General features: G+C 40.5%; 8 protein-coding genes across 17 annotated transcripts; 4 read left to right on the top strand and 4 right to left on the bottom strand.

Annotated features, from left to right (window-relative positions):
- The first annotated feature begins 12,993 nt into the window (after positions 1-12,993).
- CIDEA (cell death inducing DFFA like effector a) lies at positions 12,994-27,708 on the top strand. 3 transcript variants are annotated; one of them, XM_032121593.1, is made up of 6 exons: positions 12,998-13,241; positions 17,308-17,464; positions 17,656-17,802; positions 19,969-20,150; positions 23,330-23,487; positions 24,007-27,708. In XM_032121593.1, the coding sequence occupies exons 1-5, from the start codon at positions 13,204-13,206 to the stop codon at positions 23,460-23,462; spliced, it is 657 nt and encodes a 218-aa protein (XP_031977484.1). In that variant the 5' UTR covers positions 12,998-13,203; the 3' UTR covers positions 23,463-23,487; positions 24,007-27,708. The 3 variants fall into 3 exon arrangements, with proteins under 3 accessions (XP_031977494.1, XP_031977484.1, XP_031977503.1); XM_032121612.1 differs by lacking the exon at positions 12,998-13,241 and adding an exon at positions 13,456-13,480; XM_032121603.1 differs by having other exon boundaries at positions 12,994-13,241; positions 23,330-27,708.
- Positions 27,709-40,591: 12,883 nt separating this feature from the next.
- Positions 40,592-48,582, top strand: TUBB6 (tubulin beta 6 class V). Its single transcript, XM_032121580.1, has 4 exons — positions 40,592-40,709; positions 41,304-41,412; positions 42,531-42,641; positions 46,981-48,582. Exons 1-4 carry the CDS (start codon positions 40,653-40,655, stop codon positions 48,042-48,044), a joined length of 1,341 nt encoding a protein of 446 aa, XP_031977471.1. The 5' UTR covers positions 40,592-40,652; the 3' UTR covers positions 48,045-48,582.
- Positions 48,583-52,938: 4,356 nt separating this feature from the next.
- On the bottom strand, positions 52,939-77,187 carry AFG3L2 (AFG3 like matrix AAA peptidase subunit 2). 4 transcript variants are annotated; one of them, XM_032121544.1, is made up of 17 exons: positions 77,019-77,187; positions 71,881-71,980; positions 71,334-71,411; positions 70,766-70,881; positions 69,722-69,874; positions 67,457-67,531; positions 65,921-66,045; positions 63,380-63,653; positions 62,688-62,825; positions 60,838-60,991; positions 60,137-60,244; positions 59,872-59,997; positions 58,722-58,832; positions 58,028-58,143; positions 56,886-57,086; positions 55,060-55,254; positions 52,939-53,948 (listed from the first exon to the last, which is right to left on the bottom strand). In XM_032121544.1, exons 1-17 carry the CDS (start codon positions 77,142-77,144, stop codon positions 53,706-53,708), a joined length of 2,439 nt encoding a protein of 812 aa, XP_031977435.1. In that variant the 5' UTR covers positions 77,145-77,187; the 3' UTR covers positions 52,939-53,705. The 4 variants fall into 4 exon arrangements, with proteins under 4 accessions (XP_031977435.1, XP_031977448.1, XP_031977439.1 ...); XM_032121557.1 differs by having other exon boundaries at positions 71,343-71,411; positions 77,019-77,186; XM_032121548.1 differs by having other exon boundaries at positions 65,921-66,042; positions 77,019-77,185.
- Positions 77,188-79,981: 2,794 nt separating this feature from the next.
- On the top strand, positions 79,982-91,144 carry PRELID3A (PRELI domain containing 3A). Of its 2 annotated transcripts, XR_004242522.1 has the most exons (7): positions 79,985-80,143; positions 82,496-82,664; positions 82,971-83,060; positions 83,801-83,871; positions 83,966-84,068; positions 85,844-85,956; positions 89,488-89,563. XR_004242522.1 is itself a non-coding variant. In XM_032121533.1 (6 exons), the coding sequence occupies exons 1-6, from the start codon at positions 80,112-80,114 to the stop codon at positions 89,599-89,601; spliced, it is 579 nt and encodes a 192-aa protein (XP_031977424.1). In that variant the 5' UTR covers positions 79,982-80,111; the 3' UTR covers positions 89,602-91,144. The 2 variants fall into 2 exon arrangements, 1 of the variants encoding a protein (XP_031977424.1); XM_032121533.1 differs by lacking the exon at positions 85,844-85,956 and having other exon boundaries at positions 79,982-80,143; positions 89,488-91,144.
- Positions 91,145-94,523: 3,379 nt separating this feature from the next.
- Positions 94,524-222,684, bottom strand: SPIRE1 (spire type actin nucleation factor 1). The gene is given in 17 exon segments (XM_032121519.1): positions 94,524-100,949; positions 101,798-101,928; positions 102,017-102,044; positions 102,766-102,836; positions 103,895-104,032; positions 110,131-110,273; positions 111,013-111,103; positions 115,288-115,451; positions 125,875-126,004; positions 126,377-126,463; positions 133,011-133,175; positions 134,518-134,601; positions 144,495-144,620; positions 167,087-167,323; positions 210,106-210,140; positions 222,063-222,439; positions 222,441-222,684. Coding segments are annotated over 17 exon segments (2,328 nt in total). The 5' UTR covers positions 222,509-222,684; the 3' UTR covers positions 94,524-100,696.
- A 2,283-nt stretch (positions 222,685-224,967) lies between these two features.
- On the bottom strand, positions 224,968-239,162 carry CEP76 (centrosomal protein 76). 3 transcript variants are annotated; one of them, XM_032121469.1, is made up of 13 exons: positions 239,018-239,106; positions 238,746-238,859; positions 237,529-237,684; positions 237,122-237,203; positions 236,527-236,751; positions 235,827-236,012; positions 233,979-234,076; positions 233,179-233,307; positions 230,555-230,746; positions 228,439-228,605; positions 227,238-227,571; positions 225,783-226,000; positions 224,968-225,318 (listed from the first exon to the last, which is right to left on the bottom strand). In XM_032121469.1, exons 3-13 carry the CDS (start codon positions 237,682-237,684, stop codon positions 225,180-225,182), a joined length of 1,926 nt encoding a protein of 641 aa, XP_031977360.1. In that variant the 5' UTR covers positions 238,746-238,859; positions 239,018-239,106; the 3' UTR covers positions 224,968-225,179. The 3 variants fall into 3 exon arrangements, with proteins under 3 accessions (XP_031977360.1, XP_031977368.1, XP_031977351.1); XM_032121477.1 differs by having other exon boundaries at positions 238,787-238,859; XM_032121460.1 differs by lacking the exon at positions 238,746-238,859 and having other exon boundaries at positions 239,018-239,162.
- A 51-nt stretch (positions 239,163-239,213) lies between these two features.
- Positions 239,214-246,511, top strand: PSMG2 (proteasome assembly chaperone 2). Its single transcript, XM_032121506.1, has 7 exons — positions 239,214-239,348; positions 241,026-241,197; positions 241,960-242,018; positions 242,835-242,953; positions 244,293-244,466; positions 245,667-245,787; positions 246,154-246,511. Exons 1-7 carry the CDS (start codon positions 239,280-239,282, stop codon positions 246,244-246,246), a joined length of 807 nt encoding a protein of 268 aa, XP_031977397.1. The 5' UTR covers positions 239,214-239,279; the 3' UTR covers positions 246,247-246,511.
- Positions 246,512-249,558: 3,047 nt separating this feature from the next.
- Positions 249,559-281,402, bottom strand: PTPN2 (protein tyrosine phosphatase non-receptor type 2). Of its 2 annotated transcripts, XM_032121496.1 has the most exons (10): positions 281,211-281,402; positions 278,582-278,672; positions 271,021-271,121; positions 270,236-270,334; positions 269,008-269,145; positions 260,756-260,965; positions 259,249-259,407; positions 256,606-256,796; positions 254,971-255,072; positions 249,559-250,392 (listed from the first exon to the last, which is right to left on the bottom strand). In XM_032121496.1, the coding sequence occupies exons 1-10, from the start codon at positions 281,277-281,279 to the stop codon at positions 250,371-250,373; spliced, it is 1,182 nt and encodes a 393-aa protein (XP_031977387.1). In that variant the 5' UTR covers positions 281,280-281,402; the 3' UTR covers positions 249,559-250,370. The 2 variants fall into 2 exon arrangements, with proteins under 2 accessions (XP_031977387.1, XP_031977379.1); XM_032121488.1 differs by lacking the exon at positions 249,559-250,392 and having other exon boundaries at positions 254,475-255,072.
- Positions 281,403-281,609: the final 207 nt, after the last annotated feature.

Raw genomic sequence — 281,609 nt, 5'->3', positions numbered from 1 at the left:
CTCTGCTCCAGTACTGTATGGTCAAGATAGAAAATGTGGAGAAGTCAAAATTATTGTTCCTCCAGCAGTTTCCATTTTCCAGCGTGTCAAAATTAAGTCTTTCATAAAACGTCTCCCCAACACTAAGGAGTACAATAAATCATTCACCAGCAGTGGAAGGAGGAATTTCCATGTTCTTTTAACCCGTCCACCAGGCATAACAATAGCACTATAGGATGCTGCATTTAATATGCATGCTGTGTTCACACAGCAGAAGAACTAATTCTATTCCAAAGAGGAATAACTGTTGACACTAACTCTGGATTTCCAGGGGATTTGCTCCTGAAGTTTTAATTTTAAAATGCATTACAATTGTGGGTTTGTACTTCTGTCCTTTTCATCCCATTATATTTGTACAGTGAATTTTAGAGTAAAATGGACATAATGTGACCTTTCTCGTCACAGAACAGGAAGGTGTGTGTTTCACAAAATGAAGCTGAAATCTGTGTATCAGCATTATGAATGTTACTGTTTCAATGGGAAAGAAAATCACGTGCAATTTGCATTGTGTACAGTTAGTTATGAAGTCCATGTGTATCAACAAAGGTACCACAGTGCAGCCTGGTAACAAGGTAGCCAGAGAGACCCACTTCATACAGGTGGTGTGGGAACTGGTCGGTGATCAGAAGGCTCTTTAGTTGCAGTCGCTTTTATGCAATGACTGAAGTCCATTAAATTGTGCAGGATGCTTCAATGCTTCACTGTGGTGCCCTAATAAACATTTATACATTTATCATCCTCTGCACCCTTTGATGCACACTGCCACTGCATGCTCCCTTACCATCACAGCCTACTGCCCTTCAGTTAGCTACTGACTTTTAGTTTTACTAACAGCTATCTTTTTTAGTGGATGCTCAGGGTTTGTGTAATATAGCCATTTAAACTATTGTTTTCCAATTCACTGAAACAAACTGATTCAAATTGAGGTCTGAGTCTTCCTGCCAACACTTACCAGGATGAATTGGATAAATCAGTGGAGCTGTACCTGTTTTCAGGAGAAATAAAATAGCCAACGTTTTCTCATGCAGGCAGAATTTTGTATCTAGTTACAAGGAGGGAAAGCCTCCTTTGATTCAGCAGTGCCTGGTTTGCAACATGGAACATTAATCAGCTCCAAACAGGAGTGTTTTCCTCCTCCAAGCACTTACTATCAAAATCAGTGCTAATAGATATGGCACAATACAATTTGGAAAAAAATACTATTCATACTTAATACAGCCTTATATTTCAGTATTGATTTAATGCTGGAACAATAATATTTTATTTATATATGCATATATATAGATATGATAGATAAAAACTGAGTCCGGAATAAGTTTTTATTTGCAAATTATTAATGCAAAGGCTCATAAAACTTATCTTAAAATTTCTGAGTCATTGTATCTCCAGCCACCTGTCACAATCAAACTCAAAGTGTTAATCTGTGGAAAGGAAAATATTTGTTCAGAGATGTTTTCTATGATAAAAAATTTTCCAGACACATTCTTGGCACAGAAAGATTATGTTAGGTATTAAAGAGGTCAGTAGGGAAGGGATAAACTTTATCACATTAAGCTGGAAACCTCTTAAAGTGTGAAAGGTCTGTGTCCTTTAGCAGTGCTTTTCTTTAAGCCAAGAATATGCGATGGTGGAATTCGAATTTGAAGCTATTTGGGAAAGCAAAACTGTAAAGGAAAGTGCACTGTTGCTGTATGAGTGATGCAGCAAGACTTGGAAGTACTGTGCCATTAGTGGTCACTTACAGGACCATGAACTGGATATATTCATGGTGGAAATACGGGTTTATTCTGTTATGAAAAGAATTTAAGCATTATTAGCCAGGCTGCCAGACAACAGAGAACTAGAATTGGAATCCCATCTCTTTTGTTTGCACATCGCAATAAGCACCTCTTTGTTCTGAGAAACTCATATATTCTCTCTTGCCAGGCATTGTTTAAGGTGGGTCATGTTGAACAGGACAACCAGATGATGCCAGTGAGGCCAATTTAAAGCAAATGGGACCCAAAACCTCTACTGGCACAAAGGGCCACAATTCCAGTGATGTTGTGGGGCTCAGGGCACTGCATGACTGTAACTCAGCAAAATTATCAATTGTCTTTGTTGTGAAATATCAGCGAAGAGTCTTCTGCGATACAAACGTGCATCCACCAGCTGACACATAGCCAGGATTTCTGGAGACACTGAGTGATTCTAAAGTGTTGCTTCAGGTGGTCAGCATGCCTCAGGGTCACACTTAACATTTGAGAAAACAAAAATTTTAAGGATTTTTTAAATGAAAAATAGTCATTATTATGCACACATGAAGAAACTTAGAAGTGTAATGTTGGTTTGTCTCTGCCTTGCACTTGGTGTTTACTATTTGTAGAATGGACAAGACATGCAATGTTAACAGAATATTAGTATTTTACATTCACTTTTCAAACATAGGAATAAATATACAAGTGCTCACCAGTTTTTAATACACTATTTCCAAAGTTTAGGAGAAAAGCACTTACAGTTTACTGGAGATTATTTTCAGATGCACTCTATCCCTGCACTATTTAATCTACACATAAAACAGCAGTGGGAGGAAGAATTAGTCTTACAAGATGCAACCTGACTTCAAAAGAGATTAAGGCTACTTAATTACGCCAGCATATCCCCCACTGATTTGCTAAGTCTGTAGTAAATCTGAACCTAAGTGTACATCTGGAAATGGATAACAAAACACAAAAGTCATTATAATTCATGTAGACCTTCCAATAATTCATATAAAATGTTCTTATCTAAGACATCCTTCTGTAATTATTATATTGGAAGTTAAGAATTATTACTTTTAGATGTTTTATACAGGCAAGGGAAAGATGGATTTTACAACTGATAACCTACTCTGAATCAAGAAAACAAAGACCTTATTAACTCATCATATAAGCATGTGCAATTTCAAAGAATGTTCTCCACCCACTGATACCAGTTGAATTTAAGCTCATCTCCATCATACAGAGATTTCATCATGAAAGCATAATTTAAAAATGCAAAAATATCCACGTTGCATTCTTGTTTATCTTTTGCACCATTATGCTTTGTCCTCTGGAAACTGGCATTTCATACTGTACCATAGACAAGTTAAAGAGTTTCTCATTAATTTTTAATGAATGCTACAAATCAATGATCACAGAAATCATTAGACCAGTGTGTATGTTAGAAACATTCTCAAGTGAAGCTTTCATTTTTAGGAAGAAATATACATTAGCAATCTTACTATAGTAATAGTAAAAGAAAGAAAGAAAATCTGTGTTGTTCTAAGTGTAAATAGCTTTCACGTTGGGCACACATCTCAGTCTAAGCAAGTTCTGTGAGCACATGAGGTCAAATCAAGCTATTGCTGTTCTGAATCCTCCAGTTCCTGAAGACTGAGAAGGAGGCAGTATAGTCAAACTTCACATCCAAAAAGGATGCTCAGATGAGATAAACACAGAATTACTCATACTAGCCATAGAAGAGTAGAATTTCATTAAAACCTGCAAATTGTGCATAGTTCCTCCCTTCTCCCCACTGACAGAAGTGCAAAACCGAGTTTCATTATGGTTATGCCTCCTTTGAATTCCGCTTCCCATTTACTCCTGTAAATCAGACAGTTTATCCTAATCCAGCCTCACAAATTCACTGTCAGGACTTTGAGTACACTCCCAGGAGTTTAGCTGGCCACATCCAAGACAAGGTGATTTGATCTGTTTTGAAGAAAGGTCTGGAAAAAGCTACAATGAGACTTCTCGCCATGGGAGCAACTTCAAAGCTGAAGCTCTCCCTCTTGAACCAGACACATACAAATACATGGAACCTGCTGGAGTGCACCTACAAGTGGAGTGGGAACTGGCTGATGTCAATCTGATGCCATTTTTGATTGTCTTCAAGATCTTGTTGTGATCTGGGGATGTACTTAAGCGTTGAAAGAAGGTAAATGCCCCTCCTGTCTTCAAGGAGGGCAATAAGAAGGACCCTGGGAAGAGCAGGCCAGCCAGCCTCACTTCAGTCCCTGGGAAGATGATAAATACTGCTGGAAACCATTTCAAAACACATTAAGGACAAAGAGGTGGCTGGGAATAGTCAGCATGGATCTATGAAAGGAAAATCATGCTTAACTGACCCAATGGCCTTCTGTGGTGTGAGCTGTGCTTGGGATTGGCCCAACCCACATGCAGGACCTTGCAGAGAAATAATTCATTGCCAAGCAGAATGTCACAGAACAGGATAGGTAAGACTGAAAGGTCAAAACTGAATTTTGAAAAAGAAGGTAATTTCTTTCTGAATCTCATGACGAAGATCAAAACATCTTCAGCATAAGTGCTGTAAGTACATTTAATAGATCTCTATCCTAAGCTATGGAAATGGCCAGGACTATTGAACTGTGGCTAACATATTGTTCCTTTTTTGGCCCCTTCCTTACACACTGGAATCTCTCCACAGCCCACTCACCCAGTGCAAGCCAGTTTTCTTTCTCAAAACCTTACTCAAATTCACCATCCTCATAAAGGCTTTTAAATGTACTTTCACACAAGATCCTCTCCCCTGCTTATGACAGACAAGTGCTCCCCACCATTAAAACAAGAAGATAACTGAAATACTGGGAAAGCACATTCCTCTTGTTTACAGCATATGTTATATTATTTATCTAATTAAGTTGTCATTTCAAATAAGGATGTCTTTTTATACATTCATGAAGCTGCTGCTGTAGCATCTTCAGACACCATCTGATCTGCAGCCCTGCCAGAGAGCCACCATGACAATCCTCATCCTGATGCTAGGAGGCAATGAGGAGCCAGTCTGCCCCCCACTGAACAAAATGGAAAGATTCCCACTTACTGCAATAAAATAGATAAGATCCTACGTTCCAGTGCTTCAACTCAGAGACATCATGCCTTGAAAATAAGAATTTAAAAAAGAAAACAAAAATCCAAACCCTCAAGCAGAAATAAAATGCTTGACACCATACCTGAAAACCTGCGTATCTAGCAAAGCTGACATGGTTTTTGTTAAAAAGACCAGACATTCCTCTAGCAGCAGGCTGTTATCATTGCCACAGTTTCCTTCAAGTAAGAGTTTCTCATTTACTATCTTTCCTCTGGCCAATATCATTCCTACTGACAAATTTTAGGCCTTTACTATCTTCCTGTTGGCTTGAAAAAATAAAATAGATGGTTTTAAAGAGTTTCAGTTCTGTGCATCCACCAAGAACAGGAGCTCACTCTTAATACAGAGCCACCTGCTGACAGCCAAATATATTCACACATTTAAAAATATTAAATTAATATATCACACATTAAACTATCTCTGTTTCTGGGAAAACAACAGTTCTTGGCAATTTTTTTTCACTTAAACTGTATCAAAGGGCTTTGAGGGACTGAAGTTAAGAAGCAGGTCATTAAAAACAAACATAACTTTGCAGAAGCCCCACTGAATTTTTAAATATTTGTAAATGTGCACAGATTTGAGAGAGATGTTTATTTCTGCTTGGAGCTGTATGAAGAAATGAATGGGGTGCATACACGAGATGGTTCCATCTCTGTTTATTTCCTTCTCAGAGCTGTAGGGAAGCAGTCTGCCAAAACCTGATGCAATTATTGATCCAGCAACATCTGATCCCTTTCTGTTCCAGTCATCCTGAAATGTCTCTGCATCAGGCTCCCTCTCCATCCCTCACCACCTTGCAGCTCAGGGATCGTGGAGCTGTAACTTGTCCTAACTCGAGTCCTGCCCATGTACCAAAAAAAACCTTTCCTAGGGACTGACTCAGCCAGCCTGGCTTGCCAACAGAGGGCAGCTCTAGGTCGGGATAGGTTTGCATTCCCAGGCACCCGCATCCACGCATCTGTGGTGCCTCCTGGATGCACACTGCCACACCGTTCCCCCATCCGTCCCAGTCAGCCGGCCAGAGAGAGACTCAGGCTGACCCTGCACCTCTGGCATTGATGTGCTGCAATACAGCAGCACAAGAGGAGGACTTTAAAGCCTTGCCCTACAGCTCTCCTTGAGCTCTGAGGGGCATTAATTTCTGATGATGCATCTCTTTGGTTAAGGCTTGTCAAGCAACACACAGTCACTGCACACTTAATGCTTCTGCTCTTTTAAGAGAATGTGAGTCAGGAGGGAAAGACTAAACACAGCATCTAAGACAGAGAGGATTCATTAAAAGGGATCGTGGGTCTACACACACCCACTGTAAGAAGCAAAATGGACATTTGCCACTGATAGGGAAGGCCAGCATCACAGAAAGGTGTGTGCCATGCAGAAAAGCCAAATAGATATGAATATAGTTAATATGTGGCAACAGGGTAAAGTGCTTCAGTTATATTTGTAGAAATAACACGAAATACAACCAATCCCTACAAGAACAGCAACGAGTTTTAGAACAAAATATCAGATTGGCCTGATAAAGTGTGTCTCAAAGGAGCAGCAAGTAGGCAGCGTCTGGGAGATCAGAGCAGAGAGGGACTTCACAAGGCACCTGCAGCCAAGAGCCTTTAACTGAACAGATCCAAGCTCCCATGTCAGTAGTCAGCCCAAACACAGCTTGTTCCAAGGACCTCTTCCAGGGGCTGCAGCTCAGAAAGCAGACAGAGCACATATTTCATCTGTATCCCTCATCTCTACACTTTCCCTAAAAATTGAACTTAACTGGCATAAAACTCACAGAGTTGAAACAGGCTGAACTTTTACCTTGGATATGCTTATGGCAGCATATTGTGCATATAAAACCATAGCCTGATCTCTCCTCCAGTAGTTCCCAAGAGTGAATACATCAGCATTACTTTCTTCTTTTTTTATAAACAAACAAAAAAACCCCAACCCCAAAACATTCAAAAATGATGATGAGGCCGAAGTTTAGCTGAGAAAACTGTTGAGACAGAGGCCTTGGCTAAGTGCCCATCAAAATCAATAGGAGTCTTTCCATTTACTTAATGGCCTTTGACTGAGTTCTGAGCAAAGGGGGGGGGGGGGATGGGAAGGTGGTGGGATCTGTGCTGATTACCCACTAACAAAGACGTGTTTGAAATAATCTGCTGCCATCTGTCTTTGTTTTGCTAACCCACTCAGCTGGGCCTAAACAGAAAACCTATCAGCTGAATAGAGAGTTAATTACTGAAAGAATGATCCCTTTGCATTTCTCACCTTCCGCAAGACCTACCCCCACTGACCATGTGGGAGATCTCCCTGCATGATTACAGAAAACCACCACGACACTGAGAGCCCACGGCTGTAACATACACAGGCAAGTGTGTGTGTCAGGCAAGTTATAAGTAGATTTCTTCAATCTCAAAGAGCTGCTGTAAGACTCCTGTTGTATCTGTTAGGAGGAATGGCTCAGCTGTGACCACGAGATAAGGCTGGCAGCCCCATAACCTCCTCAACGTGTTCCAAAGTGATGAGCAGCATAATTTCTCAGGGATCATCCAGACTTACTGTCAGTGCTCTAGCTTCACCATAGCGAAGGAGTGCAGTAACTTTGTGCTCCAAAGCGCTGTGACCCACACTCATTGGGTCTGTTGGACAGATCATCCAATGGCCAGAATCAGACCCAACAGAGCCACATCTGAGGGTGGGCAAGTGACAGCTGTGTGGGCTGGGGCCAGTGGGGGAGGCACAACCAGACCTGAGGGTGGGAGGTGGGAGGTGACAAGGACTTTGGAGCTGAGGTGGCCAGGGGTAAGAAGCTGCAGTGGTAGAAGTAAGGGGTGAAGAGTGAGACTATTCAGATCTGGGAACTATTGACCTCACAGCACAAACCCATTCTCCTCCTGCAGCCTGACCCGCCTAAAGGCAGTGCTGGGGTGCACCACAAACCCACCCAGTGGCTATAAACTCCTATTCCTGAGGGATTATAAAAGGTCACTACACACACAGGAAAACAGTCACAGTGTAAAAACAAAAAAGAAAAAGACCTGTTAGAGTCTTAGGGCCAACTGGATATTTACAGAGATGGGTACAGAGGCAGGCCAGCTCTTGTCAGAAAGCATTTAGCTCCTAAGTCAGGCTTGGACTCCAAATTAGGTCTGACAGGCATTTGACTTTGGGCTTGCAGCTTACCAGGAGCATTTTTGTCTAGAGAGCAAAGTACCTGAGCAGAATCTAAAGTAAGTCATAGCAACATTTTTCTCAGTCTGTTTCAATCTGTGATCCTTAAAAATTCCCTAGTGGAGCTGCTTTGGGAATTTCACATGCACATAGATTATTGTGTAGCATCTGTGAAGCTAATTCCTGTTCTTGCATGCCTTAAAATGACTGTTTAAGATCACAGGTGAACCCATGATAGGCAGAAGCACATGGATTCAAATGCAGTGGGACCCTCAGGAAAGTCACCCATTAACCTGTCTATTATTGCCTTAGTCTTTGTTTTGGACAAAACCAAAGTGCAATAATTGTTATTTTTAAACGTTGAAAGAATGCCATATAAGACATAAAGATGCTCCTTGTCCAAGAAGATTTTTTAAATCTAGTTTTTTAATTATTTAGTGCAGCTACCAAGGAAGCATGAGCTCACAGTTCAATCTGAGGCTCAGTAGTTCTGGAGCGTTGCCTGGAGTCTGAAGCTCTTCAAGCCCTGCTATAAAAATCATAACATGGCTGTGCAGATATGGGACAATTCCACAGCTGATAGCCTCTCATTTTGTGATGAAAGACCTCATAAAAGAAAATTTCAATGCTTGTAAAATAAAATTTCATATCTCTTCTTGAATATTTTTTTCTTCCTGTAGGGAGTATCACTAAACAAATTGTAAAGATTAGAAATTAATGAACAAAAAAGTGATTTCATTTTATTTAGAGCTTATACATCTTTGAAATTGCAGCTTCTAAAATATAAAATAAAATATTGGAGATTATCCTTGGCATGATCAAAATAAACAAATATTATGTTTCCAGTTCGTTATCTTCAAAAATCTCCTGGGCAATATTTCTCTTTTTCATTACTGCTGTCACAATAATGCTCTCCATAAGTCAGCTTTCAGCTAAATGCTGCCCACAAATATGTGCAATTCATTCACACACACAGTATTGCAAAGGGGGGTAAATGAGGGCAAAGCCTGACCTTGGGATTTTAATAGCCCATCTAGCTATAAAACATCTAAATTTAAATTTGTGTGTCAAAGTATTTCACACCACTGAGACACTCTTGACAGGGTAATTTTTCCTAAGTCTGCAGCATGTGCCCACCCATCAACACTGTTTTGAGCCTATTGCTAAAATCATTGAAAACCAAAAAGAGCAAAATAAAACAAAATACCCACCCATGAAATCTCAGAATAAATAACTTCTTTTTCTGGTCCAGATAGTTCACTGCAGTGAAAGGTTGGTCTTTAGTTCAAACAGAGCTTTCAACACCAGAATCTTTGCTGGCCACAGAAGAATTTCCAGCAAATTTCAGAGGATTTTAATTGGTATCAAAAAATGTTCCCGTCTTCTTCTACACAGCCGTGCAGAGCAGCGAGATCACCTTTAGGAGGAGCCTCATCCCCTTCTGTCCAGCTAACAAAAACTCTCACTAGCTCCTGCAAATCTGTTAGATGTTACAAAATACGGTTTCATTAGCAAAGATTCTGAAAAAGATGGAAAACAATGAAAAGCAACCTCATGAAATCTACTCCATAGTCTTTTCTCAAAATAATCAGCTGTACATAAACTCCTCGTGATGGATTCTTGTCTAATTTGCTCTTTAAAACTTTAACTGATGATGCAGTATTGGTTAACACAAATATTAAGAACAATCAAATCTTTAACATAAACAGCCTGACAGAAATAAAACAGAACCAGAGGCAGTAGAGACAGAAATCTGCTGAATAGTATAAGCAGTTTAGAAACAAATATTGTTGTTCTGAGAACACAGTGAAGAATAGAAAGTTGCTTCTCAGTGGAAGGGAGAAGAAACAATTAAATTTGCTTGGGGATGATAATATGAGTGCTTCTAACAGAAATCAGGATCAGACTTAACTGAGAGCAGGAAAGGGTAGAAAGATGAACAGAAGGTCAACTTTTACAAATCTAAGCCAACCCTTCTAATCTGCTACCTTTGTTTCTCACACTGCTGTAAATGCATCTGTTCACGTCTTGCACTCCCCTCTTGGGTCAAGGAAGGCGAGGTAGAGATGCACTTTATTCTGCATTAATCTCACTCATGTTATTTGTCAGAGCCTTGAGAAATAGAAGGAATGTCCAAATTGATCCTTAGTGTCTGGACTTGTCCTTTGTGTCATTTGACCACTGGCCCAAGCAATGTCAGTGTCTAATTGACTTTACTTCTTCAGTCAGCAATTGAGCCCAGTGCCTAATAGTCACCTAGAGGTGAAATGTTTCTTAATGGACAATCTAATTCTCCTTTCCTACAGGTTAAGCCCCTGTAGGCAGAGTTATTCCCTTCCTCTTCAGAGAGTTCTCTAAAATCACTGAAGTACATGATTGACATCTCCACCCAATCTTCCCAATTCCCAAACTATATAGCCCATATATCATATTTTTCTGCGTGTCAGATCATTCCCACTTTCCTCTGAGTTTGTTCCAATCTGACTTTTTTTCTCAAAGGGTGATAAGGAAAACCTGGCCTGATACTGCACGCTCACCAGTGTGAAGTTGCAAGCAAAACTATTTCAGGTGCCTCCTCCTCCCTGTCAAACATGCCAGATGCAAACCTTTTTCCATGGCAATATAACCCCTGTGAGAAGTGACTTAATCAAACTTGTTTAACTTGAACTGCAGCGGAAAAGTAACGCCTGTGGAGGCAGTCACTGCACTCAGCAAGGGGACAGTAAGTAATTTAGCAAGAAGGATTGACACAGTTGCTCAGTTGACTCCACCTCTAGTGTTCACTCCCTTCGGCATCAGCCACGCACTGTGTCCCCTGCATGATTAATATTTTCAGTAATCACTGAAGCAAATGTTTTAAGCATTCTGGCCTCCTTACCTCAGCCTACAGTTTGTTTTCTCTCCCTGTAAGAGTGGAATGATTCTGCCTCTTACAGCTATTGTCTTTATACTGGATGTTGTCTTGTCACATCAGGTTTTAATGACATCTCGTTTGATTGCCCTGGCCTGCCAGTTTTGGCACCTGCTACTGGTTTGTACTCTTCCTCAGTAGGTTCTGTGCACACCCCATCTGTATGCTGTCTTGCTCCTGTTCAAAGATGTTTCTTTCTGAGGAGCCCAGCTCCTAGGTCAGTGATTTTACCCATCTGATGGTTTTACTGCTGCTTGCTCAGAAAAGAAAAAAAAAGAGGAGTATTTGTGCAGCTTGTAAAACTACAGGTAATACCCTTCTCTCCTTTTCAGATCAGGACAGTCTTTAAAAGGACATGTTTTTCCTGTTACTCTTGTACCTCTATGTTTGCCTTAGTTAGGCATCTGTGTTTGTATTAGTTACAACAGCTGCCACGAAAATTGAAGCACTAATGCTGCTGGAGGAGCCTGTCCTTGCAAAACAGTCCCTGCCTCAGAGCTGTGGCGACCTTGCACGTCACCTGGGGGCTGCTTAGCAGTGGCTGCGCTGGTCGGATGTCTCTGCAGAGAACTTTGGGAGGAGGCACGCAGCCAGAGGAAAACTAGGCTTCTGCAAGACCAAGATGTCCACCTCCTTTGTATCCCAGCCTGTTCGGAAAAATCTCTGAAATTATTGCAATTTCCATATCTTTTCTAAGGAACACTCTCCCTTCCACAGACAGAGGTGGAGACAGTCCATCTGACAAAACATCTTCTTCTCCTGTTTTTCTCCCTCCACAGCAGGAAAAGCTGCAGTATACACACAAGTTTTTTGACAGTAGATAAACACTTGTTAAGAACTCCTTAAAAATGCCACTTTGCAGAAACAACATCAGCTGTGCCCCACAATCAACCACAAGACACAAACCCAGGGGGAAACTGGCTGTTTGGAGTCCAGTGCCCAGAGAACTGTTTACTGTCCCTCACTTCCTGCTCTCTATGACATATTGTCAGGGACTAATTGCAGAAGTGTAACAAAACTAAATACCCTAGAAACGGGGGGGGGGGGGGGGGGGGGGGGAAGGGTTAACATATGAGAAGGTTCCCTACACACCTGCAAGACCTAAGTAGCTTGAGGAGGAAGAGATAAAAGTCTGGGCTTAGCTTCCCAGGGGCAAATTTGTTGGTCTAGACTGTGCTCTGAGGAAACGAGATTTGTTTTATCAGGCTGGTAAGTAGATGCCATCCAAGAAAACAATTGGCCATGGACCAAAAGAGTTGATTTCTTAATAGCTGATAAAGGCCCCAAAAGCTGAGGACTGAAGAAATCTGGCAGGTGTCAGCCTGCATGCTAAAAAAACCTGGGACAGTAAGAGGTACCTTAAGCGGTCCTTTATATCCTAAACAGGCTGGCTCAGGAAAAACAATCCAGGCAACCAAGTCACTGATTATTCTGACCCTGGAGATAACCGGAGTGCTGGTGGCAAGGGCTTCTGGAGTCATTCCGTGATCATCAGTGCCAGGGATTCCTGGTGCAGATCCTAGAGCTAGGTCAGGCTGTTGCCTGAGGCAGGTTCTGATGCTCCTGGTTCTGTTTTTCTCATACAATAGTTGCTGAACAGCTGTAAGCAACAGAATCTGGTTCCAGAGCCCAAAAGAACCGTGAAGAACTTGTGTCCGTGTGAACAGGAAACACTCCCTTTGTTCCTGCGTAGTAAACAGAAGCCACTGCTCCCCTGCCCGTAGGAGTAACAGTAAACACCTCCACTACCGTACACATTAATCTGAGCTGTAAACTTATTCACAGGCCCTAAAATCAGAAGCTGAGACACTTAATCTGTTGCTCTAATGCCGGGAGGCCGCAAACGAGATTGGCTTCCACTGTTACTATATTAGCTGTAACTAGCCAACACGTAACAGTGCACCTCCCACGCACGCTGAACAAAATCTTTCCTGCTACTTTCCCAGGTAAGCCATAAGGCACTTCCAGAAGAAATACCCCTTCCCAAAGCGCGGTGCCTGGCACCTGTTCCTGCCGCCCTGGCGCTGCGGACAGGCGCTAAGCCCCGGCGGAGCTGTCCCGGCCGTGCTCCCGTGTCCCAGGACGCGGCTCCCGGTGCCGCCGGAGGGAGGCAGGCAGGGAGGGGCCGGCGGGCCGGAGTGGGAGTCGCGCCCGCTGCACTTAAGCGCCGTGATCGGCGCTGCCCCGCGGCTGGGCGGGCCATGGAGGTGGCGCGGGACTGCGTGGGATCGCTGCTGCGGTGAGTGCGGGGACTCTCCGTCCCCTTCTCCGTCTGTGCCGGCGGGTCCGGCTGCCGGGTCCGGCTGCCGAGGGTGCCCGGGTCTGAGCAGCCCTCGGTCGGCTCCGGCGCTGCCGAGCAGAGGGCGCGGTGCGAGGCCAGCGGGGGATTAACCCCGATGGGCGCTGCGTGGGAGAAGCAGGTCAGGATGCCGTCGCAGCCCTGGGAGCCTGGCTGAAGCTCTGCTGAGGGAAGCACAGGTAGGAGCCCTGCAGTCTAAGCTGCCTTTGAGGTGTAGTGGCCTCTCGGCACCTGAGGCTGCTGCCGGCTGCGTGCCGTGGGCTGGCGCGCCGGGAGCGGAGCCCCGGAGCAGCCGGGAGCCGCTGGGACTCGGTGACAACGTGACCACAGGGCCGGCTGCACCAGCCGCATCCACGGAGGTACAGCCCTGTACGCTGCTCGGAAATCCATCCTCTGCCAGCTGCGCTTGTGGTGACTACACTTCACGTTTGAGCAGGAAAACCGCGCTGCGATCTGGCTGAACCCCGAGTCTCCTGACTAATTTCCCACCCTTTTTTTTTTTTTTTTTTGAGTTTTGTTTTGGGGGCTTTTGTTTTTTGCTTTTTGTTGTTGTTGGTTGGGGTTTTTTTTAATTTTTTGGTTTTTGGGGGTTTTTTTTTGCCTCGCTGTTACTGCTGCTGTCGTTTGCCAGCGAACCCTAACCTAAAAACCAATCGGTGCAGTATCCTGGAGCGTGTTGTGCAACATTGGTTTTTCTGAGTGAGACTGAAGACCATTGCACCACATTCTCAGATAAACATATGGGGCATGTTGCAAACAAAGATAAAGAGTGAAATATGTGTACAGGGCTCAAGGCAGGCTTTTAGTCCCTGTGTTCTCCTAAAAAAATTAATTAATCTCTCCCATCAGCTTGGACACTAGAGTGAATGCTCATAGCAGCATATGTGAAGCCCTCTCTATAACACGTTGCAGTTATCCAAAACAAACTGGATAAGATGCTAGAGTTGGAAGATATTTGATCTTTCAATTATAATGTATTTTTGTATTCTCCACCAATGTGGGATTTCTCCTTCCTTTTAAGAAGAGCTAGGACTTGATCTTTTCGGCTTTAAAGAATAGTAAAACAATAGTGGAGTTGTCTGTATTTAACATGTCACTCAACTTTCTAATAAAACCGACTGCACCTTAGTTCCTTTCCACCACTTGTCTTGTGACTTGGCTTGATCAGCTTTTAAGAGGAAATTATTTTTGGTAACTCCAGTCTAGCAGAGGAATTCCCTGTATCAGGAATTGGTTTGTCTGTGTTTTGAGGACAGCTGCAACAAGAATGGGTCTTTCTAAGAGCCCTGAATGTAGGCTGGCCTGTTTGAGCCTATGATCTAGGAAGGAGAGTGGCACACAAAATAAAACAAGCTTTCAGCAATAGGCCCAGAAATTGAGGGGTTCACACTCTGTTTATCTGGCTGATTTTCATCATCCTGGGTTTTGTCTCCTCATTAGTTGAAACCTCGGGCTGCCCTGAAGCCCAGACTCGCTGCTTCATAAGCAGGCTTAGTTTAAAGAGGATATTGACAGGTCATATCAAAATGTAGGTGAAATGTCATCACTGTTAAATAACTTCTAAAGATTTTTCCTGTTCAGTTACTGTCCGGTGGCAATAATGTAAGCCCTGGTTTATTAATCTCTTTGTTTGTTTTATTGCTTTGACTTTAGATAGTGCTGGACAGCAGTGTGAGGTGATTGATCCTGACTCCTTGAGAAACTTCTGCTCAGAGCTTCGAAGCACGGCTTGTAGAGTTGGCTGGGGGTGAACCCTGTTAGCTCAAGTCCTGCCCATGAGCTGTGCCCCTAACGCTTTTCATTCTTTGTCGGCATGTATGTTTTGGCTGTTTCCCTTATGCTTTGTCTTTTTGTGAATGGCAACTTGGCTTAAGTAATGGGAAAGAAGAGTTTTCAATGGGACTGATATTGACTGTCCTCACAAAAAAAAAAAAAAAGGCGGTACTCACATGCATATTACTCAGGTTACATTTCTATGTGCAAGTTTACAAATTTGTGAGAGGGAATGAGGTGTGAAGTCTCTTGAAACCTGAGTGCTGCACTTTAAGTCAGGGTGCCCCGTGAAGTGGTGTCACCAGCCCCAAGGTGGATGAGCAGGCTTTCTTTCTGAGGAAGAGACTCAGTGATTCAGAATGTGAGCTGCCCACGACCAGTGGGGTGATTGGGGGCCTATTAACTTAGTCAGCAGAGAGATTGACAAACATGCCCTGTCCTACCAGGCTTCTCTTCTGTGAAGCTTCAATGCCCTTGTCAGTGCCACCGTCACCTTGTCCCCCTTCCTCGCCCTCACCCTTCTCCAGGAGGAATAGCACTTATTAGCTCCTTAATTTGAAACAGTGCTTGTTTCCTGAAAGCCAGACTGGCTGCTTGTCCTCACCAGCTTTGTTACAGGAAGGAGAGAGGTTTCCATCAACCATGTGTGTATATATGCCAAATGTTCAAAGCCAGAGACCTACTATACAGACAGGACTAGCAACAAAGGTATAGCATGAGCGAGAACAAAACTGCTGAACATTCTCCTCCTTTAAAAAAATTAAAGCTCCAATGAAGCCGAGGAGTTTTTGAGGAAGGTAAACTTGGTGTTTAGAGGAAAGGCAATAGCCCAGAGGAGTGCTTCAGAATGAGAGCAGGAAATAAATTATTTGCTGCAATTTGAATCTGTTCAGGCACAAAAATCACATTCTGTGCATTTCAAAAACATGCTTATAGACCAGATAAGAGGTGTGGAAAAGATATTTATTCTTCACGGTCGGTGTGGATTTGCATAAAAGGTGTGACTGGGACATAATTAGTTGAGTAACTTTATACTGTTTCATTGTTGTTCTAGGAAGTCCTGTATTCACTCTCTGGCGGCAGATAAAGGCTGCCAATTCACTCTACCCTCAGTGAAAGTGTCTGAAAATAGATTTTCCTACATAAAGTTGACTTTTTACACCTATGTGGGAGAACAAAATGGGGATGCATCCCTCTCCCACCCCTGAGCAATTCAGTATCAAGGAGTCAAAGGTATATACAGAGGGTAAAGTCCAGGAGTATGGGAGACAAAATATTGCCTGTCTTTAAAAGACTTAGAAATCAATCCTTCCCAGGCGTTGGGCAGAGTGTAATTTTTGGCAAGCTGACTATTGACTTAGCCATTATAATTTGGCAGAAAAGTGTCACTAGGTGTAGATGAGAACAGGTCTGTACCTTGGTGTGGGAGTAGGCTGTTACTGGTGTTATGTGCTTGGTTTACCAAAGATAAATATGCAAATGTCCAGAAAAATCTAAAGTCTTTTTCTAAAAGTGATTGAATTCTTCTAGCCTCGCTGGCAGCCTGCTCCAACAGTATGCATTTATGTGCTTGCATCTTAACTTTCATTTCGTTGAACTCCTTCTGATACAAGTCTTATTTTGTGATTTTCAAAACCAGATGGAGTTTTACAGGCTGCAGATACAATTTACGAATGAATGCCTTGACTCTTTGGAAATCAAGTGTAACTGTTGCAAAGTTCTGCTTGCATTCTGCCGCTGGGTGTTTGGAGTATGGGTAGTATGTCCAGTCTTCCTAAAGCAAACTCGTATCTTAACACACAAGATTGCTTTCAACTAATTATGTATCTCACTGAGTATTTATCTTGGAAGTAAAGAGAATGATCTAAGTAATTGAATGCAGTAAGAGCTGTTGCTTTTTAAATTCAGTATTATATAATATATAAATTATATTTAAATTACAATCCATCACCTTCACTGTGATTGTGACCTTGATGTCAGCTGAGCTAGAGGTGTCCCACATCTGCTTGAAATTGTATTAATTTTAAGAGTCTTTCCAAATGTCATGGGCAAGAGAAAGTTCAGAGATAACGGATCCGTAGGGCTGTGTAGTATTTCATTTTGAAATTAAGCTCCAAGAGTCTTAATGTGATCTGTGAACTACTTGTATAATGTGATTATGTCAACAGTCTTCCTCCCTGCAGTACTTGACATGGCTGCTTTTGTAACGATGTTGAATTTCTATTTGTCTTAGATCGTTCATATCCATGGGAGCATCTGTAGGAGCAGTAACAAGACAGACCCTGTTCCCTCCTCTCATGCCTGCAGGGCGCCCTTTCCGTGTGTCCAATGCCTCCCGAAGCAGCCGGAAGGGAATTGTTGCAAGCAGCCTGCAGGAGCTCCTCAGCAAGGTATAGTGGACAGTCCCACTCTGAGGGAAACTTACAGGGAAATACAGTATCCCAGAAAGACAACCCAGAGACTCCTGTTCTTCTAAAAAATCATTACTGGGGAAGTTCAGGAGAATATTTCAGATAAGCAAGTCTCAATATGAAATGATGGGCTCTCTTTAGAATGCTAAAATCTCCTGGGTTTTTTCCAGACTTTAGATGCCTTTGTTATAACCGCTGGAATTGTTACTCTGGTTTTGGAGGAAGATGGCACAGTTGTGGACACAGAAGAGTTCTTCAGGTCCCTGGATGATAATACACACTTCATGGTTCTAGAAAAAGGACAGAAATGGACACCAGTAAGTGTTGACTGCTTCTCTCTCATTTGAGTAGAAGTGGATGGAGGAATGTTTGTGGCTGCTAAAATTGTTGGAAAGAAGGGAGAAGAGGAAGAAAAATTTCCCCAAAGAGGCAAGATGTAAACTCCTTGTTGAGCCTTTCTGGATGAAAAATCAAGTTCATATTTCTTATTGTCCCTTTTTGGGACATAGATCTGTTAGCAAAATCCACCGGGAATTGAAATAAAACTTTACAAGTGAAAAGAATTACAGGGAAAATACCCTGCTTTTGGAGAAGCTCAGAAATATCTTTTTTCTTGTGCCTTTTTGTAACATAAAGAAAATTAGGACTTTGACTCCACAAAGTTAAAAAATACAATGTCCTTAAAGGTTAGATTTAGACCGTATAAAAAAATGCCCAAATTAAGTAATATAAAGCAAGTTTTGCCTTCTGAATGCACTAACAGTTTAGTGAAGGTTAGAAAAATGCCTGTGCTTAATTTTGCGAAAAGCCAGAAGCTGGCATCAGAACCTAATGTTAGTCTGCATGCTTCAAGATATTTAAGAACTATTACAACTGCCTTGCTTTAGCCTTCTAATCATATCAACTCAGTGTTCAATTAGTTATTTTGTAGGGAAATAGTCATCTGTACATTCATAACATAGAGTGAAACTCGTAACTGTTTTTCCATGAGAAGGTTGTTGCTAGAAATCTGGCATCAGAATTTTTTCTATCAGGTGCAGAGCTGGCCATGGAGCTGTAAGCAGGGACATCATTTTTGTGCCTGCACACATGTGGCTCAACCACATGGCCCTGTTTTCTCAGTCTCCTGTTGCAGTGTGGGCAGCCTGTACATTTTCCCCCAAAATACTTCACTGGCTTATCAAGCTCTGCATCTGGGGCATGAGCTCCAAGGGCAGAAAAGAAGTTGCCGCCAGGGTGTGACTCCACCTTGCTCCTTTCCCCTGTCTGGCATGGCAGCAGCACAAGTTTGAATGCAGCCCCTCTTCAGAATCTGCTGAGTGACAACAGAGGGACTGTCACAGCTTCACCAATCACCTGGAGTGTAGCACCAGCTCTGTCCTGCTTTATCCAAATATTCTGGGTGCTAATGGGGGTGTGGGGAGATGCTACCAAGCACACCAACTGCTTGTACATGTCCAAAGCTGTTGTTGACAGGGGACCCTGTTGCTGGAGCTTGGAGGCTGTCAAAGTAAAACAGGCATAAAATTGCTGGCTAATGATATACTGCTGTGTTTAGCTTTGTCTGACTTATCACGACACTGTCTGAGGCTGAGGTGACAAGTACAAAAACGCCCAGACTTACACAACTTTATTGCTTCATTTAGCATGCAGAAAACAGCCTGGCAGCTGCCAGCTCGTTAACCTTGAGCAGAATGTGCTGAGCAGCGGATCCCGTGTATCCACTAGATGTCTCTGTACATATGGGTTCTCTTTACTATTTTCCTCTTGGTTTTGCTTTCTTGAAGCACACACCCTGCAGCAGACAAGGGCTGCTTTCAATAAAGGAGGGTGGGTTTAAGGTGGAAGATGATTTTCCATGCTCTCTCTTCATTGCTTTTTCTCTTAAAATCTTGTTATTGAACCTTAGGCCTAATCAGCAATGATTCCCTCCCTGTGTTTCATTTTAGTAGGAAGAAAGAGATGTTATGAGCCAGGTTTTGAAATGAGTACCTGACTTTTCACAGATGTCATCTTCGTAGTTGTCTCCAAGAGTGCTCATCAGTATTGTGTTCCAGACTGAACAGAAGGACATCATGTCATCCTGGTTATTTGGTGGCCTAACCTCACTGCCTCAGAGAGCAGCCAGAATGCACCAGGATAAATAAATGTCAGGAACACTGCCCAGTGGCATTACCTGTGGCTTCAGCATACTCTGAAGAAGCTCTAATATAGAAAATAAATATTCAGCAGGTGCTATGTCACTCTAGAATTTCAGTGTCCGTTCGGAAAACTTCAGAAGCCTGGTCAGGAATAACAATACATAAGCTACAGACCTCCTTTTCTGTGTGCTAATAATGTTAATTCTAGTTTAGAATTGACCAAGAACTAGCCCCAAGACTGGAATAAGCAAAACTGCTTCTGAGGAGCTGCACTGTTAATAGTTGTCTTGCTGTAGTTTCCTGTGTCATGGTACAAACTGTTTCTCTCTCTTTTTAAATCAGACAAAAAATGGAGTTGTCGCTGTGAGAAAAAAGAAGAAAATGGGAGTAGCTAACATCACATTTGATCTGTACAAACTGAACCCTAAGGATTTTATTGGCTGCTTAAACATCAGGGCAACCTTCTATGAGATCTACTCGATCTCATATGACATCAAATGCATGGGAGCAAAAAGCATGTTGCGGTGAGTGTGTTTCCACTACTGATCAGGTGCACGTGCTAATGTAAAAATCTGTGTTTGCTATTGGTTCTGTGAAGCAGGTGTGTTTATAAATTTCGTATTTTTGTTGTTTCTTACATACTGGCCAATATGCTGACTCTTTCTTCATAAGGTGGACAGATGACTGGTAAAAAGCTTCCTACAGCTTTTTATGATGGAATCTTAAAATTCCCCCAAGGCAAAACTCTTATGAGCTTGTATTTACTGCAAGGGTGTAAGTACAGTTTCTTTCTTCTGCTGAGAGAATTTCCTCACATTTCTTTGACTTGTTTGTCTGAAGAACATAGGAGGCTGGGGAAGAAGCTCTTTGAAGAGGAGATTTCAAGGGGATGAAGTGAGAGGAATGTGAGATCTAATGTCAGGGGTCTTAAAGCTTGCTCAGAGATTGCAGTTCCTGTTTGCCAGATTCACCAGTAGAGCTACGTGAAGGCAAAGGAAAATGGAAGAGAGATAACACTCTGCTCTCTTAATGTGGATTTGTCATCTGTAGTGATGTTGCTGCTCTTAAGCCAGCTGGTGTGGTCTTCAGGCTAGCTAAGGGAGCCTGTCAAGGACCACCGTCTCCTGCAGGACTGATCAGCAGTGGGCTCTGAGTTTGGTAGAACTTGCTGATGGAAAATGCTGTCTTACTCAGGGGCAAAATAATATCTGTCCTGTCCACTGTTTTCAGCAATGAGTTGAAAGCTGGTGCCTTGTGAAAACCAGCTGTGTTCTGCCCTCGTTCAGGAAGACTCCTGAGTTCAGACACCTTCCCAGAGGTGCTGTTCTTAGATAGTTGTTTAAGCTGCAGCCCCAAGTTTCTCTACCTGACCTTTAGAATTCTGGTTGAGACACAATGGTGTGGTGTTACTGCATTTTATTACTTGAGGACCAGATCTGACAGACAGATGTGTATGTCATCAGTGAAGTTTTTACTTCACCTGAGTGACATGTAGCCTTTAGATGAAGTGTTTAAGCAGTCCTTCCTCTCCTGATGCAGATGTGCTGATAAGCATTGTAATGCTGATCTTTTTTCGCTGTCTTTCAGTCTCACTGACCTCTCCCACTCTACTTGGGTGGTCCCTTCCTTTATCTTTCAGGCTACAGCTGGTGTGGCTGTAGACAAGGCTCCTCTCTGGTCAGGCTGAAGCGATTATCCAGCTACATGCTACACCTTCCTGTAACACTGACTTCATTAGGGTTTCTTCAAAGCAGAGGTTTGCCCTTGGACAGCTGCACTCCTTCAGTTCTTATGTTTGTCAAGTCTCTCAAGCCAAAACAAACTCTGATCTCTGACTGCCTGCCACGGAGCTGAGTATCAGCACTGGAACTTGTGCTCCTAAGGAGAATTTGAAGTGACAATTCTGCCTCCCTGCCAAGACAGAGCAGCTGATGAGAAAGGAGAGGTGCTGGCAAACAGCTGAAGTAGCTGTGGAGTTCTTCTGGAAGCTCTGTTATGTTACAGAGTTGAGCTGTAAGGGAAGTGCCACTGTCAGGGTGGGAAGATAGTCTACTAGCAATGAACAGTGACAGAAGAGATAACCTTGGGTACCCTTGAACACAGCAGTGACATGGCCTGTCTCAACTTGCTGTTGGAATCAGAGACACATGATGTCACGATCCTGGTGTAGTCCCTCTGCTAATGAGTTCCAGGTTGCTAACTCTGATACCTTGTCCCTGAGCCCACATGCAGGGGGTGAAGGGAAAGGACAGAAAAATGCTGCAGCTGCTCATGAGGGGAGGGGCTGGAAGCCTGCCAGGTCTGATTAGTGCATTTCCCCTGGTGGTGTTTCCCTGTAGTGTCCTACTGAAGGATCAAATGTCCAGTTCAACAAATAACTTGCTCCATGGCTTAAGTGGCAACTGCTCTTGTGTGCAAGTGACACACTGCAGCTGCTCCAAAGCCCAGTACCAGGTGCAGCTTTCTTTACAACTGTAAAGCTCCTTGGCCTGCTCTGTGCGATGGAGGAAAAGAACGTGCTGAAATGGCACGTGTGGGAAGCATGAATAAGGGTACAGTGTCCTTTAAAGGCTTCACAGGCTCTAAGTACAGGGTATTCTACTATTTTGAGGCATTGGATTTCAACTGCAAACCTTTCATGACAGAGGGGTTATAAATGAATTTGTAGGAAGAAGATTTTTGCTTCTCTGCTTCAGTTCAAAGGACAAGTGAATAGAAGCAGAGGGTTCACAGCTGCAGGTCTTCTCAGACAGGAATTCAGAAAATCTTCCCCCTTTTTTTTCAGAAGAGAGACTGATCTGGTTTCTTCATCTTCAGAAACTGATCCCATTCCAGTTTTGGAATGGTTCCAGTTTTTTTGTACTGCTCCCAATGCCTCAGCTTCATACCTGTGAGTGCCCTCATAATTCTGGGGGATGAGACTCAAATATAGGTCTCAGTACTGATGTCCCTGCTGTTTCTTGCAGAATGGAAGGAAGATGCAGCTACAACTCAGTTGAATAAATGACCATTCAAATACAACTATCCTTATTCCGCTGTGAGCATCTACAATTTATACTGTTAACCTCTGATGCTTACCTGATGTTATCTTATGGATTTGTACTGATTCTTACACAGCACTACATACTTGAATGCTGATTTTTATCAAATATTTTGAAAGTAAAATAGTTGTGTGAACTGAGAATTCTTAAGGCTTGCAGCTTGGCCAGCACTAATTCGCCTGCTTCACCTCTTTTGCTGTTGAAAAACCTCTTATCCGGTGTAATGGGATTGTTCAGCTTCAGATCTAATCAGATTTGATCTGTGCCTTGGAGATACATGCAGGGTTGTATTAATGAATGACAAAGGTGAGACATGAGGTGAGTTTATGCTGCAGGAATGCTGCTGGGCTCCCAGGCAAAATTGTCTTCTCTGGTACTGTGATGGTTTGAGTGATGGCTTTGCAGAAGGCCTGTAAGGGTCTAGTAGGATGTCAGCCTGCTTTGTTAAATGTGTTTTCTGGGTCTGCCAACATATCAATAGTTTTCTGTCAATCCAGTATTTTCTCTAATGAAGGTACAAAAATGACCATCTTCTCAGAAGTGAGAAGGAATGAGAGGGGTTTTTAAATATATCGACTTGACTTGTCATAATGTTGTGGGTGGAAAGGGGTAATGTAATCTTGCTGGTGATTTTTTTCTTAAACAAATGACTTTTCTTCCAGGAAAGTGCTTCAGCTAATATCCCATGCAGCACAAATAACTGGACAGTTTCTTCTCTATACTGGAACGTATATGTTGCAGTTGATGGGTGAATATGATGAAGATGACATGTGCACGAGATCAAGCCGGGAGTAGTGACCACAGCTGCACTTCTGATGTCGAATCCTTTTGTTTAAAGACATTCTCTTGCCCAGTTCTGATTGTAATCATTTTATAGCAGGGGGATGTCCACTAATGTGAACTAATATTTTTCCTGTTTGGGAATGCTTGTAGGCCTTAGTCATAAAGTGTTTGATGCTCACAGGCTCTTAACACCACAAATAGATGAGTACCTAATGTCTAAGAATTTGGCAAAAGGAGAGAGAGGGCAGGTTTTTGCCCCAGCAACTCAAAATGGAGAATAAGTATACTTGGAAACTTGCGTGCTTTGTAACCAGTGGAATATTTCTTGCACCAATCAAGACATTGTTTTGTTCTTTTGGGGTTTGGGTACGGGGGGTTGAGGGGATTTTTTTTGGTTGGTGGTTGGTTGGTTAGGGGTTTTTTGTTTGTTTTTTGCTTTTTTTTCATGGCTATCTACTTGCATTCTGACCAGACTGGGCTGTAAAGTGAGGGCAAGGGGACTGTGGGGTCTGTTTGTTCATTTGTTTGTTTTAATCCTTAACAGTGCTGGTATTAGTGTGAAACTGGCATTGAAGTGAAGTGTACTTGTTTATTCCTGCTGACAGTGGAACTACACAGTGCAACTGCAATCCTAGTTCAGTGACTGACTCTTCTCATGAAGTCTAATTGGAGATTGTGCAACTACTAAGCAGAAGATAAGGATTTAGCCTTACTTCCCTTAAAACAAATAAAAACTTTTCATTGTAGTCCTTCATATTTTTCTTCAAATCTTCAGGATGTTCAGGTTATTACAGCTCATACAGTTGAAGAATCTGATATATTTTTTAAATTAATCTGATGTCCAGTTCTGCCTGAGCATTGAATAATCTGCCATGGTTTAATGAATATGGATTATAGCATACCTGCTGAAGCTTTTTTCAGATGTTAAACCACCACTTCTGTAGTTCGTGTTGTTACAAGATGACACGAGGTCTCAAGTTGGGCTTGAGGTGCACCTAAGAGATGCTGGATATTTTGTTGCCCTTGGGTTCAGGGCAGAGCAGCAGGACACAATCTAGTTTTGCATAACATATATGTATGCTTTAAAGTGAATATTTGCAGTATTATAGGCTCCCAAGACAAGCTGTATTAAAGGACAAAGAAACATTTCCTGCAGTTTACTGAACTGTTGCTATGCCCAGCTTTCAGCAAGCTTTTCCTCAACAGTGTGAAAAATTGGAAATCAAGTAGCCTTAGGCATCTCGTGTCAAAATGCAAACTCACGTTGGTGAAGGAAAAAAAGCCCAACTTTGGTTGTTCACAGGTGTGGCTTTTGAGTATGTTTGCTTGCACGTGAAGAATTTTAGGAAGGCTGAAAGCTCTCAAGGTGACACCAGATGCAGGAGATAGGTCTGTCCTGACAGTAGGTGCCACCTAGTAAGAGAAGCTCTGGTGCAGAGAGAACGAGTGGGGCAGGGCAGGAAATCAGTGGCAGTGAAAGGGAAAAGACCACTACAGACCCCAGGGTACTTGCCATGCCACTGAGACAGGAATCCTTTAACTGTATGCACCAACTGCATTGACCAGTTGGAGGAAAACCTGAACTGCTAAAAGAGAAGTAGGAAGGTGGAAAAGATGAAGTATCATGGTTGGTGGGATCTATTCTGACCTCTTAGTGGGGTCTGTTCACTTCAAAGGCCACTCATATGTGGGAATATTGCTCTTGCTTTTATCTGCAACTCTCACCCTCGTGCTTATTTTTGTCTTCCCATTACAAGTGTGGCTGTGCCAGCAGGAGCTGCATCCTTCAGATCGCCATTGAGAGGAAAAGCAGCCTAACCCCAAATGTTAAAAGTACTGAAGGACACAAATTTTGTTACGTCTCTGCCCGTCTCTTCAGTTATGGTATTACAAATAAATAGACAGCTAAGAAAAACCCTGATGTCTTTTCCTAGTTACTCTTGTTTCCCATCTACTTCTGAGTGTTTGCTGGAGGAGGCAAAGGGCATACTGCTCCAGATAAGGGGAGGACTTGTTCTTAATTTCTCCCAGAGAAGAAGGCCTGAAGCTAGCAGCACTGTCAGGTGTCCTTCAGAAGAAAACAATAAACTATTCTGGGAGTAACGAGAAAGCTTCCATTTTGATAAAACCCCTTTATATTTTATCTGTATTTTTCTTGACACCCCCTACATAAATGATTGTTGCCATGTTAATTGTTGGCCAAAGTCTTTCTATCCCTGTCAAGGAATTGCATTTAACTAACTTTACAAGGACATGATAATTAACTTTTTCAGCTTTTAAGGATCACTTATTCTATTAAAACAAGCATATCTCTTGAAAGCAAATTCTCTTAAATGCTTCTAAGAATATTTATGTTGGCTATTGTGGGAACACCAGCATTTAAAAAAAAAGTAAAACAACCTGAAGAGCTCATTGTTGCTTTGAGTTGCTTCTGCGACATCTGTAGTACAAAAGCTTTTGCATGTCTGAACCGTGCAGATCCCAAGTTCCAGCCTACTCTAGCCAGAGGTAATTGCTGCAGGACTAACACTCCACAGTTTACAGTGGCCCTATCTGGGAATGCAGCAGTGATCTGAAAAGCTAGATTGCTGTGAATGTGCAATGTTTTTAAGCAGCTGCTGCTTCAACAGCTTAACACTTAAAACTTGAGCTGCTGAAGGTCCTGTGTGCAGCAGTCTCCATCTTGGAGCAATTCCCTGTTCAGCTGTTTGCATTTTGAATTAAAGTAGCTCATCTTTGATATTTTCTCAAAATGCGAGAAGTGTCCTGGAAGTTGCGTCTAAAATTGTTTCATTTCTTCTGAATCTGGGTCCTTCACGGGCTTACTATTTGGAGTTGATATTTACTACTATACCAACTTCTTTCTGGAAGTAAATTTTGGCTTTGGGTCAAACTGGAGGAGCTTGTCATCCTCTGAGTTGGAACCAGTTTGATTATTTTTAAAATTTTATTTACAGACTGCTTAGGAAGCATAGCTTTTACTTCAGCTGTATAGGATATGCAGCAAAGAAAAACTTTAGCATTATCTGCCTTTCAGGAAACTATATACAAGTGCTGTACAAGACCTAGTAACATATAGAAAAACTAAAAGCACAGGCTTTTAACTGCAGGTATGTGGGGAAGCAGCTAGATTTTTCTACTGGGCCTTTCTAGCTTTAGGTTTAATTCCCAAAAACTCAGTTAACCTGCACTTGTTACTGTTGCAGACAAGGCTGGGAGCAATGACAGGCAGAAGGTGTGAAACGCTTGCTGCCTCCTTGCCTGCACCAACCCTTTTTGCCTGTTGCTTTGCCTCACTTACTAACAATGCACCAAGTCATACTCTCTGGTTACCAAAAAAGGAATTTTCACTGAAGTAACAGACCTTGTTGACTCAGGCACTGCTCATGTTCTGCAGACAGAGCAAAGTTGCTTTCTTCATGACCAGAATGAAGAATCTAATAGCTTTATGTGTGTGCAGTTTATCATTACTTCATTTCCTTCCTTTCATAGACCTGTGAATGTTTTCTTGCACCTTCCGATTCTTTCAGAAGAAATAGGATTACAAGCCCTTCTGTCCAGGGAGACAGGAAAAAGCAGGGTCTAAATTCCTTAGATAATTTGAAATATGCTGTAAGAAACACCACGAATCCCTTCCCTACAGAGGAGGGAAAGATAAAAGCAGGGAAGTTGGACTTTGAGCTGGAATTTTTTCAGTGAAGCGTGCAGAGAGGTAGGTGTTCACAATTTTGGAAATGTTGGTAATTCTGAATTTTAACTGTGAAGGTAACCTCATATGATAATTTGTAACTGGCAGTTGTATAATTCTAAATAATTTCAGTGTGCTTCTTCCCTGAAATAACACTTGAACTAAAGGCACAAGCTTCTTAATTAAATTTTTTAAAAAGTTTAAAACCAAAGTACCAAGCATATTTTTGACTTGATGCCTCAGGGGTTATTAGAGGTCTTAATGTGATTAACATACCGCTTCAGTCATGTATTAGCACGTATCGTTGTGGAGCTTAGAGCTTATCACTGCTTTCTCTACCTTACATTGTCATAGATGTAGCTAAGATATTTTTAAGTGTAAGGATTGTGTTATGCTAAGGGAAAATCTAGTATTTTACCACTTCACAATTTTCAAGATCAGTAGTTTAACTTGCTGTGAAAATTGAGATGGGTGAAAATAGTGTTCAGTGGTTGCAATATTTTCTGCTGTGTGATGCCAATTTTAAGGAATACTGTTCATGAATAAATAAAATCAAATGGTGGCTTTGGATGTTGTCTCTATTCATTTCCAGAACAACTTATTCCTGAAGTAATCATGACTATTAATGAATCTATGGTCCGGCACAAACCGTTTCCAAATGGACTGTGGCAGTGAAGTAACTGGATACTGTTATGTGGCTCTGAACTCTTAACTCTCTACCGCTGACTCACTTTCTGGCCTCAGAGAAACTGTGCAAACTGTGTTTCCATTCATACACAAGGATTGCTTTCCTCCATCTTTCACAAAAGTTGCAAAAGACTACAAAATACTGAGCGCAGGAGATAGAAGGGTTCAGTGACCTCTGGTGTTGTCTAAACACTGTTAGGATCAAGGACCTCTTTATTTTGCCTCACAAAACCTCTCTGCAGTCATTTACCTAAAGATAGAGTAGTAGACATTTGGCTGCAGGGAAGAAATTAATTTAAGTTTAGTGAAATATCATATTTGTCTAGTTAAGGTTTAACTTAAGCTAGAGGGGGGTTAGCAGGCAAGTGTGATTTGTCTATTGCTCTTCTATCTAATAAGTACATCTTGTATATAGCTTAAGGGACAGTTTTGCAGAGGTTGACTAGTGGAGCAGCTCCCCTCTTGTGAGGGAATCAAAGCCTGATTTCTTGCTGTGGAAAAGCACAAAATAGAACTGTATTTGGTTTAGTGGCAAGCCTTTGGCAGTGGGAATTAGAGGGATGCTGTGGGGGTGGCCTCTGTGTTGTACAGAGCTGCCTCTGTCTGGCTCTGAAATGAAACCACCATTGCCCAAAGCTGAGACCTTCAGACAAGTTGGTGGTGTCTCTGTGGAAATATATCTAAGAAAGGGTAAAAAATGCTGTGCAGCAGCTGTGAGAAAGAACCGAAAAAAATGTGGGAGATAACCTGCAGACGTCAAGGTCAGTAAAGCGCTACATGTGCCAGACAGAGCTTTCTCTGCAGCCTGTGGAGGAATATGCTGGAGGAAATATCCCCCCATGGACGCCCCCCTCCCACAGCAGGTGGACATGTCTGGAAGGAAGCTGCAGCCCTGGAGAACCCATGAATGAACAATTTTCCTGGCAGGAGCTGTGGCCAGTGAGGGACCTACACTGGAGCGGTCTGTTCCTGAAAGACTTCACGCTGTGGAAGGGAGCCATGCTGGAGCAGACTGAGAAGGATTGTATCCTGTGGGAAGGGCCCACAGTGGAGCAGGGGAAGGGGGAGAAGGAAGGAACAGCACAAAAGAAGGGATGTGGACCGATCATGACACCCACTCCTCTACTGCTTGGGGACAGGGAGAGGAGGTAGACGAGCTGGGAACGAAGGACTGAAGTTGAGCTTGGGAAGAAGGTGGAAGCTGGGGAAGGTGTTTTGGTTTTGTCTTTGTTTCTCACCATCTTATTCTATTTTTTGCTGAAATTAAATTGATCTTTCCTGGCTTGCGTCTGTTTTGCTGATGTAAAATCAGCAGTTGGCGAGTGATCCCCCTGTCTTTATCTTGACCCACAGACTTTTTCATCTTATTTTCTCCCCATGTCTGCTGAGGGGATGAAGTGAGAGATCAGCTGATGGGTGCCTGGCAGACAGCAAAATTTAACATACCACAAGCACAAAATGCTGGAAGTAAAAATAAGCAAAAACCCCAAGATGTTTGTGCTAATGGTGACCAGTAAAATTGGAAACAAATCTTTCGGAGTGTTTTCTGAAAGGCTTTTAATAGTAATGTTTAGCGGGACAAAATCCAGTCATATGCAGGGCAGAGTTAATCTTTGCACTTTGCTAAGCTCAATCTCAGGCATGGTTTTTTTAAGGTCACCCATCAGTCTGAATCGTTCATAGTAGGTCCTAACGTGTTCTTGACTAGGAATATTTATTAACAAATAGCAATTATCACTTGAAAAAGAACTTTGAAATAGTACTGTTAGTAGTTTCATAAAACAAAACAACAATTTTAATTAAATGTAACACTAGAAATAAAGCATGTCTTAATAGGCCCCAGAATCAGAATAATGCATTCTATCCAGTTCCAACATAAAAAGTTGATGGACCAACAGTTTTCTAAAAAGTCTCCTTCAATAATTAGCATATATTATGTATAGATTAGGGTGGGGGGGGGTTAAGTAATGTAGCTATTGTAACAGGTTGTTTATGGTTCTGTCATGCCAGAAAATAAAAAAGAAAAAGCTTAGATCCTCAGACAACAATTTTATTTAAGAAAACAGTAGCTTAATGATGTGTATAGTCAGTCTATTATAGACACAGAGAAATCTCAGACATCTAAGAAGTCCTTTAAAGTCCTAAAGGTAATTTCTTCTGACACATTTTTAATTACATCATGAAGTCCATAATCTTTTATGTTAAAAACACTTCTAATTACAAAGCATCTTCCCTTGCATAGGTACATGGCTTGGTTTGCTGCTGCTCTTTATTAAGGAGTGTTTTCAAATGCTCTTCTCCCATCTCAAAAATCAGGAGAGAATGTACAGGAAAACAACAAATAATCTTATTTAAGTAGAAGGACCACTGATTTATTACTGAGCTAGACAAACAAGTCTACAGAAATCTCTCTTTAATTCATGAGAAGCTAAATTGCAAATGCCATCATTTCACTGGTTCTTGTACAAAACATGCTTCATGTAGGTGCTCCCCCAGCTGCAGCTCTCCTTCTTTCTTGCCCACTTAGAGAAGTTGTCTAGAAAAGCTGTCTTGAGCAGTTGCAGAATATTGGTCTAATTTCCACCCAAGTGATCATGCTTTCCAAATGAAAGTCACTATCTTCCAGAATAGCCCCTGTTTTTTCGGAACGGATTGATTATTCAACAAGAAATCCATTTTACCAGAAATCATAAAGTACTAGGTAGCTGCTGCAAATATTCCAGTCTCCCAGAAAAGCCATTTCATCTTCGGAGGGGATGATCAAGTTGATTTTCCTCATTACTACAAGTACTTTCTGCAAACTACATTAGGATCAATATTTCATCTTGATAAGAAAAGTGCTGTCTCTAATAGTTTCACCACTGTGACTACTGAATTCAGTAAACAGTCCTCTCAATTCCTCCCAGTCTTAGCTGGCCCTGACATGGTACTGTGTTCAGTTTTCACAAGAGTTGTGATCAGTGAAAAACAAAGCAGGTTTTGTCATTTGCAGTATCAACTATCACTAAAGGCAGTAGCAATCTAACAGATAGAAGTCACTTTTCTTTCTCTGACTTCTATCTCTCCAAAGGTTGTTGAGTTTGGGGTTTTTTTTAAATTGGAGTGGGGGCATTTTTTTGGTTGGTTGGTTGCTTTTGATATTTTGGTCTTTTATTTTTCTTTCACTGGAAAAATTCCAGCTGCTACATTCTGTTCTACTTTGTGTCTGGTGTCACCACTTCAAGTGCTCAGTTCCTTTGGCTATTTTTCTATGCCTTGCTCTGGTGACCCCTTTACACATGAGACCTGTTTTGTTGTTTCTCTTGTGGCCTTCCCTCACCTATTCCAGATCCCCTTTGGCCACATTCAAGCTAAAAATACTTCATGACTGAGGAGAGAAGGGGGTGGGGTGGGCATGAGGGGGTGGGCAGGTGTTTAAGCAAATATAAATTAAGAAAAAAAAGACATTTGTATCTGTCTTGTTCTAGCTGTTCATGTTAAGTCTTTTCACATAGAAATGATCAGCCTCCTTGTTTCTGTAGCTCTTCTAGCATAACTGTCTTCCATACTGTCCTGAGATAAGACGCTTCTGATTAGAGCCGTGCCCTACTCCTGACAGATCACAGAGGCCACATGCAACATAAAGTCCCTGTTCAGCACAGTCAGGACACCTCAATGAAATAAATTTACACCACAGAGGTGTATCTCTCTGCAAATCTTCCATGCACAGGCAACAACTGTGTCTCCACACCCTTTCCACAAAGCAGTGGCATTCAGTTGTGCAGCCAATGTATATTGTAGCCCCATATCCTCCCCCATTCTGGTTCTCTGCTCAACAAACCTACCGTGAAGCGCTTTATTCACTGGGCCAGCAGTGGGCTGAGCCTGGCCCTGGGCCAAACTGACCTCTTACATTCTTAGCATTCACAAGCCTTTAGATCATGAATATGGTAATGCTGCTCACAGGCTGCAGTCCGAGGCAAGGGGTGAACACCCTCAGTACCACTGCTGCAGAGTGCTTTTCTAAGAAAAATAATGTTCAGTTCTCTGTGTGTGTGAATGTTGGCTTGATGTCCTAATTCCCAGTAGGTAACTCTGGGAGTACCCTGCCCAGAGGGGGATGGTTCAGCTGCTTTTGTGCATTCAGTATCAGAACACATTCCTTCAGTGGCTGCACCCACCCACCCCTGACTGTGCTGAGGACTGTGCTGTTAAAAATAAGCCAGGCTTTGTCCAGTCATAGTTTGTGCTGTGCTGTTTGTCCTGGGGCTTGTGGACTTGAGAGGAATGGTGCTCCTCTTCTCACAAATGTAATCTGAGAGAATAATTTGTGAAGCAGGCTGGGAGTGGTATGCTGGTCTGGGTTGGACATGTGTGACAGATGAGTGGGATCTGTGCTGGTGAGGGAAGGGTGGCAGCCAGGAGCCACTCACCACCTGAGAACAAGGGTGAGGAGGAAAACTGTGACTCATCTGAGAAACCCAAGACCTGACTGGAGCAATTTATAGTCGATTTTAGCAGCAAACCTGTTCTTATAGAAGAAGTGTTTCCCACAGTGAGATGAATCACTTTCATTTGGACAGCTACATATTTCATCTCAAGTACATGCTTTGCTTGGTAAGTGTTAAATAACTGGCAGTCTAAACAGGAGTCCAGCCCTTTGTCTTAAGGTCTATTGTTTTTCTTTTTTCTCAGAGAATAAAACCATGAAAAGTTACGTTTGTCAAATAAAACCCAAATCTATCTTTCCCGCTTTCCCTCCCACATGTTGCAGTACAGATCTCTGCTGCAAGGTGCTTTACTCAAGAGTCTTAAGGAGACTGAGCTGGATGAGATAAGATGCTTTAACAACAAAAGACAAGAAAGTCTAGATGAGATTCACTTGGATCTGATCTGCTCAATTCTAAATGATCTGGGGAAAAAGAAGTCCTGAACTGGTAAATCTCTGTGATTGTACAAAAATCAGGCTATCAGTTGGACTGAGTTTCAGAAGTATTTCATGATACCAATTTGAATAAACAACACCTGATGAAATTTAATATCCATAGCTGCATAACACAGGAAAAACCAACCCTGTGTTGCCAGTGATGGGATTTAATTTAATTGTCACAACGGTCAAAAGACATCTTGGAGGTAGTGTGAACAGTTCAATGAAGGAAAAAGCTCAGCAGCAACCAAGAGGGCAAACACAAGGCTTATTAGAAAATAAAAACCAGAGCAGGAAGCATCCTATAACACTGCATAAAATGATGGCCATGATTTAAATACTGTTACTCCCATTTCACAGACACTGAAGTAGAGCTAGTAAAGATAGTGTGATAAGCAAAGACTATCACAGGAGTGCAGGGTCACTTTCAAACATGGGGAGATTAATTAGTGTAATACTTTCAGCTCAGAAAACGTTGGACAGGTAGGGAAAACGAACAAAAACACTAAAACCTTCTCCTTACACACAGCTACAATGGTCATAAGGAACTGGTAGTCACTGTTTCTCAAAATAAAAGAGCATGGGGCACCAATTTCAGGTGTCAGCTTGACAACAGAAAGAACTGCTTTTTCACAGAACGGAATTCAGTTGTTCATGGAAGGCAATGCTATAGGCGACCTTGGAGGCTGAAAGAGTAATTGGGTTAAAAAGCAATTACATAACTTCAAGGATACTTGAAAAGAACTATTAAATATGTGGTCCAGATCCTTCCTGTGGTTCAACAAAGGCTTCATCACTGATTGCCAAATGTAGAAGGGCATTTTTGGGGAAACATTACCATATTCTTTCCCTAGCATCCATCACTGACTACTGTCAGGGACATAATTCTAGATTAGACAGATCTTCCATCTAATCAAGACCAGCTGCCATCAATGTATTCATCTGGTCAAAACATGCTTTTTCTCCTGATAGTCTTTAGCATGACTTCTGGTTAAGAGACCTTTTATTTCTAGTTCTGATGTCTCTCACACTCGAAACACCAGGACTTCATTGATAAGCTCTGCATTGTATTGGTATCTATTCAGAGCTGACTAAACTCCAAAAGCAAGCTGTCAATATCTCATATTCATTTTCCTCTTACAGCTGTACCACTCACTCACCACATGATACAGATAATGGAGGATATACATCCCAGCTAATTTATGTTTTCACTCTGTCCTCCAAACGGCTTGGTTCCCCAAAATCTTTAATGTGCAGAGAGGCTGGAGAGTTGAACACAGATTAATGCCTGCCTTAACTTTGTATTCCCATACTCTTGATTGTAGCTGTAAGGAAACACGAACCTGGCTTCTTTACTGACTCTGTTGAACACAGAGTGCAGCCCGTTCTCTGGCTCTGTTTGTTTGTGTAGCTAAGTGACCGATTAGAATGGAGGTTAAAAACACAGCCACACCAAACACACATTTCTGCCTGACAAAACAGGCAGGTACATGCTTCCCTCTTCTCCAGGTGCTACAGCTATTGCATAAAAACCACTATGACCAACTGTGCAAAAAGTCCTGGATGAGTAATTGTTAGCATTGAGGCTAAGCATGGGGAGAAACAAAGGGCTGAAAGAAAATATTAATTTCTAAAGGACAGAAAATATGTTACAAATCAAAAGACATTAAGTGCCAGAAAGTGCAAAAGCACCTGTACTCAAGCACATGAATATTCAGGGTTGAGTTATAGTTTTTCATCCATCTGATCAAACAGTGATAAAAGTGTGTGAAAACGCAGCTAGAAACTCTTTTGGACCAGAGGGTGGAATTCCTCCAGTGTCGCTTCACAGTCTCTCAGACTTTGCACCTTAACATATTTTGCCCTGACTTGACTTAGTGACCTTTGCTTTAACATTACAAAGTTCAGACCACATCTTGTGGGCTAAAACAAACATCAGCAGTATCTCCACTGACAGCTACAGATAGCAGCCAGATGAGTAGCATTAAAACAAACCCCTGAGCACTGTGTTTGAGTATAGGTGGCAATTAGTAACACCACAGCTGCCACAGCAACAAGTTTAATGTGCAGGGGGGGTGACAAAGCAAGAAACTGTTTGAGAACCATATGGTAATGGCTTTTCTGGGCAGAATATAAGCTCCAAAACACCTCAGGTAAATGTATAGTCTGGTATTTGCTTTAATAGACCGTACACTTCTCAGTGTGTGTGTCTCACTTCCCCTTTTAAATGTTTTTCTTGGGTTCTTGAGCTGTTTCTAGACTCATCTGCAGCTGCAATGTCTCTGTAACTCATGTGACTCTTGTAGATTTTGTCACTAGAGAATGATGGAAAAAGACGTAGTGGTGGAGATGCACGGGTACACATTTGAACAGGAGCATGACTTCCCATGCTTGGTTTTCTCAGGAAACCAGGAAAAAAAACCCAACACAAACACAAACAAAAACAAAAAACAACAAACAAACCAAAACCAAAACCAAATTATTTTAAGATTTTTTTTCCCTTTTTTAACTTGTGTGAAACTCTTGAGGCAAAAGAGGAAAGACAGGAACTAGATTGATATTTGGACCTTCCTCTTAAAGGTCACCATGGACTTAGTAGTCTTTACTAGCCTGCTACAACCTGTCAGAGTAAATCCACCATGTGGATTACATTTACTGCTCTGGTATTTAATGTAAGTGCTAACAAGCTTTATAACACTGGTAGACCCTTGCTGATATTCTTAAACATCAAAATGAGGCATATCTATCATTCTGGGAAAAAAAAAATAGTAGTTAACATCTTGAATGTTCTGTTACGGCATAAATTTCTCTCTAGTCCTTAAAAACTCCAGTAAATAGAAATAGTCTTAGTAACAACCCTGATATAAACACAAATGTGTTTCCTGAAAAGCAGGAAGCAGCTTAACAATCATATCATATGACTAGCTAAATATGGAAGAACTTTGCTGAGTTTTTTTCCAGGGCATTATACAAATTTCCATGTGACTTTGTGGGACATGACTGTTGCTTGAGCTGCTATTACTGCAAAATCCTTTTACTCTGCAGCATGGGCATTTTACACATTTTGTCCTGCCTCGTGGCATTCATCATCTTGTAGGAATCCATTTCAATTCAGCCTGTGCACAAGCAATGAGAACATGAGAAAGCCTGAAGAAAGAACACGGAAGGCTCTGCAACCCCACATGGCCCCATCCTGTGAATGTGTGCAGCTGTTTTGCGGCAGCTGGATCTCACACAAGATCAGTGGGAGTATTTAATTTGCTGCTACTCTCTGATACCTTGTCAGTTCTGACGAATGGGAGTGAAGAACCGCATCACATTGAAGCCCATCACATTGGAGCACCAAAGAGTTGTCCAGTGGAAATAAACTTTCTTGGGTTTTTACTAGCTAGAAATGTCAGACTAATCCAGATGTGGCCTAGCAGTCATATCTTCCTTAATCCATATCCCCTCTATCACGAGTGGTCATGCCATTCCCTAAAAAATGCAAGTGTAGACCTGTTCTAGTATTTAGTGTTTTGCTTCCACACTTGGGAGCAAGATACCTTGAGAATGTAAGTCATGTAAACTGATTGTTAAAAAGGTTGCCTGAAGCATGAATTTATAAACTTGAGCTGGTGGTTTGTAGCTATTGTGACATTTTACTAATTTTCAGGTTAAATATATTTATTAATTTTTTTAACAGCAAAAGTGAAGTTAAAATTGCAAAAGGAAGTAAACAAGGAACAACAATGAAGGGAGTAAATCTGCAAAGGAACTCTTAAGAAAGTTCTTCTCCTATTTTGTGTATGGTGGAAAAAAAGTCATACTCTAAGTATTAAATTAACCTATGAAGTGAATAGGAAATAAAAAAAGACTTTGAGTTATGAAGGTTAGAGGTCAGTATATATTACAGGTATGTGAGAAAGAGATATCTGAGGGAGCCAAATATAACAAGTGAGAATCCATTATACAGAATTTACAGCGTGTTTCAATATTATTCTAATTATAGAATGAATCTCATGGACTCAGTCAGATGAAGCACCTAGAGAGAAATTTTAAAAGACACTTAGATGCCTTAAATTTCCAAGAGGCGTTTAGTGGGGTTTTCAAATATGGCCAGAAGTAATCCATAACAGTTAAGCATATAGGAGGATTTTGAAACACCTAAGTGCCTTTAAAATCCCAGACCAAGTCTGTGGAGGCTCAAGGAGAATATGCAGGCTTCTATGGACACGGGTTATAATGGCACCTCTACCTCGTAAATCAGCTGAACTATTAAGTAAACACAAGCATGGATGAAAAGGATTTGAAGGTACATTTACATTCAGTGACCAACAAAGGTGTCTTCTTTCAGATTACCAGGAGTAAAACATAGAGAAGCTGCAAGTTGATTCAGGTCTGGCTGAAAATTAGAAGTTATTTACATAACTATAAAATTTGTACATGCAAATTTGTTGGGTAAACTGTTGCTCACCTCCATCAGGCACAAAGCTCTACAGCCTTCTACGTACTTCAGTTACTTTGTTTGTGTGGGAAACTGGCTGAAGTTTTGGCCTCTAAATGTTGTTTGACCGTCTGCTGCTCACAAACAGTAGGCAAACTTTTCCAAGATGACAGAGATTTGCAGTGCAACCTGTAAAGCTCTTCAGAAGGCACGTGGACTAAAAGTTCTATAATACACTCTCATTGCTTCTTTTTTCCCCATTACTGCCTACCTATGTCCAATTTTTCCTTCTTACTTTTATTCTCAAAATATAGTTTCATTCAGGTGATTAAATGGGTTTGACCTACTGCCTGGTTATGTGATTCAAGGCTAATCTCCACAAACAAAGAGAAATGGGCACAAAGGAACAGAGGCAGGTGGAGAAATCCAATAGCATTCCCAGAGAAAAGGAGCTTCTGACCTGGCTCCTCTCACTGAGGGTTCAGCCTGTGGTCTGGTGTGACACCCATCACCATGAATCAATGGGAGAGGCTCCATGGATTGCTGTATAGAGGAGTTACTGCCTGCAGGGGTTGGGAACCACTAGGGGATAGAGGGGAAGAACATCTTTGGGATTGCACAAGACAGCTTTTGGGATGTTTAGAGGCAGAATCAAAGGTGGGGTAGGATGGGATAAAGATGGTTTGATATAGAAAAATAAAAGGGTATGGGGCTAAAGTGACCTGATTGGGTGTAAACAAGTTGTTGGTCAGTGTGCTTGTCTGGTTACGCCTTGCAGCTGATCATCTCAGTCTGTCTTGTCTTAGTAAATGGTATTTTAATTATTTTTCTGGGTGAGAATGGCATCTATATTCCATGTACATGTGTGTGTATGTGTGTGTATGGTGGCCTGAGTGCCACCAATTAGAGGTGGGAGCCACAAGTCACAGGGGCCTCTGTGTCTTTGATGGAGCAACTGGAGAGAAGAGAGCACACACATTATGTAAAGCTGTATGCCCATGTGTGGTCACTAGCAAACAGCAAGCCAGGGTAGGTGGGAGTCAAGTTTTGGAGTAGCCATGAGTCCAGGAATGATAGTGCAGAGACCAGAGGGTCTCTGAGTTGGCTACTGGAGAGACAAGGGGTTCTAAATCACCTGCTGAGGAGACTGTGGTGAGGTCAGCTACTGGTGAGGCCCCAGCTCTGGACTAGCTACCAGGGAAACTTGTTGGCCTGTTTGTATGTCTGTGTGAGGCAACTGGGGATCCAGAAGTCAGCTACTGAACAGGCTGAGTGTCCTGAAGGCAGCTACTGAGAGAGGGAGCCATAGTTCCTGTGAGTGCTTGTAGATCTGATTACCAGCAACTAGAGTGGAACTGTAGGCCTCTGGGATAACATTTCCACATGCCAGCAACTGGAAAGGTTTGGGATCCAGGTGTTAACAACAAAATAAGATTAGTGTCTCAGACCAGCTATAGAAGGATTCGTACTATGTAGATGTACACAAATACATACTTATTTTCCATTAATGGGCTTCTGTCCTCATCAGCCAGAGAGGGGAACAGCATGGGGCCGTAAGTACTGTTTGTGTTTGTGTGAGTGCTGTGTTTTCTGCCTGGGTCAGTCAGCGTGGCCAGCCATGTGTGTATCTGTATGTGTGTGCGCCTATTGGGAACACACACCCAGCCTTACCACTACCTGGATCTGGGAACCTACTGCATTTTAAAAACTGGCATACCAGCAACAGGCGAGTGGAGGGCAAGTATGAACAGTAAATGGGAGGATTTGCAAAGCGTGGGGAAAGCCAGGCCTGGAAGGCATAGTCAAGGACATATAGATTCAGGCAATGTCCAAGACAACCTCACTAATCAGGCTGCTGAGTAATGACTTGTTCATGGATCTCTTCCAAAAATGTAGATCACGCAGAGAAGGACTCTTGAGTCTCTCAGCAGAGAGAAAGGCACATAGTATCCAGTCCTTCACTAATGGCTGCTTGCAAGGCCAACATGCTGATCCTGATCCTCCAGCTGCTTCCCTGATGTCAGAAAGACATTTGACTCAGCCTAACATAATGCATGTGGGCTACTCAGAGGTCATTTGCAAGATGCTGCTAGCCCTGCTGAAAAGCATTTATGGAAAGGTAAGGTTGGAGCTGAGAGCTGTCTACCTGACACTGGTCACATCCCGGCAACATAAGGGCAGACAGGCAGCAAGTGGCCTCCAATATACAGATTTTGGGTTATTTGGATGTTGTGTATTGATTGGTGGGGGCTACCTTGACCGTGTTCAAGCTGTAGAGAGCACCTAAAGATTGTTCTCCAGAAGAGCCCCAGCTGGGCCACCTTTCAACAAGTGGATAAGGAGGTTCTGCAACTCTGGCTTCAGGGCTGCTCTTGCATAACAGCAGAGACTGGGTCAGACAGCACAGATGTGCATGGACAGATGAATGTCTCCACCAGGGCTAAATACTGGAATAGGCTATATAGACAATGGCATCCCATGGAAGAGCCATGCTGGCATGACAGCAGGCATCCTCTACTTGGGAAACTGTGCAGCAGTTACCCAAAGGGATCATAAAGCAGATTCAGCAGCTGTGGGAAGTGGCTTCCTCTCTGGGGGGGAAAGAAAATCTCCTTTTTCATTAAAAATCAAGACACTTCAAATCATGCATATCCCAGGGCAGCTCTGTATTGTGGCAACATGAGCTCCAGGAAAGTTGCTCCACAGAGACTGCTTGCCATCATTGCTTACAATTTTCAGGCAGAAGCTTTTCTTATTGGCAAAAACAAAACAAAACAAAAAAAAACATCAGGAAAGAGCCGTGTGAGGAGGATGGCCCTTTGCAAGGAACAGAGAAGGGCTACCCATTTCTTTGGATGATGCCCCTTTACAGAATCACAGAACCACAGGATCAGTTAGGTGGGAAAAGACCTCTGAGATAACCGAATCCAACCCATGACTAAACACTACCATGTCACTTAGACCATGGCCACATCCAGTCTTTCCTTAAACACCTCCAGGGACTCCACTGCCTCCCTGGGCAGCCTGTTCCAATGCCTCATTACCCTTTCTGTGGAGAAATTCTACTTAAGAAGAATTCTGCAGCGAAGGCTGCGATCTGCGCGCCCGTCAGGGCAGCGGGACACGGAACGGGAGACGGAGCAGGCGGCGATGTCCGGCCGCCACACGGCGAGGGCTCCCGGGGGTGAAGATGCCGGAGCCACGTCGGCTGAGCTGGGTTTGGGGTGAGCAGCAGATCACGGACGGGAGCTGCCGCTGGGGCAGGAGGACCCCACAGGGACCCCCACTGCCGCCGGGGACAATGCGAGGGCTGGTGTCGCACAGCGGGCGGCGTCGCCCCCTGTCCCGAGGGCGGTGCCGGGCGGGGGCGGCCGCTGGGCTAGCGGCGGGGGGGCGCGGGAGCCCATAAAGCACCGCCCGGTGGGACGGCACCGCGCACAGCCGGGCTGGGCGGCGGGGCAGCGGGCGCACGGCGGGGCGAGCGGGGGCGCAGCCATGAGGGAGATCGTGCACATCCAGGCGGGACAGTGTGGAAACCAGATCGGGACTAAGGTGAGCCTGGAGGGGACCCGCCGCTTGCGGAGCCTCTGAGCGCCCAGGGGACGCGCCCGGTGGTTCCCCGGGGTTGTTGGGCCCCCCCCCCCCCGGGGCTGCTGGATCCCCGGGGCCGGGCTGTGCCAGCCGCTCGCCGCCGCGGCCGCCCGTGCCCCGAGGAGCCGCTGCCGAGCGGCGCCGGGCGCGCCCGGGACATCGCGCATCGCTGCGCTCCCCGTGACCATAAAAGGCCTTGGGAAGTACCGAAACCAAACGGGACAGGTTTTTAAAAATTATTTCTAAAACTATGTTTGAGCCGCCAGGCTGCGGTTGAGGAGCGGGGGAGGGCGGCAGAGCCTGCGCGGCCCCTGCGGACGCGGAGCCGCCGCGGCCCGTCCGGGCGCGGAGCCGCGCGGGCGCCGCTCGTCCGTTGGGTTTGAATCCCGGTGCCCGCCCGGCTCCCGCTGCCGCGCGGGCAGGGAGGGGCGGCGGGCACGCCAGGAATCCGGCAGCTGCCGCGGCACCGCCGCCGCCCCCGGCCCGGGCGCTGGGCAGGGCCCCCGGGGCTCCGCTGCGAAGTTCCCAACCCACTTCTCGCTTTTCCTCCCTTAGTTTTGGGAAGTGATAAGTGATGAGCATGGCATTGACCCAGCCGGAGGCTATGTCGGTGACTCAGCGCTGCAGCTGGAAAGGATCAATGTCTACTATAATGAATCATCTTGTAAGTGTGGGACCGGGAGGGGTTCGGGACAGGGGACTCCGTGGGAAGGGGCACAGGAATCAGAAGACGACGGGCTCATAAAGCCATATTGCACATCTGGCCGCACTCCTCACATGCCACCAGCCCCTCAGCTGTGCCCGGCGCAACAGAAAATATTATCTACTTTCTTCCAAAGTACTAAGATGGCTGGGTGCTATCTCCCCAGGCACAGAGACGTGGCGCAAGGGGCTATCCTTAGGGTCTGGAGGTGGAGGTTTGTTTACTATTTAGCATTACAGTACGCGTTTGCTCTTCTAATGTGTGATTACTTCACCAGATGCATCCGTTCAATTACTCCAAATTAACCTGTTGGTTGTTTGAGCCCGCATCTGTAGTACTCTGTCTTTCATTCTCATGAATGAGAGTGTTAGGCCACAGGTAACAGAGAGCTGAGCAGGGATTCATGACTAAGATGCCAAAAATCATCCAAGTCCTCTGAGTCCGTCTGCTGTTGAAAGGTGTTAGCAGTGCAAAATGGGGATCTGGAGTCCTTCAGTCTGTTGACATGAACCTGCAAGTATGAATGTTTCATCTTTTGTCCAGCTGGGGTTAATTCATATTATTTACCTGAGTTTCCTTGGACAAATTCAACTTGACACAGGTTGTTTATTTTGTGCTTTGTGGTAGATGTGCTGACTACTGCTGTTTACCATGTACACCAAGTAGCTCTTTCAGTGGAGGAGAATCCTCAAGCATAAAAGCTTGTGAGATGTATTAGGATCATTTGAACATAAGCACTTCACTCACCCTGATATGCACAGAAAAGATTACCTACTTTCTTATAAAGAACAAGTGAACCATTTTTTTAAATCAGAAATTCCCTCACATCTATTGCTAATAAAGAGCTTACAAAATGTATATCTGTAGAACCCAAATTATCTCAGGTCTGTTTTTCAAGCTGAATTGATTTGCTCCTATGGAGCTGGGTTTTTCACCACCATGATTTTCTGCATAGGAAGTACTTATATATGTATGAACTATATATTAGACTAACAATATGAGATATATTTGTGTGTTAAAAGCTATAACTCTGTTGACTTATTTCTGGACATTAAGGGCATGCTTCCTTTTTATTGTAGCCCACAAATTTGTACCAAGAGCAGTCTTACTGGACTTGGAGCCGGGAACCATGGATAGTGTGCGGTCTGGTCTTTTTGGTCAGCTCTTTCGGCCCGATAATTTCATCTTTGGTATGTGGATGTTTCCTTTTAAAAAACAAGGCTCTTCAACAGCTGTTTGATTACCACGTGAATGGTCAAAAAGCATTCAGTCTTCCTGTTCTGAAGTGATCCTACTGAGAAATCCTAATACCTAACAACGGAATTATAAGTATCTGTAAGCCAGCCAAAAGATCCCATTAACTGAAAAAGTCATTCCTCTGTTGACCATTCCTTCAGTTAGCAGCAAACTGCTGAAAGTTTCCTACGGTATTCAGATAAAATATATTTGCTTTCCACATAAATGAACTCCAGAGAAATCCTGAGGCCAGTTCTTCACAACAAAATGCACGGAAATTCCGCAGAAAATGGAGTGGGGGTGGGGGGGCAGCCTCAACCACAAACCAACCAGGCTACTCCTCACTTGAATTCACATTAAATGCTTGAGCACTAAATTGTTTTTAGGCTGTGTAATTAAACTTTTTCCGCAGATCCTTGCAGTATAGTAGCAGTGAAAGAAGATCAGCTGTAATATGGAAAACACATATGTAGACAGTTACTGGGTTATTTTCTAGCATAATGAGGAGCAGTCTGAGAGTGTGTGGAGACATTCTGGTTTTGCAGTGTTGTTGCAGAGGGTTGTTTTCGCTTTTGCTGCTTTACTTTGGACTTCTGTAGTACTTTCCATCTAAGCTTAAAAATGCACATTACCCTTTCAGAGCATCCTTATGAAGTACAGAAGCATTATCAGTCCCTTTGCTTTAAAGGAGAAACAGCATGTGGAAGTTAAGTGAGCCACTTGCTGAAACAGGAAGTCTGAATGAAAGCAACCATGAGAACTTTCATGTCCTTTTGCTTTCCAAGTCTGCACTAGCCACAAACACATTTCCTCCTGACAAGGCAAGCTTAGGCTGGAACTTAGTTTGGTATGTTGTGTTAACATAAGGAAGGAACAATGCCAGGGACAGCCAGAGGAAAGATAAACATTATTTGGGTGGTATAAAACAAACGTAAGTCTGGGTTGTTGGGGTTGGAGTCAGAGTCAAAAAGCCATACAGAACTCTTTAACTCTTTGACTTAAAACTTTTATGCTATCCATGTTGTTCTCCTGTAAACTCCCTGCCAATGATGCTAAGGGTCTCTCACAAAGGAGCTGTAAGTTACAAGTAGAAGTAAGCCTAGGGAGAAAAGCTGTGGACATAGGCAGCTTTATGAAGTCTGTTTCTGTATTCAGGTTTTTTCCTTTCATTCCCTTTCACCTGCATGAACCACACAGGCCCTCTGAATGTGAATTCACCTGACCTATGGAAATACCTGAGCTGGAGCTTTACAGTTTGGCACACCACCAGTAAAACCAGAGCAAAATCAATTCAGAATGTCTTCAACAATAGTCCAGTTTGCTATAGTCCCTTCCTGTCAAGATAACAATGAACCAACAGCATGTGATCAACTTGTATCTGACAGAGGCCCCTGCCAGCATCAGGCACTGTCCTCCCAACCTGCTGAATAATGTAGAATGGCTGAGCGCTGAAGTAATGATCTTCTGTGTCAAAAGCCAACAAAGCATTTTGTTTTCTCTTTTAAAAATCTGGCCTGGGCCCACAAAGGATTTTGTGGCAGAAGCTGGCAGTCCCACACTTGCTGTACCCCAGGCTGTGTGGGCTCATTCTGATGAGGATGTTTTCCACCTCTGTTTGTATAAACCTGCATGTGCCCATGTCTCCACAGCAAGTAACCACAGACCATCAATCAGGATTTGATGCAGGTGTATTGAATACAGGGTCACACACTCCAGATACAGGAATTTTATATCAAACCAGTAAGAGATCTGAGATGGACACAAAACAATCCTCATACTTTGACGTGTGTATTGACAAGGTAGTGATTTAAAAGGTGAAGAACTGCAGGTGGAATGATCTTGCTAAATGAGAGCAGCAGGCCTCCTGGCCTTCTGGCAGCACAGAATTGCCCACCAGGAGCTGCTCTGAACTCTGATGTGTCTCCTCCTGTTAACCAGTTTTCATTTGCACATTTTTGCATTTGTCATTCTTTTCTTGTGTACATCCTTGCTAGATTTGCTACAGAGATACCACTCCAATTTAATTAATATGAACTGATGGGGGCTACCACAAAATAGCTGTCTGGCAATCAAAGGCAAGTTCTGGAGCAGGGCTGTTCACACCAGGCTTCTAAGTGTTAATATGCAAGCTACTGATCTCTTTTACCAGGTTTATCTTATATTGAGCAGTGAAGAGAGTAGGGGAGTGAAAGAAGACTGTAGGAAACAAGTGCCATTTTAGGGATTAAAAAATAATCACTGTTAGACAAATGGCTTCTCTGCATGCACAGTTCAACCTGAACATGTGTGATAACCCTACAGTGTGTTGGAGACAGAAATAGTGACAGAAGGATCTGGAGGTGCCAGGAGTGCAGATAAGTGGTGGGATTGCTTCGTGTAGGCTTCTTTAGATCCCAGCAAATGACAGATGCAGAATGCTGGGGATGGGCTTCCAGGATTGGCAAAAGATTTGCCAGGTCCTGAGTTTTGTGGGCACAGGCTCATTTTCCACCAAGAGAGTTTAGTCCTGGTGAAATTTGATCATTTTTATGTGTTTGCCTTAGGTTTTCAGAGGTCAGGTAGGTACCTGATAAGTGGAGGGCATCTGGTAGAGTTTCACAGGATCATGATCATGATTTCCAGGTTTGTGGCAGCCTTGTCAGAGCCACAGCACCTCCAGACTGCACAGTATTGTCATGGGGTAAGAAGTCTAGAGCTTCCAGGGCTTGTACAGGTTCTGTGTTGTAGTAGTCTTACAGTGCTGTAGAGCCAGTGGTTCTGGAAGTATAAGGTAACTGGGTGTAGAAGCAGGAAACCTCCAATGAAAACACTGGAGACCCTAACACATGGCTGACTAGTGGAAGAAGTGTAGTGTTGCCACAGGAGTAGCTGATAGTTGTCCTAAAATCAGAATTTATGTCCACTAGGAGATAAATGCCTTCTGCATTTTGGAGTGATGTCTGCTTTTTTGTGTGCAGCCTGAAGTGCTTCCCTATCTGTGGTAGGGGATCTGCTCAAGCAGACTGCAGGTGCTTACAAACATATTTAATGCTGGAAGGATATGACTTTTTGCTTTGCCCAGCTGGACAGGAAGTGCTGAGCTCCCTAGGCTCAAAGAGAGAAAAATATAGCAACATACAGAACAATGCATTAACTAACCAAATACACCATGAGGAAACTGAGCATTTATGCAGTGGAAAAAAAAAGTGTATAGTATTTCAAAAGTGTCCCAGCCAGCAGTTTCCCTGGTTCATATGTTTGGCACCAACACAGTGCCCTGGGAATTGAAATCAGACATGGTAATAGGAAGGGAGGGAAAGGTCTTGGGGAACAACACAGAATGTGCCAGCTCTATACTTAATTCTGAAACTATTGCTCTGTCTGAATACCACTCACAGGAGTACCCTAAGTGAGTTCAGTGGTACAATGTATGTGTATAGCAGTCACTGTGAGGAACAGGACTACTAAAAAACTGATTCCCCAATTTAATCCTCCTTGTTATCTAAGCAATAACAAAAGAGTGACATAGCAAATGATCCACACTGTTTATCTTAATAAACTGAGTGGCACATAAAACAAAAATGGAAGCCTTAGGGAGAAAAGAAAGGGCTCATCACTTCTCCGAAATATCAGTAATCCAATTTTGCAAGTCATTTTGCATATCCTGAAGAACAGTGAGTTTGTAAGGAAATGAGTAAAACATAAAAGGCACTCGACTTCCAAACTTTTGAAAAAATGTCCCTGAAGTTTCTGTTGATCACTGTTTTCATTCAGGCTAGGTAACCGCAAATTTAAAAAGCTGTAGTTCCTGACATGACAAGTTAAATAGGATTCTGCAGCCCAGGTTTTTCTTGAATGACTATGTTTTCTCTGTGACTCACAAGAACAGACCAAGAACCTCTCATTTTCATTGAGATTTGTATCGGGGATTTAGCTTTGCATGCATCATGGACCTTACAGACAGAAAGTATTTAAGTATTAAACAGTCATCTTGTGCTTACAGAATCATCAGGATTGGGAGTGTGAAAGTTTTCAAAACAAGGAGTTAATGCCATCTTTGCATTTATGGAAGGTAAAATGACAACAAAGGAAAAAAAAAAAAACACCCAAAGGCATTAATGAAAACTGCCGGAGACTATATAAAAAGTTTGTTGATACTTCCAGAAATATTTGTAGGCAAAACTGAAGAGCACAGTTATCTACCTGACAGATTTATAGCAGCTTTTGTTACAGATGTGAGTCCATTTAGCGTGCTGATATCAAACCTTGCCAATAATTTTGTATATTTTCTTTCCCTGTTGTATCTTATTTTAGGACAAACTGGTGCAGGAAACAACTGGGCTAAAGGACACTATACAGAAGGGGCAGAGTTGGTTGACTCTGTCCTTGACGTAGTAAGAAAAGAGAGTGAACACTGCGATTGCTTGCAAGGATTTCAGCTCACTCACTCCCTGGGAGGAGGGACAGGGTCTGGCATGGGAACCCTGCTCATCAGCAAGATACGAGAGGAATATCCAGACAGGATAATGAATACCTTTAGTGTCATGCCTTCTCCTAAGGTTTCTGACACAGTGGTGGAGCCTTATAACGCTACGCTTTCGGTCCACCAGCTGGTTGAAAACACGGATGAAACCTACTGCATTGACAATGAAGCTCTGTATGACATTTGCTTCCGCACCCTGAAGCTCACCACTCCCACATACGGTGATTTAAACCACTTGGTCTCTGCCACCATGAGTGGGGTAACCACATCCCTGCGTTTTCCAGGCCAGCTCAATGCTGACCTCCGGAAGCTGGCAGTAAATATGGTCCCCTTCCCGCGCCTTCACTTTTTCATGCCAGGCTTTGCTCCTTTGACGGCGCGAGGCAGCCAACAATACCGAGCACTCACCGTTCCAGAGCTCACCCAGCAGATGTTCGATGCCAAAAACATGATGGCAGCCTGTGACCCAAGGCACGGCCGGTACTTGACAGTGGCCACCGTCTTCCGCGGCCCCATGTCCATGAAAGAGGTTGACGAGCAGATGTTGGCCATCCAGAACAAGAACAGCAGCTACTTCGTGGAGTGGATCCCGAACAATGTCAAGGTGGCAGTGTGTGACATACCTCCCCGTGGCCTCAAGATGGCCTCCACCTTCATTGGCAACAGCACTGCCATCCAAGAGCTCTTCAAAAGGATCTCGGAGCAGTTTTCTGCCATGTTCAGGAGAAAGGCCTTCCTCCACTGGTTCACAGGAGAGGGAATGGATGAAATGGAATTTACAGAAGCAGAAAGCAACATGAATGACCTGGTTTCAGAGTATCAGCAATACCAGGAAGCAACAGCAAATGATGGAGAGGAAGCATTTGAAGATGATGAAGAAGAGATCAATGAATAAAAAAATTAGGTGCATGATTTTTCCAGGCCAAATTCTCAGATCTGGATTTCTGATAATTAGGCTTGTAAATACATACTTACATTTAAAAAAAAAAAAAAAAAAAAAAGAATTTCAGATGTTAGAAGTGCTCTTTGGAGTCCATTTGGATCACTGAGAACATTCAGCATTTCTGGAAACCTATTCATGAGACAAATGTAGGGCATTCAGTTAAGACTTTGGCCTAAGAGTCTGAACATGGAGATTGCTAGTTTGGAATCTTTTTTCCTTAGGGTTGTCATCCTTAAAGCTGTAGAAGAGAAGACGTAAAATAGGCATGAAAATCTACAAATTAGAGCTGCACTATTTTCATCCAATTATGGGTAAGAAAATCTTGTGAGCTTGGAGTATTCATTCTGTACCAAATGTACAATACTGAACTGCCAGAAACAAAATTTATTCATAATAAAAAGTTTTTAGATATTCTGTACAGTAACTGTTAACAGTGATATTTGATTCCAGTCCTCTAAAAATAAAATAAAATTCAATAGCATCCTGTCAAGCAGAAGCATTCTGGGCAGTCAATGCTGCATAAATATCCAGTGAGCTGCAGGCTAGAGGCTGGATTTGTGTTATGTGACTTCATCACTTGTTGCTGCTGAATAATCACAGATGATACGTATGAAATCCCTCCATTTGTGATGTGTTCTTCATGAATCCCTGGGGTTTAAAGTGGCACCCCAATATCTTGCTGGTCCTGTCTTCCTGGCTATCACCAGCTGCAGATGCTATTCCTGACTCTATTTCACCCAGCCCATGTAGCTGAAATCCAGGTATTCCACATATCATGGTGGGAGAGGGGACATAGGCTGTGTGCCAGCAGATCTCACGACCTGGGTTTGCAAGTTCACCACGCCTATAGATGCTGTGCATCTATTGCTACCAAGATAGGTTAAAACAACTGGGCAGGTAAAGGTTAAAGTACAAGAGCAGTTATCCACAATATTCAAAACAGATGGCAAAATGAAAGACGAACAACAGGTTTATCTGCCCACACTAAAGCCAAGCCAGAAAGGTCCCTGCCTAAGCCAGCTGACAAAGTGACTTCTGGGCATTTGCATGCTTTATGTTTCTGCTCATATCAATTAAACAGCCCTTCTCCATTAGAGAGCCTCGACCAGAGAACACTCTGTCTACTTGGAGTCTCTTATTTAGGCCAGTTTCTAGGCAACAAAGCAAGCAAACAAAGGAGAAAACCTCTGGAAAGCCAAACTTTAAATGTTTCAAGAACTCTTGCTTTTTCTTCTTGCTTTCAGAAACATTTTCCAAGCAAAAGTATTGCTCAATACTTAAAAAGGCACTTTACAAACATAGTGAAATTTCCAAAGGTCCGCTGTTCCTGACAAGATGATGCTTTGCTAGTTTGGGATTCAGGGACCAAGACAGTACTTGAGGAAGTATATGAACCAGGCAACTGTTAATCATATAACCTGAAGCTGTCTGCCCAATTCTATTCTACACAGAAATGGAACTAACTAGCTTTAATCACAAAATCTAGTTTTCACAGAAGGTGCTTCAGAGGTTGAGACAGTTCCTGGAACATGCCAAGCAGACTGGCGTTGGCACAGAGGTAGAGCTTGGGAGGGCCTGGCTGATTTGTCCTTAGTAGGATCATAGAGGAGTCAGCAAATTCACTGGGAACACGTTCTTTGCAATGTCTAGTGATGCCTGAAGGATTTATGAACAGCCATAGAACACCTTTAAATACACATTTTATAGATATGACTTACGGCTACGTATTAATCACAGCATGAGATAAAGTTATAACACAATATGTATTAGAGAGAAATTACCATGCAGTACAATACAAAGCAAAATCCATTGGGAATAAAGCCATTAACCTCCAAAGTTTAGTTGATTCTTTGTAAACGGTTGACTATTTGCTTTGAAAGGGAAGAGAATGCCTTACAGGCTCAGAGCCTGCCATCACACAGCTGTGGCACAGGCTTTTCAATTAAAGCACTAGCATAGTTTCTGCTGAATGAAACAGAATTAACCATCTTACAGTGTGTGAAACTGCATTTTGTTGTAATACAGATTTCATAACTAGGTCCAAGTAATACATTCTGGTATTACTGTGAAAAAAAACCCCCAAACCCATGTTTATACTTCAAAAATGCCAGAAATCTTGGCATTGCTAAATAATTGAGTTATTCACTTGGTGAACCAGCCTGTTCCTTATTGCATTTCATACACTTGACTCAAAATGCAGAATGCAGACTATGAAGCTGTGGAATCCAGACCTCACAATGATCCTGCTTTGACTCACCCATTCTTTCACATGTGTTTACTTGCAACTGTTTGATGTGAATTTCTAGAATGTGTGGAGGTGGAAAAGGCAAACTAATGCCCTCTTTAGAAAAAAGAGACAGCTCTTCCATCTGATCCTGGGGGAAAAAACCCTCCCACCATAATGAACCCAGGAACCTGTAGTAGGAGGATCATCAGAGGACCAGCTTGTGCATAAGCAGTAACAGAGTCCCGGGAAGCACAAACACTTCCTGTTCCTCTTCAGTCAATCAACTCTAATCATCTTCCTTTCCGGAGATATAACTGAAAATTGTTTTAGTAGCAGGTTTAGTGAGCAATTCCTTCAGTTGCACTTCCTTTCAAATAACTTTCTGCCTTTTTCTTGGAAGCTTCTCTCTTATTTTGCAATCTCCATTTTGAGTCCCACCTGGATTTGTTCCTCTTCTTCTCAAATTCCTCACCTCCGTGTTTTTCATTTCCCCTCTGGTTTTTCAGTCTAGTCTGTGGCACCTTTTATTTCTGTGCCTGGCCCACCATCTTTTTTTTTAACTGCTTTGCACCTGGCCACAGAGCAATACCGAGCAGCAGGCTGCCAGGACAAGCCAGACCCCAGGAGGCTTAGCAGTGCAGCTCGCAGGACTGCCCAGACACAAACACCTGTGTCAATGCTCGGTTGAGAAGAAAAAATGGCAAGCTACACCACTGACACCACTTGCAAACTGGGAGTGGGCGAGCTGTTGCCTGGGAAGACGATGTGGCATCAGGACAGGAATCTAACCCAATAGGCCAGCTCCTTTGCATGGTCACTCTGGTCAAAGGCAGCAAGGAATCGGGCAGGCCCTCAGCTCACAGGCAGGAGAGTCCTTGCACATGCCACCTTAACCAAACCAGCTCAGGCTCTTGCTTTCTATGCACCCCACGATTACTGCTCAGATCACTGCTCTCCATTCCTTCTCTTGCACTTGTATCCCCGTAGGAAAAGGCGGTCACCCCCTTGGGAACAGAGTCAGGCTGGGAAAGAGGGTCTAGACCTGCTCCTTCTCCTGGTGGTGGGAGGAGCAAGGAACCCAACAGCTCCAGTAGCTGAAGCAGCACTGCTCAATGTACTTGCAACAAAAATTAATCTGGCATTATCGGCAGCCACAGCACAAACCAAACTTGATTTTCTTGATTTATGTTCAACCGCCTAACATCTTAAATTTGGGAGTTGAAGGAGGCTACCAGGTTGCCTAAACAGCTTTTTGTTGTGGTTGTTTTTCCATATCTTGTTTTGATTCCAAAATCCCAATACCATCAAATTCTGCCATTTTTGGCACAAAATATTAAGACCTACTGATGTAAGGCTAAGCAAACAAGTCAATGCTCTAAAACAAAGCTAAAGAAGAGGTAAGGCCATTATCATACACCTATTAATTGCATGCTGCAATGAAACAAGAGTGGAATTTATAAGTAGACACAAACAGGGAGAAATCATCTCCTGGAGATGATTCTTTAAGAGTCTGGTAGTGCCACTGTGAAGAGTCAGGTTAAGGGTTTTGGGGGCTGGGTGGTTGATTGCTGTGTTTTCTGTTGGTTTGATTTAGCAAGGAATGAAGAAATGCAGAACTCTGACCTTTACTGTATAAGCACAAGCTAGTCCTCAGCACTGGCTACAAACTGAATACCCCAGACAAGAAGAGTTCCGCTAAACTGGGGGGTGAGAAAAGAACAAATGCATTAATGCAGAGTACATGTAAAATACAACCCTAGAGCATAAGCACAGAAATCAGTCACTTTTTATCATGTGTGCGAGACCTGAGTTTTATAGAATTTTACCATTGCAATAAGTCATTCTAAACTTTGACTCCAATAATTAAGGAAATGAAGTTGTTTTTTCAGGCTGCTTTCCTGTTTATCATTCTTCAACAAAATAATAGAAGTGTTTAACAACTAAAAATGCCCAGTAAATATGCCCCAAATAGATGTATTTGCTCTGTTTCTCTCATGCCTCTTCACTGTAAAGCCAGGTAACATCACAGAAACAAGTTCTATCATGAAGAAAAAGAAAATCCAAAAGAATAATTTCCATAAATAATTTAACTCAACTTTAGAACCAAGGGTCTAAACTTTGAGACAAACTTTCTCCTTTGTTAGCCTACTGCTTTCGCTTTCCAGTGTTTTGCAACATACAGATGGAATCAGTCACTAGTTATCCTCTTAACCTGCCCTCTAACTCATCACCCTTTAAGGATTTTTGGTCCAGCAGAGAAGATTGGTTCATTTTCCTTCCCCACTTAACCAACACTCCACCCTCCAACCATGCTTCCCTGTCTTCTGCTGGGATGGGCAGACAGGCCATTAATTTTCGAACAGCTGAATTCTCCAACGAATGAATCCTTAGCATTCAGCAGACAACCGGAAGCAGATTACTAAGACAACTGTATTCAACTAAGCAGGGGAAAAACCCCATTGTTTTAGGTTCAGAAAACCAGTATGCAACTCTGATTTATCACCTTTGGTTTTGGTTGCTGCTTTTGGTATTTGTGAGCACAACCTTGTTAACTCTATTTTAACAGAGGTTTGTATTGTTCTGAATTCTATACCAAGAAACCAGCAAAAAAAGGGTAAGCTTTGTTCAGAAAAGTACTGTTTTTATTGACTCAAACTGTATTTACACAACACATTCATATGTTCAATATTTTACAGAACTCTGTAAAAAACTGACTGGTAAAACTGCAGGAGCCAAACAGTTTCAGACTTAATTTAAGACACTGAACCATGAGTACATTTTAATATATTTAAGCAAGTGTCCAGTTTCACTGTCAACATACATGGCAGTTCTCTGTAGACAAACTCTAAAATCAAAATGATGTGAAGGGGAAAGGGTCAGATGAAAGAGCTGATAGTTTTGCAAAGCTAGTACTTTGTACAACCAGACTTTCACATTTGACTAAGTATTTTGTATGATTCTTTTTCTTTTTGGAAACAGGTCACATACAGGTATAGTTTAGATAAATAATCAAAAAACCCTTTGATTTTTGTAAGCTTACAGACGATTGGAGGAAAAAAAAAAAAAAAGACCAGTGCCACAAAGTTTGTGCATGAATCTGAACTGTTTCAAAGCTTGAGAGGCTCGGTTCTGGCGTTCCACTGCAGCTCAAATCCCATGTATGCTTCTCCAGCTGACAAACGAAAGATGACCACCTTTTACCAGTGAACTGAGGATCTCACACATGTACATCGGAAGCAAAACATCCTTATCTCATCCCAAGAGATCACTCCTCCACCCATCCCTAATACAGTTTGGCTGAATAAATATTTTTCGTTTTGAAGTACAAACTAGGTGAGTTTGTTTCTCTTCCAGAGCTCAAGTCAACAGGGGCACACACTTCACAGTTAAAATGGCATCCCTCCTCTGATCTGCCTAGCGACCTGTTCATCTGTTGTCTCCTCTTTTTCTTTTTCACGCTCTTTGTTCCAGTCTTTAAGGCCTTCTGGTAGTGAAGTATCCTCATCCAAACTTCCTGTACCTTCCACAAATTCTTCATAAGTAGACTTTTCTGCAAATGGTCTTGGGCCAAGCAAGTCTAGCATGTCACTTTTGTCAAGCACTTCCTTCTCCAGTAGTCGCAGGGCAACCTGGAATAGCACAGCAAGTTATGTCACACATATAAAATACCTAAGATGGCTGTCCTGTTTAGAAGAGTTTGTTAAGGCAGTTAACTTGGCATTGATTAACTTTGATAGAAAAAACAGGTTGTTCAGAGTTCACCAGATACAAGAGTCTTCTCCCCCTTGAGCACTTAGGGAGAACAAATACAATCTTATTTTTAATCCTGCTTTTAAGATTAAGCAAAGTGCGCTCACTGTGGGTCACTACTGCTTTTATTGTTGCTTAAGAGCAGCAGCTTTCCACTTCTGCCAAAAAGCTCCTGATGCAAGACATTAAGCTACAGATGAAAACAAGTGTTCCAATGGGGATGGCTCAGTCAGGCTGCTGTTGTGTTACAAGCGAAAGAGCACCATAAAATACCAATGTGTGAATACTGTACCAGGGTAGTTTGCAGCCTTGGGTCAGTGAGCTCATTGTTCAGCACGAACCACATTCAGTGATCTCTTTCAGGATGCTGACCTGCTACAACAGGATTTATGGCTTGTCAGTAAGCCTATTGGATGCCTATTCTAGAAAATTATCCTTTTGCTGTATCAGGTTTTGTGGCATGAAGAAAGAGAATATGCACAAGCTGCATATATCGGCTGCAGTGAGGCAGCTCACAAGCAGCCAAGGGACAGGAACAGAAGAAGCCAAAGATATTTTTATTAACATTCAAAAGGAACTCAGAGAAAAGAAGTCATATGAACGTCCCTGCTTACAAGGCTTCTTTTAGCCCAAAAGATTGGGGTCCTGGTATTATCGTCTTTGGGTTTTTAAGTTTTTTATTTGTCTATTACATCTACTAAACCCTACGTTAGTAGGCAGACTCTTCCCTCCAACTTTCCAACTGAATATTGACCACATAAGCAAGGAGGGATGCTAAATCATGCTTGTGATATGCTCAGAGGTGTTCCAACACAAATGGAAGTTTGTATTTACTTAAGTCTTGTGACACATTCTCAAGATGACATCAAGTGGGTTTTGAGCAAACCTGCTCATATACTTATATAGTCACTATTTTAAATCTAATTCCGTTCAATTCAGATTTTGGCTTACCATCTGGAACTCAGTGGCTAAAAATACTGTAATGCTCACCTTCTCCACTTCTGCTTTCTTCTCAGTCAGAAGTTTTAATGTCCTTTCATAGGCAATGTTAATTAGCGACCGCACCTCTTCGTCTATCAACCTGGCAGTTGCCTCGCTGTAAGGTTTCTCTAAGACCATGTCTCCTTGACGAGGGAGATCAAAGGAAATCTGCCCCACTTTTTCATTCATACCAAACTGAACAATCTGAAGGAAAAAAAAAATCAAATAAACAAAGGAGAGACAGCAAGATTTTAGTGTATGTTGATGTAAAATATGGCCAACAAAAAGGAAAGGAAGAAGTAATTTTGCTATAACCTAATCTTTTCCTGTAACATCAACCCTTCCCTGAAAACTCAAGTCTACCTAAGTTAACAGACATGTGTTGGCTTTCACTTATTTCTTTTTATTGATTAAAGTGAAGGACACAAATAACACCATTTCAAAGTAGTTACTAGTGGTATGCATACTGCTTTGCTGTTTAAATACTAAGATATTACACAAAAAACACTTCTGCCTTCCTTAAGCAGTAAAACTCTTCTCCTTTACCAGAAATGTGTTTTGCCATTCAAAATACTTCTGAAGTTTAGCATATTCTATTCACCCATAAAGATAAGGTGACGTAAGTACTAAAGTAGAGGGTCTTAAGGATTTTTTTCTATCAAGTTCAAAAATCATATGCTATTCCTCATCCCAAAACACTCCTCTACAAATGTGAAAACAATTCTTATCTTGCTTGCCTCAGTACTGAATACTGACTTGTCCAGTTGCCAAATATGGATGTTTTAAGTTGCATTTTGCTCCAACAGAGGCAGAAGCAAGTTCAAACTGCTATTTATTTATTCACTCCATGGCTACTATCAATTCGATGGTTACTAAAGCAGCACTTCTCAGTCTAGCAAGATCCACATAGGTATGACAACGACTATTCAGAACTCAAAGAGATCTCACCATTAGAGCCAAGCATTTTAACCTGCTTCCTTAAGAAAAGTTTGATAATTTTTTTTGGTTAACATGTGCAAAAGTCTGTAAGTAGACTTAATTTTTAAATTTAAAATTGAACAAGAGTCACTGAAGATCCCACAGAATTAACAGGATATTACTACACATTCACTTCCAGAACTGAGGCTACAAGAAGCACGCCTGAGACCAGGAAGTAGGTGGGATTTGGGGATAAGTGTGCAGGGGAAGATAAGTATACTCCAAAATGTCTCTTGCTCACCTTATGAGTGTCTTATGAGATAACATCTTTTGTGCTGATGCAGGAAATGTAGTAACACACCTGTGTGTAGCACACAGCTACACTTAGGTGAGTCACTGCATTGATAAGATTTTAAATTACTCATCTACATTAGTTAATACGATACAAACACAAACTGATGTCTTAATTCCCATAGCCTTAGCTGACACCAAATAGTGCTTTAATACAAGGTTGTCTGGATTTCAGGCGTGAATCCAAACTGAATCTTCACACTGGGCAATTGTAAATGTAGGATGATATGATCAAATCTGAGCACTAAACTCCATTTTAAAAAAAGTATACAATTTCCACATGTAATTGAATCCAATCGGATCCAACTGCAACACGTTATGTCCCTGTGGGCAGATGTAGGGCAGTAATCAAAGCCTAATGCATGGATTGCTGTTGTGAGACTGAAATAAAATACTTGAGTCATCAGCATCTCTAAACAACACCACGATGTTTATTCATGCAGTGTTTTCTGAAACTAGGCTTTTGAAGGAAGTACCTGATGAAACTGCATCATATCAAAATATTAGTTAGGTTGGAAATAAAGAACGCAGTAAAGGAAAGAAAAAAGTCTCACTTAAGCCCATACCTGAGCATATGCACTCTGGGTCACCTTCTTCAAGTCATCTTGGGCACCAGTTGTAATTCGTCCAAAGAAGATTTGCTCAGACACGCGTCCTCCCAGAGTCATGCACATTCTGTCCAGTAGCTGCTCTTTGGTATAAAGATACTGTTCTTTGGGCAAATACTGAGCGTAACCCAGTCCTTTACCACGTGGAATAATAGATACCTATAATCAACATTAACAGAATGCTACAACTGACCAGTGTTAAAAACCAAAAAGCATTCTTCAGTTTGACTTACTTTTTAATACCACAACCTACACCATACTCACCCTTGAGGTATAATTCAGACATTATTTCTGCTTACAGTTTTGCCCCCAATGTGTTTTATCCCTAAAAGCCCTGGCTAGCTCTAAACTGGGATAACAACTACTAGAATATCTGGAAAAGAAAGGTAAGACCACTGTCACATCTTCTCTAAAAACTGTATGATATTTTCAAAGTACTATTTTAATTAAAACCCACAATTCCCTGAGAGTTATGTATTGGGCATTATATACTCTGTAACAGACACAGCATTTTTCAATCTCTAGCATTCTGAACAGTTTAAGGAGTTTCCACATTTACTAACGACCTTTCTTCCAGCAATAAATTGTACAAAATTAATTTTAAGCTTGAGATGAGATTAAAAACACAGCTATGCAAAACTATGAATGTTAAAGTAAGTTGGGAGATTTGGTGCTTTTTCCTTTACATTCAACTTGTCAAGCTGTGAACCCAAAAGAAAGCAAATTGAAACTGAAATTTACCTTTTTTATATTTATATTCCTGAAGTATACCTGTGTAACCTGGTAAGACTAACTTAAACTACTGATCTGTACTGAAAGCCTCAGAGAAAAAGCAGCTAGGCAGGCAGACTCATGGGAAGATCAGGTCTCTCATTTTCAAAGGTCATTTATACTACCCATGTAACAGCTAAGTCAGAAAACAGTTAAGAAAGTTACAAGAAATTAACCAAAATGTACTCTAAAATTGACACACTTGCACTGCTTTTTTTAAGATTATATATTTTAATATCTTCTTAATGTTAGGGGGCAAAAGAAACCACAAAGAAAAAGATGTTGTCCACACTACTGTTAAAATTACAAGTTCAAATTAGCCTTCTTACCTTCAACAGTGGGTCAGCATGTTCCAAAAACCACCCAGCAACTGCATGCCCTGCCTCGTGATATGCTACTGTCTTTTTCTCCTCTGGCTGGAGTACTTGAGTTTTCTTTTCCAAACCTTTGTAAAATAAATTTTATTAGTAGTTTCAGACACACCTTTCTCCTCTGAAATCCTTTATCTCATTTGGAAAGATGGTGAGCAATACTTAGTATGCCATGCATATGATCTATGGAAAAAGTTTAAAAAAACCCCTGAACTTGCAACTTTTAGAAATTTGCATCTTTCAGGTTTCACTGTAACCTTGTCCTTCATTAAACTTTCTAGTTTCAAAGTAAGTTCTTAAGAATATTCAAATATTTAAATAAAACATTTGCACTTTAAAAATCATTTCTGGATTATTTCAGGCTAGCAGCAGTTAAAAGCATCCCTAAATCCGAACAGCTTTTCCTCTTGCCAGTTTGAAGAAATTACAGAAGTGTCCTGATGAAATTTCTCTTTGTACCCCTTTCTCTATTACAGAAGTCAGCAATACAGACAGGATAGTTCTTTTCTAAATCTCAGATGTGTTTGGGAGAGGAAAAAATCCCCCTTGAAGAACAGGACAAAGATTCAAAGCATGGCTTCCTAAACATATAAAAAAGGAAGTTGCCTGCCACATTACAATTTTTGAGAAAAAATTGATGCAATTCACCTACCTCCAATAACTCTTTCAATTGCTTGCTCAAAATGCTTTTGGTTTATAGCATCTGAGAGATGCCTTGCAGCAATTAAAGCAGCTTCATTACAGACATTAGCAATATCAGCACCTAAAAGCAGAGAAGGCAAGAATTACTGATACTTTTCAACAATTTTCTCTGAGTTTAGCATAAAGATAACCTTATCTATAACTAATTTGCTATAAACTCTCACTGAACTTGAAAATTAAAGGTAATGTACTCTGAAATAGCTTAATTATTCAAGATTATTTAAATGCATGTACTATAGTTATAGGCTTTAGGATGTTTCTCATAGGTAGACAGCCAACAAATAAAGTTTATTACCACTGAAGTACTTGTTTGACACATCCCACCTTCCTTTTCTGTCTGCAACAGATTATACTTAAACTACTGTATATTTAGCTGCATGCATTTCCTATATGTGAATTCAGTATAGCTCAGATATTGGCATATCTCTAGAAGATATCCTTTCACATTACTGATTTCAAGCCTCCACTTTTTGTTAACACTATTTGCAGAGATAACTTGGTTTAAACATCATCACTGTACCTGCCAGAAACATTGACAACCAAATCTCAGAAAACCAGTTTTATACAGACCAAACACCAGTGAAGAATTCACAAGTGTTGAATTAGGATGGATGTGAGAACTCTCATTACTTGCTTATAATGTAATTCATTTAAAATCTGTGTTGACCAGTAGTTGAATTCTGCACTTTTTTTTGGGTTTTACATCTAGAAACATAAATTCCCCTAAAGAATAGGCACATAAACTCCACAAAACCCAGGTCTTCTCTAGAAGTCTCCAAGAATGCAACAAAGGACAGGACAAATGAAGGAAGAACACACACACACAAGTGATAACAATAAGAAACCTCCCAATTGCTTGTACTGAAGACAGAAGAAACTGCCTTTTCATGCCACCCTGACTAAAGCTGACAAAACTTGAAACCTTTAGAAACCGCCTAATTGCTCAAACAGGCAAAGAGAATTTCAGGCTGTGCCAGTAAATACAATGAAATAAAAGGCCATCCAAAAGATCAGGTGCAAGAAAACCAGAATTAGTAGGGAAGTCAAACATCTACAGCTTAAATAGTAAATGGAGAACAGTGGCATTAGGAGTCACTTACCAGAAAACCCAGGTGTTAGTGATGCAAGCTTTCTTGCTAGGTTATCTTTATTTAAGACAGCGTCTAATTTCAGAGGTCTAAGGTGAACTTTGAAAATGGATGCTCTTCCTTTTATATCTGGGGGTCCTTTAAAATAAAATACATGGTTTTACTTTTCACACACATACATATTCAAATTGAATGTGTGCAAGAAAGTTACATAGCTGCAGTGACTTCCGCAGTATTCTACGAACACAGGATGACACAGGCTCCCAGGCAAACTTACCAATGTAAATCTGCCTGTCAAAGCGTCCTGGTCTCATCAGAGCTGGGTCTAAAATATCTGGCCTGTTAGTACCTGCCAAAATGACTACATTTGTGGTTGTATTAAATCCTGTTAAAGAAAAGTGATAAAGAGAAAAGCTGTGTAAATATAATTTCTGTGAAAAAAACCAAACCAAAAAACAGAAATAAAGACTGTCCACTTTACAGGGTCATGTAAGAACTGACAGTTTAAACAAATTATCTTAAAGCTGAAAATATTTCTATTTATTGCTGCATTGTCCGGCTTTACGTAACAAGCAAGAAAATGGCCTTGGGCTCTGCTCTGTGAAGTACTATATCAAATCCTGCTTTATCTTCAAAATACAATAATAGATTAACTGCTCAGGAAATTGCAGAACCAGCACGGCTAGCTGTATTTTTTTACAGACAGACTGGTCTTATTGTGAAGAATTTTTTGGCCTATTCAACTACAACAAAGAGTTAGGAGATACAGAATGAGGGTTCTTTGTCTCTGAATGAATTTTAGTACAACACCAGGCTGCAGCAAAATGAGTCACCATTCTTTATTTTAGGAAACAAGGAAACAGACACGATTTGGATTTAAGCTAGAATCCAAATCTTGGTTAGCAGGTCTGAACAAGCGTATTAGTTCTTTCCAATATCCTTGTTATTATAATGTGGTATTAGACATTAAATACTCACCATCCATTTCTACTAAAAGCTGATTGAGTGTGTTCTCTTGTTCACTCTGTCCTCCAAAGTTGCCCCTTCCTCTCTTCCTCCCTACTGCATCTATTTCATCAATGAAGAGAATGCATGGGGCATTTTTACGTGCCAGAGCAAATAAGTCTCTAACCTTAACAAAAGAACAGAGAAGGCATCAGACTGCTTTGTAACTCTTTCAAGTTGGGGGGTGGGGAGGAGGGGAAGAGGCACATCAGTAACAATATCCCTATAACTGGACATGGCTCTGAACAAGCATGCCAAAGCCTTCAGTCAGCTCTCACGGCAGTGATAAGCTACTTAATTCCCCTCAAAATATTCATTTGGAAGTTAAATTAACTTCTAGAAGTCTGGAAAAAATATTCAGGAATTGAGTAGATAGCTGAAATTTTTTTTAGACTTTCATATTTTAAACAAGGCATTACCTAACTACTGTGGTAGTTGCAGCACAATCTGACTTGACTTTCAGATGCAACATAGCAATGTTGCTCTGCTTGCAAATGTATCAGACAGACCTCATTAAAACCAGTTCAGTGAGTCAACAGATCTACAACTGAGGAATCGAACTGGAGCAAACAGGAAATGAAAAATTAATGGAGAATTTTGACCTGAGTAGGAATTATATGCAGCTCAGAGCTCTACTACTTTATACATTAGTGATGCAATTAGAGAAGGCTTCTCTGATGACAAAAAATGTACAGCAGACATGAAGATATGCAAATTTTGGACAGTAGGCTGTACTACAGAAAGTCACCAGAAAAAAGTACAATGAAGGAACAAGATCAACAAGTGTCAGATGCTTCAAGTGAACTATCTTTTCATTGGAACAAGAAGAAATCCAGATTCATACAACTATTTTTAGTGTATACGCATTATGGAAACTAAAGGTTTCCATAACGCATATATACTAAAAAACCACCAAAGAAACCAAGCCTGTGTAAGCAGTTTTAGTTGTAGCGCATCCCAATTTACAAATTATCAATTTAGCATCACTAACAACTGCCTTATTTAATAGATTAATAGGAACTGAAAGTAAAACACTCTCTCATGTTGTTTCCTATAGGCTCGATTCCCAGCCAAAGTTGTGTCAACAGATTTCACTGGGTAAAAGCACTTGCACAGACTGGTACAGAGAGGTTAAGTCCCTTTGCTTTGGGGCATTTCAGGTATCTACTGACAACAGAAGTCTGAGTATCACTATTATTTTAGGATACCTAATACTTTCCCAAATTTTTATTACCATAAAATATCAGTAACTTGTTTATAACACTTAATGTGTTTTTAATGAGCTATTTTAAGACAGTTGAGGCAGAAAAGGACAAAAATGTATTATATATATATTTGGTTACTTTAAACACCCGATCTCCAGAAATCAGTCACTGGACTAGTATTTCAACCAGAAGTTTATCTGTGTGTCCAAGAAAACTCCTTACAGCTAAGAGTTTGAAACTAAAAGAGAACAAATTTCTTCAAAGAAAGAGGAAGGACTTAGAGCAGGAAGAGGCATTCCCATAGCAGTGGTCAAATGAGCTACACATTTCTGATCCAGCTACTAAATTTACTTCAGATCAGAGCTTGAAGAGTGTTGTTCTGTGTTCTCAAGCACCTGAAAAGAGGCACATCCTTAATGGCCTGAAACCAGATTCTGAACTGCCGTAGTAACTTTAATAAAAGATACAGCTCTGATTTTTGTGTTTAGATGTGCATCTGGCATCACTTGTAAGAAACCTGAAAGAACTTCAGCTGTAATCAAACTGTTTGTCTCCCAAACCTGACAACATCCTTTCAATAGCCAGTACTGAAAGAAAGGAGCAAGGCCAAAGACTTACTCGTGCTGGACCCACACCAACAAACATCTCTAAGAACTCTGAGCCGTTGACTGTGATAAATGGCACATTGGCTTCTCCAGCTGTAGCTTTAGCCAGAAGTGTTTTCCCAGTACCTGGAGGACCTGTCAGAATTGCCCCCTGCAAGAGAAACAGGTGTATTTTCCTCATGAAGAAAACATAGTATTAAGCCTATGAAATAGCATGTTATGATATTGAGTCCACTGGCTTTTCTTTCACCACAGTCAAAATCATGCAGGGAAATAACGGAAGATTAATCCCTCCCTTAAACGAGCAAAAGGAAAAGCAAATCAGATACAACACTGCCATGCTGTCTTAGGAGTTACAGGAACAGTGTTTTCTTTGACTGACTTATTAAACAAGAAAAAGAAAGGTGTGTCATCAGGTGGGCTCCCCTGCCAGCACAGCCAAAAGGCAATTCTGTAGTAAGTATATACAGGATTGATGCTATACCTCTATGTGTATCATTTCGGGTCCATGTGAACAGATAAAGTATTCCACAAGGCAAGTCTTCTGGCACCACAGTTACACTGCTGACACTTAATGCCTATTTATTTTTTTTCTAAATGTGAGAAGACACAAGCTGGAAAGCATTGCATATGTAAACAATCCTAGTACAGTTCAGAATACTGAGGACTACTAGAAGAATAAAGTCTAAGTCATCATTCCCTTACCTTTGGAATTTTTGCTCCCAGATCCTCATACTGTTTGGGATTTTTCAGGAAGTTAACGAACTCCATTATCTCTAATTTGGCCTCCTCACAGCCAGCTACATCTTTGAATTTAACATCTATTTCATCCTTAAGGACTTTGGCTGTAGTTTCACCAACACTGAAAAGTCCACCCATTCCACGCCCTGCCCGACCTAAGCCTGCAGGACCTCTTCTTAATGTGTACAGCAATGAACCAATAATCAGAATTGTAGGCAGCAAACTCAGGAGAAATGATCTGTGGAGAAAAACAAATAAAAAAAGAAAAACACATCACAAAAACCCAGCACTGTAAATAACATGTCAAAGATGTTGGTTCCATCATAAACAAACAAATTCAAGACTAATACTCAATTAACTTGAATTGTTTGTATTTCTGCAGGTTGTTCAAATGGGAAACAACCGAAATAAATTTGAAAACAAATTGTTATATTGATAGTTGCTTGTTTTGAAACCAACCATATCAAGTAACATTGATGAGTTTTACAGAGAAAAATTGCTTTACCTAACAAACAGAAGTAGTTTGTTTTTTCAAAGGTATATTTACAGGACTAGTTATGTAAATGGTTATGTTCTCAAAATAAGTTGTATTAAATAGCATACAGTCAGCGTATGCTACTACTTCAAGCAGAAATTTCTCTCCAAAATACACGCTCTTCTTCCCTTAGGTCTTTAAGTTTTTTACATTTTTTTTCTTCTTTCAATGTTTCCATTCTCCTTTTCAAGGTTACAGATTTTTTTGGGGGGGTTTTGGTTTCTTGGGGTGTGGGGGTTTCTTTATTATTCATTGTCCATTGTCCTCCAGCTTTCTAGCACAGCTCTGTATAAGCCAAAAACCCTAACACAGTCCTCTTTATCATAGTATCTGAGCACTGTACAGATTTTTCTGTGAAAAGGAACAGCTTCAACAAACAGCTCACAAGACTTTCTATACACACTCCGCAAAAACAAAATCTGGAAAAGAAGCACAGTCATAAGTGAGCACAGGATTTCCAGGCTTTACTGATAACCCACATTTCTGGGATAAAGAGGAAAAGAAGGATTTTTTCCCTCTGCTATGGTATTCAGCAGATCCTGAGCCAAGAGGGAGCAGTAGTACTTTGATTATATGTAGCTGCTGCTCCCCCCTGTTTCCTGTGGCATTCCTGGGGCAGAGCAATATATACATGAAGAACAGAAAGGACCAGAGCTGTGGTCATAAAGAGGGATTCAGGAAGTAAAGGTCTGTACAAGGCTGAAGAAGGCACAGGAACTGACCTATTTTTCGCAGTCTATTATAAGAAGCCTCAGGCCAACATGCAGCCTTTTCACACAAGCACTGTGCTGCCCTGACCATCACTTTTCCCCAGGTTTGTTTACTTAAGGGCTCAACAGGTTTACTTATGGACCATCCTTAAGAGCATGCTACATTATAAAGAAACAGAAAAATGAGGCAGGCAGTGTAGACCAAGGAAATAAGAACCTCTACCTGAAGTTGCAGGATTGCCCAGAGTTAAGGCCACCACTTTTCCTGCTGCCACCAAGACCGACAGGCAGCAGCAGCTTGGTAAAACACACTGCAGAAATAACCAAAACATTCACCTCCAACCCCCACACCAAAACACACACACCAAAGTACAAAGAAAGAAAACGCAACAGAAGCAGTAAATAAGCCATTTTCATTAATCACATGAGCTACTACACCCAAAGCAGAACTTCCTCATGATACAAAACCTATTCCACAGACACCACCAGGAGTAATTGTTCACTTAGAACAAAAAGAAACCAGTTCTTGGGATACAATATTATGTTTGTCTTCTAAGCCATTTGGAAAAATACATCAGGGAAGCACTTTTACTGTCTTCTAAAGTCCAGGTCAATAAAATTCAGCTACAAAAGGCTAACATAAAGAACACAAATCTAGTATTAGAGCCATTATTCCCTAATGAGGAAGCAACAATGCTATAAATCTGCTGTAAATCAGTACTATTTTTCTTAACAATTAAGAGCATGACACATCTTCCAGTTTCTGCTAACAGGCAGGTTAGTGTGATCTACTTAATCACCAATCTCTTGCTTTTTTCCAAGGCCACAAAATTTGATTTATGCTGAATTTTTGGGCAGACATTGATGCCCAGAATATCTCAGCCAATAGACTGTAGTTCTATGATATAATTTTTCTGTTCAAAAGTCTACATGAGCATCATCCTCTATGGAGCTCCACTGTTGTGCCTGGCTATCTCTTGCTCTAGTAAAAGTCACTGGGAGGAAGGGCTTAAATGAAGAAAGGAGTTATAGTAAACAAGCATTTATATAATATGAAGCTATATTTAGAGTAAGAGGATATGGATTTCTTCATAGACAAAGTACTGAACAGCTTCTCTTACAGGTAACACTCAAACCCAAGCTGATTGTTATTCTGATAATACCGCCACCTAGTGAAGTGTAAGGTGTGTGTATTACAAATCTACTTTGCTGTAAACACAACCATTTTTTTACCAGAGACTTTTTAAAGCAACTTCTTACCCATCACTCTCTGTTGAGTAGACTACAGGCAATCTGTTCTCCACCTCTATTCCCAGATCTTGCTGCACAGTCTCAAGATTCCGTTCAAAAGTGTCCACACTACCGATATTAAACCAGACGTACTGCTGGGGAAAAAAGCAGAGATCAGCAAACTTCACCTGCACTACAAGACAACTTCTTCTAGTCTGATAATTCCTTGTGCAGGTGTTAAATGTGGACCAAGTTTAAGTTGCCTTATCAAGTGTGTAAATGATGTAAGAGACACGCAATAAATCTGAAGCCTCCCAACCTGAATACACTGTATCTGTCATTGCTTCTGCAGAGATGATAACACCCAATGGTTTTGGGGCACTTTAAACAGATGGAAATCCTGGCATTTTCTCCAGAAAAAAACAGAAGTAATAAACAGATCTTTGTAAGGGAGCTATATAGTCAGAATAATACAGAGCACTGAACCTGGAAACATAGCAGTCATACAACTTATTGTTTCATCTGAAGGTCTCTGCCCTTCTGATTAAGAAAGGTTTTTGCTTTTCTTAAAAAAAAACTTCTGCAGTCTATACTAGCTTTAGAGTAAGCTGTCTTCACAAAAAACCAGCATGAAATTTATCATAGATCAAAAAAAAAAAAAAAAAAAAAAAAAAAAAATCAAGACATTACTTCCAAAATGTGTTGAGATCTGGTCTTTCAAGAAAATCTCCCCTTTTGCACCATGACCTGCCTGACTTGCCCCTCCTTAGCCTAACATTGAAAATGAAAAAAACAGGAGTTAACTGATTGAGAAATGAAGGCAACTGCTTGTATGTGGGCTAAAGAGTAGGTGTATAAATAAGCCACACTGAAACTCACTGATTAAGTAATTGCTGCAGATTTCACTTTACCCAGGAGGGACTTGCAGACCTTGTTTCAGAAAGACAGCTAAAAAAAGCTCCACCACCTAAGAACAGGTAACCTGATAAAGTTTTTCTAATGCTTCTTTGAATTTTCCACATTTTCTATGAAAATTTTATTTATTTTTTAATTGGTCTCTGCCACTGGGTATCATTCTTTGAAAAACTTCCACCGGCATTAGTCTATTCCTCACTGTGCTACTAGAAGAGCAACTCCATGAAATAAGTACTTTGGAAACCAACACTTCTTTTTGTTTTCTCAACTAACTGGCTAAAAGCAGTCTGGAACAGAAAAGATTCAAAAGTATGTGCATTTAAGCCTGTGATTTTCTTGAGCAGATGGAAAACAGCAGTTAAAAATACAGAACCTTCAGCAATTTCTTGCTCTTCCTATTTAAGCATCTGTATTAAAGAGCAAAGTGCTGGAAAGGAACTACTTGTCATAGTTTAAAGGTATCTATGGCAAAACAATTGGTACAGTAAAGTGAGAAATACACAATGTAGGATAATGTAACAGTAATGCAGAAAATATGTTTTAGATTAAGAAATTATTAATGCTCCAGACCAAGTTTCTGCCTCAAACTTTACCTAAAAAGACTGTTTTGCTGCTTCTAATGTCTCATGTACATGTATTAAAAGCGTTTACCCATTCATGAGGAGACTTTCCAGGAACAAAGACAACTCTAACAAAGCGCTTGTTCACCACTTCAAGTCTGTCCACCTGTAGGAGAAAAGAACAAAACCTGAGTGAAGAGTGTACAGTCACTGCGCTTCCACCACAGCTAAGAGCTTCAGATACCAAATGTGAATCTGTTTTCCAGTTAGCAGAATAAAATTAATCATGTGTATCAGAACAGTTCCACAGTCTACAGTTTGCCATTAGGAATCATGTATGTAATCAGGAAAAAAAGAATACTGCCACATCAGAATTGAGATTGAAAGATTGATGTCATACCCTTTTGTCAAGGAAAAAACCCAATGCATGCCTCAGCAAAAATCATTTACAGTGAAATAGTTAAACAATACTTGCTTGTCTCAGTGGTCCAACACCAAAAGCAGTAAGTTATATGACTCCAGACTCTTATAGCAGCTTCCAAAACAAAGCAAACTGAGCAAAATGAGGGAAATCTTAACTTTGCTCTTACAATTGTTTTCCCGAATAGAAAGGGCTTCCTGTGCTACCATATTAAACACAATAACATCAATCAGACAAAGAAGTATTTAGCTGAGGCAACAGATACCATATAAACCTAAGAACTGTGCTATAGGTTTAGCAGATATATACCATTAAGCTCTCTTTTACAAGTCTCCTCCAATGGTTAGTTTCTTCGGTTTGGCAAGGTCTCTTTACAAGTCAACTAAAGATTTTTCTACTTCTTCTTCCTCTTCCCATAAAATAACTGCTTTCAGCATCCTTAAAGCATTTAAAACCAGCAATGGTTCCAGTATTTGGGCCTGAGCTGCACACAGGTTAGTAAGGTTGTTCCCTGAACTCGCTACATGTGGCCATTTCCAGAAGAATTGAAGCAAAACATGAGCTAAGAAGTCACTCTAGAACTAACCTGATTTCATGCAGCACTACCTGAACCCCTTTGTTTTGAAAAGCACATGACCCCAGCAGTGCAGTCTTCTCCCCACCACTATGGCAACCTAACATACTAATGTGTAGCACTCGATAGCTACACATTTAGTCTGTCTGAATATCCACACTACATCTTACAAAGACACAAGAAACTTGGTTCTGTGCAATGGCCTACTTTCACAATGCTTTTCTGCAAGGAAGCTTCAGGCTTTGTTCATTATAACAGCTAAACTAATCTTTTTAGAGTTAATTGTCTTACTCCTTCAGAAATTTATCAGTAAGGGGTTTTTTCACAAGATGTGCACAATCATCAATTCAAAACAGGACAGATTGTAAGACAGTCTAGGCAGAAGGGGAAAAGCATACAGAGCAGCTCTGAAGAGATCAGTTAGAAAAGAAAGGTAAGAAACACCCTGTTCAGCAGCTTACCAAAGTAATGGAAGGTTAGTTCTATGTTAACAGAAAATCCCTCTAGGTCTGAAACCTAGAGGACAAACCAAACCAAAGCTTTCCTAATCTGCAGGCAAGGCTACAAGCAGGGAGGGAAGAGAGCAAAGAACTAGTGGCTCCTGAAGTGGAAAAAGCCTGCGCAAGACACAATCTCCTGAACTTCAGGGCATCACCAACCTATTACTCCAAGTGTGGAAAGCTGCCAAGTTCTACAGAAAGATAAGATATTGATGATAAAATTGATTGCTCCAGTAGTGGCTCCAGGTTAAGAAGAAATGAGAGGAGAAAACAAAGAGAGGAGGGTACTTTACAACACAGTTAGGCTGATTTACTGCCCTTGAAGGGATGCCAATGTACTGTCCTTGAAGGGATTCTTCCATTCCCCACCCCCCTCCTTTCTGTTCTCACTGCTGCTTCTCAGATTCCCCAAGGAACTGATTTCAGGCATGAAACAAGCAGAAAACCTTTTCTTTCAGAGGGATGGGCTCATGCAAGTGGTAAGGAGAAAGCTTCTTCCAAAGGCAGCTGGCTTGTCTGTTTAAGCCATTCAGTCAGCTTACCTGTACTGCAAAAGCCACACCCAGAGAAAGCGTGGCTACACTGCCCCTTCAAACCAGCATTCACAACAGCTACGCAACAAAAGTTTTGTCCTGAGCTGCTATTCTCCCTCCTCTCTTGAAATGACGTAAGTCTTCACCCATCTATCCTGAAATCAGATCTAGGAACTGATGAAAATGAAAGCTAATTCCTTTCTCACTCAAAAAATTACTCTGAGCCAGTTCTCATTCTACAGACACATGAACACAAGCGTAAGTGGGGAGGCAGAAACAAGCCTCCTCAGCACTCTGATGTTTCATATGGATTCCCTTCCCCACTCACCAATCCTTTAGAAAGGTAGTTGTTGACAAAGTCTTTCCAGGTGATTTCTCTCCCAGGGACCCTGAAGAAGAAGTAGTATACAACCATTGTCCAGAAAAAAGAACTTCCAATTACATACATCCGAAACTCCCTGACATCCCATGGAATGTCACCCTAGGAAATGGAGAGGAGGAAAAAAATTTTAGAGTCTGTAATACAGTAAGCATATAGCAAACAGGTTCTGGTATCTCCTTGTGGCTTCGATTCCCTGTCCTCAAGGCTGCCACAGAAAATGTCAAACAAAGGTCTGTTTTGCTGTATGAACACACTTCAGTAATTTCAGCTAGAACTGAGGAATTATAGTAACAGTAAACCTTTAAGTGTTTTACAAACAGTAATTGAACAGTTTTGATCTACAAACTACTGCTTTTAGAAAAAAAATCGCATGACCTTTCTGCCTCCATTCTAAAACAATTATCCTTGGTCTCCAGGACTACATGCAAGACAAAAAATAAAGGAAAAAACTAACAGAAGAAAAAACAAACAAGAAGGAGGAAAAATATGTGCACCAAAAGCATTCTTTATATTACTGTACTATCAGGTGCTATCATATTTATGTCACAGGTAATGGCAATAAATTTCAAGAGGAAACTCACAAAGTATTCCATTAAGGTCAGAACAGGTAAGAGCAAACTACATTTAACGGGCATTGTGTGGTCAGAAAGTTTTACAAATTGACACTGAAATGAAACACAAGGCCTTTAAAGGTCTGAGGCTCCACTCTAAGAATATTGACTATTGGCAACCACATTCACACAGCTTAACATTCCCGAACCAGAGGTAGATGCCTCTGGAGTTATGCACAAAACAGTTACTCAGGAAAGGCACGGAGTGGGGAGCCACCTAGAGCCAGTTACTATGAAATGCCTGGTACAGGAGGCTTGAGCAAGATTTAGGCAATCAGAATATGGCCCTAAAAAGCAAAAAACATGGCTAAAGCAAAAAGCAAGGTTATTTCATGAAGACAAGACAGTAATATAACGAAAGATAATTTAAAGTCAAAACCTTCTGTAATCTGGTCCACCAGTTAGTTTCTTCTTTCTTGCCACCTTTTTTTCCACCACTGCCACCTCCTCCACTACTAGTCCCACTAGGTTGTCTGGAACTAGCTTCCTTCGTTTCTAACAACAACAACAAAAAATCATTACATCTTATGCCAATCTCACATTACTTTTTATTAGTTACATTAAGGAGATGTTCTGAAAAATTTACTAGTTTGTAATACTACAATAATTAGATTATGTGAGAAACAGCATTTTCCATAGAAAACCAGCTATATAGTCCAGTAAGTGGCAGAGAGACAATTATGACCAGAAGAGAGGTCTGTTAACTTATAAGTGAGGGACAGCATTTCAACAGAAGCATAAAAATAAATACTGTTCCATAAGGTTAACATTATTTTGCTTTCATATCATGTATAATAAAAACATACAAATTTGCACTTCTAAACTACGCTGGTACAGAAATATCTTCCCTGAAAAATAAAGAAAAAAACTAAAACCCAAACTCACAATTGTTATGCCAAAATCTAATTTAATGAATACACATCTCACAAAGAACTGAAGTCAAGCATCTTTTTTACCTTTTGTTTCTCCAGGTGTACCTTTAGTTCCATTAGATTTTTTCCCATTGGGAAAATATTTTTCAAATCCTATTAGGAAAGAGGAAAGAAGCTCATAATTGTTTTTTATTCTACAATTCTGTCATCACACTTCAGTAGTCACAAGCTGAATGTATACACCAGCAAAGAAGCTAGCAACATACAGACTGCAAAACCAGCTTTGTTCTTGAAAAGCTCTACCTGGTCTCCATAAATAAATCTACTACACTGACAAGAGAGTACTACATGTATTTAATAACCTGAAGTAAAGCTATCTTTTAACCAGAGATAGAGAAGCTTAGTTCAACAGAAAGCTCCGTTGCACAGTGTGAAGTTGAGCAAACCACACTATTCTTTAATAGCTCCTAAAAATCCCATAAATCCAATGTTCCATCTCAAGATTAAAGGCTGGTTAGTACAAGAACTTCCTTCCCCACAGACAATAAACCTAAATGGTACATGAGTGCAGTCCTCAGCAAGGTATGTAAGCAGCCTGCTCCACTTCACAAATCAGAGTCACCTTTGGGAGGTTGAGAGAAAAGCCTTCTGCAAGCAGCGATTACACTTGCCAAGACAGTGCTTCTGTCAGCAGTAACTCCAGGAGTAACTTGTTCACAGAGCTGAAAAACAAAAAAGAAACATAAAGCAACAAGAACATGCCACGAAAATCTTCAAGCTCTCTACTAGAGACTTGCAGCTAGCCAGAGACTACTTTACAACAGACCTTGTAGTAACTGCTGCGGGCCAGAAAGTAAGACAACAGTGGAAAAATAAAAGTTCATCAAATGAGTAAATTCTACAGCAAGGAAATTTTTATTCTCATTGTTAAGAACATAGTTTAATCTCACACACAAACAAAACAATCTATATTAAAAGAGAAAAACCAAGCAGAAAACACTACAAGCTATGAACATTTAATACACATTGATTTCTATGGGAAATATTTCATCATACCAGCTGAATGATACTTAAGTGCAACATTAGCTGTGACTGTAAAACCATGATGCACACAGTGCTGAATCATGTTTTATATGCAACTTTTTTTCAAATAGTTAAGAAGTTGTAGCTTCTGAACATGAGAGATCTCCTTGAATCCAAAATAAAGGGATATGGCAGACAATGCTTGCATCCAGCTAAGGAACCAACACAGAGGAAGAATCTCAGTTCAAAAAGAAGACCTAAAGCCCTATGTGGGTAAACATCCAGTTATAAAACCACAACAAACCTAAGCCTATAGCACCTTGTCCTAAGGCTGTTTACTGTTATTCATCATTTAAGTGCAATGAGGGAAGTCTAAATATTTAAACTCATTAATTCTTAACAAAATTTTGCTACTGTAGCTGAATACTTTCAAAAAGTGTAAACTGCAATTTTATTAGCAAAATCATACCTAATTTTTTCAATAAGGACATATTTTAGATAAAATCCCCTTCATAAGCTTTTCCAACACTTCTGAGAAACAAAATATCCATACCAAGATTTCCCCACAGACTGACTTTCTTTCTGTCTCCATTCCCTTCTGCCCCATAAAGGTGCTCAGTCTTCCGTTCTTTTTAATTAGGAGCTATTTACCTTAAGAGCCACAGAAATAGTAAAATGCAAAAAATAAACACCACTAACTGAAAAGCAACAGGTCCTGAAAATGTGACTCTGAGTATCCTTGCAAGACAGCAAACATCCACCTGGGACTAACACCTCTAGGACTACATCTGTGAAGGAAAGCTCAGTGTTATAGCCAAGGTACAGTGGTTGCAAACAAAACCTATTTTTGCATATTAAAGAAACTTTTGATTACTCAATTGCACACTAGAACTACCCTAGGCATGCTGCCATCATTAACTGAATGCTCTAACTCTCCTGAAATCTTCTGTCTGGGAGCTTCCCCTCCACCCCTTCTTAAATGATGAAATACATTAGACTTATTTCAAGCATCTCTGTAGTTCCACCTCTGGAACCAAGAGGAATACCAAAATGTTCTCATTGCTTGCTTTTGCGGCAGACTGAGCTAATAATTCTTGGGCTGCTTGGTCAAGCCATTAATTTTGCGCCTCTCCATGTCTCTGAATAAAATCTGATACTGAAAATCCAAGAGGGTATTTTAGCGATTATGAGAAGCATGTGCAGTGCAGACAGTCTGGAGAGACGCTAACGGAGAGAACAACTACTAAGTCCAATATACTATGACCTCCAACACGAGCAATTCCATCTGTGCTTCTAGAAGTTTTAGGACAAGTGGGATGCATCCATGTGGGCAGTAAAAGAGCTTGCCACAGACCATGTATAGTTCAAATACCGGCAGTGAATGTGGCAGCAACTGATGAAACTCAAAGAAACAACTGGGTTTTCTCCTATGTCAGTGGTCTCCCATAACGCACAAGAATTAGGGACTTACTTCTTCTGCAAATTCAGATTACTTTTTATTTGCAAAGAGACTGGAATATTCAGAAAGCTTTACTCCAACTAAGATAAAGCAACTGCTCATGTTTAAAAGAAAACTTAAAGTAAGCCAAATCCAATTGCCTGGCTGGGCTAGACCAGCATGGGTTTACTACACAATTAAGTTACAGTTTAAGTGAAGGAGAGAGAAGGATAAGCAGATGGAGCTTTGGGGCAGACCTGAATAACGGGACTGGCTTCTTGTTGGATTGTCTCTGGAGATCCTAAATTCCATGAACACACACAGTCACCTGTCAAGTTAATATGCAGAGAGCTGAGTGCTTTGAAGTTGCTTTGTGAGAAAAAGGAACAAATAACTTCATGGCATGATCAGTAAGTCACCTGACTGCCTCAAGAAGAGGCGTCTGAGAGGGGACCTCATTAACATCTTTAGGTATCTGAGGGAAGGGTGACAGGAAGATGGATCCAGGCTCTTATTGGTGGTGCCGAGCAAAAGGACAAGAGGCAATGGGCAAAAACTGATGCACAGGAAGCTCCCCCTGAATAGGAGGAAGAATGTCTTTGCTGTGTGGGTGACTAAGCACTGGAACAGGCTGCCCAGAAAGGTTGTGCAGTCTCTCTCACTGGAGATATTCAAGAACTCTGTAAAACATCAGCACAAAAACTGATCATACTGATCCTGATACGGGGCCTGTCCCTGGGTTGTCTGGCAGTGGGAATGCCACAGCAAGCTTAGCTGATATAAGCACACCCACTGCCTAAACAGAGAGAAAGCAAGCAGAGCACATTTTGACTGGATGCTGTTTTGGGCTGTCTACCAGGAAATTCTTGCCAAGTGTCTCCCAGTCAGAGGCAAAAAATTTCACTGCATGTAAAACAAAACAAAAAAAAATCTGATTTTTTCTTTCAGACAAATCTTGTGACACCATCCTAAAAATCAAGACTTTTTAAAATGTTAAGTTCTAGATAAGCAAAATACACAACGGTCAGTTTTAGAATTAAAATAACCCATAAGATGTTACTAGTCCAGAGTGCCATGCAAACCCAAGATCACAAGTAGAACTACTTAAAAAGTTTACAAAACTCTGTAAGCACAATCCATTTTTTAAAAACTGAGGCTACACAAAGCAGGAACAGAAAGTCCACTTGCTGAGCTATACAAATCGGATAGAGAATCCGTTATCAAGTTCCAAATCAAAGTAAAATTAAGCTGAAAGTCTTAATTATCTAACAGCTACCAAAATATTACATAAGAACATAATGGGCAGAGGGGACAACACACAACAAGAAGTTGATGAAGAAATTCAACTTAATGCAAGTTGCTTTCTACATGGGCAAATAGTGATAGGACAAGAGTAAATGTTTTTAAACTAAAAGAGTAGAGATTTGGATTAGATATCAGGAAGAAATTCTTTACTCCTAGAAGGTGGTGAGACACTGAAACAGGCTGCTCAGAGAAGTTGTGGATGCCCTAAACCTGGAAGCGTTCAGGGTGAGACTAGATGGTACCTTGAGCAACCTGGTCTGGTGGGAGGTGTCCCTGCCCATGGCAAAGGGGGTTGTAACGAGACAATCTTTAAGGTCCCTTCCAACCCAAGCTTTTCTAAGGCTCTATGATTCCAAGCTACTCACTTTTTCTTAAAGAAAGACCAATTTAAAAAAGTAATGGCTTTTATGGAACAAAGACCCTCATTTTTCTGCCTACACAAAAAGCCAGATGCTAGAATGTAAACGAAGTCCCCTTCCTAAGATTGATTCCAAATAAGAACTCATCAAATTTTATTGAAAGAAACAAAAATTAGCTTCCTGAGATATCAGCAGCACTGCTGATAGTGTTTTATTTATTGTTGAAATGATGTTCAGCTCTGATCAAACAAAACCAAATTCATCATTAAAAACAAACTACATATTCATGCTGAGAACAAAGCTACTGACATCCTTCTCTGTATTCATCTCACAATTATCACTATCCTAGAGATAAGCTTCATTCCTATAAAGGTGTGGCTGTTCACCACTCTATGCCACAGGAAAACAAAGCAAACCTCTCAAGATGCCAATGAAAGACAGAGGAATTAAGCATCTTCCTTTTCCCAAGCAGCAGCATAGGCCTGTCACTCCTCCACTGCATTAGAGCTGTCAACAAGGGTAGTACACATCTTGTAATAGCTGAGAGTAAAGGCCATTTCACTAAGAATGAACACACAGACACGATGATTTATCAGTTAATACCACAACAGTAGGTGCAGATCCATGGTACCACTGCACCATGCAATCCCAGGATGCAAACAACCAGGCTTTTTTCCAGAACACTGACACCCAAAACAAACGGCTCAGTCATTAATTGTTAACATTTCAGTCTCTCACACAGCCATAAACCCACCTAATGCAGATCACCACCCTGAGAAAGCAATGGAAAAACTTTGGAGTTAGGTGGGACACAGCACCTGGGAAACCAGTGGGAACCCGAGAACCTTCCTCTATGAAAAGAAGCTGAGAAAGTTGGGGCTACTCAGTCTAGAGAAGAGAAAGTTGCATGGAGAGCTCATAGTAACCTTACAGTATCTGAAGGGAGTCTACAGAGAAGCTGGAGAGGAACTCTGTCAGGAACTGTACTGACAGGATAAGGAGTAATGGGTACAAATTGAAAGAGGAGAAATTAAGTTAGATAGTAGGAAGAAATTATGTACTGTGAGGGTGGTGAGACACTGGAACAGGTTGCTCAGAGAAGTTGTGGACGCCCCAACCCTGGCAGTGTTCAAAGCCAGGTTGGATGGGGCTCTGAGCAACCTGGTGTAGTGGGAGGGGTTCTCTGTCCACGGCAGAGAAGTTGGGACGAGAAAATCTTTAAGGTCCCTTCCAAACTGTTAACGTTCTAAGACTCTATTAAATACTGGCGGGGTGCAGCAGCAGCTCTGGGGCGTCGCCTTGTTTTCCTTCTGCAAGACAACTCTCCTGCAGCCGAAGGAGCCCACAGGTTCTCCCGCACGGAGCCGGCTGCCACTTCCAGCCCGGGAAGCGCGGCACTCCAGCCCGCCAACTCACCCATCCACCGGCCCTCGCTCCCCGCCGCCAGGAAGGGCCGGTACCGAGCAGGCCGGGACGGCGTCCTCCGAACGGGCTGAGGACGAGCCGGGGAAGGCCGCGAGCAGTAGAGAGACGCTCTCGGCTCCGGGCAGCGGGGCGCCTTTCCCCGCCCCGGGGCCGGCCGCCGCCGCCGCCACGGCCCTCCCTCCACCCCCGGTCCCCCTCTTCGCTCCTTACCTGAGCCAGGCAAGGCCTTGCCCCCCCGAGCAGGCCCCTCCCGCAGAGCAGCTGCTGCAGCGGGGCCCCGGGCAGCCCCCGGCGGCAGCCGCCAGCCCGCGCCAGCAGCAGGTACCGGTGCGCCATGGCCGCCCGGACCCGCCGTCACCACCGGCCCGCGGCCCTGACGTCACCGCGCCGCCGCGTGCATTTCCTCTGCAGCCGAAGGGCGCCCTCCGGCCCCGCCCCCTGCGGAGGCCACGCCCCAGGGCCGTCAGGCGCCGCCATCCGGCCGCGCCCAGCGCCGTCACCCACCGGAGCCCCGCCCGCCCCGGGCAGGGATTTCACAGAATCCCGGAATCAATCGGGTTGGAAAAGATCTCCGGGATCATCGAATGCAACCTGTGACCCAACACCGCCACGTCAACTAGACTATGGCACTAAGTGCCACGTCCAGGCTTTCCTTAAACACCTCCAGGGACAGTGACAACACCGCCTCCCTAAGCAGCCCATTCCGATATTTAATCATCCTTTCTGTGAAGAATTTCTTCCTAATGTCCAACCTGAACCTCCGCTGATGCAGCTTGAGGTTATGTCCTCTCGTCCTATCGCTGGTTGCCTGAGAGAAGAGACCGACCCCCAGCTGGCCACACCCTCCTTTCGGGCAGTTGTAGAGAGCGATAAGGTCACCCCTGGGCCGCCTCTTCTCCAGGCTGAACACCCTCAGCTTCCTCAGCCGCGTGTCCTCACAGGACGTGTGCTCCAGACCCTTCATCAGCATCGTTGCCTTGCTCTGGACACTCTCCAGCACCTCAATGTCCTGAACTGAGGGGCTCAGAACTGAACTCAATATTCGAGGTGTGGCCTCATCAGTGCCAAGTGTAGGGGGACAATCCCTGCCCTGGTCCTGCTGGCCACACCGTTTCTGATACAGGCCAGGGTGCCACTGACCTTCTTGGCCACCTGGGCACATTGCTGGCTCATGTTCAGCTCTTGTTGACCAGCACCGCCAGGTCCTTTTCTGCTGGGGCATTTTCTAACCACTCTGACCACAGCCTGTAGTGCTGCATGGGGTTATTGTGGCCAAAGTGGAGGACCCAGCACTTGGTCTTGTTGAACCTTATACCGCTGGTCCCAGCCCATCTTTCCAGCTTGTCCAGATCCCTTTGCTGAGTCAAGGGTGCGGGTGAGTTAGCGGGGCACAGCCCAGCCCAGCCCGGCCAGCATCACTGAGAAGGGCAGGTTTCCTCACTGCCAGGGCTGGTTTACTCCACAGTAATGTTCTACAAAGCCTGGAGGTGGGAAATAAGGAAACTTGTCTCTTGTTTTTGCCCCACTATGTAAGGCATCTCATATCAATGTGTTTGCTGTAGAATGTGTCCATGCAAAGTCTTCTAGGTGAATTCAGGCATTTGGTGTCACCACTGTTAAGGAAACATTCCAGTCTGACCATTCATGAGACTTTCTGTCAGTCACATTCCCAAGGCCAGAGAATTTCACTGCTGGAACCGGAGCCCCTTTCTAGCGGGCAGCTCCAGTGAGCCCACGGGTGCCCCACTTGACTCCCCTCACGCAATCAGGCCAGGTTTTCTTACTGGATCAACCCCAGGTTTCTCAGAGTGTCAAATGTCTCGTTCCATAAAGCAATTTATTCATGGTGCAGTAACACAGAAACAGCCACAGCTGGTGCCTCTGAGAAGGGACCCCCAGCAAAGGAACCGCTAGGCTTTTATACCCCCACAGTCCAAGCCACATGCAAATCTTGCTCTTACTCATAAGTCTTTGCTCCTGCTGTGTCTCCCAGTGTCCATTCACCTGGCACCACCAAAGGGTTGGCAGTTCATGGCCTCTTGTCTCAGGCTCCCACCGAGAGCTCCCTCTACATCTCAATGTGCAGCTTGCAAAGGGAGCTACTGCCTCACATGTATTCCTCAACAGTCACTCATCCCTGGGCACAGCCCTGCACATGCTGTCCCTGGCTGCATGTCATCCCCACAGCTGTTATTAGGGTGTTTAATCAAAACTCCTGGTTTGATTAAACAAAAACCCGGGTAGCTCACAGAATCCCAGAATCACAAAATGGGAAAGGAAGGGACCACAGTGGGTCATCAACCCCCCTGCTCAAGTCCAACCCAGAGCACATGGCACAGGGTTGCATCCAGATGGCTCTTGAATATCTCCAGTGAGGGAGACTCCACATCTCTCTGGGCAACCTGCTCCAGTGGTCGGTCACCCACACAGTAAACAAGTTCTTCCTCACACTGAGGTGGAGCTTCCTGTGCATGAGTTTCTGCCCATTTGCTCTTGTCCTATTGCTTGGCACCACCACCAAGAGTCTGGATCCATCCTCTTGGCATCCCCCCTCTATATATACACATTGATGAGGTCCCCTCTCAGCCATCTCTTCTGGAGGCTGAGCAGGTGTAGGTCCCTCAGCCCTTCCTCCCTCAGGAGAGAGATGCTCCAGTTCCTTAATCATATTTGTAGTTCTGCACCAGACCTGCTCCGGGAGCTGTGTGTCTCCTTTGTACCGAGGAGTTAGTGGTGAAGGTTTGTTTGTGAGGACCAGGGGTAATGCAGAACTGTTTTCTCAGGATGTGCCTTTCCACGGCGAGCTGTGTCAGGGGAGGTTTAGGTTGGGTATCAGGAAAATGTTCTTCACACAGAGGGTGGTTGAGCACTGGAACAGGATCCCAGGGGAATGGTCACAGCACGAAACCTGAAAAGAGTTCGAGAAGCGTTTGGATAACGCTTGGATAACACACACGGGTGTGATTCTTGGGGCTGCCCTGTGCAGGGCCAGGAGCTGGAGCTGGATGACCCCTGCGGGTGGCTGCCCCCGGGCCCGGCCGCACGCCTCCTGCGCATGTGCGCTGCGTCGGCGCTCCCACGGGCGCGGGAGGGGCGGGGCGGTGACGCAGGCGCGTGACGCGCGCGCCGGCCCGGGCACGCCCCCGCGCTCCTCCCCGCGGCCGCTCGCGCTCGCCGGGCCGGCGCGAGGCTGTCAGTCAGCCGGGCACCACCGCCGCCGCGCGCCAGCCGCCGCCGCGCGCCCTCCTTCCCGCCCTTCCCGCCCTTCCCGCCGGGCTCCGAGAGGACACACCGGGAGCGGCCATGAAGATCTGGAGCTCGGAGCACGTGTTCGGGTGAGGGGGCCGGGCGGGGGGGGCCGGAGGGCGCGGCGAGACCCCGGCGCTTCACCGGACCGGGGCGAGCCGGGCCGCGCCGGGGTGACGGCAGAAATAGGAATGCTGCGGGCGCAGCCGACAGAGGAGGAGGAGGGAGAATGGGAACAGGCCTCGGCGGTGCCGGTCCTGCATCGCCTCGAGCTCCTTCCTGCGCGGCTGCACGCCGCGCCTGGGCTTCTACTTCGGGAATAGCATTCCAACAGGATGGAGCGGTAGAGCTGGCCCGACAGCGGGATGGTTTGATAAAGGGCTGGGTGTTTAAGAAAAATAACTTTGACACTATAAATGAAAATAAATCCCAAACTACTGATGTAGTCGATGATATATTCCAAGAGGTATGGACAGAGTGACTGTATCCCTTAGCTTAGCCTCAGGTAGTGCCGCTGCGGTGCCCAGCAGCCAGCTCTCTGAGTAAGTGTTCTTTCCATCAGAGCTTTTCTGATTGGAACGTGGTTCTGACATCCAGTTCCACCTTCGTGTAACGAGGAAACAACAGGGAAAAGTATCAAGAGGTGTGTAACAAGCTGTCCCGGGAGCTGGCGTGGAGGGCTGAGCAGTGCCGGTGCAGCTCTGGGAATGCCACCGCCGATGACTCCCCTGCTACAGGTGTCCTAAAAGTCTTGAAGCCCGAAGAGCACCCTGGGGGATAGTTCGTAAAATATTTACAAAACATCCCAGATGTGTTGCTCTAAATTTCTTTAACTACCTCAACACAGCTGAATTCCTTGCACTGATGCAGGTACTCACTGCTCAACTTCAGCATTGGTCTGGTGTAAGTGAGCAGTGGTTTCTAACAGGAAATACCCGGCAGAGGCTGCTCGAGCGTGACACAACTGCTGAGTTTGAGATGAGTATCTGTCACCTAGGGAATGCAAAAGCTATTTTTATTTGATGTTTTCTCATCAAGTTCTGTGTTAGAACACCCCCATCTTATGGCGTAATGTGTGTGGGTGTAGATAGTTCATTTGAATGGCTAATAAAATATTGTTGTGCCTTATCAGATCTCTGACTCAATCCATTAGGGACATTTAACAGAATTTTGTCATTTTCAGTTTGTATATCTTCTGTGATGGAGGTGTATAGTCACTGAAGATGGAACGAGGAACAATCCTCCAGCTCTCCATCTGCTGCAGGAATTGAGGCCTCCTTCTTCTCCTGCTTGCACCAAAAAAAGCTTTCTGACACTTTTCTTGTTAGAAAAATAACTTATTTTTCCAACTTTCTGTTTGTTCTTGTAGTACTGTAATGTCAGTGCCCTTCTGTACCAGTCTATTTTAAGACTAAAATAAAATCCATTTAGGGCCCTAAGTGCAACTCGTAAGTACAAGTTGGCACCCCTAAGCCTTCTTAAGTTAGATACCAATTGTTGAATTTTTAAACATACCTTTAAAGGCTGTAAGGCTGTCATGTTGGGACAGTCAATTATTCTGAGTATAGAAATAGAAATAATTAGGGACAGAATTTCTCTATAGGATCAAGTCCACGGTTTCTGTAGCCTCCTCTGTTTCAGAAGGAAATATCTGAAGTACTTCAAGAGCTGTGTAGACAGTCTGGCCTTGAGTAGCAGGACTGCTCCCATCCCAGGAGCTGGAGGTTATCAAAATTTGTTTCATAGAAATAGTTCTGAGTAGAGAATCCGTAAGTGGAATTCATGCTAACAAACTGCTGGAAGCGGTAGCGTAGGTGCAGACACAAGGCTGTGAGCTGATGGGGTTTCTAAACATCTGTTTCTTTATTTTGAACTTCCCAATCATCCTTTTTTTAGTACAATTTAATTTCACTTTAGCTTCTGTTCCTTCCTATAACAAAAAAAAAAAAAAAAAAAGCAATGATTTCCTCTTTAGTTTATTTGGTGTGCTTAGAATTACAGAAGAATTTATGGTGGAGTGGACTCCTGGAGGTCATCTAGTCCAGCCCTCTTCTCAAAGCAGGGCAAGCTTAAGTGTTAGGTCAGGTTGCTTTCCTGGTGGAGTTCTGGATTGAGCTGAGATTTCCACCATCTCTGTGGGCACTACTTGGAATGTCACTTCTGGCAGAGAGTGACTGTTGTCCCTTGCCTTCATTTTTCTTAGTCTTGCGTTAATAATTCCTCGCTTCAGTCTGGAGAGAATTTATTTTTTCTTCTGTTTGTGTGTCAGTACTTTCTTATTGCCTTTCCAAGCATAACTGTATTCCAAAGGGACTTCTGGGAGCTATGAAGTTGTACATCATGTACCATATTGCACAACCTATATCCTGATTTAGTATCATCTGAATGCTTGCGATTGAATACAGAATACTTACAGATACTCTCACTCCTTCCTTTTACAGACATCCCTGGGATACCGTGATCAAAGCTGCTATGAGAAAGTACCCCAACCCCATGAATCCATGTGTGGTAGGAGTAGATGTCCTCGACAGGAGCCTGGATAACCAGGGGAGGTTGCACAGTCACCGTCTTCTCAGCACGGAGTGGGGATTGCCCAGTATTGTAAAAGCGGTACGTTTTTGCAGCCTTCATTCTTTATTAAGGGTGTGATGCACTTCTATGTCATCCTCTGAATTGGAGCTGACTTCAAAGTAAAAGCTGAAATTTGTGTATGTCTGTAAATGCCTTCCAGGCTGGTCTGTGCCCTGCTCTATGGCTGATACAATCTAGACAATGAAGTCTCACCACTGATCACAGTCCTCTGGTATCCATGAATTAATTACTTTGTATTTATTTGGGGTCACTGAGAACTTGGCATTTTTGTGTTTTAAGGTTCAGTTCGTTTGTTTGATACTTAATGTTTTTTTTCCCCTTTAGATATTAGGAACGAATAGAACACTGACTTACATTGAGGAACATTCTGTGGTAGATCCAGTGGAAAAAAAGATGGAGCTTTGCTCAACTAATGTGAGTGGTGACTTAAGAAATTTCTGATAATTAGTTCTGGAAGTTGGATGTTTTGCTCTTAACATTTAGATTAGAAATATGTCCATGTCTATCATTAGAGGCAACAATTTACATGTCTTAATCAGTGTCTTAGATTACTCTTTTTCTCTTTTTCTTCTTCTCGTTATTTAAATACTTCATCATCAAACATTTGTGATTTTGTTTTTAATGCAAGATTATTTCTCAGAATGCATGTAAAATAGTTTGACTTTGAGGTGAATAAGTTCTGCCACCTCCAACAAAAGTTTTAATGTGAAATGCCTTTTTTCGTAGAATGTAAATGAAATATTGTGCTGTATTTTGGTATCCTGGGAGCTCGTAACTCTCAGATTTAACATGGGGTTGTCTGTAGGAGGGCCTCGTCTCTGCACAAGAGACATTGTCTTTCCTGAGCATTAATTTTCTGTCTAGTCCAAGTGGTGTTGTGGTGGTCTGGAAGAGCCTCTCTGAATTGCCAGCCATAAATCAGACTTGACATTCAGAGAAGGTGGTTGGTGTGTGAATGGGAACTTTGATATAATTAGATCAAGGATAGGAGTCAATGCATCATCCTTTATGGGTGTTTTTACTGACTGTGTTCTGGGGTTTATATTTTGTGTACACTATTTTGACATTAAATTGAGTGCTATTGAGTAGTGCTGCTGATAACAGAAAAATGAAAGGTGGTAAGTGAGGATTTCAGCTCTGTTTTTGTTCTTAAGATTACGCTCACAAACTTGGTGTCTGTTGACGAGAGACTGGTTTACACACCTCATCCAGAAAACCCGGAAAAGTAAGTAGAGATATTTGCGTATGTCTTTGTGTCTAGGAGACAATTTGTTAGTCCAGTTCAGCTTAGGTGTTAACCTTTCTTTATTCCCTTGCAGGACTGTGCTAACTCAAGAAGCAATTATTACTGTTAAAGGCATTAGCTTGAGCAGTTATCTGGAAAGCTTGATGGCAAACACAATATCTTCTAATGCCAGAAAGGTACATCTTTATTCTGTTTTCTCCCTCTCCCCCCCCTCCAATAATTCTTTTTTTTTGAAGCAGTAATTGCCAATGGTGTGTGTTGAATGTTATATTTAATTTCCCTAGGTTTTGTGCACAGTGTTTCAATAGATTTTTTTATAGAACCTCAGCGAGTAGAATCTAATTTCCCAAAGTATGAAAAAGTGTCACTACTAAATCTTTATTTTTCAACTAGAATTGCAGAGCAGAACAAGCAAGCTTCTGTGTGTATTCTACAGCTACAGATAGCACACAAACTTTATTAGTTGGGATGTGGTTTTTTTTGCTTTCCAAAGCAGTCTTTGCTTTTTAACCTCCTATTTCTAGGAGTTAATGCTAGTAGAGAATGTAACTTCACTTTCAGCCTTTATAATGTGGATTTATCAGTTAATACCAGCATATTTTCTATACTGCTTTTGTCAGTTGTTCCAGTTCCTATCCATTATTGAGCTGTCTCCTTGCCTTTGGCTGAAAGTAATGTACTGTAAGCGGAGCATATTCTTTGGGGAGGTGAGACTATGCTGGCTCTCCTGTAACACTGCACTGACTCCTCTGTCCTGTGCTTGCTTTTTCTATTTGGCTTGCAACCATGGAGCTGTTCTTCAGCACAGGCAGAGCTATGGGAGTGATTATTCTTGGGCATTTTGTCCTGCAGTTCTTTGGGGAAGAAATGGAATTCCTAGAGAAGCATAGGCCTTGCTGCCTAACAGCAGGATGAGTGCTGTTAGGAGTTTGAGATTGGGTTCTGCATTGCTGGAGGGGTTCAGCACAGTGGGAATCTGGCCCAGGTAACTCCTGCTATGCCACAGATCCTGTGCTTTGGCTGGCCCTTCATCCCTGTGAGGGAGGCTCCTTGACCAAGCCAGTGTAAGCCAACTTGGTAGGACCAACTAGATCAGAGAGGAGAAAGCCTCCTTTTCCACCCTTCTGTGGCTTCTCCTAAAGTGAGAGGAAAACATGTTAAAGTCAGGGATGGAGAACAAGTGATGGGTCATTTCTAGACACGGAAGAGTACATTTACCTAGCTGGGTGCTCTCTGTGTTTGTTTGAAATGGGAGGTATTTCAGTTAAATTACAGTTCTGTTCTGATCCGGTTCCCACTTAAATGTCTGTGTGGGGTGTATATTGAAAGACAGGAACAAACCGTGGCTCACAACCAAACTTCAGGCTGACCCAGAGGTAGCAAAGCATTGTCTAGTTGTCTGGTGTGCCAGATCAAGTTAGGTACACTTAAAAATGCTGGCCAGATTCCTCTTGAGGCATCAATTACATTTGCATGTCTCTATTGAAGTCAGACATAACTGTAAATATTTCGTGGTACCTGTTGAGGTGTTGCCTGTGAGAGAGCTCAGTTTCTTTTAAAGATTGTTCCATTCTGCCATTTTCAAGGGACACACTGGCTCAAAAGCTTCTTGGAAGTCAGAAATATCTTCTTGTCCTGTATATTTCACTGAAAAGTCTCTAGAGATTTTGAACTTGGCAGGAATTTGTAATTGCTGTTAGCAACTCTTTCTTTGCTAGCCAGTACCTACTGTGCTCCTACCAGCTCTTCTTGCATGCTGTGCTGTGCCTCTGTGCTCTAAGCACCCCTCTTAAACTTCATGACAGTTACTGAAAAATGTTTTGTTGTTCTGAAGAAATAGGGATTATTGAGATTTGCTCTGAGGTAGCAGTGGCAGGTGATGCATTATCATTTTTAATGATGATGAAAAAATAATTTGCCATTTGTTGTAAATATTTTTGTGTTACTCTAGGGGTGGGATGCTATTGAGTGGATAATTCAAAATTCTGAAAGTGCTCTAAGCTAGCAGTTCTCCACAGCTGCAGTTTGTACTAACTAGTGGTAATGCCAGCATTCTTCTTCTTGGTACAGCATTTCAGCTTTCTAGCAAATATGTGCATGGATTGTTGTCATGTGGATTTCATAAATTACCCTGCATGTCTGTTTTACACACATTGCATACAGGAATGGCAGACGTGTTCACTGCACTGCCGTTGTAGAGGGTGAGCACAGCCCTGGTCCAGGCTGGATCCATTATCCCGTGGTTGTGCCACTGGGCAGCCAACTTGCTGCAGCCATGTCTTGCGCCACACAGTCTTGCTTATGGCTTGAAGACTGCAGACAACTAGGGATGTGAAGGAGTCCTTCTACCACACGTTTGATCTGGTCCTAGTTTCTGTGATTTCAGTATATAAAGCTGGTACCTCAAGAAAATAATAAATTTGCTAGTGAGTGCAATTGGCATTATAAAAATGAAACAGAACTGTGTTTTGAGGGTATAAAATTGATTTCTTGAAACAGGTTGCCTGACAGGGGTAATCTTTTGCATAGCGGAATTGTATTTGCTTTTCTTCTGCCTGAGGAATGTTGTTGCCGTTCTGAGGAAATCTCTGCAAAGCTTGAAGCTGTCAGGATGCCAGACTGTTCCTGCTTTTCATTGGTCTTGTAGTTATATTCATGTTGGTATGATGTGTCCCTGAAGTGATGTGACTATGAACAAATCTGAGCTCAGGGTTGAGAGAACTGAGTGTATTTGCCTCTGTGAGATCTCTGTGCAGGTTGTTTTCCTTCCACTAGTCAGTGTAGCCTGTCCCTGTCATTCCTGTATTGGCTTCTGCTTCAACCAATAAGATTTCTTAAAAAGAAAGAAATCCATTTTGCTGCTTTTCCTAGTTAAGAAAGTTGGGCTTTTTACACTGCTTACTTTGAGATCTGTGTATGCCATGAGTGTTTGCTTTTACATTCTCATTCCACTAAGCTTTTATGGCTGTTTTTCTGGAAAACATCAACTGCAAAGGCTCAGCACTTATCAGTCACTTAAGCTCTACCAACAACCTTCATACACAGTGCTTGTTCTGCCAGACACGTCATGCTGCTGACACCTGCAATAATGAATAACACAACGTGCATGCCTGGGGATGAGTGTGCTTGCTTAATGACTTAATGCAGAACTTGTTGTACAGTATGAGACTTTATAGGCAGTCCTCTGTCAGATTTTTTCTGGTAACTGGGTAGTTTCATGGCACTTGGAGGCTTTGCATCTGGTTGAGATTTCTAGCTTCATTTCCTGTGCAGAATGTTCCTGAGGTCTTCCTTGTGAGTTTATTCTTAGCTGCAAAATATGGCATATAGTATATGCAGGTCTAAGGAGATATACACAGACTTATGTACTGTCAAAAACCGAAGGAAATATCTTGGTGCTCCAGTTGAATGTCATGGAATTTTTTTATTAATTTATCTCATCAACAAAGATATCGAGTAAAACACAATGGTGTGATTGTTTCAAGTCAGGGCATGAGAAGAATCTCAGTGTTTTTCTACTAAGTGTTTCGTATGGCAGGGGTGTTTGACCTCTTGACAAGTCTTCTTTGATCTATGTAACAAATATAACATCCAAGTTGTTGCTGTCCCAGTTCTCTGTGCCTGTGTCACCTCAGAGAGGATATTCAAACCTGACTTTTAAATGACCAAATGCCTGCTTACTGGAAGATGATTCCCCTCCCTGCCCCCCACTTTTTCCTTATGGAGCACTCCTCTCGGTTAATTCACAGCTGGTTACAACTTGTTGCTGTGCAGTAGCCTGCCCATGTCTGGGTGATTTTATTTGTGCTTTGCTGGGATTCCCAGGTCTTCCACAGTGGAGAAGGTGGAAGTTACCACCTGCTGAAGAACAGTCACTTTGGTGCTCAAGTGGAAGGAGCTCAGAAGTTAAATCATCCCTTCTAAAGTCTTTTATCAGCAACCCATACTTAAAGTGGACAATTTCAATAATGCTTTCTTGAATATTATTAGTATCTTTTAAAGGCATCTCTTGAACTAATTAACTTAAGCATCCTAGTTCTTGAGGTAGTTTGACGTGGAGCTGAATCTCCCTTTCTGAGCCTTGACCAAGAGCAGAACACTTTATTGTGATACCTGGATGACTTTTCTCAGTTTAAGGACTGCCTGACAGTGCTAAAGTAACAATTCTGTTTATTCTATGAGTCCCTGGAATATGGAAAACCCAAAGAGAAACCATGTCAGCCTTTCATTGACCTTACTGAGGGTCCTGAGATAACTGTGCTCCTATTCATAGTAAAACTTTATTTCTTTTCATATTATTCCAGAATAGTGTTTCTAGCCTGGAAAAAAATCCTTCAGCTTTGTTTTGACATTCTTTTTTCCTTAGGTTTTCAAAGCTGCTTATGCAGATTCTTGTTCATGCTTAATGGTTTATAAAGGACAACAGCAAGTTCTGGACACTATGAGGTTTCTGTGCACTTTATCACCTTTAATGCATACAACAAAATTAGCACATCACGGTTTGGAACAAAACTTTGTGTGTGGAGGAAAGTGTGCCTATCAGTTCTCTGCAGAAGGCTTGAACACTGGCTCCCCTGAACATTTATGACTTTTTGGGCTCAAACCCTTACCTCCAGAATTCTAGACTTGGCCAGAACCATGTGGCTCCCACTTACTGCTCTCCACTGTTTGTACTTCTTATTCTTAGTAGAGTAATAGAAGGGAATGTCTCTTGGCTTCTCTTTAAGTGAAAAAAGGCCAGGTATTTTCCTGGTCTGATCCCATCTGCTTGCTTTGGCAAAAGCTGCTATTCTGAGACTGCAGAGCTCTAAAATATTGACTTTTGTTTCGTTAAAGTCCTTCTCTGTATTTTCTTGGCTGTGTTGTGCCGCTGGCTGCATCTCGTGGTCACTGGGGTGCAGCTGCTGCAGGGTCTTCTTAAGGTAAAAGGTTTTTGACAGGCTTATTGTCCTGGGCTCTCCAGCTCTTACTGAAGCACTGGCTGTCAGTTCCAAGCTTGAGGCATTTCCATACCTTGATATGAAATGTGCAGCTCTAGTCTCTAATTAGTCTCGTTTAGATGCTGGAAAGTTGCTATGTACAAATATAGAATTCACTCTGAGTCCACTTCTGAGCTCTTGATAGATCGCTTAGCTGCTACTTCATAGCACACTTGGAAGACTTTCTTTGTCCTGGATCTTCTCAAAAACTCTCCATATAACTCATCAAACTGTGACACTTGGCTAATGAAACTGAGAACAATACCTGGATTTTGCCATAAATCTGCTGATACTCTTTGGGTGGTGGGAGCAACAAACAGCAAAAAGAGCAAATCTCTTAGGTGAGGAAGCTTGACTGCTGAATTAGGCCTTCTGCCTCGGCGTGCTGCTGGGAGCTCACACCGGCATTGCGTTTGCTTCTGGCTTAGAAATGCCTTTGCAGTGAAGTTTCCGTAAGAAGATGCTAAGAAATCATCAGTATAATCTGGTATCAAACTATGCAGGGCATGGCATTGATTTTAAAACAAGTTTCATGTCTGACAGAGGAAGAACTATAGAAACATGAGCAGTGGTGGTGTGTCTGTTCTGATCCTAAATTCTGGTATTTTTCTGGCAGGGTCGGGATGCCCTGGAGTGGGTGATCAGCAAACTAAACACAGAACTGGAGGAGCTGAAGTCCACGCGCGAGGGGATCAAACCAGCCATGGCAGCAGCGTCCACGGAAAAATAAAGCCAAATATTTGGGTTCACCAAATAAAACCAAGGAACTGACAGAAAAGTCTTATTTTTCAGACTGCTCTGTAGAGCTCCCTCCCAAGGCTGATCTGCAGAGGTTTTGTACATTTATAAGAATACTGGATCAGCGGAAAAGTAACCTCATCCATCATCTCCACAGCAGCTCTTGTTGCCTACTGAAGATTAAATTGACCTGCAGATGCTCTTTTCATTTGAACAATTTATGTTTAACACTGGAAACAAAACATTTAGCACATTTAAAACAGCCTAAATGTGCCTTTTTAAACAAAGGTAGAGGGCATGTTATATTTACACCATCTCAAACTGAAAAACTTGAAAAGAATGTGTGGGATTAAGGATTTTCCGTGTGAACTTTTGTTCTGTGAAGGGCTGATAGGTCCTAGAGCACTGAATTTTGTCTGGTTTGTAATCTGATAATGTCTTATGGCCAGTTAAAGGGAACTACATGAGTCAGAACATGATACTGTAGAATTTGATATTTATCTAGAGGATCATCTTGAAAGGCTACATCTGGTGTGGAGCTAACTCTTAGGTTGTTTAAATGTGCTGCCTGAACAAGACACACTTTACCTCTTAGATGTTTGTATCCAAACAAAGATAAAGTTTCTATTGGTGTTAATAGCCTAAAATAGTTTTTCTGGTGGGGACAAGGGTATAATTTATTTTCCTATTTATTAATTTGTCCTAGTTCCTCCCCCCCTCATGAGGACAGGAGTAGTGATTACTGGAAGGTGCTGGAAATCTCTAAGAAGGGTACTTGAATGCTACTGGAATTAAGAGACTGTGCTGTACCACTGGTCCTTGCTCTTCACATCATGTCTTAACTGAGGGAGAAATTGATGCAGTAACCAGAAGAGTTGAAATGAGAGATGAGCAGAAAATTTTAAATCCAAATGATAAGGTTTCATAAGGAGAAACTTTTCATTCCCTGAATGGAGAAAACAAGAGTACAAGAACAAAAAATGGACTCTCCTTTGTGAGTGCTTTCTGTTGACTACCAGTGTAACCGAACCTTTTCAACACTTTTCCACATGGGTACAAAATGGGTTTAAAATCCTTTTAAATGCTTCTCATTGTCTGGAAAAATACTTCAGTAACTGCAGAAACGGTTTCCTATTAAATAAGCATAAATATATATTGGTAATGACTGTAGCTGTGTCTGATGTTTACAGAATTGTCATGTTTGATCCAGGTGTAGTATATGTTTCTCAGACAGAACCCTCTGTTGGGGCATTTTAACTTATTTTTTGGTGTGCACACAAAGTGAAATAAGTGTTGCAAGGATGTTTACTTGTTCAAGTGGCAAGCATGTGCTCAGGAAGCTGTTAAAGAGCATGAGTAACTTCTGAAAAAATAGAAGAGTAAAATGTTGGTCACTGTTTTGATCTGATAATTTTAAAGTGTTTGTAGCTTAAGGGAATTTTCAGCATTCATGTTCTGGTTAGTTTGAAAGTAAACTTTAATTTGGATGTAACTAAATTACATGATCCTAATGAATAAATCTACTTTAAAAAGTATGTCTATTAGTTGAATGCAATTATATTAATAGTAAATATTTACATTGCTCTTTTTATGTGGACCTAAATCCCTTCCTATTTTGGAACAGAAACTTAGACCTTAAAGCAGCCTCTGTCTGGAAGATACACTGGATAGCTTTGGTGCGGGTCAGCTGTTGTCCCCTTCTCAGAAGTGATGGCACTTCCTGGGTGAGGAACACAGAAGATGTTCTAGCTCCTGGTGCTGTTCTGCTAGGAAGGGGAGTGCAGCTATGGCAGAGCTCTGCACAAAAGAAGGGAAAAGTTGGTGGTGTGTGTACATTTGGAAACGTGTGCTGCAGCGTTTCCATACATGTCTACTGGAGGTGGTGAGACCGTGACCGTCCGCAGGGCTAGGAAAGCCTTTGGAGAGGTTCTTGTATTGCTTTGTGTGGGAGAAGAGTTGTCTAAAGCTGCTTCTTGCATCAGAAATGAAATATTTGCTTAGTGTTGTCTTAAGGCTGGCTGACTTGAGCACAGCACTTCCAGCGCTGGCTTCCCAGAAAAGTCACCACGGGCTCTCTGGAGCCGAACTCCTCTGCCACACCCTAAGGTCGGTACCAATGACACATCAGTTTTCTGGGTTACTTCCTTGACACTTTGTCTCCTTCTTGCAGGAACTAAACCCTATCTGCTTCTGTTGCAGCATCTCCTTTCTGTTTCCTTCCCTGCTGGTTTTGGGCTGCTTTCGCTCCACCATTTCCTGCCACTTAGGAACTATGTGGCTAAATGCCTGGTTTTTCAGTCTTGTCTGCTGCTCCACTTGCCAGGCATCAGCACCTTTCCTACCTGTGCTCAGTCCTCTCCTGCTTTTCTCTAGGCTAAAGGAGAGCAGGGAAGCTTTGGGTAGGAAAAGGATTACTTTTTTCCCCAAGGCCCTTTGTCATTCAGCTGCCTCTCGTCTCAGGGGTGGCTGCCAGTTGTGTATCCATGGGATGACTGATCTTCCTGCGGCTGCTCATTTTGCCAGTGTGTAGAAAGGGCCTTGCAGGGGTCACACTGGGGTCAGGTGGGCTCCAGTGTTTAGCAGATGAAGTGGTTCCTAATTTCCCATAAGCTTTCCTGGGCAGTTTTTACCCTTCTGCTCTCTGCCTGTATTGTTTGCATATGGGGCTTCCATCCTTCTCCCTAGGCCATGTGATTGATCAGATCAATGGGATCCAGTGGGATCCCTCGCTGTCTGTGCTGTGCATAACACTGTTTTTGAAGCATCCCAGTTCCCATTCCCGTTCTTAGACTGTTACAGTCTGAGTTGGCCCTTGAGGCAAAAAACACCCTGCCTTTGGAATTGCTTATTTTTGGCTGCTCCTTAGAGAAACTCCTCCATCTTTTCTTTCTTTACTGGAAATGGCTCAAAAATATTTCTGTAGTCAGTTTTATGTCACGTGCATTGACTAAGGTGTCTCAAAGACAGAAAGCTGCATGTGAGGGAAAGTGTTAGGCTGCTTGTGGGAGCAGCAGAGTGCAGCTTTTTGGATTGGAGCAGGAGGAAAAGTATGTAGGAGGAAAAAAATGTGTAAAGCAGAATTGGTGTTAAGTCAGCACTGATCTACTTGGAGGGATCTTGAAGTGCTGGGGACCAAGCAGAAGAAAGCTCAGTGCTTGTAACTGTGTTGATTAATAGGTAGCAAGTGCCATCTTGAGTAAGAATCCTACACTCTGAGAGTTGAAAGCAGAACTGAAGTAGGATTTTGTGAGAGGGAGGGTGTTTGCAGCAGTTGTTCAAGCTGCAGTTTGGTGTTTCTCAGCTGCTGGGTTGCAATTCAAGGGAAACGGAGTGGGGTGTGTGATGTAGGGAGGTGGCTGGATTTTAAGAATTTGGTGCCAGCACATCAGCTCTCCATAGATAGAAGTGTAGCTGCTCCCCCGTCCCTGCAGCTGCATCACTCATGCCTGCTGGAAGGAAGAAGCTGGGAATAGCTGGTTCCTGACTGCGGGGGAAGCAGCAAGGGAACCGCAGCAGTGGTTCCCAGACTGTGGCAAACTGGGCATGCTGGTTCTTGGCCCTGAAGGATTTTAAGATGTTGAAGATACCAGACTTGAGGTAGGCTGGCTTCTGTTTGAGGTCTGCTTTTCGTGCTGGTGCAGGCTTATGTTAGCAACAAAAAGGTGTTAACTTAAGACAGTGTTGTCAAATGGTCTGGTGTGTAATTAACTGGGTTTGTGCAGACTATCCTGTCCTTTTCTTAATTTGGCCTTGTGCCTGTGTGAGTCTTCCATGCTCCTCCATGCTTCTTATTTCTTTTCCTCCATCAGGTCAGCAGGCACGATGGAGGAAGGGTTATGTTTGTTGGGACAACAGGCAGTCCTAGTGAAAGCTCCTGTTTCTTCAAGATTTGCTTAAGGTATGCAAAGGCATTGAGCTGCAGCACGTGGTGCATGTCAGGAACTGCTGCAGAGCACAAAGTGGGCACGGATGTATCTGACAGTGTAATAACCTAGCACTGAGTAAGATGACCAGCCATGTTCCTTGATGTGACACTTTTCATTCAAATCCTCAGGAGGAGCAGTGGTGGGTAGGCAACACCATTCCTACTGTTGCACCTTCCCAGACTGGGAGCTGTGAAGGGCAGGCCTGTAAAGTGTCCATGCACCTTGTGGTGCTCTCCAAAATAAATGCCACGTGCAATTTTAAAAAATACTTCCGACTGTGACAGTGGTAATATCTAATGGGCTGCTGGTTTTCTGAGAAAGCTGCAGAAAAATAATTTCCATTAGTCTGTGCTGGGTAGGCAGCAGGATCCAGTACCAGGCTCCCTGGAGCTCGATGTAAGCCACACACTGCTCAAAAGCTCTGCAGGGGTGCTCTGGTAACTCCATTTGGGACTGGCAGCTGCTTCATTTTGCATTAGAACAGGAAAGACTCATCTAAAACCACTAGCCTTGACTTGTGAACAAGACCTTATTTAGCTAATAAACTACTTTCTTACCCCACCATCGCTACTTGCCACCTGTCAGAATCATGCAGGTTATGGGCTAAGCCTTTTAATCCCAGCTCCAGGGAGCAGGTCATGCTTTCACTACAGATTTGTTCAGTGAGAAGGCATTCCTGTGAAGCACAAGTCCTGTCCTTTTAATTTTTCCACAACTGAGGTGACTGAGGTATGATTCTCATTTTACTGGAAGGCACCTGCAAGTGAAATGATCAGTAAGGGCTCCTAATGTGGGGCCTTGGCTGGCACACCACCTTCTCTTTTACTTTGCTATTAACTTTGTTTCTGACCTAGTTAAGATCTGCAGCAGCTGAGGTTCAGGGCGCTGACTGGCCAAACAATGTGGAACATGGCCCTTCCAGCTGTACTCTGTAAGAAACGGTGCCCGTGGTCTTCACAGTTCCCTCAAGAAAGTGACAGCAATGCAGTCATTTTGAAGATCTTTTTATTAGTAACACATCAACAAGAAATTGCATTTCAGTACCACATAACATGGAAACAGGCAGAAGACAATTCTGTTGCCTTTCGCTGTTAGAGCTGATGCCCCTGGTGTCCCTGAAGACGCGCAGACAGTACATGCACAGTGACAGCACAGAAGCAGGGGAAGCTCAAAGGGGAAGCGTTTGTACTTTAGGCCTGTTCATGTCCAAAAAGTGCACCTCCTGTTTGGTTTTTTTTTTTTCCTTTATTAAAGAAGGGGGTTGGGGAGAGGGAAACTCTCTTTAACAGAAATACAGCTCAAAACCCCTTGTCATTATCTTCATTTTGCTTTTGATTCAGCGGTAATGTAACCACCAGCCCTTCAACAGGAACATGCCCACCTTTAATGTCTCAGCTGAAGCTGGGCCTTGGTCTCTGCCTCTCCTGAAAGCTGGGCCATGACAGTGCTGCCTCCACAGATCTGTGCCAGCTGAACTGGTGCTTATGTCCACTGAACTTTGGAGGCCAACTTCCTGCAGAACTCACATCAGCTCATGCCCATGTCCTTTAATTCCAGATTTAGCAGATTTCTGAACTCAGATATCTGAAATTCAATTAAACAGTCCCACACTGCACTGTCTGGCCCAGGGCCCGTCCTGCAAAAGCCAAAGCATTGCTGGCTCCCATTTCTAAGCACTGGTGTCACTGGTTAGAGAAATGCAGAGAGGACCTGAAGCTTAGTGGAAACAGCTTCAGCTGCATCACAGGCACCAAGAATATGGTTTTTTCGTACTGAGTGCTCTTATGGGTTGGTTTTTTTTTTAAAATCAAATGTATCAATAATCAAACAGGTCTTCTTCAGCTGTGAGTTTACAGCAGTAGCCTGGCACCTTGAAAGACTATCTGCTTACAAATGTATTTTTTAATAAGCTATAGTAAGGTCTATTCTGCAGGGTCTGTTCCAAAGGGCTTCCTCTAGAAATGTTCTACAGAACTCATCTTGCCAACCTTTGCAGATGGCAGCAGCTCCTGTCATTACCTCAGGACACAGGGCCTGGCCTACCTCACACTTGACACTCAGTTCAGCCAGGCACTGCGACTGCGAAACAGCCTGACCAGGGAAGAAACTGCAAAGTTACTGAATTGGTTTATTGCAAATAAACAAACTAAGCTACTGCCACATACAATTTGCCATGGCTATTTGACACCTATTTAGCTCCATCTCCTCATTACGCCCCATGACATCTGTTGAGTGCAGACCTACCATAGAAAAATTCATTCACAAGTCTTTGCTTGTCAAAGTCTTCTAAAGATTCACCTCTCTGGAATTTGTTTCACCTGGAAGTGGGGCTAATTGTTTTCAAGTACTGAAAGCAGATGGAAACTTGCACTGCAGGATCCTTTCAGCTCTGATGCTGAGCACTCAGCTCTTCAGCAGCAGCTCTCAAAATTCTTTAAAAAGTTTGTAATCACTCTGAAGTCTCTTTTTGCAGCTGGGGACTGTGGGACACAGAGCAGCTCACAGCTTGTGCCAGGGCAGCCGAGCAACATGGGCAGCTCTGGGATTTTTCAACATCAAGGTGAGGGAACAGGGAAGGCCCCAGGCTGCCTCTGCTCTGGGCTGCTGGAACTCACAGGTGCCGCTCAGCGTGGGGTTCTGTGGCTTTGTGTATCACATCAGGCTGAGCTAACACCCCTCTGTCAGGGTTCTCCTACATGGAAGTTCTGGGCAATGGTAAAATTTCAGGTACCCAAAAAATCTGGAACACCATAGTAAAAATCAGACAGAAACAATGAAAGAGGTTTATAGCTGGAATAGGTACTCATAAACATTTTCAGACTGGCCTGAAGATACACACATACAAAAGAAGAAATAAACCAGAGCAGCTCCAAGTTATCAACATGGCAACAGTATAAAATTTCCTGGTAACATGAACATAATCCATGTGCTGTAGCACCAGAGCGTAGAGTTGCAGCACCTTTCTCTCATGCCTGTGTGCTGTCACTGCTTCACAGATGAGACAGACATTCCTAAAAGTTGTGCAGAGCTGCTGGATGAAGTAAAGCAGGAAGGTAGCAATCAGGAGCTTAAAGTTGGAGGTTCTAAATTAGTTTTAACCTATAGAGCATGCAGCCAGTAATGAACCAGGGAAGCTGATGCTGAACTTGACTGGGGAAAAGGGATGCTCAGGAGAGAAAAGAGAACAATGTAAGAGTTGTGATAATAATGGTCTCTCCACTTCTGGTTTAAAAACTAAACCAAATCCATCAAAAACCTCTCCAAAAGATTGTCAGCATTTCTCTCCCAGTGATGAGGGAGGGATGGAGGTTTCCCAAAGCCTGTACTACATGCAGGACAAACGTGCTGCCTCAGGTACAGCCTGCCAGTGTTGGAAGAAGCAGCACACTGGTAACAGAGGGAGCTGGCTGCAGATGATGACGAGGAGCTAATCACATCACTGGGGTTACACAACCAGTTTTTATTGCTATTCTAAGGGTACTTCGACATGTTTTCATCCCTTCATGCAGCCCAGCCAGTGTTCAGCTGTTATGCAATCATTTTCGTTAACAATTCTTTGCCAAAAGAAACATCTGGCTGATCTTACAAAACTATAAGAGCATGAAAAAGAGAGAGACAGAACCTTTAGATCAGCTCCCCCATGAATAATTAACACAGACAAGGGTTATAACGGAAAGGCATTTTATTTTCACCAGGTAACACCCCTCCCTGTATAAAGGAAGTAATGGAGAAAGGGAAAAAAAACCCAACAACCCCCCAAAACACTACTGTCACCATGAACACTTGAAAGGTCAGGTCTGAGAGCTGCAGCAAAAGTCTGCTCACATCTTCCATCACCGCCGTGAGGCAGAGCTGGTTTTGCATTCCCCACAACCAGGTTCACATACAAAACAAGACTGATGCTGCCAGAGGCATTTTTAGCTCCTTGGGTCTCCCATGATATATTTTAACAGACCTTGGGAATACTAATAAAGCTAAAAAAAAGAAGAAGAAAATAATTTTAAAATTCATGGAACGGAGTTCACTGTGCTAGTGCTGCATTCTTTTCAGCAGTAATTCACTCTAAGATGTGCAAACTGTATTAGGGGGCTGAAAGCGTTAACTCTAATAAAAGATAACAGCCAACACACATATAAATAAGACTCATTTCCTTTTTAAAACATCATGGGAAAGTCAATTCCCATTGCATGATTGATGGAGATTTCCTAAATATTAATAAATATATTACAGATATTTACAAGCTTCTGATTTCCCCCTCTGACGCTGACGTGAAGTTCAGCCCGTAACTAGGACATGCTGGGCAGCACCACGGGGTGCTGAGCCAATGGCTGCAGTGGATTTGGGATGCTGGTGCAGGCAGGGAGGAGATGGAAAGCTAAAAATAGCCCACTCCGCAGAGCCAGGCAACCAGCGAGCTGAGCTCCTTCAGGCTTCCTGCGACAAACCAACCCTCTGCTTTTCCTCTTGGGGAATGAAATGCCAGGATAATGCGAAGCAACTCTGCCAGGGAGGAAGGGATGGGAGTGAAGGCGAGAGGCAGCCTCCACACCATGTTTTCTGGAGCCTGCCACAGCATGTGTCAGCAGCCTGGAGGGTTTTCTCCAGGGAAAAAGGGAGGTTATCCAGGCCCTGGCCCATGGCACCTCTGTGTGAGCAACAGGGAGCCGTCTGTACAACCACTGCATTGTAGTTCAGTGTTTGTGCCCTGCCCAGCACAGTAGAGCCTGCCCTGAGCCAAGGACTTCTGGGAATTCTGGGAAGGCACAGGCTGGATCACAAGGCTCTGCCACTGCCCCAGAGCCACTCCCAGCCACTGCCAGAGTGGAACAGGGCACAGGCATGAAAGACTCGTTTCCCTTTGCATGCTCATGAGTTACTTAGTCCCTCATCCTGCCTGCTCTACATCACAGATTCCTCTCCAAGAGGAAAATAAATGTGCTGGATGCCCTGCACCTCAGTGGCTTGAGGACACCAGGGAAGCGGACTGTGAGCAGAGGGCTGGGTGAATGTAACATGGCTGGGGCACCTCCATGAAAATACCGTCACAACAACAACAGGGCAGATGCAAAGTGAGATTTCCTGCATTTCTTTCCACCTGGTTTCCCTGGTGCACTGTGCAGCAAATACACGGCCTGATTTTGGCACAGAAACAAGAAAAAGTGCTGATGTGACTGAGATCAGGTGACCCTTCCAGCAACAGCAGAACCTTGCCCACCAGCTGCCTGTGCTGCTCCCCTGCAATCCCACATCCCTATCTCCTGCCAGTACTCTGGGTGCCTTAACATGCAAGACACTTTTCCAGAGGCACCGCGAGGAGAGGGCTGTGACACCTGACCTTACATGGGACAGCAAGGAGAGAGAGTTAGCACTGAGCCCTGCTTTTCCTGTTTGCATTGGTTCAGAAAAAATAGAAACTATTTCAATAAGCCCTACATACGCAAAAATTCTCATTTTCCAAGGGGGCTTTTAACAAAAAATAAGGATGGCTGACTCCCTGGGAAGGTTTACAGAGCCTTTTGCATGTGCTTTTCAAATCAGCATAAAAGAGACGATATGGATGGCTGCTCCAAAGGCTGCCAAATGGGAGCCAAGCAGCCCTGGTGCCTCCCAGCCTCGGCACTGTGCCTTGCCAGGGCCAGAGGGGCAGTCTGTCTCTGGGGCTTTTTGGACAGAGGAAGCTGTTTTGATGAATACACCTTTAAAACTATGTTATGGAAGTCCAGTCCCAGCTACTTTGGAGCAGTTCTGAGGTATCATTAACTTGAAGTATAGAAATGTTAATAAATAGATCTGAAACTTTTCTGCTATGTCATTCTATAATACACTGCTATATAGATATTAAATATGCCTCAGGGTATTAAAAAATTTATGAAAAAAGTTACAGTAGTTGATTTTCAAGTATTAATAACTTGGCTATGTTAGCTTGTTTTTAAATACCAAAAAGATCTGGCCCCAAATTACTGACTAAACTCTGGCTATGACTGAATTTAAAAAAAGAAAAGTATTTTGAATATAAAAAAAGGTGCAAAAAAAGCATGAGATGTCAGTTAATGTTGTAAAATTGTTGGAACTTCTAAACAATTAGTCTAGCACTCCCTTGTGAGTGAATTAAAAAGGGGGGAAGAATGAAAAAAAGATTAAAGAAAAAAAAGAGAGATCGCTCCCAATCTGAGACAGTGCTGTCCCAAATTTCAGCAGAACACAAATTTTTACAGCCAAGTTATAAACCCCAGAAAAAATGGGGTTACTAATGAATATGCTGTCAGACAGAACTATAGCAGTATCTGTGTGCTCCATTATAATACAAATTTACACCTTACTCACTGTTTCCTCTGAGTTACGAGAACAATTTTACAGGTATCCAGTTATAATTAGAAGCCTCCCTTATTTCCCATCCTCCCCATAAACTGTACAACTTTGTCTACTATTAAAATTCACTGCTACCAGTAGTCATTATCGTACATTCAAGATAGAAAGTAAACTACTAAAACCTGCTCAGGAGACACTCAGAAGGACACTAAGGCTTCAGAAGTACAGCAGCTCGGGGGTATGGCCGACCACATGGGTGAAGAGCTTTGTCACCTGCTTTGCCCCAGCACACTGACACTGTAGAGTCCCGTGCTGAACCCTGATCTCAGAGCAAGCAAAATGGTTCAAAAAAAATTGATTTGACCAGAGCTGCTCATGCTGGGTGCCTGGTGTGAGACATGGCCCTTGGCTGCCTCAACGAGGCCGTGAGCATCCCGAGGGTGGGAATGCCAGCAGGACCTATTGCTTGCTACTCTGCTAACACTGACACTGTGCTAGATCTGGTTCTCCACCAGACACCTGTTCTCAGCTCATGATTCAAAGCATGGTTAAAAAAAGATTGGAAGCAAGAAAAGGCTTTCTCGTTTCGACGCACACGTACAAAAGAGGCAACAATTCCAAACTGTTGATTTTCTCCCAGCGCGAGCAGCTGCCCCGCTGCGTATCACCCTGCACAGATCCAAACACAGCGCTCCGTGTCTCCGGGACCTGCTGGAGTAGGAAATGCCGTGATCTAATGCAAACCCAAGCCAGTCAAGTGGAACGAAGCAACGGGATGACAATCCGGTTCCAGTGACCTCGCTCATGGATGATGACCTCATGGAGATGGAAGCAAAGCAAAAGGCACACGGCTCAGATCTCGTTGATCGTCCTTTCCGAGGGGCAGTATTCCGAGGTTCCTGGTGACGACATGTAGAACGACTGTGTTTTCCTTTTTAACCTGGCTCGCTTGTTGGCCAGAGACAGGCTGCGCCGGCTGGAGCTGATGATTTCTGAGATGAACTTCTTGCAGTCCACACAAACCTCCATTGTGCTCCAGTCCTCCATTAATTCTTTGGGAAACTCTTCTTGGGACTTATCCATAGACTTGGACCTTGAGGTCAACCTGAAAGGCGAAAGAGCAGGATCTGCCATGTTATTTGGCAACTTGGGCCAAATAGCCCCAGGAAAAATTACATCAGAAAGGTCTGGATTTAAATTTCCCTTCCTCCTGTCCCAAATTACAGCAAACACTGGAGAGGACAGCTTCTGCCTGGATTGGCAACATTGCAGTGTCACTGACTGAGGGCGTGTGTAACATCTATGTCCTGGCAAAAACAACCTTGCTAGTAACTAAAAATAGCTGATGTCTTTGGCTAATCTACACAGCTTCATAGCAATGGTGATCTATGCAGTGGGTTTATACAGCAGATTCCCTCAAAAAGGAGCATTCCTTTTATATTTAATTTCTTGGATTCGCTTTGACAACCATCTGTGTATAAGATATAAAACCAACAGATAACCTGATAATATTGAAGTGAAAAAATTATGAAAATTGGTATTACGAAAATAAGGGGGAAAAAAGGATAAATCTGTGCACTAGACATCATTGAATTCCCATTCAGTGGTGATTTTAGCCTGCAAGATTTATCTCCAAAGAGTTTATTCACACCAGAAAAAGACATGTTAAGGATATTTTTTCAGAGGTGCTACAGAAATACAGCTGTCCCAGACTCTCATTATTTTTCAGCTGTAATGTGAAAAAGGTTTAAGACACTGTTACTGTTGCTATTTCTAAATCAAAGCAATGAGTAGAAGAGACCTGGCTTTTCAGGCTTCACAGAAGTTACTACAAGCATTAGAAACATTGCCAACTACAAAACAGAGGAGAAGCACCTTCATGGTTGATGACCCAGCATGAAACACCCGGGGAACATCTGCAACAGGCACAAGTGAGGCCGGGTTGTTTCTCACCTGCTCCGCAGGGAATGGTGGTGACTGGTAGAGGGTTTCTCTGGCCTCATGAAGCTTTCTCCCCTTTGCAAGGTTGAAGGTCCCAGGGAGAAGATGGGGAGGGTGGAGTATGGCTTCGATGGCAGCCGCATCTGTTGGGAACAGCACAGGGAACATGCAGCATCATTACAAAGATTGCAGCTTTTTAGAAAGGCTCAAAACCTAAGTTTCCTTACTTACTTTTTTGCAACACTGTGAGCATACAGGCCTGTGAAAGAAAGCAAGAGCATGAATCAATCCATTGGGAAAAATTATGTTTAAATCAAGAATAAGGGATTTCAGGTGTTAGAACCCTCCCCATCCTCCCCTTAAACAAACATTTTAATTTTTAAAGCTTCTTCAGCATAGTAACTTCAATCAGAACATGAAGCCAAAAGCAAGGAGAAATGCTGAACAAGATCTACACCTAAATTTAAAAAATAGGGGAAAAACAAAAGAAAAAGAAGCTGGTTTTCCTCTAAAGAAACTTCCTCTGGTAAGTGAGACTGCAATTCAGTGGTTACGTGTATCTTCCGACTTACTGTCTCACTGTTAACTTCAAATTTATCATTTTTCCCACAAGTATTCCTTCTCATTTTTCCCCTGCCCCAAGACTCAAAAAATAGCCAAAAAAGTAAATTTAAATGTTTCCCCCAAAAACACAGGTTGTGGAACTGTTGACTGGTGAGTCTGAATAAATTCCATCTTGCTTTCCCATAAGCACAGAACAAATGAGTGTTTCTCTCACGTTTAGTCAAGAGTTTCAGTCTAAGAAAGCAATTCTATCACTTACAAAGGAAATGTTTCTGAAAAGTTTTTTTAACTTGGACTGTTACAGAACTAAACCCAACCAACAGTATGCAGCAGTAATGTTTGAGGGTTTCTAATGTATAAAGAATAATTTTCCCTCTGAAATGGTACTCATTTATTAACAGACATTAAATATTTACCTCTTGCAGAACTGACAAGTGTAAGACCAGGTAAAGAAAGAAAACCTTCTTGTTCGACAGCAAAAGCAGAGCTACAGGAAGAAGAACAGAGGAATCCACAATGTTAAGCAAAGTCCCACACAGTGGTGACTTCACCAACCAGTTGCTGTTGGCAAGGCCACAGTGGCAGTGCTACATCCAGTTCTGGGGTCTGTACTTTTAAGATGATATGGAGAAGAAGGTCCAGAATTGTACCTTCATACATTCAGAACTAGTTCTTTAATTGTTTTGCCTAAATTAAAAACTTGCCTGTTAACTAGATAAATTTGGTTAGAAATAAAAGCAAGCAATTTTAATAGTGGGGTAAATTAATGAAAGCCTCAACCTACTTTGAGATTTGATAAAAGCTCATGACTAAGCTTTATATATCATGACAACAGGCAACAGCTGAATGTAATGAATGACACCATAAGATTCTTGTTTCTCTGCCTTAAATGTATTAAAACTTTAAAACAAGTCTGCATACTAGACACAGATAGGCCTGTAGATAAAATACACTGTGAAGTCAAAACAGACTTGCTGGAGGTGTTCAAGAAGTGCAAGTCAAAAGTGGGAGAAAAGGATGCTGCTTCTACTGGGAAGTACCAATCTCCAATCTGCAGTTTACAGAAAAATGCATTAGTTAATGGGTCTCTTAATATTAAACCTCCTTCTGGGGTCACATGTGCCTTGACTTCTCTGAAGGCTTTAATTCCCTCTGTGCTTGATAGTAAGGATTCATACAAGAAGAACTTGTAGTTTTCTATTGCTATCTGCAATTCTATTTTCTGGAACAGAAAAGGTAACCAAACCTGCAGAAGGCACAGGGACAGAAATCACTTCAGTCAATGAAGTTTAAACCAGACACGTACAGATACATTCTGACAATTGCAAATGCTACTGCATTTTTATAGACAATCTAAACAAACAAGGTGTTTCCATGAAAAGTTTTTGTGTTTCTGGACATAACTCGAGGAAGCTGACCCATGTGTTAGGCATTCAGGGGGATGTTTGGTGGATAACTCTTCTTTCCCTCTAATACAGGGTAAGAAACAAACGTGCAACTGGCCTCCCTCAATACCCTTCAGATCCTCCACAGACTCAGCCCTACCTTTCCTTTCTTGAGAGCAGTGTAGATGTCTTTATATTGCTGGTACTTCTCCAGCTCTGCCTTCACAAGCACCTGACGGATGTGCATGACCTCCTCCACTGTCAGAGCCAGACATTCCACAGGGTAACAGAACTCCTCCTGGAAGCCAAAACCCCCATATTATTTCAAAGACAAAAGGTTTCTTCCAGAGTTCAACCTAGACAACCAGCCACCTGGTTAGTAACTCCAGAAACAGGGGGTTTCTCCCATCAAACTGGAATAGCACTGGCTCATTCATGGGCATCACATGAGCGCCAAACCATTGGAAGCTGCCTAAGTGTGATCTAGATGGTCTTATGTTCAGCCTTCACAAAAATGACAGTTTTCTCCATCTTTCCTCCTCAAACCACTTGATCCTTCTCTCCATTTGTCTTTTATTACAAACATTTGTTTCAAGCCAATCAACATTCAGATTTATAATTTGAAACGGAAAATGTAATATGGTAGATGGCATTATTTTATGTATGCTGTTTGAGGTATACATAAAATAATTTCTCTGAGACTTTGTGATGCCCAGAGTGGCCAAGGAAAGTTGTTAGTAGCCCATTCTAGCAGAAATTTTTATTCAGTGGTACCACATCTTGGTGCTCACGGGATCAAAATCACACCAAGACTACAAAAATCTACATCAGTTCAGGTAGAAGAGTTCTCCTTTCTGCCCCGGAAAGTAACAGCAGCAATTTAAGCTTTACAGAATAATGTTCCAGTATCAAGCAGGTGAACTGGTTACCCAGTGTTGCATTATAAAGGGTAGAGGCTCAAATAGAGAGTTAACAGCACAACTTTCCACTTACAAAATCTTGTATCTGTTCTGTGTTGCAGCATTTAGGAAAATATTGAATGCAGAACTCCTGAATTTGGTACCAGGGAATAAAAACACCAACCCAATTTGTAATCCAGCCTAGTAGTTGATTATACATTTCCAAAAGAAAGACAGAAACCTCTGTGGGAACTCCCATTGCTTAATGCTTAGTGAACCTTTTCAGGCAGCCCAGAGGGGCTACTGTGCAGTAATGACAATGACAGGCAGTGCTCTCTGAATGAACGAAGGAAATTTCCCCAGCATACACAAAGATGTGGCTGACAGTTTGGAGATCTCGTTTACAAATTGAAGTGATGAATCGGATTAGTACGGAAATGCTCCATTTCCATGTACTCAGAGGTCTGTTCTGTCTTTCCATCAGATTAAAAAGAAAATCTTTCTACGTTGCAGACCTGGCAAACATTAGCATTTAGGAACCACCACATTTTTAAAAACTGTTGTCTTACCTATCTAGAAAGGGAACACAAAGAAACTTCACTCTGTTTAGGGTACCCCACAAAAGACTAGAATTGAGTTAACTTTGTTAGATTTGCCAGATAAACCTTTGGGGTATTTTTCTGGAAAAAAACCAACTACATCAAAAGCAGCTGCAATTTGCTCTGAGGTGTAAAACTGCACAGCCAAAACAAAGTATCTTCTGTTCCTTATGAGCAACTTTACAGCTAACCAGCAGCTCTCAGCATTTTGTTCTGGGTTCTTCCCATAGCAACTGCCTTGCTATGGGGAAGGCACGGCTGAAGGCTGGGGTGGCGCGGGAGAGGAAGTGGGTGGGAAAGCGGGATGCACACAATGCCAGCAAAACCCCTCGAGTCCGCATCGTGGGAGACTGAGGGAAACTATCCGAGGTGAATGAGGCTGCCTGAATGCTTGCAATCAACCAGAGCTTTAAGTCCTTTAGAAATACATTTCTTACTTGAAGCTCTTCCTTCCCCCTCATGAACGCCCATTCCTTTAATTTACAGAACGATGACGTCGGGGAATACTGCTCCTTTGAAGAAATTCTGCAGATCTGCTATAGGTGTAGAGCACGTACTAGGGGAATAATGTGGGCCTGTTGTCATACCAATTGAAAATGAGTATCATTACAATAGAAACAGCCAGCAGGCAGCAGGGGAAACATAGAAAATGTTCACATGTTTAAATGCTAATGTTTTAATTCCAGTGGTTACACAAGGACAACAAAATGTTAATGCAACATTAAATGAAAGATAAATAATCCGATTTCAGAAAACTGCTTGGAGTTTTTTTTTCCTTTTTCAGAATATAAATAAGTACACAAGAAAATATTTTGTTTCTACACTACCTCTAAGGCACGGATATTAATTAAATTATGCTAAGCACTGGCTAAACTTCATTGAACAAAGATGCTTTGGTGTTATTGCTCAAACTTCCAACAATAGCCTGCACCCAAATTTGGCAGCTCCAAGTGAGAGCACTCTGCAATACTCACATATGACAGAACATGGTAAAGACAAAATGTGGTTTGAATGGTCTTGATTTTCCAGAATTATACTCAATACTCATTTTAATATTAAACACAAGCCAGTATCCTTATTTTTAAAGGGGAAAAAAATTATTTGAAAATACTATTTTGAACTTGAAGTTTTCATGATCCTCTGGAGAACTGGCTTAACACTGACTATGCAATAATTTTTTAAACACTATAGCTTAAGATGTGTATGTATAATTTTTTTATGCAGGAAAAGCAGGTAGTAAGAATTGCATATCCATAATGTGCTTTGTAGGTCGTTCTCAGTGTACACACACCTAACAGGTCCTTATGACTAACACATTTTTACTCTAATGTATTCCTTCTTCTCATTAAAGGATGTCACTAGACATTCAAATGAGTTGCATTAGTAAATTGCAAAATGAACAAGCACTGGAGTGGCCTCTCAATTCTGCAATTCACAATTAGTCAGGCACTCTAAACTCTTGTTCCTTTTGCAGACTAAACGTTTCTAAAAGGTCAGCTGGCTATCTCAACCATAAACTCTCCTACAAGAGGTTTCACCCTTCCACTTAGTGGTTGAGATAAGAAAAAGAAGGAAACATTAAATGATTCATCTTCAGTTAACATAGGGGAAAATGGATTACTTTTTCTTTTCAGTGTTATTTGCCTTCCCTGCTACATGGATATGAACTCTTCTGCGAGTTCTGATACATAAGTGTGCTGAGGACCAAAACAATATGTAGGTTTTCCAACTAAAGCAGATTGCAAGTGCCCTTCTATTCTACATAGTGTATATCTTGGGAGAAACATAAAACCTTATTCTTTTCAACATAGTCCAAGGATTACAACAGTTTTGCTGAATTTTTGCTGCAGGATCTTCATGTGCTGTAATATTTAATGTCTGTCCCATTGATAATCTGGTGATGTTGCATTTTTAGTTTGCTGTCCTTTCAGAACTGATTTCTTTTCCCCGTGAGGTGATTGAAGACACACAAATATCCTACACACATTGAAATCAAAGTCAATCAGGTGCAATGTCCCAGCCTAAGCTGTAATTCTTGCCACAGCTGAGGAAGTGCTCCCCTAGGAGGGAACATGCTGGTGAAGGTGATTTCCAAAGCCAGCAAAAAGAGGCAAACCTTTGTGGGTTTCCACCTGCTGGCAAAAGCTCTCTCACAGAGATAGTACATAGCCCCTGCCACCCCACACATGGCTGCTTCAACGGGATGAGAGCTGAGCAGAGAAGCTGTTTGCATAGTTGAAAAAAGTGGTCTGAAAGTCATCCTTGGAAATAAACTTGTTATCCTAGGAACCTGAACAATAGATAGGAAGCAGAGAAGCGAACGCTGTGTATAAATGAAACCATTAGCTTTGGTCCTCTGGGTCATGAAAAAGAATAATGATAATAATAATAATAATTTAAAAAGCAAACAGACTGCAAAGGCATCCACATGTAAATCTCAGGACACTGAATTGATCTCACTGATTAAGCACCAAATCAGCTCACTACAGCAACCACCAGGGCTGACCCCTCCAAAATCACTGAGCCACCCTGCCTTTCCATGTAGCACTGGCAGGGTGACATGTCAAAAGGACTATGTTTGGCACTTTTTCAAGTTTGTTTCCCCTCCCCACCTACTTGGGCCTAACTCGCTCTGTCTGATGAGATGCCAGTTCACAAAACCATCGTTAGTATGCAAGACAGAGCAGTTTCTTGCTAATCCTGCTAAGAGACTGTAGCAAACCCTGCCTGGCTTCACTGACATTGATGACTATTTGCTGACAGGGCCTCTTTCACCTTGGAGAGACACCAGGGTCACAGGAGCTGTGATAAGAAATGAAACTCCATCAATCCTGGAGGAAGGGATGAAGAAATGTGATGTCAAATATAAAATAAATAATACTCTGCACTTATTGAAAGCATTCACTCTGGGACTGGGAATTTTACAGATGCAACATCTGGCACAGCCACTGGAAGAGGTTGGCATCCCTCTGGGAAGGAGAGAGTTGCAGAAAGCCAAAGTATGGAACTGGGCCAGTGCCAGCATATCAGAACTCGTCTCCCAGAATGAAAAACAAGAGTGTTAAGGGAGGTAGGTGTCTGTCACACCCTAGAGGGCACTATTGCCAAGATAAAGAATTAGCTCTCAAGGCATCAAATAAAATAGGTTCTTGTTAATGGAACATCATTTTACTACTGGTTTCCTTCTTTTCCACTTCAAAGTCAAAACCAAGCTAGGTGACAGTCCTGTAAATATTTAAAAAAAGAAAAAGACCAAAACAAACAATAAAACCCCCCTAAGCACAAAATAAACTAGTAAAACCCTTCCCATCTGTTCCCAAATTAGCCTGACTTATCTAATGGCTTTTTCTCTCTTTTCCTTTAGTATTTTTCAGGGGGAATGGAATAACTGAATTGGCTTTTCTGCAATGTTTTTTTTTAATGCATATTTCTAGGCATATGTCAATGAACAGACTGACAGAGAGAGAATATGTATGTGGTCAAGAAGATCCTGGTAAGAACTTGGTTGACCTACTTAAAATAATAGCCTCATATAAGATTTTAAGTTGCATGATCCTCTGAAACACATGAGATTAATATTACAATGTAGCACACTCAGATACACTAAAAGGGTGTAAAAGTGTAAAATGCCTCAGTATAACATAAGGACGCTTTTTCCCCTCCTCCCTTTAAACTATTTGTGAATGACTCTGGGCCTACCAGAAAATAAAGTCTGGGTTTCCACATACAGTGAGTGCAGCAGGAGGTGACAGGGCAACCCATATTACGTGACAGTGACTTCAAACACATGCTGAAGGAGCCCTCCAGCTGGGGTCTGCTGCAATACATCCTGCTCCAAGTTCACTTTGCCAGGAGATGTCCACTTGCGCCATGCATTTATCAACATGTTACTACCAGACCTACATTCTACTTGGAAGGATATAATAAAATCCAGAAGACCCTCTGAGAAGGAAAAGCCTGTTGGGGGAATATTTGGACATATTTTTCCTGATACTGATCAGCTTCATCATCTAATAGGTTTGGATTCCAGCTGTCATCTCTTGGGCCAAAAAAAATGCTCTTCAAAGCCCTTTAATACCACTGCACTACAAGACAGGACAAGTGAATACCCTTCCTTTCAAAACTCGGATGTGTTTATCGATTTCTCTATTCACCAGCACCTCATGGGGCGCACTTTGAAACCCTGCTGGTAGGAAAAGAGACAAGGAACATAGCCTGCATGAAATTACAAAGCACTAATCAGTATGTCAGCATAAACGAACCAGGATTTCATACCCTTTGCTGTTTGGACTCTGCTGGAAAACAGTTCTCAATTAAAGCTAATTGATCAAATGCACTGTACTTTCTTTTCAAGCAGTAATACAGGTTTTTGCCTCAGTAACTTCAACAAAGCAACACAGACAAACCTTGATTTGGATTACTGAAAGAGCATTCATGTGCATAAACATTACCAGGCAAGTTCTTAAGGTGGGAAGAAAAGAAATCATTCCATTCATCCAGTCATTAACTGCAATACTTCCAACAACTAAAAAAATTCCCCCAAATCCCCAAATAGATCCACTGATTTGGCATTGTCTCTATTCAAGTGGAATATCAGTAAGGTGAAGTTCATCTGTTTTGGTAACATTCTGGAACAAAAATCAAGACACGTGGTTTACCTGGAGTCCTAATCAAAGTGTAAATATTTTCTGAGGCACCTGTACCTGGGATTTTGGATAAATATGTTAGAGAGACAAAGTTCAAATCTTGATTTCAAAACACCTTTAGTAGCCAAGAGCTGTCTCTGAATTGAGGAGTTTTCTTTGGGTCATGTTCTAATCACACTGAAGCCAAGTTTTAATTTTCATTATACTCTTAGCATTCCTCTTTTTCTCTCTCCTACCACCCACTCCACTTACAAGTGACCTGGAGCTCTGTTTTGAAGGGGGTAGGAACTGTCTCACATTGGTTGGTGTTTCCTTTTCAATGGAGTGTCGTCTCTGAGGTGGCTGCCGTCTCTCAGGCTGCGGCGTAGACGATATGGGCAAGAACTTTGGAGGCACTAAGGATGCAATCAGTACAGAAAAGTTAGTTCTTCTACGAAGGACTGTTGGATAACATTGCTCAGTACTTAATTCAGCCACTGATTTGCTAGAATTCCTATAACTGGTGGCTGAAGTTACATATCCATACTGAGGGTTTCAGGGTATTATTCCACCTATTTCACCATCATGCACAGAAAACACTGCACAGATTACACAGCTCATTACAAAACCCTCCCAGTGAAACTGAAACACTTTGAAACAAATGAAAAATATTGTTACATAGTAAAACCTGCAATAACTGCCTGGAAAAAAAACCCCAATAGATCTTGCCCTCTTCCCAGTAAGTATTTATTAGAAATACTGGTGATTGCTAAGTGTCTTTCAAACACTGCCACAGCGGCAGAGATGGAGGAAACATTTAAATTGGTCTTAGGTTAGAACATGTTTCTGTACCAAATTATTTTATTAGATGAGCATAGCTAAGCAATCCCTTCCATTCACTTGTGACTTCCTCTACAGTCCTACATAAACTTCAAGGATGAAACCTTCTGTTTCACAAAGATATCCACCCGGAGTGGAGGCTAATGACTTCCAATTGTTTATTACATTTGACCCATTCAGCAGGGTTCAGCTTTAGAGGTTTATTCTATTAGCAACACTCAGTTTCAGCTTTCCATTTAAGTTCCAGACAAAGTTCATAGCACAGAAGACAACAGAAGTGTGTAAAAGCAGCCAGTGGGCTCTCTCATAACTCACTCTTTCTGCTGCTGGTGCCTTCTTGAGAGGGGTCATCCACTTGTGAGGGAGAGATGCTGCTGCTACTTCCTGATTTGTGCACTGATTCCTCCTGTGTGGCAAGAGGAAAAGAAACATAATTCCTCAGGGACTGTTTTTAGTTTTCTTACTGCTGTTGAGCACACAGAAACCACAAGCAATCAAAGACATTTTGGACTATTCAGTCACTCAAAGTCCTGGAAGAAGTCCTGAGAAAAACATTGACTCTGTACAGTAGTGAGCAAAAGAGAATTTTCAGGGCTCAGTTTTTCTAGAAACTGAAATAAATGGTACATGATCAGAGTTCAGTGTATTAAACTACTGCACGAAAGAACAAGATCAAGAGAGAGGTGCATGAATCCACTGTAACCTGTTAATTTTTCTTGTTGTATTCAAAGACTTCTAGGGACTTCTGCAGCTACCGCAGATATGTTAACTCAGCTTTATATTTCACACTAACAAGGAATTAGCACTTAGATTTGTCTGGTCTCTAAAGGAATGAGAGCCACTCACACAAGCGACTAAGGTAAAGAGAAATTAAACTGAATTTGACTGCACTGTTCTCTTATTCCCAATCCTGGTGTGTTTTTCCTTTCTTCTGTATTTAAAAGAAATCTCATTCCCTGTGTAAGCATTCTTCTTCTCAACAGCCAAGAACAACTCCTGCAAGATGAAGGAAAGTGAAATGGGCTTTGACTAAAAACCTCTCAGCTATCTAAAGCTTTATGCCACCCAAATTATTAAATCCTTTGCTGTCACCTAAAACCTGTCTTCAGCCAGGAGATACCAGCAAAGACACAGATCATCACAGGAGTCTCCCAAACAAAGAGTGCTAAGGAGTGAGCATGAATGCTCTTTACCTCTAATGTGAATGCTTTCAACCGAAGAGACTTAACATCATTTAGGCTGTCAAGATTTACAGATCAAAAAAGTGACCTGCTCTAAAATCCAGCAAGTGGCTGAGCTTCTCTCTCACAGATTTCCTCAGCTGAAAACCTCCACTGGCTGAAAGATTGCCTTCTTTGGTAACAGCAAGTGGGAAAGAAAAGCTGGCAGGATCACCTCAATGAGCACCACGCATCACAGGACACAGGCCTCTGCAAATTCCCATCAGGAGATCTGTACTTAAGGCTTAGCTCAAGGGTAGGTGTTGTATGTGAGGACACTGTCCCCACTTATTTGCCACAACACAGTACTCTGCAGGGAGTCTCAAACCAGCTCACATCCCAAAACAGTATATGCACTTTAACATATCAATCGTGACCCCACAAAACACTTGTGATGGGAAGCTGGCAAGGAAGTTTGAGCAGCACATTGAGCTACATCAGCTGTTTTATTTGCAGGAACCAATACAGTTCACCTATAGAGCTGGCTCAGACAGCTCTGCATATTGCTGCATGGTTGCCTTAAAAGACCAATGGAGAACTTGCATGACAATTGGATGCACTGCTCTTTACAAGGGGTGCAACAGTGTTCACAAGTCTACAGTAAAACATTTAAATTTTGAGAAGGAGAACAGCCCTGTACAAAGGGAACTACTCAACTTTTCACTTTGCTGAAGTCAGATTGTTCTGAGTGGAAGACGAGTTTACCATTGCCAAAGAAGCTAATGAGCCAAGGTGAAGAACTAAGTAAGCTCTTCTGCTATTCTAAAGAATGAACTGCTGGAGCCAGTGGCTAAGTATAAAAAATAGTAAGTATAAACCAAGACAGGGAAAATGGAAGCCAGGAGGAAGTTAAATTGGACATAAAATCCTACTTAGACAACAGTATTCTGGGTTTGTCATTTCAAATTACTTCTGTGCACAAACACGTGCACTGACGATGTTATTGCTGTCCTACAATTTCTCAAACATAGAAGGCTTTTTTTGAGAATGAAATCTTGTGTAGGAAGTCCTGATGAACCACTGCATGAATTCCTCCATATCTGTGCAGCAACTGTTGCGTAATATTGTAGACTATCTGACATTTTATGCTTGAGGTTGGACCAACCCAACATCCAGGACTCTGCACTTCTCCAGAGTACCAAACAATTAGAATTTTACAGTTACTGAGAAAGCTGCAGCTTTAAAGGCTTTACCTTAAAACATTTAAATATATTACAGACATGATTTTTGGCCAGATGGACGTAGTTTCATTAGGAATATATAATTTTTAAATCTGTATCAGAAGTCACTATTAGATTGATACTTCTCTTAGCCACACAAAGCAAAATAGCACTTCCTGCTCCATGCCCCTTGGAATCTGTGATTTTAGTGGTGATGCAGAAAAAGCAAGGACAGAAAGAAGGAACAATTTATACAGTATTCATCCTTGCTAGAAAATGGGCATAGGGCTGTATCAGACCTTGCTTTTCACCTCTGCCCAGCTACCCTGAGTATTGGGACATAGCCTGCATTGCAACACAGATGAAAGAACAAAGGGAATGCAGTGGGAAGCAAATGCATCTGCATCACAGCTCATTTGGAGGTCCACAGCTCAGCAGTGCAGGTATTTCCAGGCTGTAATTTAGGGCACAACATAGTCAGAATTTCACTCCCAGTGAGTAACTCCAAATAGGTTAAGCCCAATTCAAACTGCAGACAAAGAGGTGGCCGAGCCATTTACAGGCAATCAGAACAACACACACACTGTTCTATGTGCTACATACAAAGTAAAAGTCAGGAAAGAAATAAAACATTTGGACAGAGCAATCTTCACTCTCTTCAGATGTTCTGTGTCCTTCACCACCTTGAAAAACTCCAGCTAAACTCCCTTCAGTTTATCTTCACTACTTTAGCACTCTTCCTGAGCCCCAACCAGTATTCTGCTGAGCATCTTTATCATCTCAGTTGCTTCACCAGCTATTTCTATTGACTCAAACTAGTCCAGCATTGGTTCTCTGTGACAGCTCGATGTGGTTGATTTCTTTTCAATTTATCTTTCGCTGTATGTTCCAGAACTTGCTCCATACCACTTTGCTTTCCTAATCAATAGTCACAATCAGACATTTTATTTTTCCCTTCTACAAGAATCATTTCACATTGCCCTTTACGTAATTTTCTTTTACTGACTTCTGCTCATTTTCCTGTGTGAAATAGCATGAAGCTTCAGGATACACGGAGGTACAGGCTGTAAGATCCAACTCTCACTGACAGATCTTAGTATTCCTGCATCCTGCCCAGCTTCATTCACATTAACAAACCACATATAGCCTCTATTGTAATCTTAAAGACTGATGAGTGATCTCAGAATGCAAATCTCTTCTGTTTTTAGAACAGATGTATCAAATTATGCACCCACACATGTCACCCACAGGATAACCCCAAAGAGGGCCAACCTTTCACAGATCAAGAAAGTATGCAAAGAGATAAATTTCTCCCCACATATATTTCTTCCCAGCCTCCTATCTTTCAGCTTAGACGCCTTTGTAGCCACCCTGTCAGGAAACCCCTCCTTTCCTATTTGCAAGAGAGAAAAAGAGTCAGGGAAGACTGCTTTCCCCAGGCTAAAATTATCCTCTGTGAATAAAGCCTGCCTGCATGAGCTTTCCAGACAGCTTAACTTTCAGAAAGGTCCAAACTCAATTAATAACACTACTGGTCCAGAAGACAAAGCTCATTCTTGAGGATGTAATGTTGGTACTTCCTGAGAATCATATATAATGCAGCTTTGAAGCTAGAAAGCTTTTTAAGGTTTTCTCCTTGTAATGCTTTTTTAAATCTTTAACTCTACACTTAGATTGGATGGATTTAAAATTATTTCTCCGAGTGGTATTTGCTTGTCCCTATCTGTGAAACACTTCTGGGGTGTTAGTTCCCAATCTTATATAGCAAACTAATGCACTGACATTTGCACCAAACTGCAACCCCTCTGGCACAGCTGCTGCTCTTTATTTAACAGCTGCTATGGTCAGGCTGGCCCCACATCTGAGTCCTTTAGTGACAGCTACTGCATGAATGCCAGAAGGGTGCAGCGTACTTTCCTAAATTCCCAAAAGCATAATTGCTACAAACACACTGTGGACAGATACTGGGCATTTAGGAAAGTAAGTAAATACTGGGTTTAAGGCCAAAATTACCATTTAACCTTTCAAAAGAATATTCTCCTTTTTGGGATCTGATCTAGTATTTTTGAAGTTCTGTGGGCTGACAAAGCAGCCATGGAAAATTCGGATTATAATTTGCACAGTCACTTCTCATCTGATCAGTTCAGCAAACTAAGAAGTAAGACTCAGTTCTGACAAATCGAGAAGCAAGTTGTGTCCTGATTTTTTACCTCTGAATCTGAGCTGTCAAGTTCAGCCAACGTGGGAGCCTTAAGGAGTCTCTTGCGTTGCACTGTCACTTGTGTGGCCCCGTTCTGCTTTCCTTGTGGTGCTGGGCCACCGTTCACTACAGAGGCATCCACTAATTTTCTTCCAGCCTCTGGCGTCGGTACATCTACCAAAAGAAACAGAACAATTGGTGTTTGCACCTGAAATGTATTTTGCCTTCTCAAATCTCACTGTTAAGGCAATACACACAAAAGGGGGAAAAAAATTTGTGATAGTTATATCTGTGCAATTGTCTTAGTGATTCACTGCTCAGAGAATTGCAGGCAATGGCTTGCAGTACAGAAGCGGTATGAAAGAATGAAGGCAGTGGAAAAAGCAGCATTGCATAATGCTAAAACCCAACCTCAGACCTACACCAATCAACTTTGAAAAAACTGCCTGTGTTAAACCCAAAAATACCCTTCCTTCAACATACAGTCTATAATTAACTATATAACAAGGACCAGAAGAATGCACAACCATATCTGGGCAAGTGGGTTTCCAGTGAATCTGAAGACAACGCCACACAGAAATTAGGAGGTTTAGCATGGAGTAAACCCAGTTTTTCCTGTGAGGAGAGAATTGCACTTTATTCTGCAGGATACAGAGAAGGAATGAAAATGAGGTAAATAATAAGCGTTCATCAAACACATGCACAGCTCTTAGGCTTGCACGGCCACTTGTATTAAAAACATGTCTGTGAGGTCAGACATTCATGGAACAGCAGAAACATGAGGCTCCAGCTCTATTTTCATCTACATGGCTTTTACAAGGATGTAACTCCACTGAGTATATTACTCAGGATTTCTGCCAGTGTGCAATGAAGAAGCATCTTGGATAATGTAAGCTATGGGTCTGCTGTGCTTAGCCTAGCTTAGCTTTAGACATTAAGATAATGACCTAGCCTTTGACATTTTAGGAGAGCTTTGAGTTTGGTCTGATAAATCAGTTTTATCCCTGTAAAAGTACAAAGTACAGTATTTCAATCTGAAGAAAATTATGTTGGAGGGACAAGGAAGAGAAGCTTTTAATCTCCCATTTGTATGTATGTCTAAGCATCTGGTCTTTCTACAAATGTGTTTTTCTACTCATGTAATTACAGGACTCATTCCCCAGCCTTGTAATAACAAAGTACCTCCAGGTATTATAAGGCTAGGGTAATGATGAGTTATTATTCCCATTTTTATACATGGTGAAAAGAGGGACAGAAGGTCAAGTGACTGGTACCTTAGGTTACTGGGAGGACTATGACAGAGAAATGGTATCACCCAGATATCCAACACTGCCAACAGTGTAAGTACTCACACATCATTTGAAGTTACTTAGATAGTTGCCCTGCTATAAACAGACACAGTCACTCCTGCTACAACACCATTTGCATGGATAAAGCTATCCTTGCACCAGGTAAATCAAAACTACAGACTACACAGCCACAGCAGCTCTGTTTAACAACATTGTCACCACAGCAGCTATTAAATAAATGAAGAAGAGGAATAAGTTAAATTAATATGTATTTTAAACAATTATCCAGGTTGTTGTTAAATGCTGGAAACTGGTCTAAAAAGGAGAGGGGCTGCATTATAGTTCCTCTATAAATCATACCTTCAACTGGGAGTATATGAAAAAGCAATTATTTGGGCTATTAAAGCCATGGTGACATTCCAGGCCTATGAATCTGTGTACTAAAGTGCTATTACTGCCTTCAGGTCCTCCCTACAAAGAGCCGCAATCAAAGACTTAGACTCTCTAACCCTTAGTTCCTATCATCAAAGGCTTTGCTAATGGGTGTCCTGACTACCACAATGGCTTATAGGTCATGGGGTTTTTTCCTCCTAGATTTCTGTAAGTCCAGCATGGGTGTCCCCCACATCAAATGCATTCCTGCTCTAATAGCAGCTCAACGCAATCCCAGAAAGGGACAGCAGGAAAACAAAACCCAAACTGCCTCCCCTCCCTGCTGCCAATGCCACTTCTTGACACCTCATACCTAGCTGGCATGTAGTTGATTGAAGAAGTTCTGGGTTTCCCAAATGAGCAAGAGAAAAACCTGTGATTTGTCTTTGGATGGCACAAGGTGGTTCCTGAACAGACTGTCCAAGGAAGCAGCCCCAGCACCACCCACAAACAGCCAAAGGTGGTGCCACTTCTCCCCTAACCCTCCTGGGTGGGGACTCCCCTGCCTGATGGTAGGGAGCGTGAAGAATGGCCTGTAAGCACTGCTGGACTCACTGGCAGAATAAACAATGGGAAGGCCAACAGCATTGCCTTCCTGCCAAAAAGTAAAACACACAATAAGCCTGGGAAAAGGAAAAAGGGGGGACACCACCAGACATCCCCTGTGGCAGGTGATAAAACATGTTTTCACATCATAAATTGGTTTTTGGTGGTTTTTGTTTGTTTGTTTGCTGGCTTTTTTTTTTTCCCCCCCTAGGAATTTAGGCTCATTTTCTTTAGGCCTCAGAAATGGAAATCTCTGGTCCATTTTGAATGTAATTTATGTAGCCAATCACTATCTATGAAGCCTAAACCAGATATATTTAAAGTCAGGCATACATGAGTTGTTCATACATATTGCTGAGTTGCTCATATGTTGATTCAAGTCTTCTTGAAATATCAAAGAAATTTTAGGTGATTCAAGAAGACAATCCAACATAGTACTTGTTTTCAAGGTTTCTTCAGTAGGAAATGTCATTTATCACCATTCTTTCCTCTAGAGAAAAAAAACCAGGGAGTTTTTACAGCTTGCAAGTACAAAAGAATAATAATAAAAAAAGACTAAAATTAGAAAACTATCCAATCTATAAAATCCATTTGGGCAATCAAATTCAGTTTATCATTCTTGCACTTACAGCACTGGATACATGTGAATAAGTGGATTATCATAATTTAAGGAAAAGATCATGACATTTGAGTTTCAACAAACAGATTTCAAGAAAAATACCTTGTTCCTAAATTAAAACCAGAATCTGTTAGCAGATATAGACCAAAAAATGATTAATTTGTTTAAGCTATTTTAGTGATCTGTTCAGGAAACAGAAACATTAGCAGGTGACAAAAATAATCGTACATCATCATAAACAAGATAAAATTAATCAGGATAAACAAGTCAGAAACAACAAATAGACTAAATCTTATAAATATGAACATGATGGAAAAAATCAATGGACAATTCTTAGAAACAAAACCTAAATTTATTTTTTAAAAAATGGATAATAGTTTACAATCTCTAGGTTCACAGAACATGTAATGTTCTGAAGATGATTCCAATGATATTTAAGAATGCTTGTGTGAGTAGTAGCCTGGGGTTAAGAATTTATTAGAGAGTCAGACACACTGGGGGAGTGTCATTTCTCTGTTTTCAGGCAGCAAGTACAGTGAACAGTACCTGCAAATTGGATGAATGTGTTTGGTTTCTTTGGAGTTTTTCTCTAAGCTGTCATTACAACAAGCAAATGAAAGAAGGCAAGGTCTTGATTTGATTACTTGATCGTTGCATTGGGCTTCCCTGACCAGCCTCAGGAAAGGGGAGACAGAAAAACCCCACCGTAGGATAATATGAAATGTGCCTTTATTTGCATGTAAGATTATGTCTCCTGTGAAACAAGGAATTAAGCAGACCACAAAAAATTACATGCAAACCTCAGCAGTCATGTAACCATATGCTGTCTGCTTCCTAACCAGCTCTCCTTGGCCAAGAGTGATGACAGAAACCTGAATTTTGTTCTATACAGAAAATGTACTCCTCAGGATTATAATTTTTTACACTGAGATTAAAAGAAGGCTAAAATGGAATTGCAGAATTAATATAAGTTTGCTTTTTGCTGGTTGATAACATATTGGGAAATATTACATGATGAATAAAGGTAACAGAGATGTGTTCCTTTCAGTGGACTTCAGATGCTGAATTCAAACCTGAGAACTAATAAATCAGTCTTTTGCTGTGTTTGCATCTTTTCCTCCCACTGGTCTGAGGCAGACATAATCTATAAGTAATAATCCCCATGAAATTTGGTGTTAAACGTTTCAGTTTCCTTTTTCTTCTCTCCCTGCACACCTCCCAGTTCCCCCTTTCCGCCAAAATGTACAAACTGTTTCTGAAATAACAACTTCAAAGCAGCAATGCACACACCTTTGACGTAAGAACTTGAGTGTTAAGAGTGGGAATGACACATCTTTTGAGCTGCATTCAGCATGGCATTGAAATGAAGCTACTTTTCAGCTATTTTTCTATTAGACGAAGTGGGCAATGACTGCCCTGGTCCCTAGCTGTTATCTGAGTACCTCTCAGGTAACTCACTACAGGTGGCTCCCACTTGCTCCTTCTATTCTACCAGAAGGAAAAAGCAGTGTAAAAGGAGACCCCAGGAGCCCCTCCTCTCCTCTTCAGAAGAACAGCAGGCAGATACGTGGAGCTGGGCCCTGTGACACACCAACTACACTAGCTCGGTGCCAGCAAAAGTCTTCTCAGGATTCTGCATCCTCCCCATAGCAGGCAGTATGAATAATATAAACCTGCACCGGTCCTTTAGCACTTAGCAGGAAACCCGTCTCTTTTTCAGCTGGTTTGTGGGTATTTTGTGACAGCAATTCCATCAAGCAGAGAGCAATGAAAGCAGTGAAAAAGCAAGTGTGTGCAAACAGTGATGAAAGCACAGTACAGCCTCTCTGCCTCTAAAATAATGAAAAAAGTAAAAGCACACAAAGCAACAGTGTCCAAAATTACTGCTTATCTGCTTACAATCAATATCCCAACCCAACTAATTCGCTTGTACTGCTCATCTAGTGTCTCACATCTACCTAACTGGAATCTTTTAATCATCCCGAATTTACTTCTAAGGACACTTTATCAGATCACTCGGTCACGCCATATGATGCTACTTGCTGAGAACCACATGACTTGAAAATGCAAAACCAATCACATTTGGGAGATGGATAAAGAAACCAGGAAGAGTTCTTCAGTGGTCAGTCAAAACCAACAAATCCAAGTACAGTACAGATTGTTAAAGCTACTTCTTCAAAATCAAAATATTATGGTTATGAATTAATGGATTACAAAATATTGTTTGGATTTAAACAAATGAGGATGTCTCAGAATTCTTAGAACTAAAAGGCAAAAGAAGAAACAGACCAACACAGGCAGAAGGACAGATCTGAACATTTCCATTTAGCTGGCCATTGGCATATTCGGTTTTATTTCCTTAAAACTGAAGGAACTTTTGGCATATCTGAAAGTAGCAATACTCTTTGAAAACTCAAGTTTGCCTGTTTACGCTGCTATCTGAGGCCCTGGGGACCATGCAGCTTTCAGTGAAGTAAAATATGATGCCATGTACATACGTAATTTGAATCCCAGCAGACAGCTGTAGTAGCAGTACCATACACCACGAGTGTAAGGTTTCACAAAAAGGCTTGAGCTGCATTAACAGCTTGTCACCGTCTCTGATGGCAGAGCCTGTTCCTTCCTCCCTTTCACCCATGCTCATCAGCTGCCCTCCTCAGCCAGCTGTGATCCTCTGATGAGACAGTAGGCAGGTTTAAATCACTAAAAGAGCAGAAAAACAACCTGGCAAAAAAAAAATTTAGTGTTTGCTCCTGGTTACATGAGTTTAACAAGGTCCTCTTGTGAATAAATGAGCAGGAGTGGCACAGAGAAGGGGGAAAATCACATGCTTAGAGGGGAGCCTAAGCAGTGATAGTCCCTCCTCCCCTCACAACAGTGGCAAGCTGTTTCCTTGGCTCAGTCAGAACAGGGAGCCACGTTCACAGATATTTCACCTGTGAACTGTGTTCCTGTATTACGTAACTGCTGTATTTTTTAAGTTATAGTAATCAAAAACTTTTATATGGTCTTTCTAGTTCACAATATGCCAGCATTTCAGTCAGATGATGCCTTTCTGTGGGGAAAATAACCAGAGAAGGCTAAAGGATGCATGAAAAAACTGAGGATGTGAACTCTGCAAAAGTCCCAGATGAGATGTTTCTACATGTAACTCGAAGGAGGGGAGGTAGTACAAAGAGAATGATTTGGAGACTTCTTTAGGAGTCACCTAGGGGAAATTAGGTAAGAGCTAGCTATCTCCTCTGCTGACAAAGCTTTGAGGCTGATGTTGATTATTTCCAACATCAACGCTGGAAATTTTGGGCCTGAGCATCCTGGAAAGTTAGTGCATAATGAGGAAGGAATGAATTTATTTTCTGGCTACCAGGCTGTCTGACATTGCTGTCTCCAAAGAGGAACAGGTTCATACAGTTGCTGCATGCCCTTACTAATGGCTCCCCAGAGGAAATGTGAAAATTGATACTAGATAGTTGATGAAGGGTCACCTGTTGAATCCTCTGCACCAGCTATTACCAGCAAACCTTCTTTTGCTAATGAGTAAAGAAGGAAGGTTTAGCCTTTTTGTTAGTGAATGTCTTTGATTTCATAGCTTATGAAGCTTTCACTGTAAAGACACTGTAGAACTGACAGTTTCTTTCTAGATTAATATACATAGGTATATTTAATTTAATCTAGAAAGGTAGATGAGTTCAAAGCTAGTTTTAGGATCCTGGTGAGAAATGAAGTACTGCAAAAGATGGGCTAGTCAAAAAGTGAGTGCAAAGACACAAAAGTCAGATTTATAAATAAATAAATCAGACTTGAAGGTGATGCTGTATTCTGCAATCCTTTTACAAATCTGGAATAGTTCTGGTTATTTATTTAAGCAGAATTTCAGCACTCTGATGAATACACTTTGTATTTCAGGTGAAATGCAGATGTTTCCTGTACCAAGGCATCCTTTTATGGCAAGGAAAATATAAGTATTAATAACTAATTCATCTAAATTTTTTATTTTCACTGACCATATCTTGGAAGAATCCCTTCAAGTTTCTTTCTTAGATGGGAATTCAACAAACAGACGGAACAAATTTCACAATAAGCACATGAACCACATCAGTGGTTAAATGGCGTAAATGGTGTAGCACGTTTTACCTGACAAGTCAAAACTGTAAGACATGCTAAGTGGCCGCATTGCTGTAAAAAAAGAAACAAACACAACAAAAAAAGAAAATGATTCAGCTATTAGAAAAGCAGAGGGATAATGAAAACAAAATATTAACTCCACTTGAGACATTTTGGACTCTCTTGTTTAAATCCAAAATGTGTCAGACGTACTACTGCTTTACTGTAGTAAAGCTCAAAGTCTGAAAACTACAGCAGCATAAACAGGACTCGCAAACAGAGCAATTATATTACTAGTAAATTAAGATATTTGGAATTCAATAAATCAAATATCAAACCGAGAGACAAATATCTGAAAAATTCAATATTTTAAAATAAAATCACAATGAAAGAGGAACAGGGAAAAGAGAAAGAGAGAGAGAGAGGAGAGAAAGAGCTGAAAAAAAAATTGAAAGCACAAAGCCACATTTCACACAAGTTTCAGTGACCTGAAATAAAGATATTTCTAATTTTTTTAAGCATAATCTGCAATGATTATAATTAAACTAATAAAGAGAGACACCCAAGCTAAGCTTGAGCAGTAGTTTTCTTGAAGAGGATGGAAAAAAAGGCCAAACAAAATCTGATTTGTGCTGATTCCTGTTCTTTTTAAAAACCTTAGGTGCACTTAGCCTTTAGAATGCATCTGTAATATTATTCTCTTCTTCCTGGGCCTCTGATAATTTTATTGTTAGATAAGAAAGTGGTCAGATGTTCTTCATTTCTGTAAAGACCTAGCTGTATTTCCAATTAAACAGTGTATTCAGAGAGCAGACCCTCAAAATATCCTTCAACTGAAAACAAAACTTCCATGCGCTAATCCAGATAAGCAGGCCAAGCCCAGTGACAAGAATGTGCAAAAGTGCATCAAAACTGAAATCAGCTTATGTGTCTTACTTGACAGGTGATAAACCTGCAAGCTGCTAGAAAGGGCCTGTCAGACACACATACCACTGCCCTAAAAGATGTTTATAAAAAGGTTGTACTGGGACAAGTTTTGCTCATGAGAATAATTTAAACTGGTACATGCAGTAGGTGGCTGACTCAGAGCTAAATTTGGGAGTCAGGGAATTTTTTCTGCATTCATTAACTAGACATCATCCACAGGTAACAGCTACAGAAACAGTATCTAAATTTCTGTCCAAACTTAGCATAAAGGCAAATACTTCTTAAAGCATAAGGGTGTTTATCACCTGATGCTGAAGTATTGATAAAACCTGAACATGAAACAAAATTTTCTCCAAGCTCCATTAGCTCCACTTGCTTGAGTCACAAATCCATGCTTTTAATTAAAAGGACATGTACCTCAAGGCTGTGCTTGTCTTGATGGCTCACACTGATGATTTTATGAAGTCATTTGAAAGCTCAGTCCAGCTCCTCTACTCAGACCTCCCCCTTTGTGAGGGCAGTTCAACCCCATTTCCAAAGAAGCTGTAGATTGAGACCGGCCACGGTAGAGAAAATCTTACCTGTACCATGTGTTGTGTAGAGCAGAGGGACAAAGTCTGTGGCTGCTGGGGAGCACATGCCATAGGTACACTCTTACCACAGAGGAGGAGCAGCAAGAGTAGAGCCCTCACTCACCCCAAAAGTCAAGTGCAGTTGTGCTCCTGACTGTATAAACTGAGCAAAAAGGAGTAACTCTGGGACAAGTGAAACACACCTTATGCTCCTGAATACATCACTGTAATGTGCTGGTTTTTTTCTCCTTTTTAACAGCAACAAACATTTCTGTCCAGATGGTGCAAGTGTTCCACATGGTGTTTCTACTTAGATTTATAATCCTTAAGCCTCATTACCCTACATGTTGTTACACTAAATTACATTCAGTGGTCATTTAAACTGTATGGCAGATCTATTTGTGCCACACTGAATGCCACTAACATTACTCTATTCCCAATCTGCACAAGCACATTCTTTTTTAAAAGGAACTTTGGGTGTAACAATCATTCCACTTGTGAGAAAGAACAAAACCTTAAATGTCAACATAAGGAAAATTGTCTTAAAGGCCTTTGGTCTTTTTAGTTCTTCATACCAGCAGTTAATACATACCTGGAAAAAAGCTTGCATGCATCCACTTTTACACCTCCATTAATACGGCATTTATCCAGTCAATTCACTGGATTTAAGAGGAATTACCCAATTCCAAAACACAGAAATTTAATGCTTTTAAAAAAAGTGAAGAATTAATGGAAGACAGGTATCCCTCACCAGAGGCAATGCCTTGAAATCAGTCCAGAAGTCCTAAGCAGTAGTGATTCAAAATTTAATATCAGTTTTAGAAACTGTTTACTAACTGGCCTTGATGCCATTTATATCAGTTAGAAATGGTAAAGATTCATTAGATCAAGTTTGCTGCCCTTGAGACAACATGACAGTTCCCAGAAGGAGACCATTTAAAACACTGAAACTGAATGTTTGAAAGAAAAGTAAGGAATCGTTCCGTATTTTTATAAGCTTCCTACATTTGGAAAGAAGTCTAGGCCTGTGAGAAATGTTAATTGCTACAGCAAACATCAACTGAATCCAGACCAGAAACTGGAAGGCCAAAAAACAATATTCAAAGCATCGTGCTCTTACTAACACACCCAAGCATTCCCCAAACTCCATCAAGCACTTCAAAAACAATGCAACAAAGCAAGACTGATGAAATTGTTTTCTTCAGAGACAATGGGTTGTCACAATCCACTTGAATCTGGGCCAGTGCCTTTGAGCACATGTGGCAAGCACAAATATCTTTCAAAAGGCGGTGACAGAGAGTATGTATGCAGATTTTTTCCACGCTTTTCAGCCATAAGACTTGACATTTGCTCTTTAAAAATTCAGCTACTTCAGTTTTTCTGATACAGATAAATACAGTACTCTTAAAGCAATCTAAGTCACTATGTAGGACTGTATTTGTCATGCTGCTGCCATCAGAACCACTGAACTAATGCAAACTGGTGCATAGCATAGTACTGGTATCATTTCATAGTGGTTTGCTGAAACTACACCGCAGAAATGAAATGCTTTTCAGAGAAGTCAAATTATTTTCCCATAAAAAGACCTACAAACACATTTTCCATAACTTGGAAAAGGAAACAAAGACTTAGATTCAAAATAAATGCAACAGATTCAGTAAACAAAATAAAAGCAAATTTTAAATTAAAAAAAGAAGCTGATGATGCTAACAACAGGGAACAAAGAGAATAAATTAATTAAAAATCGACATGTAAAGAGTACTTGCAGATAGGCAAGGTATACTGCACTAGAGACAAGCAATACCTGTTCCATTCTGAGCAAATCTAACATTAACTGTCATGTGCAACAAGCAACACAATACCATTCCATTTACCTAATACTTACACTAAAAACTTGAATGGAATCAAGCTGAACCATTCAGTTTCATATTTTAAAATATAACTAAGCACAAAGATTGCATAGCCCTAGAAAAGGCTGTAGGTTCTTTCTTCTTCTGAAGGAGTAATTTTGTCTTCCATGACATCTGCACAGATGTGGCTACAATTGCTGCTTCTTATGTGGGAAGTTTTCTGTGGATGCTGCAGGTAAAAACTGGCCACGTGCTTACCCAGCCTGCTACGCCTTATCTCATCAGGGGAGACTGGACGTAACTTCCTCTCTGCCTTGATCTCCTCCAGGATCCTTTCATGGAGGCTGCGGGGCCGTGGTGGCGTTGGTTTCAGTTTCCTTGCTGAGGCCTTGGGATACAGAGACAATCGTATTTACATTAAGAAGTGCTTCCTTGAAAGAAGATTTCACACTTTTTTGGAAAAAAATGTGGAATGCTGTGATGTGATTTTACATGCACTCAGTTTCAAACCTCAACATAAATTGAAAGAGGGTTATATGCATCATGATTTCCAGAGATAAAGGGCTGCTGGCAATAACAGCTGTTAATTGGTATGTGCAACATGTTACACACTGTTCTTTTAAGGGATCCTGTTCTATATACAGAAGACAACATTTTTGAAAGCCCAGGCAGAAAATATCGTATTTACATATTTGTTGGAACCAAACATGCTTTAAAAAGACACTGTTTTGTTAGGAATGAAGCCCACTGGATTACATACAGGATTTAATGGAGGTCGCGATCGGATGAAATCCAGGATTATTTCATGGGCACTCTTTTTTAATCGAGGTGGGATGTCACCGTTGACCTGGAAAAGAGAAAGTGAAATATATATATGTATATATATATACAGCTTTGTTCCACATTGGTATTCATGCAGATGAGATAAATTGAAAACTCACAACAAGCCTGACAGAGCTGCTGTGTTCTGATACCTGCACCAGACGTAAAACCTCACCAGTCCTAAGCAGAGCAACAATCCATATGCAGAGCACAGGCAAGCAAAAAAAGTATGTAGCAGCTTTTCAGCTTTGCTGATAGCTGCAAAATAACTCCAACTGCAGCAGCTTTAAGCAGCAATATTTAGGATTTTGAAGTGATGAAATCAAACGTCAAGGCTGCAATTGTGTCTATGGGAGAAGTACATTTCCTCGGTGTAAATCCCATATTTCTGTAGAAGAGGGGCTGGGTGGGGGTTGTTTGCTTTTTTGTTTGGTTTTCTCCAGAGACACAGACATTTCTTTCTCTGATACCTCATTTAGATGTAAGACCATATACAAGACATCACAGGGAAGAGTCATCAATTCACTATATGTACAGGATTTAAAGAAGGGAATGGAAGTTTTCCTATCATACGAAGAATGTACAAATTGTAAGCTGGGAATAAGTGTATGGATTTGCTTAAAAAGAAACAACTGCCAGGTTCAGACTTCATAGAGCAGAGTGCCCAAGCACACTGTCAGGCGTAAGAGATCATCCTACGTCATATATATCCTTCTGCCACCTCCTCTTACTACACAGTAGCTGGCTATCAGCCCTATCCTCCAATGTGACAGAAATTTCCATGACACTATGACACTATATTGCTTAGACCAAGTGTCCCATATTTCAGATTCTTTTTTCTTTTTTAAGGGTCAGTTGCCTTTTTTTTTTTTTTTTTTTTTTGTGGGACTCTACTCACACAAACTCTGTAGCCAAAAAACCTATGTAAAGACACATGTCTGGTTTGCCAAATCACATACCCTTTTGTTAACAAGAAGGATTACTGCCATCACAAAAAGGGGTTTAAATGTCCATAAGGTCACCTGAATATGATCCCTAATTGAACTTCACCAATGCCATGCAGCTTCCATACAAGCTCTGCTCACCTCAGGCATGCCCTGTTTCCAGGCTGAGGCTAAGTGACAGCCTCCCCAAGAAGATTCATCCCTTTACCTCTGAGAAATCAGATGCAGAGTCCCTCCTGGGGAGCATTTAATTGCTTTCCTGAGGACTCCTTCTGGAGATATCCTACCCCAGACACAGTCCAAACTCTATTTGTTCCACCCTCCTTAGTTTCCTAAGAGTGAATTTCATGTTGCTTGGCAAAGAACAACAAGCTGCTAAACTCTGCAACATGCATCATCTGCTTAAAAATAGTGCAGAAAAATTAAAATGGAAAAGGTTTATACTAAACAGTGATTTGACATTTCCTGATGAGGAGAATACTATTTTAAGGGATGTGATTGATTTCTTAAGTTCAAAGACTGAGCAACTTTTTGAGGCCAGCATGCCCTGGAAGATTGTTAATGAAATGAGAAGTCTCTCTTCCCTGAGCTACTGTTCATCAGATGTCAAAGTTGATAGCTGAAGTTGAGAATTATTACCATCAGAACAGCCGTTTTGTAAACTGATAATCTCTGTTCAAACCTTGGGGAACAGCCCTCTGCATGACAATAGTCAATAAATAATACATGGCTCTGAGCCTTTCACCTCAGGGCACTCTAGGCCCTGACTTAATGCCACCAGGGTATAATTAGTATCAGTATTACCATCTTATTGGAAAAGGAGAAATGTAGGATTTGCTTAAGTGATTTTCCACAGGATACATGGGGAGCTGGTGGCCAAGAAAGTGGATGTTTTGAAGCCAACAAGCCCTGAGCTGGAGCACCAGTGGCAGAATCCACCTTCTCATACTTGGCACCCAAACAAGATACTGACATGAAAGATACTGAAGGGAAACTTTTATCCTCTCTGTTCACACTAGATCTATTTATTTACTCAAACTAACTCTCTCTGTAGTGAGCAACTTCAAATGCATCCTTTACTTTTACTTGCTTAAAATTCATGGCTCTTGATTAAAGTCTAAATCAGAGACATTGCACAGATGCAGCCATGATACATGCAGGGGAAAAAACCGCCAAGGAACAGGTTTATGGGATTTTTTTTTCTCTCCACATACCAGGCTGGCCCCAACTACAAAACAGTATTTGGATAAATATCTCAAAACACAGTAAAACTATCCTAAGTCTTCATGTGTGTAAAACAGCTTTTGTACAACAATATGCATTAAAACTGGCAGTGTGAAGAAAGCTTAACCAATTATTATAAAAATCAAACATAAATGTAGAGATCTAAACAGCTAATGCACACAAAAATCTGCATGTCATCATCTACCAACAACCTGCTACCATCAGATTTTAGTATATAAATATGGATTTGCAATTAAAAAAAGAATGGCAAATGTTACTTAGTTACCTTTGGCTGAAGCCCAAAGCTTTAAAAATGGTGATCCCAAACAAGAAACATTGTTGATATAACATCACCTATCACTGACATTCAATTATCTTAGCCATTTATTTGTTTGTTTTGCTAGAAAAGGTGTCAGCAACGAGTAGGAGAGTGCTATCTTTAAATAATAGTCAACAGGAAACTGATATTATTTTGTTCTATCTAGAAATTTTCATTTAAAAGGAAATTGCATGGACACTGAAAAAGACAGAGGGGACACACAGCATCATTTCCAGAACAGCTCATGATAAAGGTCTGTGATGAATTACAGTATTGATCAGTAGATATCTATTTATGATTTTGCATTATGCAAATAGGGTAGTGTTTATTTAACACAGTTGTTACACAGCATTTGACACCCTACAGCAAGCACAAGCAGCAGTGTCCAAGAATGAAGTGCTTTGGTACTTCCCATCCTGAGGCACTGTACTCACACTGCTGTTCCTGCACATTAATTGCAGAAACAATTTCATGATACCACATGGTAACCACAGTACTTACACAGAGTCCCTCCTCTGAATACCCCTAAAGCACAATTAGGAACTGTAAAGCTCTCTGCTCTACCTAGGATGACTCCTACACTTCTGTAGAAACATGTATTGAAGGTGTAAAATGAAAAGCACAGTTTCCCTGCTGAAAGCAACTCACCACAACCAAGTCAGAACTGTGTGTAAGAGAACAACGGACTCTACAACACCCAGCTGGACAAACTGGTCAAAGTCCTGTGCTCACATTCTCTATGGCCTGCTTGAAGCATATGAAAACTTGCTTATGAAAATACTCTCTGTGCACAGCTGTTACTGCAATTAACCTAAGTACTGTTAAGATGTTAAATACTGCAAAGAAATAAATTAAGAAACAAAACCAAAACAAACAAACAAACCAACCCCCCTCCCCCCAAAAAAAAACCCCAACCAAAACAAAAAAAAAACATGTTCAGGATTCTCAGTGTAGACATTCAAATTACTGGATATTTTTGATAATAATGGCTTCAACCTATATGCTTAAATTCCCCTTCTGCAACATGGTCAAGCTAATACCACACTACATGACAGGTACTCGTGAAGAGCCCGCATATGAAGACAAGAGTGCTGGTACCTACAAAGGATGTAACTGCTATGTAACATAATGCTGAGTTTGGAGAGGCCATAGAAGTACCTGAGAGGCATGTATTGAGTCAGTAATGTAGGAGACATCAGTTACTGTTCAATAAGCATTGCTCAAGAAATAAGGGAACGGTGCATATCTTGGAGGGGTGGGGAGATGGGCAGAAAGGAGAGTTAATTGTGAAGCACTGTGAAATTAAAATCTGTAGCTCAACACATATGAGTAATAAAGAAAAATTAAGCCTGCAAGGATAATTTAATTATTAAATGTCTCCATTTTCATGTGTTGACTCTACCAATGTCCACAGCTTTTAGCTTTTCTGGGAGTGGGTGCTCCATAGGTGAAGAAAGCTATTAAATCTCTCTAAGGTAGATACTTAAAGATTATAAAATTCTAGAATGAAAGCTATCTTGCTCCCACAACAATTGCAGCAACGAGGACTCTTGCCTCAGGATAGAAAGATGACAAATCTGAAATTATTTTCAGATGTACTGAAATAGAAATGCCAACGTCACTGAAACAAATGAAACCAGTTATTTACCAAAAGCCCAGAATCTGACATTTTACATCTTCAAAACATTTCAAATATTTGCACTATAACAATGGGTGAGAACAGGAAGCTCCAGTTACTGCTGTCAGTTAGCACAGCACGCTGAAACACCAAAATATGGTCTAACAGGAACATCTGTTCCTTCCTTAATTTCTACTCACAGTAGTGAGCAGTCAGGGACAGATCAAGCTACTCTTTTAAACACAGCATCAGATTAATAAAAAGAACATTAAAGATTTAATGTTGCACTTCATTTACTTAAAAAAACTACTTATTACTTTAAAATTTTATTTAACCTCTTGTTATCATTAGTAGGATATGTATTCACACAAGCTACCAAGTCTAAAATTACTACCCACAAATTTAAAGCAATAATTACATTTAATACAAATTTTGCTGAACATCCATTTTGCATGATAGAAAGAAATCCATCTTTCCTAGACTGCCTTAAAATTCAGATTCAGGATCCTCAACCTTTTCTCCTCTTCTCAAGAACCACAAGGGTTTCTGCTGATGGGAGTCCATATAATCAGCTTCAACTTGTGACAGTCAGCTAGAAGATGCTGTATCTATGTAGTATAACTAAACTTGCAGTTCTGTGTGAATCCTTCAGGTCCCACACATTCCACGTCATGCTGCACTCTTATTTTTGAACATGCTTTGCACAATCTTCAAGCAGACCCTGCAGCAGGATCCAAATTACTGAATGTAAGGCTTCCAGTAAGAAAGTGATTTTTGTAACATAGTGTCATCAGCAGTTGTCAGACTAAGCCAGCAATTGCATCACAGACAGCCCTACAGGTACTATACCTGCAGCTGATGGTAACCTCTATTTGTATTTATGCCCAGAGTTCACTTTGGACAATCTATCTAGAAGACAAGATAGCAGGCCAAAAATAGATGCTTGTAGGGATTTTATACAGAGCCAGAGTCTGGATGAGTGGAGCAGCAGCTGTGCCCCCAAGATGTACCACATAATGAAGGAAATCTCTTCTGAAGAGGCAGGAGCTTGCTTAGCAGAAGATGAATTAAAAGCTAGTCTTACAAAAGCAAAATTAGATGACCCAGGGGCTCCAATTCAAACAAAACTACTGTCCTGATTGCATACAGTAATTAAGGTCCTGAGGGGACTACTCCTCTGTTGCAGTGGGTAGTAGAACACGTAGCACGGTTCTCTGAACAGTTAGGGCAAGACAGATAACATCATTACCTGGGTATGTATTTTACCCTACTGATTTAACATTTAAGCAACATCTGCTGCAGAAAATACATACAATCGGATAGTCTAAATCCAGATCTTGATTAGGAAAGTATTTTCAGCTCAAACATAAAAAGCATTAATACTACACACTTTCTGCCTCTCTCACCTGTCTCCCTCAGCCCCCCACCCACCCCTCTGATTTTTTTTTGCTGGAATCACAGCTTTCTCACTGTGTGAGGATTTGTCAGGAAAGTGAACATGTGAATACTGAATATTCTATGACAGTGCTTCCACTGTAACTAATGACAGGTGAAATTAAGTAAGCATAAGGTATAAATATTGATATTGACCAAATACATGCCTCTGACAAAGGGATTTAAAATATCCTACTAGGGATAAGACAGCCTTTAGATCAGTTGCTAGACGATCAGGAAGAACATCTCAATGTTGAAAAAAAATATAACACTAAAGGACAAAAAGAACAGGGAGATACCAGTAAATATCAAATGGGTTCTCATAAGAAGAGTTCCTCAAGTCAGTTTTACATGCACCTTTACGAGGATCTAGGAGGAGGAGACCCATGAACACTCTCCAGCTTGCTGTGGCATATTGTCTTGAAAGCAACAATAGAATATGCTGAAAATAACTGAGCTCAACTTCTACAAATGGAAGATTTAAATTTTTTTTACATAGATTATTCCTTGAAAATTCGTAACAGGTCATGGGAATGTGGAGTTTTCAAACACTGTGATACAGGCAGTTTTCAACCACTGTAGGTCTTCCTTTCCCATCACATTATCAGTCATGGTAGCATTTTGCACTCTGGAATTCCAAAACCTATGTTGTAGCTCAAGATAAATGTTCTCTCCAATAAGAAGAGTAAAACAATCTCTCAGTGGAAAGCATGACAGGACTTTTGAGATGACTCTTAAAGTTATCACAAACCCAACACAAGTGATTTGTTCAACCTTATGATATGTAGGCACACCTTTCAGAATTTTAAATGCCTGCCACATGGAAAACAAAGTACAGTACATGTGTTGGTTTCATGTTCCCTCCCTCAATGCACTGTGCAAAGTTTTGATGCCATATAAACCCCAAGAACATTAGTACCTATATGAAATAATAATTTCAAGATTCTCAGGAAAAACAAAAAGACAAAAAGAAGACAAAAAAGGGAAAATAACATTTCAGATTTGACAAACTCCAGTGATTCTCTTGACTTACCATGACCTTCCTTAAGGTATAGCGTTTGGATCTAATATCATCCATCAGCATCTCATAGGGTGTGAGCTGATATTCTATTGGCAGTGGGTTGTACTGACGCTCTTGAACTTTCTTCAGTTTAACACCATTCCGTAAATCTCTCATCACTTGCACCCAAAAACGAGCCTGAAGAGAAAAGAGCCAGAAATTATATATGATACCTTACCCTTGAATACCACCTCACATACCTGACATCTATATTCCCACTTCAAGTATACTGCAGGCACATATTCCAAGTTTTTAGACTTATAGCTATTACTATATGAATTAAAGCAGTGATTGAATCAGAAAATTTGTTGCCCAGGACTTTCCTGCAAATATCCCAAAAGTTGTTCTTTAAATAGAAATTTTGAAATGGACTCCAAGTCCTAGGATCTTGCAGTCTTGATCCTCTCAGTACTCAACTTCTTTTCCTCTGCCTGTAAGAGCACCACACACTAACATCTCCCTCTCATTTTCTGTGAAACAGAATTGCTGGAGAGAAGAAAGAACAGATGGTGGATAGAAGATTGGGAAATTGAAATCCAGTACTTTTCAAGAACCTCATAATATTCCTCTATAAACTGGCAAGAACAGTACCTAGAAAATACAGTAAGTTACTCCTGAGCAAGAGTTTCCCTGTAGCCCTTTTTGTTCATCAGTGGAGAAATTCAGCTGCTGGCTCTGCCGACTGCCTGACTGCCCCTCTGAAGGGCAGTCAGCATGGTACCTGTCTAAATGTAATCTTTTTGAACTGCAAAAGCTTCTCCATGAAAACAGGCTAAGGAAAAATATATTGCTTGGATACTTGTATTGTTTCATCTGTCTGCAAAGGAAATTTAAGACTTCATTTAGTTCGAACTTATCATGAGTTACTATTAATTTATATACTGAAAAAATGCAGAGACTGATTTGAACACAGTATCATAGAATGGTTTCAGTTGGAAGTACCTTAAAGCTCATCTAGTTCCAACCCCCTGCACTGGGCAAGGACATCTTTCACTAGACCAGGTTGCTGAAATCTGTTCCTGTGCCTCACCGCTCTCACTGTAAAGAATTTTTTCCTAATATATAATCTGAATTTTTCCTAATATCTAATCTAAATCTCTTTCAGTTTAAAGCCATTCCATCTTGTCCTGTCACTAAATGTCCTTATAAGAAGTCCCTCTCCAGCTCTCTTGGAGGCTTCCTTTAGGTACTGGAAGGTGCTCTAAGGTCTCCTTGGAGCCTTCTCCTCTCTGGGCTGAACAACCCCAGCTCTGTCAGCCTGTTGCCATAGGAGAGGTGCTTCAGCCCTCCGAACATCTTTGTTGCCTCCTCTGGACTCAATCCAATGGGTCCACATCCTTCTTATGTTGGGAGCTACAGAAACGGACACTATTTCAGATGGAGTCTCATGTGGGTGGAGGTAATAATGCCTTAGTTAAGCTTTATAAAGAAAATAAACTACCAGCAGTGATGCTGAATCACTATTCCATTGTTGTCTTACCCAGTCAGCATTTTTTAGTTCATCAAGATCCGTGCTGGATTCATCACTTGCCTCTTTGTCCATTTCCTGAATCTTCTTCAGGTTCTGCCAATGAAATGAGTCAATGAATGAACAGTGGCATTACTCTCAAGTAAAACTGAAGCTTAATTTTTAATCTCTTGTATCATGTTGTTCAGGTGTTCTACTGAATGTTTTATGACTTGAACAGCAATACTGTAAAAGTAACTTGAAACATTATTTGAATATATTTCTCTTCCTTGGAAAGTTAACCTTAAATGCTGGGAACAAATGTTAAGTTTTGAGTATAAAAGTACTTCAGATAATAATGTGCTGTAGGAAAAACTACATATTAAAATGTTTATATCCCTAAGTTTTTATATGCACAGGAAAAAAAAACCTTAACCACCCATCATGTCTGTTAAGCTACAACACAGAAAGTATTACCAGCTTGATAAAGATCCATTCATACCAAAATTAATGCTTGTTGAATTCAAGTAGCTCATTTTTGTAGGAGAAATAAACTATGAGAAATCCTTTACATTGAATAGTGACAGAATTGAATATATATATTGCAATTAATTACTCTGTATAACATGGGTATAGATTCTGAAATATCAGTAACAAAATCATGTGAGGAAGAGAAACATCTTTTAAAGATGAAAAAAGCTACTTATGAACAAGATCAGATCATGTAAATATGGAAAAGATGGTGTGCAAAGGGGCAAAAATAAAAAGCTATCATACCAACAAGAATGCAAAAAACAGTTAAAAGTTACAGCAGACCAAAGAACAGGCAAGCCTGAACACAGAAGGTTGTGGCTTTACACAAGTTTTCTTATACACATCAACACCTGTATATTCAAAAGGCTTTTTTTGTTTGTTTGTTTACTTCTGTACTGAAGTATTTTGGAATCAGCAGTACAAGCAATTTCTCAGTAATCCACTTCACTTTTATGGAGAGTTTTCCAGGAAATCTTTAAAAATGTTTAATTTGATCTTTTATCTAAGTACTCACTAATATATCTGAAATGGATATTTAAGTCCTCTGCTAACTCCTTTTTTTATTTTATAAGACTACAGCAACAGGTCAGAGATGTGACAGACATATCTACCAAAAGTATTTCTATCTTTTAAGCACTTAAGCTCTTCCTTTAATGGAACTGAACAATCAGTCTCAATTCAACTTCTAAGCTTTCCAGAAAAAAATAAAAATAAGCATACTTCTTAAAACGTTTTTTTTTTCCCTGGAAGTAGTTCCTAAACTGCCAACATTTCAGTGTTAGAAATGGAAGCACTGGAAGAATGCTTAACTTGCACATTCAACAGTGCAAGCATCTACCAAACCTGGCTGCAGAGATAGGACATGTGAGTCAGCTACCACAGAGGTTTTGGAAAGTGACCAGATGGGTTCTTTATAGTCTTATTTATGTAAGTAACACAATTGCTTCGGTATCAAAGAAGAAATACTACCATTGCCCTATCAAAATAAAATGCATAATTTACAAGAAGACTCTAAAAAACCATAAATCACCCACACTAACAAAAGCAGATTAATCATGGGACAATGTGAGAACATTTTGGCATGACTTGCAGCATCACAACAGGATACCCAACTGGGAAAGAATGTCTTTATGGAAACTTCTGCTGGTCCTGGCACTGTGGTCAGTCTGACACTCACAAGCAATTGCCCTTCCCAAGGGAAAAATGGAAAAATGGAAAGAATGGGTAACATAAAGGCTTCACTTATGTGTATTCTGTTATCCAGGGTTTCTTCTTTTCTCTATCATACAGCTGGAGTAATCATTTCAAATACAGTACCTGTAACTGTAAATTACTTTCTTTCTTGCAAACTGCTAACATCTACTGGTAAACTGCAAAATATAACATCTGATACTTTTTCCTTTATCTCTTTGTAATCAAAAAGATAACTTCAGTAAATGGGCTCACAACTGTCAGATTTGCTCCTCCTTCCCATACTGGAAGGTACACTTGAATTTTTTTTAAATTAACGCGTTCCAGCTGCTTAACCTATACTTCAGCTATTCAACAAGACTGGTGGCAATCACCCACCTCAGCAACCGTGTTCCCTACGATACAGCAGTTCCCCAGTTTATGGGGCTGGTTTATGCCCAAAGGCTGATGCTTTTGACTGACATAAGTATTTAATGAAGCTAGAAGAGATTACAACCCGTTTTTCTTAACAGCAGAAAACAAGAAGGGGGGAAAAAACCCACCCTGAGCAGCTGAAAGATCTTCCAAATAAGGTAACCATCTAATTAGTTCCTCTGGAACATAGCTAGAGGGGCAGTTCCTACCCAAGAAAGCACAGGTGTAAGTGATGCTGGCTACCACGCACTGGAGAGCTGCAGGAGCAAAACCTGCCAGCCAAGAGATGAAGTCTCTCCAAGTGCAGTTTTATGATACAAATGAGCTGGTACAAGCACAGGCGACTGCCAAAGCTGGCCTTCTCTTACTCCCCATCCCTGTGCTGAGTGCTTGGCTGTGGCCCTGGTACCACAGACACTCACTTTGTAAGGATAGTTGATTCCCTTCCCTGGCACCTGGCTCTGGCCCCTAAATGCAATTAGTGGAGAAGAGTAGAAAAGAAAGGAATTTCTATCATTATAGAACTAACAAAGCTTTGGAAGAAAGCAGCAAGTGCTCTATGCTTGCAGGAAGTGTTTAGGAAGGCTTTAACTCTTCTACACCTGTCAGGTGCTGCTTGGGAAGGAATAAATTCACTGTGACAAATGATTATGTTTAAACTTGTAGACTAAATGGAACATTAGGGTTTCCCTCCAGCATCCCCAGCCAGCATCAGTGGGTTTCTGCCTCTGTTTCAACAGTAAATTATAGAAACCAACACATTTAAAATACAATAGACCCTTTGTCAGAATTCAACTGTGTTCCGAAACCTGCAAGTAACCTCAGCTGCTGCTGCTGTAGCCACTTGCACTTACCCTTGGGACAATGGCTTAAGAAAAGCTATTACAGTATAATAAATACAAGGCCTAAATGGATTTCCATTTCAGAAAGCAGAAACATCTTAAAAGGGTTTTTCTAAAGGATCCCAGAACCTCAGACCCATACCACAGACCCAATTCACCTACTACAGCCTGGGCATTCATTTAGGAAATAAGGGTTGGATGTGTAGGAAATGACTATTTCAAGAGCTTTCCCTTTTTAAAAAACCTTTACAGCATTTGGCCATTTTTTTAAAGGACTGCATTTTGTGACAAAAGCTAGTAGTAAAAATATCAAATGTCTTCAAACCTCTTGCTGTACTATTAAAAGCAGACACTTGATTTGCGGCTGCTGCATGGCCCACATTTGAGATATGCTGTTCTGTGCTCAGTGACAGATGGGAGTTTATGTAAGACTCTTGTCAGCACAGTGTCAAAGACTCCCTTCCATAAAATACTTTCTAAAACACAGTGATTTAATGAATGTTGTATTCTAGGGAATCCAGACCTGGACTTTGCTTTTCACCAACTGCATAACACAGTCTACTGCAGTTCCCAGTTTATACTCCTAGTTAGGAGTCACTTGTTCACTGATTAAATTGATTCTTACACTGCTATCTTTGAAAGTAGAAAATATTCTTGCACATCGAGGCTCAATTTAAAAATACATAACATGCACACATGGGAAAAACTGCTTTATATACCTTCAGCTATTCAACATAGATTTAAATTCCAAGGGCTTAGGGAGCAGCATTACTCTAGGTCTTCGAAAAGACCCAAAACCCATTTAATTCAAACTGAGAATAGGATCAGTTAAATCAGTCCCTGAAAACCTCAAGCTAATAGCAGACAAAGTTCTTAATGTATAGAGGTATGGGCTGATGCACTTTGCTCAGCTCTGGAGAGGGCAATAGTCACCATGCTGCTCAACATAACTGTGCAGGAAGAGGCAAAAAACCCCAAAGCAAGGGCATGTAACACTGATTGAGTGACAGTGTCTGCACCACTTAAGAAAATAAAACCAAATCCTCCCCTGCCCAACACAAACCAGCAGCATCTTCCCTTATTAAAGGTCCTAAATTGAGGGATCAAACTGATCATGATGGAGCTGCAAGCCTGATGACAACACAGGTGCAAAAGTGGAGTTACTGGAGACTTGGAAGTGTAGGCAAAAGTGAAGTTATGAGCTGAAGAGTTTGTGAATTAATTTATTTCTCCAGCTGTGCTCTGAAAATCCAGGCAGCAGAGTATTTGACAGCTTTTACAGTCACAAGACTTCTGAGAGTAACTTGGCTAATGACTCTATTTCCAATATAAGTTAGCCATTAACATTATTTAGGTACCTATTAACTACCTCTATTATCATATTTTGTACAAATAATACAGCAGTATAGCCACCTGACTTTTTTCTTTAGCTGTTTTCCAACTGAATCTTTGTATGGCATGAAACTAGGAAAAAAAGAAAGAAACAATTTCATTTCTATGCATGTACTTCATTAGAATTTGTATGTTTACATTTCATACAGATTGGATTGAAATATATCCAGGCAGACTGAAAGAACTATGTTTTTACATCAGAAAGGACAGAAATGAAAGGCAACATGTTTTAAAAGAACAGAACAAAGATGATAGATTGGGAGCTTTCTCTATGTTCTACCAAAAGCCTAATTACAAGGCACACTGGGGATAACAAAACTATGGATAAGTTTTTGATGAGCATGGATTTTCACTGCAATTTGAGATGTAGGCAATTATAAAAATATACAAAGTCTTAATTAGTTTTGGAAGGGATATTAATTTTGATGCTCTAGGGTGTACATCAATCTTTAAAACTTTTTGAGACGTAAGTCAAACCTACTGCAACTGATCTGCCTACTGGACACTTATCTCATACACTATGCTGGCCAGCGTAACATGGTATTTTTTAGCACCACCTGTGCCAGTTGAGTTTATCACCCAGAGTACATCCTACAGGCCAGCATCACCTTTATTGGTACCACTCAGAGAGTCACGAAGTGCTTGAGGTTGGAAGAGATCCCTGGAAGTCTGCTGGTCCAATCCCCCTGCTAAATCCCCAGAGCCAGTTGTCCAGCATCATGTCCAGGCAGCTTTTGGATATCTCCAAGGACAAAGAATCCACAGCCTCCTCAGAAAACCTTTGTCAGTGCCCAGTCACCCTCACAGTAAAACCAGTATTTCTGGCTGTTCAGAGGGAACTCCTGTGCTTTCGTTTGTGCCCACTGCCTCTGGTCCTGTCACAGGGCACCACTGAAAAGAGCATGGTGCTGTTCTCTTTGCACTCTCCCCTCAGGTATTTAGAGACATTCATGAGATCTCCCTGAGCCTTCTCATTTCCAGACTGAACAGCCCTGGGTCTCTCAGCCTTTTTCTCATAGGAGAGCTGTTTCAGTTCTTCATCATCTTTGTGGCTCTTCCCTGGACTCTCTCCATTATGTCGCTGTCTCTCTTGTACTGGGGAGTCCAGAACTGGGCCCAGCACTCCAGCTGTGGCCTCACCAGTGCTGAGCAGAGGGGAAAGATCACCTCCCTCGACCTGCAGGCAACACTCCTCCTAATGCAGCCCAGGACACCATAAGGCTTCTTTGCAGCAAGAGCACATTGCTGACTCACTCAGCCATGAAGTGCACGTGGAATATTAACTACAGGAGAAGGCAAGACCGGGCATTAACAAGGAACCAAAGGAGGCCTAGGGCAGATATCCCTTCAAAAAAGCAGGTTCACAATGTGGATACAGCCCTGCTGAATCCCCTGTCTGATCCAGAGCAGCAATATTGCATTCCTTTGCCTGCATAGTCTCTCCGTGTCTCTCTCAGTCACACTGAGCCACTCTGAGCAATGTGTGTGTGACTTTTTCAGATACTTTCCAGCAGGAACATTTGCTTAATCTCATGGACATCACTTATTTGTGCCTACAGTATGGCCAGGTGCCAACAAAGGTTATGTCAATGACTTTTGGACCATTCTGAAAAAGATGAATCTTTTCTTTTACATGGGTCCATTATTAGCAGATATTCAAACTACCTTGTCCCCTGCCATACACGTATACACTTCCTTCACCTTGTGGACCATTTTCCCCCCAAAACAATTTTAAAAAGGGAGAGAATCCTTTTCTGTGGGATTTTCTTACTGCAATTTTGAAAGCTCACTTTTTGACATGAAAAACAAGCTGTACTCCATCTTTGTTATCAGCTGTAAATGCTTAAACAGCAGGACACAAGAATTAGGAGGTCTTGGCCCATTAGAAGACCACTCCTGGATAGCAGCAGATGGTACCCAGGGTGGGTCTGCAGCAAGGCCACCTTTCACAGAGCCTAAGCAGCATGCAAATACTGCCAGCAAGCTGAAAAACACCCCAATAAACTTGCTAGAAAAATTTCACATTGCAAAAAGAAAATATTTAGTTGTTTATTTTTAAACTATTGCAACAATTGTATCAATCTTTCTGAACTCTGTCTGTCCTGTGCATCCACTACATTAAATATTTCACACTCTTTAAGAGTGGAAATACCATCTCCCTGTCTGCAAGTCAACTTTACTGCTGACCTTTCATACACATTGAATCAGACTAGAAGTAACCATATGGCATCAATTATGTGACAAAGTGCCTTAAACATTGTATTTGACATCCACTGAGAGGATCTGAACAGCTCACTCATCACTTCATCATTTCTGATTAATACACTCACCCAAATTCATGCCAGTACAACCCTTGGTGAATATACACTATATTTGTTATATGACAGATGATGACTGGGGAACACGTGACTCCTCAGTATATATCCTAGTGTTAAAACATTTTACAACCTACAGACCTATCCCTCCTACCTACCAATCTATACCTCTTGAAACCCTGGACTTTCAAAGTCCTGGTAAGTTTTTACAGGGCCAAATTGAAAACAGCATCACAGCAATATTTTCCCCTGCAATATTTCCCATCTAAACCTGTTCTAGGCTGCAGCACAAGGTAGGTCAGATTTAGTTCACTCCAAGCAAGTGAATTTCTGCAGATAAAAATTCTCCCTCTTCCACTACAGTGAAACTGCCTATTTAAGCATTTACTGACCAAAAAATATGAACCTCATATACCTGGGAAACAGATACCCAGATGCCCCTCAGTGGCCCTAGAAGGAATCCAAGTAATTTCAAAGTAATTTTTATCTACAGGAAAGTTATTTTAAATAATTTCAGAGGATTCTTTCCCCTTTTTGGTGTTTTTAATTTCATTTTGATCTCACATCCACAACTGTATCTAGGTCTGAGGGAATCTAAAGCAAGATCTCCAAATAAAGCTGTTGTTTTTTGAAATAAGCTAACAATTTAAAATTCCTGGCATCTTTAGTGTCAAACCCACAATATTACACAGTATAATTTTTTTTTAATTGGAACTGATGTATGTGACCTGTTTTTCTCCCCCAGTTATCTGCCAATGCAATCACCACAAATCCATGACAACAAAATTTCCTTACTGAGGTATTCAGTGTTTATCTCCTTTACACCCAATACTTATATGACAATAACAAAAGGAAAAGAAAAAAGGAATTTACTAGGAGAGTATTTAATTGTACTCCTCATGACCTAAGATTCTGCTATGTATTTGCAAGACAGAAGAGCATGTAAACAATAGCACAGCTTTTACTGGCACAAACCTAACGTGATCATATGATCCCTGCTTGCCTCAAGTATAAACTATAAAGGTCATTTTGAAATGGTGCAACAAGACTTACAGCATTCCACCTCATATTTTCTTCATACCTGTTTTTTATTTTGTACGCTACATTATTTTCAAAATTAAATACCTTCCAAATCTGTAGTTAGATAAAAGCTATGATCAAGGACCAAGCACATCATAGACTTGAAGCATTCAGATTACAAAAGCTGCTTTCAAGATCATTTTCTTGGTAATTTCTTACACGCCTACTGAGGGACTGATCCAGAGTGAAATCAAAATGAAATCAAAAGGTCAAAAATCTGGCCCTGGTTAGGTGCAGTAATAAAAGTCTTACTGATTCAGTAGGGCCAAAATTCCATCTACAAGGATTACTTCCTTTGACCTAAATATGCTTTGAATCAATGCCTAATAGCCTGTGAGAGGCAAATGGTTTCTTTCATTTGGGATTAACTCATTGTATGCTCTATGGTGTGAGCAGACGTTGTAGGGTTTTTATGCCCAAAGATAAGGTGATTAAATAATTTGCAAATTCAAAATACCTTTCCACTTTTAAAAATAATTTTTAAAAGATTATTGTTAAGACATGATTTTGAATGGTTATAGCCCACAATATTTTACTTTGACATTGACAACAGAGATGCCCTATTACTGCTCACTGTGGCCAAGATGTTTGAGAACTATGGCAAACATAATTCTTCTCAGAGCAGAAAGAAGAACTCTGAAGGGTTCTTTGAGCCTCAGCTTGGACTTTGCAAAAGCTGTTGAGTGAGTTGTTTCCAGAACAGGTCCCTCAATTAATATATCCAGTAGTTAAAAGCCAAGATGTGAAATTAATGATGTCAAGGCTTGGGAGACAGATTTAACAAGGAGATCTTGTATCCTGACTGCTCCCTGTACCAGAGGTATTAGATGCAGATGTCCCATAACATAGGCACTTCAGAAAACAAGTGGCTCTTTAGCCATGCTGACACTGTCAAAATTATCCCTGTATGACACTGCTTCAGTTTAAAAATTGCTTCCACTTTGAATAGGACTGCAGAAGAAGTGGAGATGAGATCTGACCCTGTGCAGCAGAAAAACATCTCAGAAGGACTCTTCCTCTTGGATGATGAGTCTCACCCAGGAAGGAAAGAGCAGCAGCCCCTTGTGTCTCTGACTGGTTTGCAGCTTCCACCATCAGTGTGATAAAAGCTCTCTTGTGCTGCTCTGAGGCTCATCTGACTCTTTAATGAGCTGATTCAGCTCATTAACCTGACAAGGAGTAACTCCTTTATTTTTTGTTTTGCTTGATATTTATTGCATTTGTTCCCGAGAACCAGAAGAAGGAAAACAGTGGGAGTACATGTGCGTGGGTGGAACAGCTCTGCCTCTTTCAGCAGCAAAATTTTTAGGTCAGCCTGTAAAATCTTATTCTGCTTCTTAAAGGTACTGTAGATCTTGAATTACAAATGAAAAGAAAATCCTTCAGGGATTTATTAAGAAAAAAAATTATGAAAGCGTTGTTACTTGACAAGTTGGCTTCCGTGAAGAAACCAGCTTTAAGAAATGAGTTTCCCTTGCTGCCCTTGCCCTCACCCACCAGTTTTCCAATGTTACCAGCACCCACACTGTCTTAATAGAACTGTTCATGGGGCCACTCGCAGGCCAGATCACTGAGACTATCTGCAGTAAATATCATCCTTAAATCACTCTTCAGCCAGACCCGTTAATTGCAGTGGTTCACAGGATGGCCTTTCAGCCAATAGTAACAGCCAAACAGGCAGTGAACATAAGCATTGTGACCTGAAGGGGAAAATTTTTCTATTTTTAAAGTCGGCTCTGCTGTGAAGCCAGTGTGACAGACAACAAACCAATCATACAGCAAAAGGTAAGAGAAGCTGCTGACTGGCGACAAAATACAAGCAAGAAGAATCTCAGATAATTCTCAGCAAAGAGAACTCCCTTATGGGAAGAAGCTGAGGAAAAACAGGCAAAGCTCTGACACTTCATAACATCTCTGAAACACCAGAGAAGCTTTTAGACTCAAATATATTGCATACATGTATGCAGGAATGGGTACATGTATGCAATGTGTTATCCTCTGAGAAAATCGTCTGGTTTACTCCCAAACAGATTAGTCACAATTAATAACAAGTTCTGAGGGATGTAAATGGTTACAAGCCAAAATTAAAAACCCCTCAGCTGAAGAACTGTCCTTCCTGAAAACTACATATCATCTCCTCAAGCATCTGACATTCCCTACTGGCTGGGTATAGAAGTGATTTTGTAAGCCAAATTCACACAGTGATGAGCTCAAAAGCAGAAAACCTTCTCAGAGTGCTTACCTCTTTTGCACTTTTAATTTTGGCCAGGAAAGTGTAGAGCTCCATTGTTTCGGCAAACAGAGCCCGACACACTGCTTGATAGTGGTTGGGCGCCTCTGATCGAGTTGGCAGGTGGGCAGCACACAGCTAGGGAGAAAAATAAATAACAGGATCAAAACAATGCCCCACTGCTTTCATTAATGTGACAGAGCATAAGAGAACATGAAAGTGAATGCAACTGAATATCAAGGGCACAAGCATCCATGAGACACTTCAGTTTAGTCAGAAATTGGGGTGTATTTTCTAAACCTTCTGTTCCTATTTATTTTATGAGAAGAGTACTATAGGAATAGTAAGGGGACTGGTTGACCATGTTCTGGAAAACCACGACACTGCCTTTTCATAACCAAAAAAAAAAAAAAAAGGACAACATAATTCAACATAATTGTCATAATTGTGAAAACAAGCCATCTTGCAGTAGCAAATTTTGGGGAAACATACTTAAGTCAAACCAGCTTTAACAGTAAGTGTTAAGAGTTCCTATGAATGTGGAAGAGAACTGTATCCCTACCAGTTTATGAAAGGATGGAAGGTGAAGCAAGGAAAAAAGTACAGTGTAATCATCAAGCTGAAACTCTGATCAGATTTATTTCAAGCAGTACAAAGATTTTAAAAATCAGCAAGAGTTATGGAAGCACAGGCTTATTGCCTTACCTCAGACTTTCATGAACATTTCCAAACACAGACACAGCTAATGCAAAGGAACACTAACAGGTGCTTTCATATATGCTAAACTTGAAAAACTCTGAAAGCCTACTCAAATCACTAGTAATCATTCAGAGTTACTGATGAACAGTATTGCTTTTAGAGTAAAACATGCAGCTCCCGTTTCCAACAAGAGAAGTTTCACTGAAACCAGCCTTCACATTTCAAACTGAGAACCTGAATGGTATGAGCAACATCCAGCTTCATGAACATCCAGCTTCTACTATTGTGGAATATCTCAACACAGATAATAATAGTTGTAATATCATTTTTCCCCTAAGTCAAATCCATCACCTGCAAGTATTCATCACAGAAATACCGGCTGAAAACAGACAGAATAAAATAACATCTGTAATTTGTTTCCTAAACACTTTTAAATCAAAAAAAATCCCAAAGCTGAAACCTGAGTATCCATATCATGTATCATACTGGTGTACATGTAAAAATAAAATGAAGTCTTAATCAAGGCCTTAAAAATTTGTTTTGTTTCTGTGGTTGTATAGTAACTATTTCTTATATATATAGCTAATTCAGATCTCCAGAGCTAAAGCTTGAGAAAAAAGCCTCTTTAGCAGAAGAGCCCTTAATTAGCCTAGTGGCATCCTTGTCTAAATCCCTCCTGTTGTTACAGTGAACACTGTGTTTACAAGGGGCACAATGCATGTAAAGCTCAGGCTGCTTTTCCATATTGCTCTCCATTTGATTTAAATCCATACTGCCACTAAAAGGTGTGGTCCTGTGGCCTCCAGCTGTACGAATCCACAGATGCCCTTATGCTGGCACAGGAGTTCGTGCCCTAACTCAGGGAGGATTACTCATCCAGACAAAAATTAACAATGTGAAGGAAGTGGAGCAGGAGACAATTACTCTTCATGGCACAGACACACACACAGAAGTGCAGGCAAAAAGGAGCAAGGAGAACGTGCTGCCAGGGTGGGAAAAGGGAGGAAGGGCTGAACAATTGTGTTTGGGTACAGTCAGATTTAGACTGGCTCAATCTCATTGACAAGTTGCTCTCTGAGAGCACAGGCCCCTTGCTATCTTTTATTTCTTCCCATCAGAATAACAATACAGAGCTCAGTGGTCAGATTTGGTCAACTCCTTCGATAAACTTTTACAAGCACAGTTTGGACTCCTGCAATCTCCTGATTATGTACCCTTATGTATTTATCTCCTTTTAGTTGTAAAAAAGAATATACACATGGCAAGTTTATACATATGTGTGTGTAAATTTTTATTCCTTCCTATGTATTTTCCTTCCACTTAGGAAATACAAGGCAGCCATGTTCATGAAACTGCCCTTGATCCCTACACTTCAAATTTTATGTTGTTTTAAAAATTTCATAATTTTCCAAAATTTTCTTACACTCTTCAAATTTATTTCTGGATAATCACAAGGGCATACTTGACATCTGTCTCCCCTTTTCTCCCCATCCCCCTGCTTTTTTCCCTTTTTTCTCCTTTCCTTTTCCCCCCTCCTTTTTTCTCCTTTTTTCCCCCCCTTTTTAACAAATCAGATCATCTCCTTTGCAGATAAAGGGAGATAAACCAAAACAGATGCATGCCTAATGTGTGCAGTAGTGATAACACATACAAAAAGAATCTACTAAAAATTTCCCTTAATGAAAATATTAGAATATTAGACCAAATTCTGAGTATGGTTGTGTTCTTTTTTCTCAATAATGAATCATGTCCTTACTTGCCTTACTGTGTTTTCATTTTCTGGTTATTAATTATAGTACAGATAAAAGGGTTTCATTCTAAAATACACCACTTACAAGAATAAAAATAATAGCAGCAGCAATTTCAAAAAAGGTCATAAAATAGTATGTCTTCATAGCTGAGAATAAAATTTTATTAGTGTAGAGACTGCACACAGGTTTTTAAGATTCCTTTTTTTCTTTATTCGAAGGTATGTTAATTAGAAACAATTTGCATCAAATATTGAGAAAGTTAATGAAATGCAGCAGTGACAAGTTCAAGCAGGGAATGGTTGTAATATTGATTCTATTATTGAACACAAAGGAAAGCAAATTAAAAAAAAAAAGCCTGCTTGCTGAACTTAAGTTACAAAAGCAACCACATAAAACCTGACCATTTCCTTTGCAACCTTTAGGCTGCAGGTATTAAAAGAGGGCCAACAGCTCCTACTAACTTTCATGTTCTGAGAAATCAGTCTCTGAGTGATCTTATATTATGTGAAGATGCATTACATAATAAAACTCCTTGTGGTAATATTAAGTCAAATGACTTAACATGAATTTTTTTGATTAGGGAAGGTAAGCCTGAAGAAAAAGGAAAATGTAAAAAGGACGGACTGATTTTTTTCCTCCTTCATTGTAATATATTGTATTTGCACATTGGTTCAGAATGCGTGACAAGCTGTGACTTCTGTATGAAAACATACCACAAAATCTAGGCAGACAAGGCAAATCAAGTATGAAATGTCACTTCTAGCATGAGTTCAGGATATTTATCCCTTAAAAAAATCTAAAATCTTTAAGTTCATGGTAGTAGTGTTTGAAAAGCTATGTTACTGTAACACACAACAAAAATCCCAGTCAGAATGTTTCAATAACTGAGTTATGAAAGGACAGCAACCTAATAAACTCCTCCTCTTACCATGTCATAGTGGTTGTGGTGCAAGAAGGATTAAGATCACATATGCAGTCTTTTCCAGTCATTTTGAAGTTGTATGCTTATTCTGACACTTGACTTTTCATCCGTCATGATACAAGATTCCCTTAGGGGAATGAGCTCGAACAGCGCCCAGGGCTTAATACAAGGGCTGTTTGTTCTGCTTCCAAGAAGTCTCAAAAAATATGGCTCAAAACAGATTATGTGGTCTTTGCAAACTGGTGAAATAATAAAAATATTATCAACTACTGAAACATTAACTAGCTCAGTCTGTAAATATTTCCATTTGCAATCACTGTGAAGAGCTGGGATTTAAAATTTTTTTTCCTAACTGAGCCTATCCAAAACCTCAGCTTGACCCAAAGCATTCAATCTTTGCTTAGATCACTAAGAAGATTAGAAGCTGTTTCCATCCACATTCAGGGTTCACAGGAAAAAAAGGCATTATGTAAATATCATAGCTCTGCCAGCTCCTCCAACTTCATCCTCAGTTGACTAGGAAACTGGGTGCACCAAGCCAAAGCAGTGCTAACAGGAATCACAATTTAACCATCTGAAGAGATCAAACAGCACTTCTTGCATTTGTTTGGATATATTCCAGCAAGGCCTCCATAAAATTACAAAAAATACAACTGACTCATCCACTAAAATTCAGGTAAGTTCTGAAAAACCTTTTTGGCTAGATACGTACTGGAAGCTTCATCAAAACACCTGGGCTGCTGGAATTAAGATTTCAGAAGACAAAAACTGTTTCCACTTGTAATCATCTTGGGCAGAGGGCCTGTATGAATGCACCACAAAGAAGAAAAGGATTTCTTTTTCCCATGGGCCACAAAGACAGGCCATTGATATTATGCAAAACATATTACCAGCCTGCAAATTCCAGGCTTGTTAAGTGTTTTGAAAGCCTTGGAGTATTAACAGAGACTTAAAAGATGTACTTTTTCTTAAGCAACAAAAAGAAATTACTTTAACCAACAGATCATTGAACATGCAACTGTACTAAGCATTTGCCTCATCCTCTGCTGTATGGTACTGCAACAGGTTCACAAAATAAAACTCAGCTTGAGATGCCTTTTCAAGTCAAGGCTATTTTCTGGAAGACTTTATCTCCATGAAGATAAACTAGAGTTTATGATTGGGCTTTTTTTTTTTTCATATATATCCTTTTTCATATGAATATGAACTTCAAGAAGCTACATGCCTTACCAGAGAAATCTTACCAAGACAGTACCTGCATATTTGTAAAACTCAACTAAGCATTTTGCTTTGCTTTATTATCTAGAATAGCATTGAAAGATGAGCAGTTCACAGGAGTAAGTGTTTTTTCATGAGTTTGTAAGATGCTTCTGCCTGCTAGGACCGTGCCTGTGCATAGTACCCACAACTTCGGCTTGAGGTGGCTTTCACAACACTTGGAGCCAGTTCACCTGCTTCCCAGCACTACAGAGCTGCTCTCTCAAACACTCCAGGCAGAGATTTGCCCCTGGCTCTGCTACTTGTAACTGCAGTGGGCCAAGGACTAGCTGATCCCTCTGATAAAGGATTCTGGGGGAATACTATCAAGGAAAGACTGCAATAAGACAAAGGGATGGGAGCACAGTTAGCTCTTAATCCACAAAATCAGTTAACAGAAAATACAGAAAGCATTCACAGAAAGTTACTCTTCACCTGCAAAAGTTTGGTAACTTTTAAATTGATATTTTAAATGATCTTTTGCAACTGCCATGGAATGTCCAATTGCTTGATGTGTGAGCCCCCAGCTAATTTTGCACGCCTCAAGGAAAAGGTAAGTTTTGTGGAAATTGAAGCAAATTGCTAGTACCAAGCACATCCACCTTGGTATTTAAGTGTTCTCCAGCACTCTGGTAAGGCCTTCCCTTGTGCTGGTATTTGTTGTTTTGATCATCGCTTTGGGGTGGACAAGAGAAGTACTACAGGGTTCTCTACTTTCACAATTTCCAAATTTAATGTTTTACGTGATCCTCCCCATAAAATGACTTAATAAATACCGTGCTTCTTTACTGATTTTCCTTTCTAGTATGAAACTGCAAATGCTGCAGCAAAGCTATTGCATTTAGCATTAACAGGTATAATTTGATGAAATAGTGGCCTTGGTTGGTTCTCTCTTTCAGGACTATAAAAAGGATACAACCAGGTAGCTGCTGAAATAAAAGCCAAAACTGCAAATGGGAACTAGATGATGCAAGGATTGAAAACAGTGCTTTGCATAGGATTTTGATCTTTAAAGAAATGTCCACTTGTCTGTATCAGATAATCATAATCACTAACTACCCTCTGCTTTGCAAAGTCTAAGGATTAAAGGCCTTGAGCAAATTATTTATATATATGCTGAAATGTCAAACAGGAATGGACTAACAAATGTTTACAAATGCCTTCCTGAGTCAAAACTTAAGTCAGCATGGAAGTAAAGCTGAAAAGACTCTTGTCACGTGGGTAGACTGTGCTGGGAAATGCTGTTGTGTGGTTTTCTATGCTGTCGTTGTTCTAGAAACACAAAGCAAAACACAGCATTTCAACAATGTTGAGGATGAAACTGGTGCACAGCTACGGACTCCCTTCCACTATTTTCCCCTGAACAGAGTATCTGCCCTGACACTGTTTCCTTCAGTTACCAATTGCATTGAGGCGCTGAGCACCATGACTCATTTTTTTTCTTAAAATCTTAACATGACATACCTATTTGAAAAGTCTTAACTACTTTTCCATGCTCTTAGACTGAATATAAGCAGTGATGAGAATCTTGATAAAATTTTAACAGACAACTGCAAGACTAACACCTCACTGAACTGTCTCACCTCTAAACTTGAACCTTACCCAACAACAGACAATTAAAAGTGAAGACAATTTGTAATCTGTTACAATTATATAATACCATCTTTAGGTAAACAAGTCTTATAAATATTTAACATAATTACAAACACTTTTGAAAGTACTTAAAACTTACACTGGTGTTAGGAAAAGGAAAGCAAACTCCAGTATATGTTACTGACTACATCTCAATTTTTAAGCCAAATCCTGTATTTTTCATGCTCAGTGAACCCTATTCTCACTCTCTATTAGCTTTCTAAGAATGAAGACCTTGACTATCAAAACAGACTTTAAATGAAAGTCAACCTATGTTTTTTTGAGACGATTATTTCCACTGGACATTTTGATATTAAGTTTTCAATGACTGACTAATTTTATGTACTAGTGCAGACTTCTTGACAAAGTTGCATTTGTATAAATTCTCATTTCTACTTGAAAGCTATGAGGGTATTTTTACCACTCAAATACAGCCCCCTGCATACAGCTGTTTCTGGATTATGTGTTAGGTGTATTGTTACACTGTCTTTACACAGTGGACTAACAACATCCTGCTTCTCAAAGAGACTTGTCTCAAAAGAGCCAATTAAGTGAAAACCAATTCTGCATTCTCTCTTAGTTTCAGAGAAACTGTGCTCTGTTGTTTCTTAGCAGGATAATGGAGGAATTAATAATATAAATATGCAGTAATCTGAATTTGCTAGCTCTCATTCTTTGACTATTCAGTGGAACATCAATGGGATTATTCATGGGCAAGGGAGAAAACCTACCATTTATATTTTTCCCATTTTTTTTACATGAAATGCCAATCCCTGCAACATTTAGCAAAACCACTAGGTAGTCTGTCAGCAACAACTGTTTTCTAAAGCCCTCTGGTTCACAAGAAGACCACAGCTCACTGGGCAGCTCTCATCTGTACCACTCACGCATCTGCATTTCATGCAGGAGCAGCAGAGTGAAGGATGAGACGGAGGCATTTGGCTAAGAAAACCAGCTTCAAAAGCAGAGTAGAGGCGTAGATGGGAAAACACGATAAAACTGGATAATTAAAGGAGAAGGGGAGTGGCTGTGCATATTCACAGGGCTACCTGTAGTTATTTTGCTAACAGCCCATTAAGCTGTGGAACCACCCTTCACATTATTAAATAACTTAGACCTGAACAACTGCTAGCAAAGAGCGGCACCCCTGTCATGCCATTTTGTATGTTTGTCTGCCATGTTTCTCAGGCCCTCTTTAGGGCTGGAAGGTGCCTTCTACTACTACTGAACTACCTGCTTCTGTTCAGGAGAAGAGTTGGTTTTGTACCAGGATGCTTGGCATATGCAGCAGAGATCGAGTGCAGGACGGAAGCCCTTCTTTCTTCCCCTCTCCCCAAGTCCCCACACAAGCAGATAAAGCAGCTATTACACCCAGGCTGCTGCTTGAAAAAAACCCAGAGTATCTCAGGAAAAACAGTAGAAAATAGTGAAGTTTTCAAACAGCGTAAACAAAAAAACAATTTGATCAAAAGGTACCATAAAATGTTGGGGAATGACTCTCAAATCAGACACCAAATCCCACTGACACACATAGAAAAGGAAGGGGAGAGTACTGCAGAAGAGAGGCTGTAACTCTCAGCTTTTGAATAATGCCCATCAATCTCATCACTACAGCTCAGATGTTTGTATACCTTCTAATTGAGAGACAATATATTAATGTAAGGCAGTTTATTCATGAGACACTTACAATCCAATTAAAATATATCAACTAAAATAAAAACATGCACTTTCCTTGGCAGCAATTTACAGTTCACATGCAAAGCTTTAAAGTTTATGTGTGTGTGGGAAGCTTGTTTGTTTTTATGTAAGGTGCTGAAATTTTTCTCAGTAGGCATAATAATAATAATAATAATAATAATAATAGTAATAATTTGCTTTCATGTTTTGTCCTGAAGCATGAATTTTTTATTTCTATCCAAAAAACCAGATTTCCAGCTGCGTAACCAAACAGACAGCATTACTAAGCGTAACAAGCTTTTAAACTTCATTCCCAACGAGAAAATTGAGTAACTTCTAACCAGTCTCATTTTGCTTTCATTAGACCTCAGTGTACGGAAAGCTATTCTACTCCTTCAGGTATACCTGCTCCTTATTTGTAGTACCTTTGTCAGGGAAATCAGGTCTTGGAATGCTGATTGCATGGAAAAGGCCTACAGAAAAATTCTTTCTCTTCTTGTTCTAGGCAAGTATGCTTAAGACTTTTCTCTTAAAATTTATAGCCACTGAATCTACATTGCAATTGTCTTATTAAGCATATCAGTTACATAGATGTTAAACGTACACCGCTCTAAGATAGATAGGTATGAACAGAATTATTTAACCACAATTTATTGATTAAATTGATTAAGCAATTTTGATTCAAATATATATCCTTGCTTATTCAAGCAGAACAAATATCCAATAAATCAGAACTTAAAAAGTGTTATTTTCTCCTCAGTTCCCTCTGTTTGTAGTGGTGGTGCCCTGTTTCGTCCTTTTCCTTACACACACTTCATTCCTGGAAATTGTCTCCAGTATGGTAATTACTAGAAATTGAATTACCTGGAGCCAATGGCTTTGACATACTCCCTGTACACAGGTGGGATTAACCACCTGTAGGGACTGCAGATGGTGTTTATACTGCCCTGAATGCTCAGAGGCTCGAGGGAAAGACAACTTTGCTGCTTTGCCTCCACACGTTTCTTGCCAATGGCAGCAACAGGAGTAAAAGCACCACTCTGTCAAGTATTCAAGGCCACCTCATGGATCCCAAACTGTGCTGAGTCTGCAGTGTGGGGACTGTAGTTGTGCTGCTGTGGCTCTGTCACAGCCTTGCAGTCCATGCCTGCACATATTCTTTCTCCCTTGTCATATTAGGAATTACGAATTTTATTTTGTTGGTGCATCTGAGATCAATGCAAAGCCCACTGAGCTGGTCAGGAATCTTTTCTGATATGGAAAATAAAAAAATTCTGGATCAAAGCCATCACTGACCAAATCACATATGATGCTACAGCACATTTTCCTTGCTCTGTTGGTCCATTTGCACTTCTATCTGCTCAAAAGATCTTGGTCTCCATATGAACATTTAGGATGGGCAACTGTAGTGAATTATTAAGCATCCTGCAGTAATTGACAGTTTTCTTGAAATCTTAGGTCCTGAACTCATAGGAATAGATATGAAACATAACCTTCATTATTTTTAATTGAGAGATTGTGAAGATTCTAATACATTTTAATACATTAAAGGCTGACCTCTTGATCCAATCTTAAAATATATTCGTTTTCTCACATCATAACTTCTTGGGGGGAGAGCAATGAGTCTTTGCTTCCAAAAGAGATGACAACACAGACCTCAACACAAGATGGGAACCCAAAGATGGAGAGCAAGAGAGATTGTCACTTGCTAGTAAACTACATACAAGAACATTTCTTCCTCTTCCTTAGGGCTTGACTGTTCTCTATAACAGTTATCTTGTTTATTTCAAAATATGCCACTTAAAAAGGAGGCCAACCCATGCACCTAGGCCAATCTCTGACTGCAAAAACAAGCACAGTTTGTTATATTTTCAAATAAACCTACTTGTACTTCTAAATGCTGAGCATTCTTTTGGAAATGGATTTACTTGCACATTCAGAAAAAGATGCATTGGAAAACATATGCATAGTTTAAAGTATTTGAAGAATCTTTCCAACCCTTATTACCGTGCTTTTAATTAGCATAAAAGTAATTTTGCACTTTAGGTTATTTCAACCATATCAGATAAGTCTTACCATTCTTATCTGAGAAGGAACCTTGTAGAAACAAGTATGTTTCTCAGTAAAAGGGATGTGTCCTCAACAAAAAAACCCCCAACAATAGGAAAACCCCACACACCATAACCCAGCTACCAGCCACCTCTTCATCAAAATCTTATTATCTGAAGGGAAAAAGAGAAAATGGAGGGAGGCAAACCATTTTTCTAGTTCTCCAGTCAAGTGCTGCATGACTGCTTTGTTTTCAAACACAGCTCTTAAAATAATTAAACTATTTTGTGCCAAGCACTCTAAGGACTTGCACCATAGGTACTTATTTACCTGTTCTCAGTTACACATCTTGAAAGATATATCTCTACAAGTCAGGCAGGAACTCCCAGTTCAGTTCTTCAGCTTCAAAGCTACCTTTAAAACCCCTGGCAATTGCAGAGGCATCTACTACACGTCCATTGAAATAGATGCTTTTACATGATAAGTCTATCAATGCCTTCTAAAGCAGAAATATAAAGGAATTAAATCTCTGGAAGGTAATTAATACTGTAGTGACCTCAGTCCACACAGAGTAAGGTTATCAAAGGGGTGATCATGGTAGAGCACTCTGCTGCATGTACTCAAAGACCAATTGTTACTCTCGGACAACTCTTTTCTATACTAACATTTTTCATGATAAAACCACTTTTGAAGGCTGAAAGTCAGGGTAGTTATATTTTCAAAAAACGAGTTCAGAGCAAAGCACAGTAACTAGAAATGCAAGTATATACATCTATTTCAAATATTACTACCTTCAGCAAGATGAAAGCCAGTTTAACATCCACTTCATACTGAACATTATATCAATGGATAAAGGGATATACCTAAGACACTGGCAAAGTGCCTCAACTGGAGTTAGTCAACAGCTCTGAACCGAATTTAGGATGTACCATCACATCTACCAAGAGTCTGGTGTAAAACTGATGGGTGTCAAAGCTTACAGATCGTTCTGTCTGCAAAGATAACTTAAAACATCACTCTCTTGTCAAAAAGCCCAAAATGGTTTCTAAAGGACTTTTTGCCAGTATCCTTAAGTATACATCAGTGTCCCACAAGACAGACGGTTTCAAGAGGAATCTGGGGGAGGCAGGGAAGGCAAGGGGGGCTCAGCTCCCTCAAACTCTGCATGACACTACAAGGAACTGCAGCGAAACCACTCTGCTTGCAGCACCTTCATTAAAAGGTCTAGATAGCTGCCAAATTACCCTCAAAGAGAGGTTATCTTTATCTGTCAGACTGGTAAAGAAAATTAATAATCCTTTTATTGTGGTAGGCACATAAGACAATAGAGGTTTGTGGGGGGTGTCTAGTTATCTTGCTGGTTATCTCCCCTCAGCTGCTTGCTGCCCTGCACCCAGGCACAAGCAATACCTGCCCAGAGATTACAAACCTCCTCAGTTTCACCTTCACAGCAGGAAGTGTCCTGAACACAACAACGTCCATCCTGTTTTACCTGCTCGCTTGACCACAGAGCCAGGCTGAGGGTGGATGGGTGCCATCTATCTCCTGGCCACCAGGAGAGCACCTGGAGGGAGCAGGCATGTTCCCTCTCTCCCTCTTCCAGGTAGGAAAGCAAACCCAACTTGTAGTGTTCCGAGGTAAGCTTTTTTGGTTTTTAAAGGTTTCTGGTACGGATAGATTTCAGCACTTCTGCTGAAGGTGACGCTATGAGGCCAAGTGTCTCTGGCAACCAGACTTCACTGGAAAGTCCCCGGCAAAGTGCCTTGGCTCCAAACACAGTAGGCACCATTACCAGGGCAAGAAATTGCAATAAACACCCTCCTTTGCTCACCAGCACACTCAGATGTGAAAAGGACTGACATCACCCTTTTAAAAGGAGCACAGTGGTTACTTTCAAAGTAAAGCTGACCACGTGTTGACCTCCAGTTACACTGCCCAGAATGAAAAATCAGGACAACTGTTTCAGACACCAAATGACATCACTTTAATTAATGAAACCTGTCTATCAACATAATTCACTTAAACACTTGTCACGTTCAAAGCTGCTTTAAAATTACTTTGAAGGGATTTACACCAACTGTCCCCAGCTTTCTTCATCAAGCTAAGGTACAAGAATCCCTTCACTTTCTATATGGGTTTATAAGAAATTAAACACAAGGGCAAACACAAGGACAAAAGTAACTTACTGAGTGTTTTTATTTCCAAAAGTGTGTTGCCTGGAAAACATATTCCTTATTTTTTTTACCTCTGAGCCATTAAAAATAGTTTTAAGTGTGACATGCTGCTTCTGTCCAGACATGGAAAGACTTGATAAATCTTGCTAATACTGGCCTGAATTTCAGTTTTTTATTTTTTGTTTTTTTAATATCACATGTTACCACAGAAGATTTTTTTAAAACAAACTCCATAATTCATTTTCTTCACTTAACACTGTCATGTTTTTAAACATCACCTTACAATCTTTCCTTTTTAAAAGGTGGATTGAGGATAGTGATATCTTACATCTACCTATGTAAGTATATGTGACTGTATAAAATACATATATGGGGGGCTTGTTACATATAGTAAGATATAATGGATTGGTAGATGTGAATTGATTAGAAGAGACCAGTTCATAAAGAGATTTGACTTCATGAGAATTTTCTGATTTAAAGCAAGTGTTGCTCTTAATGGTCACATCAAGAAATCTTGGCATGCCAAAAAGGAAAAACAAATACAATTGCTCATTAAGACCTTCTTGTCCCAACTGCAAGCTTGCTTTGTCCTAAGAGAAGGCAAAAAAACTCCAAACCTAGCCGACCCGCCCCAAAAAACCCCAACCATAGAACTCTCTTTTGGCTTAAATCAAAGTACCATGTTCTTCCCTGCCAACATGAATGCAATAACTACAAAACAAATGCCTGTTTTTTCTAGTGCTTAAAATCAAGTTTCTAGCCTCTTTCTCTGAGATGCAAATAGATAAATAACAACAAAACAAAGGGTTTTGTTCTCTCTTCAGGGCAGAGGCAATAAAACGCCTCTGTTTCCCATTCAACCAAGCTTCCGAAAAGTCTTCCTAGTGCCTTCTTTACAGGCTTTACACAAAGCAAACTGAAAACAGCGTATGAAGCTCTGCCACCGCGTGCAGCTGCCTGCCCTTAGCACAATCCCTGAGCTCCCTGTCCTTGTCAATCCCTCAGCTAAATACTCCTCCTTAGAGGGTTTAGGTTGGGTCTCCAAACAACAACTACTCATGGTTGCTACTAAGCGCTGTCAGTTTGCTTTGCCTCCTCACATAAAATCCCTGAATTCCCATGCCTGCTATCTTTCTACAGCATCCAGGCTGCCCTACACCTTCCCTTCAGTAAATGCTCTGCCAAGCTCACTAGATTCAAGGAATTTATCTCTTGGGAACACTTTATTCAGTTGCACAGATTAGTGTGAGTTTTCAGAAAGGCTGCTAGGTTAAAATCTTCAAATCATTCTCCACAATTCCGTATACCCAACTTATATATGCACAAGCTTTGGGATGTATGGTCCAAAGTTTGCAGTGAGGCAAACCTAAAACTACGTGAGAAATGCACTGAAGCCATCACCCAAAAGAATACTGCTTTTCCCATTGTGTTGTTTCATTTAAAATATTTATAAATCAATCACTTAAAACACACTCAGGGCCATGCATCCTGCAGACAATAATCTTTTGAAAGCTACCCCTTAGGAGTGCTTCAGTTACAATACTATTTAAGAATGTTGGAACTACATGTTTTAAACAAAAACCTACTGTAAAAAACCTTTTACTAAGAAATGCAAAGTATGCCCTGTCTTCAGACCAATCTTTGGGATAAATATGATATCCTGCCTTTTAGATGCGGATCTTTAGGGGTCAGCACAGTCTAGCAGACACTGTTTATTTCTTTGTACCAAACAGCCTTATCTCACTTAAATATTTTTCTAAAATACAGCATGCAACAGTATACTAAGCAAAGGGGAGCAGAAAATAGCACAATGGGAGCACAGTAGTCAAGAGTATACTAAAAAAATCACATAGATAAAAGAGAGATATTATTATTTTGGACAATTAATGGTACTTTCAAATCAATTCTGTGAACTTTCCCCCAAATGTTTAATTTCTTTTTACACTGTTACTGGCACTGAAATAAATGCACCAAAAGAAACTTTGCCTCAAGCCCAAGGCTCCCTCTTGAATAATTCAAAAGCAAGAAAATCACAGGGGCTTAATTAAAGGGCCCTCCCTCCATTTCTTTCTTTTTCCCATGTTGCTATTACAGGACAATATGCCTCTGTAAGGAATTAAGTAATTTTGTAGCATCTATGCTGCTACATTGCCATTTTCTTTGGCAATGCAATTATATTATTGTAAGTGACTCTGGACTAGCAATATTGTCAACTGAAATGCACGTAGCTTTTCACGTAACTGCTATCAGCAAGGTAAACTTCTTAGCACACTCACATTCAGTGATTTATATCCTGGCAAGAACTAGAAAAGGCAAAACATCCACAGCCACTTTTCCTCTTAACCTCTCTCCTGAATAGGCTGATGGATTGTGAGGCTCTAACACCTCAGAGAAGTTAGAGACTCCAAAGTTTATAGCAGACAAGCACTTGGAGACTCTGCCACTGGACCTTGTCTTTCAGCCTGGAAGGCATAACATATTTTCCCCCAGCTAAATCAGTCAGACTAATTAAGAAGTTCTCCCCCCACCCTATAAATCCTGCCTCTTTCATGCCCATAGAGCACCAGAGGTACAAGAACACCTACAGTGCCTATTTCAAACAAGAGCTGCATATGCACAACATAAAAACTGCAGAAGAAAGTTCATCTGCTGTTTTGAACATGGGCAGTGAGTGCAACTGCTGGGAATCTTCAGCACATAATACTACATGAGAAAACTGCCCATCAGTTTTGCATGTCACTATTAACTTACCTGTCTATGAAAACACATATCCCACACACAATATAAGTAATGCAGGCAGTCCTGAGAAGCTACACTGGATATTTCCTATGGGTTATCCCCTATGGGATGCTGGCATTCCATGGAAAGCAAACGCTTGTACCTTACAGACACAATAGAAGATGTCAAGCGAGCCTGTGTAAGAATGGCCTTCACTTTTAAAGTAGCTAAAGGAGCCTGAGGAGATAAAAAGCTACCGGCAACACCACAAACATCCAAGGCTGCCAAGCCTACATGGGTGGAAACAATTCTGACAAGATGAACCTTTGCCAAATCCTAACGTAAGACAAGCTGCTGTCCTGGCTAATTTTTCTGAGCAGATCTACTGCCTTTACTAGGCTGACAGTGAATCTGAAAAACCCATCACGGCCTTCTGTGCAGTTATCAGTTTGAACACCTGGAGAAGAGGGGAGGTTAAGAGTTGGAGAGGGAGACTCAAGCAGATCCCTCCAGCTTTGGCCAGGCCAGGCAGCACTGCTTTGCTGAGTGCTGGAGTTAAACTGTAGGGCAGAGAAGATATGGGTCCTTTTTGTAATCGTGGCTCCGCTCTTTTCCCACTTCGTTATGGGTCACTACAGCTTTACTGTGTTAATTGACCATTACCCTGATTTCCAGTCATTACTTAGAATTTCAAATTAATCTGATCAAACAGAACATACCTCGTGAAAGTAAACACTCATTGATCTACTTCAGTCTCCAGGGTATATTTTAGGCAGTGCAGGCTCATACAGATTCTTTGATACTTGTATCTTCAGATACTTGTATTATTTCTAACAGAATGCTTTGCATGTTTTAGAACTTGTATTTTTTATGGGATAACTGGAGCTCTCTCATGACAGATTCTGCCTTTTATGCATTATGGGCCACCATTACCACCAAAGAATCCTTCCACCTGCACTAAAATATGGAACTTTATTTTTACCCCCGTATAAATTATTTATAATAATTACAGCATAAAAGAGAGAGGGGAAAGAACTCCCTGGCCTGCTGTGCCTCTTTTAGATGCATAAGGGCCACACACACATTTCAGGTGTATTCTCCCTCCCCATACATAAAAGTAATCTGAACACCCCATCTGTGTTTCCTGGTTTTGTTGGACAACTAATTGGATTCCTCAGACTATTTTAGACCTTAGACAGGTTATACCAGTATAATTATGTGAATTATGGGCACAGGGGTTTTTAACCAGTGTAGATGTGCTACTGTGAGACATAAATCATTGCAGAAAAGGTCATTTGGTTTTGTCTCCCAGGCTGGAGTAAGACACTCCAATCTATCTAAGACCACACTGATGGAAGGAGTGTTTCCAAGAATAATTAAAGTAAGGAAGACAAAAAGTTCTTTTTAAATGGAAAGACCAAAGTCTTGAGGGACAAATTCCTTGCAAGTACACCAGGTATAAGCCCTTCATATCAAAGCCCTATTATTATTGGTAAATACTTTTAATACCAGCAACATGGAGATATTGCTCTTACGTTATGAACTCTCAAACACTGAGAGAGAGACACTCAAACATGCAGAGAGACACTCCTGATTTATTTTGCACAGTCTGTCCTCAGCTCAGCTCAGCTCCATGGGCCTGCACAGCACAGGAGCTTCAAACACTGACTCCTTCCATGACTCAGCCAGGAACACTGTTTACTCTCCAGCTGCATCTGCACAATTGTTTGTGGCACAAAATAGATGAAGGAACTGATTAAAGAACAAAGGCAAACAAATAAACTTTTGGGATGCTTTGACTACACATAGGTGACACAGATCCCAGCAAAGGTGACAGCACAGACATGAGAAACACACTGTGTTTTGAATGAATAACCATGATGCACAAGGCTTGCTTGGACAAGAGAAAAAACATGTTTACTGCATTTCTAAGGCAACTCCAAGTTCCCTCAAAGAATGGTGAAACAGTAAGAAAAGGCCTGTGGATGGGTCCTATTAGTCAATATCTCCTGAGCACAGGAGATAAGCTCTCGTCCTTGTGACTTCACTGCTGAACTCAGAGATCCCACTTTTGTCAGTGCAGCACAGAGAGAAAGGGTGGCCAGGATGTGTGCTGACACAAGCTACCTACCTGGTCAGAGAAGCACCATGAAACTTCACCTTCAGAGGCCCAAACTGCCCAGGGGCATCCACCTGAGGGTGTCCTGTCATTGCATGATATGGGGCTGTGTTCACAAGTCACTTTGGGAGATTTTGGGGTTTCTTTCTAGCTGACAGTCCCCAAAGAGTTAAACTGCAAAAAAGGAACAGCCAAAGGAGAACTTGCCTTCCTCAGAACTTAAGAGGAACAAAAACTAGACGGCTGCACTTTCAGAGACCCAAACAGATGGGACAGGAGGTTCCCAATATTACAAAAGGGGTCTCAGACAAGCAGGTCTGTGTGACTGAAGATCCATGAGTGGAAGATGATAAATTTTTGTTCAAGCCAGCAAGTACTGTGAGAACAGAAGTGAAGAGAACTGAGGACTTCCAACCCACTGTAATTTCAAAGTTTTTCTAAAGTGAGATCCACTAAGATAAAGACCAGTACATAAACATGCGAGTACAGGATTCAAGAGAAGGGAAAGGATCAATTGTTGTCTTTTTTGAGCATGAGAATTTTCACAAATGGCCAATGATGCTGCATTCCTTTTTAATATAAAATGAATTGGCAACATCTAGAACTTTCTTTACCATCTCAGTAAGTTTCCAAATCTTCACCAGCTTCACACAGAGTTACAGAGTACCCTGCAAGTGGCTTGTTTTCAAATGAAGCATAAATACTGTTTTGCAGGCTCATACAAAAATGCTTAAGCCAGCCCAGCCTTAAACTGAATTACACTCACAGAAAGCTGCACCTTACTAAGCTTGGACTAGACAAAATTATGGGCCTTTGAATTCCAGTAACATGAACTCTTTAACTGTCTGTCATAAACAAATACCCTGACTTGTTTTTAACTGCATTTTCTGGTTCCTCTCTGACAGGTTCCCATATTATACTTACATGGGGAATATTAGCATCTATTTGATAATAGTCCTCAGACTCAGAAGGGAGTCTCCAAAATACTTAGATCTAAATGCAGATCTTCTTATCCTGCCTATAATTGCATTGAAACAGGACATACTTTTCTCTTCCCCTATAACCCTACACATGCCATAGATGGTTGATCTGTAGTACTATCAGAGGACTCAAAATAAAACAGAGGCAGATCAATATCACCACTGTAAATTTCAGTTCCTAACAGCTGAAAGGAGTCAGTCACATCTTTGAACTACCAAGTCATATGAGTCACCTAGACATACAAGTTTCTCATCTCATGATCATGCCAATGATTAAAATAACTGAAATGGGAGAGGAGGAGTGTTTGAGGTTGAGAGAAACAATTCATTCTTCCTCTTTGCAAAGCACAACCATCATTTTCTACCAATAAAAATATTCCAATCTGCAACCTTGTTTACATTTCTTGTAGCAAGATAATACAATACTGACCATGCAGGTCTGAAAAAAATTTTCATACAAATTAAGTCAGCATGGAGATTTCTATGTATGAGTTTTGTTTACTATGGGACCTAGGTCACTCATTCATCTTTGTGAAGCAGCAGTTGCATGACAGTTAATTTTTGGTCAGAATTGACAAACACTATTATTGAACTACCTAAAAGTGATTAGTTAGGTAAGACCTGGGACTTGAAGCCATTGAGCAACAGAGACCATCCACCTGTATTTGTGTCCTAGACAAGAAGGTGTGGCTTAGCTACAGATAAGATTCCTGTTAAAAGTTGAGTTAACCTTTGGGATGAAAGGTGAACATAAGTAAGAGAAAGATACTGGTTCAGGAAGGGCGCTGGCTCCTTTATGTACCTTCTACAAGACCTGCAGAAAAAGGCAGTGAGGCAGTGACAGAAGTTACTGTCATGGCTTGCAGGTACAGCTGACAACACCTCTACAACACCTCTGCTCTGCAGAAGGGCTGAGGTAAGCCTAGCACTGGCAGTAGCAATTTGGCTATGATGATGTTCAACTCTGGAAGAAACGACAGGGCTAGGATGGCAGTTCAGCCCAGCAAATATCAGCACAGAATAAAACTTGCTGTCAAAGCCTTATGAGGCTACATTTACATCTAGAATTAGAAAAGGGTGTTGACCTAGAATGATGTGTAATACCGGAACTGGGTTTAGGGTTGGGGCTCAAGCCAGAAGATATTGATAAATTGCAAGAAAGTACCACTGGGTTAACATGAAAAATGTTGTTGGCTTAAACCATCTGACTGCAGAGATCTGTGGGATAAGGAGTGTGATAATGTTAAGATTAGGAGTGGAATTAGGGTTTCAGCATACTCTGGAATAGGTTGATAAACTGCATCATCTTGTTTCAGTATCAGGGAGAGCCCCATGCTGTGATAAAGGTGCCACATGACAGGACTTCCCACACCCTTAGCAAGCCCAACACTACCCAGCATGCCAGGCCTTCTTTGTCTATATTCTCTGTTGACCAAGGCTTCCCAAGGTGTATTATGTGCTGTCAACCTGATGTGCTCCTGATCCCTTGGGATTTCTGTGTATGTACACCTGTGTCTTGTGTACATGCACAGCAAACCCAGCACTGCCGACATGTACAGATTTCCTGTACCATACGTGCACAGTGTGTGTACACACAGTGGATGGGGTGGGGGAGAGGGACTCAAACAAGGAAAGAAAAACAGAAACAACAGAAAACATCTGTCTGAAAATGTCCAGTCTTTACTGTCTCCATTTCTCCCTTCATTTGCAGCAGGGCTGACACATCGGAAATATATCAAAGACTAAAAGCTTCTGGCAACCAATGTCTCCTCTCTTCACAGATGCATTTTTAAAAACAGTAGGTCAAGTCTGGGCAGCAGGTTGGTCCTGCCAAGGAAATCAGAAGCTAAATCAGCCAAATATACCAAGTAGCAGCACAAAAGCTTGTCTGTGTCTTCCCCATCGGCTTTGCCAATGATGATCTTGGCAGTACTATTTAGCACTTACCCTTTTCCCAGTTCTTGGGAATCAGTGTTTGCCACGTTACTCAGCATTTCCCAGGCCAGGAGGAGGATTCAGGACTGACCTTGCTTACTTCACATTACAGAAAAACCTGACACACATCTTAACTACCTCTGTGTTTTACTCACAAAATATGCTCACCCAAATTAGTGATTAACGGTGAAAAGTTCAGTCTTAGTGGCACGCAGGCCTTGGACCAGACAATGACAGTTTTTGGAGAAGAAGGAACAATATAATCACTTTTCAAGGACAAAATCATTTCCAGATTGGAGACTACATAGTCAAAAACCTTAAAAATCAGTATTAGTAGCACACAGGCCATCTACCATTTTCCAAGTTTGTGATGTAAAGAATGCAGGGGAGGCAAGCACAACAGTTCTCAACTCAACAAGCAAATCTACTTCAGCATTCACTCCAAATTGTGAAGGAAAAAGCTTCACAGTGAGTCTTGCCAAGAGGGACTTAAAAAAATTGAGCCTCATGGTCACAAGACCACACACCACTGTTGTGAAACAGTCACTGGGTAAATAAGGGTGTAGCCTCTAACATTTTACCACTGCTGGAGGGGAAAAAAAAAGAGAAGGCAACATGCAAAAGATGGTCTTACCCCTAAAAAGGTATTAAGCCAAGAAAAAAGGATCTTGCAAATCTGCACTCATGTCAAAAATGTGGCAGAATGGCTGCCATTCTAGTACTGACAATGCAGTAAAAACACTGAGTAGGGAATAAAGGTAATTTGCAGAATTAAGGCTGCAGCACATAATTTAGGCAAAAGCAACAACAGAAATAAAAGAGAATTCCAAGGGATGGAGGAGTAAAAGTTAGGATGATGTACAAATGACAGCTGAACTTCAGTTTACTAAGATGAAGTCACAGAAGCAGTACATGTACAGAATGATATAAAATTATTAACAAAATATGATGAAGAAATAAAATGTAAGATGCTGATTTTAAAACATAACAAACAGGTAGGTACCTCAGACTAGCAGAGATATTAACAAAGCCGAATGAAAAGGATGGCATTCCATGGCCTTAACCATTGAAGAAACCTGTTGAATTTTCTTACTGCTTTTGTGTTTCAGGGACATGTACACCAGTGTACCTAAAGCAGCTCAGCAAAGTTTTCCAAACTTATCTTTTATTGTTTGCAGAAATCAAGTGAAGAACTTGCAAAATAATCACTTCCACAAAGCCACTGCCTTCAGCTCTGTGTATACAAAGGTCTTGTCTGCCTCTGCACTAAGCAAAACTTTCTCTTAACAATCTAACTTAAACTGTCACCAATTCACAGCATTTTGCCAAACTGGGAGTAAAGAGGATGTATCCCATCAATCTTCTACATTTCCTCAACACTGTCTGCAGCAGTTTCATGGGGGCTGAGCAGGGTGCTGCTGGCCCTCTCTGGAGCAGGTAACTGGGTATCAGGGAGCAGCAGAGGGAGGAGAGAGCAAACCACCCGCGCGCAGCGAGGGCTCCGACTCATCAAGGCTGGCGGTGGCAGAGGCTTGAAGGGCAGAGCTCTTCAGCCAGCCGGGCCCTCCCCATCACAGGGGAGCCAAAGGCCATTTCATTTGTTTCTCCCTCTGGCCTCTGCTTCTCTGAGGGAGGGAGAAAAAACAAAGGCATTAAGCATTTAGCATTACTTCTGATGCAAGGAGGATGCAAAAGCATCTCAAAGTTACTCCCTCTCCAAAATCCTTAAATCCTAGGAGCTTCTCTCTACTGTTAACCCAGCAGAACTGAAGGGTTTTAGTGAGGTCTTTTTTCTGAGTGCTAATGTGTTCTGATGGGCTATTTGGGACATTCTTCTAGTCTCAGCTTCCACCCTGACACTTAATTTCTGTGGTGCACTTAGATATGACTTGCATTTATGAAGAAGCACTATAAATGGCTCGATCCCCTGGTACAAGTTAGCATAACGTTTTCCAACCTGTATTAAATTCTCAGATAATTTATGAGTTAAACCAATTATACAATTTTTTTTCAACCACGCTTATTAATACCTCTGGCTGTACTAAGAGCTCATTGGGCTCTAAAACATGCACAGAAGATTAATCTGTACAAAACAGATGGTTAACACATTTAAATGATTATTCACAGTAGCCCAGATAACATTAAAGAACTTGTCACCATTAAAATTCATAAGTTATATTCCCAAATTTCACAACTCAGGTCAAGAACTGCAACCATAATGATCACCAGTGAAATACTGTGTCCTGACTCACTCCATACAAGTAAGCTACTCTTATAAAAGCACTCCTGCGCTTCAGGAGGGGAGGGTGGCAAGCAAAGGAACTGATAAGAAATAATTACACTAATAACCTGCTAATGAAAAGGTGAATTAATTGAAACACACCATGAAGTATCCAAGATTACACAAAGTAATTCAACAGATGTTTACACTGGAAGGCTGACTATCCAGTGCAGGAGTTAAATCAGATTGTGATATTAATGGCACATCCAATGCTAAAGTTGATCATGGATTTTCTGTTCCCTACTGTCAAACTTGAAATAATACTACATGTCATTTTCACAAGGAAACCATTTGAGAGGACCAGGGAAATCAGAAAATGACATAGCCAGTATCACACAGAACAATAACACAGAAAACAGAGTTAATTTTCTCATTGACAGAACTACCATATAAACTGCCCACTACTGTACCTTCATGACATCTTTATAGGAGTGAATGGCCTCAACTTCCTCTTTGTCATCATCATTGTCATCCTCCACTCCTTCATCCAGAGCATCATATCCTTCATCCCTACTCCCATCTGTTTCTGTGGCATTAGTCATGTAGTCAATAAGCTGCTCCAGTGGAGGACTTAATTCCCGCTCTTCATTGTCCTTCAAACCATAGTCCAGGGCTTTATATATAATAATCCCTAGTGATTCAATAACCTGTAAAAACAAAGAAGAAAAATATATTAATGCCATTTACATGAATGAATAGGTCAAGTGAGGAACAAGGTTTTTTGGTGTTTGTATAACAAACTCCGTCACAGAGAGGGCAATAAACATCAACGTCAAAGAGAAAAATTATCTGCTAATACCTACAGTAGCACTTGAGTAATACAGCATAGAACAAGCAAGAGCAGATCATACCACGTACCTACCACTTTCTTATTTCAATACCTGAAATAAAAATCCATCATTTAAAAACAAAGCAGGACCTTTGAAGGTTATTTTCCCTTTTTTCTTCTGATATTACAAACCTCCAAGTAACATTACTCTACTTTTTAAGACTATATTGCACTCACATGATCTTTTTTTGTGGGGCAGGTGGGAAGAAATTAAAAGAAAGAATAAACTAACATGAGATACCTTCCTCTTCCCACAGCTTAATGGCACTTGGAAACTGCCCTTCAGTTTCTGCATCTCTTCATTGACCTGTGAGGTGTCTGGACACAGCTGTGGATGTCCCAGTATTACCCACTGAGCACTGGGACGGCAGCCCACACGAACTCCTTTGCCTGTTGCACAGCTGGTGGAGGCACACATATTCCACTGAAACTACCAATGACTGTATTCCATAGTGATGAGGTAGATGAAAAATCCCCAATTTTTCATTGAATTGAGGCTTCTTATTTGTGCTCTGTCAAGAGCAAAGCAAATTGATGACCTCTTACTCAGTGTGAGCTAGGAAAAGATTGTCATGACCATCCCACAATGCTAAATGCACATTTTCTCTCTTGGCATTAATTATTTTCCTTATGAGCTTCTAGAATTTTCAAGATGTAAAGAGATGGCATTTCAAATTGAGGAGTTTGAAAATGGGTATTAATGAAGAGGGAAGGGAAAATGGGATTGCAATAGTAAACCACAAGAAGGTAATGTCACTGCTGGAAGATCCTTGTCTGACAATGGAAGTAGGACTGGAGCTATTGCATGTAATCTCTGATCTTCCTTGTGTGTTGGGATAGATAGCATGTCACACAAATTAGCAGACTCCAGTGTAGGAGTAGTAGGCACAGCAGCAACTTTAATAAGAGGAGCATTTCTAAATATACCAAACCTTGTCATCAAATGCCATTTTCTCTAATCTGCCCTTCGGAATGATCCTGGTTGACACTTTTTACTGCAGAGTTTTGAAATTCTATTTGGGTAAATAGGACAACACAAAGGGATTCTTAAAACATTAAATTTTACTCTAGCTGCTTACTTATTTCAGCAAAGCAAAGTATTTTTGGTCTGAGAGGCTGGAGGTTAGCAAAGACTTAAAATCGTTTCCCATTAGTTTATCTAGACAGACAATTTAATGATTGCTGTAGTCTGACAGCTTTACACTTGTGTACTCCATTCCTCTGTTGAGATTACTTTGCAGTGCAAATTCACTTTGCAAGACAGTGGCTAATAAACAAAAAACAAATTTAAAACCCAATACATAAAACTCATTCTTTTATAATTTATTTCCAATAATTTTGGTAACTTGGTTCAATATAAAAATTTTGCACGTGCTATTCCCTTGAAATGTGTTTATACATATTTATTAAAAAATGCAGTTAAGGAAAGTGATTAGGCAAATTAGTGAGGAAGAAAAAACTGTAGTAATTTTTTCAGTTCATAGAACAGCTTCTGACTTGGGAAATGCTATTGAGACAGGAAAGTATACCAGGGAAGCATCGCTGCTTTCTTGCTCAGTTCTCATACCCTTCCCCTGACTTCTGCCATGACCCACTTAGGAGACAGGATACAGACCTTAAAAACAGCTCTAACAGGTTAAACTTATATTTGTAGTATATCTTGCTCACTTCTTATGGAAGCTATTCTGCAGTAACTGTCTTGTAAAACTTGCATTGTTAAAAAAAAAATTTGAAAATGTTGAAGTCACACAAAGTAAAATATAGGAATTCTAATGGTAGACGTGTTTCCTGTAACTCAGGTCCTGAGTACAAATTCCAATATAAATCCCTTCAGCAACTGAAAGGGAACAAAGAATACCAGTTTGAAGGAGACTGAAATGAAAATGAAGTATAACTGAATAATCTCTTTGATACTTTGAGCACCTGGGAATAAACACAAGTAATTTCTAACTTTAATAAAAAGTACATTTGAAAGGGCTTAGCATACATGAAGACTGAAATGTCCAGATCAGATGCAAAGAAAATTATGTCTTGTGCCATGCAGTGATGGCTGCTGAACACAGTTTCTGGATTTTGCTATCAACACTTCAAAAAAATAGAAGAGGGGGTGGATAAAGAAAGCGTACTCTCTTTGCCTTCTTCTGTTTGGGAAGAGGATTAAGGTACTCAAAAGCACCGTGGCTAAAACTGGATGACAGCGGCTGCTTTCTTTGATGTATCAGCAGTGGGGCTTTTGCAGCTCAGTAATATGGTTTGTGCATTTTTATGTACTATGAACAGATTTCCTAATACATGCAAAGCTGACACAACACGAAAGCCTGTAACAACACCAAGTCAGAGCTATAGTTCAGTCTCTCAGCTTCTTATTTAGGAGATGGGATCAAAACCATATTTACTCATTGTCTGTCTGTATCACAGATTCTTCTTGCTGAAAGACAAAGCAGCAAACAACTTAACTAAGTAACTTTGCCTTGAGTTGCGTTAAAACTGAAAACATTCAGCACTTTCAGTAGTATCAGTTTACCAAGGATCCTGTAAACCACACAATTGCCATATGAATATCAAACAAAAGTCACAGAATTGTCAACACTTCTTCCTATGGATAAAACTACTAATGCAACTTCATACAAATGAACTTTTAGGTCTATATAACTAGAAGCAAAATATACAAGTCAACTGATTGTTACTTTAATGCATGAGTGCTGTCACTTTGCCTGTAATACAAATCAAATACAAACAAAAAAAGGAAAAGCTGAATGGATGAATTGATAAATAAGTGGGGGGTTTGAGTTGGATAATCAGGGACTGTCACTTTTAATTTTTTTTTTTATATCAATTATTTACAAAGAAATCACAAGTTCTAAACTGTACTGTAGGCCAGCCAACAAAATAAAATAAAAACACAAAATAAAAACTTTTGGCACCTAACCAGTGACAAGTACTGACATAGTTTTCAATTACACGTGAAAACAGAGCTATATTAAGAGAAACAAGGGTAAGAATGGACCTAGTGAAGCTTTTTTAAACCACAGAGTTGCACATTGACAGCCCGAAACAACTGCATGACACTGAAATAAGTGTCATCACTAACAATAAATAATGCTGCTCGATTCAGGTTAAAAAAAAAAAAAAAAAAAAAAAGATCTACCCCTTGAATTTTAGAACTCATTTGTTCCTGATTGATTGAAATTTCAGCAAATGACCTGACCTCTGGAAATCAATCATTGGATAAATAAACTTAAAAAATAAACAAGAAAGTCTGCACTATTAAGCTTTACACCTTCTCATCAAGTTCTTTTGAAAGTCATGGCTTCAGACCAAAAAAAACTCCAGCACAAAAACATTTCCCACAGACTGAACTTGTACTTTGCTGTGCTGAAATCATTAGTGAAAGGGCAATTTTGTCCCACCATGAGTATTCCTGCAGTTTCTACACCAGTCTGGACTCATATTATATAGTGTTTTTCTAATAGATTGTGATAAAAGTTGCTGGAACACTTTGACTTTAAAAACAATGAGAAAACAATACCTACACACTCCTTTTACACACGTGGCAAAAACAAAACCCAAATTATTCAGATTCTCTTCATACACAAACACTGCCTGGAACTTTCCATTCCTCCAACACATTGAGGCATGCTTCTTCAACAGGGGTTCATTAGTGTTCTACGTCTTTCATATGACCCAAATTATGCCCTTCCAATGAACTCTGCCCATTTAACATTCTTGAACTCTTCAAATATACAGCCTTTGTACAGGAACCAAACAGGTTTGATACTTGCAAAAGTGCAATTATTGCAAGCACTTCACTTGGAGAAAAATCCTTTTTTCCCCTCAACATATGTATCTCCCCGATTCTTGCTGGAACGTAGATGAGAACAAGCAGAATCCACATCTCACGGCACACACAATAGGGCACTGTCTGAGCTTTCATCCCCTTCCTAGGCCTGCCTCAACTTTTAAACAAAGCCTAAGGACAGGCTTGTACTTATAGCAGCAAAGGACTGTTTTTCAGCTCAAATGCCTGTCCCTCCCTAAAGCTCTCCCTTCCTCCAAAAGCCACTCAGGTTTTGTGTCCCTAAACTTGGATTAAAGCCACTGTAAAGCTCCAGCTCCTAAGGTGAGTTAATTAACTTTGAACTTTCCCACAGGGGTCTCAGATAATGGCCACCAGCTCCAAAAATATTTGCATTATGACTGCACTTTTATGAATTCCACTAATTTTTATTAAAAAAGTGAAGTACAATAATTATTTTTAAGTTCTTCCAGATTTTACCTAGATCTCCAACACACTTAATGAAGGAGAATCATTCTGCCTCATGGTAAGAGTACTCAGGGCTGGCACTTCGTAGGGCAGAGCTCCTCTCCACCACCAACTCTGGCATCACCCATGGTATTAGGCAGCACTTGGTCAATCTGTAAAGACTAACCTGCCCTAATGCTGACTTTAACTTAGCCTGCCATGAATTCAACACAGTGCTTCTGACACCGTAACACATGGCATAAACACAGACACAGACACCCTTGAAGTCAAGAGTTAGGTATCTTAAATTTTCTATGACATACTACAAGACAAACACACACAAGTTTTTGTGCTCAGGTTCTGTAATATGGTCCAAAGGACTGGCATGTTAAAATGTTATGAAAAACCAACTTGTTCCTCTCCAGCTAGCTGACAAAGGGAAAAAGCTTTCGCTCTGGGTCTCGCTTCCACTTGTAACAAAGTCATTCGTTGTTTCTTCAGCATTCAATTCTGGAACTGAAAAAGACCAGGCTTCTAGGAAAGGTGAACAAACAAAGGGGTTAGGATAACCCCACGTGAATTTTTTTTTGTTCTTTAGCTCATCCCGAGGTGCCCTACATAACTCTCAGGAGCGCCTCATGGAATTGCACGTCTAAATAGGACGCTGTGAGAGATGCGCTGCTGTCGCTGCACACTGTGGGTACATTAATGGAGTTTTCACCAGAGCATTGCCAAGTGGAAATGGGGTAGCATTACCCAGGTTTTAATGCCAGGGGACACTGCTAAATTTAAATATGACCTTCACTAAATTAGAGTAACTTGCAACAGACTGTCAAATGAGAACAGTGAAAAACTTTCAAGTGCTTCCAGGAAAGCAGCAAGGATTTGGACTATTTCCAATGAATCAAATGAATCACTCATTTCCAAAGAATATAGACATAAGATACAGCATTATTTAACTTCTGGGTGATGCTGGTTTGCTATGGAAATAACTGAAAGGTACTGCTTTCTGCAATATAAGGCGCCTTGTTTTTTAAAAGTCAAAGCAGTAATGAAAGCAAAGAAAAAGAAAATCAGAGTATTAAATAAATCCTTTTCATGACGTTCAGTCTGGTTTAGATACATTCAGAGTTAGGAAATTTTCTCTACCATATTCAGAGATCTTTTTCAAAATGGTTTTATATCCTGAGTCTTTGAATGCACTGAGTGGGCAGAGATACCTACTTACTGAATTCTTTGTTCTATTCAGGTGTGTGTTAAAGAGATTCAGTGCAAGAACTTCTGATCAAAGACACAGAACAAGCCTGAAACATACAAAGGGGATGCTAGCTTTTTTTTTGTTTTCGTTTGTTCCCCCCAAAGTGAATACGTGAAAACTGAAGCAGTTAAATGTTGTTGGACACAGTTGCCTCTAGGAGTGTAGCAGTAATGTAACTGTAAGTTTATTAAGGATCAAGTGTAATACAACTCTTCAACTTATTCAAAGGTTTTGATAATTATAAACGTGGTTTTTAGTTGTTAAAATTGCACTATAGATATTATGTAAGGAGAACTATAATTTATTAGCATAAATGAAAGTAGAATTTTTTCTATTGTAACAGTCTCAATTTACATTTTATCTGCAGTGTTTCATTGTAAACACAGAAACAAAACTGTTAATTTTCTTCTAGCTTTTGTTCAGACATTATAATCCCAAGATCATGACAAATGGTTACTCTGTTACCACAAAATTTATTCAACCTGAAGGAATTTCACCATACTGTCAGTTCATACCCAGAGAAAAACAAAATTAAGTTCCCTAATTTAACTGTGGAAGCTTCAGTAATGGCTGAAGCTTCAGTAAAAGAATTAGATGCAATAATTAAGTAACATAGATGGTGAAAGTCATTTGAAAGTTCTTAAATACACCTATATTCATATCAGGGCTTCAAATACAGGTCATGTGATCTTGATCCCATTTAAATAAGGAGAATAGGTTTTTTATCTTAAAAATGCAATCATGTCACAAATTTCTATTCTAGTTCTGTTGTCTTTTATTTTAAATTTTATTTGATAAAACATAGCTAAACATATACATATCGTTTTTTACAGAAATAGAAAACAATGAGGTGAACTCCCCAGGTGAGGGAACAGAAGGAGCGAAGACTTCACCTGACTACCAAAAACATAACAGACCACAGAAACACCAGTGGGTACAAATTGTGTAAGAGACAGAAATCGCTATTTGTCACATCAGCCTTTTGAATAATGCTTTATCTAGATTACACGAGGGTATCAGATTAACTGCAGCAAAAGATTTTGCAGTGAGAGAGAGAAGTAAGCAGCTCAAGGAAAACTGGCACAAAGGAGAGCGAGACTAGTTCCGTAGCTCTGATCCCGAGAATTCGTGTGCGACTGGTTTAAGTTTGGCTGACGTTGCACACCTGCCAATGGTCTGTCAGACAAGACATAGAAGATAGATAATAAAGACCTTACAGGAGCTTTGGTTCAGTTCAATTTACGGTACTCACAAAGCAATGCAAAGTCAATGCCACTTTTATTCAAAACATCACAGTTCAACTACTCTACTCCAAGAGTCAGTTTGCATGAATTTTTCGGCCTACCCCATGGCTTTCATGTCAACCACTACAGTTGCCTGCTACAGACTTCACCCCCATTTAATTAATCCAAAAATTAAAGTGAGTAAACACCTGCTGCAATATAAACCATTTGCTCTCCTCTGAGTCAAGAACTTTTTCACGTCTTTTCCCCAAAATTAATGACTACAAAAGCCAAGCAAACAAAATATCAGTACAATGAAAGCTATTCTTTTAAATACAAATTCTTGATTAGTTAGAGATTTACATTTGCATGTACATCTTACAAGCTTTCCAGCAGCAGCTCACAACAGACTTTATAAAAGTTAGGCTGGTTTCACCATATTTGTCAGGGCTATGCCTGCATTTCAAGCATTTCACAGATGATGAACTTCACAGAGACAGATGAAGCACCTGAGCAAGGTTTACACAGAGTAGGGAACATGACAACTCTTCTGGTTTGACTTTAGCTTTCCTCAAATCCATCTTCCTTCATTCCTGGAAAAATATGTCTTTCTGCCTCCTAACAGACTTCTCTTGTCAGTCACATTGTCCTAATTCCAGGATTCCATGCATAAAATCAAATATGTAAAGGAAGAAGCCCAAATGCAACCACTCACCAGGTCCTTTTCAAAGTGATGTGCCACAAAAGAAGGCTGGTATATGCTGCTCCTTTCTAGTGACTGGAATATTCATTAACCACACACAAAACAATACTAATTTAACACTGCTTGTCTTAGAGGTACTGCATATTAATGGCAAGTCACATAACCACCCATAAGGTTGTCCTTTCTATCCATGCCAAAGGAGAAACTTCAAAGACGTCTATGGGATGTTGCATTTATCATGTAGCCACCTAAGACAAACCATGCACAGCTACCTCCACTATCTTGTGGAAGGTCACTCAGCCATATCAAGGCTTCTTTCCTAAAGAAACTGATGGGAATTCACACGTACAGCCTGTGACCAGAAAGGAAAAAATTTGAGACTCTTACTGAGAGTTTTTTATTAGTCATATGTGTAAGGGAACTTCATCCTGACGTAAGGACATACCTTGATTATGAAATGTGAATTTTCACATGGACTGTCATGAGTCCAAGGAGTTACTAATGGGCCAGACACATTATTCATTTAGGTAACATATGATCTCTGTCATGCAAAATATTACTGCAGGCTGACAAAGCCTCTGCAAAGATCCTGATTTTATGAATATTCTTCCATGCCCTCTTCCCCATAAAAAGCAACATTGGACACAGACATTTGGATCACTCAAATACTCCTCCAAAACTGAATGCCTAAGTGAACATAATATATCTGAGTAATGAGCAAGGGGAGCTACTGCAAAATTACCTTCAAGCTCTCAGAATGGCCTTACTGGAAAGACTGATATTTGCTAAAATAATTCAAAGAAGCACAAGTAGGCACTGTTGACAAATTATCTACCTCTAAAAAGACATTAGCTTGACATTATTTTTTTCAGGTCTGAAATTCAGATACAATCATAGCATGGAATGCTGAGTACCTTACACCAAAAAGCAACAGAACGTGTGGCTGAAACTCAGCAAAAAGCTCAGTGCCTGCTCTTAGGGCCACAAAACCCCAGAGAATCCATCGACGAAATGGCACTCGCAGATTTCTATTCCCTTCTGAATAATGAAATCGCCACAGAAGAAATCCATATTAAGACACACTCTATCACAGATAAATTATATAAAGCATACAGTTTATAACCTCAGGCATGAAGTACCTTAGCGCAAGATATTCCAGCACCTGTCAGTTCTCAAAGTCATCGAAGTGCTGAACTGTGACAGTTTATAATCCTTAATGGAACAGCCATACTCCTGGATTGCAAATTGCTGAGCATTGTGTTAGTGCTCTCTGCCAATAATGACAATATCTATGTATTCTAGTACAGTGATGATAACAAAGATTTGCTTTCAGTCACAGGTCAAAAGTGTTATGCTATTTAAAAAAAAAAATCATATGGATTTTATGCTTAGCTAAAAAAAAAGCAAATCAACATCAACAACAACAACAAAATCAACCTCCATAACAAAACCAAAGCATTCCTGACTCTGGCTGTCTGCAGAAACCTCTATCACACAGCCAAATTTTCTACAATGCTCAGCACCTGACCTTTGAATAGAACACAGATATTATCCAGATAACTTATTTAGTTGCTTAGGTGGCAGCCAAGTTATGAGATATCCAACAACTGGTAGAGAGGGATTAACTCCAACACCTCCATCTACGTAAGACACACAGGTTCTTGGGAACAAAAACCCACACCAAAAAAAGCTATATGCATATCAGCTAAACAGATTTACCGCCTCAAAAATCTATAATAAAATTATCTGCTCTATTCAGTGAATTTTGTACTGCCCGGGAAACTGCCTGGCAGTCTCATAAATTTAGGCCTAAAAGAGCCAATCCTGAGTTTCTCCTGTGCTGAGACCTTGTTAATGGATGTGCTAAAGTTCCTGTACAAGCCACTCTCCTGTCCTCAGCCCAAGAAAAAGAGAGGCAGGTAAAGATGTGTATCTGAGGTAATATGGTAGCAAGGGGAAAGGAGAACACCAGGACAGAGTGACCTGTCACATCCACAGGAGCTCTAATGCAGTCCTACACAATTCATCCCTGGATCAAGGATTCACAACAAGCTCCCCAAAGCTTCTTCACTGGCTTGCAAAGAACAGAGCTGAGCTCAGGTGTACAGGGATTATAAATCCCTTTGGATGTCTTATGTTTTGGAAATGAAAATAGTGCTGCAATATTACCCTGTCTTTCTAACCACATTATTACCCTTTAAATGACAAAAAGAGATCCCTACCCAGAAAAAGTAAGTCAAGGCATTATATTAATACTATGCTGAGTTTCCTGATTTTTTGAAAATATCACACTTTTGGGTTAATATCAACTAAAATTAAGGGTTTATAATGTCCAGGTAAGTGTTGTCATAGCACCTCTAAGTCAGAATACAATTTCCCCCACAATTTCCTTGATGCAAAACAGCCAAAGACTTCAAATCCTAAATTTAGTCACATCTTTACACCCCCAACCTCTCCAGCAAAATAAGCTGCACTGCCCTTCCAAAACACATCACAAAGCACAGGCATCACCTCTTCTATCCAGTAATGGAGCTAGTTTCAAATGTAGGAAGTGTATGGGGCAGAAGGTCTGTCCTGTGGGGTTTTCCTCAATGCTCTTTCCCTGTGAAACCTCACACTGGTCATTTCCCCTCTCCTATAACAGTTTTACCACCTACTATATGAGGATATTGACCCATTTTCAAAGCTTTGGATAAGAAGTGCTGTGCAAGTCTAAATTACATTTCTGCATGACATGCACACAGACTTAAACACAGCTGGAAGTGCTTCTAATCATCCAGTTTTCCATATGACTTTTGTTCCCAATAAAGTAGAGGAAGGAAAAATGAAGAGAAGTACACGCCTGAGGCTAATGGTTAGGCTTATCAGCTGGGTGCAATGCAAAACATAAAGCTGCTTTTCTCTGAGAATATAAAGCAAGATGTAAGAGTGGTTTATTTAAATGTAAGTAGCACAGGTAGCCAGAGAAAAGAGTTACTAAGGTTAGAATATCAGATTGTTCTAAACTTCACAGGAAATAAATTCTGACAGCATCATCCCTTTGTCTTGTTACACCAATGTAATTATACCTACCAGTCTACACTCTAGAGAATTAATGTCTTGAAGCTTAAGAAATGGGGAAAAAAGCAAGGTTTTAATGATTTTTGACACGGTGGCTTTAAATTTTGACCCTTAATTTAATTAAGTGTCCCAAATTATTTTTAATATCCTTTAACATTTTAACATTTTACAAACTCTACCATATCCACACAACCTCTTGGGAATACCTTTTCTAACACACACAGTGTGACAGTTCATATTACAGCTCAAAAAGAAATTGTCTAGCAATTACTAGACCAATCAAAATGAAAAAAAGGTTGTTTCTTCAGATAGTTCTCTAACAAGTAGAAATTTTTTCCTAGAGGGAATAAAAAAATTTAATTAATTAAAAACAAAAATAAACAAAAACACCCCCACCACCAAAACAACAAAAGACCAAAACACCACAAAAAATCCAACCACCAAACAACAATGTAACAGCCAGAAGGTCCATTAAAGATAAAATACTAAATTCTGCTGGACTTCCATAGGAACCCCAGTTTTGGAATAGCAAAAACATTCCCGCCTAGCCAAGAAATAAGTTACTTAAAAATAATGTCCTTGGACTGGAGAGATATTCATTTGATTCCATCAGAGAATCGTTTTCTCTTGTTCTCTTATTTTGTAGCCTCCCAAAAGTTTAAGAAATCAAGAATAAAAGAAAAGCATCATTGTATTACAAACACATGCCTATTCTCTGACTAAATGAGCACAGTCATCAATACCCTTGAAGGAGTTAAAGATCTTCAATTAAATCAGTTTGAAAGAGCATCTACTCAACTACCTCCAGGGACTGAAACATTCAGTACTTCAAGTGGAACTGAACAATTTATATCTGTGAATGCCGAAGCAGAGAGTGACAGCAGAACCTGGTTTCATTTTCTTTTCATTAACCCCTTTGCAGGGATTATTCGCACCAAACAGGCAGCAACGGGTGAATGTTACTTTATGCAAAGGCAACACCTCCCAAGGGAGAGGAGTCTTTAGTGAGGATCAGCACCACGAGGAAGTGTTGGACAAACTGCCCTGACACAACTTCAGAGAATGCTGCTTGTAAGGAATTACTCCTTGCCAAACCAGAGGAGTGGGTGGGTGTCATCCTCCCTGCTCCGCGTACCCCCTGCTAACATCACAGGGCTTGTGTTGCCGTGTGGTCTGACAGCTGACTTAGCTGGGGAAAGTCACATTTCCCTGACCAGCTCAGGGAAAAAACAACCCCAACCAAAACCCCAACAAACCTAAGCCCCAACTCCCTGTGCTTGTGCAGATGCACCCTGTGCTACCAGACATCAGTGCTGGCTTTAGGGCAAAAGAAAGCACAGCACAGAAGAAACTTCAAATCTATTCCTACCCATAAAAGAAATGTCTGTTTTAACTGGAAGAGCTAAAATTAGCCTTAACAAGGAGTGACTGCATGATTGCTTGCCATAACTATTTAATATATTTTGATAAAATGCTTGGTGTAATGTAATCCTTACTCTAACAATTTTTCTATGTTTTTACAAGACGTTGTCTTCCCTAATCTCCAGTTTTAACCCATGAACATTGATTTTTACCAAATACTTGTTATGATAGATATAGCTAAGACGGGTAGGTTGAGCTACCTAGAAAAATGTAGGAGGTTTTGCTTTGTATAGTTAAGATTAAAAAAAAACCAAACCAAACAAAAAAAAAAAAAAACCCCAAAATAAGAAATGTTTGGTTCTTTTAAAAATATGATATTAAGATGAATCAAGTAACCCAAAAGCAAAACACAATAAAATAAAAATGTCTAACTCAAATGATAATAATAATATTTTAAACTAAGATTTATTAGCAAGAGAACTCCAATAATGTTAGAGATTTCAAAGTGGAGTAAAACACACCAAATATAATGTGTTCTTTTAGATTTTTCTTTAAATTGAATTAAATAAAATCCCTTAACATCGAGTTTCTGAGGATTTTTCCATTAACACTCAAAGGTGTTTTTATGGAGTAATATGTGACATTCCAACAAAGCCCAGGTGTAAACAAGATAGATAACCTTCCCTGATCACTGCCGTTATCTAATTAAGCCAACAAAAGTGTTCTACCAGAAGAAATTAAGCTTTTCTCTGTCCTAGAAAGCTCTCTATTTTCAGATGGGAATGAATAATGTTTACAATAATTTTAAACACATCTCCCAGCTACAACACCATGAACTGACCAACCAGTGGGACTGTGTGTCTGACCTAGAAACTTGTACAAAAAAAATTATTTTTTTTTCCCTTATGCATAAGGTACACCTCAAACTGTGGATTATTGCTCAGTAGAAAGAAAGCATGGCCTCAGGAAGAAACTTCCTCCAGTGAGCAGAGACTTCTGTAGTTGCTGCTCTTACGGGAACATTACATGAAATCTGTGTTAGGCAGGATTGCCAGCAGCCATCACAGGATAGAGACTGTAACAATTCCAGAGGAATTTTTAACTGAAGGCAAGCCTTAAGATTCTCAAAGCATATGTGATATTCGCCCACATCTCTCTAGTCATTTGACTGCAGCTAATTTTTCTGTACTGATTTACAGATGCTTCCTCCAAACATACCTCATCCTACTAGGAAATGCCCAGTGAATTCTCTATTGGAGTATTTTATTCTTTTCCAAAGAGTTTCTTTAAAAGAATGATGGTTGAATGTTAACATTAAGCTGCCCACAACAGACCACTCGTCACTGCTTTCTAAAGAACAGCAGCCATTAAGCCTAAGAGAGGAAACTTGTGATGACTATCAGACCTACCAGATGTGCTACCAATTTACCAATTTTGCAGTATTTGTTACTGAGGGCCCATTTTTATGTCTCTTGCTCAGTCACACTTCTGGACTGGATCTGTTAAAAAAAAATCATTCTGTTCTATACCTCACTAATTAAGAAGCAACTGCATACAAATTGTAACTGCATACAAATTGTAACAACTGTTTCTGCATTCATCACCCATCTGGTGATGAACATTTTACGATGCAGAATGATGTTTTCAGGCTTACTGTGGGTTGCTAAAGTGAGGAAGCACATGCTTGGATAAAGCACCCACAGTTAGCAGAGGGTAATGGAGCACTTCATTTTTCAAGCAAAATGGCCTTTTGTTAACCTTACTAAAACAGATTTTTGACCAACCACCTTCTCCCTTGGGGATCTCACCTTAATGTTTACACTGACTGATCAGAACAATACTTTTGAAGTGAACCTCCCCATCATCCCTCTCTGAGCTTCTGGCTTGCATCATGGAGTGCTGTGCAGAATGGAGCTCCTTTTGGATGAAGCTAAAACAGAAGATGAAATCCGAAAGCTCACCTAAGGCACTCATTTTGCCAATGGCACACTCAGCCTAAGGCTCTCCAAAGAGAACTCAGCTGGAATAAAGCAACTGGGATATGTTTTCCATGGACACGGGGTCCTCAACACACTTTTTTGCTCTACAGACTTGCAAAATGCTATTTGTTAATGCAAAAGATTGAGTTGAGACTGAAATGTCATAAATACCCTGAATGCAAGACTAAAAAACAACTGAAAAGTTGTAAAATAACCACAAAACTATTAAGCCAGTACAGAAAGATTAACAGCAGCAGCCAGTACCTTGGGCCAAATTCTGTAACAAAAAAGCTGTGGTTGGGCAGCTCAGATACGCTTAGGATTTTTTCTTGTTGGTACAATATTGTGAAACTGAAAGTAATTACCATCAGTGTAGAATTACCAGGGGACTGTAATAACCACCATAATGTAACAGATCTAAAATATAATTTGGAGCTTTGGATATTAAAAGGTAAAATAACACAGGTACACCTACACTTCAGTTCAAACTTACACCTGCTACCCACTTTTCCTTACCCTATGTGAAAAAAATCCTATGCAGACTAGGCCATGGATACTTTAACCTAAGTTAAAAAAAAGAAACTAAAAACTAATGGGGAGTCTAACACTCATGACAAGTGTTGTGGGGTTTTTTAAATAAATACCAGTATACACATTGCTCAGCACTCTATTTGTTGTCTTTTAGGACACCTATGTTTCTGACTGCAAGTCCAATTTTAATGGGACTACAGATAATGAAATATGGACAAAAAAAAGGCTATAGTTAAATGCTCAACATTTACAACATCCTGTGAATAAGGTACTGTAATTATGATCTCCCAAGTCACACCGTTCCCATACAACATTCTTTTCACCTGTGTAGTACCCAGCTTGACATCAGGGATGTCCTCTCTGCTTAGTCCCTCTCTGCTGAGCAGGGACTGTGAGATGGGAGCGAAGCAGGACAACGGATTCACCACAACCTGGCCATTTCTACAACCAGAAGGTGCTTACATCTTCTAGTACCTCAGAAAAGGGATTCAAGAAGGCCAGAGGGGTTCTGTATTCTCTGAACTCACCAAATCTAGTCCGTCTTTCCACTCCAAGGATAAATTACTTAACACTTTTCAACTGGCAGCCGAGAACACAGCAGCTTCTCAAGGAAAGCCAAACAAGGACTGTAGTTAAATTCTCAAAGTTTTTCCTTTGTCCTCTGTAAAATGAAACCACGATGTTCACAGCCTTATAACGGTAGGAAAGGAGGCATATGGAAAGAGCTATTAAGATGAAGTGACATGCTCGATTAAAACACATTAGTTATGATATGATACAATATGATGTGACATATGATAGTGGAGCAAAAATAGTCAAACAATAATAAGCACTTTCTTCACTACAACAAGTATCAGATTAATTTGGACATGAGATAATAGTTTTTAATGTCATCTCACAGTGTTTGATCTCTCTGCTTTTCAAAAATTCTCTGCTTTATACCACAGATGTTGCTATAGGTTAAAAATCCCATACAGACAAAATGCCCACATTTTCACCTACGTGACCCTCACCTCAGATAACCTGCTTCCTAAAGGAAATGTGTAATCTCAAAAAACCTGCACATGTGGTAAGGAGTAGGGGAGCTTTTGAGGGATCAGAATCAGGGGTGGGAAAGGGATGGGGAACTGCAAGGAAACAAGATGCTTAAGAGTAACTTATACCTCATACAACCACTCACACCTATGTGAAACTGCACTGTTGAGTCTCTGTGAGAAAAGAAAGGATCAAAAAGCCAAGCGAAAACTGATAACCTGTGTGAAATGCACCTGAAAATACAGCCATTAATTGTGATACATGGTCCCTAAAACAAATGGCATTGGGAACACAAGTGGATGCAGTACTTTAAGCCATCTTATCGCACAGATCTTTACCAAGGAGACCCATCTCAAATGAGCATTTATTCCAAAGGGGAGATAACTTCTGAGCAGATCAGCATTTGTCCAACATCACCTTGAACAGTTTGCCAGGCTGAATCTACATTAAAAGAGACTATAAAGGCCTCTAATGAGGACTTGACTCACAAAGCAGCATTGATGTACAAGTCTACACTACAAGTAGTTATTGTAGTTAGTTCACAATGCCCAGCCTGTGAGATGCAATCTCAGGTGGTCTACACCTGTTCTGCAGGGCTTTGGGCTGTCAAGGTCAGATATCTCGAGCTGGTTGTAACCTGAACTCTGGCAGAGTTCAGAAAAATGGAGTTGAAGAGAAGAGAATGCTTTAGTGCCTCCCAAGTATCCTATTCCAATAGAGACAAAAGGAAACAGAAAGTTTGTGTTGGCTACACAGGCTTGTCTCTGTCTTTTTTCCTTCCCTCTTCTGTCCCCGAACCCACAGGCATTGTTAGATGTCTAATTTTAGTTTCAGATAGCAGATGTATTTTTCATAGCTCCTCCAAGCAAAATGAAATAATATAAGGGGGTTTCTTAAAATTTTAAAGGGCAGAAAATAGTCTGTTGAATCTCTTGCTGTTACTGTTAATTATAGACATGAAACAGATTTAATTAGAACCAACCAAACAGAAAAACATATGTAATCTATGCCTTTGGCATACCATTAACCAGGCAAGGGGCAATGAAGCAATCCCCTGCTGGACACTTTAATTATTTATTTTAAAAAGAATACACAGATCAGGCTTCAGCAAGGGTATTTCTAGTAACTGCTATAAGATCATTGTTATTAAGGTTTTCAGACAGAAGAACGCCTTGACATGATACATGAAAATCTTGTTATATGAGCAGAAGAGATTTCCTATTATGATGGAATGGGCAACACTAATTTTGCCATTTCACAACTCTCACATGCATAGGTTTTATTTTGGGAAAGCAAGAAGTAAGAAAAGATAGTTTGGGAGCTAACAAAATGACCTTTGTCAAAGCATTACTTTAAAGACACCTGTAAAATTGCAATCTTCCACCCAAAGCTTAAGCCAATATGAGGCTGCTGCCTTCCACATGGACTGGTTTATCCCTGGCAGTCTCCCTAATATTTCTACCCACAAACACTTCAAAAGTGTGTGGTCTTTCGCCCACCCCTGTGCTTTTCAACCCATTGTTCACCTTGTTTCATCCCCTAAAGGGAAGAACAAAGACATCTTGTGCTAAGCTCTGGCAACTTTTTGCTAGTAAAACTTCAGTCTTCACTGATTGGAAGACTGGCTTAAAACATACCTGGGTGCCCACAGCTTTGGTTTCAGGAATGACTTTTCTTAGCTTTAATAAAATCTTCTACCATTTAATCACAGCAGCCCTTTATAAGTATCCACAAGAACTGTTGCACATACTTAATACAGTTCATCCCTAGATTTTGTAGCCCTCTTTTCCAATAAGCCTCAGTCGTCACTTAGGTGAGAACGACAGAGGCATTGAACCCCCAGAGCTGAAATGGAAGGAAATCAGTGAAAGCTGCATGCTCAGAACTTCAAGTGCTCTATACTGTTAAGTACTCTGAAAATTGGGTTCTAAGTATTCAAAATGGGACACCTAAAATTAGATTATCTGTACGATAAAATGAAAGCATTTTATGAAAATACATTTGTAAAACCTTTTGAAATTACAGTAATTAATATAATTGCTAAGCCCATGACAGAGCCAACCCTTCTTTGAAATTTGAATTCAATGCTGCAATTATAACATAGGATGACTCTGTGAAAATCCTGGGGAAAACCTGCAGGATGATGCAAACACTGAAAGGAACCAAACTGCTCTTGCAAAGCCATCACCGTCAATTATGGGCATTTTCAGTTTGTGAACTCCTGAATTTACATCCTTAATAAGCTTTTCCTTTCTTAAACATGTGTGTGTGTAGCATACAAAGATCTTCCTTCAAAATTTTTAAATTTTTTTATTTTTTTTTTATTTTTATTTAAAATACGTGAGTGCACAGCCCACCTCACTGATGTTTTGACTGTGCCCACGCTGTGCCCACACGTGTGAGAGCACACGCACACAGGCACACACAAGGACCATTACCTACAGCACTAAACCATTTTCCTGTCTATCCCCTCCTATGGCTTTGAAGCTAAGCTGCTTATCTTAAAAGAGTTGAACCTATTCTATTTACTCTGGAAGCTTATTAGAAGAAGCAATTTTACACCATAACTGTTAGGGGAATAATTGCTTAAAAAAAATAAACCTAGACAAAATACAGGTTTGTGTTTTTCTGAAGACCATAAGATGTTCAGCCTTCTGTCTAATGCCTGGGTATTTCACAAAGTAGAGACCAAAGGTGTACTTCAGTAGTTTTATTCCTTTGGGAGAAGCTACTGTGGAGGAGACAGGCAGCCTCTGTCATAACGCTGTCTGAGCCCATTTAGGGCTTTGACAAACACATGAGCCTGATTTGGAGCCGCACCCAGGATGCCACCGGCGGCCAGCACAGCACTAAGTGCTCCCTTCAGTTTCCTCCACACAGTAAAACTGGCATTTGCCCCCTTCATGTGGGCTCTTAGTTGTGCAACAGTGAGCTACAGGCACCATGCTTCCGCCCCTCTCAACACCACCATTAACCACAGCCAAAGGAACAGTCAAGAGGAAGGGGTTGGGAGCCCCAACAGTACAAGGTATCAGACATTAGCCATCGTCATTTGTTAGCAGCTCGCTTTAAATTAAAACTAATTAATTTAAAGAAATGATGCAAGCTTTTCTTAACTACCAACTGCTAGCACCACCTACAAATTTCAAGCATTAGGTCAGTTGCATAGAGCTTGTGAAAATCAGCTTAAGCTTTTCTTAATGCTTTATTATAGCAAGTCTTCTTTACAAGTGTTTTACAATGTGATTATGCAATTGTAAGTTCAAGCACAGTTTGAACATAAAGAAGTTCCATTTTTGAAATGTGACTTGCAATGGTATTACACGAAATTAATTGGGAAAAAATAATCACCTAGAACACAGTAATTACATTTTAGAAATTAAACCCTTAGCCAATTCATAGCTCTCTAGAATTAGGGAGTTCATAGCTAATATATCGAATATACTGCTGTTCTTGATGTTCCCTTTTTTGTCTGGGTTTTTAGAAGGAACAGTCATAAGGCCTGTTAAAATATGAACCGTTAAAATTCTATTGCTCTTTCAAATTAATGATGCCATACAGGGAACAAAGGAGCAAGTATTTCTAAACATTATAGAGATGTAAAATGATTTTAAATCAGCTCTTAATAAGATCATGAATGAAGATGAACTTCAACACCTCTCTGTAGATATATGAGGAGAAAGATATGCATTTCAGTCAATGCAGCAAGCTGAAATGAGATATATTTGTTAAAAACAGAATGGCTTCCTTTTTTGCACATGCTTTTACTGTGTACCTATTCAGGTCAAAATATTCTGCAGGATTCCATTTCAACATCATTTCAAACACTTTTGCCAGCAATTGCTAGGAAAAAAAGGCAAGGATGATTTGGTATGTCTTGTTCCATTCAGAGCTGTTTAAAGTATTTAAAATATTACAGAATTTTATAAGATTAGAGTGCAGGATAGTAGGAGAAAGTAATTTTGGAGATATAGATAGATAGATATGCAAATATTCTGCCTGATAAAAAATACCACCTTAACATTAATGTTACAAGTATACAGAATAGACAGCACCAAAGAGGACTTCTTGCTTTCAATGAGACTGTTGGTAAACACACTGAGTAGCAGCACAGGAATTTTGCTCTGTGCCTGCAAGGGCAGAAAGGTCAAGTATACAAAGCTCCATTTTTATGAGCAGGAAGAAAGAAGGTTAAAGAAAGAATCACAAAAGAATTTCTTCCCCCTCCTTGCTTTCAAAAAAATAAAGAATCAGAGAAAAGCTTGGTTAACTTTTAACCAACACCGAGGATTTTTTTGTTCGTGTAAAGAAGCATTTTGGTATAGTAAGTACTTCTACTATTTTGCCTCTATACTAAAAAACAGTAAATCCCAAGAACATCTTGAACATTATCAGTTTAAAGAATTCGAAACAAAGGATGAACATAATATCAGAATAACTGCCAGCAAAATGAATTATAAAGATCTTTCATTTTTAAAAGCACACAGGCCTTCCTGCAGAATATGTTCCTTTCAAACATTCTGCTTTCACAACATGACATACTGTTTCCATGAGCATTAATTCAAAACTATTGATGTATCTCACGTCTCCACTTCTCAGAGCTCAAAACCTTGACAAAGCAGCCCAAGAAAGTCTCCAGAAAAGAAGAAAAATTACACGGCTGCTTACAACAGATCATCAGATAATATGGGAGAGTCCATTATACTGCATGGTTCAAAAGCTTAGAACAGCTCCTCATTCTGATTTCACTTTTAATCATTAAAATACCCTGTATACATATCACAATAAGATTCTTATATCTCTGTAAGGCCACATTTCAAAGCAGCTTGTTCCCTAGACCAAGGTTTCTCTGTGAATAGGCTGTTTCCTTTCTGCTCAACTTCACAAAGTTCTGACATGTTCCCTTCTTATGTTTCTCTCGCATCCTCTGCTCTAATTAGCCCTTTAGTACTATTTGACAGCCCTTAAAATAGAATTTCTTGAAAAATATTTTAAAAAATCATAAAAACCCAAGAGTTAAAAAGACAAGAAAAATAATCCCTGGGTGAGAATGTCCTAATTTCCTTTATTTTAGATGGTTGGGTACCAGAGCACTTGCCTTGAGAGGACAGGCAGATGGGCCTGGCCTTCTTCAAGGCTGGAAAAGAGAAAATTTTGCTGTGGGAGTGAAGCACAGCCTGCTGATACCTGCAAAGTAGTCATGGAGAAGACAGAGCCGGACTCTTCACTGCATTGCACAGTGTGGGAACAAAAGACCATGAAAATAAAGTGAAACAGGAAAGGTTCAGGTTAGATACACTCAAAAACCAAAAAATCACCTGGAGGACAATGAAGCCCCGGAACAGGTTGTCCAGAGATGTTATGGAACCACTGTCCTTGGAGGTTTTTAAAACCCAACTAGACAAAAAGCCTTGAGTAACTTAGTCTGAACTGAGAGCTGAACACAGGCCCCTTCCGACCTAATGGTTCTGTTTGGAAATTTTTAAGCAAACATTCCTCTTCAAATTTTAATGTTGCTGTTGTTGCAAAGGAAGCAGCAGCTTGCCTAAAGCAATCATACTGATGGCCACAACCTCAACAGCAGCAAATACAGAAATGAGGAATTTCCTTTCTCTAGAAATACGGTGATTAATCATCACATATTTATGGTTAAAGAAAAATAAAGGCTGTCCCTTAAAACCCACGTCTTAGAGGCTTTATTTACATGTCAGTATTTATTAGGGTTTATCTTTTCTTAAGATGGAATCTTGCCATGGGCACAAGTTCATGCACATGCATGCAGTACTATTATCTCTTTTATGGCATAGGTGCTGTTGTTATGCGTTATTTTAATGAAAATATAAAAGTCATTACATATTTATGTATGGTTATTTTGGAATAAAGCTGTTAATGGGATCAGTGTTTGGTCTGCCTAACAGAGAATAAAGAATTCTCCTGGCAAACTGATGTAAAATTTACACATGACAATTCATAATTTATAAACCGAAAATTTATACAGTCTTTAAAATACAGTTTATATCCAATAGTGCAAAAATAATTACCTATAAAATGTCTCCCCCCTTTTTTTTAAGAACAAATATAAGTGGTTAATCCCTGTATTTTTTTCTACTGGTATTTTAAGTGTCCAGATGATAGCAATGTACTATGCAGAATCTCCAAACACTGGGCTAAATTATAATATTGGAAAGTAACCCAACATAACAAAGAACTAAAAGTCACTAAAAATCTGTAAGATCCAGAACCCACTCCTGGCACAGTAACTCCTTTTGTCCCATCTGATTAGGCTGCCTGCTGAGCAGTACCAAACATAAATCCATCCATCTTGATCCCAAAGGGAGAAGACCAACTTGAAAACATTCAACTTCAATGGAAGATGGGATGGCATATCATTATTTGAAAGACACCAACTAGAAATAAACTAGATATAGTGAGAAACAAAGATAGGAAGATTCTGGTATATTCAGAATTCCTGAATTAGGTAGATACTTTAACAAAAAGATTAGTATTGAGTAATTTGATAAGGTTTTCCTCATCTGAACAATTAAAATACTTCAGTTGACTCACAGAAGTGCTGCTGTTTGACAGAGCTGACTCTCTGAAATACATAAACTCATACTGTAAAATCCTGGTCACTCTCTCTTCTCAGTAATTACGGAATGCATGAGATGTCTCCCCCAGAGCAACCAGTCTGTACCAGCATCACCAAAATATTATTTGTTAAAAGCAGAAATTATGCCAATATATTCTGACTTTGCCACATGAGGGTTCAATTTCTGGATATGATCCAGAAGTGGTTCATAAAAACTACCTTGATTTCTGCGCCCCCAAGAAGAAGAGGCTTCATCACAAACACATTATTTTGCTGTTCTTTATGTCAATTTTTGTAGCATAAAATGGCTACCTCTTCTCCCTTTTTTTACCCCCTAAAATATTATGTTTACTTACATGGTATACTTAGTTGTATCAGATGAATGTATGTTCTAGGCATTCCTTGAGATTTCAATAAAACTTGCATTGAAAACTTTTTAGTGAAAATCTAAAGACAAACCCTTAAAATACACTTTAAAAACCCTTAAATAGTGGTTCAAGACAACTGATGATGACTGTAGCACAGCAGGTAGAAAACTATCTGGTCGTATACTACTAAAACCTGTTCTGTCTTGAGCCACATTTGTAATTGCACTTGAAATATTAGCTACCAGTTTTTATGATTTCATCAAAAGACTCGTGCAATTTAGTCTGTTCCTTACAGTTACAATTCCTGAGTTGTGCAACAAAGTTTAGGGATTCTTGCTTGTTCATTTTAAAGTGGGGATTCTTTTAGCCTTTAAAGTTCACGTAAATAAAAACCAAAAACCAAACCCCAGGAATCCTAAAAGGCTTGGGGCTTTAGGGAAGAAATTAAAGAATTCAAACTCAAGAATTTCTGAGGAGGGAAAAAAGAGTTTTCTAAAGCCTGACCCAATTTCAAATGCTTCACTTTTATACTACTGCTTTGCTTCATTTCAGCTTTATTATTCCCATAGTAACCATTATGTAACTTCTACTCTAACGACTGCAGATTTTCTAGGGAGGCTTAGGATATACAGGCTCTATATACATTTTACACCAGTATTATAACTGCTAGGGAGAAAAATAAAAAGAAGGAAAAAAGCCAAACTCATGCTATCCCACTATCAACATTCATGCTCCTAGAAACATTAACCCAGTTTTAAACAGCCGTCAAATCCTACCCAAAATGAGCAGATTTAGTAGCCATTACCATTATAATACTTTCCCAGTAATTAACTAAGCAAGGCCAAAACACTCAGTATTACAAAAACCAGGCTTACTGCACCCTGTGTTCTAATCACATGCAGTAAATTCAAAAACTTTCAAGCAATTTACTTAATGTAGCATACAAAATAAAAGCAGAAATACAAAGAGAAATACACCATTCTTCAAAACCCATTAATCATTCCAGTTTTTACATTAAACCTTTCTTAATCTTAGCTAGTTTTTCACTTGCATCATGTCCTCAGACATAGACCAGGCAGCTCTTTATTGCACCTAAAGGATTTCAAGAACTAGAAAATATTATCAAGAGGATAGAATATTTACAGCTGAGGTGGTTGATCTATTGCATTATGTTTACCCAAAGGCATGAAAGGCACCACCTAGAAAGCAAAAGATAAGGATTCACATTCCTTCATTCCTTATTAGTGCTCTTTTTTGTTGTTGGGGTTTTTTTTTTTTTTTTTTTTTGGGGTGGGTCGGGTTTTTTTTTGTTTTGTTTTAAACTCTGAGTAATAATCTTCTTTCTTGGTAGGGAGAGCAGGAACAAAGAGGAGCAGCACAGGAATAAACAAGCAAGTCAACAGGAATAAACAAGCAAATCAACCACTTTTCTAAGAAGAAACCATCTAGGGGGTGAAAGGTGATGGCAAAAATTACATGGACTTTTTTCCTGCTTCTGTGTAGAAGGGAGAATTTTACAAGATTTTTAGAAGTCCCTTCTATCTACATGTTTATGATTCTGTTCTTAATAGAGCTTCAGGCAGTTATAATGACCAAAGTCTCCAACACTGAGTATACAAGATGTCATGAGACCCAAGAAATAGAATGTTTCTATTGTTCTGATGAGACAGCAATATTCTAAAAAATATTTCTGCCATTCCTCCTAAGAGGCAGACAAAATTTATTTATAGCAGGCCATAATTCTCTTAGAAGTTTATCCACCTTGCAGAATTTCATGTAAGACCTGCAGTGTTGTGAGATTTCCCACTTTCACGTTCTGCTGCTAACAGAAGAAAAAGAAGCTTCATCCTTGGTGTGACAATTTTTGACTTATCAAAGATGTGGCATTAGCTTTGGGCATGTCTGTCAGCTCGGGCAGGCTGAAACCAAGAGCCAGGTACTCCCTGTGGTTACAAGTCCTAAGTTTTGTTGTTTTTTGTTTGGAAACTGTGGCAGTCATACTCTTTCACCAAGACAGATCAGAATTCCTGCTCAAACACTGAAACACACCACAAGGCAGTATTTGAACCAAGAGTTAGTTATGTTCCAGAGTGAGGCATTTATACAACTAAGGTGGTCCTTTTAGATTAGACATTACTGTACACACACATATATATACATACTATATAGATGGTAGCATCAGATACATAGATTTTAATTTTTAAAAATATATGTATATTTGAGGCTTTTCTAAGTACCTCCTTTCTGGAAAAACTGCTTGGTCAAATCCAAAGCATTGCAATCTCTGCTTCACTGCCTTGAAGGCAGCCCAAATACTCAGTCAGCTCAGGGTGGAAGGATCTCAACTACGACTCATTGGTTGGAGGATTTCTGCCCACTCCACATCAATTAGGAAATGATTCAATTGTGCTGAAGAGTAGTCCTCTTGCAACATAGCTGCTGAAAAAATACCTGTATGCCAATTCATACTCTACACAGTTTCCCTGGTTCACAGCTTCAGTCAGGGTGCAATATGTAGATACTTTGGTCCAAAAAAAATTTTTTATTTAATAAATGGGTGTATTAGGTTCTTGTTGTTAAGGAAATTTCTGTATTTGCAATATAGCAGCACCTAATCAGAGGAGCCAGAATGGTAGAGAGATGTGAAAAAGGTGGCATCAGATGATTATGGGATGCTCACTCTGTAGAATTTCTTAGATATAACCAGTTGACTAAGTAACAGATCCTTCACTTTTCATATTCATTCAATACAATTCTTTTATTCATAGAGCAGATGTAGCTCAGCTAGAAACTGCCATTTTCTCTACTAGGCTTTTCTGAAATACTGTCTTAGTAACTTAGAAGAGGAAGATTTCTGATGTTTTCTGTTCCCTTACCAGCTTAACAACAGTATCATAAACAAATCTATCTGACAAATATTCCTAACTGAAGATCTCCATAGGTATGTGAAGTATGTGTTCATTCCTCTTTGGGGAGCAATGAAAATGGGCAAAGAACTGCCTTCTGTGTTCTGGAGAGTCCGACGTCAACTGGTATTGAAGTTGGGCTAGTCTGGACTCATACATAAACACAATGGAAGTTACGAGACTGAGGTTTCTTGAAAACAGCTCCCAGTTTAGATGCTGCAAGAGGAGAATGGACATAGTATTGACTTTGTTATCCATCCTTGGAAAGGTCAGGCTTTTACAGGTCCTGTTTACAGCAAGTGAAGCTCTCTCTTTGCATGTGATATCTTCTCTTTGAGAGAGAAGGGACACAAAATCTATTAGTTTGCTTTGAAACTGTGTTTACAGTACTGTGTGGTAGTAACACTGCTAACGAAAGCAAGTGGAGGGCACATGCAGTATCAGATGAGATTTAGTATTGTATTATTTTTTGTTGGCCTGAGAGTTTAAGCCTGCTCTTTCATAAAGTAAAAAGACTTACTTAAAGTAAGTAATAATTTCTCTCCTCAGAAGTTACAGTAAAAATATTTCTTTCTAAATATAATTTGCTATGAAACAATTGAGATGTTTGGCTTTCCACAAAGGAATTTCTCTCAATCACAAACAAGTCTCTGACCTTCAAGCAAACAGGCACAATGATCCCAGTAATAATCTAAATTTATATTTTGACTAGCTCACAATGGCCACATAAATCACACATCAAGGGTGGGAAGATGAAAAAAATGGATAGGCCACAGCCACCCAACTGGCCAGTTGGTGGCTCTTCTGTGGATATTGGCCCTGTCATCATGGCATCTTCACTGGCCTGGGAGGGGATGTGGATGTAAAATACTGAAACAAACCTGGAATTAATTTCTCAGGCATTGGGGCATGCTCATTCCTGTCAGCAGTTAGGGTATGGTAATGCACTGGGACAAACACAGGACAACTCCTTGGTTTTTACTTTGATAACCCACTATGATACTCTCAAAAAGGATGAGGCATTAGAGGTATGCATTTTCCAGATCATTCATAACTTTACCTAAAAAACTTCTGTATTCTGTGTAAACCTGTACTCACAGGCGTGTGTTGGCAGCCACTGCTACAGGGAGAGAAAAGAAGTGCATGCATTCCCACCTACAAAGTTCAGCATTTCTGTGTGCCTATATTTTCTGTACTGGTTTTTTATGCTGTGATCAGGGAAAGGAAACACGCTTCCCTGTTTCTGAATGAGTAAAGGAACTCGTGTGAGGAAGCATTTAAGGGCAGCCACCTCTGCAAGAGGAGGCGAGTCAGGAGCAGAGGGTGACCACAACAGAGGCAGGGGCAGTGCCCTCACTGACCAGGGACGCAGGCACAGATACTCAAAGAGGAAAAGCAGAGCCGGTCTGGTGAGAGAAACCAGGGTCAGCCACAGTCCATAATCACCAGAGTCATCCCACGGTGACAAGGCAGGTCTGAGGCTTGGCCAGGAAGGCAACCCAGTGGGTCAGGTCCAGCGACGGATGTGGCTGGGCACAGGAGAAGCTGCAGCATAGTTCAAGAGACAAAATGCAAAGGCTCAGCTTAAATGTTCCTCCTGAGAAAGGAGGAGGAATGCCTGTAACAAGGCTTCTTCACAGCTCTGACATGGCTGTTTGCACAGCTGCCTGATCCAAGGCTACTCTACCACAGCAGAGCTCGCTTTGGGCATGGGCCACTATACCAGTGGTATGTGCAGAGGATCCTGGCATGGGGCACTGTGCTTTGGTACCAGGAAATACCAAAACACCGGCAGAAAAGTGTGAATTATTCTACTAAATATATTTGGCAACTATCAGAAAATAAAATACTACTGAAAAAATCAGATGTCTGAAGTCAAGAAAAGGGACAATCCAGTCCTCACACATAACCTAAGATATATAAGACATAACCGAAAGATATATGGAGCTTAGAAAGTTCACTTGTGAGAGAGCTGCATCAGATTATCTTTTCATCTTGAATTTTTCTGACCTATGAGACAGAATAATAGTCATGTTCTTCAGGAAAAGAGAAGCTTCGTCCTAAAGATTTGGCAATTTGCTCACTACACTTGTTTCATAGCTGTCCATGAGACTACTTATAAGCCCACATTGTTCATTTTTCTTCTGTTCATTTTTTCATTAAATGAAGTCTATTGTATTTGGGAATATCCTGGAAAATGCTTGTAATCAAGTCATTGATGGTTTTGTGGGACAGAACAATGGCCTTTTTAAACCAATATTGTTTATGAAACTAACACCAATTAGGTCCATCAACAGTAACAAATAAACAAGACCTTCCTTTAAAAAAAATTACACCAACTATTGCAGAAAATACGGAACACAAACATGCATGTGATTTTCACATCCACAAACCAGTCTTGGCTGTTATGTGACTGTGATTCCTGCACTGGCAGACTCATTTTGGGTCACACAATCCTCCCCGGTGCACACAGCGGGGCTGTAGCAGCAGCATCCTCCTCCCATTTGTCCTTTTTAAGGACCTCTGACTCTCTTTAGAGACACTAACCTCGTTAGCCAACACGATGGCTCATTCCTCCTAGCCATCTGATCACTGTACACGCCCGGTGACAATCTGTGAGTCAGCTGGCAGCCTGTGAGGCCAGGGCAACAATTCCACCTCCTCCCTGAAACCTCCCTGCACCATCTCTGACACCTCATCTCCGTACGCGAGGTCAGCGTGGGCATTTCATGCTATTAAAATACTTCAGGACTCCCATGTGTTAGACTCTCTCTCTCTCGTCTCTGAACGCAGAAAACAACCAAACTTTCTTTCCATCAAATACTTGAAGAGGCTAATGCACAGCTAAAATAACCCTGACTCAGAGCATTTAAGAAGCCATAAAAAGGATTGATTTACACACAGGGATTTAGTCTTTTTTACACAAATTATTTCATTACGGCAACATGAGCGAACAAGCCACCAAAGTGTTCCAAACAGCATATGTTTAGGCTGGTTTAACAAAATGAGCAGCTAAGAAAACATTACTAATATCTGGGAAATACTTGCTTATCTTGAAGCCTTCTTATTTTAAAACTGAATAATCTGTATAGGCATATACATGAGCAAAAGGTTTATAGCACATGTTACTTGTCAGGCAGCTGCTTTTCTGTAAGAACCATTAAACAATTTCAGGTATGTAAAATCTATACAAATAATCCCTGTCAAAGATGTATCTAAATTTGAGACATCCACATGGGAAGGAAAAAAGAATGTATATATAACAAAAGGAGAAAGATCCAGGATATACAAAGAGCTCTTAGTTTATGTAGAAACTGTCTGGGCTCATATGTTTGGAAAACATTTCATCACGGGCTTCACTGCAGGTAAACAGTGATACAATGTAAATCAGAAAATGAAATATATCCAGCTGTCTAATAACAATGACAGCCTAACAGTCTTTTTAAGATAATTTAAGTACATTTGAAAATGGCTACATTATGGTAACACGTGTTGGGTATTTTAAACATTACAATCCATAAGACTCATTAAGTAACAACAAAGTTTATGTAAGTAACATTAGGTTCAGTGAACAGAAGTCTCTTCTAAAACTTGTGATCAGTCACAAGGCTCTATGACTCTTGAAATCATCATTTCACTTAAAGGGAAACTGCTCCCCCATGCCCCAGATATTTGCATATTCAAAATGAGCACATATCTGCTCATCATACCTACTGAACAAAAAACTACCAAGCCTCACTTCACTTTTTCCTTGTGCAACACACAGCAATTCCTGATGTTGTTTCACATGCCTGCAAAACACGCAATACCATACTGCTCCTCACAGGAAAACACCAATGTGTCCACTCTACTTTCTTTTGTCTGGTATTTCACCATGACAAAAATAAATATAAATACATACATACAAAGACTCATGTATGTTTTTGCTTGCTATGCATGATAAAATATGAGCTTTGTATCGAGAAAATAATAATACCACCTTAGAATTATTTGCAAAGTTTAAATAAGATCACTCGTCTCTAGCTTTAACAGTACTCCGAGAAGGAGCTCATGCCTTTGTCTTTCATGTTGTGCTGCCGCATCAGTGCTCTGCTCTGAGCACTAACCTCCATGCCCTCAGTATTTCTCAACCTGCAATTCAAAACAAGTGGTGGTAGATTAAAGACAAGACAGAAGGAATGTACTCATACCCATGAATTACATTTTCAAGTAACTACAGCTACCACTAAGAAGTTATTTTTCTGCGTTTGGGTGGGTGGCTGCCTGCATGTGTGTTCTTCACAAGAATGGTGGTGAAACAGAGGCACAGATTTCCTGAAGAGGTTGTGGGATGTCCAACCCTGGATGCAACTAGGCAAGGTCCTTATCAACCACATTTAACCTGACGTTCGTATTGTCTTCAGCATGTTGCTCATCCACCCCAGATGACCAGAGGTCACTTCAAGCGTCCCTTCTAAATATATTATTCTGTGATTCCATAACATTGTAACTTTGGCTGATTTAAAGCCCTGTCTCACAAATTCACAGGCAATAAAATGCAGAGGCCTTCATGCATGCGAGGACGCAGAGCCCTGCACAGGCCCTTAGAAAACAGCACTGCTGCCAGAGTCGTCAGCAATGCCACACAACTTAATGAAGCTGCAGAGCTCCTGGTGCCCATGCTGAAGAAGTCAGTGCTGGAAACCTTCCCAACATCAACTCTAATGCAGCTAAGGCTCATGAAATAAATGGCAATCAGCAATGCCAGCATGACCACAGCAAACAGAATCTGTCTTGGCACAACACATTAGCCATGACAAAAGGATTTGAGTCAGGATGGGAAACCCACACAGTTACTCACTCCATAGTGAAGACAAAAAATCTGAGAGATAATATAAAGAGTTCAGATCCATGAATGCTAAAAGACAATTTTTCACATTCAGAGCAAGTTATAAAGCTCATAAACTTTGTGTATCCACATGAAAAACACAATTACACTGTCTGTATAGGAACAGTTGTCATAGGATCTTCAATGTCTTCTCATAAATAACATTGTGATTAACAGGAAAACCAACTTCATTGAAAGAAGCACTAGTAAATATTGCCAAAGGTACAAATTCAGTAAAATGTTGCATCGTTCAGTCTCATGATACAAGAATCAGATTGTTAAGCATCTTATGATCTAGGAGTATTCTCTGCAGGCTGGAAAAGGACAATGCCTGTTTTTCTTGACCCTAGAAATCCTGCAAGACATTCTTAAGTCAGCCACTGTAATGGAAGAAGCTGTGGAAATCAGAGACTCTGTGCAGTAATTACATTTCTAAAATGGACTATGGCAGCATGAGTTATTCCTCCACTTCAGTGTCAAGAGGACGCAGTGCCCACAAGAGTCCTGGAGGTGACAGGCCAAGAACAAATGATAGACCCAAGGTATTAAGGGAGATACAGCACCTGTAAGAGTCAACTGCACATTCAGAATCCTGACTGCAGCTACAGGTGTTGTCAGAAGGTGCAATGGCAGCACCTGTGAGGCTCAGCGCAACCACATTTAGCAGGATTTGTGGCTGAGAACAACTGTTGTTGTATCCATTCATACCTGATTCTTTTGCTCATGCTTTTTTTAGCTCAGGATACCCTCATAAGATCTGCAGATGAAACCTTGCACTACAGTGCTCAGGACTACTGACATTTGCAGCCCCTGGGGCCATGGCAGAACTGGGTCAAGACAGGGACAACAATGGAATTAGCCTGGAACACAAATGGGACCAACATGGTTTAAATAGCCACCTGTCACCTTTACAAGGAAGAAGTCTGCAGATGTGGGCTTTGCTTCCTCTCTTTGTGGGATTTGAATCCACTGACAGCTGTATGCTTAGTTCCAGTTCCTGGAACTCTCTGGAGCAGCAGAAATACTCTGCGTGGGGGGGGATGACAAGAAGAATGCTTTGAGGAGTCTGTTCTTTGGAAGCAGATTGCAGCAATTTAAAAGAAAAAAAAAGAGGCAGACTGGGATCCTCATTCATAGAGGAGCTAACGAGATCTGGCACTAAGAGGTGACAAGCAAAGTAATTAGAAAATAATTATTTTAAGAGAGAAAGGGATGTCAAAGAGTAGAAGTGAGTCAAGATAATTTTAACAGAATGAATCATAAAAAACGTACTATATAGTTCCTGTTGTACTGGGTTACTGAGAGGGATGGGCATGCTCCTAACTAGACCTTAGCAAGATCTTAACTAGATCTTTGTCCCTGCAGCCATTAAACAGGGGAGAAGTACAGCAACCAAGACTTTTCTGTCTTCTATTCAGAAAGCTTTTTGAAAACTTGCTTTCACAGGAGCTTTATAACATCTGTAATAGGCCATGTCAAACAAAACCCCAGTGTCACATAAATGCAAGCAGTGGTGAACAACAACACAACAAAAATATAAATGCAATTATCTGTTAATTCATAATGTTCAAGTTTCCATGCCAGGAAATGCAAGACAGTGTGAATGTGTATGTGCTTCAGTGCCTGCTGTCTGCTAATATCCATCCATCTATCTAGATATTCACACAGACATAAGATTAAAGAACCAAGATCTCCATACATATACAAGCCATCATTTCCAGAAACAAAAGGACTGACACTGACAGGACTTGCACTGACAGGAAAGTGCAAGGAATCTTATTCGTCTGACACTTTGTGTTTTTATGACAATTGAAATGCTAGAACAACACCAAAATGCTGTTTTACACTATAAATTCACAGTGAAGTTCAGGGTAGATTTAATGATTATATCTTTGTTCATGATACAACTGGAAGAAAAAATTGTATCAGTCCTCTGAAGCAGATCTTGTGAAATGAAATTCTATTTTTAGGAGCCCAAGCTTGCTCACTTCTAACAATTTTTTTTTCAACTTCTTTGTCCTACTACTTATTATTATAGTAATACCACACTGTAAAGCTAAATATTATTTCATCCACATTTAAATGACAATAGACCACATTTTTTTCACTGCCTTTCCAAATGCTGCAGTAAAGAAGTCTCCTTATTCTATATTGGTTCTGGATGCTTCTATCCTTTATTACTGGAATAATTTCCCTTTACTCACACCTAAGTATGACTCCTACTTCAAATTCCCCATGTTTGCTTTTTTCCTTCAATGAAACTGTTCATTTTTATTTTTTCCAAACATTCTATATCTGTTTTAAAAAGCTTTTTCTGAGTAAAATTTGTATACAAGAAATTTAGGGGTAAGCTTGTCTTCCGTGTAGGCACAAAGCTCAGTTTATCTATTTCCAAAAAGAGAACAATAGAAAGTCAAGTCTGATTTTGTATTAGGATGACAACATCTAGTATAACCCTGAAAGATAAGAAGTTTGTTTTTAAAGAGAATGGGCTACTACTTCTACAGAATTTTAAAGTATTTAAGAAGTTGACACAGGAAATAAGGAAAAGCCTAGCCTGAAAGTAAAGTCCTAGTTATCTTGATGAAATGTCTCTCAAGGGAATTAGTAATTTCTTGGCAGTAAAGCAATGGGCTTGTTATTTTGGGTAGTACTTAAAATCTGAAGAAAGATCTTGGGGTTTGTGACTAAGTCTTAAACAATCTAGATTCTATGCTGGCTCCACCATGTAGTCCGAATGTCACACCAGGCAATTTGCCTGATGTCTTCAAACTTAATTTTTCTTTCTTTAAAATGAGAACAACATTTTTTCTCCCACCAAAATATTCATCTTGTCTGCTTTAGTGTCCATACAATTAAGTCACTGGGGCAACTCACAGAACCACAAGCTCATCACGCACTCCTTTACTCTTGGTCTGGGTTTTAAACTGTGAAGTCTGCTACTACATTTGCATATATAACTAGCATAACAAGACATAGAAATCATCTGAAGGATCTGAGAGTTGCAGGCAGGCAACACTACAGAAAGCTCTGAGTCCAGGAATTAGAGATTTTAACTTTTAAATAAACGTTTTTCTTCTGTAAGATAATGAAGTACTTCAAATTAAAAAAGAATTTTGCTATAATGCCTCTAACTAAGTGGTAAAGCTCTCCTGATCACAATGGCATGATTTTCTTCCTTTTGCTCATACAACAATCCTTACCTATGTTTTTCAGATTAAAATTTTATTTCTCATCCAGTAATGAGTCCAAAACATGAAAAACAAATAGTATTCCAACACATTTTCCCAGTGCCAATGTTTTAAATGTTACAGGCATAACCATGCAGCTGATTCTCCATAAGTACACAGCGTTACTGTTCAGATGCCCTTTATGCTGTGCAATGGAAGCACCAGACACTGCATGAAGAAACCCAGGTTCAGCACTAGCTTTCTACCAGATCTGAATGACAGCTGACAGAATTTTGAAGCTGGCAGAATTTTGAAGAAAAATTCACAGTGATAAAAAATTTGTTTATTAAATAAAATCACAGCAAAAGTCCTTGAGTACATTCAGTTGGTCAATGAAAGCTAAAACTATTATGATAAAGTAATGCTGGATGTTATTATTCTGGCCAGCAAAGTTCATTAAGGACATTATTTCTGTCATTGGACAGACATAAAAAAAGAAAGAAGAAAAGGCAAAAGAACTATTTTTCTTGCCTTACTAGTTGTAGATTTAAAGCAAACTCCAACAGCAAGCACTACAAAATTATAAACAAGAACAGCTCTTTGGAAAATTACAAGGCAAAAAGGTGGCCAAGGACCAGAGACAATTACTTCACTGTTTTCATGCAGTTTCAACTGTGTTTATTTTCATCCATGCCCAGTGAAATGAAACATTTCAGGAAGACTTAGGAATTGCATGGAACTTTCACTCTGAGAATATAAGTGACATACTCACATACTAAAGGACAAGCAACATGCTCAGAAAAACAATGTAATCTGAGATGCTACAAAGTATATTCAAAAGAAAAGTATTGATTCACAATCACCAAATAGTGAAGGAGTTTGAAATATGTAGTCTAGAAGGATACATGCATGTTTTTCTCATCTATGTTCCCTGAAGTAATTGTAAGAGCTTCCCTTCAAAGCAAACAACACATGGCACATCTTCCTAACAAATAGACCAGATGGAGCAACTTGTTTACTATGCAGTGAGTGTTTGCTTCAGATCTACGACAGTAGAAAGAAGATAGCCTGAATGTGTAGGTCACAGGTGAAGCAAAAAGCAACATATGGCAATCCCAAAACCACAATGCAGCCAGAGGAGAGTCTTTCAAAAAACTCTGAAGAAGTAATTCCCATCATTGCCAAGAAGGGAGTAGGTAGCAGGCAGTTTGCATTAGCCAAGACAACCCAATACAAAAAACCACAGAGCCTGAATTATCATCTTGGCAACAGAGAAGAGAGGGGTGCTTTTAGCAGACAGCAATTAAGGATTTGGCAAGCATCTGGAGGAAAGGAAAGGGTGCAAGTCAAAGATAATGCCAGAATCACAGGTCCAGATAACAGAGGAAGATAAAGACACAATGAGAAATATACAGCAGAAAAATAATGAATTCAGATAGCAGTACATCATCCACTAAGACCAACAGAAGAAACAAGCAGAAAAGCAGAAATGTGTGAAAGGACACCTTTGGAGCAGAGAGTCATCTCAACAACACTGAGAATCATCAAATATTGTGCAGAGGCAGTAACACACACCCGCAAAAGCAGATGATTAACTTTTTGGTTAAGAAGAAACGGAAATAAAGGAAGTTAATGAATGAACTGTAAGATATTTTGAAAGAAGGCAGGAGGAGACTTAGAAGTGAAGGTACAATACAGGTGAGAAACAGGGACTAATAGATGGAAGAGAAAAACTTGTCAGTTTAACAGAGTACCCTTACTTTCTTAAATGAAGCAGGAGTTAATCTACTAAGTGTGAACAGCTTGCCTTGTCCCAGTTAGTTATTTAACCTTCACTTCTTGCTCAGGGTGAAGTACTAAAAGCATTACAGGTGCTTCATAATTACCTCTAGTTAATAGAAGAAAGGGCCATGATGAAATACACCCTTAGAATTTAGTCTAATTTTATCTGTGTGTTTAATTTACCCTCTGCATTTCCTTTGGGTAAATAAAAGTATTTTGCTTCACCTGCTACAGCACACAGCAACACTAAATGCTAATCCAAGAGTTCAGCATGGAACATCTTTCTTTCCTTCATGCTATTAAGAAGAAATCTTGGAGCTTGCTTTGTCTTCCCATGATTGACATTACAGACATGTAACTGGCAGACAAAATCAAACAGCTTAAGATGAAAATACTCACACTGGTGGGTCATGGGGAGCACAGAAACTTACCAGTTGCTATAAAGTTCACTTTGGAACAAAAGCTCAAATGAATTGCACTGTGTCAAGTCAAACAAAAGAAAGTACAAAACTAACAAAACCCCCTTTTGCCTCAGTGAGCCCCAAGACCAACTCAGGATCCTCTCTGCCAAAGAAAGCATGCAGTGCTGCACACTCTCACGACTCGACTGCAAATCTTGCTTTGTTTAATGTCTCAACTTCTCAGGTCAAGTGATTTAGATAAAAAACTACATGTTAAGTGTTCATGTGAAGAAAAACATTTAGTCATAGAAGTGCAAAGAAAAAAGATATAGTTATTTGAGTATGTATTAACTAAAACCTAGAAACTAATCAAAAAACCCCCATGTTATTTTCAACAGACTGTTTTCTGCTGATTTGACTGTATGCTAGAATAAGCCTTATGATATTTGAATGCTCAAAGACAGTGTTACAGCGAATTTCTGAACCTGCCCTGTTACTAATCTACTGAAAATGTGTGTCTTACTAAAATTCCAATTAAGCTTTACTCTTTCACTGGGCAACCTTGAGAAATCCTGTGAGGGACACCACATTTCTCGTCCCTTCTCTTGCAATAAATGAAGCTTCTCCATGTTCACAACCAGAGGACAGCAGTTCTTCTTGCTTCCAGCAGAGAGACAAAATAACAGAAGGCAGCAAGAGAGATTGAAGACTAAACAAAGATTAACCACACTGTCTACTTGTTCATTTCCACGTTCATCTGCATTAGGTCAGCTAAAGCTGCATTTTAAAAAATCCTTTCTTACGGCTTTACTTTCCCAAGTATAAATTGCAAGGGGTCCTACACATGTGAAGTATAAAATGACTAACAAGAATTTAAATGTTGAAACATTATCTACTTCATACAAGAATTGTTTAGCTGAACTAGATCAATATTTCTAAGCACATTCGAAGCAGGAATGTTAGAATGACTCAATAAGTTATCACTTGAAAGAAGAGCACAGGTGTATTAAACAAAGTAGGTGGGAGCACTCTGAATTCACCTTATTCATAAATTACTATTTTTCTCACTTTACATCTCTTCACATTTTGTAAACAAACTTACTGATACTGTCTTTCAATCCTTACCTCGTGTTCTTAATGGCTAAATTTAAAACAACATGTGCTTTTAAATTGGGAAACCAGCACCTGGTAACTGAACTGCTGAAGTGAAATCAAGTGTTTAGTTGCCTTGAGTTCCTGTCTTCTTTGACCACTGACCAAATTCAAAACTGATTAACAAGCAATTAGGCTATCTTAGCTATGTTAAAATTAGTCATGGACAATAATATATGTTACTGTTGAAATAATGCTGCTTAGATTTTCCAGGAGCTTTATGTTAGAGAGCCTCTAAACCCAGTCACACTGAAATATAAAAAAATGAGACATCAATTAGAAACACACGGACACAAAAAGTCTATTTGAACAACTTTCTCTCTTAAGATGACTTAATAATCCAGTAAGACCATAACACTGTACAAAAGAAACAACAAAAAAAGATCCAGTGCTCTTCATAAAACACCATGAATATCCACTTCAGTCAAAGGAAGCTACTAATGTCCTACCATATCAAAAGTAGAATATGGAAGAAACAATACAGCACAAAATGAATGCAATATTATATTCAGACAATTAGGTCACCAAAGTGCTCCTTGTTCATCTGAAAAAAACCCCAAAACATACTAAAGTCTGGTTTCCCTTGGCTTACCAAAAATCAAATACCAAACTGAACCTATTCAGTACTCCTAAATTCATCACTGCAAGTGTTAAGTGCTGTGTCGACCAAAGTGGTGCAGGGAAAGAAGAGCTGTAAACAACAGGAAATCTTCAGAGACTGAGCTGCTTTGTATGCTTTTCATCTGTCATTCAACCTACATTTTATGTACTTTATTCTCATCACCTGTGCATCTCCTGCACTTCTTATGTTGTGGATGTTGAACTTCTAAGTGAATAGAGAAATGCAGGAATAGAAGGTTTGAGTTGGTGTTTGTCCCCTGCAGATTAAAAAGCCAATGCTACCAGGTCCAACTTGTCACTGAAACTGAACTTACTGAACTCCAGGGTGTATTTTGTCTCAGTTTCAGCATTGCCCTAGGCAAAATCCCTCAAGAAAAAACAAAGAACTCCATGCAACCGCACTATCATCCACCTTTATTCATCCACAGAAAGCGTACTCCTTATGTTATTGTGCTTTAATAATAACCTTCTGGAAATTAGCAAACAAGTAGGAAAACACAGCACCTCTAACAGAAAATTCACACCTAGCAGAGTTCATACACAAACAATGTCATATTATCTCAGAAGCCTTCAAGAGATTTAGCAGATCAGAAATGTAGTTGTGAATTTTGCAGCCTAAAATTTATTTGCTATAAGAAGACCAAAAAAGAAAATAAAGTATGAGACACAGCATTCTTATTTCATACTGATGCTCTAAACTTGTCTTTTATTATATAGAACAACAAAGAAGGACAAACAAAGAGCCACTAAATTGTAGGCACGCAAACAACATCTAAAGCTTAATTTTTTTCTTGCAGTTTGAATGAGCAATCCCATTAGTCTCTTGGTCTGAACAGACAGGCAAACACATCCACTGGCACTGGTTTACTCAAAAAACAGCACCTTAAAGCCAACTGATATGACAGCTATCAATGAGCACATATGATTGCTGCCATAGGTATGCCGCTGATTAGGTGGCTATCTTCTCAAGCACAATTTCATAGACTTTATATAGGAAGGGTTCTGCAAAAACTAAAGAGCTGTAAAAATTATCTTATTCTTCCAAAACTCTGAGTCCTCTTTCAGACTCATATAATCTATAGTTGCAGACTTTTCCATCTCATCCCATGAAAAAAATAGGCAATTCTGTAGTTACCAAAAGTCAAAAAACTCCACCGAAAACAAGCCCCCAAAACTACCAAAACCCCCAAAACATCAAATAAACATCAACACCACTTAACTTAATGCTCTGTGCTCTATTATTTGTGGGTTTTGCAGGCAAAATGTTCCCTGGAAGAGTTCAAGTTACTGTAAGACCTAGTTTTCCACCATCCATTATCTGAAATTGTCGGAAGACCAAAGGCTGAAACTGCCTCTGAACTCTTCCCCAGTCGATTGAAAGGCTTATCGGTGGTATCACTGGAATGAAGATTTCATCATAAATCCTGTGTGACTTCAGGGTGTGTAGATTAATAAAGGCACATCATATACTGCAAAATTACAAAGCCTTTACAAGGAACAGTCGAATTCTCTTAGAGAACTCTGGACAGATGGCAGGACTTGACTATCACTAAATCAGCTTAGTCAAATACATTATTAGTTCTCCAGCCCAATATTTGCTGCGTATTCCCACTGCAACTGCTGAATGAAAAGGGCAATGTGTCAAGCTTATAGCAAGTAAAAACCAGAAATCCATTTTTGTCCAAGACTCATCTCCACCCAGTGTGCTAGAAACTTATACAAATTATAAAAAACCAAAGCTCCTCTTGAAAAAGCAGCTCATTACAAAACACCAAAGATCAAAACCTAAACTCTACTTTTTTGTGTGTTTGCTATTTAATCAAGTGTCTGTTAAGCTGCTTCCTTGAGACTATGGAGCATTTCAGGAAAATCAGGAGGTCAGACTGACTGACACAGAACCCCCACATCAATGAACAAGCATAATGGGCTTTCAGGTATCTAAAACAACAGGTCCCTCAAAGGCTGGAGTGCAGCTTCTCTGTGAGATAATTCCATCAGCAAGGGATGAGTGATTCACTTATCAGAACTGCCACATAATGCTGAAGCACAAATTAATGCTTGCAAGAAAAGATGCATGATTCTGCTTTGGTTTCTAGAAGGCAATTCTGAGCTCTTGTTAATTTTCCTCTTAAAAGCACACGGAATCAAAAGCTTTCATAGAATTATCAGGTTTGTAACCAAGCATTCACAGAGAAATTTTTTTTTCAGTACATGACGAAGACTTATTTTGATGGAAGTCACATTCATTCATATTTTACTAAAAGAAATGATTCTCAAACATTTTTGCCTGTCCTCTGCGCAGTGACATTTCTTCTCCCTTGTCACCGTAAGGTTAATGCTCAGGAAGGAGAACAAAGTGATTATTACTGTGCATGACAAGGATTGTTTGCTGCAGCAATTACTCCTCAATCAGAATGTTACTTTTGTTTACACTCAACACAGATAAAAAAATGAACCCTAGATACTACCATATGCTAAATATACATTTTACACTGCTTGAATTATGAGCAAGTAACACACTTTAATACAGGTGTGGCATGGCTTTTAATGCAAAATTATGACACCTCTTTTGAAATCCTAACATTCTCTGCTATTAAATACCTGTTCTCATTTTCATCTGCATGAGAGAGGTAGTTAATTTTATTTGCATCAATACACTGAACTAACAGGTATATTCTCATTTGTATGACAGGGCACACTCTATTCTTATAACCTGTGTATTTATTTCCCTGAATTATTACCTAAAATACAGTCAATGCTTCGAGTTTCCAATTAAAAGGTTAAAAAAAATTAATTCCACAGACAAGTACTGTGATTTTCACTGTATGTTAAGATTTTTAATAGAGATACTGAGGGCTCATGAATAGAATTTGCATAGTCTCCCTAAAACATTTCTACAGTTGATTCCTTCTGTGATTTGACTCGGACTGAATTTATTCACCGTTGTTTGGGACAGGCTATTTAATTCCCTCCTGGACTCTTAAACAACGTGAGAGGTTGCGTGTCTCTGTGCTAGCACACATCCTGGTTAACTGCATTAATCACACACAACAGGCCTGTGCTCAGTTAGGTGGGTCTTTTCAAACAGATGGCAATTAAACCCTCCTACATATGAATCATTTTGCATTCACAGAATACTTTCTATATGAGCACTAAATATTTACCAATGAGGCTGGCATATTTTATATAATTTCACCACCTCGGCTGAGATGACTGAGGAGCGCTATCGTTATGTACATAACAGAGTTATAGGCAGGTGCAGATTAAACAAGGTCACCTTATTCCTTACTCCCATCTTCCTATTACAGCTATGGCACCTGGACTCTGAACTTGACACACCACTCACATTGCTGGCTTGAAATAAAGGGCGTAGCAATTCCGGATAGTTTACAGGACGTTTTGCAAAAAAAGTTATGATGGTGATTAGTTAAGATTTTAAGAAGTTTCCCACATATCCTAGTATGGTCATTTAGGCCACACTCTCTTCCACAGGAACCAAAAAGTGAGATGAGCTGTCTCTGCTGAATTCCTAGTTCTGAAAAACACCAACATCATCAACTTTAAGTCGAATGCTGCAACCCCAAAGGAATTTTGGAGGAGGGAAAAGCCACTGACTCCACAGCCTCCTTCAAAATGACAAAGAGAAGAGTCAATATCCTAATGGTCACAGTGCTGCTTATTAGAGACATTCTAAAATGAAGCCTTTGTCTCACGGGAACCTCCAATCTGCTTTTCTACTATCAACAAATACATTTTTAGAAGATCAAAATTAGAAAACTCTTTTCCCATGAAAGATGAAATACAGCATATTGAACTGACTCTTACTATATAATTTCATTTGAAACAAAAACACTTCCACTTTCCCCAAATAAGTATTTTATGTTTTGTTAAAAATATTTTAACAGTGGTTTATTATCTGTATTTTTAGTATTAGAGCCTTTGATTACCTTCCTTTTAAAAAACACAAAGCAAAATTGTAAACAATATTTAGTATGCAAAGCATATGATACACTAGATTATAATTTTTAAATAAGGCACTAGATTTGTGAACTGAGATTTTACAAATCCTGAAACAAAAGCAGGATGTGTTTGCTTAAACCAAACCACACAAAGCAATAAAATGTGCCTACTTCCAGTTTCTGTACTTCCATCTTTTATGAATTCCTCCTTACACTGTATCCTGCAGAAAGGACATTTAATACTTGAAAAAATCTGGATAGCCTTAACATTTTACTACTTGTAGTTGAATTAGCTGACCTTTCATTTTGTCTTTATAACCAGCCATCATCATGCACAGTTTGTCTATGAATAAACCACTTGGTAACAGCACTTTGTCACCTTCACATATATTATTGATGAGAAAGCTGACAACCCGCCTATTAAGATGCTCCACTTGTCCCATCTCCAGGCTCAGCCTGCGGTACGGATGGAATAGTTGAAGTGAAAACTCAGTTTTACATTTCAAAGAAAGTTCAAAGGCAGTGAGAAAAGGCTGCCCTGTAAAGGACACAGAAATTGTATTTATTGCTGGAAAAGTTTTATTGAGTAGACTGTATTATCTACTCTGTATGATAATAAAAATCAGACCATGAGTCCACATCTTGTTCAGCTAGATATTCTACTTAGTTTTGCGTTCAGTCTTGGATTTAATCTATGAATCTGACAAATCAAACAATTACAACACTAATCACAGCTTAGTATCAAAAATACAGATTCAAATAATGGTCAAGATATAAACCAAGCAGATTCAAGTGGATTTGTGTTTCTATTGTTACCCCAGAAAGACATATAACAATATTTCTTGGGCCCCAAAACATTGCCAAGGTGATAAATTAAAGGTCATATCAAAAGTACCTGAAATCAGGATGCCTTTAAATGAACAAACCCTGAGATCACTTGCACTCTCTGCTTCCTTCCAAATTCTCACATTGCCAAAAATCGCCAAGCCATTCCATAAACACTAAGTATTTATTCCATCACCTATTAGTCCTTTCTAAAGTAAGTATAACAAAGTAATTAATCCAACAGAAATTACCTAAATTAAATATTCTTTAAAATACCTATATGTTTTAAAGAGATTCGTATCAAATGAGATTACATTGGCTGTATAGCAAATCTTTAATTCTGGTTTTGAAAAACCACACAGCCTTTCTTTCCTGTATTTTTGAACATGAGACTAAATATCCCATGTTAAGACACACTTATCAGCTGCCAACGAAAATCGTAAATACAATACACAGCACAACTTTGCAATGATAACTCCACACTGTAAGTATACTACATCTACTCCATAAGTTAATGAAAAAGAGCTAAATCAGCACTAACCAAGAACACAAAATACTTCTCTTACCTCCATTTCTGTGCAGTATAAACGGTCCGATTTATCTGTAAGAAGAAAAAAAAGTTTTCAGATTAAGTAAGAGACAGTGGAAGAATAAAACTAAAAACATGAGTCACTTCTCTTTTTTGAGTAATTACCAAGTATTCTTTGTCTTACTTGAATCACACATTTCAATAATGTTTTTATTATATATGCATCATTGTATTAACAACAAGAAGGCCCTACCCTTTTTATTTGGATCCTTCACAATACTTGATCTTAAAAAGACATGTCTTTACTGCCTGGCTTCATTATTTAAATCATATGATTGATGTTTGGCCATGGAGGGAACATGAAAACATGTTGGCTTAAATTAAGCAGTAGCAAATAGTTATTTCAAGAGAATAAGCAGCATTAATTCATAAACTAAGGAAAAGCCACTGTTTCATCTGATACTTCTGGGATTTCAAAGAGTTCAACAGAAACACGAAGTTCAAGCAAATTAAAGTTAAAACATTACTGTACTATTTTTGTAAGTCCTACTTGTCAATTTTTGCATTTCCTCCAAGTCCAGAGAAATCACTTTGGAATTTGTATAATAAAGAAAAATTAAGTTTCTGAATTGTTTCATTAAACAGAAATCTCAATTTTCTGAAACACAAAACAGTTTTATACCAAAGTGGCTTGACAGCTTGGCAAAAAGAAGACTGAAATTTCACAGCACATTAGGAAAGTATCATGTCACTAAAAGCAGCAAGTTTATAATTTTGTATTAATAATCCTTATTAAAGTAGAGTGAAGGAATCCTTACAAGATGATTTCCTTCTGGAAGAAAATGTATTCAAGAAAGTTAAGAATTCCACAGAAATCTATCCATTTGAAAGGGGACCTCCCAAAACTTTAATTTCAAAACACACAGATATCAAATTTTAGCTTAATTGCATTCACATGGCTGGTTTAGAATTTGCAGCTTTGGACTCAACAGCACAGAGCCAACAAAACACATTACATAATTTTGAGACTTCATGTACTCAAAAACTAGAAGAGGATGCATTCACTTGACTGTGCGTACTCTGAGAGTGCATGTTCAGGTGATGATTAGGAAGGATTTACTGCAGTAGTTCAGAAAAGCCTGTGATTTGTATCCATAACTGGAAGGACTATTTTATCAGACTGGCTGACAAGCCCAAGGAAGCTCAACCAACCGGCTGGCACAATGTTTGCACAGAGAAGTGATTGCACTGACTTCATATGACAAATGTGAACGGCATGCTAAACACTCAGCTCTGGGGAAGAGTCACCTGCACAGAAAAAAACTAATTTTTCATACTGAACTAGTCACCTTCCTTTTGAAACTAAAGGTTAAACACGTCCTGAATGAATAGGGAACATCCTCCTAAAAGAGTGAAAGTTGTTTACTTTCCTTTTGAACTGTTGCCAAAGCAAGCTGAATACTTAGCACTGGTGTCTGACTTCAAAAGCAAGAGCAGAAGAGTGACTTAAAAAGGCTTTTGCATCACATTTTGTCTTTTCAAAAGGACTGGTACCTCTGGTTCATTCACTTTCAGATCCACATAATAAATTCCTGGTGTTTAAAATGGTAACATTCACGTGATTGTTACAAACTATAAACAGGAGAAAGGTACTGAGAATGTTTTTTAACTGCTACAATTATTAGCAGATTTATTAATGTTAGGGGCTATTTTTGTGAAATCAAATGACAGATGACCAAAACGATGTATCTTTATGATACAAGATAGCACAAGATTAATTCAGAGAAATGTAGTCAAGACAGGAGAAGAAAAAAGCACATCCTGTCTTTCAGAAGACGGTACTTTTAAAAAAAAATTAGTACTTCATTAAAAGGTGCTAATTTTAAACCTATAGCAATGCAATTAATACAGAAGGCCACCAATGTTTGCAATCACTGATAATTTAAAATATCTGGACTTGCATCTCCTATGGTCTGAGAGAACAGGAGCCAAGCTGTCCTCTAGATCCTCTGAGTAGCACCAAGTACTCATTGCTTCACCTCATAGCAGTGCTGAGATCCTATAAACATCCGTTTAGCAGAAGTCCCAAACAATTCCTGAAGCAGAGAAAACAAATAAATCAGTCCGGACTAAAACAAAAAGACAAAACTTGAATTTCTGAAAGTAACAGCAAGAAGCTTATCTTCAGCTCCTTTGATAAACTTCCATGAAAGCTGCTCCCCAAGGAAAAGCACTCAAACTCTGGAAATTTCCCTTAGTTCATTTATGGTACTATCAAAATTTACTACTGCTTTCAGAGCAAATCATAACTCATTTTTTATTCTATTATTAAACTCAACTATTTATTCCTACTTATACCAGTATTGTCATGAGTCCATGTGCTGGAGCAAGAAGGGGGAATAACAAGTGTCTCATGCACCCAGACAGTAACCTAGCTGGTGCAAGCTACTGAGTTACAACATTTTAATATACACTGCATTATGGTAATTATTAACCATACCATTCCATATGCCTCTGTACCCTGAGTCCAGCTATACACTGAGCAGATTTCCCAAAGCTATTTGCAGTCACTTGTGGACTCTCTCCATCAGGAATTTACTACATTTCTGAAGAGATCATTAACAATACTGTTAATGCACTTACATGCATCTATCAAGACTGAAATGAATTTGCTTTTATATGGCCCCTGCAAGCCAATTTATTTATACTGACTGGGAGTAGAAATTTCTTCTCTCTTCAGCTGACATGACTGAAAAAGCAGTAACTCAAATGTAGCCTAAGGGTCACACTTCCTTCATTTGCACTGGGAGAAAGAAAAAATTCCCCATAAGTCATAGAACAGTCTCTGCAAGCAGGATGAAGTGCTTCTCTGGTAAACAGGTGAAGCCTTAAAAAACTATTTCAGCTGCTGCTTTTTAGCATAAATGCAGGCTTCTCCAGACTTCAGAACCATTCGACTAGATATTCATCTGTGCAGCATTTTTACCACTCTTACTGCCTAAAACTATTCCACAGTATTCCACAGTAATCTCCCATGGCAGCTTTCAAATAGAAGTTAATGCATTCATTACTAGTAAACAGCATAACTTTAACTGCCAACTTCAGTTTATACACAAGCTACAGTTTGGAAAATTAGAGCATTTTTCACTCTCAGCTTGTTGAAATGCAAAAAATGAACAGTTCTTGCAAGAAGGAAAGTGACTTACTTTGGAGGTTTCCTGTATTTCCAAAAACAATCTCCAGAGGGACACATTTGCCAGAAAAAAAAAAATAAAAAGAAACCCCAAACCTTCACATTCATTTTTTGTTCTTCAAAATTTCTATTGGAAAATCATTCTTCTGTCAAACCCTCAGCAAGAGGAGTCATGATAAACTTTCCTCAAGCACTGTCTCATCCTTCAAGGAGGGAGCTCCCTGTACTACCAGTGGTAAGAAGCACACATTTAAGACTGAGTTTTAATAACAAAATAGTTAACTCAGTATGTTAGAATGGACTGACACAGGGTATTTGTAGGGCAGCACGTGGCATGTGCCAGCCCATCTGCACTCCTCTATCTGAAGAAAAATCAAGCTACAGGGTTGACTTTAGTGAAGTGACACCACAATCATATGGCCACTATTTCAGCTATAATCAGCTGCTCTAAGAGCCCTGCAGCTCAGAGCGTCTCCCCAGCCTTCCTCAAGTGTCTCAGACTCCTCCGCTCAGATCCACAAGCATTTCCTTCAAGACAGCTTCTTCCAGAATTGAAATGATAAGCACTGATTCTCTGGCAACAGTGTGGCTGATGCACACATTGGCAACAAACCTGGAACTCCTTTTGTGTTAAAGATTAATATTATAATTAAATGTCACAGCCCACTTCTACAGGTTTGGAGTGAAATCAAGCTGGTGTGGCTACAATAACAAAACTCAAGTTGCCTGCAGAAATGACAGACTCAGCTTGTATGTACTGGAGGACAGTGGAAGAGGAGGATGAAGAAGAACATAAGGATTAAGCTAAGGAAAGGGAGCAAGGAAGAACGTGAGAGTCACTAACTCAAGTTCCTTCAGTTGAACGGTCTTTAATCATGCCCCCCAAATTAACAATAAACTGAATTTGTATTTGCTTTCTAATTTTTACATCAAGAGGCACTGTAGCTACAAGAGTGAGCTTTTCTTTGCTCTTAAGAGAATGAGGACTCCTCAAGTAAAAAAAAAAAAAGTAGTTCAGGTTCACATTTAAACATCAAATTGCAGAAACTGGAGTTTTGGCAACTTTGGAATTACCAAAACCTGGAGATTTTGTAACTAATCTAAAACCGATCAAGTCAGTTACCAAAAATGACAAGTTCATCAATACAAGAGTCAAGATGAGCACCAATGAAAGGAAAGGCGATGAAAGAAGAAAGCAAAGGTAATCATGCAACAGAAGGAAAAGAAATAAATATGCAAAGAATGGGATTTGTAATTAAATGAAGGGAGAGGAAAATACTGATGTAGGAGGAGTGAGCCAGGCTGAGGACAGACAGTGAAAACTTGTATGATAAAAAGAAACAGGAAAAAAAGTGAAAAAGACAGAGACAAATAAAGGCAAAGGATATCTTAGGAGTAAGACACATCAGGATGCAGGGAAGAAAGTCAAAAAGAGTGAGAATATGAGGAAGTGGAAGGAAGCAGACAGGATTAGGAGAGGTAATCAGAGACCCCTCAAAGCAGGAAGCACAGAGACCCAAGCTCTTAATAAAAATACTTAGGCTTTGAGGATCAACATATCCTTCCTTTAAACTGTAATTAGAAGGTAAAAAGAAATGGGATGACGTTTTAGAGCTTGTGGCTTTTTGGATATGACTCATGATTTCTGTATCAGACTACAGCTGATGACTTAGTAATTATATGTCCCATTTTTCTGCTTAGGAAAGGAAAGAGAAAGAAAATATAAGGAAAATTCTTAGAGAGGTTTCTAAACCAATGGCAATCAGGACTTTCCTTCCCCGTGCCAGTCTTTTTTCATGCCTCCTTTTTTCTTCATTCAACACAAAGTTACTCCTCATTTTGAACAGTCATAAGCAATCTTTTTGTCTATTGCACAAAGCAAGGGTAATGACTAAGAGGTCTTCTGTGCTAATACCCTGTTAAATTTTGTAATAAAAATATTTTAAATTACAAATTAACAAATCCATGCTACCTTAGTGCTACCTCCTAAGATATAATTAAATGGTTGCCCTTTGTCTTGTCTCATTTCTATTCTGCACAAGGCTGTGATCAACATATGATTTTTCTGTGTTCCACTGCTCACTCTCTTTAGCAAAACCTGTAAGTTTCCCTAGGGATCACATAAATTTTTATTACTCTAAGACAAATACTGTGATAGTTCTGCATCTCCAAATGCTGCTGAACTCCATTCAGAGCTGCCAGTCTCTTCTGTAGATGCTTAAATACAGACACTGCACTCACTCTCCTCTGGCCTGGTATCAACCCTTCCCCAAAAAAGTGTGAATTTGCAGAGTTCATGTGTCTTGATTTTTATTTTTTAAAATTTCTGTTTCTCTGATCATGTTCTAATTTTTCCTGGAGCTACCCAACTGCCTGCTCATTCAACAAGTATGTGTGCTCCTGGCAGAACTGTGACTGCATTCAAGTAATCAGCAGTTTTTACCCATAATTTTTGATGGATCCAGAATTTCAAGCAGGTTACAGCTTTTCTAAACTTATAACTCAGCACTACTGCATCTGTTAAGAACTGTCACCAGCTGTTAATAAACTCTCTCAAGTAAATGAAAAAGGAGTTCTCTTAATTGTTCTCTACCTCAGCTATGTCTTTGCAGTCTTGTATTTACACTATACAAAGTGACTCATCTCCTTTTGTTCCTCTTAAAGTGCACAGTAATAAAACACAGTAATGCAATCATAGTAGCATGTGTCATGCAAGCTGTTTTAAGGTTTTATAAGGAACAGAGCAATATTTCTCCTTTTTGGATCTGATGCTGTAATGTGATAAACTAATTTAGAAACAAAGAGTACACAATCTCCAGTTTCCTTTTAACAGATACTACGAAAAAGCTTCTCCACTTCCATAAAGATATGTTAATTGCCAACATGGATCCAGGATGTTACGTACCTTTAATCCTCTTGTCACCTGCAACATTCCTACTGCACTCTTGGCAAACACACTCACGCTTGGGTAAGACTCATCCACAGCTCTGCTGCTATGCAGGTCATTTGCACTGCCTGTCGCTCTGAATCATCCTGTTCAAGGCACTCTCTTTCTCTCTCCCCCTCTGTCACATCATACTCTGCTACTGTCTTCATTTCCAAAGCTCCTCTTGTGCTCCCCCAGTCCCACCCATCATCTCTCACTGGGCACTGTGGGGTAAACTATGACCTCCAGCCAGTCCTGAAGCTGGACTCCATTATCTATTTCCCTCCCCCCCCCCCAAAAAAAGCACCTTTGTTCTTTCTCCTGCAATGCCCCATAGGGACATGATATTAACTCTCTGCAACATTACAGCAGATGTCTCATTTTTCACTCTTCTCTTCAATTGCTGTTAACAATGACAACTAAAATTCAATTTTCCTTTCTACAGCAACATTTTTACTATATTAGCCAAGAAAACCTCCGTTAAAGTACAAATGTCTTATCTTTTACTTTAAGTCATTATTAATTTCAGGAGCCCACAATTCCTCTAAGTTCTTCTTTCAAAGTTCAATGTTTTCCTTAGGAACAAATGCAGTTTTCAGACAACACCAAATCGGACTTCATTTGTTCACTGCATACTTCCCATCTTCAACATTTCTCCATACAAATATAGGTAACTAAGGTCACTTATCCCTGTTGGCAATTTCCTTCCATTTCTTTTGTGCAGGCATTTGAAATACACACTTTATTTTTAACCAAATACATCATTTTGTTATGCTGAGATCTTTTCTTTACTTATTTTGTCCTCCCCCACCAGAGCTGCCTACATTAGAATGCCCAGCATCTGCTGATATTCACAGAGAGCCCATGTAACCCCCCGGTGCACGGGATGCATCCGCATAAGCCACGACTGGAAGCCTTCCAGTTCATGCTTACGTACTGGGAACTGCACTGATGACAGAAAGCCTGGCATAAATAAGGCCTAAGCTTTCTCTCTTCCACAGATCAGTAGAGCATGAAGAGATAAAACCATCAACTCACCGAGGCTCCTCTCTGCTGTCTAGTACTATTTTTTTCCTACCTTGATTTCCAATATTAAAATACCTATATAGGTATCTATCTTAAAATTCTTGCACAAAAAAGTGAGGCTCAATACATCGAGACTTACTGTTTTAAAATACAGATGTTTCTGAATACCCTTGAATTAAATTTGAATTCTGAACATAATTAAGTCCTCATCCTAAACTATTTATTTTAGCAGGATTCATAAAAACACCTCTTTCAAAATTTAAATAGCAAGAAAGGCTGCTCCCATCCATCATCTTTAAAAAGGGTCAACAAAATTAGAAGAAAAATGGCAGTACATTAATTTTCTTCTAAAAATCATGCATATTTTTCCTCAGTGCTCCAGCAGGGACTGACAGATAAGAATGTCTTCATGCACACAAGTTGAATTTGCATCTATTCGTCCTGTTTCTCCACTCTTGCCTTCCAAAACCTGGGCACACAAGGATGTAAGAGGGACATGGAAGTCATTAAAACTGCCAAGACAACATAAACTATTCTTCACCAACATGTCTCACCCTGAGCCCTCCAAGTCCTGTGAAAGCCACCATGCAGTCAACTTTTCTGTGATCTTTTTGATTCAAAGCCAGAATACTCCATGCATTATGCCCTCCTGCTGAACCCCTGGCAGATTTCCAAGAGAAAAATCTGCATAGTACTTGCTTCTGGTAAGACCAGCAGTAATTTCCCTGCGTGCTTTCTCTCTTAGGGCTGGAGGATGAGGCAAAAGAAGGGCCACTGACACTACCCACAGCTCAGGGTCTCAGGAGGGAGAGGGAAGGCCGAGGAGCGCCACGTTCAATGCCAGCCCTCAACAGCCAACGGCTGGAAGTGAGCCCGGCTCGGTGTTCAAAATACCCGTCCTTGCCACTTTCCGAGATCCCCATGGCTGTTCCTCTTCAGGAGCTCAGTGCAATGCCCAAAGTCTGTGGCTGCCTTTGGTGAGACAGGGATCTGGCACCAGCAAAACGCGCAGGGAAAACCCGCATTTTACCAAGCCTGCTCACCCCCAAAATTGTTCTGTGGGAAGGAAGTGGTACAGCCCTTGCACTGAAAAGCAAGAGCTCCTTATCCTGCTTGCAGCAATGACACAACCCCAATGAAACAGCCTCCTGCGTCCTTTGGTATCCTGGGCATGACGTTGGTTGCCAGCTCTCGTGAGGGTTTTCTGCTCCTGCATCTATCATTTCATTATTGCTTCAAGTTTATAAAAACACGTGTAAATGTGGTTCTGCAAGAAGAGAGCTTGGAGGAGTCAAACCACGTGTTTACCCCAAACATTTTAGCTCATTCAGAAGTTATTTTTTATTGCATCTGGCACTTTACTGGATGCCACCATTAGCTCTTTTCGGATAAATTGCAAGTAACAAAGACTGCTGAAGTACCCAGTAGTTAAAATATATTCTACACTCTATCTCCAATTTCATCACGGGTATTTCAAAGCAACCCACACTTCTCTGGTATTTAGATGTCAGACAATGAACCATACTAAGACAACCACAGTGCGCTTTACTCTTTTTTTGCATATTCATGCATAATCTTTCTTTCTTACTTTGGTTCTGGAAAAGCAAAAAGGTTTGCACTGCTCGGTAGAAGTATCACTTCATGTGCATCTCTAGAGCAAACTCTGTGACATGGCTGCGTTTGCTCCTGACTCGCCCTAGCCCCACTGACAGGCGTGACTGATCACACCGCTCGCCACAATCCTGGACAAAGCCCGAATGTTCACTACCCAAAGACATCATTCTTCAGGGATTCCTTTATTTGCCTACACAGGATTCTGTTGTTTACTAAAACAGAAACTAACAGCCAATATTTGTTCCTGTGAATTATCCAAACCTATGCACCAACCTACACCTATACATTTTTTATGTATTGCTAGAACAAAACAGCTTTACAGCTCACAGCGTTAACCCGCAGAACCCCTATTGCTCTAACAAACCTCCTGACACAGGCATTTAAATCTAAATTGTCTGAAATACAAAGGCAGGAAAACAATTAGCAGGAATCCTTCCTGATCCTCCTCTTGTCAGGGATTCAGGTGATAGCAATGGTGACATGAAAACGGGTGGCATTTTCATCCTTCATCTTTTTACTTCTATTTAACCAAAACCTTCTATTTTTTTTCCAAGATAACAAAATATTAATAGATCACACAGATAAAACTGGAAAGATCTGAAAATCAGTCTCTGGTTTTGTTTAAGGACTGGGATTCAACTCCAAGGGCATTTTTCTGACCCACTATCAGTGAAACTCATCTCTTTTCTATCTCAAGGACATTTTTCTTCAATTTCTATGTATTGCTACTCAGAATTTCAAGTATTGAGCATGAACCGGAAAACTCTTTCACAAGAAACTGCTTTGGAAAAGTACCAGCAGTTTCTACATAATCAGTACTTCTTTTTAAGACAGCTTTAATTTGTATCTTGAAAGGAAAATTACTGTGACCATACAGCTTCAGGGCCTGTGTTAAGTTGTACTGCTCCCCAGGCCACAGCACCAGGGTACTGGTTCTTCCAAAGCTTTCACTGGTGCTAAGAGAATACCGGAGCCTACAAACAAATACCCATTCCAGAGGCTCAAGCTGTAACTGGCTGAGGAAGCTCATTAATCATCACCCAAAGAGAATGAGCAATAAGGAAAAAAACTGGAACAGCTCAAAAGATACCAACGAGAAGCAAGCCTTCTGTCAGCTCCTCAATATTCATATAGTGAATTCCCAATATTCGCTGTATCACATATAGGACAATTTCCAGTGAAAACCTGCTACAGGTTTCACAAATCAAAGAACACACAAAATCCCTCATGAAAGCTTGGAGGCTGAGTGGCCTCTATTTCCGATGTCTGTTCAAAGTTAGGTAGATGAGAAAGGCCAGGAGCAGGGAGAGGACCCCAGGAGAAATCTTGCCTCTTTTCAAATCCAGGCACCTACCAGCCTGCGGCTGATGGAAAAGCGGGTTCACCGGGCGTGTTTTAGGAATGGACAGCTGGCAGAAAAATCGCCACCTCCCCTTTTCTATTATATGCACTGGAGGGGGTACTCTCCCTGGGATAGCTCCCGCCTCCTGCTTTCCTGGGAGGTCTTAGCAGACTGGTTACCTTTGTTTAGATATATATACACACTCTCTTAAGATTCCCAAGATAAAAGCACACACTTGTGGTGCTATACAGAATAATACATACACTAATAAGGTGAAAAAAAGAAGAAAAATAGACAGGGCTGGAATATTAAAAAAAAAAAAAGTCATCCATCCAAAAATTTAAATGTGGTATCCACATACACAGGTTAGCACATGTTGACTAAAACATTTTCACAGTAAAGCTTTAGCATAAACTAAATGTGCTGGATATCAGTGAGGGGCCTGAACTTTATACCCAAGTATATTCAACACTCTCCTACAGCCAGTAAAGATATACTGTAAGAGGAAATAGGGTAAATCCACCAATAGCAAGGAAAAAAAGCAGCAAAAGAAAGAAATACATAGTAAACTAACGTATTTCCTACAGTAGGAAAGAGAAAAGAAAAAGTCTTGATGTCATCTCAAAAAACTATAACTAAAAGCAGCACACAAGATGAAATACAGAACTCTTCAATGTGCTTGTGACATGCAGATACCTTGGTCAGGAGAGCATTTTCCTGGAATTTCTGGGTCTTGATCTGGCATTTAATTAACATTACAAAGCCCTGTTTTTTAAAACGATTTTAAAAGCACACCAGATCACATTTAAATGGAAGTCGTTATTAGACTCATTACAATTGCAGAACTAAATTAGGTCACTTCTTCCACTAAATATATTTTGATATTTGCATGTACCACTAGCTCCAAACTGGATTAGTGCAAATCTCTGCCAAAAGACTTTTCAGACAGGCACTGTATCAAAAGGCTTAATTAAACTGTAACACCAGGCATAATATTCATGCTCTAAATGCTGAGGGCTCCATTAATCCCATTTTGTGAATTTACCACTGCCTTCTGATTCACACAACTTTAAAATGCCGAAGCCTCTGTCTTCCCGGAAAATTCTGTGACGTTGAACGTGGACTAGGCTGATACTGGGGAATACCATCATGTATGTGATAACCGACCGCATCCCTCTGCTGCCCATCGTTGATTGCGTCTCAGAAATCGAGCTTTACTTACAACAAAAAAATACTGCTTTCCACATTCAAAATCAGAAGCTTCGAAAGGCTGAGAAACAGACATGCGCCCTCGTTGTTCTTTCCAATGCAAAATACGCTTTCCTGGGTATTTTAACGAAACAGATGGTAGGTGCTAAGCCCCTGTACACGGCTTTCTCGCTTACTTAGTGTCAGCACACATCTAAATGGATCTACTTCTAATAGGTGCCTTTTGATGCCAAACCGTTCCGGGAGCCCCTGCGGGATGCACGGCACGGCCGGAGGAACCCCAAGAGCGGGGAGCCCGCAAGAGCAGGCGCTCCCGGTGTGCGGATGACTCGGGGTTGATCACGCACCAGGAGAGACGACGCAATTATAAAACACTGAACCCGCATTCGCCTGGCCGTGCCCGCACGCAGGCGATCGCATCCCAGGCGACGGGCCCTACCTTTCCACGCAGGGCACCGAGATGCTGCAGGGACACACACACAACACGCACACACACGCAGACCTCCCACGGCCCCCGGCACGACTGAGGAGCCGAGCGCTCGCCCACCGCGACCCTCGGGCGGGAAGGACCGTCACCTCCCGGACAAAGGCTGACGGAGACGGGCGGCCGCCCGCGCCCGACCCCCGGCTGCTGCCGCCAGGAACCGCGCGGGGTCGGCGCCGGCGGCGGCCCCCCGGCCTTACCTGCGGCGGGCGGGGGCGGCCGGTCGGGCTCGTCCTGCTCCAGGGTGACGGCGCCGTCCCGCCAGACGCGGAGCTGCGCGGCCGCCGCCCCCAGCCTGGCGGCGGGGGTCTCTCCGCGGCGAGCGCGGGCGCGCAGCGAGGCGCAGCACTGGTAACACACGGCCCACGCCTGCTCCTCGTTGATGGGCTGGTTGTAGAGCCGGAGGATCTCCTCCAGCAACAGTGCCTCCGGCTGCCCGCCGGACCCGCCGCCGCCGTCCTCCTCCTCCTCGGCGGCCGGGCGGGAGGCGCCGGGCTGGGGCTCCATGCCCTGCGGCCGCCGCGGTGCTCCTCGCTCAGTGACCGGCTCCGCGGCCGCGGCAGCGGCTGCTGATGCTGCTGCTTGCGCTGGTGCTGCTGCTGCTGCTGCCTGTGCTGCTGCTGCCGCCCGGTCCCGCCGTGCTCATCCTCTCCGCCCCGCTAGTGCCACCAGGCCGCCGGACGGACAGCCTGGCGCGCGCGGCAGGCAGCAGGAGCCAGGAAACAGGCAGGAGTCAGGAGGAAGGCAGGCACAGGATCGGCGCCCGGTCCGCCCGCTGCCGCTGCCGCTGCCGCCGCCTCAGGGGAAGCGACAGCTCATAGCAACGCAATGGCGTCCTCGTCCTCGCCCGCCCCCGCCGCGCGGCGCCGCCCCTGCCGCAGCGCCCCCTGCCGGCGCGGCCGCCATGGCGCGCGCGGGTAGGGACGCGGCGGTATTCCCTCCAGGGCCGCCACGGCAACCTGCGCCTGGATCGCCTTCCGAGGCGCTCGGCTTCCACCTCTGACGGAGACACGGACAGCGATTTGGTGCACTTATCCCAAAGCCCTCGGGTGTTGGTAACCACCATCCCCAGAAACAAACAACTCCCGGCGGGACGCAGGATGACATTCCCTGCACCCCCAAGCGTTAAACACTGACACCAACCCGCACCATCACGGATATAGTGAAACATATTAGCAGGTCCCCGCTTTCACGGCAGGAGGGCGAGTGGCTTTGAATTCCAGGCTCTGCCCTCACAAAGCAAACGCTTCCTCCGGGAAAGTTCCATCCTCAGCAGCAGCAAGCTGGAAGCGTCCAGGGTACACAGAGAGGCTAGCAGAGTTGAACCAGCCCAAACTGGAAAGGGAACAACAGGGGAATCGTCTTCCAAGCAGCTGGGAACTTGACATCCCTGCCCCTGAACACACCTGGGCACCAGAAGGGCACGGCCCTGCATGCCAGCTTCGCCCCAGGCAAACGAGCACTTTCTCGCAGAAAAACATCAGACTACACAACCTGGAGCTCACACCGAACACGCGGCGTTTCTCTCTTTAGTGTTCTACCCCTCACATGTTAAAGGAAACGAAAAATCTCCCGTTCGCACCGGCTCCACGGGGACCCGGGAAGGTGTGAGGGACAGCGCTGGGAGTGCCCCCTGCCGTACAGGAGCGGTACTGCCCCCGGCGCCGGCCCCAACCCGCCGGCTCCCCTCTCCCATTCCACTTCCAGCTCCCCTCTCCCCTTTCACTTCCAGCTGTACTGAACGCCGCTGCTGTTTTCCTCTTTCCTCTTGTGTAACATACAGCGGCGCATATAAGACGAAACTGGTACTTAAATAACGCTGTTAAATTTGGCGATATTCACCATGCAATATGATCCAGCCTTTCAAGCTACATTTAGATACAATTAAATTGGGGGAGAAAGTGTACTTGTGAAGCTTTCATCAGCATCCTGTATGCTGTGTAATAGCTAAATGAATACATTTTGATCTTTCAGGTATCAAAAGAAAGATAACACAAAACCAGACTTGTAAAGTTAGCAGCAGGGCCAGTAAGCACATAATGTACTAATTAGAGTCCTAAATTTAAAAAACCTCAGTGCTGCCGTAGGAAGCATTTAACACTTCTAAAAAAAAAAAAAAAGGACAAAAATGGTGTCACACTGCCACACTGCTGATTAAATGTACATGCAAAATGCCAACATTCACTCCAGCTGAATGTGTTGCAAGCTTCTCTAGGATAAGGTAATTTTTTTGCTCCAGCACCAGCAGAAAGAGTTGCCTCTTTCTTAAAAGTAGAGCCAAAGGAGGTGGTCATGGGCTATCACTGACACAGAATGGCTTCTACAGAAGAAACCAACCTCAAGAAGAGATGCCTGGAGTCCATATGGGGAAAAACCTGAGAGGTTTGGTATGGAGAAGTTCAGTAAGCCCAACTGTTTGCCTTTTGTAAAGCATGAAGACTTAAAGATACTCAGCAAAATCACCACCTACAGATTTAAGACAGACAAAACCAGAGCCAGGTAATTAAGTACAGATCTGATCATCAGAATTAGACAAAATCATGAATGGTTGTCTAGCAAAATGGCCTGGCTACAACTTCTACCTCAGAACCTTCTTAAGCTAACATGAGGAAAAAGGCATCAGGTTAAACTACTTTATCTAACTCATCATAGCTATTCAAATCTTCAGGTATCCAAGTCTTAATATATATGTTAAAAAATAAATCCATAAATGATTACATTCATAGATCTTCAGGTACCCAAGGCTTAATATATATTTAAAAAATAAATCCATATATTATTAAATTCAGAGATTAACCAGATTACCTTTATCTGACTGAACTGTTCTCAGAAGCTGAATGTAGAAGCTACTGCTAGATCCATGAGAGGCAGAAATAAATTTTGTTGTGCAAAGGACACATGCTTAAACATCAGCATTTCTGGATCTCAGTCACTCACAAAGTACACCCTGTACACACTATAGGGAAAGGAGAGGTAGAACAGAGTCTCTTACCCTGCAGAGGCAAAGCAGACCTACTTCCAAACAAACTCTTACACCAATTCAGAACTGCAAAAATCAAGCCAGTATTTTTTGCACACATTTTAGTAACTTGACCCACATTCCTATAAATATTAAAAGTACATTTTATTACAAAGAATAGATTCTCTTTATAAATACAATCATTACTGTGTACACAATCCCCTTCAATACACACACTGTGGTGTTCAAAACCAGTGGCATTTATATCAAATACTATATTAGTTTTTAACTGAATCATTTTATACCCACATACATTACTTTGCAGCTCTAAAAAAGTATGAATAATTTGGGTTTTTTTTCAAAGGACAGAGCGGTATTTACAAGCAAACATGATCCAAACAGCACATGCAGATTCAGGATATGTAAACACTCGTACACGAACTGCAAGTCGCACTTGGTCCCCCCTACAACAGATTATTTCTTCACAAAAAGGAGACCTATACAACAAAAAGAAACAGAGGAGTAACAGATAATCCTAAAATATTGTTAAAACTTTTAAGTACATAGTGCAATTTTTTTCACATGTGACTAGCATTTAAGTAACAATGAACATCATGTGTCTGTCATTACAAATAATAATATTTTTCTATAGTGCAAGGGCTGTTGCCTTGGAGGAAAATGACACAACCGCTGATCACTTCTACCAAGTGCAGAGAAATTAAATTAACTCTTCGTTCTTCAATTTAATCCACAATAAGTCTATCACCACTGAATCACCAATGTAACCTAAAAGCTCTGTACCCCATGACCCATTACATATACCACACAACTCTTCCTCCAGTTCTAGCCTAAGGAAATTAATTTTCTTTAAAATTCACTATTAAAAAGATGAGTTGCAATTAGTAGTTAAGGATTACCATTTACTTTTAACGTATACCTGTATCTTTACATTTAGACTTACCGAAGACATGTGGCAAATGCTCTCCTGGCATTTCTGTGCACAAAATGGATGGGAAAGCCTTTGAAGGTGTGACCATCAGGTACCGCTCTCCTTACGGCATCCTGAAACTCTTCATTTCCTGCAGAGACACCTGTTGTGCGTTCAAGCTCATAAGCTGCTAATGCTGGTGACAACAGGTAGGAGAGCTGATCATCCCAAACAGTAGAAAGGCCAAGATCCTGGGAGGCAAGCCACAGAACAATGACAACTGTGCAGAAGGTACATCAGGATATGCCTAAACTTGCCTACTGCATAGATCCAAATAAATCCAAGTATCTTTATATTGATAGTTAATGGCAGCGAACCCATGAAGCAGAGTGAGATTTGTGTATTGACTCACACCAACTGGGAGAAGCAAACACCACCACCAGAGGCAAGCAACACCACAAGTATCAAACGTTTATCAAGGAATGAAGTTAAACTATTAGACTTAAACGTAAGGCCAGCAGTGTTGAAACCAGATGTTTGAGCTACAGTACCTCTGCATGAACTATAAGAAGATATGCACAAATACACAGCAAAAATATAGAAAGGATCAACTAAGATTCACCTGACATTTTTTCAAATGTCTCATGGAAAACCCTTTCTGAAAAAATGATGCACAACAGCTCCCCAAAACACAAAGGCACCTTCTTTCTATCATCCATCTTCCCACCACGTACATATGCTTTCCTCCTACCATCCCAAACACAAAGAAGTAGAAAAATCTACCATGTATGCATTCAACACTGCATGAGACTCATACTCCGAGAATTACTTTGCCACTCTACAGGTTGAGCATCGTGTGGAGAGATAAAAACAGAAACAATCAAAAAACCTCATTAAAAACAGACATAAGCTAACAGGGTCTTAAAATATCATTGCTTTCATATCCAGCACAGGAAGTATCATTTCTGGCACATTATGCCTTGTAAAAATCCTGGTAAAGAACAAAATTAACTTCTGAAAGTATCTCTGATTTTGTAAAGCAGTCAGAGTCAGATCACAAAAGCTGAAAGCCTGCTTTTATCTAGGGACCAGGAACATTTGTGCTGGATTGGCAAAGCCCACTAATAGCCAGATTTGATGTTCCTGGCGCTTTAACAGACCACTCATGGGTGGTCTGCAGATGCTAGTAAGCTGAAGATCACAGACCTAGAACAAGGGGCAAAGGCAGGGTGGGGGGAAGAGCCCACACGTGAGGCTGCAGATCACCACTGCAAATAATAAGTATGATGTCTAAACCAGTTCCTTACAGTCTTCTCAAACATTTCTTTCAGTTATTTCACTTTTCACATACCACATTTCTGCAAAAGCTGATGGAAAACACAGTGCGAAGATACAAATGTGTGAACTAACAGATGGCTATCCAAAACAAGCATAGAATTAACATATGAACCTCTATTACTAAGACAGATCACTGCCAATCTTTCTCACCTTTCTGTGTTCAGAGACCAGTACCCTCAGCTGCACTTCTATCTCATTGCTTGTTACAGCAGCATCTATTGTAGAAGCACACAGAGGAGGAAAAGGGGGAACTGAAGACGTTGCTCCCGGAGGACATACAGATTTTATTGCTTCTCCACTCATGGGTTTCCATTTAGATTCATTATGCAGGTCAAACACACACACCTCCACAGCATCAGAGGGCTGACAATTTCCAAAAAACTTTTGATGGTTGAAGATACAACCTATCGTGCGATATGGATACAGTGGCTTGGGTTGTTCAACTAGGGGAGGGTCATCAGGGTTGATAGGTCTGTGGATGTACCTAGTCAAAAAGATTCAATTTCTTACTAATACAGCTTATTTCAAGGCAAGGTAAAAATATTTAGATGGGACAGATATAGCCATTTTACCTTTAAAAATACAAGCCAAGTTTGTCATCAATTTTTCCCCCCAAAATGGCATTCGTTTACAGAAACATAACTGTACATGCTTTGGAGGCATAATATACAATCAAGTAAAACATAATTTTTAGTCTTTAGATCTAGAAAAATTAGCTGATTATTCAAGCACTTAAATTTTGCAACTATAAGAACATGCTCATACAGTTTCCCTGTTATTCATCACATTTGGAGAAATACACCTGCAAATGCTAATCACAGGATACACAAATAGTGGCAAAACAGAATTGCTTGTTTTGAACACTGGAAAGAACATGTTCCAGAAGCTTTAGTACACCAAACAATTACATGTGCCCTTCTTAAATGACTCAAGCAAGAGAAAATCTCGGAGAACTTAAAGAGATTTCTGCAGGGGAAAAAAAAGTAATGCAACACTGATTCCACTGATGAAACCAAGAAAAAAAAATGAGTTCCTAAATAATCGTGTCAGATTTCATCTCCTTTACAAGTGATGGCAATGATAGCATTGATGGCAATCAGCTGCCGTAAGACACAAAACAGTCACTATACAGTATTAAAGACACTGATATATTACAAACTGATGAGACACTTCCCCTCACGCTGAAGCAGTTATTTTCCAAGCAAAAGCAGTAGACAGAAAAAAGATTCAAAGACAAACATCACCTGGATTACATGACAGGGTGTAAAGATTAAAAAAAAACCACAACAGCAAAAATATCCTACACAAACCTCAATATACATTGTTGTTTTCTTATATTCTTTTTACTCACCTATGTCCTGTCAAGCTCTCCCAAAAAGTAATTGTTCCATCAGATCCACAAGTCATTACCCAAGTGTGGGGGACTCCTTTTGCTTTTGTTCCAACACACACAAAAGCTTCCAATCCAAACCCAAGAAGAAGGCTGCACAGAAGGTTAGCATGGTCTTCACAGTCACCCTAGACAGCAAATATTAATAAGCTGTTATGAGTATTAGGCATGGATAAAACCTTAAAGAAAGAAAATAGTGTTATTTCTCAAACCACCATTTAACAAGTCATGTTACTCTCCTATTTATCTAAAGCATGTACCAAAAGCCAGGATTTTACCATTTAAACTAGACAAGTTTTAGTTTTCTGTAATAGAATAAATCAGTTAAAAATGCATGTTCTAATGACAGATTGTTGATATTGTTTGTTCAAGTATAAAGTACAATTACTATCAGGAAACATTTCTTACGGTTATAAAGATACCTTCAAGTAACCCAAAACCAGAATCTATTGACCTGTGACAACAGTGTTCCAACTAAATGTAAAAATATATAGAAGGTGAATACCTGAGGCAAGACTAGAAATTACACAGTATTTTCACACAGTTAGGAAAATTTTATCATTTAATAAAATCTAATTCTACTGGTATTTCACTTCCTCGAATGTGCTGTCTCAGTTCAGACAGTTAGACAAAGATAAAACCAGGTCCCCCACAGACCTAACTGTAAACCAGCTGGGAACCATGCACAGCTGCTTTCTTCTTCAGTCAGAAAAACATTTATCTCATAAACATATTATTACCACTGATAATTCACAGAAAACAATTTCCTAACACAAAGTATAATATCCTTTGTCTCTTGAGCTCTTTGCAAATGTTAGCTGTAAAGTAAGAACAAAAATCGCTCACACAATGAAGGCTTCATAACACAAAGTACAGCATTCAGAAGCAGAATAGTAAGGCTCTTTAGTCAAATAACTATTCAGAATGTTGAAAATGTAAAATTCAGAGTTCTTGGATGTATCAAGACAACACAAGCTTCCCCTACCATAGCATCAAAGGGAAACACGCAGAAAAGTAGGTTCAAACAGATCTGCAGTGAACGTGTGTTATTTTAATAATGCCATACCACTTTCCACAAGAAAAGTAATAACGATCCAGCTGGTGTCTCAGGGACTAAACTCAGTTCTTTTCCATACAGCTTCCCACTTCTGCCTTGAAGGAACACCTTTCTCTGTGCCTCCAAACACAGTGGTCCTCAAAGTCCCTATGCCATGTCCATCTGAAAGCCAGTGGGTAGCCAGAGCTGCCTTTACACGGCACCTATGCATTATAAGATATTCAGAGACAACAGCCAATGCCTGTTCTGTGTGGTCTTGAAGGCAGGTCTAAAATATGGAATACAGCTCCTGCTGCCATGAACACATCTTTTAAATGCAAACGTAACAGTGACATTATTTTTGAAGGCAGAAGTATCTCCGTGGCAATGAAAAGGATTGACCACTCCAAAGAGGTATCAGAAGTGATCACTGTTACTTTTACTCATACAACAGAAGAGCTATAACCCAGAAGAGTTACAATTTATTTCCCTTATTATAGTCATATGATACAAATATCAGACCACCAAGATTTAGGCTGAAACTTTAAAAGAAAATCCCTATCTTGCAAAAATGAAACATAAAGATTGTCAGTATATTTTAGGCCATCTATTAAAAAAAAAAAAAAGAAACAAAAAAAACCCAAACAAACTAAAACACCAAAACAACAAAAGAGACAAGAGACAAAAGAGACTTTTCCTACTATTCCTGGATTAGTCCAAATTAGTGTCCTGCACAGTAGCAGGGATTCATTGGATGATAATGTGTTCGTAGAAATGCAACGGAAGAAAAGCAAATTCAGTGTCAAAGAGATACATTGAGGAATGGACCCCAACTACAGCAGTAAAGGAAGTTTGCTCTAAAGCCTTCTTGTCTACTATTTAGCATCTGTTTCTCTTTAAAAACACCTCAAACACATGACTGTAACAGAATCTTCCAAAGCTGACTTTAATCCATGTATTCGCATCCTGCTTTAAATTCCTGATTTCGGTTAGAACAGGGCGCCTGTTCAGCAGTGCCACACAAGGGGCACTGTCACGCACCTTGTTCCTGCACAAGAAGGCGAGGAGGGTGCACCACTGCTCCTGTTTGCCGCTGCCCCCGCCGATGACCGGGGCTCTCTCGTGGCCCAGGACGCTGACGAAGCGCGCTGCCTGCCGCGGCGTGTCCAGCAGCCGCCCCGCCCGCAGAGGTCTCACGTAGGAACACACCGGGCGGTTCACGCCGTTTTCATCCTGGACATGTCAAATGTGGTTATTTGCCAGCCACACAAGCGTCGCAAAAATGTTAAGATTAACTTAGACTTTTTTCCTATGGGATGTATCCTCCCTGGAATAAGTATCACTCAAAAACAGTAAGACATAAAAATACCCCCAGAATTAGGACACAAGACCATTAAGACAACTCATTTAGAGACATCACAGTTAGATTTTATTCTGGCTCTGTCACTTACAGGGCATTCTGGACTAAATGTTTGAACACCAGGAACAGCACAGGCTGAAATTAATTTTCTTAAATGGGTGAGGAACTGTTCATGTTCTACCCACTATCAATTTCCACATTGTCATCAAGCATAAAAACAAGCCAGAACAAATCTTACACCAAATTCCACAACAAACCCAAAAAATCTCCCCCCCAAACTATTAAACACATAGCGACTGATTCTAGAGTTTTAAAAGGCGTCTATTTGTTTCTGAATTTGAATACTCTACCTCTTTTCATAACAGCAAGCAACAAAAATTACTCAAAATGAAGTAACCAGATCTATCTAAATTTAAGCAATAATACTAAGAATTTCCAAGTTCTTGGAAAAATGAAAAAATAAGATGACCTAAAAAAAAGGTCTGTTTTATTACATGCTGCAGGCAAATGCTATGATTATCACCTATTAAAACTATTTCAAGAAGCACAGAGCTCTTCTGTTCCTCACCGGGCTAAATTGGTACTTTTGCGTTCATATATTTTAAAAAGGGATCAAAGCCTTTTAAATCTCTGCAGCTTCAGGAAATTATGGTCTCTTATTTTTACTGTAGTTACATATTGTCCCTGTTATGGTCTTGTCATGCTTTTCCAGCAAGCTGGTGGAAAAAAAGCAGCATTTATTTGAAGCTGACTGGAATCCTGTTGAAAACTATTTCACAGCTCGAAAGCAATAAAAAAAACCCTACAGGCAGGACTTATTTTTTAATATAGGCTCGTATATATAATGCCTGTTTCTGCATTACTCATCGGAAACCGGATGGTAACTAAATTATCAAACTAATCGAATAAACTCATTTCTGTTCCCAGAAAGTTTTACTAAGATTTGCTATGGCCCATGGGAGACTCATAAAAAGCTCTCTATAGGTACTGAGGTAGCAGGAGCCTAGTTCCTATTCTATTTAATTATAGACTTGTTTCTCTTTATACCCTGCCCTGAAACCCTTAAGCTTTTGTACTGGGTCTGTTTGGAAGGGAGTTTGTTTTGTTCACAGCAGCCCTCGTGGTGCTGTGTTTTAGATTTGTGACCAAAACAGTGCTGGGAACACACCAGTGTTTTAGCTGCTGCTGAGCAGGGCATGTACAGTATCAAGGCCTTCTCTGCTTCTCATTCTGCCACCGCACAGCTGTAGGTTCAGGGTGGACAAAAAGCTGGAAGGGGACGCAGCCAGGACAGCTGACCTGCTTTGACCAAAGGGATATTCCTCGCCATATAGTGTCATGCTCAGCAATAAAACCAGTGGGGAACAGAGTTTTTCTAAACTTGCCCCTGCTTGGAGACTAACTGGGCATCTGTCTGCTCTGGAAGGTGGTGCATGACTGTCTTTGCATCTCTGTTTTCCCATTCTTCCTTTCTTTCTTTCCTCCATTTATTAAACCATCTTTATCTCAACCCATGAACTTTTCCTTGCTTTTGCCCTTTTTAGTCTTGCCCCCATCCCACTGGGGTGGAGTGGGAGAGTGACTGGGTGGGGACTCAGCTGTTGGTTGGGATTTGGAAGTTCACAACACTCCTGCGCACTCAGGGCACAGCCAGAAGGGAAGTTGTTGCCTCACCGAAGAGGAGGCACAGATTGCTTCAGGACACTACTTTGAGATAAGAAGTGACTGTGGTAGGAAAATTGCTACTATACAGGGTAAATTCATAGCATGAAAAATGCAAGGATCATACCATTCCTTTTACTGAGGAACAGTTACTGAGGAGCAACTGACACAGTAATTTATCAGACTCCTGAAATTATGACTGTAGCTGTTGTGTGACATTAACCAGATTGCATTGCAGACCACACGGAGTTTAAATACTGTGTGGATCTGTTCTAACAGATCTAGGAAGTCCATTTCTTGTAACTGTTTTATCTGGTACAAAATTATTAGCAATAGTTGGTACAGATCACCTAAGTCTGCCACTTGTGAGTATTCAAGGAAAAGACCAAACAGACTTTTTCAGTTCATACACTAGAGGCAGTTGGAGCAACCCTCCTGTCTGCATCATGCTATTAAGCTTCAATAGACAAACAGAAATTCAATCTTTACAAATTTAATTCTTTTGCATGATACACCACATTTATCTCTGACCTGAACATAACCACATCATAACTCTGTACAGACTCTGCATAAACATGAAGTTCAAAATAAAATAAAAAGATAACATAAAGAAAGGATTGATCTATTTGTAAAATTTACAAACCTGTGCAAAGATCTTTACCAGCCTTGTGTTGTGGGTAGGCCTGATCTGCAGATATTCTCTCCACCACTGTTTGGCATACACAAGAAATAAACGTTCTTTTTCTGCTGTTTTCTGACGTTCCAAAGTGAACTGTAGGTAAGAAAAACAAAACCAATTCTACACATACTAATTCCAAACAGGAGAAAAAACCCCATAATCAGTAAGTACATTAACACCACATCCTGGCATATGTAAAATAAAGCTTAATATTTTAAGTGTGTCATGCAAATCCTTAATATTTTTAAATGGAAATCCAATTAAGAAAAACCTCAAGTTGTATTTCTTGTTTGTAGGTTCATATATTAGGCTTGACCGAAGAACTGTTATTTTAAGTAATGCATTTCTACATAGAAGGATTGCTCAGATTTTAATGTGCAGAAGATTTTAATCTGCATGTACCTTCAGGCCAACATTTACTGACTTTCCAAGCAGAATAGCTGACTTGAAATTACTGTTTCTCATGGGAAGAGCAAGGAAACATATATACTACCTGAAGAAAATTAGGTGTATTGCATCTTTCTTTTTTCTTCAGGGGTTCTGATACAAGTAATTAGAAAAAACTAAGAAAGCAGTATTTTGAGTAACGTTCAGTATAGACAAAGTCATTTTAAAAAGGTAATTACATTTAAATTTAATAATAATAATAAAAAAAGAAGTATCAAACATTCAAAAACCCCACAGACTTCTACACGTACAATTCTATACTAAGCTTCCTCCCCCGCCAACAAAAGAATAAGTTAGCCCTCCCAGAAATTACTTACTTGAGTACTAGTTATTTCTGAAGAAAGTGTCTTATTAAGCTGTGGATACATTTCCAGTCTGATGTTTAAAACACCAACAGAAACCTTAGACTCGGTACCTTTGAAACAAAATAAATTTTCATCAGCTCTCTCATATTCAGTTGGCTTGGATTATTTTAGCCAGGCAGGGGCAAATTATTAAAATATGTATGTTAGCCTTATATATAATCACAAAAAGTAACAAAACTTCTTTAAACATCAGCAAAGTAAGAATCTTTATTTAAATTTCAAACTCAAATGAGGCTGTAAGAAAGCATAATATGACAAAAAAAGAGCACAGGTGTCTAGATCCAAGACAATTATCCAAGGCCCTACTTGTAGCCAGTACTGGGACATGTGAGATGAATGGTATTCTAGAAATGTCTAGAATAGAAATGTAAAATCAAGTCAGAGAATCACACACTGTAAATGTGCCTACTCCTACTGATTACACAAGTAACTCAAATTTAAATAGTTGGAAGTAAGTGAAGTTCATCTTCCCCAAGACAGAGTTTATTATGAAGGACCCTGGCTGTCATACAGACATTAATCAACTTTAAAAAACTCCCCAAAACAACAACCAAACAAACAACAACCCCCTCCCAACTTAACGTTGTTGCCTAATGCTTAAAAATGCCTAATTTTAAGCATTAGGCAACAACAATAAGAATTACAAAACAGATCACAGATGGGACCATAAGTAATACAAGCAATGGGAGCCGTGCATAATAGTTTATCTATTTATCTGAGATGGCAGCATCCTTTGGTGTTCTTGATGCATTTTGTACAATGACAAGATTTTTAAGAGGAGAAAAAGCACTGGATTCATTGGATTGATACTTTATTACTTGGAAAAAAGCTAATGAGAATTAAATTTAACTTGTTCCATCACCCATCCAAGAACTAAACTCATTTGCTATGCATTTCCAAGTCATTATAGAAAATTAAAATCAGAATGCCTGGGTTGGATGGGATCTTAGAGATTGCCTAGTTCCAATCCCCCTGCCATGAGCAGGGACACCTTCCACTAAATCGCGTTGCTCAGAGAGTTCCATCCAACCTGGCTTTGAACGCTTCTTGGGATGTGGCATCCACAGCTCCTGTGGGCAACCTGTTCCAGTGCCTCACCACCCTCACAGGAAAGAATTTCATCCTAATATCTAATCTAAATCTATTCTCATTCAGTTTGAATCCATCCCCTCTTGTCCTGTCATTACATGCTCTTGTAAAAAGTCTTGTAGGAAGTCATGAGAGATCTAGTCTTTACTCATTAAATCATAATATCCTAAAAACTTAGGTCGGAACTCCTGAGAAGAGGACTGGGGACAAGTGATATACAAAAATACACATGTGTACTAACTGCTAAGCACCTAAACCAAGCAATTCAGAAAACATGCTTCCAGCTACTGGGATAAATGGGAGCAGAACAGAGATCCCTTTCTCCAGCAGTTGTTAGTTTGCTATGAAAGACACACAAGCTGAATTTTACTCCTCAGTGCACTGATCAGATATACTCCTGGAGACGAACTACTGGATTTTTGTTTGGTTGGTTTGTTTCTAAAAACTTATCCAGATTTTGCAGATAATCAGTAGTGGGAATTCCCAGACATGAGGACCATTATTACATGGGATCTGGAATACTGATTTTTAGCAGCTTGGTAACAGAAAAATCTGACCATTAGGTTTTCAAGGCATTTTCTAAGGACACTTTACAGTTACTTCTGAATTGAATAAAAAGTGAACTAGATCTAAAATACTGCTTTAAGCTTGTAAGAAAGCACAGTACCAAATATTTTAAGTCATTATCACATACTTATTGTTTATCCTTACCTACACCCAGGAGTTCCACAGCAACGTTTGTTATGCCGTTCTCTGCAGCCAAGACAGACCTCCACTCCAAGAAATAGGATGCTACCAGTGTGGTCTCACCAAATGTGTCTGTTTTGATCAGAACTATATGCACTGGGTCACATATAGATAACATAGTGGTTGCATCCACCATCTTACTTCCGTCACCTGCCATTATTAAACCAAAATAAGACAGCAAGAATATTATCATCCCAAGTTCTCCTCAGAATTGAAAGAAAGTATGCAACAAAATGCAATGTATGCAATGTGTATAAAGAAAAATCTTGAGTGTAGAAGCGTAAGTAATGGTCCCTAAACTCAGTTTAGGACAGAGCTACAGAAAGATTACAGTTAATTTACAGAGAAGATAAAAAGATTTTTGTAGTTGAGTACTGCAATGCAACCAGTTCAGATACACAAAAAAATTAAAATGGAATTAACATTTAAGAATGGATAAAGTTGGTCAATTTCAAGTTATTTTAGAGTGAAAAAGAAGGAAAAGAAACAAGAGCAGAGAAAGATCTACAAGTGGCATAATCCAACACAGTAATCAGTTTCCTTAGGAAAACATCACAAGAAACAGGAAAGAAATCCACTAAATAATATCACACATATTTCACAATAATTCTTAGGTCAGAAAAAGTCCCAACAGCATCAGCTTTAAAACCACAATACTCCTTACCTAGGCTGTCCTTGTGTATTTCAAGTAGAAAACCATCCTGAAAATCTGGCTCACAGGCACAGGGTACAGGTTTGGAACGGAAACGCTGGTTTCGAAAATGTAAACACAGAGTGAAGGTAGAACAGATTTGCCCAGGCAGAGGCTCTGGTTCCTGAAGATGTTCCAGAAAAGCTTTTCCACCCAAAACCTGAAGGTAAAGATACCTCCGTGTTGGGTCAATGTTAGCTGCAAAGCGTAGCAATAAAAATGAAGAGACTACAAACAGATCTTAGAAAACTTAATTTGTTATATATCAGCTAACTATCAGGAGACTAGCAAAAAAAGAAACTTCTCTGAAACAAGTGCTTAGGAGAAAGTGATTTTTAAATATATGGAAGGTATCTTAGCGTAGAATAAATGAAATAATAATAATAAATCATGTTTAATGCAACACTGATTGGTGCTGCTTACATGAGTTTACTCCCTGTGGATAAGCAGAGGAAACATCCACCTTTATGCCAGTTCATACTGGATTACTAATTCAGAATGCAAAAATCATAGACTTCAAATTTGTTTCAAAACTCTGATTCAAACATTTAAATAAAAAGAAACATACTTTTTTTCAGAACTGGTGGTTCTCTGTCAACAAAATGTGTTGATGGTTTTGGAGCCGAAGTCCTCTCCTTTTCATTCACATCCTGGAATTACAATTAAGACTTTTTAAGGAGTCAAGGGATGCAACAGTGCTCTTACCATAGTCTTCCAAAAATAAAAGAATCCTCCATTTCATATGAATCCCATTCCTTAGGTATGCTCCCTTCTAAAACTGAACAAATATTTTCAGTGTGGTATTATCACCAAACCAATTTCAGCACATGCATTAATCTTCTCTGCTCCTTTAATGTCACAGATCAGTAACGCCCTTACAAACCTCCAGAAGCAGCATATTTTCACTTTGTCAAAACACCACGTGCTGTTTTGAGGAAAAAGCAAAAACACTTTCCCTCTTCAAAAGCTACTTACAGTTACAAATTTAAGTTCTTTCATAACCTCATCAATGATTCCTCGCTGTCTTAGGGCTTTTATCAGATCTTCCGTGGACAACTGCTGATGCTCAGGTGCCAGCTCTTCTCGTATAGTCTCAGCAAGAACTTCTCGTATCCTCCCATGGACATCCATCTGAAAGAAAATTCATTATATGTTACAAACACCAGCTCTCTGTGTGGCAGCAGGTATGACTTGACAGGTAAGTCTGTAAGGTTAAGGGTGTTTTCCTAGGAACACAGAAATAACTACACCAAAATATGGATCCTTTCAGAAGTAATCAAATGAGCCACTATCTTACAAAAGCAGCTCTCCCAGTAAAAAAAATTGCAAGCCCATTAAACTTGAGCATTTTCACTGCTCTTCAACAGCAACCCATCTTGAACTTCCCTCCTTACAAAAAGGTTTGCAAATCCATCAGTTACAAAATGGTTACTCTTCCAATTTCTTGTCTCCCTCAAAATTCAACCTTAATACATAGTTTCTTATCTTTTAAGGGAAAAAATACACTTTTATATACTTGTAGGTAAGGTACAAAAGTAGCAGATCTTCCTTCCAAGCTTTTCTTAAGTTCAAAGGGAAGTCTGAGAATGTCTGCCCATCATCTGAGCTGTAAAAGCAAATGGATTTATAGAGCTGACTCTCACACTGGAAGGATGTTAAGGACACAGCCACCGGGACCTGAAATAGAATCACAGAATGGCCTGGGTTGGAAAATACCTTAAATATCATCTCATTCCAAGCCCCCGGCCACGGGCAGGGACACCTTCCACCAGACAGGTTACTCAGAGCCCCACCCAGCCTGGTCTTGAACAATTCCAGGGATGGGGCATCCACAACTTCTCTGGGCAACCTGTTCCAGTGCCTCAGCACCCATCACAGTGAAAAATTCTTCCTAATATCTAATCTAAACCTGCTTTCTTTCAGTTTGGATCCATCCCCCCTTGTCCTGTCACTACACGCTCTGGTAAAAAGTCTCTCTCCATCTTTCTTGCAGGCTCCCTTCAGGTACTGGAAGGCTGCTGTGAAGTCTCCACTGAGCCTTCACTTTTCCAGTGAACAATGGGCTGCACAATCCCAGTTCTGACAGCCTTTCCTCGCAGCAGAGGTGCTCCCTTCCTCTAATCATCTTGGTGGCCTCCTCTGGACTCGCTCCAAGAACCCCGTTCTCCTGTGTGACAGGTGGGAATACTCACCACTGCACTAACAAGAGATACCGGAGTTACAGCCTCCGTACCTATTTCCCCGTCAGTTCAAGACCCTCGCTCAAAAAGCGACAAGGAAACGACAGAACGGCGCCTGGGAACCACCTGCAGCGACCCAAGTTGGGAAAACAAAACGGGGCGCGCCTCAGCGGGCGCTGCCGCCACCGCCACCCGCGGCGGGGTGGCACCGGCACGGGAGCCGGCACAGCCCCCCGAGGGCCAGGGGGAGTCTCTCCGGCGCCGGGCCGCGGCGCCAGTCCCACCTTGAGCAGCTGCTGGTGGATGATCTGCTTCAGCTCCGAGGCTTTCTCCGGCGGCAGCGACATGGCGGAGCCGGCAGGGAACAAGCCCCAACTGCCGCCCAGCGAGCGCGGGCAGCGCCGCCACCGCCCCCTGGCGGCAGCACGTGGGCACGGCGTCCCCGCCCTGCTTCCTTTCTTCACTCCCTCCTTCCCTCCCTCCTTATTTCCTTCCTTCCTTCCTTCCTTTCTTCACTGCCTCCTTCCCTCCTCCCTTCCCGGCGGCATGTTCATTCCGTGCGACCGCGGCGGGGGCTCCGCCGCCCCCGACTTTAAAGGCTTCACTCTGCTCATGGTGAGTCACGCTCCTGCTTCCCCCTTCTCCCCGCCATCGGTGGGTTTGAGGGGTCGCTGCCCCGGGCCCCTGTGCTGAGGGCTCCGCTCCGCTCCGCTCCTGTGGGACGGGACACGGGGGGCTCTGGTGTCTCTCCCTGCCCTGCCCGAGGCTCGTCCCTGGGTGCTTGGCCGCGGGATAAGCCGAGAAGGTGCAGGGCAGGCGGTGTGTGTGGAATCTGTGAGGTGTTCTTCTGAGGAAAAGGGGGTTTGGAGGGCTCGGTCTGCAGCAGAGCTTAGCGCGGTTTTCTCTGTTTCTGTCAGCTTCTCCCTCCTCAGAACCCGGGGTTTGCCCCTGTCAAAATGATCCGCGCCGAGCTGCAATAGCTATATGTTATTTTAGAGCAATAGCTATATGCTGTTTTAGAGCTATAGTTATATGCTGTTGCTCTAAAAATTAATGCGCCCTATGTGCATTTACAAGACTTGCAGCACCCGTGGGTTGCCACTGCAATAAAAGCTTGGGGTTTTTTTCATTTAGATGCGATATATAAATGTTTCCAATGTAAAACAAACAAAAAAACAACAACAACAAAAAAAAAAAAACCACAAACCAAAAAACCAACAATTTCTGCTATATTTAAATCTCGGTTAGGATTGTTTCAGGGAGTGTTTTTATCGCCTTCACACATGGTGTGACATCAGTGTCAGGTCATGTGCCCGAGGTGGCGATGTCAGTGTGGGACGAGAGCTCCAGCGCAGGCTGCGGCGGGGCAAACCCCGTGATTTCTCCCCTTTTGCTGGGTTAGCTGCAGGGAACCCCATCGCTTCCCTGGCAGGGCTGCACAGCTCGGGATGACTGTGCAGGCTGCGCAGGAAGTAATTCCCGGTCAGCTGACAAGCAGCAGGAAACACATCACTGCCGTGCTCCTCGCGTGGCACCGGCGGGGAGCTGGCTACCAGCCAGGGCGTGGGGCTACTCAGTACAGCCGCGACCTCCTTCACTTTGTGTCAGCCTCAGATCCGGTCTCTGTCCGCAGTGGGCAGCAGCAGCAATTCGTAGATTTGATTCTAAATTAGAGGAAAGCAACCGAATGTTTTATTGTTGTCTTCCTGTAACAGTTTCTTTGGAAGGATACAGACTCTTGACTTTCCCTTTCCGTGCCATTATATTAGGTCGGTCTATTAGGTCATTATCTGCCCCGATTGACGACAACCCACAGCAATTCCTATGAAATGAATTCAGGAGCACCCTTATCATTTTCATCCTTAAAAAAATGAAAAACAACCTACTCTTGTCTGTGGGTCCGTCTGAGATTTAGAGGCTTAATATGTAATACCAGCGTTGTCTTTGGGCATCATGTGAGGTTTGCCAGTCTCACATCAGTTTTTTGAGTGGCTTTTATCTACTCTCAATCCAGAAATGAGGGGGAGGAGGTAGATTTCCAAGGTTTTCTTTCAGTTTACAATGAGACAGGATTATTCACAGAAGTGGCCAGGATGTTTTTGTGGAACAGGGACCAAATTCTGTATTTACCAATTCTTCTGGTAAGAAATGGTTATCTTTGCCAGAGGATGAGCAGCCACTTTTAGAAGTCATGTTTGACCAGATTTTAAGGAATTTAAGCTTTCGGTATTTGAAGAGCACCTTATGCCATCCATAAAGCACCCTGTAATTTAGCACATTCTGTTACTTCAGCCAGCAGTGTCCGTGGGAAATGTTGGTCAGCTGGCAATAGATCTGGTGATTTCCACACTTGACATGCCTAAAGTTGGTTACTTCTACACCGATTGCCTGGTGCCAATGGTTGGAAATAACCCATATGCAACAGCAGAAGAAAACTCAACGGAGCTGAGTATAAACGCTGAAGGTGGGTATTGAATGCTGAAGGTATTTTGAGGGGCATAAGATGCAAGAACATCACATTTACTTTTTTTGTTGTTAAATTTTGCTGATGTGCTTAAATTAAGGTCAGTAATAACAACTGCAGAAACCTACAAATAGGAACGTATTTACACTTTACAGAGGAAACTGTTCCTGTTGTTATTTTGGAAACCTAATTTGACATTTAGAACCAGTAAGAAATGTTGGATTTCAGCCATATTGCAAAACTCTCTGCGGTGTTAATCCAAAGCAATATCAAGGGTGCACATACTTAAAATAAATTATTGGAATACAAGTTGAGTTTCTGATTTAGAAGGATACTTAACCACTCTTCTTCCTTCCTACATACCTTTGCCTTTCTCGCACTCCCCCTACAAATGCTTAGTTTCTTTCCCTACACTGATGTTTGCATTTAATTTTTTTTTTACCCTCTTAAATCACAGAAATCTCGGAATAATCTCTCAATCTTTGCAGAGATTATCTGAATCATTACAGGAGGCAAATCTTCATATATCTTTCATAATTCAATCCTTTGAATTTAGTACAATTGAAATTAGGTCTGATGAAAATACAATGCACAGAAATATGTGTTGTTAACACAGTGGATGTTGTCAGGCTTTCCTGTAAGAATTGATAGCTGAAGGGTTTACTATCCTGAAGTTCGTAAATGGGATAATGCTTCATATGTTTAAACCCAGATCTCTTTCTCAGTTTCTTCTTAACAAGACTTAATGATTTCTTCTTATAGTGTACTCCTTACCTTCAAAGAAACTTGTAGTACTGCAGATCAGATCACCTTTTATAAAGGTATGTACGTTCATTGATTGTTCTTACTTCACTGTTTGGTTTGAATAGTTCTGCTGGCAAATAGTTTTAAGTGGCCTGGCAAAATTATTTTTCTACTTCATGCTGTAACACCTTCTGCAATTGGCACAGTTTTACTGATTTCTGCATTCATTGAGGGTTGAGGTTTTGCTTTTGTTTTTCCAAGCTCCACAACAGCTGCCTGTGTTGGTAGATTTTAGTGTAAATATCTCCTTAGTTATTAAGAGTCATGAAAATACAAAATGGTCTGGGTTATGTCTGTTTATTTTTTTCCCTTACATTTATTTTTTTCTGTGTTCTTTGTAATAGCTTTGGTTTTTTTGTGTGTCATACCAATTATTTCTGTAGTATGCTATATCCATTTAAACTGCATTCATTATGTAAAAATAAAGAATTTAGTATTACTGGACAGTGGCTGTAATTTAAAGTAAGCAGAATGCCATGCCAGAAAAAAATTTTGTGGTGCAGTATTTTAGCAGTTCAAACTGTGGAAAAATACTGTGTAATCCTGCCATCCCATCTTGCTCTGAAGTTTTTTCCTTTGGTATTAATGGCACACAAAGCAGGTGGTACTGTTGTTGTTGTCATGGTCTTAATGCTAATTCTTATAATTCTATGTGTAGTTTTGATTAAGTAAACAACCAGGGCAGTTCTCTGCTTTTTAAAAATCTATCTGGGGCTGAAGACTAAGTGGATATGAACAATTAACTTACATCACTGCTAAATATACTATGTAACACCTAGTATTGTTAAGGACCCATTAAATTTTTCACTTTTTGTCTGTGTCTTTGCGTAAAGAACAAGTACAGGCCATTCTGTGAAACCCTGCTTTCTTGGGTGAAGAGCAGCAACTGTGCCAGGGTTGTCCTTCTGTCCAGCAGCCACGCGTACCAGCGCGACGATGAGCAGCTTCTGGGGTATGTTTGTGTCCCTAAAAGACCTAAATGATGTTTCTGGGGTTTTTTGGCTGACATACTTCCCTCTACTTCCATGTACTTAGTACTTCTCACAGGGTGCTTTTGCTTGCATATGTGTACATAGGTCATAAAATGCTTAGTATACTATTAAAACATGATGTTATACAGGATTAATCTCTGAATTTTCTGGGTTACTACTGTCAAAAGTTCTGATCAAATGAAAAGCTGTAAGCAAATTGCACTTGGCCTGCACTGCCAGGCAACAGAGCCTCGGTTTTAACTTGTGGCTGCAAGCAATGTCAGGGATTAACTGCTGACATACAGGTCACAGATTACATTTTTAACAGTTGATTACAATATTGGTTCCTTTCCTACCTCTTCTTCATCGTTCTGTTTGTGGAAGGTTTTCTTTAATACAGTAAGTTGTCATTCCTTTTTGTTTTTTTAATAGGAAGTTATCAGTTATTATTTGTCAGGAGGCAGCTACAAGGTTGCAACTGCAATGTATTTTTACTAATATTACCCATTTAAAAACCAAGCATTTCTTGCTGATTGAAGGGCATCATAACTGGTGATTTAATGAAAAACAAATAAAATCCGTATTTCTGCAAATAAAACCAGTATTTCTGCAGTTGTTATGCTCAGGCTCTATAAATATGTAGGGCCACAAAGGAGGTTTAGATCTATGCACGTTCCTGATGTAGTGGTAGATCCATACAATTTCAGGATGGCCAGCTAACATGGAATGAAATGAGAGGGACTGATGGTTATTTGATGAGGTCTGAGTCATAAGTTGTGGTAATTTAAAGCCCGCCCAGCTCCCTCAGCCCCACAGAACAACTCCCTTATAGCAGATTTACCAAAGAGTGAGGGTAGTGCATTCAGAAAATACTTTTAACTTGACTGAAATCTGAATGTATTAGTAGTGTAAGCTTATTAAAAATAGTGTATCCTGGTGAAGTCCAAGTTGACCCTAACAGATTGTGAATTAATCACCTCCTATCTGAAGGAAGAAAAAACATGTTTTATTTGTAAATTATTTTAACAACTATAAGCAGTTCCCCTATTTATGTGCTTATGTATTTAGCACTTGTCTGTTATTTGAGCCCTTAAAAGTCGGGTACCTACATTCTATTTGTAGCAGAAAGCTGAGTAGTTTGTACAGTTCTGAGGCCACAGACTTACTTTCTAACTTCGACCTGAAGAGGGAGAGAATGTCAGAGCAATTCTTCATGGCAGATGTGAGGTCCTCAGTGCTTGCACCTTCTGTCTGCCACAAGTGGTAGCTGGGGTAGTGTCTGTCCTTGGCAGACTGAAGGCATCCTTGACTTGTTTCTAGGACACCACTGCGCTACCTGCTCACACCTGATCTGGAGAAAGCAGTTGGGGGCCGCATGCAGGAGTTGAACTGGAAAGAAATGGAAAAAGTAGCAGCTTACCCTGGAGTAAGTGACACAGACAAAGTTCTGCATATACCTGGAGGAGGCATCACAAAACTGTTGTTCACTGAGAGGTGAGTTGCCTAAAGAGAAGCACAGAAAGATATCAGAAGTCACGTTTTTAGTACTTGGGTAAAATTGTCTTATAAAGTGCTATGTTATAGGAAAAGAAAAGTCCTTCTTTTTACAGAACAGGGCTTTATAGGAATAGAACTTCTTTCAGGTCAGACCCATAATTAAGAGGAAGAGAAGTAGAGAATTCTGTGTCATAAAGTTAGAATAAGATAAAAATATAAGGGAATGGGCTACAGGAAAGTAATAAAGCCTTTACAGTTATGATCATGATCAACCTGGAATCTGATATTATGCAAACCACGATCTGTAAATAGTAGAATTCCTGTACCTGTGCTACTTTAACTAAAACTGTTTCCTGAGGCAAATGGTTCCAACATCAGTTATACAAAAAAAACCAAAAACCCACAAACAATTCTGAGCACTAAGAATGAGTTAAGATTTCAGGGCTAGCAAAAAAATTAGATGTGGGGGTTTTGTTAAAAGGTGTGTGTATCAGAAGTTGTGCTGAAAGCATGCCTGAGTTTTTAAATTTTGGATACTAATACTCATTTATAGCACAACTGTGTAGTTCTGCAAAAGATGTGTTGGATCAGGTGTAAAATTGACTTTTATTTTTTAACTATTACTTTTGACACCTGTCCACACTGTTGCATTCAACAGCAGTGAAGTTCCTAATGCCATGCTTACCTTTATACTGACTTCAGTATGGAAACAATATATAATTGCAAAAGAAAAGACCTGCCAGGACTTGGGGAAAAAAAAATTAAAATAACAATCTTAATATCTAAATGAAAAAATGAGAATATTCCAAGTAAAGTAGTGACATGCAGCCTGCAAAACTGCTGGTTTCAAATACACAGAAAGAGAAGGAGTGATTGTACCAAAGGATGTGAAAAATGCCTCACCAGCACAAAAATGCTAACCAAGTACATAAAAGAGGCCTGAGTACTCTTGCAAGATGTAGGATTCCTGCCTTGCAAAGTAAAGAAAAAATTCAAGACTAAGAAAAAGAGCATGAAGTGTGAAAATGTGATCAAGGAAATCTGGAGAGGGGGAAAAAAAAAAATGTATCTCCATACATTTTTCCTTTTTGGTTTTTGCTTTTCACCAGATACATGCATATTGTTGCTGCTCTTTATACGTAAATATAATTGTGGATCTCAAAATGAAGTACAAATGCATGCTCATTTTTGTTGCAGCTGTTCAAAGGGAATCCAAATGGCAGTTCTTCTGAAATTTTGCTCAGAAGGAGACAACATCCCTGATGCATTTGTTCTTGTTAACTATCTTAATGAATGGCTCCAGCTAATTAAAACTGAAGTAAGTAATGTTTGATCTAAATTTCTTGCCTCCATATTTTATATCCATTATTTTCATTTTTCTTCAGTCCAGATGGGTTCATTTTGGCTCTTGGTCATCAAGAATATGCAAAATTAAATACATATTTTGATTTAAATCTCACTGGGATTTTCCCCACCTGAAAAAACAAATCTGAACACCAGTTCTTTTGTTTGACAGGTGTGGGCAAAAACTGTGTAAAGGTTTGATAGAATTCTCTCTTCCAGTGCCCTTCTCTAAAGCAACCCACCGTGACACTGACACTTGTACTACTGCCCATTATTTTAATACCCGTTCCAGAGTTACGTATTTACTACTTAAAACTTAATTATTCTGGGTTTGTTGCAGAGCAACAATTCCACAGATGCTTCTTCACAGTGGAAGATACCGAGTTCTTGGCGCTTGCTTTTTGGCAGTGGTCTCCCACCTGCCCTCTTCTGATCAGCTCTGAACTCGCTGTGAGTCACGCGTGCGGTCGCAGATGTCCCTTGAGGTAGTGATTACACAGTAATTGCCAAGGAGCAGCAGCTTGCTTTGGTGTCTACATAAATGCTTTATTTAAGAAAAATTCCTTTTGTGTATGTGAGTAGCTAAAGAAATTAAGATAACTTTTGCAAACTCACCAAAGATATATGTTTTGTACAGTTGTTTATTGAGTAACTTTGGTTGGAAGTTTTTTCTAATAAAATACTTTTTAAGAAATCTTTTTCCCTGGTTAAGTGTTACTGCCATGGACGAGCTTATGGTGCTCCTTCTTAATGCAGCTGAGAACTGAGAGTGATATGTAGGCATGGATTTTCTTGGAAGAAAGAAGTTCCTAATGCCATGCTTACCTCCTCTGCCATGTCAACTGTGGATCTTAACTTTTTTTTCAAAACTTCCTGGTGAGTTAAGTCAAGGTCAGAAGTGATCTGGTTTTGCATTCTTTTCCCAATGCTGTTGTGGTAGCTTCAACTGGGGAGATTGCAAGCAGTGTAACAGCCTGTTCTGTCTTTTCTGTCTACATAGAATGGTTTGGGTTGGAAGGGATCCTGAAGATCCTCTAGTTCCAATCCCACTGCTGTAGGCAGGGACACCTTCCACTGGAACAGGTTGCTCAGAGCCCCAGCCAAACTGGTCTTAAACACTTCCAGGGATGAGGCATCCACAACTTTTCTGGGCAACCTGAGCCTGTGCCTCACCACCCTCACAGTAAAAAATTTCTCCCCAATTCTCAACCTAAGCTTGCTCTCAGTTTGAAGCCATTTCCCTTTATCCTGTCACTACATGCCTTTGTAAAAAGTCCCTCTCCAGCTCTCTAGTAGGCTCCCTCTGGGAACTGGGAGGCCACAATTAGGTTACCCTGAGCTTTTTCCAGGCTCCTGTTCATTTCCAGAAGCTGCTAAGATGCTGAAACTAAAGTTTCTAGGTCAATAAGCTGCCTTAGACTGAACATGAATACAGTGCTCTATAAAATAATTAGGGAACCTTGCCTGGTATCAGGCAGTCTGGTATCTGTGTATTTTACAGGTTTAGTCTGAGACAGCAGTTACGTGATGGACAGTTCACATGTTCAGAGTTTGTGATGGTCCCTGTTGCATTACAGTATTTAGCAATGTGTTCAGTTCTGATGTTTTGGAAGTGCTTGGTCACATCAGCTGATTTAAAAGCAACTTTATATCATGGGTGCAAGATGGTCAGTTCTAGAGTTGAAAAGTGAGAATTAACCTAAATATATTTTTAGGAGTTCCCACACGTATCCTGACTAAATTGGTGAGTCAAAATGCAGATGCAGTCAGGGAATGCAGACAAAAGGCCATGTGTAGCACAGGGCAAGTCTGATAAGCCTAAAGCTAGTTGGAAAAAATAACCATATTCAAACTGAGCCAAGTGACTATGAGGTGTATATAGAGCAGGAGGGCAAATTAAATCTTGAAGAACTGAAGGACCAGACAGAAGCAATGAAAGGGGTGTTACTTGCTTTGCAGTATTTTTCTTAAGTGAGCCACAGATATTCAGTACCTCCTCGAGAGGCACAGCCGAGTGAAACCTTGAGAAGGGGAAGGGAGAACACTGGGAAGACTTTGTGAAAGAGAAAATCCTCAGGGCTTTCTTGTTCCCCGTGGAGAAGGTAGAGGGCAGTCGGATCCTTGTGAGTGGAACAAGGACGCAGCTTCTGCAGGGCCGGCAGTTCCGCGGGCGGTCGCCGCAGGGCGGGCAGCGCTGCCCTTGGCCCCGAGCCGCTCCTGCCTCCAGTGCCCGGGACAGGCGAGCGCAGCCCCTGCACACACCAACACCTTCCTGCAGGACAAGGCCGCGCCTTTGGCCTGATGTTCAGAGGACTAGGAAAAATAAAACGCACCTCTGCAACACTGCTCTTGAACATGGGGAAAAAACGGCCATCAGTAAATCCTAGTTTTTTCATAGCGAAAAAAATGCCTTTCACAAACAAGTCTGATCATTCTAACCCGATTTCTTTAAAGGCTGCCATTACACACTCACTTGTCCTTTCTCTCCTCTTCCTTCACCTTTTTAAATACACTTTCCCAGCAGTAGTCAAGAACGGGGGCCTGTGTAGTAATAACCCAACAAGTGCACTGGTCAGAAAGCCAAGATTTCTGTCACAAGGCAGCACTCAATGAAACCTGGCAAAGCCCTGGGTTTGGAACTCCTGTATCTTAATCTCCTTTGCCGATTCATCAAGCTGGCTGACATCAACTTCATTCCAGCATCTCAGTAGCTGAAAACCATTTACAAGCTAAGGGCAATTAGCATTTTTATTAGGATATTCAGCTGTCTATGCCCCACAAGATAAACTAGTTGTGTATGTGATAGCAGCAGGTAGACTAATGAAGCACATGCACATTTCCAGTAGTCATGCAGTGCATGCTTACTCACAACCCCAAGAGGGGGAAAATAATGAAAACTTAAACCATAGCAAAAGGTAAAAGGCATGAACAGCTGGAAGCTTTACGCAAAGATGTCCCACGTGGTATAAACAGGCCCTGTTCCTGTAATCAACAACAGCAGGATTTATTGCAGTGGTTTTGGCAGAGCTTGATCTCTTGGTACAAACACTCCTGGTTTCACAGCTGCACCAACTTGAAAATGGAAACTGAATCAAGTCACAATGTTGTTTTCTCCTCCAGCATAGGCTCAGAACAATAGTAAACCTTGTAAAGAAAACAAAATTTGGACAAACCAGACTGGCAATTTAGACTATTTCAGGACGGTGTCAAGTGTGTCTTTAGCTCAAGTAATAGCATTATGTACTCTCTGCTTCAGCTTCCTCTTCAAGTTCAACACAACTCTGAATATGACTGCTTTCATGAATAGGCCTCAACACCAAATTCTGCTAAGATTTCAGGCTGCTGCCTTTTTTAGCAAAAAGTGCCTGAGTTGGCTGAGATTTCCCCCCTCTTCCACACTTCACTTTCAGTAACTATATGACTTGTACAAAAAACTGTTACAAAAATATACAACGTGCAAATCCCACGTAAAACCCCACCACATGGCAGTTTAGACAGTCATAGTAAATATATAGGGGTTTTGTGAGTTAAGGTTTATCTGAAGCCATCAGAGAACATGTGCAGAATTGAGATCAACTCTGTTACCGAAGGCACAAGGCTGGAAACCCTGCTGACCCCACTGGAAGAACTCCTTTACACAGCACTGTGGCTTACCCATTTCCAATCTATCCTGACTGTGTCAAGGAGAACACTGACAGAAGGTGGGAGACATGGAGGAAAATACCGTACATACAACACACGGCAATGGCACAATCCAAAACCTGTTTAATTACAGACACCATTGACTTTTGTGCGCTTCAGTTTTGTTCCTCAGCTCCCGTTAACTACACAGGACCGTGGGTCAAGAGAGGTCAGGTTGTCCATCTTTCTTCCCTTTAGAGCATCACCAGCAGAACACTTTCCCATCACAAAGTTATTCTGAACATTTTGTGCATATTTTATAGCAAACATAAAAAGGATTACCAAACTGACTGGTCAGATTAGTAAAATAAGATTCTTAGTGGTGTATTACAAAAGAAATGTGCAAGAGTTCCTCCTAAATCAAACTACAATACTTAGCATTAATGAAAATACTTGCATAAAGCGCACTCTAATAATTTTGCCATTTTCCATTTAAGACAGGTATCAGGAAACCTTAAGGCAAACCCCTTCTTTTTCCACAACACACACTCTTTAACAGGTTCTCCCTAACATAACGCGCACACAACAGCACATCATCAAGTTAAAAAAATATTTAATGCTGCCAAAAAGTATAAAAATACAATAAGAATGGCAGTACAAAACAAAATATTTCCTAATTTATTTCTTTTACATCTTTCTACATTAATACAGGCATTATAAAAACACACGATGGCAAATTATTTCGTTTTGCAAAGTAGCACACGCTGCTGGTGGTCTTCATCCCCTCGGTGCAGTTTACGCTGTAAACAGATAACTGAGGTCTTCTTGGTACTTAACAGACCTCACTTTTTGTTCCCGAAGAGGGGGTTCATGTCTCGCTTTGCATGTCAATAGTTTGCAGTTTATAGCTGCAGAATATTCACAAGTCTTGAAGGCTTAGGTGTCAGTCAGTCTCGGCCTGCGACATACAACCAAAAGAAAGTCACCGATTCAGTACAGAATACGGGGATAAAAAACAACAAAAAAAAAAACAACAAAAAAAAAAAAAAAAAAAAAAAAAAAAAAAAAAAAAAAACCTAAGAACTGACAGTGGATTTGCAGCTCACTGTCAACACCAAACAGCTTCTCATGTGTTCCCTGGAGCAACTACTGCCTCTGAGCAAGTGCTCTTGGAAAGCCGTTGCTTTTCCAGAAGGTGTTTCCATGTTACAGTACGAGGCACATCCTTGCTGGAGAGTTTCAAGCACAGGGCTCAGTCCAGCAAACCACTTCCTCACACCTTTAACCACAAGCACTGCAGAAGTCTCCTTGGGCCTCAGTAGGACTATGGCAGGCTGCATCTCAGAACACATCACCTCTCACAGCTTTGTAGGCCAATCCTGCTACAGCGGCACAAAAGTAACTGTCTCTAGGCAAAGATTTCCTGTAGTGAGAAAGACACCCCAGCACTGGACACTTTTTTCTTAGGCAAGGCAAAGCTCCACTCCGAGCCTACAGAAAGAGACCTTGGTGTTCACAGCACCACACCCCCAAGCTACTACGGGTAAAATGCGTCTGAGTTCTGCAAGGACTACACTGATTCATAAAGCAGCTTTCCTCCACCAGTTACGACACATTGAAAGAGGGCTTCCAAATATTTATCCTTCCAATTTAAATAAAGACTCAGACAGAGATGCAATTTCGAACACGTTTATTTTTTGTACATAAAAATGAAAGACTGACTTAAAACTTTGGGGGCAAACAAAAAGGCCCAGGAAGACTACTGTGTGTCACATCACCTTTGCAAGTACAGTCCTCTGGCTTAAGCCACTTGGCCCTGCAGAAGACTTCCTCTTTTGTCATTGTTAATTTAGTTTCTCATGCAGTCCTCAAGTGTCTCAGGTTTTACTATAATGCCAAACAGCAAACTAAATAATTTGGTTTACATTCATTAAACATAAAGCTAACCAGGCTTTTTCATTGCCTGCATGACCCAGTCACACATACATGCATACATATTTATGCCTCCTCCCTTTTCAGGGGGACATAAACTGATGTCAGTAAACCATATTACTCGAGCTTTAACAGAATAAGCTACGTTTCACTGGCAACATCTCACTCCCATAACAAATCCAGAGGTTTATTTCCAAATTGCTATTTCACACTGAATTAAATTATTTTACTTAATACATTTCAAGGAAAATACAGATGTACCGTCACTAAGTGGACTGTCCCTGCACCAAAAACACAAATAGGAAACCTAAAGGATTAATTCCAAATTTGCAAACCCCTTGCAGTGGAGGTCCAAATGTTTGCTAGGTATTTTTTCATGAACACGTGCATGATTTGTACACAAGTGTTTATCTGAGACTCAAACACTGTTTAATCAGAGATGCCCACTATGCATCAAGTATTTCGGCTGATGCATTTCCAGAGAAGAGGGGAAGAACAAACATAGTAACATTCTGAATAGAGCCCAACAACATTTTAGAAGTAGCATGGGACCAGCCAGCAGCTTGCCAGAAACTGGGGAGGGGGAGAGAAGAGGGGTCAGAAGGCATGTCCTTCAATTTCACCCTTTAAGCATTTCCTATGACACAGGTGACTGGGATCGACAGTTCTTCATTTTGGCCCATATTTGTTCCTATTTAACATCCAAGCTGTGCAAAACTGCTGCAAATTTAAATCCTACAGAATAACAAAGTATCACAAGGGCTTAGTGTGCAGCACAGAAAACAATCCTCCAGATTTTAGGTTTTAAGGATTAGTGATGGACCAGAAAGAAGATTTTTATCCGAATTATTTCCTGGAATGTACAAAGAGATCAATCATTTGATTTTCCTTACTATTCTCATACTGTCATGAACAATTCACTGTTCAAAACAGTTTTGTCCAAGGCTTGTACTGGTTCCTCCTCCTTAAATTATTAACAGTTAAAGACTCCCAAGGTACTTGCAAGCACAGAACCAAACCAAACTTTCACAGAACAACTGCTGCATGTGCAAGTCCTGCTTTATTGCATCAAGAAGGTAACAGAGTGTGAGGTGATCTGAATTGGCTGCCCCCTGCCCTGCCCCACCCTGAACTGAGGAATGCTTACTCAGGATCAAGAAAACTGAAAAGCCAGAATTTAGAAGATGGAACCAGGAAAAAAATCAAGTGACAACTTGACAAGCTGCAGTTAGAGCTCAGTGCCTGTAAGATCCTGGTAGCCCAGGAAATCCGTCTCATGCCAAAAGAAGGGCAATAAATGACAGTGTGGTATCAGTCTAAGTTTCGCCTGCACTTTTTCCTTAGCTGCTTTTAAGTATTTAGAATAAAATCTGGAATATTTCTGTTACAAAAGCATTTAAATTACATTCCGTGTATTTTTCTATAACCAAAATATCTTTATAAGGCACATACATTTACACCTACTATCAGTTGTAGCTGATACTGAAAAACCTGTCCTCAATTTAAAGGAAAAAAAATCTATTGACAGTCTTCTTGCTGGCTAGAAGTTACTGTGGTTGTAAAAATTGTGAAATGTCTTAAAATACATGAGCTGTGTGCCTGTGCTATGTCCCAGCAGTCAGCAAGTCATTTTGCTATTTGAGCTGGATGGTTGGTCAGCAATGCCGTGGAACAAATTGTCTTGTCCTACTGATGCACAAGTTCCCAAATCCAGTACTCTATGAAACTACACTTGTTTTCCTCATCAGGACCCTTCAGCATCTGTTTACTATACAAACAGCGTAGTCCAGAATAGTATCGGCTACTGCAAAATGAGAATTTTAAAGAGTAAACTGTACTTAGCTTTGTGTAGTAAATGTCAGAGTAATTGGGCCCCATGCCTCGTATATGACTACCAAGCTTGGATGTACTGGAAAACTTTGAAGTCAATTCCTTTGAATAAGGAGCAAAGTAATCATCCAGCTCTTTGAGTATTTTTCAGCAGTAAATCCAAGAAGTGCTTTACAAAATGGGGGAGGGGGGTGGAAGAAAACCCCCAAGACCCCACACCCAACAGAAAATGGAAAGAGAAAACACAACTTCTCTGAAGTCACCCAACAAGGCAATGCTTGAATAAATAAAATTCACATTTCAAAATACAATCCAATCCTACACATTATTAGATTCTAACTTGAACAACAAGCTACATTCAGCCACATACCATTTCTGTATTCAAAAGTAATTTAAAGGGCAGAAAATGGTTTGTGTTACATTACTATATAGAAAGTGTTATTGCCCAAGTAATGGAAAGGGAGTGCTCAGTAATTTTAAAGGAGCTGTAGCACAGATATTCCCAAAATATTAGTCAAGTGTTTTACTAGCACGTCTCTCTAATACAGTGCTGGGGAACCTGAAAAGCAGTTCTAGACTTTGTGAAGCTACCAAAATGGCTCATACAGCTGAAAACACTGGGTATGGCAGAACACTACCAACATTTCTTTTCTATTAGAGCAACCCTTGAAAGTCCACCTACAGTTTCCTTTGATGTGCTTTCTACACCTATTACTGATGAATTAATTTTATTTTTTCTAGCAATTAAAATCTATAGACACACAAAACATTATGTTTCACATTTAATGGAATGTCAAAACTTGAACAATGTTGGCCTTCAAACAGTAGCTGAAGTCTGAATTAATTAACATTAATCAACAGTATAATTTGCAGTGGGAGCTAAGTTCTCAAAAGCCTTAAAAAAATCAAATTTCTACGTCTTACTTAAATAATGAAAACTACAAAAAATAAATAAGGAATGCAAATTAACAGAGTAGAAACTGGCAAGTGCTTTATCAGACCTCTAGCTGCTCATTTCAAATGGGAGAGTCAAATATGGGGAATGGTTGCACTGTTCTTTTCATGCACAAATTATAATTACATTTAGTTTCAAAATGAAATTCTTTTGGTCAGAAATTTGTACAAACTGAGCTTTTGAAAGTACAGTGAACTACAAAAAGATTAAATATGCAATTATAAAATATATTTATCCTAGGTCGTAAGAATATAAAATGTTTATGTTCATGTCACTAGTACATTACACATTACACATATTTAAGGATAACTTCTTTGCATTAATAATGTAAATGATACAACACTGTTTATTGCTTATGTCAGGCATGTAAATTTAAATCCAGACAGCCTTCGGTAGCTAAACCTCCATGGTTCAGCATTTGCTGAAGATCTGGTAGAACACCATTTTTAAAAGTGTATAAACAGTTGCGGCAAGTTTGTACCTGCTCATATAAACAAAAACCATCAACTCTCTTGGGGGGGCAGCGGTTCATTTTTCTAAGTACCTGCAGGGGAAAGTCCTGAGATGTCGACACAAGATCAAGTTTACATCACTTCTCTATTGTATGTAACAGTCTGTACCCATTCCAGGAATAAGGAGTTTATGCTTAAAGTCACACCCCTACTCATTACCTTCCAGCAAAATTAGCCGTTGGAGAGGTCACACTTACTGTTTACTTACAAGGAATGTTATTGAAAATACATTTTCCAGCAATAAGCACCAACTAAAATCAGTGTACCAAACCCAATCTTAGTGAGAATAGGTTTCCAGTATAACCACCTTTTTCTTTTTCTTTCAGTCTCATTTAGCTTCTGCTTCATCTGCTGCAGCTTCTGTGCTGTGTTCGCTCTTCTATCCTCCCGCAGTCGTTTTCGGACAGAACTTAAAAAGAAAAAAACGTAAATCTTACACTGAAGAACAGGAAAAAAGGCTATTATCATATCCAACACTTCCAGTAGTTAACCCACCAGTAGCATATGACAGCAGTATATAAAATCCAAACCAAGCAATCTTTTATTATGTTTTAACCACCTTAATGTAGAGAGTTTCAGATAGTGAAGCCCCATGAATAAGTAAATGACAGATGTAAAGATGTATATGGTACTTCATCTACAAGTTCAACAGAGAACAGAGTTAGTTAAATTATGTGAGCAGAGGCTTTCACCCCTGTCTCTGCCCCATTTGGTGGCTGAAATGTTTTGCATGGAGGCTGCTTTTATACGCAATGCCAGGTATGATGTACAAGCGTCACAGTACTTACACGGCGCCTCCACTGCAGAGTTCACACCAGCCTCAATGATACACTGACCCCAACCCCTACTCACAGCTGCATGCAGCTTTAATAGTACTCATCTCAGGATGTAAACCAGATCATGATAAAGGACACAATAAACCAGAGTTCAGTGTGGTACACTACCAGGACCACCTTGTAATTCTTGTCTCCAAAAGTGCCCTCACAATCTCTAAGACAGCATAACTCTGACACAAAAACCAACTTTCTTTGACTTCCAACACACAGCCACCACTCACATCCATACCCTCACTCCTGCTTGTGAGGGGTTCCTTCAAACATCTACAGAATTGCTGTCATTCTCTCTCAAAACACTCATGAATACACAGAAAGAAACCCATAGGGGCATTTGGTGAGCCAGCTGTTATTTCAGAATTCCAGCTTATCTACACAGAACTGCTGTGTCTCATCTCGGGCTGCAGCCCTTTGGGACAGACACTGCCTCCTTCTGTTCACCACATGGCTCAGCTTGGCACAGCCCTGGCCCAGTTTTTGGATCTCTGACCATGGATCAACATTTGGTGACCCGCGTGTTGGAAGGCCCAAGTGACACACAGTGCCTTCCAGCTGAGGCATCAGCACTCCTAAGAGAAAGGCAAATTCACCTGACACAGCTGAGCCACAGGAACCTACTCTCAGCAGGCAGATTTAACACGAACAGAGGCTAATACACGGCTCCAGTGGTACAATTTCAACCACTATACAGAAAGTGGTATTGTGATCAAACCTTTGTGTTTCTGAGGAACCATGTATTTTTTGAAACATAAGTCAGCATAGTATTTAAAAATCAGTATGAAATTATGCTGGACAATTTTAGGACCTCATTCACACTGCACAATGGAGTTCACTGACAATCTGTAAGAAAATGCTTTCAAAAGTGTGAGGTCTAGCTGGTTCAGTTAGAGACATTTGCTTTTCTTCTCTTGACCTCTTAACAGTAAAACCATATCACAAAGAATCACTGAGGTTGTATTTTTAAAATCATTAAATAAGACAGTCAAATACCACGTGTCCTCCCCTGCTACTGCAGAAAGATCTTGAAGGTTTTTTACAATAAGAAAAGCAGACAATAATTCAACCTTTTGAGAGAGTGCATCTGCCTTTTAAAAGTTTATCTTGCCTACTTTTCAATGTTCCCATCTGTGATATCTTGAACTTTAGTGGACAGGTCAGTGTTTATTTTCTCCATTTGATCTTTGTTCTCCAGGGCTATGCTGTTCCCATTGTACTTCTCTGTGGTTATTTTGGTTGGGTGTGGAGGAGACTGCTCGGAACTTGGCGCTTGGTCCTCCTTAGAGAGCTCCTTCCACCGTTTCTGAAAACAAGGAGAACATATTTCAAACATTCCCCTAACATTAAAGGGCCCCCTTGCCAAGATGTCTTCCAAAAGAAGAGTCACAGAAGTAGATTAAAGGAACTACCAGATCAAGAAAAAAAAATTGCTACATGAAGAAATAAAGTTCGGTCAAGATGTGTCTCGTCCAACAACCATGAATGATCCTTTTTTCTGTTTCTCTGGGATGGTGCCACTGTGAAGGCATGAGGCCACTGTCTCCAGAGTCTGTACTGTCCACAGCAGCTCCACAATTAGGAAGCATCCTGTCTTAAAAATCCTGCGCTGTCCAGCACTTCTCATCTCCCTCTACTTGCTACAGGCCTGTGCTGTGCTCTTACCTTTTCTGGCTTCAAAATACAAAAGGACTTTGTATGCAAGAACTGCCTAAGAAGAGAGAACTGGGAAACTTTAACAAAGAGTTATCTATGCCAGAGTCATGGCCTACTATTTCACCTAGTGGCCCATTAGTCCAGAGATCTACTGCATCATAAAAGAGTTATTCACCTTGTTTTGAGAAGTAATCTGAAATGAGATGGAAGAAAAAAAGAAATTGCAAGTAAACCTGTTTTGCTATATCTCTGTCCTAATGATAAATAGTCTGAAGGACTTGCTGCAAAAACTTCATGCAGAAAAGAACCCTAGAAAGTGCACAGGAAGGAAAAGAATCAGCCCTAAAAAACAGTCACTTCTTTTCTCACACAAATCAGCCAGTGCCTATAAAGACATAAAATACCTTGTAGGAAAAAAATCAGTTACTTTTAAAAGTCTATGGCAAGGTAAATGAACTGAAAACTGACTCTTCTCAAAACAAGTGATAGATTCCTGTCTGTGGAATGACTTCACAACTGCTGGTCTAAACTAAACACCAAATTCACAGAGTGATATTAAAAAAACAGCTACTTATAAATGGACTGCTGGCAAAATGAGTTTTAACAATGAACCAACTCCTCCACTGCAAATGAAAGTTGTGTTTGCACATTTACTGACTTCCAAAATCCAAGGAGATGTCAGAGATAAACATTTGGCTAATGTTAAATTAGAGAGGCGTTCAGTAACTTCAGGCCCTCTCCATCACTAGCAGAGAGAAGTGAATACCTCTCACATTCTGAAGAGTACAACTGTTCCTTATGGAATAAAAATGATCTAGCTGACCTTAAAAGGAGAAATTTGCTTTTTAAGTACTGCCAATTGATTTTCTGCACATAATGCTGAGGCCTGAAGAGAGAAGCACCAGGACAAATGCCTGCACTGCAGGAAACACTGGTTTAAGAAATATCATCGGAACAATCATAACAAGAGAACAAATGAGAAGTGTGCCTTCCTAGGCATTCTCTTACTATGAATAAATAACACACTTGAACACGACAAGAAGTATTCGGAGTTGAATGCTCCCTCATATCCCGAAGTAAGAAATCCTGTGATCTAGATGGGTAAGTGTGGGAACCAGAACTGCTCCGTTTGGAGCAGTTCTTTTTTAAAAAAGGAAAGCAGAAAAATGTTACTGGACACAATACCTCATACCACCAGAAACAGCTTCCAGAAAATGAAGAGACTAAACTGCTGTTAGTCTTAGGATGAATCATGAAGTCTTCTAGACATAGGGCACAGGTGTCAGACCAGCAGCACACTATCTAGGTGTTGATTAGCAGTTGTACAAAATTGTTTCTTTATTTACACAGCAAGTCAAGAAACATTTGTTAAAGGGAAGAATCAGACCACTACCGGTACCACAAAGAAAGGAAATGTGCTTTCACTTATCTGCCCTATTCGTGATTTTAAGAAATCAACAAAATAAAAAAGCCCTAGCATATGAAAGTAGAATTAAAGGTGTTTCAAAGCCTCTCCTCCCAGTTCTCCCTCCCACCTAGCCCCAGCCACTTAACACAGCTGTAAGCTGTTATGTCTGCAAGCCACACTGATAAAACAGTGAGATTTGGTAATCTCTTTGCACCCAAAATCATTGTATTTGGCTAGACTGTACTAACTGTAACACGAATTTTAAAGGTTTTTAAGAAAAAAGGCAGTTTTAACCAAAAAATGTTATCTGTAGCATCAGGCAACTTATCTGCTAGGAAAATACACAGCAAACATCAAGAGATTCTAAAAAAGATCCTTGCTATTTTCAAAGTGATACTGGGCATTACTTTTCACTTTTCAGTATTGAAAATACTGATTGAACTCTTTTTTTTAACATTTGGACAGAAAAATTATTTTTATATTTTATCTAAGAGGGGACATATACACAGGGTTATAAGTTTCATTTGATAGAAGGCACTGAACAGTGCCTCCTAGGCATCTACTAAAAAAGGCTAATTATTTAAATCTCACAAAATTACATGTTTTAAAGTAATCTGGAGCCTATTTTTTACTACTGTTGCAATCTGCTGTTCAAATACATGGAGCTAACCATGGAGCTAAATCAGCTATTTACCTGTATAGTTGAATCCCCCATTATAAATTTTGCTCCTTCTATTACAGCCATATATGAAAATCTTAGTTGATCAGGAGTCTGAATAAGTCCCATTCGATATTTTCTCATATCCAGTAATACCTTCTTAATATCTACAGAAAATGGGTCTTTTTTCTCCATCTGTAAAGCAAGTTACATTGAAAGTGTCAATGGTATATAAAAAATAATTACAAATAAAAATTAGTCATAAAATTCAATCTAAAAATTCATTTCTCCCTATTATGCTTCTATTAGTAATATGGAAGATTAACATCTCAAATGATTTCTAATTTGTTTTTGAAGGAAAAATGCAAACCATCTAATGAAAACTTACTATGAACAAGTCAAGGATCATGTATTAAACAAATAAATTAGTGCCCTAATACTAAGTCTTAAAATTAAGACATTTAGATATGCTCAATTTCATTCAGGCTTGTATTCAGACTTTGAAATAGGACTGTAAGAATCAGAGCCATAAAGTAGTATTTCCTACTGCTTCTGAATAGAGCAGTAATTCAGACTGACTATGGCAGAAGTTCCCTTATTTAAAGGAGAATCCCTAACCCAAGCCATGCATACACTTGTCCCCACATTACATACACAGGGTGTTTTTGAAGTATACTTGCATCAAAATATACCCCTATGTTTTTCAAAATGTATAAAACCAAAGAAAAACTGAAGTAAAAAAAACCAACAAAAAGTAAGTTGAGAGGATCTAACCAAACCGGAAAAATGTGTCTCTTGTAATTTAACTGAAATCCTATTTCAGTTAAACCTGTGCTGTCCTTTTCACTATTACCAAGCAGAAAGAGAAAATTCTGTGCCTGGACTTCTAAGTCCAACAAAAATTTAAACTGATTTAAAATATTATTTAACATACAAGGTTCACTCACACCATGAGCAACTATAGATGATGCAGTTCATTAAGTAATCAAAAAATCTATACATCCATGTGGCCCTGGAACTGGCTATCAAGCCCCACCACCCAGAGGGCTGCACAGCAAGGAAATTCTGCACCGCCCACAATTACACACTGCATGAGAATCAGGGGCATGCCTGAGTTCTCATCCTAGTTCAGATAACAATTTCTCTGCATCCTTAAGAAAAGGGCTCTTGAGCAAAAGACTTATAGATTCAACCATCTCAATATATATTCACAAGCTTTTTTCATATTAAAACCCAACTGATCCTCAACCTTTCCTAAGCACATCTTAGGTAAAAGGAAAAGAATGTTTACAATTTACTTTCCAGGAAGTTTTGAAAATATGTAATGTACTTCAACATGGATTTGTAAATGCATTTCAAGAGCTGTGTTTTTGCCATCAAAATATGTGAAGGGAAAAAAAGCATGCTGTCTTAATTTCAGTTTCCACTGGAATGTCATTAACTTCAATGCTTTTAAAGCCTTCTGACCAAAAAGCCCATATTGGGAAGGTTGGCAGGGTGTCAGGAGAAAGAAAGAGGTGACAGAGAAAATGCAAACACTTACCAGAACAAGACAAGTATCCACTAATGAAAATGTGCCAGAACGTCCTATTCCTGCACTGCAGTGAACTACTGCAGGTCCATGTTCAGGACTCAGTGAACCAGATTCTCTGACTTTAAACAGGAAGTTCAGGAATGAAGCTGGGGATTCAGGAACTCCAAAGTCTGGCCACGTAGTATAATGAAAATGAGAGATCATCCTGGACTCACCACTCTAGAAGTGAAAACAAATAAACAGTAGAACTAGAAAGCATTCCTCTTTGGCTCAGTTAGCGCACATTTCCCCAGTCGCAATCAACAGCTATTTTCTATTTTAAACATCCCTTTAGACAAACAACCCAGTAACTTGCTTCAAGTTGGATGACAACCAACAGTGCAAGCAGAAGCAGTTTTATCTGAGTCAGTAACTTTCTCCTTTGTAATTATTACCACACACATTCTTTTTTTCTTCTCAAACTTCCACTGCTATGTTTGATTTGCTTTACTCCTTACTCCCAAATACCCTTCTTTTTCTAGCAATAATGCAGTTCAATGGCTGACAGCAGTTACTAGACAGCTAGAACTAACATGACTGAAAAAACCCATGTCAGCATTGTATACACTCTGCACTCTTGCTCAGAGCAAGTTTTAATGCCAAGAGGTATTACATCTCCTTTATACTAACCACATTACTGAGAGGAGCAGGAAGCGTTCCTTCCTGGAAAAGGCCTATAAAAATCCATACAGCAGGATGTCTAGCAAGACTTCTGCTGGACATATTCTTGTTTAGTAAAAAAGGAGGATTCCAAAATCATACAGCTGCTTTAGAACCCCTCTAGCAGAGTTTCTTCTCCTAACATGATGAACTAACCCCAATTACTGAAATGACAGCATGAAAGTATGTATATAAAATCTGGATCATACTTTTATGGAACTCACTTCAGACCTGCTGTTAAATGCTACTCCTTGCCATGGTGATTCTGAGACAAAATGATCACCCATTTTAGCTCAGGAATTTTAGAAATATTCAGTTATTTTTACCCTCCCTCCATTACATCCAATTTTCCGCATAGACTGAAATCGACATAAACTTTGGCAAAGTTTAAACACAAAGGATTTAAAATATCAATGTATTCCAGAAAAGCTATTTTTCTTCTTCAGCAACAGTAAAATATAGCCATGAAATTAAAATAAATTCTACTGTTCTTCGTCTGCTCAGTCTGTTTCAACTTCTTATGAGAGACAACTTATGAAATTCCTTTGTGAAACTAAAATATGGTTTCTGCAGTAACAAAAACACTCTCCCAATTTGTCTTTTGCCTTCAATCTCTGATACTGCAAGACTCGCCAATACTTTCACAGAAAACAGTGGATATTAACATGACTCCAGTCACTCTCAAATGCACAGTTATCTTCCAAAAATATTTTGTCTTTTGGCTAGGTGATCAACAAGGACAACAAATTGTGATCTATGATATTGGGAAAACGAGTTCACACAAAGATTTTATAGGGGAAAAAAGAGTATCAGGCCCTAAATTGTATAAATATACTGGGGCTTCCCTTTGTCTGGAGCAAAGCATTAAAGAGTTTGCATTTTCTTTCCTACTGCTCTTTTGTACCTAGTTTTTCAAGTTAGCAAGCTAACTCACAAATCAACTGAAATGACCTGTTTGTTTAAAAATCATGGAGATATATTTTTTGTAAGAAATCTGGAAATAGCACTTAAGCAATTTCCTCTATTTCTAAGAAAAATAATTCATCACTTTAAAAACAAAATTAAGAAGAAAACTCGAGAGGTGAGCTAAAGGCATGTCATAGGTTAGCAAGCATAGTCCCAGAAGGGACGTCCTTGCTAAGGGGTGCTTACAGTTTCCTCTGGGAACTGATAGAACCTATCAGCTGGCCAGTTTGAATATGGACAATTCTCTAAGCCACTTAAAGTTGTGACCACCTCTGTGATCCACATTTAAGAATAGGCAAACTCCCCCTCCAAGCTCTCTCTCGTTTCCGGCGCTGGGACAGGTGGCTGCGGGGCCGAGCGGGGACCAGCGGGCCCGGCCAGGCCCTGCTTGGGCCAGGCCAGGCCAGGACACGGCCATCCTGGAGCCGATGGATCTGTTCCAGCCATGGAACCCCCCCCACTGCCTTGCCGTGGGCAGCCGGAGCGGCTCGGCTCTCCCCCCTCTCCACTGCGATAAGAAAAATTCAACATTCCAGCTGCAAAGCTGCAAGGCCGAGGTGAGAGTAACCCTTTTATTGCCGTGAAGAGCTGAAAACCTGAGGGAAGAGAGAGAGGAGATGCTTAAAGCTGAAAGTCTGTTGTGAAGCTATGATATATCAGAGTACCCTGTTGTAATTTCATGAAGATATGGGGGGTGGAGTGTTCAACTCGTGAGCAAAAGCACCTGTGCTGAGATAGGCAGATGCTGACGCAGCTGTAATTTCATGAGAAGTTTGGACAGGGAGAGATGAACCAGATGAGGACTTTTGCTCCAAACGGGAAAGGAGAAAACCTCAGTTCCTAGAGATGCTCCCAGAGATAGTCCTAACGATGAAGATGATGAAGACCCTTTGCTCCCAGGGAAGGAGAAGGGCCTCTGTTTTTGTTTCTGAATGGCTCAACCTTAAAATTGTACCCCAAAAAATTTCAAGAGTGGACCCTCGAAAGCAGTTGCGGGAAAAGCTGCAAGTCGGGGGAAGGGACTCAAATGCAGGCAGAGAGACTCCTCTTCCTAAATGGACTGAACAATATTTGGAAGTGGGCGGCTGTCTCGTTGTGATAATGTTTTCACAGCATGAGCAAGAAGAGACTTCTCTTTCTAAATGGACTGAACAAGGTTATTATGGAAGTGGTAAACAGACTGAACATCTTAAGGGTTGTCTTTTTACATTGTCAGTGGGAGAAGGGAGGAAGGTGGGGGGAGGAGGAGAGTTCTGAAGGTGGTATAATTTTTTTTCCCCCTCTTTTAGGTCTGTTAATAAACTTCTTTATATTCTTTCAAGTTTGGTGCCTGCTTTGCATTTCTCCTAATTCTTACCTCACAGAAGATAAACAGTAATGAGTATTTTGGACCAAACCACTACACTAAATTGGTGTTTCCGCCCGGTTGCAAACCGAACCCGCGACAAGGCACGTGCTAAGTAAAGGTTAAAGTTACTTCTTCTGAATCTAGACAGTCTTTGTAGGTGGTAATCGATACTCCCTACTTCAAGATTCTGAAAAAGCATTCCAGATGAAAGCATCCCTTACACCTCAAGAAGGCAAAAATGCCCCTTTTTGTCATTTGATTTTTGTAATCTCAAAAAAGGTGACTTGTAGGGTTTGTTTGGGGAGGTTTGGGGGAGAGCAGGGGGGGGTTGCGTGGCTTTTTTCCCCCAATCCCATCCTGTAACAAGCACTAGCATCCTCTTCCTGAAGAAAAAAAAAAATATGGCCGTCACCCTAATTGTACAGTAATCCGAAATAGTTATTTCTAAAAGAGAGATGAAACAGTGCTGTTGTACATGTCACTCTGCCCTAACCCACAGAATTACATTTTTCTTTCCTTTCTTGTATGAAGACTTTATCCAGCCCATGATTTTCCATCCCTTCAGCTCATTATAAAAATACCTAGTCTTTTCATCTCTCTACAAGAGTCCCATTGCAATGTGCTGGAACCAGCTGGTCATCTTTGAATTTGTGATCTCTAATCCTACAGCCAAATCCCATTTGAGTATTTCAAACCTCCCACATTGCTCTTTTAAACAGAATGGCTCTTTCAAGTGGTGCTTGGCAGTCAAGCTGTACAGCTAAAACACTGCCTTTGTGTGGATCTGTACGACCCCTACTTAAACAACTCCCAGTCACTGGGCCATGCAGCACTTACATGAAGTGATGTGGGACTGTTACGAGAAGAGGTTTGGCTTTTTGGTTCACAGCTGCTGAGGGACAAAAATTCAAATTTAAATAACAACTAATTTAATTTTAAGTGTTACCAGGAAACTAGCTAATCTTTTAAAATAAAAGTCCCTGGACTTCAAGACTCAGGAACTCAGGAAGCAATATAAAATTTTGTATGTTATACACAAGGAACATATTTCTGCATGGTAACTGAAAACCAGCTTGTTCTATGGTAACCACAATGCAATCTTCCAAGATTTATTCCCTAAGACTAGCTACAAAAAAAAAAAAAAAAAAAAAAATCCTTGAATAATCATGGAGAACATTTAAATGACAATTAAAAAAAAAAAATCAAACCATTCTAGTGGAAGTTTTAGGAACTACTGGGATAAGCTTTCCATAAATAACAAAGATAGCTAAAACTGATGAACTACTGGGATAAGCTTTCCATAAATAACAAAGATAGCTAAAACTGATGCACCACACTGCACAGCTCTGCACTGGCTGCTGGAAGTAACAGCATAATCAAAGGATGATCAAAGCACAAGCTCCAAGTTACAAGCAGAGATCCACATGAAGACTTGAGCAGAAAAGTAATATGCCATTAGATTAGCTTCCAGTGAAACAAGCCTTGCCATAACCTTTTTACAGTGACTATCCAATCACTCAAAACAAAAAGGTACAAAAGTCTTAGAGTAACTTCAAGTTGTTCAGTCACCTGAGAGTATGAACATGAATAAAACGCTACCCAAAACGCTCAAAGGTTAAGTTGGTGCCTTCAGCGTCAAGTAAAACAGATGAAGACAAAAAAAATGCTCGTCTGTCAAGTTTCACACACTCCTTATAAAAGCCTTCATTTCATAATTGAAGTGCTACTGAAATGGTAAAATATATGAAGATATAACACACCTACAACCCCACAGTGGTCCCGTATTTAATGAACATGCCTTAAGTTCATTAACAACTAATTTGATCGTATAAAAATGAGAATGAATGCTCTAGGGGCACTATTCTACACACTGAAATTCGAAATCATAAATCAACTTCTAACAGAGCCTCCTCTATTTGTTCATTCACGATGGCCAAAATGTTTTTCAAAATTTAAATAAAAATGGCCCTGAGGATAAAGGGGCCAAATAATCATCACAGACATTCTGGTTCATCCACAGGATCAGCTAGTGAGGGTCACTATGCAGTCTTGCATTACCTTAATCTGACAGTCACAGCCACACAGAAGCTTAGTACTAAGTTGAGAATAATTTTACTAATGGGTCTTTCCAAATAGTTGCTATTTGTGGAGGATTCAAGATGCCACTTGGGATTTATTAATGGTCCTTACTCTGAAGTAGCACACCACCGTTGTCACATCAAATTCAGTTCATTTCTCCTAGTCCTTACTCCTCCAACAAATATTTTCTTTGCAAACCTCTCCTACTGCTGTATTCTTACTTTCAGGAACCCACTCTGAGATACATTCAGAAAGGTTCCTTTTGCAATTCCAAATTCCACTGCTCCATTTCCTCATCCAAGCAATTCCTGGTTTCCCTGAAGATCTGATGGTCATTTGCCCTTGCATAGCTTGTCAGAATTCCCCAGTACCTATGTAATAGTTTTGCTTATAAGCATTCATTATATGTCATACATAAAGTTGTGACATTAAAAAAAAAAGCTAAAAGCAACAATAAATAATAATAATATAAAAATACATATTCAACACAAGGTGGAGTCTTTCACAAGTTAGTTGTCAAGATCTAACAATTTTCCCACGACATCGTCACAACACTTAGCAATCCCATCCAACAAAAGGTAATTCCACAGAATTAACAAAAGGCTTTCATACACCTGACTATCACTTCTCCAAAAAGGTGGGAGACTTCGCTTCAAATAACAGCCATGCAATAGTTTCATGTATGATTACAAAATTGTTACATGAGCACAGTATCTTCCCTCTATCCTTATTTTTCCAGGGAGGCACTGGTTGATGGAAGCCTTCATGGTAAGTCTATATTAAGGGAGAGTTCTGAATCTAAGTTATTACAGTAGAAAGCAGCACTCAACTTTCAGAAGAGCTGACAATTGACACCAACAAACCCATGGAGGATACACAATGAACCATGGTGGAAAAGCAGCTTCAAATGCCTGTACTCTAAAATGCAGATTGGATCAGGTAAAAAAATAAGGAAATTCTAAAATAATCACAGCAAAACAAAGAACATTAGGAATCTTTTCAAAACTTTTGGACAGATACCAATAAACACCATTTTCTCTCCAAAGCTTTACTGGACTGTGATAGTCCCAAGAAAAAAACCAATTTTTTCCCAGAACAGATAGAAAAAAAGAAAAGCAAATCAACAAATGCCTTGATCTAATCCTAAAAAAGAACAACCCCCCAACCCCACCTGTATTTCTAAGTAATCTTTTAACAAAAGCAACAACAAAACCAACCAAATATTCAAAGGTTGTTTCATTGGTAACAACATAACAAACACTTTACTCTTCATACCCATATCTTGTTTATGCCTTAAAGAGATTTGCTGCAGTAAGACAAATGTACTTGAGCTCAGAATGGCTGCATTATAAAGACAACCTTGGTTTTCTCTGTTTTCAAGGAAATACTACAATTTAAGTATTCTTGGAATTCAGAGTATATTTTGTTCATGAGTCATCCTATATTCCAGGCACTGAGTGGCTAAATGTCTTACACTCTGCCTCCACCAAAGGCCCCTCCAGAATAACTTACATAAACACAGTTAAGCTCACATTTCAAGTTACTGTGAATACTCAGTTCCCACAAGTTTTATGGTATAATTATCAAATTCTTACAAAAGGCTGCATTTAATTGACAGTGTTAGTCTAGAAACTATGCAGCTTTTTTTGCTTGAGTAACCAAGTATGTTCTGCTTCTTCTAGCTGTTTTATGTAAAAATTATTCTTTGGAGTTAATATTCATGGACCCTTACCACAGTGCTAGAGAGTTAAAATAAAAATTCATTACAGAAAGATTGGTGAGTATTTGTGAAACTGATTTATATGACATACAAGAAACTCTGTACAGTGCTGATAGACCTGCACTGCTGCTCCAAAACAAACCCAGAAATTTAAGTGTTCAATAGCTCCAACTCAAAAGTCTACTATAGTATACATTGTTCCGTTCCTTGAGGCATTTCTGCCTTTTCCACTTAATGTTATGTTCAAACATACACGTCATGAAAACTGCATCCTTTGAAAATAGGAAGTTTAGAAGGGCCAACATCAGCCAAACAATTCCATGAAGAAGCTTTTTTGGTAGTTAGGAAAACTTGCCTCAGGTTTCAAAAGGAAGAGTTGTTCTTTTTCAAGCACTAGCTTGCCAGCATTACCCGTCTTTCTTTTGCCTTTGCTGTCAATAAACAAACTACTAAACAGAAATTCTTCAGGTCAGCAGGACAATATTTCATAAAGCTCTTCTAACGTGGAGAAGACCAAGGAACAACATGCCAGGTTTTATCATGTTGATCTCATGAGGGAGGTTCTGAATTAACAAATATTATCTCAAAATACCATCAACAGTTACTATAAATTCAAATATGTGAGAACAAATATATCAACAGTTGTACAAAACAACATGCAGAACATCATCTTCAAGCTTTCCTTTCCCAAATTCTCTGACAAAAACAACCTTGAAAACTTGCCATACTAGCACTTTCAATTAATATAAGGCAAGATTTATAGGGAGAGAGAATATCTTACAAGACATCGCTGGGACAGACAAGCTCTTCAATCCTGTCTTCCGCTCTGAAACAAAAGCAGCAAATTCCAACCCAAGCTCAGGCCAGGAACAATTTTTTTGAGCTTAACTTGGTTAAATTGTGAAAATGCTTAATTTTTTAAGAGAAAAGGATGGTTGGTCCTGTGGAGCAAAAGGGGAGGTAAGCAAGAGGAGATAAAGTTACCTATCTAGAGGTGGTAATCACCCCTCCCCCCAAAAACAAGACATCTGGACTAAATTACACAGAAAACTCAAGTTCCACTAAAAAAAATCAGTAATTACTCAGTCGGGTTTCTGATATTCAAATGAAATCAGAATTTTCCACTCCTGTGCTCCTCCCTTTAGTTAATTGTTAACAGCTCCTCTTAGAATCACCACTACCATCATTTAGAATTTGGCACGTTAAGCTACTGCCAAATGGAAAATACAAGTATACAAATGCCAAAGATGTTATCTCTCCTCAAGTATAGAGTGAGGTCTAACTCATTCGCTTATTTCCACACAAACATCTTCAACATTCTCAGAAGCAAAGTGCATTAAAATTTCCAGTGTAAAAGCACAATCAAACCTGAAGTGACATGATGCTAAGTGGTTCTCATGATACACTTAAGGCCACGAATAGGAGCTGTACAGACTGAGAAAAGCTTACGTTGATATTTTCTAACTGCAGTAGATGTACTGTGTAATAGGATTTGACGTCTTCAGACACTAGCCTCACACGGAAACCTGTTTCACTGAACGTCATAACTTCCTCTTCTTTTGTTGGCCAGTATTGTGCACACTTCACCTAATGGATTTTTTTTAAAGAAAAAGAAGGGAAAAAAAAAAAAAGAAAAACCTTGTTAAATATTCTAGTATCTTGGACTTTTGCATGTGCAGATTCTGAGACCCCACTGTTCAATAGAGTAGACTCATGTACCTGCCCCCACTTTGAAGAATTCTCGAAGTCCATAATGTTTACAGCCAAGTTACTACAACTGTTTCAATAGCTATTAAGCATTCCAGCTTTATGTCATTCCAGCTTTATGTCATCACATGGCTAACATGTTTTGAGATACATCTTAAGCTTTCTCCCCCCTCTAGTTCTCTATAGGGAACTGAGATCTCTGCTCAGCTATTTCAGCATTTCCCCCCTTTGTTTCTGACTTGCACACCTTCACGTCTACAGAACTCATCCATCACACCCAGTTCTCCCTAGGCTTGCTAAATACTGGAAGGTTCTAGTGAAACAAAACAACTAACAAACGAATGCAAAACTATTCTTTGTCCTGTATTCCTCTTGCTCTGCATTCTAACTTTCTGTAGGAAAATTTTTGCACTAGAAAACACGTGACTTTTTAACAGACCAGTCAATTTTTTTTCAGTAACTCATCTGCCCTGAATAAAAACCATAAATGTCAAATTACATACATTTATAACTAAAATCTGCAATGCTTTTAGACACAGTAGCAGAAAAACTCCACCATAACAAAAAATGTGTGTATTCTGCATGTATGCCACCAGTTTCAAAGAATCAAAAATAACTAGATCAGTTTGACAGTTCTTGGGCAGCAGTCTGCCTTCATTGTTACAGCTAACATCACTTGTATACTTGTTTTCCCACTTTCCATTTTGTCCTAGGAACACCTTACACTGCCTCTACTCCTCACTATTTCTATCTGCACATCCTCCTTCTCAGAATGTTACTTTCACCTTTCTCAATGTACATTTGTTAGATACTATTTTCACCAAACTGAACTGTATGTCTTAGCTCCCTCACTTCACTGTTGTATTAAATACACATTATGCTGCCCACCAGGGAGAATGTTTGTTAGTCCTTCTAACGTAACAACATTGCTCAACTGTATTAAAACTGTGTGGCTTATTTTACAACTTACCGAATCTTTTTCAACAATCCTGTTCAGCATGACAACTGCTTTGGTTTGTTGTTGCCATATCATTAGCCAAAAATGACAACATGTATTAGGTAGTGGACCCTGTGTAGTAAAGAATACAAAAATGGGCATGAGAATGTATTGGCAAAGCAGTATTTGAACACAGTTAATAGTTCACTGTGGGAAACAGGAAAAGGTCTTCCTCTTAAGTTTAAACAAATTATTAATAGGATGATAGAAATGGCAGGCAAGAAAGTAGCCACACTGCACAGATCATTCCAGGACTTAAAAGGGCTGGGGTTTTTTTAAGAAAAGAAAAAACAAAAACAAACAAAAAAAAAACCCCAACCCAACAACAACAAAAAAAAAACCACCAACCCAAACAAAACCAAACAACAAAACAGCAAGAACTCAGGGAAGGGGTATTTTGGTTTAAGCATCAATACTACTGTGCTGTTAGAAGAAAAGCTACTGCAGGCATGCTCAGAAGGTACAAGATGTACTAAGGGGTAGAAGTATTGTTATAACCTATTTACAAAAGAACTGAAGAAAAGAGCAAGAAATATTTGAGAAGCTTCATATGCAGTAAATTACTCATACTTCAATATTCCCTTTAGCTTTTCTTAAAACTTAAAATAATCTGTTTGCAACTACATCACACTAGCGGTTAGTAAGAGATAGTTGTAATTCATAGAGACAAGAAACCATCCAAATACAAATTACAACTGTACAAATCCTCCTCCCTAGATTCTCAATCCCTGTAATAACCCAGTAATTGTACTACTTACCTGTGTTAAAATATAGTATCTCTGGGCTTCTTCTATGACCACTAGGCTGGCATTGATATAGTCATTCTCGGTGTTCTGGAGTTTTACACGACTGTGATCATCTAAAATTCAAAGAAAATTAAGAATTAATGATGCATCCATCTCAATGAATACTCTCTAACAGGCAAGTTTAGGTCTGACAAGCAACTAGAACTAAATTCTGCTACTACCCAAACAGCAAACTACAAATATAAGTGAAACTAATTTCTCACGTAACTTTGATAACTGTCCCATTCTCCCCTCGGCATTCCATCAGAGTAACTTCAGGCAGCTATTAATAGAAGCTGCTCAGAAAACTGGAATACCTATTTTTCTTTTAAAAACCCCAACCAAACAAAACAAACCTTCCACACATGCCAAAAAGTTCTCACAGTCATCCCTCTACAGCTGCTTGACTCCCTAATCAACAGCACCACAACTCACTTCAGGCAACGCTGTCTTATCACACCAGATGACTCCACTACATGATTTCCTAAAATTCCAAGATTTTTGGTGAACTGCAGTTTCAAAGGTTGAGGGAGAATCATAAAGTTAAGCTCACACAGCTAAAAAAAAAACCCAACAAAATCTAATTGCAGTAATTCAAGCCAGGCTTTGATCAATTCAATTTTCCCTGTAAGTTATTGTCTAATATTACAGAACATAAAAATACGAAAAAGGCACATGCAAAACCCAGAAATATTTTAAAAATCATCCAATTAAATGAAGCCTAATCTAACTACATGGTTTCATCTCAAAATTACACAAGCGAGACGGACCATTCCCCTTTTTATGGCAGAGGCAAGCAAAGGACTGTTTAAAATTCTAACATTAATATGAGAAAGATTATCATACTGTCAAACTAAAATACTGCATAATAAAAAGTGATTGTGGTTGTTCCTAGAACCTTTTAGTACCTGATTTATGAACCTCTAGGAGACATCTAGGTAATCAGACTTGTTCACAGTAAGTAATCCTTCAGCCGTTTATCAGTCACTGTATTAAATAAACAGCACTTTCAGTTTAAAATTTGTACACAACTACAGAAATGAGATTCAACTGACTGTAAACCTCCTGAAGCTCAACACCTAGCAGACTAAGAAGAGTAAATAAAAAATAGCAAACTAAAATGAATTTAAGAAACTTCAACATAATTCATGAAGAGATGGAAGAGATTCCATAAGGAAACTAACAGCAGAGTGAATTACGATGTAATACCAACTTTTAAAACCAAATTCACCTAGTCTAACCCACAAAACTCAATCAGGGCCCAGACTGCTGTTAAAATGTCAATCCACCCATCCTTGCACCAAAAGGCTCACTTCCTTTAGACAAACACTTTGGGAAACACACACAAAGCTGTGAGCTTTGACATTAGCAGCTACAAGTATCAAATTCAGCACAAGTACAATAGCTGAACTCACAGCCAGCCTGTACAGCCACAAGGCTTATCTCAGAAATCCATAAATATAAATCTGGATAGGCAAAAAGCTGACGGCAATCAAAAAACAGTTACTGAATTAGACTCTTGTTCTACAGACTGCTTGTATGATTTAATATGAATACTTTCCATGTGTTTGGAAACCTGGGAAAAGTACATTTACTACATCTTGATCTGCCTTTACATTCTCCCTCATCTATCTGCTATTGGCAGCTGCCTAAGACGACCTTGCTCAATTCAAGTAAAGAAGTCAACAGTAAAGTAGAACTATTTTGCAGTTGCTGAAGCAGTCAAATTTGGGGTTGTTGCCCTACCTCCTTTAGCTCCTAACTTTTATATACAGTCACACACGAACAAGCAGAGAACAGAAATATGCTGAAAATTTATTTTTGATATAAAAGCATGAGAAATATACTGGGCTAGTCTGTTTTCATCAGCATTCCAGTCATAAGGCAACACCATTCTGACTTTCAGGAGTCTTAAAAGACTTATGATACCTCTGTGTGAAGAAAAAAATATTATCAAAGCCAAGACACAGCAAAATTACGATGCATATGCATTTGAAAGTAAAATACATCTCCTTGTATTATTTTGCCACAATAGGAAAGCATTACTTTTTCCTTTCATGTATCACTTTATCTGAAATGTTTCTACTGGAAAGAAACCAAGACCTCTGTAAATATTACATGTCATTTGCCAACAGGAAAAACTTAAGATCTTGTTATAGTAAATCACACATACCGGTACCAGTGTTCTCGGAAAGGTGACGCAAGCAAGCACTGTTAACAGTTTAATACCCAGCGGCAGCTGCTGTACTGCTGCCAGGGGCAGACAACTGCAGCCTCCAAGGAGGTTTCCTGCTTTAATCCTTACATTCTCAGCTGCATTTTTCCCCTTCTTATAAATTCTGCTTTGTAAACATGACAAAGTTCTGCAAGTTGTTTTTTTTAAAGTCCCTTTAACAGCTAATTCTGTGCACAGACAGAGCCTCCCTCTCTCTCCCCAGCTAAAACAGAGGAGATCCTGCAAGTACTCTGGCATGCAGTCCACAGGACAAAGAAAGCCACTAGAATATATTGATTTCCCTTCTTTCAAGGGATGAGGTTCTTAAAGGACACAATGACCTAGAAACCTCATTCAAACCCTGGCTTGCTCTTCTGAATTAAGTGAAGCAAGCCAATTTTTGACAGTGAGTTAGCTGTAATGTACTTCCCGTACGTATATAATTTCCAGTTACAAAGTACTTAAGATTTATATGAATGATAAACCCATCCTTAGGATAAGATTTATCTTATGTGTTGCCATGCCTACAGCAGCTAAAATACAGTACTCATTTTCTGAAGTGCTAATTCCCCTATTTCAACAAACTATGCAGCCTGAAAAGGAAGTGGAAACCTTGAAAATTACTCTCATTCTGGCTCCCTGCACTGAGAAAAAACACTCCCAGAATGACCCTGTCTGAGATAAGCAAACTCAGATTACCCATTTCCAGTGAAACCCTGTGTCACTAACAATACTTCCCATGCCTCAAATAATGCTAAGACTTCACACTGCCCATCATCGCTTCCTGCTTAACAGAAAATGACAGATCCAGTTAAAACCAAGACACAAAATGTTTGGCATTTTACATGATATAGTTCTTGCAGTTGGTTAATGAAAGGTTTTCATTTAAAAATAACTGTTTCTGGAACACTGTATAACTTCAAAATTATCTTTTATCCAGAAGATGTCTCTGGTCCCCCAAATATAGAGCTAGTAACAATAGAGGAGGGAGAAATGCTACTTAGTGGATTAAATAAAGTCATAAATAAAACATGCAGCTGCAAGTCATCCCAGCGACCCTGCCTGACCCTCTCCTGCCTACCAACAAATCCCCTCCATTTCACTAATCTAAATCTAGTCTATCTGAGCTGCTAAATTATTCAAATTGCAATACTCTGTCACTAGACTTACAGTCTCAAGTTTCAGAGGTAGCCTACGGCAAGGAAAAGGCAAAATTACTTTTCCTCACCACCGTGTCACCAGTTGTACGCAATGAATGCCATCACATCAGTCACGGCCTAGCTCATGACTGAAATGTATTCATACCAAAATATGTGTGTCACTGCCGCACAGGATGCTTACACTTGTAAGCAGGACCATGGAAAAGAAATCTTAAGATACATTTAAGTTTATATCAGCATGTGCTAAAAAGTTTCCCTCTTCCCCAACCCCAAAGAAGTATCTCCAAAAGCAGCACATTGAGTTTATTTTACAATGTTTCATGCGGTAAGATGTTTTAGAGAATCATTAGATAATGTCATAAAAATCATCAATGTCAGCTTCTAATATGGACAAGAAATGCAGCAGGGTTATTTTGGGCTGAACATCTCTCTGTTCTCAGCACATACACTCGAAACACAGGACAGGAGAACATTCCTGCAACGGTAATTAATAGGCACCATGTGCAAAAGCATTCAAATCAGCTCCAACTCTGTTCCCTGTAAAGCACAATACTCTTCATGTTCCTCTCCTGTACTCTATGCCAGCTGCAAGCCTATGGTTGAAAGGTCTGACACAAAACCTACTCAAGGCCACAGGAAGAAAACATGAGAAATCTCTACCTTGCAAGATCTTCCAAAAGCAACATGATCTATCAGGGAAAAATGCTCAGATGTCCCAGGTTCTTGAGCCACACACCATATTACAGAGGAAGGCTGAAGAGAAATCTGTGTAAACCCCCATCTACCCTCCAAAAGCAAAAGGAAAAAAAAAAAAAAAACACCCCTGCCAATTTTGCCAAGGGGATTTCCTTCTTGCCTGTAAATCTGGGAACTCAGCTCTAAAGGTGTTTACAGTCAATCTGAGACACCAGACTCCTCTGATAACAACTAAGGATAAGATTTAGAAGGAAAGTTAATTACAGAAATCTTTGGCGTTTCATTAAAATTATTAATAAAGAACAACAACCTCACAACTTACTTTCCTCTGTTAACAACGTTTTATGAGAAATGGTTTCATCTGTCCGGAAATGACTGGCTGTCAAACCAAACCTATTTCAGATTAACTTCCTGTTTCAATAGTACTATGGAGCCAAAATACTCCTCTCTCTATTCTAGACTAATACCAAACTATTAGACTTCTATTTTTTTTTCTGCTAGGCAGTAACTCTTGAGGGCTTTTACCAAACCAAACTTATATATGCTACAGCTCTTTAGCCAACAAAACCAGACACTAACAAAAATAATTAAGAAACTGGAAACACTGCGAAACTCAACTGTAATGGGCAGAAATGATTAGCCTTTCCCAGCAAACAGAAATCAATTTTTACCTAGAAATACATGTAACAGACACAAGTTTGTTTCAGTGTACTTGTCCCCGATATTGCAGGTCAAATGGGCCAAACCAACCCAAAGCATTTTTTCCTGTACTTGTAATTGACATATTTTCCGTAAAACAGAACAATCTTTGCATTTCCACCACCTCAGATTTTAAACTGGCTTGGCTGCTATCACAGTTAACAAACCATTTTCACATTGCTTTTGGAGAAATAAAATTCTTTCTTTAAATTATGTCTTACAGTATGATGATGTAGATAGATCTTAAAAGTCCAAAAGCTGGTTCTGAAGGCCTCTGACTATTAGAGAATATTAATATCACCCATTTTTCATCTAAACACTGTTAAAAGGCAGCAAAATTTGCAAAGTGAAGGACTAAGACATCAAGATTGTGTGAGACTGAGTCGTCTCGCATTTCTGCAACACCAAGTCCTTGCATACATGCACCACAATTAGATGTGTTCACCACAGTGACCAAACCATGCAGCTTTTATCCCAGCTGCTTTGAAATTTAGGTACTGCCACCTTGAAATCTTATTTATCATATACTCCCTTTCAGGTGTCTTTCTCCTCCTCTCATCGTTACTGAGCCAATTATGAGTCATATTTGAAAACACAAAAGTAAAATTCCAGAGGAATCAACTAGTTCAAACACAGTGTTTTGCTCTGTTCTCCTCATACAGCTTTGTTCCTAGTGCCCAGTTCTGCAAGCTATCTAGGTGGAGCAATTCAAACCATCTTTCATAAATGCTAAAAACTGACACATTCCTCATAAACTTCACCATCTTAGTTCATTCATTATGTTATAATTTATGTCAGAGTGTAACGGCTCTAGCCCTTTCCTGAGCCTGACTACTACTCCAATACTAGATTTTATCTATCTCTGCTTTTGCACTGGGCCCAGGAATTAATACAATCTTTTTTTTTTTTCCTACTGGGTAAACGTGTTTCAGAAGCAGGCTTTGCCATGACTAAGGCAGAAGCATTTGATGCTCTTCACTACTGTAAAAGGCATGCCATGATTAAGGAAAATGCTGAGCTCCAAATAACTGCAGGAGATGAATACAAGTCACATCTGTAAGGTATTACTGGAGGCATTATTAAATGCTATTTAAATAATGCAATGTATTTTTATCTATTTTAGAAACACTGTTTTTAAACAGAAAGAAAAAAGCGCAAGTACTTCGAAAGTAAATTTTCATTCTCTTTGTATAAATTAAATCCATGTATGGGAGAAAAGTAAATGCATGGATACAGCTTCTGATTGTATAGGATGTTAGACCCAGGACGAGAACCTGCAACTTCTGGGTTCAAATCTAATTTCCTGCCTTCTCATCTTACAACCCCCATTGCAACTTAAGTATGAAGCAGAAAGTGAATAAAACATCTCCTTCAGCGCTGGTAAGATGCTAATGCCATGCTGTAACAGGACAGCAAAGCTGGTTCACCCAAGTCCCTCTGCACAAACATGTGTCCCCCAGAGGCCTGTCTCCATTTCCTCAGCCTACAGTGAAAGTCAGTGAGCCTTGCCTCATCGGAGGTATCTCCTCAGAGCTGGACACCTTCTCCAGCAGAATGCCATGCAGACACAGCAAGGAGGCCATGCACTGGATTCCTAAGTTCAGTTTCATCAGTGTGCAGCACAAGGGTTCAGCACCACACCAGACTGGACCTATTTGGTGCGAATTCACTGTGCCACTGGAGCATCCTGGCAGCAGTCTAAGGAGCAGCACTCAGCACCACATCTGACTGGTGTGACTCAATCCAAGACCCTTTCCATGTCATTCTGAGAAGTGCTATGCACATGCTGTTACCACAACTTTCAACTGGAAACAAGGAGCTCAGCACTTCTCCAAATCTTAGAATAGGTATTCAGATCAGGCTCTTAAACAGAAAGTCCCAATATACCAGCAACCCTTCAAAAACTCTAGATCCAGTAACAAGGTGGCTTTTAGGACCCTTTAGTATTCTGGGAAACTTCAAACATGTTATCTGTCCCAGTTTTATTATACTGCAAAAAAATTAAAGCTGCACAATTTTTTTTCCCCTATCTGTAGCTCACATATCTTTTTGCAATAATTTTGGCTTAACAGTTTCTGAAGTAATATGCTGATGAAAAGAAGCCCACAACATCTCTGTAGCAGAGAAGCTGGTCTAAAAAAAAAAAAAGCTCGTTTCACATGAGACATAAGATCATTATGTCAAAAAGACCATTTCACGGCAATTAGCAGAAGTACAAAGCACTCCATACCTTATTTACCACATACACAAAACCAACAAAATCTGAAGCATTTTTTAAAGCAACAGTAGAAATTGAGTGGCATTTATCCACATCACCTTGTAGATGTGCAGAATCACTCAGTCCAAAAAGAAAACACCTCTGTCAGTCAAGGCTTATTAACTTAAGCTCTATACTCATTTTTTACAATAGATGAAGCACTACTAAACAAATAATTTCCGTCTGAGAAAAATATCTCTAAAACATTATTTTGCAGCTCACAAACATTTACCTATACACTAATACCTATGACTTGCAACCATCTCTCATTCACCATTCAGCACAATGAGTTTAACCAGCAGACTTTTGTTCCTCCTGTTATACACATTTGTGTATGTGTTACCAAAAGCCCCACATTTATCACAGGATACATGCCTACAGAAATAAACAAAATGCAAAATTTGCAATGACCATGATTTATTACCCCAAATATTTTATTGTTTAAAGTCAACAGGGTAAGAGAAGGTCTAGTAAGTTTACTGCAATGACTGCAGAAAAGATACTCACATGGACTAACATCTCTGTATCTGTTTCGATTTCTGTTTTCTGGATATTTTGCAACTCTGTGAGGAAAGTCAGTGGATTTATGTCGGATTTCCTTAAAAAGACAAAAAAAATTGACTTATAGCCAGCAACCTGATTAAGATTACTGTTCTATACATACTACTAATTAAGTAACATTATTAATAACTAACATTTTTTAAACCGACTTTTACTGGCCCTAGTGTCATTTTCCCTCAGAAGACGTGTCTCATCCATGGCCAAACTGTTACTGTTACCACTTAGATCTTCCTACATTTGGCTAAAACCACCAAATATAACACAAGTAACTGAGACATCAGGATCAAAGGGCAAAAAACCCCAAACCCCAGATATTTATTACGTTTACAGTTTACCTCAGAGTAGCACATTATCTCCCAAAGCAATAAGGACTCAGATGCAGCAGCAGTATTATGCTGGCTCCTTTACAGCGACTGGTAGCATAAAACCCCACAAAGGTAAGTGAACTAGTTAATGATTTTATGGCTACTATTAAGAGCCATAGGATTATTCTTGGTGGTTTGATGGCTCATCCCATACAGCTGTAGTTAAACATGAACCAATATGAAGAATTCTAGAGTCACAAATATCAATGTGAAATCAAAGCCTGCTTCTCCCCATGCATTAATACGAACCTTCCAGTAATCTGTGAGACATTCAGACTCACACACTGTTTTAAGGACCCTACTGTTCACATGTTCTGAATGTTCTGCTTTATTAATTTGTTGCCTGAGCGCATCTTTTCTACAACTTCACTAAGATATACAGAATTATCTTATGCAGAAAACTGAAAACAGCCTTCAATGTGTTCTACTCTGTCTTTACATCTCTGTACTGACGCTGCCTCAGCAGAAATGTCGTACAGTACAGAATTAACAATATTTTTCTTTGAATTCTCCTTCTGTTTTTAGATTATGTTGCTACATTTCATCGTTATATCCCAAAGGGCATTTAAACTTCTTATTACAACTGAGCATTCTTTGGTCTTCTCAATGTTCCCACTATCTTTGGGCTCAAACTTCCTAAATAGTCTAGTCTATTCCCAGACAATGAACACAGCCAAAATGGGCATCAGCGGAAATACAACATACAAAAGAAAGCTCCAATTTTTAGCATTGGTTGCATGACCTTTCTTTAAAATGTAGTGCCAACCTGTAAAGAACATAAATCACAGTGTGGAACAGCAACTGCCAAGAATCAATACTCCACATATTTGTATAAAAATCTCTTTCTGTTGGGTTTTTTATTTTGATACAGCAAACTAGAACTTCTCTAGTTTACATGGCTGACAAGCTTTAGGAGCTTGCACATAGAACAAATGGATTCCTTCACACCCAAGTTCCCATGAAAGGTAAATTTTGTACTATTCTTTAACAGGATGCAACATATTTTGCTTTTTAAAGCACCTGCATTGTCCGTGCACAGAAACAAGCCTATACTTTGGTAAAGAAACACTAAAATAGCTGGAAATACTACTACAGTAATGCAGTGGGAGGGCAGGCTTGCTAAAAAGAATTAAACTTAAGAAAGTGTAATGCCTAGTTCTAAAATCAGTTTTCCCACATAATATCCAGCCATCACACAGAATCACAACATGTCCTGACCTGGAAGGGACCCACAAATATCATCAAGTTCAGCTCCTGATCCAGCACAGAATAACCCGAAGAACCACACCACGTGCCTGAAAGCATTGTCCAAACCTTTCCTGAACTCTGGCAGGCTTGGTGCTAGATGGTACTTACTTGTAACACAGATATATCCAAAACTGTAACATGTGAAATACTGCAGTAGAGATAGTGCATTTGAATCACATATAAATCAAATAAATTGCTAATTTAACAGAGAAAAAGTGTAATTTGAAATCAGTAAAGAAAACTTCGAGGTTTGGTTCTCTTTTCTCATTTGTGAGAGTGCTATAAAATATTGCTGGCTTAAATAACTGCTCTAGTGACACCAGCTGATACATAACCTCTGTTTTATGGAAGTGGCTGTTCTTGGAAGTTCTTAATTTCTTTAATAAAAGAAGTGCAAATACTGTATTTTATTAACTGGCACTCGCGCAGGGCCCCCACAGCAGACGCCGAGCTGGCCAAGGCAGCGGGAACGGGCGCCGAGGAGGGAGCACGGGTGCCTGAGGAGCCGCACGAATCCGCGGGAGAAAGAAAGGGGGAGAAACCTTGGCCAAATCCGTACTATCGGGCACAGCTTCCCACACCGCCCGCAAGCCGCGGGAGTCCCACAGCGACTGCCCCGGCTCGGACCAGGCCCCGCTCGGTTGAGCCCCGGGTGCAGCGCCGACCAAGAGCCAGCGCCGAGCCCGCGCACTCGCCCCGCCCCGCGCCTGCGCCCCGCTGCCCCTTCCCGCGGCCGCCCCACAGGCGCATGCGCAGCGTTTGCCCACGGCTCCGCTGCGCGCACCTGAGGGCGAGAGTCGTGTTGGCCCAGCGACTTCCGCTCTCCCCGCTGCTGAGGCGGCGGTGGTGCTGCACACCGGGCACGGGCGCTGCCGGCCCGCGGGGCTCTCTCCCCCCCCCCTCACTCCCTCCCTCCCTCGCTGTTGCTCCCCGGTTGGAGCCGACCACGCCGCTCGGCTCACCAGATAACGCGCCTGCCAGTCGTTCGTGGCGTCGATCTCTTGGAACTCCTGCTCGATGGCGGCGGACATGATGGCGGCGGCCGCCAGGGCGCGCGAGCCTGTCCGCAGGAGGCCGAGCGGCGAGCTCGCGCGCAGCCCCCCGCCTCACGGGAGCGGCGGGCGCGCACATACGCTCGCGACCGGGTGTCCCGCAGCCGGCGCCGGGCGCATGCGCGGCCGCTGTCCCGCCCACCGAGGGCGGCGGAGAGCACGCCTCCCCGGGAGCAGGAGGCGGGAAGCACCTGGGGTGACGCCACTGGCCTGGTGGGGGGCGAGACCGCGCCCAGGTGTCGCGGGGGCTCGGCAGGGCCGGGGGCTTCGGTCTCCAAATGGCCACGGAGCGCTTGTTTTCACAAAAAT

The sequence above is a fragment of the Corvus moneduloides genome, chromosome 1 (genome assembly GCF_009650955.1).
Source record: "Corvus moneduloides isolate bCorMon1 chromosome 1, bCorMon1.pri, whole genome shotgun sequence".
NCBI lineage: Eukaryota > Metazoa > Chordata > Aves > Passeriformes > Corvidae > Corvus > Corvus moneduloides.
Note: the sequence above shows the minus strand (reverse complement) of the source record. Positions and strands in the feature narration are given on the sequence as shown.

What these genes read in the sequence shown, in the direction of transcription:
- CIDEA (XM_032121603.1), top strand. Translation starts at nt 13,204, where the DNA reads ATGGAGGTGGCGCGGGACTGCGTGGGATCGCTGCTGCG. An exon ending in TGCGTGGGATCGCTGCTGCG is followed by an intron (nt 13,242 to 17,307) that starts GTGAGTGCGGGG and finishes TATTTGTCTTAG; the next exon opens with ATCGTTCATATCCATGGGAG. An exon ending in TGCAGGAGCTCCTCAGCAAG is followed by an intron (nt 17,465 to 17,655) that starts GTATAGTGGACA and finishes GGTTTTTTCCAG; the next exon opens with ACTTTAGATGCCTTTGTTAT.
- TUBB6 (XM_032121580.1), top strand. Translation starts at nt 40,653, where the DNA reads ATGAGGGAGATCGTGCACATCCAGGCGGGACAGTGTGGAAACCAGATC. An exon ending in GAAACCAGATCGGGACTAAG is followed by an intron (nt 40,710 to 41,303) that starts GTGAGCCTGGAG and finishes TTCCTCCCTTAG; the next exon opens with TTTTGGGAAGTGATAAGTGA. An exon ending in CTACTATAATGAATCATCTT is followed by an intron (nt 41,413 to 42,530) that starts GTAAGTGTGGGA and finishes TTTTTATTGTAG; the next exon opens with CCCACAAATTTGTACCAAGA.
- AFG3L2 (XM_032121544.1), bottom strand. Translation starts at nt 77,144, where the DNA reads ATGGCGCACCGGTACCTGCTGCTGGCGCGGGCTGGCGGCTGCCGCCGG. An exon ending in TTTCTCTCAACCTCCCAAAG is followed by an intron (nt 71,412 to 71,880) that starts GTGACTCTGATT and finishes CTTTCCTAATAG; the next exon opens with GATTTGAAAAATATTTTCCC. An exon ending in TGGGAGCAAAAATTCCAAAG is followed by an intron (nt 62,826 to 63,379) that starts GTAAGGGAATGA and finishes TTTCTCTTGCAG; the next exon opens with GGGGCAATTCTGACAGGTCC.
- PRELID3A (XM_032121533.1), top strand. Translation starts at nt 80,112, where the DNA reads ATGAAGATCTGGAGCTCGGAGCACGTGTTCGG. An exon ending in CATCCAGAAAACCCGGAAAA is followed by an intron (nt 83,872 to 83,965) that starts GTAAGTAGAGAT and finishes ATTCCCTTGCAG; the next exon opens with GACTGTGCTAACTCAAGAAG. An exon ending in TATCTTCTAATGCCAGAAAG is followed by an intron (nt 84,069 to 89,487) that starts GTACATCTTTAT and finishes TTTTTCTGGCAG; the next exon opens with GGTCGGGATGCCCTGGAGTG.
- CEP76 (XM_032121460.1), bottom strand. Translation starts at nt 239,080, where the DNA reads ATGTCGCTGCCGCCGGAGAAAGCCTCGGAGCTGAAGCAGATCATCCAC. An exon ending in TCCACCAGCAGCTGCTCAAG is followed by an intron (nt 237,685 to 239,017) that starts GTGGGACTGGCG and finishes ATTTTCTTTCAG; the next exon opens with ATGGATGTCCATGGGAGGAT. An exon ending in CAGAAATAACTAGTACTCAA is followed by an intron (nt 233,308 to 233,978) that starts GTAAGTAATTTC and finishes TCTTACCTACAG; the next exon opens with TTCACTTTGGAACGTCAGAA.
- PSMG2 (XM_032121506.1), top strand. Translation starts at nt 239,280, where the DNA reads ATGTTCATTCCGTGCGACCGCGGCGGGGGCTCCGCCGCCCCCGACTTT. An exon ending in GACGATGAGCAGCTTCTGGG is followed by an intron (nt 242,954 to 244,292) that starts GTATGTTTGTGT and finishes ACTTGTTTCTAG; the next exon opens with GACACCACTGCGCTACCTGC. An exon ending in TCCAGCTAATTAAAACTGAA is followed by an intron (nt 245,788 to 246,153) that starts GTAAGTAATGTT and finishes GGTTTGTTGCAG; the next exon opens with AGCAACAATTCCACAGATGC.
- PTPN2 (XM_032121488.1), bottom strand. Translation starts at nt 281,279, where the DNA reads ATGTCCGCCGCCATCGAGCAGGAGTTCCAAGAGATCGACGCCACGAAC. An exon ending in ATACAGAGATGTTAGTCCAT is followed by an intron (nt 271,122 to 278,581) that starts GTGAGTATCTTT and finishes TTTGAATTTTAG; the next exon opens with ATGATCACAGTCGTGTAAAA. An exon ending in GGATTGTTGAAAAAGATTCG is followed by an intron (nt 269,146 to 270,235) that starts GTAAGTTGTAAA and finishes AAAATCCATTAG; the next exon opens with GTGAAGTGTGCACAATACTG.